A 256,376-nucleotide genomic window follows, 5' to 3' on the forward strand; every position below is an offset into this window, starting at 1 on the left:
CAGAATTTATGACAGATATTCAAGACAGATATTCATACCCTCTTAAAGCTCAAGCCCAAACATTAATATTAGGCCCCATCAAGAACACAAAACATACAGGCCAAATCAGAAACTCAGTATAACACTGTTTTAAAGTTGAGTTCATCTGTGTCTGCTATCAGATGTTTCAGAAGCATGCACACAAAATCCAGGTGAATTAAACTGTCATTTCATGTTAAGAGCAGACATTAATTCCCAAATGTAACTTCTCTGAGCCCTAACACATGCAGGTTTCTGTCTCTTCTACAATGCTCTTCATAGATGACAGTCACAATTCTGGACACCTGTTTTCTGGACAGAAGTTTAATATCTTAATAAATATTCTTGAATTCTTGTATAATAAGATTAGGCAGACTTCAGACATATAAAGCATATATGAATATAGACTGTTATTCCTAAGTACAATGTGGGAGCATATAAAAATATATTTAAATTCTTTATATACTTAGAAACAGAAAAAGGCATTTTGGCACAGTTCAAGTATTCAGCTAATTAGGGTGGTGTATCAGGAATTGGGACTCTTAATTTCCAGATCCTCTCAGCCCAAGAAACTTAAAACCTCTCTCTTCTGCTTTCTATCACATCAGTTAACACTCTTACATTCTTGATAGTGTTAGCCACCAGTTTTTCTGCTGAGGCTGAAACAATATTCAAATAAAAAAATACTTGTTCATGTGAACACAAAAACCTACAAACAAGAAAATTGATTCAGGCATCAAGGAAGATGGGATTGTCATGAGAGGAAAGACTCTTAAATTCTAAACCAAAAAAATACACTTATTCAGTGTGTTTTGTGCTAAAGAACACCTAGGTAGAGTACAGAAAACACAGGTAAATACCCTCATGCTGTGATGATGGGCAAAGTCACCAAACGTTATTATTAGGTAGAGCCTATACTTTTGATAGATGGGTCTGAGCAACACAGCTGAAACCAGAACTGAAGCCATTTGAGAGCTTAAACTGGAAGCCTGAGTACATGGGTTCTCAATTCTTTGTGAATAACACTGACTTGCACGTATTCTTAGAAAATATACAGTCTCTTACATTCAGAGGAAAGGGGGTGTTAATTTTTTACAGCTTCTTCTAAATATAGATACTTGCTTAGATGCATCAAATTTAATATCCATCAAAGAAGAATGAGTTAATTTTGGAAATTACAGGAACCACAGTGCTAGCATACAGTGATGAAGCAAGAAGATGCATTGCTTGTAAGGAAGAGATATGCATCAGAATGCACATAAAATTAAGAAATGTCCTGAGAAATTTGTGGTTTTTGGGTATGAGCCAGTTTTGGTTTTTATTTTTAACATACTAAAGTCCCTCTTGAAGACCATAGTTTTCCTTCCATTGTACTCACTATGCTACAAGTGCTGTTTTCAAGAGATGTTGTACTGGAGATAGTTCAAAATAGAAATTTACAACAGTCTACTGTATCCTTTGGATGGCAGAGAACTTGCATGAATCCTTAATTGTATTGAATAACTATAAAACTTTTAAGAGAACTCCAGACGACTTGTGGAGTCAGGGAAATGACAGCTTTCAGCAAAGTATCAGTAGACTTCGTTTGTTTCTGGCCCACAGACATTCACATTAAGGCACTGCCTCCAGCTCTTGGATTTCTTGAGTCTACTTCCTTGAGATTGATTTACCCTATATTTACTATATATTATACTATATATTTTATACTTCCTAGTTCATATTTTGAGATTAAATCAGAAGTGAAATTTTTATATTATTGAATTTAGTTATAATAAATAATATTCAATCAAACTGCTGTGAGGTAGGACTAAGGTACAGAAAACCAGGCACATCCTGATAAATCCATTTCCTAGAGAGATTAAGGCAGATTACCAGCACTAGCTATAACAAAAGGATGTACTAAGTACTTCTAGCTGTGAAAAAAGCTAAGAAATGTGGAAATGAAGAAAGTGATCCAACTGCAATCTAAGAAGAGATAACTTCCTCAGTCTGCAGTCAAACTTGAACGGTAGTTCTGAGAAAAGTCTACGAAGTTTGATGTGGAATTAATCTCGAGAGTCCCTGGAATTGACATGACAGAACCAGAACACGCATGTGATTTAGTTTAGCTGGGACAGATGCAACCCAGCCAACACATGCTGTACTAGCAAGTAGCTTCCTGTGCTTGCTTTCACAAAGCAGACTCCTACCACTCTCCTGAGAATGTAACAGGAACCAGAGACGCTACTCTTAACTTCTGTGCAAAATAATTGTCATAATTGATGGATGCATTGAATTGCCTTGCTCTGGTTTTAGCTGTGTTTACATGAACGCAAATTAAGGCACCATGAAGCAAAAGAACAGGCTTCTCAAACTGACATTGACAGAGGTTGAACAAGGTGCATGAAGAACTCCGTTGCTCTTTGGTTTAGTTATGTTGCCCCTAGGCAGGGACCAGATAACATTGTGAAGAAGTTAGAAAAAGTCCTCTATGTATGGTTGTTTGGGGTTTTTTGTCCTGTTTTCAGTTTGCACACAAATCCATTTATCAAATTCTGGGTGTCTTTGACAAACATTCTAACAGCACCTAGACTTTAGGAAAATAAAGACAAAAGAAGCACTGGAGTGTTCTTTTTTTGTCCCAGATAATATTGGGCAGACTGATTTTCAGGACCTTATGGATTTCTCTGGGTTTTCCAGATAACTACTCACGTGCTACAGTAATTGTTTAAACTTCTGGATATGTAGCAGTCTGAACACTGAATGTAACACAGGCAAACACAGAAAACATTTATTTTTTTCAGTAAATATCATATTTAATACTCCTGAGCTGCCCAGTTGCTGTGCATTTAACTGTATTCTGATCCAGCTGTCAAACATCTACAAGTCTCAGATAAAACACAGTGAATACAAGGAGTACGCATGCAGACACCAAAAATAATGGAAAAAAATTGTTGCCCAAGGTAGATGAGAGTTAAGTCTAATGCTTCAAGAAGAGGCCACCTACTACAGAGCTGTCCGGCACCCACCCTGTATCACAGTACGTTAGTGCTGTAATAGTAAAGGAACATCTGGGAAGCTATAAGTCTAACAAATATGCAAATACCACCTGTTTTCTGAAGGCAGTATTACAAGACATTCAATCAAAAACTTGAAAGTCCAACTAACAAAGTTACCACAGGCATTGACGTCTCTGATCTTCCCTGTCCATTGTGCAACTTTAATGCCTCTGGAATCCTTCAAGGAGAACTATGTTGTCTGTAGTTTTAAAATGGTTTCTCTCTTACGAGATTTTCTGTACACTTACAACATTAAATGTCATGCAAATCATTGGAAAGTCTTAGCCTGGAAATAGATTTTTTGGAAAACTTTACTACACACTAACCTCTTTTTCCTACTTCCAAAGCTATAGGAGAACACAAAAGCTATTTGAATATTCTGCACATCGGTCTTATTTTCTCTTTTGCTTCTCATGAGGTAATTTTTATTGCAAATTACAGATTGTCTTTTAAAGTACATAATGACCTATTGTCTACGACATCTTTGTCAAATAATGCTATGGGAGTGGAAGACTGAATTTAAGCAGCAATTTTCTACTTCAGAAATTATTCTACAAAATAGTAGAAGAATGCCATTCACTTCACTAGGAAGCTGAAGCAGAAGAGCAAGTCACACAACAGAGCAAAGGAGCATGTATGTAATTTTCCAATGAAGCTAAGTGTATCAGCTGTGATATTGAGTTTATCCTGAAACTTTTATCTGAGTTTAAAAATCATGTGTCCTTTAATCAGGATTTTTGTTGTTTACTTGCAATTACCTTCAAAATAAATTGCCTAGAAACGCATTCTCCCATATTTATACAAAGGGAGAATTTTAAAATAGTGTGGTTATATGCAAAGGTCATGTAATCTTCAAACCTTCTCGAAAGTTTTTCCAATCAGATTAAATAAAAAATTAATAAGTTTCATGGTTTTCACTCACTTTACCAGTGCCTGACCTGTTTTTTTAGTTTAATGGTGCTTATCAAAATTTGATAATAAACATTCAGCACTTTGATGTGGTATTGAAGCTTGTATGTGAAAATGATACATACAAATAGAAAAAATCATGTTAAAATTCCCAATATAAAGTTGATTAATTGATATTAAAAAAAACATATATAGAAACAAAATATATTTAACTTTGATATTCACTGGAAAATTATTGTATGAAAATAAAAGGAAATTCTAGGGTCTAAGGTTACCCCTCCAATATTACACATCAAGTTATACATATGTGAATATAAATGACTAAGATGACATAAGCTTCATGTCAGAGGAAAAGGAAAGAAAGAAATCTTTTAAAAGAAAGAAGGTTTTGAATATGGTGCAGCAAAATATTCAAAATAATTCGCAGGTTTACATTATTTGTTTTCCTATAGTTTTGATATGAGCTTCATAGAAAATATTTCCTACATAGTAGTTAGCCTTCCTTGAATATCAGACACTTCTTCTCTTACACTAATTTAATTCTTGGCTTCATTCTACTACTTTGACATATGCTAGTTCTACCTGCAAATATTCAGATCAAAAACCACTCTGAGATCTAAAAAAAATATGATTTTGTCTGACCAGTGATTAATCTGAGCTAGCATCAACGATGAAAGGCGAGTAGGGAGAGAAAAACAGATGTGATGAAAGAACAGACAAATGAGGACCAAAAGACAGATGGAGTTGCAGTCGAAGTTCGAGAGCTTTTCCTCATACATTGCTTCTCAACATAGTCATCCTTCCTTTTCTTTTTTTTTTTAATACTAGTTTAAATTTATGCTGTCTCTGTATGTTACCTGATTAGCCTGAGTTCTTAAATTTCTCTCTCACTGTAAAACATTTCCAAAATTATTGTTTGAAATAGGGTTTTATTCCCCCCAATTTGCACAGAATATCCAGCACAAACTGTGAAATCCATTAAAAAAAAATTTGCTTAAAAACATTAGTAGCATAATGCAAAGTTTCTTTACCTACAACTAACTGAATCCCTTGTAACTCATACCACTTCAAACCTCTAGATGTCCTTAAGTGAAATTCTCAATATTAAAAATTGGAACACGGAATTTTGCTTTAAGCAAGGAAGTGCCACTAAATATAAAGATTACTGCTCTGATTTCAGAAAATATACTTGCTTCATGAGCTTTAAAGACTCCTTCAACCCTTAGTTTTTTCATTTTTCTGGTAGTTTAACATCTTAATGTTATTGTATTTAACCAGGATATTAAACAAACAGAATGACAATACAATTGGCACTTGGGAAACTGATGATGAGTGTTAACTCACAGATCTTATGACACTATAGAAGGCAAAAGTTCTAGTTCACTACATGTATTCGCTGTGCTACTCACAAAACATAGAAAAACTATTGTCTGTACCGCACTGTAAAACCTCCACAGGTGTCTAAAACGTGGTATTTGTCTACTGAACTTTTAACCCCAGAGCACATTCAGAGACTTGCTGGATGTGGTCCAGGTAGATAAATTTGTGACAAGAAAACATTAAATGCGTATGAGCGTTTCAAAGCCCTTCACTCCTGTCTGGTCCTGCCTTCCTCCACCAACATGCATCCATGGCCAGAACAATAAATTAAATGCTAAAATACCTTGAGGGCAAGTACCAACATCCTTAGAAATGCTAGGGCGAGCACTGGGCCAGTCCTCCACTACATACCTTTTTCATCCTGTCATAGGAGCTCTAGATTTTACTATCACTTAATAAAAGTCTAGTCTGTCTCCACAGCCAGAACCTGTGTCACTCTTTCAATGACAAAAAGAAGTAATAAATAAACTTGAATACATAGTGCAACTGTTTTCCTTTCTTTCAGCTCATTGACACTGAAAGACAATATGCCCCTCTCCTGGACTCTGCTTCATCATTAACTTCAAGGCAAGTACATATTTATGTTCTTTTCATTATCATCACTGTATGCTAGGAGTCAAACAAGTCAAGCGTTAGCACTAATACTCTTGGCACCTCTTGGAACAGTATTGTAGATATTCCTGTCCAGGGTTTTCAAGATGTATTTGGTTTGCATGACAAGGTTTCGGTAGCAGCGGGGCTACAGGGGTGGCTTTTTTGAGCAGCTACTAGAAGCTTCCCCCATGTCCGACAGAGCTGATGCCAGCCAACTCCAAGACAGACCCACTGCTGTCCAAGGCCAAGCCCATCAGTGACAGTGGCAGCACCTCTGTGATAACATACCTAAGAACGGGGGGAAAAACCTGCAGCAGAACAGCAGCCAGAGAGAGGAGTGAGAAGACGTGAGAGAACAACTCTGCTGACACAAAGATCAGTGAAGAAGGAGGGGGAGAAGGTGTTCCCGGCACCAGAGCAGAGTTTCTCCTGTGGAGCAGACCATGGTGAGGCAGGCTGTGCCCTTGCAGCCCATGGAGGTCCATGGTGGAGCAGATATCCACCTGCATCCCATGGAGGACCCCACACCAGAGCAGATGGATGCTCAAAGGAGGCTGTGACCCCGCGGGGAGCCCACACTGGAACAGGATCCTGCCAGGATCTGTAGCCCCGTGGAGAGAGGGGCCCATGCTGGAGCAGGTTTGCTGGCAGGGCTTGTAACACCGTGGGGACCCACGGTGGACCAGCCAGTTACTGAAGGACTGCACCCCGTGGGAAGTACCCACTCTGGGGCAGTTCATGAAGAACTGCATGTGAAGGACTCAGAGGGAGAAGTTCATTGAGGACTGTCTCCTGTGGGAGGGACCTCACACTGAAGTGTTAAGAGTGTGAGGAGTCCTCCCTCTGAGGAGGAAGGGGCAGCAGAGACGAGTGATGAACTGACCACAATGCCCCTTCCCCGTCCCCCTGTGCTGCTTAGGGGGAGGAGGGAGAGAAAATTAGGAGTATGGTTAAGCCTGGGACAAAGGGAGGGGTGGGGGAAAGGGGTTTTTTTAAGCTCTGGTTTTACTTCTCATTATTCTGCTGTGATTTGATTGGTAATAAATTAAACTAATTTCCCCAAATCGAGTCTGTTTTGCCCATGACGGTAATTGCTGAGCAATCTCTCCCTGTCCTTATCTTGACCCATGAGCCTTTTGTCATATCTTCTCTCCCCTGTCTGGTTGAGTAAGAGGAGTGACAGAGAGGCTTTGGAGGGCACCCTGTGTCCAGCCAGGGCCAACCCACTGCACAAGAACAGTTGACAGGTGAAGTATTTACATGCCAGCTTTTCCATCCTAGCCCTGATAATACACAGTAAGAGGTATGGCAGATGGGGGCAGCCTAGAAAATACAGTTCTTCCTGGGTGAGAACTAGTGGCTAGAAAATGCTCTCATCCAGCAGGTTCACACACACCACCTATTGAACAAGCCACTATGTATGCAGCAAGACAGGTATTATTTTTTCTTAGAGAATCAATAGATCAATATACCCTTTCAGTGGCTGCAGAGACTACAAATAAAAAGAGGAGTCCATATCCAATAACTGGATTTATTTTCCACCATAAAGCCTATGTCTGTCAGGATGGCTAATAGTAACAACTTAGTTGCAAGCTCCCTCTTTACCTTTACCTTCTATTCCCTCTGACTGATGTCCACATTTACTTTACATCCAACTGGTTTGCTACCAGGCTGGAAAGGATGACTCCTAATCACACGTTGCTGATGTAAATCTTTAAAAAGGCTCCCATTTATGAGGAGAAGCAAAGTACTATTAATTTTGCGAGATGTCTTCAACATTTAAAATAACCCATATACTCTACAGATATGCTCTGTAAAGGCATTCAGAAGTGCTGAGTCTATGTGGACAAGTATTTGGTTTACAGATAAGTATTCTGACTAACATAGGCAGCACCTGGGAGACTGATGGGGAAGAATGGTAACCCTGAGATCCAGCTCTGCTTCACTTTCCTGATACAGTAGATGATGGTGAAAATCAGGCATTTTCCATCATATGTTGGGGAGGTGGAAAGGAGAAAAGGGAGGAAGAGGAAGACACAGGGAGGAACTGGAATCAGTGTAATAGCACGCGAGTACAGAAAGATGACGGGCTATGTCACACGCACACAGATGCTCTGCAACCTGCACATACCCAAGGAACAGCTCCACAGAGTCTACATAAATCATGAAATCTTCTCAATGCAGCCCTCAGATATCATTGATATCTGCCTTCTTTCTACTTTAAAAATATAATTTTACAGAATATTAGTGTTCTTGGAATCAAAAGCTATTTTGCCTCATTACTATAGGTATATTTCATGTATTCAGTTATACTTTCAGACAAAGCAAAAAAAAAACCAAGCTAAAGCAAATAGAACCCTTCTACATTTAAAACTGTATAATAAGCAATACATGCTTACTGATTCACAGGGAGATGTATGATGTTTGAACTGTATCTAGGTTCAACAGGCAAATACTAATTTAAATTGTGCAAATCATAAATTTTAAATTAATTGATGTGGTGTTGGTCTAGTAGTTTTCTCTACAAAAAACCATTGTGTTACAGTTTAGCTGAACTTGCTCTCATGGGAAATCTTTATTTTCCCTGACAGATGCCTCCCACACAATCCCCTCTCACCCTGCCTTCCCCTGGTAAACATCTGTAAAGAGCTGCTATATTATTCTGGAAAATTTGTTTTTCTTCATGCAACCTCCAGGCTCATTATTCATAAAAACTTCTTAACCTTATTAAAGATAACAATTTATTCAGAAGATACAAGAGGTCCCTGGACGACAAGTATGCCAATCTATAAAAGTTTTGGAATTTGTAACTGTGATGATATAACTGTGCTCTGAAAAATCGACATAAGTAAGCAGTCCAGTCTGAATTTGCTCACTTACTGTGTGAACGGAAGTGAAATATATGCAGGTTCTTTAACAAGGGCATTAGTAATAATACATCCATGAATTAGTATAAGCCTTTTCTGCCCTCTCTCACTCTTCTGTACAGCACAGAGAAACCAGGCAAACAGATATAAGTGACTCTGGGAGCTAGAAAAGAAGATAGGAATGGAAATACGAGTTTAACTATTGAGGCCTTACTGGGCCCAAATATTCATGGCAGCCAGAAAGATGTGATGAATATTGCCTCCTCCCCTAACCTCTTACCCCATGTCCTCACTTCCTTGAACAAGGCTACAGCAGGCACACCACCCATTTCTGACGGACTCCCTCTCTTCCTGGATGTCACGCCCTCAGGCCAAAGAGCAGATTTTACACAGTTGTTTCCCCTTGTATCCTTGCTCCCACTCACAACGTGAGCCTCAAAGGTTGAAGTGTGCGACAAATAACAAAAGCCAGGCTCAGATGTATCCAGTTCAGATATTTAGAGAAACAGTCATTAACAACACACTATATCCAAACAAATGACCAGATTCCCAAGTTTCTAGTACTTTTACCTCAAAAAATACAGTCAATGCCAGCTTTTTGTTTGAAAATCCATTCCTTTGTGTTTCGTTAATTTGCAAATCCTAGTTATTTCCGTACTAGTATTATATGACCTTATTTACACATTTTCCCAAGCTGTGTCTCACCTTATGGTTTTCAAACTTTGGTTACTACTGTCCAAAGCCTGCTAAATCAATTTCTATTTTACAGAGAAAAATTTCATCATCGGTCACTGTTAAAAATCTGGCTTAATATGATGCTACAGTATTACCTCAACCAAGCTTCCAGTAGAAATAGAAAAAAGGAAAAAAAAAAAGAAAACATTGTTTTCTTAAAAATTCTTTTACAGAGAAGAGGAAAAGAAATTATAGAAGTAAATTAGATTGACATAATTTGACCTTGCAAAAAAGGCATTTGCTCTAATAAAAAGAAAATGACAAGCTACTAGTGACATTGTAAGAAGTAGAAACAATGGTTCTCCAAGCTTCTGATAAGCTAATTTTTTTACTCGCATGTCAGGGTAAATGATTGTTTAAAGAACCAAATCTAGCATCGAAGTAATAAATTGTCCAACTGATGAGTTAGAATCCTTCTTCTTTACCATCTCCTGTAAAATTTTCAAAATGTCCTTAAACTACAGGCAGACGCATAGACCTTTGGAACTATTCAAAGGTCAATTCAGCCATATACTATACCACACAGATTATGACACTATCCAAGGGATAAACCTCATTTTAATCCAAAAGTGAATTACATGTAATGGCACATGGCCATGGGCCTGCACACATGCATTCAGTTAGAAATGGATGCATTTGCCTACTCAAGAAAAAAAAACTTCACCACTGATTCCAAAGTAAAATGGATAGGGATTCATACTTTTACATTCTTTTTTATTACACATACTAATGTCTTCTAAACACTTTCTTTTAACCTGAATATTTATTCTTTGCTGAAGATCCAAATCTTTATCAAGCATGCCAGTCTGAGTAGCGAGGCTGACAAAAAGGCAAGTAGGAAAATCTGTGCTACATACATGAAAATAAAGATGTATAAAATATTTCACTGTATGGGAAGTGAAAGACATTGAAATTTAAGCCAGTAAAGTGAGATTTTATTTGTTAACTTTAAAGGAGTTAAAGATTACAACTATGAAATAAAGCTTTTTTTGCTCTTGATACTTTAATAATAGTTATTTTATCTAAAAATTAGAAAGAAATTGTTTAGCCAGAGTCTTCCTTACTACATGATACTTGATACTTCAAACAGTGACTACAATAACAGCCACAACAAGGTATTCAAAGCAACCTTGTCAAACATGAAGACTCACAGTAATCTTCGAATTCCACAGATGGTAAAATAGATACTTTAGTAAAAAGGATTGCTTCCTTCAGTTTTGAAAGGAAGATATGTCTTTCAAAATGGAGTAAAATAATCCATGACAAATAGTCTTATAATAAAATAAATGAAGTCATAATTGTGAATTTCCTGTAAGATTAAAAAGCATATCAAATGTTAGTTAAAATCCTATTTATACTGGATACTTGAGTTCCATACAAAATAAATAGGGGTTGTTCAACTCCAGCTGCTTAAAAATTTTTCGTTTTTCTTCATTTTATTCTGAAGAATTGAAGCTCAGATTTCGTTTCAGGGAATAAAACAGTGCCTTGCAACGATACCCAATCTAGTTGTGGTCTCCTAAGCAGCAAGCATTTTAGAACCATGATCACCACAGGCCAATTAGCAGTACTGTTGTATCAATTACATAGCATTTCAGTTAGGCTACTTAACTTTACTTCTGGGCATTAATGAGTATTACATTAATGTGTAACTATATAGATGCTGTACCAGCTAGTCTATCCAGACACGGCAATGCTCAGAGCTGCAAGTTCAAGAGCAACAAGTTCAGAACAGATTTAGATTGATGTGAGAAAAGCATGGACTGGGACCAGAAGGGTTTGTCTTGTTACATGAAGGAGAATATGTCCAGCAACAATGACAGAGAGACTTAAACTCCCATGAATCCAATAAGACAGCACAACAGCTTTGAGACTAAAGGAAAGTTAAAATAATCCCAAGACAGAAGGAAGAAGCAAACCAGAATCTCTTGCACTCTGCTACACTAATCACTGAATAATCAGATGAGGTTTGTATGGGAATCTTTTCTTCCTGGTCTCCTCAGCTCGTATCTCTATGATTCAGGGCTGAGAAACATAGTCAGATACTCAGATCTACAAAAGGAGTGGTCCTTAAAACCACTGTCTATTCAGAAGTCCCTACGCAGTTCTGCAGGTGTTGTGTGGGCAATAAAAATGCTTGACTGAGAGTTGCAGTGTCCAGAAGGTGTGCAAATATTTAGCACTGCTCTTAGTCTAGCTCACTTTCCTTTCTTTTCTGGATAATGTTCCTGCCAAAAAATTCATCCTGCTAGAAAGGTCATTTTTTGTTACTGCCTCAAACCTCAGTGTTCTCCCTGGGTCCCCTAAGCCTTCCTTAAGTCTCAGAACAAAATAATCTTTGCCCAGTATTTGATTTGTCACAACTTAGATTCATTAATGCAAGACACGTTTTTTTCTTTCCCTTTCTCAACACAAAGGGTTCCTCGCAGATAAAGTCAAGAAAGCATGGTCATTTTCAGGCATGCATTGTTCTCAGGCAAAAAAATGTTGTCAGCTTTACAAAATCATTTAGTTTCTGATAACAAATACTTTTTGTGGAGGATAAATCTGTCACGTACATATTAAGGTGATAAAACTCAAAAGTAGCAAAGCAAATCAGAAATTACTTGCCTTTGCATTTTCAGTAGAGCTCTACTTTAGCTAAATACTTGTTGAGGCATTCGTTATTATTACTGATGTGACTGGCAAGTTCTGCAGCTGGAATGGTAACAATCCGAGCTATTCATATAGCTGACACAAAGACCCTGCAGGGCAGACTTAATAAAAATATCCTTTTCTCCTATACTTCACCTATTCTTGATGTCATAAGCTGAAGTATGTGCTGGGAGTAAACAAAAAATAAGTTTCTATACTATTGTCAGTATTTACTTATGATCAGCTTTAATTTCTTTTCCTGATATTTGCTGTAGTTCAGGTTTGCATGGAAAGAAAAAACTCGAGGCTATGCCAAACTGAACACATTCTTGCCAGGATAAGCACTATAGATGCATCTTCTAACTCCAAAAAGGTCTGATGCTTTTCTCCCTTCATTTCACATTCTGTATAAAGTTCTGTTCATATTGCTTTCCATTCGAGACACACAAAGATTATAGTCAAAACTAACCTTGATACAATTTCTTCCAAAATCAGCTGGAATCCACTCTTGCTTATTATCTTGAGTAGGAAGGTTTGTTATGGTTTGTTCTGTGTTGAACCTGTATGACAACCTGGCCTGCCTGAGAGTTCAGGGATTTACTGATGACAGGATCACTTATTGGACATACCTGTATCATTCATCTAAAAGTTTACTGGTATAAAGTTACCTCTTGAGTAAAACATATAAAATCAGACTATTGTACAAAAATCTACATTTAAAAAAATCTACAGGGCAGAAAGTGGAGCTCGTTCCACATCCAGCTCTTCAGAAAAACAACAACAAAAAATACACACATGTCATTAAAACGTAAGTTGAATGCCCACCATTTAATAAACAAGTCTAAAAAGATTAATAATGCACTTTGTTAAAATTAAATTACTCATATTTGTGTCTAAACATAAAGAAAATTTAAATATTTTTACTTGAATTAATTGTATTACAACAGTTTCTTAAATAGTGATGATTATTTAAAAACTCAAATTAGTGTTGCCTGATACATATAACCATTTCCACGAGCCACTATTGGTTGATTTGGAACTCACAACTGCGTGCAAGCTATAGTTGCTAAAGGGTTACAATGTAAATGGTGATGTCTAAAGAAACTTTTAAAAATCTTTGAGAATTTGCTGCTTCCATATACCCAAGGCAAACAATTTGTGATTTTAAACTGATTTTTCCTCACATAAATAATTTGCAAGATATATCCAGCCTCATTTCCATTCTTGTAATACAGCAAGGAACTGACACAAACCCAGCTGAAATTTTAAATAGGTTCAGAGACCTTCAAGCAGACAAATAAGATGTACGTCCCAAACAGCAGTGGGATATTTAGGTTTAACTCAAGGACAATAAATGTGATTTACATTGTATTCACGGAGCTTGTATCAGCCCTATGATAATTTGTATCAGCTACAGTAACATTAATCACCTTGAGAGTTTGTTTACCTTCTCTATTTTATGAAAAATTGAGAATTTATTGGTGTTTGTTAGTGAAATAGTATATTTACCTATATATTATACTTTGCTTTATAGGTGGATAAATCAATATACTGTAGTTTTAGAGGGATACCTCTCTACAGGTTGCTTCTGTCAAAACCCTACAAAACAGTTAAAAAGCAACATACTGTGAAGTGGAGGCTTTGGCCATCATGAATATCAATAGCTCAACATTCTAACACTGTGAAATCTCTGCACTAGAGACTAATTTTGCATTAATGAGCACCTGTCTGTTTCTCTCATTTTACTACAAATGGCAAGTGAAAAACAGGATAAATAAAAAGGAGAAAGCAAGCCATTTCATTTTTAAGAGTAGTATTTATACACTGTTACATTATATACAAGAGAAATATTAACTGCATCAGCACTGATGAAAGAGAAAAGAAAATTGTCAATTAAAACGGGTAAAAAAAAAGGTTATTCTCCATGAAATTCAAGGAAATTAAATAAACTTGTTCATTTGTCCCCAACACGTCTGCGGTGTAGCCAAAGCTGGAAGGGAGTTAATGTTAACAGTATGCTTTACCATTTTCTCCAGTAGCATGGTAACTTCCCAGGGACACTTGCAGTTGGGCTATAAGTCCATTTTAACCATGAATAAACTACCTCACTTAGGCACAAGTGAAAATCCTCACAAGAACATTCAAAGAATATTGGCATCTAATCATGGCAGAAGCGTGAGTGTTAAGAGGTAGGTCATTGGCAGCACCATTAGCTTTTAATGAAAAATAGTAAATCTGCACTCTTTCAGCTTCTTTCTCTCTCTCCTTACCCCAGCACCAACACAAGAGAAGAAATAGGTCATGAAAGCAAGATCCTTTGAAGCATTCCACTTAGTTTAAAAATGGCAGTGTCGAAGTCTTGAATGAGCCTGGTTCTACAAAATTAGCAACAGTTTTGGAAGGTCTAAACCTACTCCCTTACACCCACCAGGAAGAAAGGTGCAGAGTTTGACCATTTCTCTACAGATTTCTATTTTAGACAAGAACAGAAACATCAAACGGTTTGCTTAATCATCCAGTGAAGTCAGACTTGCAAACAGTAATCCTAAGAAGTTTACACAATTGATGTACAGTGCAAGAATTACTTGCTGGAGAAATCAATGAATTTTTATTAATGAATAAATTTAAGGTTATTATATTTCACACAGTTTCCAGACAATGAAGGGGGAATACATTTGTTGAACAAATTTTTCATCACTCCCTACCTACACAGCATAACATCAGTCCATGGATGTGATACTTTGCAGCTTAATGTTACAGAGAAACTGCTGACATTTTCTGATAAGAGGTCAGTGTAGTTCTTTGTCCCCCGAAAAATCACAGTCCTGTTACTACTCAATCTGTAGGCAACTTTTTATTTTTTTCTTGGAGGAGCATTAGCAAAAATCTTGAGAGACATTCTGTTCTTTTATACTGCTTGGTTTCCAGGTAAAAAGGCAATTTTATTTTTTTTCTTTTATGGCGTTATTGTGAATCATATTGGATACAATTGGAAAGAAGCAAGTTTTCTTCCTTATTGTGACGTCCAGAGTTTGAAAACTGCTTACACACACATATATATGACTTATAGTCAAGTTGTTCAAAGGCCAAATTTCCTCTCACACTTCTGCCCCACAACTCAAATATTTAATTCTTGCTTCTTATCATTTTTTTCAAAAAAATTACTCTCTGAAGTCTTTCTGTAACGCTCTTCCAAATGTCTATATTGCTATGAAGTTAAGCTGCTATTATTAGTGAGGCTGATATGACAGCGTAGTGTTAGAATCATCTCTGCTAAAGCTTTCCATCACAGAGGAATTAATTGAACACTGCATGACTGGTCTACATGGACTGGAAGTTATCCATGACTCTTCGCACTGGGGAAATCATGAGCACAGCAGCAGGTTTTTATCTGGTATTTGCTTCCTTAACAAAATGATAAAAGCAGTGATTTCAAATAATGCTCCTAAACGACTTTATGTATAAACATATTATTAGTTTTCTTAGCAGTACTATGCCAGCAAGCAGGTAGCATTCATTGACGAGCTCTTAAGCAGGAAGTGCATTTTCCTTTGACACTGGAATGGAATCGGACATTATGTTAAGAAGGGAAGAGGACTCCTTATCCTTCACCTATCACCTGGCAGATACTCAGTCTCTAAACTGAATTTCCAATTTGAATCTCAGTCTGGTGGAATAACACACCAATACCTATCACAGGGGAATATGTAAAATGATAATATATTTCCTCCTGCAGATTAGAAGGGAAAAACATAAATACATATCAGAAAGGAAGGAACAGAAAGAGGACAGAGCAGTAAGGTGTAGGTGCTATTTCCCTGGCACCAGGAGCTGTAGGTGAAAGGCTTTGGAAGCAGAAAGAACACTTTTGTTGTGCTGTGGGGGTGGAGCACTAGTAGCAACTGAAAATATTTTCAAAGATGAGGGATTTGGGGCGAACTAGTCTTCATTTTTTCCAAGTGAAGATTTTATTTCATGACAAATTTTTTTCACCTGAAAAGCATAAACATACAACAGTTCTGTGTATCACTTGATGCACTAGGATGTTTGTTGTCATTTCTGCAGATGCTATATCCCTTCCCCAGATTTGTTGAGATAGTACTTCTCCTTACAAACACACTTTGATAAATGCTTAAGAACTAGACGCTTTTTATAAATACCTGTTTTCTAACGCATAAATGAAAGCAGACAGAGAGGTCACTATGCTGATTTTATACCAGTGAAAGGTCCTCTCATTCCACAGAAGTCTCCTGAAGCAGAAAAGATTACTTTGTATGTAAAAATGGAATAAGACATAGTATGTAAAAATAAGTTATTTTTTCAAATTAAAAAAATGTTACGAAGTTCAAAGCCTACTTTCTCCTGTTCATGTCTGTCTTTCTCATATTTGCCTGTGGTTGAGTTCTGGTATATGCTTTCTACAGTTAAAATTTTGCTTTCTGCTTAAACTACCTCCTTCATATTCCTCCCAAAAAGTGTTTTGTCTTCAACTGTGTTTATGTCATAGAAGTCAAATTTTCAGCTACAAAAGTTATGAAATATCTTCAAAGAGTAACAGTCATCACTAACACGTGAAGTGATTAGATTTGTGACTGTAGAACTTTGCATGACTGGACTCTGCAAACTTAAAGCACTTAAAGATTGCATGCTTTCTAGGGTAACAAGGACAGATGTGGACAGAATTCACCAGTTCTCAATTCCAATAAGTACTTTAAAAATCAGCTCCAGTAAAATATTCAGTCTTAGAACAAAAATGCCTAAGCTGGTCGCTAATAGAAGTGTATATGCAAACTGTGCAAGATGCTAAAAAGATCTGCCTTTCCTGAGGTAAAATTACCACTCCAATGGAGTGATTAAGAGACACTCTCAAGTGGAAAGAAATTACGGGTTTTGTGGCCTTCCTGCCTCTGAAGAGATTAAAGATAGCATAGGGTTGTTTTTATTTAATTTCATAAGTAGCATATCATATAAAAGAAGCTGTGCAAGTTCCTTATTTTCCAGTAGTCATTTTAAACCAAGTTGTCTGTCATGTTTAGTATCACAGAAATTCAGCAGGTATTGGGGCTCTGATCTAACTCTGCACCTTTCAAAATCATTTCAGCATTACCTTCCTATTTCTCCGTATATCACTCAAAACTCCAGAGGCTGGAAAGAAAGTAAATATGATGAAATAATATTAAAGTTTGATTTGATTCCTTTTATATCAGTAAGAGTTTCAATTAACATTTGGTGAACTGTGAAACAAGTAGATTTAAGCACTGCTTCAGAACTTCAGGATTTCACTGTACCACTTTGAATTCTACTGGCAAAACGCAGAATCTGGAAAGATTTGTCCAACTGTCCCACACTGCTGATAGTATTATTAAACACTTAATTCACAAAATGTGTGTTTATAACTGAATTCCAGAGTGTTTCATTTACTTTTACCACAGCTCTCTCATGGTAATTGCCTCAGAAATTTGGAGACCATTACTTTAAATAGACTATGTATTCCAAAGTACGAGGTTGTAAGTCTGCTTTTTGATTACCAACAGGAAAGGAAAGCAAAGAGCTGTATTTTTTTCTTCCCAAATTTGACAGATTTGGATTGGAACAGAAATTGAAGGATTATTTCACGCTGAAATTAATATATTTTCAAAGAAAAAAAAAGTAAAATATAAGGAATCAATAGGAGATGTACAAGAAGATGAATATACTAGATCAGACTAGAAAACATGGAATTTTTTTAAATTTCAACACCATGTCTCAGAAATTGAAAATTTTGTGGATTTTAGAGAATATATCCTTTGAATTTTTATCGTCTAAAATAATTTGTTAAAAAACCCACAAAAGAATCTGAACTGAAAAGTCATTTCAAAACAGAAAAGATATCAAAAGATTCATTTAGAAACTACCAACATATTTTTACTCTTTTCGTTTTGTTTCTGTTTAATTTTGGAAGTCTTCTCCGAAAGTTTGTACCTGTCGCTACTTCACAGACTAGTTTGCTGCCGTTGAAAGTCCTTCTCTAGGAAGGAATTTTTGTAAAAAGGTTTTCAGCAGTTCTAGTTTGTTTGTGAGGCAAGTAGCATCTTCAGAATATTTAAACACATCCCAAGGTAAAACCTTTTCATACTGAACCGATTTTTACAGACTAAATACATCATAGACCATTTGTTCCCTGCTTCTTGGGAAATAAGCAGAGGCAACTACAATCATTAAGGAACTTCTCTGAAAAAAAAAAAAAAACCAAAACAACAAACAGAAAATGGGCTCAGATGACTATCAGTTCTATTATAATTAGTCTGCTGCACATAAGTGTGCAAGACATTCTGCTGGCAATCTGAAACATTGTTAATAGCTAATGCACCTGAGAATGTAAGAACACTATTAAGCTTTTTTAAGCTTACTTGTTGCCCATTTCTGTAGCTATTGACATTTTGTACCAGACTCTGTGAAATCTTAAACACATCAACCTAAGTGAAGCCAGAGTCTGTATTCTCCTGCTGCCTCTAGCTCGACTCATTCTGAAAAGCTTGGCCAAAACTCATTCCTTGACGTTTCGGAATCAAAAGCTGCTGCCACCATCACTGTAAATGTACTCAGGAAGGCTGTTTGTTTTAAAAGACTCCAAACTGCCATGATAAGCAGTTGTCCTGCCATTTCTTCTCCTTCAGGGAAAATGAAGACAGAAGACAGTACAGTAGATGTACTATCTACATGACAGAATACAATTAACTTGGTAGTTTCTAGGCCTAGGGCTTGTTAACACAGAATACAGCTCTATATATCCTCCATCTAAGAAGGTAAGAAGACAAATATAAGTAACAGCAGTCCAGAATACAAATATGTGCAGAACAAGATCTCATTTTCTGGGAGTATTCATGAAACAGCACAGTTAAAAATGTATCTTAATTATGTGGAATCCTTGCGAGACTATGCAAACTTACCATGTAAATACTATTTTCCTTTTACCACTAAGTCACAATAAAGTTCATTTCCACGTATGTCCAGTATTTTCTTTCTATGCCCCGTCTTCCTCCTAAACCTTCCCATGATTTACATTATAGGAATTGTATTTTGCCAGAAGGCTGGGACAGAGATACCGACATTACAGGTATTGGGATTTACTTCTTCAATGTCACAGAACATTGACAGAAAATGTTAATAGTAGCCACATAAACAATTTGTCCCCAATGTTCTGTTGTAGTCATTTTCAGCTATGGTATTTACCATTTGGGAAAGGATTTTGAGGGAAATGAGAGACAGTCTGTTTAGACATTGTCTTTAATGTTTGTTGGTTTTCCTTTGCGGGTTCTCACTCCTCCCTCTCCCCCCACTTTTTGCAACTACACTGACGTCTTATCAATAAGGAACAGCAGTTAGGTAATTGCTTAATGCATCCACTAATAAATATAATATTTTTCATGTTTTGCAGAACTTTGTCTTATCAGCTGCTTCTAGATGTTCAGTAAGAGATATCAAATTGAGTCAGGTTATATATAATTGTGGGTAGTTAAGGCTTGGCGGTCTGAAGATGTTGCGCTGTACGGAAAGGTAGTGTCCCCCCCCTCTCCTAATAGCCAATAGCGTTTAACCCGTGAAGTAAGCAGACGGAAGTGATGCTGTAAACCTAGGCTATATAACGCTGTGTTATTTATCAATAAACGCCATTTGCCGTCCACCACATTGGTGTCTGCGTGCTGATGAACCGAGCGGCCGAGGGGTGGGTCGCCGAGCCGTCCCTGAACCAGGTCGTCACGCCAAAGAAGGCGACAAGTGGTGCCGAAACCCGGGAAAGACTCGCCTGGAATCGGGTGAACGGCGGCCGGAGCGGCAGGACCAGCCCGGCGGGGAGGACTCTCCCGGACTAGCAAGGAGGATGGAATCCCTTGTGAAGGTCGTATCGCAATTACATAAGCATTGGGGGATCGATTGTAAGCCCAAAGATTTTACGCTCGCAGTTGCCAGGCTTTTGCATATCGGGGTCATTGACCAGCCGGTGGATATTCTCCACCCTGAGGTGTGGGATAAGTGCACTAAAGCGTTAGCCGAGGAGATGATCTCCTCGGGTTGTGGGAAAAACCTTAAGTCGTGGGGAAAAGTCGTACAGGCCCTGCAGAAAGCTAGACAAGAGCAGGAGACCTGGAAGGCGGCAGGGAGCTGTTTGTTTGCTACCCCAAAATTGGGAATCGGGGCAGCCACACAGACTTTGCACCCCCCAGACGATAACGGCTCTGCTGAGCCTAAAGATCAGCAAGAGGGCGATATATCCCCTCAACTCCCGGACCCCGACCCGCTTACGGAGGGAGAGAAACAGGCTAAATCCTTCTGGGGCGGGTTAGCCGAGGAGGCTAGGGGCGCTGCGGAAAAAACAGGGTCTGAGGAAGTCTGGGCTACACCACCGCCCTATGCGCCCCAAGATGGCGCCGGGCCCAAAGGGGAAAGGCGGGATGAAAATTCCTTTGGTGATAACAGGGAGGAAGCGCTAAAGTTATCAAGCGCACAAGTTATCAAGCGGGAGGTGGAAGAGAACAGGGGGGCGAGCGGGGGCCGTAGAGCCAACCAGAGCGTGCATTTCAAAAGGTGCGCCTGTGGGGTGGGCACCCCGCCGAGCGGAGGGCGGGGTGGGCCCGGAGGGGAGGAGCGGCCCGCCCATAGGGGAGGGGGCCGGAGCTCGGCAAAAAGGTACTGGAGACCGGAAGTAACCAGTCAGTCGAGTTCCGACTCCGATTCAAACACCAGCGGGGACGAGTGGCTCGCAACTGATTTAAACGTAGTAGAGGAGGACATGATTAAGCATGTCGCGAAGGAAGAACATCTAACCCCGATCCAGGTGGCTGTTCGCACCATACTAGCCAGAATAAAACTAATGAAAACTGTGAGTTTTTGTCCACAGGACCGGATCATCGGACACCCCCGTAACCCGTACACCTCGGTGACAAGAGAAGACGACAAGTCGACAAACGTCCTGTCCGAGCCTGAAACCTCCTCACGGACAGAATCCAGACAATGGCAGAATAGCGTCCGCAAAGGGGGGCTACGATGCCTTTGTGTGATCCTAATCTTGGAGCTTGTCACTATAGGACAGGCAGAATCAAGTTACCATCACCATCAGCCATATAGGTGGGTCCTACGGAACCTTGTAAATGGTCGAGTAGTAAGGGAAGTCATAACAGCAGGACCTCCTAGATTTGCTGCTCACCTGTGTGAATTAGCACCCATACAGCCCTGCCTAAACCAGCAGCCCTGTTACTTATGTCCACAGTCTAACCCAGGAAAGGGATATTGTAATTCTCCTAATCAATATTATTGCGCATATTGGGACTGTGTCACTATCGCTTCCGCTTGGACACCCCCAATCCCAGACAAATATTTAACGACAACATGGGGACCACTAGGTCGCAAACGTTCACGACTTGATTGGTCTGGAGGATCTGTAGGGTACAGTAATTGTGACGCTATAATCCTCCAAGTAATTCATCCAGAAGACTCAAGATGGGTAACGGGAAGAACTTGGGGAATTAGGTATTGGGAAGCAGGACAAGATCGAGGTGGATTGATACATATAAGGAAGGAAGAAATAATAAAAAACCCTCCTCATGGAGTTGGCCCCAATCCAATTGTTAGTGGACCACAGATAACTGCTAGCCCCCTGGAGACCACCCAAAGTGATGTAATATCCTCCCTCGATGGGACGAGGGAACCCCCCTTATGGAAACTAATGCGAGCTACCTATGACACCTTGAACCAAACCAACCCAAAACTAACTGCACACTGTTGGTTGTGCTATGACATGAAACCCCCTTTTTATGAGGCTATAGGGGTAAACACAACATATAGCCTAGACATCCGATCTGTACCACTTCAGTGTTCTTGGGGAGAGAAGAAAAGGAGGATAACCATGCAATATGTTTCTGGATCTGGGACCTGTATAGGCAATGTGTGGGGACAAAAACGGAAGCTCTGTAGTTCTGTCTCGTCCACAGTGGGAAAAACCAAAGAAAAATGGGCTATTCCCTCTGAAGGAGCTCAATGGATCTGTTCCAAAACAGGCCTTACTCCATGCATATCTCTGGCAGTGTTTAATCCCATGGTTAACCACCTTGCTATCCACCTTGATAGGACCAATCGCGATGATTGTAATAACACTAATTTTTGGACCCTGTATACTGAATGGAATCGTGTCGTTCGTCAAGAGTCAGCTAGAGAAAGTTAACATTATGTTCGTAGAACACCGTCAGCTGCTTTAGAAACGTACCTACCCAGTATTATCCTAAAAATTTACCTCAACTTTTACCTGTTTACTGTGCCTTATACTTTTTCAAGTTTATAGCATATACTTTTTAAAACTATAAATATAATGTAAGATATAGAATAAATATAAAATAAGAATATCGATAGAATTTTTAAGACTTTAAGATTATATTCTAAAATTATATTATATATATTTTAAGATTATATTTTAGCTAATTTACAAATGCATTTGTTCAAGGCGCCTTATATTTGTTATCGTAAGATCTTAATATTTATATTTTTAAGTTATAGTTAAGATTATGCCTACAAATATCTGAAGGGTGGGTGTCAGGAGGATGGGGCCAAGCTCTTTTCAGTGGTGCCCAGTGACAGGACAAGGGGCAATGGGCACAAACTGAGGCACAGGAAGTTCCGTCTGAACATGAGGAGGAACTTCTTCCCTCTGAGGGTGACGGAGCACTGGAACAGGCTGCCCAGGGAGGTTGTGGAGTCTCCTTCTCTGGAGATATTCAAGACCCGCCTGGACAAGGTCCTGTGCAGCCTGCTGTAGGTGACCCTGCTTCGGCGGGGGGGTTGGACTAGATGACCCACAGAGGTCCCTTCCAACCCCTACTATTCTGTGATTCTGTGATTCTGTGATTAATTAAGGTTAAGTCTAACATAATATTAAGTCTTAAGTTAAATACTAAGTTAAGTTAAGTATTACAACTTTATATTTCATATTAGCCTATTTAGTTAAGCATAAGGAGGGGGGAAATGTGGGTAGTTAAGGCTTGGCGGTCTGAAGATGTCGAGCTGTACGGAAAGGTAGTGTCCCCCCCCTCTCCTAATAGCCAATAACGTTTAACCCGTGAAGTAAGCAGACGGAAGTGATGCTGTAAACCTAGGCTATATAACGCTGTGTTATTTATCAATAAACGCCATTTGCCATCCACCACATTGGTGTCTGCGTGCTGATGACCCGAGCGACCGAGGGGTGGGTCGCCGAGCCGTCCCTGAACCAGGTCGTCACGCCAACGAAGGCGACATATAATATGATAAATAGAAAACTTTGCCTATCCAGTGCAAGAAAAGAACAGAAGCTTCCCTCTGTTCTGCTACTTCTCAATCCACTATTTCATTTTGGCACAGGCAGAAGAGAAACTGCTAACAAAGTCTGTTTTAAAACAACAAAGAGATATCTTACTTTCATTAACTCATATATATAAACAAGCACAAAGATTGTTAAATGCTTTGGAAACCAAGAAAACCGTTCTTCATGATTTGAAAGAGATCAGAATCAACTCTCCCCAAAAAACCTAAACAGAACAGAAAGGAATCTACTGACACACCAAACAAGTAAATCACCTATCTCATCTCGGTAAACACAAGCAAAGATCCACAGCAACACAGACTGCAGAGGAACTTGTTTCATAAACTGCAACAGCAAAGAGTACAACTGCAAGTCACAGAATTAAAGTCAGATTCTCTCCTGAGGTGCCCACTTAAGCCATGCTGATATTAACAGGAATGATAGATGATTAGTCTGAAAAAGATCTCTGTGCCACACAGTAATTCCTGAAATGCATTAACTTGGGAAACAAAACATATACCATTGCAAAGAGAACAGCCTTTTACTAATTGGTTTATCCCCTAGAATGACGGCTTTACAGCATTGTTTTTTTCAAAATCTATCTGAGCTACAGAAGAAGCAGCCCCTCCTCTCACCTGGTACAGAATTATGTAGGATCACACTCAGAGACTGTTGTAAACAGGCAACAAGAACTCCTCAATGCTGAATTAACAATAGTCTTCAGTGCTGCCCAAAAAAAGACACACACCCTATCCCCCTCTCTTAGACTGGCAGTTTGTATGAGCTGAACTGGGGAGATGCTTTGCTTTTCTACATCCCACTACGTGGGAACACTGGTTTTAGCTGCATCTAAGTCCTAAAAACAAGTCTCTCTGCTAATAATGGGACAGGACCCTTTGGAATCCATACAGCTTTGAGGGTCAAATGCTACTCAAAGAAAAGGGAGTATATAATCTTAGGACACCACTGGTCGCTCTGCAATAATCTCCCTCTCCTTGTCTCTAAAGACTTGAGTATTTTCAGAAGTTTGATAGAAAATTTTTAAATTTCCAAACAATCAGAGCTATGGAAACATAATATTGGATATCACTTGTTATTGTGGTATTGTAAAGCACATTTATTATTGTAAATAAATCAACGTTTCACCTTCTGTCAAAACTGTGAATCTGCTTAAATCCAGTTTAAGATTGAAATACCAGCAATTCTTCACCAGCTGAGCTCAGTGGATAGGAACAAAAATGTTATTATGCGTTTCCTCCCTTCCAGGTGTCTGTCTCTCTCTTTCTAGTATGAGCCAGACTTGCTAAGAGTTAGTCAAAACTGGTTGAATCTGTGTAAAGATTGTAGAATGTTTGTTTTTTTTTAAAGTGAAGCTTTAAATACAGCTATTGTAAAAGTGCCTGTCTAAATATGACCAAGTTTAAGAGAGCTTCAATTGACACAACTAATGTTTTCTGGATAAGCTGAACTAAGAGTAGCAAAAAGATCTAGACGACTTCTGAAGAATGAGTTTGTGGCAGGAAAGAGTTGATCAATAAATGTATACACATGCATAAGTATATATAGGCAGGTAGCTGATATGTGTGCATGTAATATGTACATTATACATAGACACACACCATCAAGATACTGATTCTACTGAAAATAGTGGTAACTAACACAGCTATAGGACCCAAATACGTAAATGTCAGATAAAAGGAAAGACAGGGAAAATGTAGCTTTTCCTTTTAAGATATAATTTTCTCTTAACAGACAGCAACTTTAACAGGTGTAGTTTTTTAACTTTGCTTAAATTTGTATTTTTAGAAACATGATTCTTTCTTTTCCGTAGCTTTCGAAAGGCTTATCCTTTTCCATTGTTTTTCAGACAAATGTGCTATGAAGGAATTACACAGGCACAACATAATCCAAATGATTATACGCATGTTGTATACAACATGTACACATTTCTGTTTCAGAAGTCTAAAACAACAACAGAAGACCCACACAGGACTGTTCCTTGCTTCAAAAAACAACTGGAAGAAGCTTGAAAGAACTTACAAAGTGATATTATTTAGTTCCTAAATGGCTGATAAGGTGGGACCAAAGTGGGTTAAAATAGTCAAACCAGATTCATATTAACTCTAGAGTTACTCCATTCAGCAAGCTTGGATAAGAAGCAGATATTTAAATAACTATGTCAGAATCTAATATTATTCACTGAAATGAAGCAAAATGAACTGGATTTGTGCACTTATGGCTGACTTTTGCCATGCCAGACACCTTCCATGCTAAGATGAGCGACAGTCTCCTGAAATAGTATAGGTACCATTCTTTGTTTGCTCAGTTTTAGAGAGTTAAGATCGGTTTAGTCAGAATTTAAAAAAAAAAAAAAAAAAGAAATCTATTCTCAAACTTAAAATCCTTTATGACCAGGCATACAGGAACTGCAGGGGAAAAAGGAGTGCCAAGAGAAACCTCAGAACCTACTATCTACATGTGAATATTACAGATTTGTTAATAATTCAATCATCCATGAAGACAACCACCCCCTCCCCTGGCCTAACCCAAACATAAAAGCCCAGAGCAAACAGTACAAAAGATCAACCCTGACAGCACCCACGCTAAGGCCCCACTCACGTCTGGAATGACTCTTGGCTGAAGCCAGTGGCCCGGGAGGTGAGGGAGACAGGAGGCGAGGGGAGGCAGCCTGCACCAGCCTTCGAGGCCTACGCAGCTGTTCATGCCACCAGTGTCCAGCTCCTCCATACGGAGATACCCATATTCACAGCGCAGTGCCCTGCCAGCCTGCTCGCAGTAGTCATGACCAGCAGTAGGGTCAGGCATGCTCCTTAGCAGGTGTCACCAGAAGGTCTTTAATTTGAAGGAATTGTCTGGAACAAAAAAGAGAGTCCCTTTTCTGCGTGGGTGGGAGGCAGAAAGTCAAAGGATTTTGCTTACACAGAGCTTCACCACCTACCCCAAACCTACCCTTTCCTGCCAGGAGGGAACGTGGAGAGCAGCCATTTCTGCATGAAGTACTGGGGTGGGTGGGCATCAAACCCTTTACTCCCCCGTAGGCTCATACCAGAGCAGCCGCGGGAGTCACACTCGCTGATTTTAGGAGTTAACAGGCAAGCTGGGGTCTCAGTTTCTCCCAGTTCAGGTGCCAAACAGTACTCAGCTGTGCATCTGCTCCCAGAGAAGCACTGTGCTACCTGTGGCTCGAGGCCCAACACAGGCTGGAGCACACCAGGAGACATGGCATGACAGGGAGGGGAGGGAACAGGGCAGGAGAGAAACCTAGAAGCAGGGCAAGGAAACTCCCAACAAGGAGGAGCAAAGACCTGGGAGCTCACTGGGGGAGAAGGCAGATGAGCAAGGGAGTGAGTGAATGGCCATGGGGCCTTTCCCCAACTCTGGCTCCCCTGGGGAAACATCTTTCCCTGCGCTCCTTTTGCCCTAAACCAGGACCTGATGTAATCCCCACTTCCCTTCCCTAGGCAGCTGGGGCTTGCCTGAAGGACAGGCCCAGATCTCGCCCCAGTGATCTCCGCTCCCGCCCTCCATTCCTCTGGTACGGGCCTCTGGCCACCATGGTTGCCACCCACCCATCCTCTGCGGGGGAACCCAGGCTGAGGAGACGGAGCAGGCTGAAAAAGAAAAGAAAGACCCAGATAGCCCCAAAATGCAAATGAAAAGCTGCTGCTAGAAATACTTGGGGTCCCCCAGGGGAAGGAGCTGGCGGTGGGGAGGGAGATGGTACAAGGGAGTTGTGAGAGGAAGTTGTGCTACGCCATGCACCCGCTCGCCCACCCTACTTCTCTTACATTGTTTTTTCAGATACTGCCCCAAATCCCATTAACTCGTTGCATTCCTCTAATCGGAAAGAAGGGGGGAAAAGAGAGGATACTTTTAAAAATGCATTTCCTTCCACTCCCACCTTCCCAGCCGCCTTCGAACCCAGGAGTAAAATGATTTAGTCATTTTGAAGGAAAACAAATAAAAATGGTTTCCTAGCAACAGGAATTGCGGTATTGGTCTCCGATGAAGCTCTCCTTGGTGTTTTCAAGGCTTTGCCTGTTTACTATTATTGGAATAAAAGTGCTCACATCATATTAGTGTGATTTGTTCAAATAAGGCCAAGGCTATATTGCTTTTTGACAATGTAGATGCAGCAAAGCATGGTGTTAAAAGAATCTATAATCCTTCCAAAAAAGCAAGGAATTTCAAAACTGAAAAGCAAATGGCTAGCATACCTTCAGCAGGTGCAAACAGCTTTATTTCACCAGATCATGCAGTGCATTATGCCCCATCTGCAAACCTACCAAGCTTTATTTCAAAACACAATCCTAGCAGTACCTTAAATTGCAGAACAGTCAATACAAAACTGCATTCCAGAAGTATCAGTCCAGACATACCACTCAAGTTATGTGGTAAAAAAGATTTAGGTGCTCTCTGACTTGGACTGTCTGATGGCTGATAACATATTAAGTCAGAGAAGAAAAGTGAATTACATACCAATATTTGACCTGCCTGAGTTGCTTTAGGGCCTTTTGAGTGCAACAGATGTAAACACATCATGGGGATACATAATTCTTATTTTTGGATTATTGTACTGTTTTAAGGAAGTCTTTGTTTCTCCAGGTTTTGGTTATCTAATATCAAGACAACGGAAAAAAGTGCATAATTGTCAGAGATGGGAAGTAACTCCTTTTATGCTAATACCATTTCTATTAGCTCTATATGAATAAATAAGTACAAACTGATAAAAAGTTATCTGTAAGAAAATGTATTACCAAAATAAAATAGTTACCCAAGTAAGCAAACATGGATGATAGAAAGAAAAAAAAAGAATGGATGTGTCCTGAGGTGTAAATCAGTCTTAAAATAGTAGAGAATTAAAATGTGCAGGAATTCAATACCAAATAACGTGGGAATAGGGCAGATGAGGAAAATTTTCTCTGCACCCATCCCCCTCCACAAGCTGCTGTTCTGGCTCATGCTAGAACAAAAGTTTGCCTGGCTGTGTTAGGAATCAGGCTGGGAAACTCATCTAACTTTAAATAGAGGAAAGGGTTTGCTTTTCCCCTTTTTCGAAGCTTGCAGGGAGGGGGATCCAGCAAAACTGATTTGGTCACCCAAACTCAAGAGCACACATTCGCAAAGGAATGCGAACAAGGAAAAGACACTGCTTGTTTCCTAATATATTTTTATTGTGAGATTATCATGTAAGACACCAGCCTACACAAGAAATATTCCCAGAAATCGCTCTGTAAATTTCATGTTTTTTCCAACAAGCACATCTACCAGACAGCTTAAACTATAAGACTTCTTTTGATATCACTGCACCTTTGCACATGGCAATAAAAGCATTTCAAGCAGACCTGAGTTTTCAGTCTTGCCCAAACTAAAAATACAGAAATCTGCACCTGTAAAAAAAAATTATAGCGTACAGCTATCCTGATAAAAAGACAGTTTTTAATTTCCCTTTTGAAATCTGCCTAGAGTTATAAAAAGCCATTATTCCTCAATAGTAAAAATGAAACACTATCAAAAAAAACATAGAAATACTGGTTAGAAGGGCGAATGAATCTTCCTTGATTCTATGTTTTCAAAGAGAGAGAAAAAAACCCACAAGATAGTGATGCCTCCTTTTGGAGAAAGTGCTCTGTTTTATCCAAATATAGTGCTAGTTGAGACCCTGAGCACTCTAGTTCTGCTTCTTAGACCCATGGCTAAGCGTGAGGCTGAGCGACCTGGCAGAGGTCATTCCTTCAGAGACTGCAGAAGTTGATGGATGCAGCTGGTTAACGCAGTGAACATGCTGAACATTGGTCTCCTGGGTAAAGGCACAACAGCAAACCAAAAGGAAAAAAAAAAAAAAGATCAAGAATCAAAGGAAGAAAAGATGTTTTGATATAGGAGGACAATGCTTACCTGTTTTTAAGTACTTTTTGTTGCCATGAGCTCTAAGTAATATAAATATTGCTTAAAGAACACTGGGAATATAAACCATATTCTTCTCCATCACTACAGTGTCTTCACACCAAGGAGTGTAGCAATGGTTCTACCTAAGAGCAGCCCTGGTACTTCTTGTAACTAACCTGCTTCAGAAAAAAAATAATATATCTTGAGCGTGATGAGACTAAAAGTCATCTGTTTTGGGACTGTAGTTGTGCAATTGTGACTTAGATCAAAGGAGGAAATCCACGCAAACAGAATTACATGTGATGTGAAATTAAGCAGCTCGCTCCTCTACTGATGTAGACAGATGCACTATGTACTGACTAGGTTCTGGGAATCAAGGTACAAAACACCATTGATAGAGTAAAAAGTAGAGAGGGAAAGAGAAAGAAAAAATATCTACACAGCTAAGAGACACTGACAGAAAAGCATGATAACGTCTAGATTTTCAATAGAAAATATTGTTACATTTCATCACTTAACATATCTGTGACTCTCTGGGGGAACGCATCAGTCCTGAGCTCTTATGAAACTCATTATGCCATATGCTGTCCTGAGACAAACAGCGAGCTGCAGTTGTGGCTAGAGGGGAAAGCCATCTGAAATCCAGAGCTAGGCAAAGGTGCTGCACGTACTTCTATTAGTGGTGAGAGACATACAGCGTCATGGCTTCAGTTCTCCTGTGACACTCTCCACATACAAAAGTTTTGTGTGATGCAGAAATGTTTCACATCATCCACGTCACTATCTGCTTTTAGTAAAAAGTCCAAATCCTAGAATTATTCACAGTATTTTCTAATCCTTAAAAAGTCACAATGTTTCACTTGAAAATCTCCCATAGCAACAAACTCCGCAGAAACACTATAAATTGCATTCAAAATGTTGTCTTCGTGCTAAGTGCAGTAGTCCAAACCATTTATATTCTACAGCAGCAGGAAATCTGATGAGTACAAAATAACGTGGCATAACAGATTTTTCTTGTATGAACAAATCCCCCAAAATGGCATGCTTTCTGGTCTATGTGCTTCCATTGAAAAGCTCCAATGTTATTTGGATTTTATAAATAATACAACTAAAAACCAGTACATTACTACTGTTTTTTATATTACTTTTTCACAATAGCAATGTCAGCAGCAGCATACATTTTAAGAAAACAGAGATTTCAAAGCACAGTCATTCCAAAAATAAAATATTCCCACATCATCCAGGACCAATTTACTATAGTACAAGCTGAAATACTGTAATAGTCAATTCTTTACACAACTCTTGAAAATCTGGTGCTGTTAAACCATTTTAGTGTGGGCATTGTTGTCAAAGATCAAGTGGATAATAATTTAGATATAACTTTTTATATTAGCATAGAAGAGGCTACACAAGAGTTTGTTTCACTCTTCAGCATCAAAACGGTAAGAAAATAAAACCTTAGGAATCATAGGGAGAGAAACAGAGAAAAGAAAAAAGCCTGCAAAGGTATAAATCCACAGTGCAATTGCACTTTGAGTGTGAAGCTTCAGTCCCATATTTTAAGAGAAAACGTTGCAAGAGTAGAAAAAAATATACAACAAGAATCATCACAGGTATAAAACAGTTTCCTACATAGAGCAAGTAAGAAGATTCGTCTTCCAACACACACCACTGTAAGAAGTCCATAAGGAAATGACGGGCTGTGTATTTTACACAACAAGTTGGAAAGTCCAGCTTATCCCTCATGTTAAAACTGGGGGTTGCAAATGTGTCTTTCACGCTCTTATCGTTCATGCTAGCTTGAAGTCTGGATGGCCCTCCTGGGTACTCAGGTGAAATCCACCCACCTGGAGGACGGCTCCTCTCACTTTCTAAGACAAGAACATCCAAGACCCTTCTTCCCTACACCATTTTCTGAACCATCTGTTAATCTTCCTATCTTGCTCTACAATTGCCCTATATATCAGACAGCAGAGTGTTACAGACTTTTACAATCTGAGTTAAAGTAGTTAAGAATGTGTTGGGGGATCCCAAGCTGTTTTCAATTAGCTGTTGTCAGTTAAGAAGTCATTTAACCCAAATAAGCTCTGCCAGAAGTAAATATTTACCACCTGGTAGTAGCTGCATGTAATACCGAATCTGAAGCTTGAAAAGGAAGAAATCTTAGTGGATGATGCTTAGCCATTCCCACAGTCAACCCGTCTAAAGAAATTGCTCTCATACTTATATTTTTCTAAATTAATGCTATGGTTTTGTATGTAACTTGATAGAGTGTTAATTGCCCTGATTCAGCACACAAAATGCTTTACAACTAGTACATGGATCACATCTGCTTGGTTGCTCACCATCTAATTAGTAAATGTAAGTGGGAGGGAGGTCTCGGAGTTTCTGTCTTTATTTTATGATTAACAAACATGTCTGGTGAAGTTCAGTGTTTTGTAAGGCTGGTCCAACAATTAAAAGCTTATTAAATGAAACCGAAATGGTTTGTCACTGGCAGCTATACTAGTCTGGCTGCTTTTCTAGAAAATCACAGTACTGTAAGCTGCCTTAAATCATGTATTCACACTTCTTACCATTTGTTATACAAGGAAGAACAGCTTCTTGCTGACCACAGTTAAACTGCCTTACATTCTTATTCATGAGTGATAGAAATACTGAATTTTTATCTGAAATACTGCACATTAAAAATTCATGATGCAAATATGGCACATTTAAGTAGTTAGCTAAGTCCCTGTTCAGAGTCACTCTGTTCCATTTGCCAGGGAACCGCTGATTCCAGATCTGACCATTACAACTCACTGGCTCAGCTGCCAGCAATGAAACAAAACCAGCTTTGTGCAAACAGCATGAGTACCACACCGGCAAATTGGCACCTGGCATAGAAGGGTTCTGTGCAAAAAGCTGACTGTTCATTTCACTGATCAAGTTGAAAATTGACTCAAAATGAAGACAATTGCTTCTATGATCTTCTCCAGAAAAAAACCCACATCAAGAAACAAACCCAATTTGGGATGAACCAGAAGTTGCCTCACATCTAAAACAAAGTTTCATTTGCTTTTTGATATTGTTTAAATGTCTTTACATTAAATGTAAGTTTATTTCTTTTTTAAAAAAAAATTTAATGGAAAATGGATATCTTGCCTTCTGTAACTGTGTAAATAGAGTACTATTTCAATAAAATTATTTGCTTGAACAAGGAAGGGAGGGACAGATCACCCAAAAAGGTTCAATACTTTCAACTCAAATTTGCAAATACTCTTAGTCAACATGAAAGCACAGTTTATGGCTAATGTTTTGAATAAAAATTTTTCACAAGGTGTTGGGTATCATCACAGTAGCATATTCTTAGACTGTGTTGATTATGTACCTGACTTACTCTATATTTGCAGCAGATTTGAGCATCATCATTCATAGCTACTCAATTAACTTTAAAATAGTCTGATGTTATTGTCATGAAATAAGGAAATAGAGTAATTTCTTAGAAAGTTGAGACTGTTCTCCTTTGCTATTATTGTAGCATACAGATACCTATGTGAAAATGGAGGCTGGTTGAGTCAGGTGCATAAACAAGAAGAGTAATTGTAAACAGGAAAAACAGAATGGTTAAACAGGGAAAGCCATAAAATGCTCTCGTTTTACTGACAGAAAACCGTGTCCCTTAGGTTGAGAGACATGAGACGCAGCCTATGTCTGAGCTGTTAGCTGAAAAAAATGACAGCAGTAAAGGCACAGACAGGTAAAATACATTAGGGCATTCTGAGAGCACACTTAGTGATCTAGAATTATATGCCCAATGTTGTGCTCTTATGCATATTTTATACTTGCAATTTGATTGTTTAAAGAACCATAGCGCGGAATTTTTCAATACCTTTTTGAAAAGCAGCTATCATTATTATTTTTTCAGGATACTATACATCAACAGTATAGCTGTCTCTGAAGTCCTGTGCATTGGTTATGCTTGCTAAACAGAATTTTAAACTTAAAGGAACGTGACGTGAATGCTGGCAGCAGCTCAGCTAATCAGGAGAAAGGAGTTGCTTCCACTCATATAAACTCCTGGAAGCCTGTGCTGTATTTGAATTGAAAAAATACTTTCTATAGTTCTGAAGCCTTGCATCTGTAACTCCTCCTGTAACCACAGCTGCAAGCACAGCAATCTGACGCTACGGCTAGAGCTGCAGAGGAAATACTACTCTATTCAAGTCCTGGCGTGAACTGTTACATGTTTTCAGACTTCTTATTGTGCATTAATTAACATTTCATGGAAAGGCCACACAATGCTAGAAAAAAAACACAGTATTTTTTGAACAAGAAACATCATAAATTGTCAGAAACCGAAAGTATTACACTAAAGCAGCAAGAAGTTCAGATTATCCATCACAAATTTTGAGCTTGCCATTTTGGGTGATTTAGCAAGTAGGCCAAATGCATTCATTCCAATATGTAAATTTATGTAATATGTGTTTACCTATAATATATTGTGTTTCTATTTATTGTATTTCTATTTACAGGATAAGATGCAACCAGAAAGAAGTAAATATTAAAAAATGAAATTTTAGACACAAAAGCATGTAGTATGGAACCTACTGCCCATCATACTTTCTTCTTAGGGCTACAAAGATGATGAGGGGACTGGAGCATCTCTGCTACGAGGAGAGGCTGAGGAGGGAGGTGGGCTTGTTTAGCCTGAAGAAGAGAAGGCTGAGAGGGGACCTTATAAATGCCTATAAATACCTTAAGGGTGGGTGTCAGGAGGATGGGACGAGACTCTTTTCAGTGGTGCCCAGTGACAGGACAAGGGGCAACAGGCACAAATTTAATCATAGGAAGTTCCATCTGAATATGAGGAAGAACTTCTTCCCTCTGAGGGTGACAGAGCACTGAAACAGGTTGCCCAGAGGGGTTGTGAATTCTCCTTCTCTGGAGATATTCAAGACCCACCTGGACAAGGTCCTGTGCGACCTACTCTTGGTGACCCTGCTTCGGCAGGAGGGTTGGACTAGACGACCCATAGACATCCGTTCCAACCCCTACCATTCTGTGATTCTGTGATTCTTTAGCACAAAAGCTAAAATTACATTCCGATGGACTTCAAAACCAAGCAGTCTGAAAAAAGCTCTGGACAATATTTATATTGCTGGAAAAGGTGGCAAACAAAAATGTGGGGATTTGCCATCATAGATTTTATTAATTTTCTTTATATATGTACATGTCCAGTAATATACTTACATATTGAACCAAGAATATTTTCATTTATTTACATTGGTTATTGGTTTATTATCACTGACCAATAAAATGATACAAACACTTGTAGACAGGCTGCCTTGCAGTAAGTTCCAGCAGTAATGTTCCCCCACATGGTATCTGGAACAAAGTAATTGCATAACAGCGAACACATCATGTGAGCAAATATGCTTGCAAACAAATACGCTTTTAATATCTTATATACATGGAAGATGGCTGTAAAACAGCCTCTGTCCCAGTGAGTGATGTTATTCCTGTAACTCACGGCTTTGCAAGATGACGGGTGGATAGTCCCCTCTAAAAAAAGGGGAAAAAAGGTAAGGGAACTTTCTGTCACACTGATTACTGTATATATCCTCAAAACAAATATTTGTTAAAATATCCATCAGAGCGGTTCCTGTGGAAGCTGTGATTTGTAAATGAACGATCTGCAGAAGAATGGACTAACAGAGTAAAAAGCATACTACAGGATGCACAGTCCTGCAGAGGTAAGAAATAAAAGTTCTTTGACTATAAGGCGGCCCAACTCACCATGACAGCAATGAAATATGAACATCAAAGCTGGGATACAAATGTAATCTAGTATATTGTTATTTTTGATCCCTATTTAAAAGCTGAGACAGAAACCAGAAAAGTTTTCTATTGTCCCACAGGACATGATTGTATGCTGGTGCCTTGCCAGACACACACACACCGATACCTTATCAGAAGCCTGTTAGAGACTTAACTTGAAGACCATAATTCTCGTCGAGTCTTTGCCAAGAACTAAGACTGTGATTATGCTTCCAAAGATGAAGCTAGTGCCGCAGTCTGGCAAGCAGCTATGCCAGCACAGAGTTATCTGACATTACAGCACTTATAACTGGCGCTTTTACTCCTCTAACTTTAGATGGAATTCATTTGAAGTTCGCGAAATCTACCATCAGTTTCAGTGGCTATTGAGATCGAGACAGCACTTGTGGGAAGGCCTCTACTTTCGGATGGCAAATGAGTACTTTCAAAACAACAGCTTTCCCGTCCTTTCATTCAGCATGGCTTGACAATGAATAGAACAGTAAATTCATAGCTGTCAGCCTGTATAACCTATTGCATTGCCACGTTCAATAATTCAACTTGAAACTGCACCTCAGAGCTGTTCAGCTTACATACCCATTTTAGAGATGACTAAGCTATACTTGGGTGAAAAGGGTTATGTGCACTAATTAACGCATAGGGAGAAGAGTGTAACAGCAGGGCTGCTACAATATTCCTGCATAAAACCATGTTACCATGACAGTCAACAATTTTGACATCTGTATAGTAGCCTATCCTTTAAGAAAACACGTAAAATTGAAAAAACACAAGTTGAGCACAAAATGAGCAACTCTTTAACAGCTACATTTTTCTAAATCATTCTCATTGCATAGCTTTAATCTTGTGGATAATCCACTATCCAACATCCCATAAGATCAAGGAAATAAATTTTTATTACTTAATAATTATCATATAATAAAACTATTATGATTACATAAGTGTTTTGTACAGACTATGTATGAAATAATGACGTATTTGTTTATGTATATATATATGTACACATGCGTGTGCACTAGTATTAATCCTTCCTTGAGTGCTCACTTTACACAGCATGAAGCAGCACAATATAAATCAAATTAATATATTAGGAAAAGATTTACAACACATGAGGTTTATGAATTTATCTCATGTAAAGTGAGCACTCAAGGAAGGATTAATACTAACCATAATAGTTTTACTATATGATAATTACTAAGTAATAATAATTTATTATATTATAGTAATATAATATAAAAATTTACACAAGTATACATGACCAGCCATCTAATACTAACTCTAAGCTACTGATGAAATTATCTCATGTATTCTGTTGATAATTAATCACTTACTACACGACCACATAGCTTTTCACGTGAAACCGTATCTCATTATACACTCTTAAAAACTGCAGTTTAAATGTTATTTATGGAAAGCATGCTTAATAAATTTCATTAGGCAAGAAGAAAGTGTGTAAAGCCAACATATTATGTAGCACTCTGATTTGGCCTCATACGTATTCCCTTTTCGTTTTAACAACTCATAGAGCAGAACTTCTCTTATAGAAGCCCAGGCACCAAACAGGCTATTCAGCTATAAAGGAGAATACATGTCTTCCCAATGCTATCTGAAATTTAGCTATTTTTTAGTAAGTGCAGAAAAAATATATTTCATTTTAATCCTCTCTTTTCCCATGCAGACATAGATATAGTAAACATGACACCTCTATATTGCCAGGAATATATGTAAATACCAACTTATTATTTTAGTATATTTTATTTTCTATTTTTTAAATGACAACTGCAGCCTGAAGAGTTTCTATTCGGGGGCAATGCAATTACTCTGTTTTGATAAAAGATAGGTTAAACTGAGTTAAGCTATCCATTTCTGAAAGTCAAGTACAAAGCCCTGAAAGGTTCTTCAACAACCTGGACCACTTCCAGCATATATAGGAACTGATGCTTGAGTGCTTCATGTCAGTGTGCCTCCTGTCTCTGCCTCTTTAGAAGTCATATTTCTCCCCAGCATAGAAGTGTAAACCTGAAGATAATCAATTATAATTTCTAAGTCCTACTTTCCCTTTGATCATCATTTTCTGTATTTGAAATAACCTGTGCTACCCACAGAATAGGAAAATATACTGTGCATACAGCATGATTAGAAAATTAGTCAAAGAATAGTTATTTTGTTTAATAAAAAGCAAAACCATAACTTTCATATTAAAAGAAAATGAAACTTTTTTGAACAGCTTTGCAGTTGGAAGAACTGATTCTGCCTGAAGCTATTACCAAGATCATACACAAATGCGGGAACGCTCCTTGGTCCACCTTACTCTTTGTCATGTGTCTGACAGCAGAGGTGCCTAGAGACAACGTCAGAAGTTCCAGGGAAAGATGTCTGCAGATGTGACATATTTTCCTTATCCATTATGTCTTATACTTCTGCAGAATTACTTCAGATATTTAATGTCATCGCTACAGAATCTTTCTTACAGTCATTTACAATAACTCTGTATTTCTCTGTTAACCATGTGCAGGTAATGATTTTTGATCTTGAAGTGAATGGCTGTGTTGCATCAAAAATAGTGGGGCATTTTTTTTTAATGATCATTTGGAAAATGGATTCTGACCATGTACTGTAATTTTTCTATACTTAAGTAAATTTAATTAAGGAAGGAATGTAAGGTTGATTTTTGTGTAGCTAGTTTACCTAAATTTCACATAGAAATGATGATCCAGCAAATGCTTCCTTCTAAAGTAAGAAATTTCGCAACTTACTTGACCCAAGGTTCTGCAATAATGTTTATCATAACCCCAGACATCATATGACTATGGAGTTGACAAAAGCAGTTGAAGTTGTATAAGAACCAGTCTTCCTCCTGGGCACTTTAGCAAAGTTGCTGCTGTGGGCAAAATATTCTGTGTATTGGCAAACAAAGTAATCACCAAATATCTCCCAATCAATTGCAGCACAAAGCAAACTTTTTAAAATGTGCAGAGACGGAGATTAGAGAGTGGGTTACAAAGAAGTGTTTTCTTTTGAGCCCTTTGGAGTTGAAAGGGTACTTCTAAATGAAATAATATGTATTTTTTGCTGTCTCTTCATGTAAATATTGTAAGTCTAAGTCTGAGCTTATCCCTAGCAATTTCAGTGGATTTATTTCTGCTGTGCATGGATCTAACTGGTAGCAGAATCAGATCATGCAGTGCAGTACACTAACAACAAGAAAAAGAGGACATAAAGTATGGCTTTTGAGCAACAATGTTTTAATAGTTCTGGTTTATCACTCATTTAGCACAGATTTATGATGTTGTTTCAAGACACTGCATGCTTGCTTCTTACCATCTTAGTCCCAAAACCAAAAGAAGTCAGGATTTCTACACTGAAGTACCTGACATTCAGTTCCGCTAGTTGACTCAGAATCAGTATTTGTGCCGATCCCACACAAGCGGGCAGGCAGTCTGTCAGTCTCCTAGACCGTTCAGTGATTATGCTAACATTTTCAGGAACATTTACAGAAGGACTGGTATTATAGATTGCGTTTCCTTCACTACTGCTGTATGACACACACATGCAATAAAGTCACAGAAGAGCCTTCAGCTCTTTACAGATGAATAAAAGTCTTTAGATTAAACTCAACGTACATATTGACTCTTCTTAATTCTTTCCTGACACTTTCTAATTTTGTCAGGATTGCATGCCATCCATGCATTCCAGACACAATTTCAAGTGTCAAATGTAATATGCAACAACAGATACATGCAAGCAAAGTCTATCCTGATTTGAAAGTTAATGAAGAAAAAAGACAAAGGGAAAAAAAAGCACTAAGAAAATAATCCGTGTCGTGCATTGCTGATGGAGAGGATACTAAAATTAGCTTTTAGTGGCATATTATGTCATCTTGTCATTCATCTTCTTACTTCAATATAGAAAGAAAAAATACATTGATCTAGTGAGGTGCAAACTGCTTTTTTTAATATGGGAAATGTCATATTTCTAATGCAACATCTTCAGACAGAAAAGAAGTGATAGAATAGCTGGAAACTAAGAGAATGAGTAAGCTGCTTTTTACTTTTGCTAGAGTTGATACTATTTTGTTTGATACTAAGGTATCTAGCTTTTTTGCTTTTGGTTCACTTCAGGCAGGTAATTTGTAACCTCCTTCAAAGTTTTCATTAGATAGCCTATCATTCCCTTGAAAAAATTCGTACCCTATGCATTATTCATTAGGGACAGCAAATCTTCATAGCAGCCACATACGCTGCGGTATCACAGAACTACTTACAATTTTATGGCTTCTTTCTCCGTTTCTGCTGGATTCATTTCTGGTCTAATCTTCATGTATAATGCAGTATCTCTGGCTAATTCAGATATTGCGGTGCTGAAGGAAATATGTATTTTCTACTTTATAAGTGCTGAATAAAATACTATCACTGTTATTTATCAAATGCATGTAGTTCACTCTGTATATGCTAGTTTCCTCTTTTTTTTTTCTTATGGTGGTGTATATACATATACATCCATATGCAATGGTAGTCTAAATAGAATATTTTCTTGACTCTCTCCCCTACTAGCCTCCTAGAGTTCATTTTTTCCAGAAGTGTGTTTTACATGTACCTTAGCTTTCTGTACTCGTTAAAACTATTACTGTATGCTTCACTTGCAGTTTCCTGCCAGCTGATATATTATGCTTTATGGGGAAAAAGAATCAATCCTTCTTTCATATGCATCAGATGATGCCCACTTGACAGGCTGTATTGAAAATTGTGTAGATGGTGAACTAATAAAATCATCCAAGTAGCTTGCTTAGGTCTGTTTTTTCTCTTTATCCTCTCTGTATTTCTCCTAAACAATGTAATATAAGACTATGTGAACTGTGGAGTTCAGCAGAAAGGCAGCTGCACCAAGGCACAGACCTTCATCCCGTTCGTGACTGGGCCATTGACCTTCCATGAGTCACTGCTATTTTCTGATTTTCTCCCTCCACTCAGTGCTTTTGCATGTCATTTCTGTTTAGCACATAACTAAGAACACCAGAGCTGTCACTTGCTATGTACTTTTTCAAAGACTCACAAAATCCTCATCACACTGGGGAACTACAAAGACTATAAATATTTCTTTTTTGAAATCCCGAGGGCTTTTCTGAGTTGCTGATTTTTAGCTCATTTTAGCTCATTTTTAGCTCATTGAGTTCATTTATTGATTTTATTATTCATTTCTTCTCTCACTTTTTCTGTCACCATGTATTTTCTGACTAATCTCATTTCACTTCCTTTAAAGCGTAGAACTGCAGGAAAGAATTAGAAAGGAACTTATGGTGTTACAGCCCAAAATCTGCTGATTGACATCTTTCCCGTCTTTCAAAGAACTGTACCTTTGCTGCTGCTGGGGTACTGTGCATTCTTCCTGCCACTTTTGAAACCAAATACTCTACTACAGATGTCCCAGATGACCAAGTTCCTCTTCAGTCAGGACTAGTTTTTGCTTAAGTTATGAGACATAGACCTTCACAATATGCCTTCTTTTAACACTATCCATTCTCTTTTTATCTCTATTTGTAGTACTTATTGCTTTTCTTTGATCTCTGAGCAAATAAAAACTTTAAAAAAGAAGAGAAAATTGTACCTAAGAGGCCATCTGAAATGTTTACAGACAAAGTAAGTGATATCCTGCAAAGGATATTAAAACAAATGGCAGAGTTCCATGACCATATAAATACAAAGAAAATCAGAGGGGAAAAAAAAGTGCAAGAAGATAGTTATGCCAAAAGAACTGGAAGACAATGTAGGATTATCCCTCCTCCCAAAAGAACAAGTGGTGATGGCTGAGTTTTGCATTTTTTTCCCCAATTTTGATCTCAGGCATGGGATGCAGGCAAAAGACCTACAGAAAATAAAACAATGAAAATACAAATTGCTATATCTAGCATGGAAGAAAATCTGAAAAAGTAGCAGAAGGACTTGGGGTCTAAATCACCTCCATGCATAATTTCTGAATCTAGAGTAAATAAATTTCAAATCTTTTAGACCTCACAATAGTTCTGAAGTTATTTAAACCACTTGCCACAAAAATAGTTTCATACTTTCTTACTAATCTAACTAGGCCACACACAAGTTCTTTATAATACTTATGTGAAAACCATCCCATCACTATTAATACATGCATAAAATTTTATTATATCCTAAACTTAAAATCATATTACAGAGTTAAGAGGTTTAAATGTCACCAAATACTTCTATACTTCTTACATATTACTATCTTTTTATTTTCCACCTTTGTTGACTGATTAATCTGCTAGAACTATGAAGCAGACAACTCTTATTAAATGAATTCTACACATTTCATTTCATTTTCTTCAATTATGTATTTAAATACCAACTTTATATTTTTCATTAACTACATTCATTTTGTGGTAATGCTGACCAATGACATTTCATCATTTGCCATGATAAAAAATGTCCTAAATCTATATATGAGCAAGATCACGTGGGAGAAGTTAAAAATACCAGTACAGTAAACTTTTTTTTTAATTTAAAGAATTCATATTCTAACTGGGTTTGGGATGTAAAACCACAACATAAGACTTTCATTCTACCTATATTTTCTTCAGAGAGCTGGAGGATTATCTACAGCTTTGAATATGGGACTGGAAGGTAAGGTCTTGAACTGAGACAAATTATTAGTATTCATATTTTACAGAGCATAAATTTTCACATTAAATATACAGATAGTATTGTATACTGAATGTCATGTGAGATTAACATAATATTTCAATTAGCAATGCTAGCTTATCTAACTGAGCTGCACAGTGTAGTCAAGAGCAAAGCACTGGAATGGTGAAAAAGAACTTTAAGTACTTCTGGAATGGGTTAAGGAGGAAGAGCGACCTCTGCCACAGGCAATTACTTAACCTTAACTACTGTATTTCCAACAAAAAGTCTCTGTCCATACATAACTGATTGCCTTCCCTTCCTTCCATATTCCAGTAATTTTTCCTTTTCTCCACCATGCTTCTCAATCCAGACTCCTCACCAAACGAAATATAAGAAACTAAAATTCTACCATGGAATTAAGGAAAAATGAAATTGTTGCTTTTTACAATACTTGATGATATAAAAATCTGTTGTGTATGTGAGTTATACTTTTTTTGATGTTATGTAAATTCTGTGTAATAAATACAGTGTTTGAGGTTATTACTATTGCTATTTTCATTTGCTACTGAAAATGATGAATTAGGGAAAAATTCCTTTCTTAAATACTACATTATTCATTTCACATCCATCTTTCCCATGGTTGTTAGAAGTGCAGCATTTCCACTCCATGTAGAGCGATTTACCACAAGGTGTCCCTGCTCTTTAGGTAAATATATGAATGTTCTATGAACAGCGCAGATAAAATTTACACAATAGGTCACAGAAGGAGACTATCCCTGAAGTTCTCTCCCAGAGGGGAGCATTCAGGAAGCTGCTGTGACTTCAATAGAAAGTATAAAGAACAGTGACAAAGTTTCATTTGTAAGCAATGGGGTTTCCTTTGGAAAGATCTTTCCACAGGGAAGACTCGGTATTGCTTGCATATTTTTACATAAAGCTACCAGGCTGAAAATTTTGGTTTGAGTCAGTCACCATTCCTGTTAGAAAAACACATTAATCTGAGATAGGCTGAGAGTGATCAGGTCAACACAGAAGGGAAACCAAAAGAAACAAAGAAAGGCAAGGAGCCAGGACACAAATTGATTGATCTTTATAAAGTGGCTCTAAGGTGAAAAACGCTGTTTGATCTCTGACTCAATTTTTTTGAGTCAAATTTTATCTGACTCAACCTTTTTTATCTATAATCATACAGAGAAAAATCTTAGGTCTTCATACCGCTCTGTACCCCTAGCTGAAAGCACATGAAGCTGAATGGAGAAAAGTGCCACGTGTGTTAAAGTACTCACAATAATTATTCCATTATTTGGACAAGTAATGCATATGCATGCGCATACAACTATATCACTATAGATATATTTTTCAAATAAAGTTATTTGCTCATACTTCAAGGACAGGAAGTAAAAAAATCACTTTCTACACAAAAGAAAAGAGAAACTGGGTTGACATTAGTTTCAGATAAGTGTAATACTAATGAATTTCGTTAAATAATGACAAAGAAAACCGAAACATGATAATTTAGATGTCTGCAGTATCCATGATGAAACAACACTTAGTGACAAAACATAGTGCATTGATTCAACATATAGGTCCCATCAAGCTCCCTGTCCTATGTATGCTTTTGTGTCAAATCAAATCAAATCAGAAAGAGGGTAAACTAAAACAATTAGATGAACAAATCAGGGACATAGATTTAAACTGTTTTGAGACTCCAATGCAACATAATATATCCAAACTGGTGTTCCTTGTTTGAGCAGCAATTTGTGATTAGAGCTGTCAGAATATCAGAATTGCCATTCTGCAGGAACTTGGTGGGAAGGGCAGGGGGGAAAGTGCTCAATTTTGTAGCAAAACAAAAAGTTGGAAAATTCCTAAAAATCAGGAATTTCATTTTATATAACTGAGCTTCATTTCCAAAGTTTTCAAATAAAATTGAGCTTGGGTATACCTGGGTTCCTAGTTCCTTACATTTTCCTAGCAGACTGATGAGGAACCAGAGGCCTAGCAGATAGAGCTTCCAATCCCCCAGCTCTGTAACAGGGAGTGTAAGGAGGATGACTGATCCGGGAAGTAGACGTAAATGTACACCATGGAAATCCCCACCAAGGAACAGAAAGCATTTTCTTTCCAACAGATTAGTAAACCCTTATACTGAATCCATGTTTTAAATATCATCACGTGTTTTGTCGTGTGATGTCAGACTGTTTTTCTACCCTCTAACTTCCCCTTCCCCATTTTTATTGATTATTTCATGAAGACCTTGCCCAGCTTGTGTATCTCATGTCTCACCATAATCCAGGCATCTCAGCCAAAAGCTTTAATCTTTTCCACAATGGGAGTAATCCAAAACATGATATATTGCATTCCCTACCAAATCTTACTTTATTCAGCATTCAAAACAATATTTTCATTTTGGTAGCAGAAGGACGTTATCCAACTTCATCAACAATTCATATTCCTGTCCCTATGAGATGGATGACCAGTCATAAACACTTGACATGTTTTTCTCCCGGACATTTTTTGTTCTATTTCTTCCAATATTGATCTTCACTTTACCTGATGCACAGATTTTTTCTTGGCATCACCTCATCAAACAAGCAGATAAATCCCATCTCCATGACTTGCTTTCCTTACTTTACCAGTGTTTCAGGTTCTCAGAAAGCCTTTTTCTGGTAATTCCCTTTCCCCATTCCTTCATAGGAACTATTACTAAGCAATCACTAGCTTTATACATATTGTCTTCATATTGAAAGATAGTTCAAAGATACTATCTACCTTTTTCATTCGCTGCATGTTTTTCTAGTGGAGAGGATTATGTTGAGACAGTCTGTCACCACAACAATTCTCTCAACACCACTGCTTTAAGCATCTCAGCTGGAACAACATCAGTGTCTGCCACCATCACATGTCTCATCATCTTAGCAACAGGAGTTCCTACTGCAACAATAGACCCTTTGAGGCTGTTATTTGAACAGAATTCCCCCTACAGTTTCTCAGATATTTTTACTGAATAGTTTTCCACAAAATCACTACTGTCTGCTGATCACTTCATTATTCTTCTATCTAATACATTCTGAACCTTCATAGGTTTACAAATCCTTACCATCTAGACCAAAACTTAACAAGGTTTAGGCTGTGAGACCCCAGCTGTGCTCCCACTGAAGTACAACTTTCTGTTGATAAATTTAGACATAAGCATAGCATTAAAGTAAAACAATAAAGCAGATAAGAATTTATTTTTTCCTCTAGAGCCTGAAAGACATCTGGTCAAAATTCAATAAAAATATCTAATGGCTACTTTCCATTGTGCACCCTACTGTAGATGTATATATGTATTCTGCGTTCTAACTGTAAATCTTTATTAAGTGCTCAATGGCTACAGCTTTGATCCACAATTTTTCCTTTTTTTTTTCTTCTTGCTAAAACAGTTTGTCACTCTCTGGACAGCATTTCTATGTTCAGGAAGGAACAACTAGCCGTATCTTAATCCTACTAGGAGGTAATTGTGCTACTGCAAGTAGAAAAACTTTATTTGCATTTTTATTTTCACAAGAATATTTTTCTTTCACACAGCCAAATTAATTCTGTTTGAAGGTTGTAAAATGGCAAAGAGGAGCTGAACAAATGTGTAACTGTTTAATAAGAAAAAAGGCTTATATTTAAAAATAAGGGTTCCCTTTGATTTTTTTTTGCTAATTATTGTACTGGGAGTCAGATCACAGAATGTGAGGTTCATTCAATTACTGCAAATATCGCGAAGATGTAATCAAAGTCCAGGTCATTAATACAGGGAACATGGGCTAAGTTAGGAAAAACATCAAATCCATACAGGTCATGTACAGTAATTAGAAATATCTGTAATACCAGAACAAAAAGACAACCTTATACTGCATTAATTTTTGCACAGGAGTTGTTGTGGGTTTTTTACATGAGTAGAAAATTCTGAAATGTCGCAATCTTTGATAGAATCTAAATTCTCAGAAAAGAAATACCACAACCTCTCCAAAGAACTGTCTGTTCTCTTATCTATCCCAGCTGTGGATTTTGAGCACAGATCACTATAGGTTAATGCGTTGCCCAAGTTCATTTTCTGAATAAAGATGCTAAATGTAGAACCTGTGAGATGCACTTTTTTTCTCCCCACCACTAATTACATTGCATGTCTCAATAGTGAATTTTTCTAATACGTTGGAGAATACTAACCCCCACTAATAGCAAACAACTGTGAATTTCAGAACAGTGAAAGTACCTTTCTGAGTCATGAAACTGGGCACTTTACTCTCTGCAAGGTGCAGGATTTAGTCAGCCTTTCTTATTGGCATTTTATATGCACTTCTGTGATTCATCATTTGGTCTGAATCCCTGAATCCCTACATACCTAACATTCCTGATCACTGTATGGGGTTCTTGGAATTTTTATAACTGGTGAGACATCTAAATGTTGGATTTAAATACTGTAGAACCTAGACTATATTATGACCTATGCAATATCCATCAAAGCGTCTAAGCTCTGCAAGTCTTTTGGCTCATAATTAACTTGATCTTTGGAGCTCAATTAAAAGTAACCAGGTCTGAAAATTTTATCTGATTGTACCAAAAGTAGTCTCTATTATATTTCTTAACACTCATATTTTGGAAGAAATTCATACACCAGTCATAAATTTTTTTTACTACATCCTCATATTCATGAGGAACTCATGAGGAATTTTAATCTCTGCTTTCAAGAACTGCATATGTTACAAAACAAATCTTAATTTTCTATACATGGGAATGCTTCCAGAAGCAATAATTAAAATCCAAGACTGATTGAAAAGAATGTTTTAAACCTGCTAAAGATTCATAGAGTCTCTTTGTTTTTCTTATTCTTTTTTCTGGTATTTTATTTATTTGTTGGTTTTACCTCATGTAAGCATATACTGCCTCTCATCTAAAAGAGTTCTCTGCCCATGGCAGGGGGAAAGTGAATGCCTTCCGGAAGGCTGGCAGGGTTGAAGGGCTGATATAAAGAACCTGTGTATTTAAACTTTCTGTATTCCAAAGTGACCAGGTAAAAGCTATGGAAAACCTTCCAAAATGTTTTTTTAGCATAAGAGAAAATAGTTCATTGTATTTTTATTGTAGATTAGTTTAAGAAACAGAAAATTAACTGTGGTTTCCAATTTACATTATTTATTTATATTTTTACAGCCCTAACAGCTTTATCTTCATAGGTCCACAATGACATCTTGTGGCGTCTCTGGGCTGATCTGTCAGTGACTAATATGAACATTTCTCCTGACTTTCCTAGAAATCTTTCCTGCCTGAACAGGAAGGTTAATCTTGGTGAAAAGTCTGTGTAAGACAGCTGCCTGTGACAGCGGTGCCTGGTCTTTTTAACTCATGAGCGACCATTCCATCTGCTCCATTCTTCTGCCAGTGGAAGATTAACTAGTTAGCTTTTCATATAAGCCACCTTCTGTGAAACTGGCTACATTACACTGTCACAGCTGAAAGGCTTCAAGCTTTCAAAAGCAAATAGATGAGTTTAAATCCACAGCATTAGGAAGATGGAAGCTAAACCTGAGAGAGGGATTTTACAAAGTCAGGTCCAAAATAAGCCGTTGCACAATCTTAAGAAATTTCTTGTTCAGTATTTTTCTTTATGTTGTTCGGGATGGATGGTCATCATGTTGGTTGGCTGTTTGCACTTTTTTATTTTCCATCAGTCCTCAAATATTTTGCTCAGGTATCCATTCTCATTCACTTCCCTCTCCGTAAATATGATTTGCAACAAACCTCTTGGATTACATACATGTACCTAGAGCTATGAAGCAAATGTTAATGTTAGTATGACAGTTACATTAACTGTCTACAGATTTCTCTAACTTGTTACACAATTTTGACTTATTGACTATTGCTTCAGTGGCTTCTTAATTTCAAGTGAACTCTTTCAGTGACAATATTAGATTTTTTCCTTAGAAATTAACTTTCTAATACTTTGAGGAAAGCACAGTGGCCATGTCCCCTCCCGTGCCTTGCTAGTTCATACCTTCTGGACTGAAAATGCTTGATAAAAGTTGAGGATTCATTGCAAATATTTATTTCAGTATTGCCTCAGGTCTTAGCCAGTTATTTACACATTTGCAAGGTAGTTGTCTGCTTTTGGGTGCAACTTTCTAATTTCACATTTTTCAGAGCAGTATGCCTTCATAAAATAAGCAATAATACCATTTTCTCCATGGTTCCCTGGGGAATTGTCAGCTGCATAATTTCGTGTATTATCTGATTTCAAAGATCAATTCTTTTTACTTTAGGAAGACCATTGCATGGTAAGGCTTGACAAGGTAATCCAATGCCCACAGACTTTCCCTCTGAGCTAGGTTACAGTGAACTGTAAGTATACATACATATATATACACACACGTATGTATATGTCTCCATATATGCATCTGAAGCATATGTTCAAGGGGGATTGGAAGGGAATTTACTGAAGACAAGAGCATTGGCCATCCTTTGTTAAGCCTAGGATTTGTACAGCTACGCTTCATTTTCCTGAACATTATGTGTGGTAAATCTGATGAAATGCTTGTCTATATCTCTTCACTGAACACAGTGTTATACCAGGTCTTGGCTGAAGTATAGGGTATTTAAAACAGAGCTGTTTGGCTTGGAGGGGGACACTGGGGGTCATCTGTTGGAGGAGCAGTAGAAATCGGCATTATGCCCCTTCCAACAATGCAATGGGATGTTCAGGGAAGCAGCTGGCAGGATGGATGTGAGCTGGTGAGCTCAGATTTGCCAGTGGCTGAAACCTCTCACAGAAGAAGGAGTCAACATCAGACTGAAGATATGCTCATCAGTTGTGTCAAGAATCAACAGCAGCATGAGACGAAGACTGAGGCAGCAAAAGACTTTTGGCAAAGGAGGCTGCTGAAAGGCTGCAGTACAGCAATGAACACATAAAGAAGTGGAGGCACAATGAGAGCACAATCCCTTCAACGACCGCCAGTGAAGGTGGCCAGACATACCTGTTACATACAAATGCGTGGGAATCTGAGCTTCCCCCTAAAACTATTGCAAGTGAGATTCAAATTCTAGCTCTAATGTGGAATTGAACCTCATCCTTGGTAGGAAGCTGCAGTTCTTCAAGTATCGCAAGTGTGCGGTGGACAAACTAGAAATTGCTAGTGTTAAGGATAACTTGCTACTGCCAACAGTGTTACACTGCCTACTGGTATGCTTTGAACTGTAAAGTGCACGCTTGATAACCTTTGGCAAAAAATAGCTGCCTGTATGTGTTACGAGTAATCTCCTTTCTATTAGCTGCTTACTTGAGCTGATTAGCAGCATATGCAACACGCTAGCAAATAGCAGCAAAACATAGAAAAAGAATCTAATGTGTTGGAAGGGACCTCTGAAGTTCTTCTAGTTCAAGCTCCTGCTCAAAGACGGTCAGGTTGAAGCAGGTTGCTCAACACCTCATCAGCTGGAAATCAGACAGCCTCCAAGGATGGAGATTCTACAGCCTCTCTGGGCAATCTGTTCCAGTCTTTCACAGTGTTTCCTCAGAGTAAAGAAATCTCCCTGCACTTGCAGTTATCTTAGATTTCTCCATTTATTCTATTTCTGGTAAAATTTGGTAGCTCTCAAGTTAATAAATGAAAAGACATATGTGTTTTTATCCGAGTTACTACTACAGTATCATTTGTTCATTTACTTAAACTGGTATCCAAACCAGAATGAAGATAGAGTGAAATCTGTCTAACTTTACATTTGGAGATGCCTTAGACATTTGCTGACCGTTTCCACTGAGGCATATGCAAGAAGGTGTCATTGTCCTGGTAGAGGTAAGAATCCAGTTGCCTAGGCACTTTGAAATTCAGGAAATGAACAGTGTTGCACCTTGGTCCCCTAAGGACATGGATCCAACATGCACCGACAGACAAAAAGGAATTCATTTAGAATTGCCTGATTAGGCAGACAAAGGCCACCTTTTGCAGAACAGCCTTATGCAGGGATTTCAAACCGCCCGCATGCAGAGATTTCAAACCGCCCGCATGCAGCCAGCCTCTTGACTTACATGAATTAGCACAAGCAGAGGGAGGTCGTGTTTGACAGTAATTGTGCCTATGTTGTTTTTGTTTCGCTGGACAACAGATTGTCACTGTCAGCTGACTGGCAGCAAACATCAATCAGTTCATTAGAAGCTCTTCTAATGCCTTTCCCATCCCAGCCACTCACGAGATCTGGTCAAAGAACACAGGCAGTCCTGGACCTGCATCCTCCTTTAGGATAGCAGAACAGGACCAAAGTACTGTGCAGGTGAGGAAGATGTAGAAGCAAGATTTACACGAAGACATGGCTTGGGATCGCACTTCAGTGACAAATAACAGGAGTGAGCAGGCAGGAAAGAGTATGGAACTGGGTTCCTGCATCTGTGAAAGGGGGGAACTAGCAGCATGTATAAAAAACCCAAGGTAAACTGCTTTTGGGTACACCTCATCCAGTCTTTTCCTCATTAATGAGTAAGTGAAATGCTTGGGTTTTCTTCCCACACTTAAAAAGAAAAATAATAAGAAAAAAAAAAAGAAAATGGAAAACAAGGGGGGGCAGAGAAAAAAGGAAAAAAAGGAAAAAGGAAGCATGGGATTGTCCCAGCCACCAGGACATTCATATATCTTTCTACAGTGTAAAGCATTTTTCCTTTGCTTCTTAAATCTAGTCAAGAGCGTAAACAAGAATATGAACATCATAGGCCTAGGCATGATGCTGTAGACTGTTACAGCACATACCTGAGACGGTAGGGCCCATTTCTGGAATTTGTCAATTGAGGATGGATTTTTGCCTTTTTTTTTTTTTTTTTTTTTAGTTAAATAAAAAAGGCTACAATATCAAGAAAGCTTCTCTCCAACCTTAAAACTTTCTCTCCAACCTTAAAACTGACAAGTCCTCGGAAAGCAGTCCTATATTTATTCACTATAATGCAGGTCTTCATCAGGTCCCGCCATTTTATGTCACTCTCACCTTTTCCCAGAGTCTTATTCAGTCCCCCCAAGCTCCAAAAGGACCATGATAAGGCATGGGTGGACACAAACCTGATGGGAATAGCAGGGTTTCAAATGCTCACCAACCTTTCTTGTGACAAGGGAACCTGTACCAAGCTTAATGTTAATGCATACAGAGAGAAAACAAAGCTGTCTGCCCATCTTGGATGAATCCACAATTTCTTTTTTGGACTCCGCTTCATATAAACCTAAAAACCTAGTAGCTGGATCTTGTAAGTCAAAGTAAAATCCAGATGAGGTTGGTCTTGCTGACTCACGATCACACTAAAGACTAGGTTCCTCTGAGACTCAAATTATGGCTGTTACAGAATCACAGTTACATCATTCAAGCGAATCTGCTTATTTTCTACTCCTTCATTCTAATTTCTTGAGTGCAAACTGAAAATGCCGTATTAGGACAGAATGTCCCCTCTCTTACCTGCTTCACTCTCCAGAGGTTTGAGGTCATAATCTAAATTCAACCTTTAAAAGAAAGAATGAATAATAGAATTCATTAGACTTCATTGCTGTTGTAAATTGTCCTGTGGTGAACAAACTATCCTTTTATTACTTTCTTGATTACAGCAAAATTGCACTTGTCTGTTGTATCAATGTTAATGACCCAATAGTGTTAATGGAATTACTAACAGCTAATAAAAGTGTTACTAAGTAATGTATGAAATTAAATAGCTTCAATTATTTTTTTTATGTCTTACTGAAAATAAGAGTATTCTGCCGTCTACAATGAACTTCCATCATGAGTGAGAATTGCAGAAATTATATACTGATGCATGTTTTTAGCAATAGAATTGTCCAGTATAGACCATGATTCAGAAGATCAAGAGCAATATTTTAAAAATCAAACATGTAAGATAAAGCAGTGATAGACAGGCCTGAAAAATGTGAGTACTAGTTACTAGAGAAACGTTACTGATTCAATCTTGAACATGAAAATTATAAGTAGCTTCAGAATAGACTACTGAAAAGGATGTTTACGGGCTTAAAAACCAATGAAAAGTATGCAGTGGACACTTGCAGTGTTAAAGGAAAAGAATATAAAAACAAAAATAGTATGTAAACTATATGGCCTGAATGAAACATACGATGCTGCTTATGACTGGAACTAGAGTGTGTCCCTAGCAACCCAGACGAACTGCACCAGATGCAGGACAAATAGATGAAAAGTCACCGATTTAGGATCCACAGCTCGGATGCACTCTGCTCTGTGGCTGTAACTCACCGTCACTAGGCTGGTCACCATCATACATACCAGTCAGTACACTTCCTATCTACTCTGCTATTCTGGTGCAAAATAGAGGATGGTAACTCTGGTGTCAAGTGGAGTTTTGCTGATGAACCAGTCTGATCACAACAAAAGAGGTGTGAGTATCTTCCTAAGCTAGCCAGACCCGCAGGTGGAAGAGTGTAGTGGCTCAGCCCAACACAGAGCACAAAATCTGAGCAACCAACACAATGACCTTAGAAGAAAGTAGAGTACTGGAGCAAGCTTCATCTTACGTATTCCTCCCAGCAACTGGGGAGGCCAAGTGTTATGACAGTCAGCATACAGACACTGGGAATGGGAATCACATTTGTGCTGGGATCCAACTGTATATTGCAATTGTGATATTGTGCTTATGTTGTGTTTTTAATAAACTGCTGTATCATGCTGCTACATCAAAATCCTGTGTAGAGTCAAACATCTTCGAATAAGTAAGTTTGGTATGATAACTTTAAACCTGTCCTATGCGGAATGTCTAAAAGAAACTGTTCAGAGAGTACTGGACACTAAAATAACCTTTCACAGCTATGCAGAATTAATCTAAACTGGAAATTTGTGTACTCAGTTTGCAAACAGGCAAATGTATGAAAGTCTCTTCTTGATCTGATTGTGGCACATGCCTCTTCTTCTTGATTTAAGTTGTTATATGCAGTATTTCTTCCATTTCTAGATGGTGTGTAACACAACACACAGTTAAATTGACAAGTTTGATTAGCGCTCTGTTTCTAATACCAGGACTATTCGATTTCCTGTAGCTCGTGATCAAGCCAATGCTTATCTTCTTCCTTAACAACAGAAAGCTTTTAAAATCTCTTTGAAACGAGCAAGTGGGTGAGCTCTCAAATCATTCTTGTCTCTTCTGAAATAAGAGTGCTAGCTAAACTAGGCAAAATATTCTAATAAAAGAACTCGTTATTACCATGAAGATGTAAAATATTTTTTCTTATTATACTAGGTTCATAATTTCCTGAGATCTGATTTATGTGTATTATAATTATTTGCATTTAATTTTCTCTTATATTATGCTGCAACAGCTGTTCGTATTTGGATTCAGCATTACAAGATGAACATTTACTTTTATAAACCAGCATATTTTTCCATAATTACAAAACTAGATTGTTGAAGTTTAAATCCAAGGTAATAAAACTTCAGGCAAATGAAGCATAAATTCAATTTTAAGTCAAATAAAGTGAAAAATATTGAATTGAACTCTCTCAGGACCAGTGCTTAATAACTCAGTATTATACTGTTCAAGTTATTAAAACAAGCCTATATTGTATCATACGTCACTCTGTGAAAAGCTGTCGTGTTTTCATGAATATTTTGTTTGAATACCTGACTTGTAAGATCAAATTTCTATTCCATAAACTTTGAAAAAGAGTACAAACTATAAACTAAGTCCTGTACAAAGCAAAGTTATTGATATGAAACATCACTTCATCCCCACCTTGTGGAAACTTTTCTGCATACACTATTACTTAGTTCAAAAATATATTTGTTGGTAAGATCTGAACCATTTGTAGTAATAGCTGTACTGCAGCTACAATAATGTAGTTATAGTATGTAATGTATCCATAGACATCCTCTTAAATTCATCTTGTCATGGAGTTTATGGCCCCCAAGTTAGTTTATAATTTAGACGAGCCTGAGCTGAATCTGTTTATCAGAATCATGAGAAGTGGGCATGAGAGGCGAAGAGAAGAGAGGAGATCACAGTACCAGAGCAGGTGAAAATTCAGATGCACGTTTTGTTCCAAATGTTATTGAATCCAAACTTGAATCTCGAACATGGATACTAAGAGATGAACTCACCTGAACTGATACTGTAGCATACTGCAAGATATTGCTATGTTTCTGAGCATTAATCCTATGCATCCTCAAAACGATTCATTGAAACACTGAACAGTTAATCTATACGAAAAGAAACAGGGAACAGGGAGAAATTAGCAAAAAAAATTCTTACCTTGATCTAGAGGTAAAAGTCCCGCAGCGTAAAAATTGTTTAACTGACAATTCCTGTGTGAAGCCCTGTTGTCCCAGTTCTCTTCTGGCATTGAAAATGCATTTTCCTCCAGCATTGAAAGGTTTGGAAATGAAGGCAGAAATGCAGCTTTAGAGTGATCCCTGGGATCACTGCATTTGGTTCTTCGCTATTATAAAAAACCCCCACAGAATTATATTAAAATCATTACTAAGTTCTGTTTAAAAAGATACTAATATTTTTCCTTCTATTTTCCCATTAGAAGATTGTTACAGAAAATCTTTACATTAAAGATTTTGAATCTTTTTTTTTTTTCATTTTTAATTTCCAGCCTAAAACCATAATGGTTAACTTTTACCCATTTATCCTTTTACCAGTGTTAGCTAATAGACTAGATAACTATTTCTGCTTCCCTAGTGTTCATTCTCTTCTGTTACAGAGAAGAACCATATCCCCTCAGTTTTTGCTTTGCTTGGCTGGGTATGTCAGTCTCCTCATGCCCTTTTTTCCATTTACGTTGTCATCTTTGAAACTTTTCCATGCATTTTTTTCTGAAGTCATCTCTTTTGAACTACACAAAGTGTTTTAGCTGTGATCTTACCCAAGTTACTTCTGATATCATACTAAAGCATTTATTCTCAGTTAGCATGACAACAGCATGACAGTTCTGCAGAAACTCTGTCCACTCTGCCTGCGTTTGATATCTTCAGAAGAGATCCATTTTTCTCTTGAATTCTTCTGTGTTCCTTTACTCTATCGGCAAAACTTATTTGTTGATGTGGGACAGAAGAGAAACAGCCAGAAGCAGAATGAGCAAAGGGGATTTCACATTCATTTTCAGCTAATAAAACACCATATTTTAGAGGATTTTTTTCTAATCTTCATTCAGCATGGTTTCAAATCCAATATATGCAATTAATATTGTATTGTTTATTACCAAGTTTACAAAAGAGAAGGAATTTTGCTACTCAGTTTAAAAAAAAAGAAAATAAACTAGACTGAAACAGTAGTCAATATTTTTGTAACTGGTATATTTCTTTCTGCTATTCTTTACATGTTATTTTTCATTTCAACTTAGGGACAAATAACAAAAAAAAATGGGTGAGAGACAGTGGTTTACTTCTTGTACAAGGCCTTCTGGAAGATTTAAAATCTGCTGCTCCAAGCTATGTCTTAATGGAAGAACGTCAAACCTTTCAAAAGCACATTTGAGAACACAAATTACTGAGAGGATAAATACTTACAAACAGAAGATTATGTATCAAATAAACAAATAGGACAAGGCAAGGGGCCATTAGCTCAATGCGAGCCTAAGTAGTATAGCCCGGCCACATCCACACTGCATAACTCTTGACTGTGTCTCTCCTCCAGCATGTATATGGTATCTTTACAGCTCTGTAACATAATTGCTAATTTATTTAATTATTTACATTTCAGAGAGACAGATATAAAATGAAGGACGTACTGTAATCCATCAGAATGTTTTCACATGGGAAACTGCAAGCATGGAAAAATAATGGCAACAAATTTGCTGGGTTACTGCTAAGGGACTTTGTAAGGTGACAGGCCAAACCCGGCACAACCTCGTCCATCTGGTCTAGCATGCACCATCCCAAGAACCACACCGTGGCACTGTCTGAAAATACATCGGTTGACAAACCGAATTAGCAATTAAGCAAAACAAACAACCAGACATTCAGTGCTGAAGTTCACCTTTCACCTTAATGAGAATGTATTCTTAAGGGCAAAACACGCCAGCTGGCTTGCTGTGGGACATTGTAATTGTATTTTCAGATACAGAAACTAGGTACTTCATTGCTGCACTGCTGTGAGCTCCACAAAGCATCAGTGTTGGGTGCAGGGCTGGTGGCAGAGGACACTACAAGCTTGGGGTTTAGGCCTGTAATAATCTTCTGATGCACCCAAATGTTTTGGGTTTGTTTGGGGTTTTTTAATTATATAATAGTGAATACTTAGGTTTTCTTTTCTCTTTTTCTGTGATAAACCTCTAAAAACATTTTTGATCTGCTAAATCTGCAGAAAATCTGAGAGAAGCTCTGAGAGGCCTTTCTCAAACCATGTATAACCACCAGGCCCAGTGATCTGGAGGGATCCACATTCCAGTTACCAAGCGATCGCTGCTTGGCAGACAGGAAAATGCTGTTTCCACTCTTCTCTCTTTTACAGAGTTAAACACAAGCCTCTTGCTTTTATTCCTCAATTACTAATTTCTGATTCACCCTGTGAGAGATCCGCAGCCTTTTGATATCCTGCTAGAGAGAGATCCCTGCTCCCCTCTGTTCATGGCAGAGGAAGTATGCCATTTTCATCGTCAGTCTTGTTAAAGCAGCATTTTGACAGCTGTCTTTTTTTTTATTATTATTTTAATAACACAGCTGTGTGCATGCTTTTGTGTGGGTATGTAAGCAGGAGATTTTGGGAATGACAGATACATAAGCATATGCAGAACAGAGACTTAAACTGACCTCCAGCTGACATTCTGGCAAAGCATCTAACCCCACAAATTTTTTTCTCGTATGAGTATTTGCACAAGTAAAATGACAACACAATTAACCTATCACTGCTATTTTTATGTCACTATTTAATTATTCAGAAAGTTAAGGTTTGACTTCCTCTTTCAATCTCACAAACAAAATCTCCTGTATTTACTTAAAAACTGTATCAGATACTACGTACTTTCTCCTGGTTTAAAGACTGTTTAGAAAGTCCAGCATTACAAAGTTAACACTGTCCTGTGGGTAACTATTCCAGCCTCGCTGTGTGACAACACACCAGGTGGTGGCAAGAGATCTGGGTTTAGCCTTCAGGAAAAAAAGAGTGATTACAAAGCACTAATACAATAAATGACCGGTTATCTTCTACTGGAGTGACTCTTCTCAAGAAAATAGTTTCCTCTAACCCAAACTGTTATTTGGAGATATGTAGGTTTGTCTTTTTCATTACTATTACTATCATCATAATTTAAAAAACCAAATTACTAGCAAGTGGTATCAGCCTAATCACACAGGCTATAAATCCCTTCGTGGTATTGAGTGGTATATTGTCAGGTTTTGGAAATGTGAAGACTCAATCTCAATGTAGTGAGACATTCTCCATTTCCATAGTCATGGTGCAGAAAAGAAAACTACAGAAGACAGGGTAAGCAGCAGTATAAAGTGCACTTTTATTTCTATGGAAAGAAATTACCTTCAGAAACGCTAGTTTTAATTCCTATAATTATATGTGTTGTGGGTTTTCCTCAATTTGCAACAAAGAACCACGCAGTTACTCTCTCACTCCTTCCACTTCCCCGGTGGGATGGGAAGGACAATCAGAAGGAAAAAAAGCAAAAACTCATGGGTCGGGATGAGAGCAGTTTAACAAATGGCAAAGGGAGAAGAAAACAACAATCAATAATACTGATAAAAAGCATATACAACAGGCAGTGCTCTCACCACTCGATGCTCAGCTTGCTCTTGAGTAACAAGAGCCTCTCCTTCAGCCAGATCTCCACTTAAATACTGAGCATGGTATCCCATGGTATAGAATATCCCATTTGACTGGCTGTTTGGGACAGCCCAACCAGCTTCTTGTGAAAATTAGCTCTATCCCAGCTGAACCCAGGACAATACGCTGTATAAATTCTTAATAGTCTACACAACTTTTCTAAAACACAGCAGAGAAATTCCGTCAGTAGTTTAAAATATTCTTCGTGCTTGCTATAATTCCGCTGTTACAATCAAGCTCAAAAGGAAACACTCCTCTTTCATCCTACTCTCCATTCTTACGTGATTTTCCGCAGTCTCAAAGACTAAGGGACTTTGCAGTGACTCACAGACTTACAAAGGAAGATCTTTCAGCTTTCTTTTAGCTTGTATTTCAGCCTTATTACAAATGTTCCTAGATGTTTTTACTCTCAAGAGACACTTAAAATGACAGTCTTATTAAGAGTCTCTTGACAGATCTTTATTTTTTGTTTCAAGGTCCCGTTGAGTTTGTAAGTTGACCACAACTACTTTCTCTCTGGACTCATGTCCAGGATCTCCAAGTACTGCGAAATAGTTTTACATATCTCTTTTCAACATCTATTTGCACATTTTTTCCAATTCTTTCCCACCCATTCCCATCTTCCCTCTAGTCTTACATCAGATCGGTGACTACCTCCCCGCTTCAGCCAGTTTCCCACCCTGTCGCTGGTTCTGGACATAACCTGTCCCTGCTCTGTGTTCACTGTCTGGGCTCCCTGCTACATCGTATCAAGGTCTGATTTGCTCCCATCCCCTTAAGGCCCTAAGTTGTTGTTGCCCTGTCATCTCTCATTTGTCTTGTCTTTTTTTTTTCTTATCATATCCTCTCTACTCTGCTAGCAATACCCACTTGCCCATTTTTCCATCAATTGCTTTTCACACCCGTCTGTTTCATTGCCTGCACCAGTCCATTGGAATAGTTTGCTCTCCTCTCTCAAGGGTAGCTGTGAGACAGGAGTACACAAATCAGCAAAATGTTAAACAGTCTGCGTGTAGCACAGGTTGTTATGTGGCGGTTAAGGGGAGATGCTGTCATCATAAGCGTAAGTACTAATATGTGGAAAATGTAGTGCACCAAATAAAATTACCAGATAAGCATATTTCTAAACTACTTGCTGGCAGTCCCTTTACCTGCATTTAGCACCAGAAGCCAAGGTCTGGGACTCTTTCCAGGCTGGATTTCTTTGTCATTTATGACTCTTCCACATGGTCTGTGCTTGAAAAGCATGTGATGGCATTTCTCTTGAGTTCTGTGTACTTCATAGCGCACCTTTCGTTTCACTGTTAGCCTTTAGGCTTCATTTAATAACCTTAAAAATATAGCTCTGACATATCTGCTGAGTAGATCTCTGTCTGAGTCTGTAGGAAGGCAAAACAGGAATTCTGAGAGGGAAACCAGCTCCAGGCATTTCAGTAGGACATTACCTCTGACACTGAGGATTTGTGTGCAGAAGTAAGCAAGCAGTACAGCAGCCCCGCTCTGATATCCAAGCAGATATTGCTCAGCGATGGGGTAATATCGTGCTGTGCATCAAACCCCAACTACAAGGAGAGAGGAGACATGAACCCCAAGACTTCTTGGCTATTAGATTTGCATTGTAATTAAACTAGCTTGTGTGCATCAGGTTGTATTTCTTGGCTTCAGTTGGGCTTATTACTAAAAAAGACCTCTAAAGTACTTAGAGCACTCCTTTATTATTCCTGGGCCTCCGTACATTTTGATCATATGTTTATTTCTCAGATAACACTTCTACCTCTGGAAATTTTTGAAGCATCACAATGCTTGAACACCTGAATTTAGGTGTTTGAATATAAAGAAAACATGTAAGATCTCATTATAGCCAGTTTAGACCTTAGGATCAACTCAGTCACCTGAATGCACATAGTGCTGTTTGAGATGACTCTTTATCATATCTGAGATATGTGCATGGGGCTGGTAGATGTCCCAGTGAATCTGGCATAAAAATTACAGGAGATTTACACCTTTTTGCACTGGCAACTGGAGGCCTACAACGTATCAGCAAATACCAGTGGTTATGCAATCAAATCCAGCAATATTGATTGTCGATGGAGCTTGCAGTGATGCAGCTGGAGAGCTCCTGGGTGTCATCTTTTGCTGGTCTGAATTGCTTTCTAGACTCCACGTGCTAGAAAAGGAGCTTAGACACTAGGCTAGACCACACGCGCACCTCACACATGCTTCTAGTTCTCTTATTGTGGGGCTGAATCCCCCTCTGTTGTCCCACTTAATGGCAACACTCATCTGTGACCCCGCGCAGATCAGAGAAGGATCTTGTATGTTTTTCTGGAACACAGCAGTCAAATCATACTTTCAGTCTGCCAATATATAACAAGAGAGAACTGCAACTCGTTTTCAGTCATCACTACCGAAAAACTATTCTACTGTTTTTGATTCTGTGATGGGAACCTTCCAAGGCCACTTCTCTGAAATATTGCAAAGTGGTCCAAAAAGATGAATAGTCTAAACAGCAATTTTTTCTGTGTTTAAAAAAATCTTTAACAAATATGCCTTTATGATTTTTAAGTCATATTTACTTTTAGTGTTATGCTTATGATCCCTAAATAGTAATGATCTCCCCGATTCCCAAAATAATCCTTTTAAAGTGAACAGCCTTTAAGGAAGACATCACCTCTTCTTTTTAATAATCTTTAAGAGAATGTTGTTGTTTTTGATTTTGCCAAGAAGCATGTGTTGACAGGTAAGTAATTAATGTTTCAATTAATGTCAATATTTTGTAGTCCAATGACTTTTTACATTAGCATGCCAGTTATAAGGACATTCTCTTCCATATTGCTGCATTAATTATCTGTATTTTCATATGGTAATGTCATCAAATATTTAATCTATTAGACTTTTACACATGGTACAGCAAGAGTTTGCATTAATGTATTAACCCTTACTGGAAAATACAATGTCAAAAGTGATTAAAAAGGTCAGATTCTGCATTTTCTTCGATGTTAAATAAATGAAGATTTTACAGTAAAATCAAGTGTTTTTCAATACCAGTCAGAGCAAGAAGTAATTGACATTTTTCTCATGTACACTGAATAATGACTGAATAAAAACAGTGGTAACAGTTACTGACCTTTCTTTCAGGATGTTGAGAAATCATATGCAATACATGCCTTCTTTTTATGAATCTTAAAATAACAAATAAACAAACAAAAAACCTACTAAAGCAAGGAACACTGCTCTTTGAAAAAAGTTCCCTGAAAACTCACAGAGAAGCAAGGGTTTAGCTAAAGTTTTACAGAATACTTCATTAAAGACCAAAGTACAATATCCAGAACTCACATAAAATTAGTCTGGATATCTGTAAAGCCTTAATGCAATAGGCTCCAGAAGTGATAAATACATATTTATGACCAACAAGGAAGCTCTTTATGCTTGTAATTTTGGGGGAGAAAACAAATATTTCTGAGGAATGTCTCCAATTCACCTTAACTATTGGTTCAATCAAACAAGAAACCAACATGTAATTATGCCAGCTGTTGTAATCTAGACAAGATCTGCATGCAAGTAAACTTAAGCATCTTTAAAATTATGCAGTGGCAAAGGCACATTTGCCTTACTTGAAAATATCACAACATATTTTGACAATTTTATTCAAAGCGCTACTTTTGTGCTAGCCTGGAAGTTTCTTCCTGGGAAGGGACTATGTATTGTTCAACTAAACTAAGGAAGAACTAAGAAAATTACATGGTTGGCAAGATATTTAGCTCTTTTTTCTTCTTCCCAAAGGGTTCACTCCTTTTGCTAAAATCTTGTTTTGATAATGACTTAATTCCTGATCAGGTTCTCCTCATTTGAAAAAAACTCAACTGAATTGAATTACTGTATTTTAATAGTACTTTTCTTAACATTCAATATAATTATTTTCCATTTCAATCGCCAAGTAAATCTGGTTTATGAAGGCACCAGACCATGAATGGTGAAGGTTCTCATCTGTCCTAGGGAGTAATCCTTCCTATTTTCCTTATATAATCAGATCTATATTTTAATTATCTGTTAAGGGGAAATGCTATATCAAGAGCAGAGCTACATGTGGGATGTATGCACACCTCGTTCCTCCAGTTGGGATCCTGTGTTGCCTGCGTTGTCTTCTTGCCAAGCAGCCCAAACTGGAGGGCTGAGCCAGAGACAGCAGCAGCAGGGTTGGCTCTGCTGGTTTCCTTGTACCGAGATGCCCCAGCCAAAACACTGGAGATCAAGAGATACAAGACTCAGTTACCTAAGTCTGGTAACTTTGTGTCATTTTGCATGTTTTAGGGTGTTAGATACTCTTCACAGGGCTTACAGATGCGAGACACGTCATGTTTGAATCCCCTGCTGCAGTAGTAGCTGAAGATCAGAAGAGATGTTTGAAGGCACCTGAAACCACTGTAAGTGTCATCCAGGCTATCCCGCTTTATGTTTTAGGCTCTCGCTGTAACACAACTTGGTTTTGAACAGCTGCTTGGCTAGCTAGATATCAAGGCAGCTGAACATGCAACTCCCATGCCTACAGAGGTTACATCACTTACCACAACCCTTACCAAGGTGAGTCGTCTCATGGTTGTCTAGTGATCTCATGACTTTTGAACCAAGCACAGCTCTGCTCCAAGCGAATCTAGAGCTGTACTTGTGGCTTTAATGGCAAATAAAGTTGAGATATAGCTGGAAGCTTCTGCTGCTATGACTCACTATCTTAAATTAAATTTATGTTTATTCTAGAAAGAGATAAAATATTTCTGAAAGACTAGCAGCCCTTTTTCCCCATCAGGTAAGCAAAGTAAACATCGTAAATAGCATTTTTAGAAATTGTACCTGTAATACAAAAAAAACACCCCATACTACAAATTAAAGAGTTTATTGTGGTTTTTGATTCAGAGTACTATCTTGCAACAATAATTATTTACAAATGCCTTTTTTTAAATAGGTGGCAAAAACTGCTAAAAATTAAAAAATGTTTTATAATAATAAGCAGTGCCATGAAGTCAGGTTCATCACTGAAATCCTTTAGTTATTCACTTCCTGTAATTTTACCTATTATGACTATGACCCAAGCAATGAATCTACCATATATTTATATAAAGACAGTGTTTGGATGTTTTTAAACTATGTTGAAGAATAATTTCTAAATACATAGAACTAGAAAAGAAACAGACTGCAATAATCTACTGAAAGTGGTTGTTTAAAATCATAACTCTCTCAAAGCGACCAAGTAATCAGCCACATCTTTCTGTTTTAAGTAGTTTTACCACAGGATGTCAGTATTCTATAAATTTCAGTTATAGATTTACCACAGTCTTCCCCTTCAACCATTTTCCCCATTGTCTTTAAAAGCTACAAAATAATACCTTACATGGATAATCCCCTTGTGCTGTTTGTTTTTGTTATATGTAAAGATACTTAAGTTAATGAGGAATAAGCATGAAGATCAACAGTCCAAGCTCTTCTGCTGTCGCAGTCCCGAATGCGTGGACGCTCCTCCATGACTTCCCAGAACTGAGGGTCAAGCTGTATGCGGTACCGATTCTGGCAGTGAGCATAAACACAGTTTAATGTGTGACATACCCATGAGGAGAATATGGACTACAGGCTTTTCAGCTGGCATGGTGCCTTGAGGAGGGCTGTACCTAGGCAGGTTGTACTGCAGGCAGTAAATGGTTACATTCTTGTTAAAAGGCAGTAAAATAGTGTTGCAACTGAAGGAGCCTTGAGAACTTAGTAATTGTTGTAAGACGACCATGGCTTTCAAAGAGAAGTTTATATGTACAGGCCATGGTTAAAATAGTTCAGCAGCACTCTTTTCCCTTGACAGAAAGGGAGGTGATACGTCAAATTACTAAGCTGAAGTACTTTGTAATTAAGTGGATCTTGTTACAGTTCTCCCATGTTGCTGCAAAGGTGAAGATGTCCCCTTCCTATGCTTTGGCACAGCATCCTGACTGCAAGCTTACTAGCTGCTAGGAACTTAATAAAGGGACTTTGATTTGTAAATTATTCTAATTAAAAGGTCTCATTTTTGAGACAAACAAAAATGGAAAGACTTGATTGTAAAATAAATCAAAATTCAGGGCTACAAGGATGGTGAGGGGACTGGAGCATCTCCCCTACGAGGAGAGGTTGAGGGAACTGGGCTTGTTCAGCCTGAAGAAGAGAAGGCTGCGAGGGGACCTTATAAATGCCTACAAATATCTGAAGGGTGGGTGTCAGGAGGATGGGGCCAAGCTCTTTTCAGTGGTGCCCAGTGACAGGACAAGGGGCAATGGGCACAAACTGAGGCACAGGAAGTTCCGTCTGAACATGAGGAAGAACTTCTTCCCTCTGAGGGTGACGGAGCACTGGAACAGGCTGCCCAGGGAGGTTGTGGAGTCTCCTTCTCTGGAGATATTCAAGACCCGCCTGGACAAGGTCCTGTGCAGCCTACTGTAGGTGACCCTGCTTCGGCAGGAGGGTTGGACTAGATGACCCACAGAGGTCCCTTCCAACCCCTACTATTCTGTGATTCTGTAACATACTTTCAATTTACCCGCAATAATGTCTTATACTACTATGATTAGAATGTTGAGCTCAGTCATGTCAGCAGATGAAAAATATGAATTCCACAGCAGTTTTACATCTGTTAGAGTTTCCACTGATGTTTAATTTACCTCGAACTGGTCTGACAGGTCTGGTCATTAAACAGCAAGCTGCCTGAATTTCGCAGGAAGGTTGTTTAACCAGCACTCCACTCCACAGGCTATTTGCATCACATGCTGACAGGTAATTCGAGACAGAAAAATATGTCTAACATCCAATTTCAGGGTCATGACAGCACTTTTGCTTGATTACATCCAGTTTTTTGTGAATCAAATCATTTGGTTAGAAGAAAGATTCACACTGAACTTCAGAGACCTTTTGAAAATTATAATACTTTAAAAAGACAGGATAAGTACATTTAGTTAGTTCAGTGAGATTTCTCAGTATGAACAAATTCCTAGAAAGAAATAAAGCTAAGATTATTGTATTTTCAAAAATTCATACAGTAAAAACATATTACAAGAACAATAAAAATGTTTTCTAAATGACCAAATACTTCAACATCAAACAAACGGAGCGCTGTTGACAAAGTCTCTCTACTTATGACACAGAAGAAATTAAATTAGGTCAGCTGTAAGTATATGAAGTCAAGACTGCAAGTGCAAAAACAAAAATATAGAATAGGTAAAGATACCTTTCTGCAGGTAAATGAGAATTTTGACACCAGATTTCCAAGGCAATACAGTTTGTTGCACTGATTGACCATGATACATGCTTCACAATGGAGAAGACAATAATAATCTCCACAACATTTATGAAATTGAAGATTATGTGTTTGTTGTGCCTGTCTAGCATCGAATCAAAAACTCAGAAGCAGGAGCCAAAATAATGTTGGATAAAACACAGACTCGTTTTCACTCAGAAAGCTCTCTATAATCTTTTTTCTTCAATTTTTTTTTCAGTTGGATAAGAGAAAACAAAACAATAGAATTATTAGAAGGACTATGACCCTAAAAAGGGTTGCAAATTATGCAGTCTTCTGAGTTAGCCTCCTCAGAAAACCTGTGACACTGAGTTTAACTGTGATCTTCTGGCACATAGTAAAATTGTCTGCATGTCTATTCATAAATACCTGTTCCACAGACCTGGCCCATATACTAGTCCAGGAAATGAGCGCATTTTGTTCTTAAGAACTTAATCCAGTTAAAGAGATTAATGCAGATAACAAACTCTTTCTGCTCCCTGTGGAACAAAAGGAAGCCTTTGGTAAGCGGAGACGACTTTCACAGTTTGATGGCTCGTGGCTCTGTATTATATTTTAATGAAATTAAATGCAAACGGATATAAGAATCTGTGTATTTATTGTAAAAATGCAAAAATATCACATTATACACAAATTACCAAAATATTAAAATTCATGTCTTTCTGCAATACTGTTAGCCATACTTGTATTTTATATAAGGAGATTTTTTAATTCTCTTTTTTTTTAATAAACTTTTTTCCTTAGGAAAAACAATTAATATCTCCTGCAGTTTATTTAAGTATATCATATAAATTATGGTATGAAGTTACATTACTACTCTCAATGTTTTTTCATGAACTTTGTGTATTTTTTTTTTTATAAAATTTTAAAAGCTGCTTTGTCCCAGATGAACCCCCCTCCCCAGATTTAGGAAAATATTCTTTTGTCTAATATTGTTATTTATGATTTTGAAGAACAACAACAACAAATCTTGACTATCAATTGGAAAGTATTGCATGGCACAAATTTGCATAGGATCTACAGCAACGTGATATTGTATGTATAAAGATTCCCCCACTTCCTGGTTTTTCTTTATTTTTACACTAAGAATATTGAAGGATGATAGAAATTTCTTTCAGGAGCCCAGATTTTTCTCCTTGGTTATCATCTTCTCCATAGTTTTCACAGGGTATCTTCATTACTACTTCATTACTGCCTCACATCTGGATAATCAGGTCGAGAAGGTACCAGGAGGAGCACAATGAGTAACTGGGGCAGAGACTGGGCTGGGCACAGCTTCACATTTGCTTGGAGTCAGGGAAAATCCATCCCAACGCCATTCTCAGCCACCTGCTGCCCGAGCAGACCTGTCCTGCAGAGATGCAGCTGGAAGCTGGGCCCAGCAGCGGCTTGCCCCGGGGCAGGGACGTGTTGGTGAAGGGGCTGCCAGGAGAAGGGTTGGGGGAAGGCCAACGTGAAGTTATGGCACCTGAGATTGCACTCCAGAGGCTGTCCAGGGAGGGGAAGAATGTTCTTTATAGTTTGTGAAAGAAAGACAGGGCAAAAAAGATCTGCTCACACGCGTACTGACACACGTTAAATTCTGGAAGAAATCCCAATTCTTACTATGCTTAACATTTCTGTCAGGTTGTTTGGAAAGTCTGAAGGAGAAAAAAATAACACCATGAATTCCCAGAGACCTGATGATAGCAGAAACCAAAACAAGCTGAATAGACTCTTAAAAACAGTCAAAACTGTTATTATTTTCATAGATGCTCTCATCATTTGCACAGGTATCTGATGAATACGGTAGAGTAAAACAAATGCCATTTTTTGTAAGGAAAATGTTCACCTTATCATTGAATCTCCTATTTGCCTTTAAGGGTGGCATTCATTTTAGTGTAGTATGGAGGTTTTTTTTCTCAGACTATACAACTGTCACAGACTTCTAAGGAGGAAAGGGTACGTATGGGTGCGTTCAGTATAGAGAACTCCAACCAGTAAAAGAGAAGTATTGGGGCAACAGAAGTGGCAGCTCTTCAGCGAGGAAACTTGTTGCTGCTCACCACCTACAGCAGAAACATTTTCCCCTCGGTCAAGAATGACTAAGACAAGATGAATTCAGACTAGGAATGAGGAAAAGAGAGCTGTGTGCCCCAAAAGACAGAGAAGTCCAAAACAACCATCCTCATAAAACACAGAAATGACCAGATACTCTGCCTGAGAGTGATGGAGGTGTCCATACACGATCAGGAGCAACCATCCTCACAGACGAGCTGCTCTAGAACCCAGAGTCCAAAAATTACCTTCCTCCAGTGTAAGAACTGTCTTATTTATTGTCTGTTAACCAATTATTTACCTGTACAAGGACTTGCCTAAGGCTGATTAGTCTTAAAATACTTTGACAAGAAACTATCTCAACAACCTTTTGGATCTCAAAATAAATTGGAAATGAAAGAGACTGCTGTCACCCTCAAAAGACTCCAGTAGGTTTGTTAATAGACTTCCATTTGTAAAAGTCATGCTGTGTCTGCTCAAGTGTATTTGATTTATCCAGGTACCCATTAACTGTATTTTTTATTGTAAATTCTAAAAAAAACCCTGTTGAATAAAGATAATGGGCTTACAAGCCCACAGGACCCCAGAATGCTATAAAAGTCTGCAGGATCTCAGGTGACTCTTTGTCTGTAACTGGAATAGTACCATTTGAGACAACAGAGCACTGATTAACTGTAAATTAAAAAAATATCTATTTTGTCAGATTACATATTTTACGTGTCTGTCTGTGTATTTAAAAGATATGAAAAATGCAGTCATTTAACTACTACACTGCAAAAAATCCTAGCATGTCTCACTTGCTTTTAAGCAAATGATACAAACACCTGTTTCACCAGACTGCTCAACCTCAAATCCTGACTTTGTTCTCTTCTGTTAGTGAAATACAGCCTTGCTTCCATGGGGCCAGGATTACGTCTGGAGCAGCGGTCCTCTTCTGCATCATCCCCGGAGCTGCTTTAAGTGACACAAACTCTGCCTGGTTGTTCCATGCAGCCACAGCATGCCACCACGCTCTGCCCCCATGTTACTGGTGCTGGGAAGTGAAACCAAGGACACATGGCCACACCACCAGTGACTCGGTCCTGCTGTGACAATCACAGGTGACGTGCAGCTACAGATTTCTCTCGGCCATCTGCTCCTTTAAGGAGAAACATGGCTTCGGGCTGCCTAAAATCAGTTTGTTCCAGGCAGCATTTGCCCTTTGTACCCTGTCAGAAACTCTCACTGCTCCTTGAGCCCATGAGTCCTACGAGGCATACCTGTATACAGTTCATTAATTGAGGTGCAGGTCCTCAGACCAGCTTATTAGCCTCAGCTAGGGCTTACTAGAAAGGGAAAATCTTCCATTTCCTTGTCCCTGTCTTGCTCTTTTTCACTGTCCTCATTCCTGTTTCCAGCCACGTGGTACACTACTCCGCCGCATTGGTGAGATCTCTCCTTCTCAGTAGCAGTAAGTCTTATGTTGCTTCAGTTCCACTTAAAATTATAGCACAAGGAACAGCATGTCAAGGAGAAAAAGCAAACCATGAAAGGAGAACAGAGACATAAATAAAATACCTTAATGAAGCATTTCTGCCTAACCTGTTATTGCATTTTTCAAGAGATGGCATTGATCTGAGGGGTTCAACGCTGTCTTCTTGAGAAAGATTTCAGTCTGCTTAATCCACTCAAACCTGCCAGCTGACAAACCCGACAGTTTGCCCCTGTGTCTAACCATGTGATTTAGTTTATTATTCCAGAAGACCGAACTTGTGAGGCTGTGATTGTACATGTAGACTAAACTGGCTGAATTATAGAAGTCCAGGAATTGATCTGCATGTTTGAACTGGGACATGAACTTGTTGAGCATAAATTTGTTCCTTGATGAGATTTCTTCTTAAACTAATTTTTATCCTGAAGAAGAAATAAAAGTAAGTAAATCTCTTTAAAAAAATGCAGGACTTACAGTCTCAGAGAGCAAAATATTCTCTATTAACTGTAGGAAAGTGATTCTTGCATAAGTATCATTTTTCCTGGACAGATGAGAAGGAAAAACATTTAGATACTAGTTTAAGTGTGTTTAGAAAAAGAAAGAAGACAAAACCTAGGAAAACTAGGTCTTATCATCACTTTTCTGGCCTATGCAGCATTCCTGGCTTGAGTAACTCAACCTGCAGAACCACAGGATATTTGTGCAAACCCCTTGTTAATTTTTTCAAGTCCTTTTTTTCAGTATGATTGGGATCTAGTGGCAAAATTCCAGTTGTTGCCATGTTATTGCTATAGCTGTGGCAGATGCTGTGAAAAAAGCTTCTGCTTAACATTACCTCCCCACTTCTAGAGGAGATACAGCTGCCCCCAGACCATCCCTTTCAGCCATGGTAATTTGAGCCGTGCAGAAGAAAAGCAGATGGATCAGAACTGCCAATCCAAAGAGCAACAAAAATAATCTTGCCTGGAGCTTGCATTTACCTGCCCACACCCCACCTGACATGGGGAAAGAGTCCACAACAGCTTGCACAATGTGGAAAGAACCATTTTCTCAGGACAAATTTCTCCATGCAGAATAGCTGCAAGTCTCCTGGCTGATGCTTAGACTACAGTAAGCCATAGAAAATCCATGTATCTGCAAGTAACCAGCGCTCTCACTGTACTAGCAGAACCACTTACCCATTGCCATCATTGCTAGTAACTGTGAAATACAAGAGTAACCCTCTGAAGTGTTTGGGTCCTTTGCGGATATATCTGAAAGAACAAGAATGTATAGTTGAACAGCTCAAAATTCAGAAACTGTTAGAGTTCCTCCCTTGTAAAAAAGACAAGTCAAAATATTTCACGTGGGACAGAAAGAGCTGTTAAAAATGTGAAGTGCTTTGAGCTTGTTCTCTTCAATTGAAATCTACCCAAAATGGAGGCAGTGCTGAAATGTGATATCACCTGGAGTCATATTTGTTTGCTGCCTAAAAAATATCTATTTGCAGGGTTTCTGTGCAACCCAATGGAAATAAAACATTGGGGTTTTTTAACAGGGATCTTGTTTAAACACCACATTTCTCCTTCTGGGATGAAATGCTTCATAGTCTGGTCTCTTATGGTTTATCTGAATTGAGCTGCATTCTTCATAAAAGCAGCTGTATTGTACTTGTGGCAACCCAGAACTGAATAATTGAAATGTGCATTGGATCTTAATGAAACAAAGAACTCTATAAACTTTTGTCATGGATTATTATACAAAGTACAGTACAGAAATGTTCCATCCTAAAATCTACTATACCAGCAGAAGGTGAATTGCACACATGGTCATGTTGAACACATATTTATGATCAATGCATACATATTACAATTCAAATAACTGCCCAAAGTCAAGATTAATAATTGCATATATTATTCAAAACATTGAATTTATAGATATATTTTCAGTTATATTAGAAATCCTCATTTTATTTTAGTTCTTGTGACAAAAATAATTATATCATTAGCTATTTAGAAACATGAAATTAGCAAATAATTTCAGTGCCTCCTGCTTCTAGCAATACCACCCAACTGTACAATACATTGGCCTCAGGAATGAGGTTGGCTTAAAAATTTCTTTTCTCTACGCCCCTACTGTGGACACTCCTCCCCACATCTGAAGTGCACTTCACTACCGCCTAAATCATGCTGATTGAAAGGTTTGTGTGGTTGTGTTGAAAAATAGAAATGGTGATAAGGTCCTGATGAGGGATAAAATAGCCTTGTGCAAAAAAACGAGGAGATGTGGGTCGGGGAAAAGGAGTGGCACGGATTTCTAACTCAAGCCATTTTGGGATATCTTTTGTAACATGCTATTAGCACTACTAATGGGGCATAGCAAACTGTGAAGGAAATGCAAAACTGAGCATCTAGAGTTGGAAACTTCTTAAATTGGCATTTTCATTTAACTACATCCTTTTTTTCAGCAAAAGAACTATACCAAATATATTGATCTACAATTGGTTTTCTTGTTTCTGAAAAGCACAACAGTCACAGGTTTCCACTAAGCACAGCAGAGTCTATAGAAATCAAGATCCACGCAACCTACCTCAGGATAAATCAGCTTAGGCTGTCAACAGACAGAGAAGAGTCTGGAATAAACCAAATATGTGCAGACTTTGAAGTGAATCAGTTATGACTGATGTGCTGTGCTGTGGGAAGCTCCTGCGCTCCCTTGGCTTGTGCTGCTGATGAAGAATTGTTTGCCGTTATGGCATGTGTTCTCATCACGAGCAGACAAAGACCTATATAAAAGCTAGTTAACTGAGAAACAAACATGTTGTGGAACTGCATTTTAATTAGTTTTCCTTAGTGATATGTTTTTAATTGGCACAGCTATAGATTTCTTGTAACAATTTAAATTACTTTACATGCATGTAAATAATGTAGTATTGTTATTAAGGTTCTAAAATATTAGCTACTGCAAGATCCGTGTCAGTATCCTCAGCAACATTCAACCTGATGGTGGACAAGCATTTGCTGAGCTGTTCCAAACGACACTGCAGTAAGGTGAATCTTGTCCAGTTGTTCTCTTGACTGATATGTTAAAAATATAAAAACTAGGGCTCATGGAACCTTCCCAGACTTCCCAGACTACGAAATTCTGATCCTGGAAATTATTTTACTCTCTTATTCTTAGGATGTATTGTTTCTGATACTAAATGCTGGTTAAGAGACATATTTGAAGTAATCTGCACATGAGCAATGAACTGGAGTTTTAATTCAGAGGAAAAAACCACCCATAACTGGGGCACCATTTCTAACCATGGAAGTCCACACGCTGTGCTTTTACCTATGTGTGAATTGTAAAGGCACAGGCCAGAGGGAATTGTGTCATGAAAGGGGATAAGAATATCACTCTTCAGAGTCTGGAATTATTTTTTTTTTGCAATAAGAATTTTTTGTCACAGTTTGACAAAGATACATTCTCTAACAAATGTAACATCTCCAGATTATTATTTTTTAAATTTTACTCTTTGTTCTCACAGTTTTTGCTAAAGGCACTATCTTCTTCAACATCTAAAAGTAGGTTGTACAAAAAATGCGTAATACTGAGAACAGTCCTCCAATAGGAAGAACGATAGAAGGAACAAGCTTGTTCTCTTCTGGTTACAATGATTTGTCCAGTATAGGAAAAAAACCCCAAACCTATGCAACACAAACAATTAATAAGTACACAAAGTACACAAGTGTGTTTATTACATTTTTGCAAGCACTTTGTTCTACATTTCAAAAACGCCACCTTCAAGCTGTTGGCACATTTATGTACAAAACAGATTAATTGTAATGCCTGCTACAAAGCATTCTTTGTGAAAATACAAACTCTAATACCAGAGAAGAGCCAAAAGCATTAACATCATTACATGAGTTTAAAAGACATAGTTTTAAAAATCAGCACAAACATTTTAAGACACAAAACTCAAACACTACAATATAGAATCCAAAAGAGGTTCCTAATACTTTTTGCAGAACTGTAATACTGGTACTGCACATTATCAGAAATCTGTTGACCCTGTAGGACAGCCTAAGTGTAAAAAAAACCCAAAACCCCAAATCAAAAACACAACCAAAAAACCTCCAAAACAAGCAAAGAAAAGAAAAAGAAAAAAAATTCAGTCAACTCATACTACTTAATGCATTATCATGCCACAAGTAACTATAGAATTAGCCTCTACTTACTACAAGAATTGTTAAAATTTACCGATGATGCATGACTAGTAATAGTACAAAGAAGAGTTTTACTCAAGAAGTTTTATTAGAAATGCACTTACACTGAGAGAGAATTCACAATGGTCCAATAAGTGCACAAAACTACCTAAGATTTTTAACACTGACAAAAATGTCTTGTCAGGCTACGTCACTTTAAAAGACACTTTACAGCATTCTTGTAGCATTAGAAATAGGCAAAAAAAAAAAAAATCCATCAAATTTGGTCCCATAATACTGACTTTTCTCAAATAGGGTTTTTTGTTTTGTTTTTGATACAGGTAATTCTTTCAAATTAAGATTACCTGTCTTTCTGATAACATTTTCCTATCAAAATAAAGGTTCAAATATATTACTACACTTTCAAATAATAAGCTCTGTAATGGTCTTTCACCTTACTTAAACGTACTACAGGTAAACCAAAACGTGTAGGAAAGCTGGAAGCCAAGCTATCACATTTATGGAAGTCTCCTTTAATATATCTTTTACAGTTCAGACAGGTGCAATCCATTTAAATTTTTAAAGCAGGTAAAAAGACATCTGACTCCTACGGTCACTGCATTTTTGATATATTACTTTCATAAATGTAGCTAAGCGGTTATTTCTTACATCATCACATGAACAGCTCCAGTTTAGCATAACCATCATTGAATTCCAGAGAGCTCATTCTGTAAAAAACTATGGATAACTATATCACTTAATTAACAATTGTCTATATACCATAACTCTGTAACAGGTAGCCGTGGTATTGAATTCCTTCAAAAGGCAAGTGGCCATGCATTGTTAGCACCACGGTCTGCATGCTCACAATACAAACAGGAATTATCACCCATGGAACTTGGAACAAGAGAATATTCTTTCAAAACATCAATAATAATACAATGTCAACAAAGATAAGAAGCACTTTTTAAATTTTTTTTTCTTTTTTTCTTTTTTCTCTTTTTTTTTCTTTTTTTTTTTACCCACTATTACAAATTTAGAAATTGCACCTTTGATTGTTTAAAATGTTCTTAGGACCTTCATTCAAGTTGATCAGGGTCCATCTGGCAGGTTTTCCAAATATAAAGGAAAGTCATCAGAATGTTTTCTTTACATATTGTACATCACGTACAATGGTCCCTTTGAAGTATACCTGTAGTTAAAGTATTATAGAACTCAAAACTAAAGAGTATAAAAAGCTACTTTTTTTCCAAAAACATATAAGAAACAATGCAAAAAGTGTTATGCATAACACATACAAAGTGATTAAAAAAATCAAACACATATTTGTATTTGATAATAGTTTAGTATCCTGGATGTAGCAGAACTAATTAGCTTTAAAGGATTCAGGAAAGGCTATTGAAAAGCTTTGTGGTAGAGAATGGTCACATAAAGTAAGAACTAATTAAGAAACCAAGTGCTAGACAACCAAGAATTGTACATGGGTGATATGTAAGTCACCCAATCTATCTTTTGTGAGAAGCACTTTCAATTGTTTTTAAAATGGTTGGATGGCCTTTAGTTAAACAACAAAGCATTCATGTTAGAGAGTAAGACAAGGTTTCTTTTATGTGTAAGCGTTGAGCCGCTCTTTAGAGCGAGTAGAGTGAATATCATGAAGCTCTTGTTCCTCCTTTGATTTAATATCCTCATATTTTTGCATTCTGCAAGCATCTTTCACATAGGCCCAGTTGGCAGACAAGACCATGAGATAATGGACCTGTAAGAGAGGTAACACGGAGTTAGGAACCAACAGAGCTAGTTACAATAGAACAAGTTCAAACTGGAAAGCTGTAGGATAGAGACTGGGTTTTCATCAGAAGGAATCAAGTGTTGTTAAGTCAAGCAGTAGTACAACAATATGATGTGAAGTTCAACCATGAGCTTCATTAATCCAAAGATTAGTCAGCTCATAGCTATTGCTGTTACCATGACTAGTAGTAGGTAGCAATGGCTGTAAAAAAATCTAAAAAACTGAGAAATCAACACATCTTCCTCGCTTTACTATTTCACCTAGTCTGCAAGTCTACATGGAAAAATGACTTCTGGTTATTTCTTGCAGATTTTTCCCCACTGAATCATTATTTGTTAACGTAGTTGCTTAAGATAGAACTATACACATCTGTAGTCTTTAGATGTCTAATGAAATTACAGAAAGATTTGCTTTTTCTGTCTTGTTACACATAGTATTAGCTTTCTATTTATCCATGATCTAAATCTTTCATCTACAACTCTAGCTACTTTGTCAAAACCCACTAATTTGGGAAAAAATTGTCAAAAATTGTAAAATACGTTCAGCTAGGCAAAATGTGACAAAATATACAGTTACAAATAAACTTCAGGTCTTAAAAGGGCACATATTGTTATCATTTGATTTAGTAGTTTTATTTCACTGTTATGTTAGTTATACCACAATTTATTTATGTAATTAGTTAAAATGCATAGGAAAAAAAAAGTTTCTTTGTATGATTTTTAGGAGAAAATTATCTTTATTATTTTTAAAAGACAACTTCTGTATACATCTTGAGTGGAGCAGAAGCAATGTTCATGTTCCATGAAAATTTTTGAATATGTAAAAATACATTTTTTTTAAGAAAAAAAATTAATAGATTTCCAAATATTCTATCCAAAAACAAAATTAAAAATTATCTGAAAAGAAGGGGGAAGAACGCCACAGCCTGTGATTATAATAGAGTTTGTTGGTGAGTTTTGGAGATTGGACCTGACTCACAAAAATCACTGCATGAACTATGCTGATATGCTCTTAAAGAGCTTGGTTTGTTTGTATTAGCAAATGGAGAAGACAGAATGTCTACAAATACATCTGAGGATTAAACATCAGTTAAAGGATATTGGCAATATTGTCACATGAACAAATTTTTTTCACATGGCTTTGAATAAACTTAATCTGAAAGTCAGGTATCTTACCAGTAAAAAATCCTGCATTCTTCAAATGTTTTCCATTATAAACAGAGGATGTAAACCACCCTATTTGCATTTGAGATGGAGCTTATCGGCTTATAAAAATCACTATATATCATATATATACAACCATTATATTTTTTATAAAAAAATAGTATGGCTGCCAGTGACTGAGCTTAAACACTAGAAGTCCAGTCTTCTGAATGGTGGTGACAAAAATGATCAAATAAGTGATAAATTTGAACGCAACACCATTACAAGGAATGAAGTTGAGGCCTCCAAGGAACTGCTGCCAAAAATACTTTTTTCAAAACTCCTCCTTCAGGGGCTGCCACATGCTATCTGCATTCAGTCCCTTTTGGGGTTAGTTTCCTTAGTCTTCATGCCTGTGGCCATCTACAGCGTAAAGGCTACTCCAGCTGCCTGTTAGAGCAACAAACTGCTCTCCAGTCCATCCCAGCTTCCCCAGTCTGGGCCTTTCAGGACATTTCCAGGCTTTGCAAGCTTGCGAAGGTGGACCTCAAATGTCCTACCTTCAGTCTGCTGGATCTGCTTGCAAGGAGCCTCTGACCTTCTCAAAACTTGTTCCCCTTTCACCTTTGGACGTGCTCTGTTGGCTCTGTATTCAGCCAGAAAACAAAAAATGTTCAGTAATGGTATTTAACTGGTTTATTCTAGAGCTCCCTGGACATTTATTCCTCCGCTAGCAGGCTTTCAGACACTTCTGATGAGAGCATCTCCTATATTTATGTTGATCAGCTGCTTCAGAAGCCACAGATAAATTTCCTGAAATCAAAAAGATTCTGCCCCTCCCTAAGAAATCGAGAAACTAAATTAAGATTCAATCAGTAGAAAATGGAATAAAATAATCTTAAAACACCTTGAGATTTTGTGAAATCTCCTGTTCTTATTAGACTGTTGTAGATATGTAAGTATCTCAGATACATACTAAATGCCAATGTTGGCTTTTTCCACAAATGTTTGCTGGTAAATGCTGCTGATTACTGCAGGCTAATGTACATTTCTAAATCTGGATAACTAAGCTCAAGGAAAGCATTCTGAAACCCTTCAGAGGACCAAATATTTTTGGTGTCTTTTTTGTCCTGGTGCTTGATGGCAAGCTTTCACCCAGTTAATCACTATTTGAGGAACACAGTCTTAGTTGAGGAGCCAAAAAATAGGAAGAAGTGTTCAGATAATTTGTCCTCAAGGAGAAAGACTACAGACAGCAGTATTTCTACGTATCTTTAGGAGTTTCTTAGCATCTCTAGTACAATACCAGCAGCACAACCTGTGATGATAGTGCAAGTGCTGCAGATGGCAGCATGTACTGAGTTACTCTGGGACACTTTCTGGTCATAATTTAGCACACAGAAAAAAGAAACGCCTTGTATCTAACTCCGCTGTTCCACAAGCTTTCACCATGGGTAGTCTCCGGATCAGGCATTTCTAGATCAATCAGAGACACTAATGCTGACTCCCCGTTCTGCTGAATGAAATGTCTTAAATTTCCTCCACAGTAAAACTCCTGAAAAAAATTAAATCCTAATAATCCTAATAATTCTGTCATCTCAGACAATTACAATTTGCATCCAATGAAAACCCCAGTACTGGTCCTTTCAGGGTAGGATTTCAATTTGAAAATACAGTCCTAGAAGTGGAGGGGTATCTGAGCAGTGTACTTACATCTTCCTGATCTTTTAAAACACATCTGCCAAAAAGCTTTGCAACTGAGGAATATGTGGTGAAAATGGAATCATGTAGGCACATTTGTTATCTTCACTAAATATTTGGTAACAACCCAGTAAGAGACAAGTTTAAACCTAATAACTTGCAGTTTCACTTGGCATTTTTCTTCTACTTAAAAAATAGACAAACTGTGCTGAAGGTACTTTGGCCACAGTCTGATCTTCTTTAAATTCTCATTCTGAACCCATCCCTTCCTTAAAAAGTTACAGTAACAAACTTCTGGAATAACTGTTGAAAACTCTTGGAGTTCGCATTCACTGTAAGCTGACTTTCCTGGAAACAACTACTTTCGCTTACGTAATGAATATAATCTCAAAAACATATCCATGTTCTATACTGGCATATATGCTTAACAGTCCCACCACCTTTGTTTTTTCGTTTAACACCAAATTCCTAGATAACACTGTCACGCTAAGGAGGTCATCTCTAAGTGGCTGTCTAATTGCATTTCACACTTCCATGACCTGAACAGCCTGAAGCCAGTGGGGCCCTGTCAAGGCTTATTCAAATTGAAGCAGGGCAGCTTCCAGAGTTTGTCTCAGGATGTTTCAATTACAGACATATGCAAGACAGTGCAGGGTCTTTCCATACTCTGGGAAACATTCCTGCTTAGATTTCTTCAAAAGGTGAATCTATGCCTCAGCATTTCAAAACTGTAGAACTGCATCTAGGCTAAGCAGTGCTTTTGTTTCGATTTGTTTTGTTTTCTGCTTTCCTTTTGGGACGTTGTATCTCAGCAGGGCAGAAGTCACAGTAACTTTTTTTCTCCTTACATGCAACTAATATCCTGCAGAAGAGCACAATCAGACTAGGGCAGAGGAACTAGACCACTAATACATTTTGATTTTTCTTGTTTCAGGAGAATTCATTGCATCTCTGTCTTACAGGACATAACTTCTTGAAAGTTCAGGCAGAAAAGTACTGCTCACATGGTAACTTCTGAGAAGGGCATCTGTGTATCTCGTAATTCAGTTTTGCTGTAGTGGTTTTGGGAAAATGTCTCAGGCACATTGCTTACTAGCTTTACAATCTAACCTTTAGGATGGTAGAGTTTACACTGAAACAACTTCACCTCTTCTGTTTCTATCTGACACAACACTGAAAATGGTAAAACGAGTATGTGTTACTCTAGTGATCATTTCTGTATCCATTTATTAACCATTCAGGCATAAGAAAGGACAGTAACGTTCAGAACCATACCTAGTCCAAATTAAGTATGATTCAAAATTCTGCGCTCAAGACTCACAAAAAAGTATCTACAACATACATAATTCTATCAGGTTGTTTTCATCTTTGGATGAAAAATTTTCAAAATAAACCAATTGACACTTTCCTTCTCTGCAAAACAAAGCTTCCCCTGACATGTACTCTAAAAAATACATGAGTTTTTCTAGACTTCTATCCTAACCTGTAGGTCAATTCTCTTTTTAAACACCAAAACAGTATTCTCCTTTGGAGACTAAAGAGGCAGCTAGTGAACTCTGAAAAAAATTCTAAATCCATATACAAATACAAGACCAAGAGAGAGATTAAAGTAGTAGCTATGGGAAAATTATGACATGACCTGATGGTTTTGCAAGTATTAACAATTTTTTGTGTTTTTTTTGCAGTAAATGAATACATTTTTCTAAAATATATTTTTAAAATACAGATTAATGATAAGTATCCTGGTGACAGGCGGTCTTAATATTTCTGAACTAGCTGATTTCTTTGATGAATTTCATGACAAATATTGACATTAAAAGAGTTAAAGAAATCTGCGCATATTAAATAATCTGGCTCTTACAAATCTCTACAAATCCAGAAGTGAGGATATAAAGGGATATATCAATATCATGACTTAAAATGTCATTTTAAAGGGCAGACTTTACCAACTCTGTTATTCAGCAGTCTCATTGATGATGCACTACTGTTACCGGCCAGTAACAAATACAAAATACATACTACTTTAGTCACATAGACTATTCTAGTTTAAACTAACTGTTTGCAAGAAATGTTTTATAAATTTAATAATTTCATAAGCTTTCTCTTTTGTAAAGGACTACCATTTTAATCCCATTTTTCTGTTAAGAAGTCTTGTTAAATTTCACAAACACGGAGATCTGCTACTGTTGTGGATATATACCAAGACTAACTTCATTAAATTTTATAGTGATTATTCTTCCAACAGCACATCTAGGGAAGGGCAGTGGTTCTCCAGCGACTTAAACAGCTTCTGCACACTTTTCCTCAGCCTAGCCTATTGCTGATACCTCACAGAATCACAGAATGTTCGGGGTTGGAAGGGACCTCTGTGGGTCATCTAGTCCAACCGCCCTGCCGAAGCAGGGTCACCTATAGCAGGCTGCACAGGACCTTGTCCAGGCGGGTCTTGAATATCTCCAGAGAAGGAGACTCCACAGCCTCCCTGGGCAACTTGTTCCTGTGCTCCATCACCCTCACCATCTTCTACTAATATGAGCACAGGATCTGGGGAAAAAAAGATGCATTCTTCTTTCTGCATGGGACATTTAGGACCCAAAATTCATTTTCCCTCCCTTGAATTACTTCTTCCCTGGGAAAGCAAACTTCCCTTAAAGAAAGAGAACCTGTTAATATCTGCTTGTCAACCCACAAAATTCTGACCTTTCCCTAGCATCCTGTCCCCGGTCTTTGGGCTACTGTGTCAAGTGTGAAACACATTGCTCAACCTATAAATAGTTTCTGGTATGCCGGTCTTGAAAATTACCACTATCAAAGAGTCGAACGTACTAGTCTTCACCAGGAACCTAACATCACAATGGTAGGTTAGAAATAAACAATTTCATTACAAAATTGACATACAAACCACAGAGCTGCAAACATGTCATAAAGCTTACATCTACCATCAATTGGACGCTGAACAATTTAGTAACAGTTAGACCCTTAACTTATATTTCTGTTGAAACAGTCAGTATTATCATGCCTGCTCTATGCAGCCACAGAATCCAGCAAAAAAGCATACTTGGGTATGGGTAACCTTTAGAAAATATGTGAATAACTGTGAGCCACCAAAGTGAATTCCTAGTGGATTACTGCTTGGTATAACACATCTATTGCATCATTGATATGGTACTGTGAGCGTTGAAGTGGGTTTTTAAACTTCCTTGAAAGTTTCATGTATTTAAACTACGTACTCATTGCACCTACTTCATTTGTTTCAACTGAAGATGTGTTTGTTTTCATTGAAAACCTTTTGGTGGTTATTCTGATTCAAAACCCTTCTTTGAAATGCAGAACTGTTATCTGTACAAAATAGCATTTGATAACTACTGAATTTATTTCAAAACAACAATGCACTAGAGAACTAATGGTCTCTTGGATATACTTTCCTAACACTAATAAATATATTATAATAATTACTTTTTGGTCAGGATATTTTCAGCTGGAAGCAGAAAAGTCTCAGTTTGGAAAACCAATTAAACTATTAATACAAATTATATTATACTATCATACTTATTCTTTGTGGTCTTGAAACAAAAATCACATCAAAAATATTTTTTCTTTTAACTATCTCTGCTGTGTTGGCAGGTTATCACGTAATACTGAAAAAATGGCAGAGAGGAACAAAAAACATCCTAAATGCAACAGGAACATTAACTTCATTGAATATTCTCTGACTGTCCTTTTTTATAAATGTAATTCTAAGAAGAACAAAAAATTTATGGCCCTAGGACTCAATGAAAAATTACTAGTAGCTGTAGCAATAGAAATTGTCATCACTAACACTTTTCTTATGGAATGCATCAGTACCAAGCAACAGTCATTTTTCATTTCCCATTCCAGCGTGTATGACACAAACCTACAGGGCTACAGAAACCCCATTCTAAAAACACCTTTCTGTTTACGCAGACACGGCAGACAAAAGGCAGAAGAGCAAGGCAGCAGCTCATACACTTTTTTTCTCAGTGGAATATTCTTATTAGCAAAATATAATCAAATTCAAAGTAATCTTCATTACAAAAAAAAGCAAAAATTGGTCCTCACAGAAAAACTGATGCATTCACATATGCGTAGAGCTGTCAAAAAAAGTCTGCTCTTAAAATTGCAACATGGCAAACCTGTATATACTCATAAAGGCATAGATCATAAAAGGATATTACTATGGTCGAGACAGACACGTGAGCTCAGACACTTGTCTGAATCACAGTAAAAGAATAGTAAAAATTCTTAGCATGAACTCAAGGGTAGTTTTTATTCAAAAAAGTAATAACAATATTCTACTTCAAAGGGAATCCATCAATGTATTTTTAAAAAAGATAAGAGTGAGCATTGAATTACAGAATTATATTTTAGTAATAGCATTGCGTGATAGTATGGAAATGGAATAACTGATTCTCAGTAACAACCAGAAGGTATTAGCAATTCAGGTGATGACGGAAGTACAGAGTTTTGGGTATCTTACCATAGCAATGACTGCTGCTCCAGCTCCAGCAAGCGCCACAATAAACAAGTGAAATGTCATGTTTAGCTGCAAAGGGGGACAAAGAAAGGGACTTTCACGGTGGTGCACTAAACAGAAAGTGAACAAAAAGTCTGAATAAAACAAAGCAAGTAACTACCTTCCCGGTGCCACCCTTCTACAAAAGTAATGATTACTAACACTTTTTCCAAAAGATTGGCCACTACATGACATTGCACTTGTGCCTGTTTTGTTAAAATACTCGTATGAGGGATAAAACATAATTCTATTTTAAAATGCTGTTTATAAATTATAAAATATTGAAACTCCCAATTGTTTAAAAACGAACAGTCCAGCACTTTTTTTTTTTTTTTACACAGTTACAATACTACTTTATTAGATCTACAAATGTTTGTGGTGGTTTCTCTAGTGGCAGAGACAGCCTAAGAAAACCCCGTTTCCCTTCGTTAGCTGTATCTTTCCATCCTCATATATTGATTTACTTCCCTCCCAAATTTGCCAATAAAATATGTGCATTGTGATATAATACAAACGAGGTTACTTAAATAATCCAAGTTAACTACCTTCCTCACCCCACCCCAAACCAAATGATTACATTTATTATTAATTTCAGTGATCTGGTTTACACCGCAGCCACTGAGTGTTGACTGCACAGCAAGGTTTGTATTTTCTTAGATGGTTTTGAGATAAAGGCAGATTGCGTACTTCACTCTAAGAAGATTTATTCAAACATATTTAAGACCCAGTGAAACCCTTAGCAAAGCACCCTCTGACTTCAGAGGAATCAAGATTTCAGCCTCTCTTTTTGTTTTAGATGGAAGTAATTTTGTTTTTTCTGTCTTCGTCCCTGATCATTTACAAACAAAACCCAAAACCTCAGCTGCACTGAAATAGGTGGTCTTTGCCTAAGGGAAAAACTACACAGAAAAATGTGCTAGGAGTTATTATCCTAACTCACTGCAAGATCTGGTCAAATCCATTTGAAATCTTTACTCTCCTGTCACAACAGTAATCATAAGAACTTCAAGCAGTGATTCATTACATGGACCTATTCATCTAGCAGCAGGTGCATTAGATTTCAGAAATGTCTCAGTAAGAACACATACGACAATGGAACTCTTAAAAAAAATAAAATACAAGTATATTTAGAAAACAAATGGCTGGAGGAATTGCACTGACTGAATCTGCTATGCGGTAAAAGACTAGGAAAAGTACTTGCTGATGATATTTTCAACTGTGATTTTATTTCATCACCATAGCTAGAATTAGAACATTAAGAGTAAGAAGAAAACACACATCAATTACTTCCTACTATAACATATATTATGGATTTGCCAAAAATACCACATTTATTCACCTCATTAGAGTCACACATCTTGATGAAACTTTCTGATGTGGTGCAAACCTTCTTTTCCTCTCCAATTGTTACGATACCTGGAGCAGAATAAATATTCACAGTATTTAGTATTCCTGGTACATAGCAACTTACTTCACAGGAGCGAGACAAGCTAAGAAACACAAATTCTTGGCTGCTTTGCAGAACTTTATTAACAACAAAATCAGTTTTTTGTTGATGACCAGGGTGCTGGAGCCCCTCCTGTGTGAGGAGAGTCTGAGAGAGTTGGGGCTGTTCAGCCTAGAGAAGAAAAGGCTCCAGGGAGACGTTATAGCAGCCTTCCAGTGTTCAAAGAAGCCCTACAGGTATGATGCAGAGGGACTCTTTATCAAGGTGTATGTAGTGATGGAACAAGGGGTACACAGGAGCAACAGTTTAAAAATGACAGAGGGTAGATTTAGATTAGATATACGGAAGAAATTCTTCACCATGAGAGTGGTGAGGCACGGGAACATGTTGCCCAGAGAAGCTGTGGATGCCCCATCCCTGGGGGGCTTTGAGCCAGGTTGGATGGGGCTTTGAGCAACCTGGTCTGGTGGAAGGTGTCCCTGCCCGTAGCGGGGTGTTGGAACCAGGTGATCTTTAAGGTCCCTTGCAACCCAAACTATTCTATGGTAATTTCAGCCACCACAAAATTAACACATCATCTCTTTCGTATAAGCCCTAGTAGGGAACATGCAGGTAATAATTTTTCAGCCATTTTGGAAAATATCTTCATTCCAGATTTTGAAAAGCACAATAAGCAAAACACCAGAAAATTATTTGCAACCTGTATATACACTTACCATGTTGTTTACAAACATTCTCTACCCTCCCTCATGTGGAGAAATGTGCTATGTATTGTTCTCAGACATGTTGGTCTGGTACAAAGCTTCTTTCACAAGTTATGAAAAAGCACCACCCAAACGCATACTCTATTGTAATAATAGTTTCTCCATCTGCAAGAATAACTAGAATCTGCTGTACTGTTTCCTTTAGCTAATGTCAGGATACTAAATCAAAGACAAGCTTGAAGAAAACTGCTATAACTCTGTTACCATTGAAAATGAAACTGTTCTTTCCTACTAGTAATCCACAGTTTTTACACTGAATTTACAGGAAACAGATACATTCACAGAATACCTATCTAATATGTTAGTGTTTTGTGCACATTTTAAATTGAATTAATAATAAAAAATAGGCATGAATATTAGCGAAAAAAAGGCCACAGAAAGAAGAATGAATACTGTTGATGAGATCTGTACAGATAATTGCTTTTTCAATTCACCTGTTATGCTCGGGGGGGCAATGAATGATTTATAAAAGATATTTTTTTTTTCCCCTTGTGAAAACACTAACGGAAAATATTTTGTTTCAGGTTACGTGAAATATTTAATATGAACCAAACTGTTTCATTCCAATTTTATATCTCAACATAGTAAATAAAAATATATTGCAATTTTATATTAGTCCAAGGAAACATAAGAAAGACTCAAGCAACTGTCTGACGACAGTATGATTACCCAGAGTAATGTGGGCTGAGAAACTATGGAGGTCAGAACATCTAGATTCAAATCAGTCTCGTGGCAGAAAATAATTGAATTACTATCACCAACACAAGAATTCTCAGACTTCTTAAGATTCCACACCCCTTTTTGTCCAAATTTCCCATCCCCTTAAAACATACATATGTGTATATCCCCACGTTATTCTAAACTCCACTGTTCAGGCTTCAGCCCCGCTCTCCACCCGCCTCTTAGAGTGTTACTATTTGTATAGCTGCTCTTCATTAAAATATTTGCAAGCAATGAAGCTTGTCCTGTCCCGATTCACCTCTAGGCTCTGCAGAGACAGATGATAACCTAGGATCTCCCATTTCCATATCACTGTTCTAGCACAAGATTAAAAAGTCATTCTCCAGTTAAATGACTTGTTAAGCATTTTAGACAAGTTCCAGCAATTCCAGGAGACTACGCAGAAGCCCCAAGCCAAATTTTCAGCACTCTGGGAAGACAGACAATGTAGACTTGGTTTTGTCAGGCCTGCAAACACAGTGCCTCTCTAATGTACTCCCTTAATTAGTGTGTAAAAGAATAGAAAGAGATGCTTAACAATTATTTCAGAAACACTGAAGTAGTTCATTTCAGATACATGGAAGCAAAGCAATGTGTTGCTTTCTTTTGTGAAATCTTGCTTTATATTTAGTGCTCTTCATTCACGTACCATACTGGCGAAGATCCAAGCAGAGATTAGCTCCATCCACTATGGTGGCATTTCGGCAAATGGTCCACAGATTGAAGTACATGTAAACAGGCAGAGAAGTGAAAGCTGTAACGCCAAGCCAGGCCAACATAAAGATGTATGTCAGCATAATAAACTGCAGTGAAAGAGGGAAAAACAAAACCAGTGGCAAGTCAGAACTTAACTGATAGTTACTCTATTGCAAAAAAGGAACCACAGAGAAGTAACAAAAGCATTTCTGAGTGGTTTTGTATATTTCTGTCCTTATTTAAATTACGGGTTTGGTCTGATAATTAATTCATGACCAGGTCCAAGTGAGCGACGGAGCACTGACACGACATTTTTGAAGAACAGGCAGTTATGTTTCCAGAAGTGCAAGCTTACTGCACATTCCTGTCACTCTTGGGCCTATGACTGATGCAAAGCACCACATCTGAAGCACCGACAGCTGCACGGTTTGTGAAGTATGTCTCTCCCTCTCCCCCATCACCACTACTCCGTAGTTAAGAGGCCACATGGTTGTTTTTTGCACGTTCAATCATGATACAAAATAACAGAATGAAATACTACAGGTTTTGCTTGCTTTTGCTTTTAAAATCTGGGTCGTAATTAAAATGAGTCATTATCCTTGGCTGCCACAGAATCTCACTGGCAAATACAGTTTGCATTGAACCAGTGAGACAATGTCATTTTGTTACTGTATTTAGATGTATTTGGGGTCTACATACAAAGCAATTCAACATTCAGAATGAACTAGGGCGCTTACCTCTGTTAATAAAAAAAGCATTAAATAGCACAGTTTGCAGCATGCGTTCTCCAAAGGCTACGCATTTTCTTTTTTTAGCCATGAGCCTCAAGAGCAGAGCAAGCTGCTGGTAGGAGGCATTGAACTCTACTTGCCTTCGGGGCGGGCAGTTCCGCTGGCACACCCCGCTTCAGTAAATACCTAAGCATGCTGCATTACTACTTTGCTGCTAACCAGAGACAGACGACGAGCAGACACATTCATCATTAACAAATTACCTTCTATTTTTATGCTATGGAAAGGATATGAAGAGGCTACTTGGTTAAATGTGGAAGACAAGTCAGCCTCAGAATGTTGAATCCAAATAGCCTCAAGATTTTAAGGCTTCAGAAATGCTGATGAACCTAAACACGCTGCTGAAACAAAAAAAATTCAGCACACTAACATTTTTGTGGCTGCTTACCACAGAAAAATATTGACTCTGGGAATAAAAAATAAGGGCTATTTCTGAAAGCTGAGTAAGATGGTTCACAATCTGCTTAAAATTAAACCTTAAAGAGTAGATAACGGGAAAATGGAAGACATTTTCTGGTTCTTTTTTAATGTAAGATCTCTCACATCAGGTGATAAAGTGAAAATCTGAGACTGCACCTGGAGTCCTGCGTCCAGCTCTGGAGCCCCCAACATAAGAAGGACATGGATGTGTTGGAGCGGGTCCAGAGGAGGGCCACCAAGAAGATCAGAGGGCTGGAGTATCTCTTCTATGAGGACAGGTTAAGAGAGTTTGGGCTGTTCAGCCTGGAGAAGAGAAGGCTCCGGGGTGACCTTAGAGCATCCTTACAGTACCTGAAGGGGGCCTACAGGAAGGATGGAGAGGGGCTTTTCACAAGGATGTGTAGAGATAGGACAAGGGGGAACGGCTGTAAACTAAAAGAGGGCAGATTTAGATTAGATGTTAGGAAGAAATTCTTCATCATGAGGGTGGTGAAACACTGGAACAGGCTGCCCAGAGAAGCTGTGGTTGCCCCCTCTCTGGCAGTGTTCAAGGCCAGGTTGCATGGAGCTCTGAGCAATGTGGTCTAGTGGAAGATGTCCCTGCTCATGGCAGGGGGATTGGAATCAGACGATCTTTAAGGTCCCTTCCAACCCTTACCATTCTATGATTCTATGATAAATACAGATTTTAGTAACGGAAACTAAATAAGGTCAGACTCGAAAGGGTTGTAAACAGTAATAAAAATTGTTAGAGCAGTGGCTTGTTTATGGGGACCTGATCAGGAAAAGCAATCCAAAACAACAAAAGGTTTGAATTTTAGGTGAGACAGTTGTATTACTTTGAAGTTATGGGATGGATATTCTCAAGCAATATTAAAGAAACCTTAATTTGATTTACTTTAACTCACTTCCAAAGAATATTAAATAAAAGCCATTTTAATTCTGAGGAAGTGAATTTACACAGGGATTTAATGTAGTTTAATTAATCCAGTTTAAAATTCAATTCAGATTAATTTTCCTGATTGTCCCTAGGTAGATGAGTCTTTCAGCAGTAGTTTGAAAAGCTGGAGAATTCATAGCACTAAAAATAATATTCAGAAGGATGTAGGAAAATAAAAGATACAGTGGAACAAAGATTAGAAGTATCCTGTTTCATAGTTTGGGTATCCTCTTTCTATCATTTTCTTTATTTAGTACTCAACACTTCAGCCTTTCCTGTTGGTTTGTAAGTTATGAACCATTTAAACTTTTCCCTTAACATCAAACTAGTTTAAAAAGGAAGCTGATGTGTCTAATTTGTGTTTAAAGACTTTTAAAATGTATTAATGTAGATAGCATCTGTCTTGCTTTCCCACTTTTCCCAAAAATACACAAAGTAGAAAACCAACTGATAAAATAAAATGATAGCAATGTCTATAATAAATATATACCCTCGAATGTTACAGTAGACTTATCTGCGTGTTAGTTGCTTTATATACTGGAAACTCTATCTATTGCAGAGAAAACAGTCAATATAACTGAATACTGTTCTGAACACACTCCTATTTATTTTTCATTATTGTCCTTTCATTGTTTTTTTTCCTCTTTCCGTATTACAGTGTTCAAGTTGATGAGACAACATCTGCTTCAATCCCAGGCATTCATTTACAAATAATTACTTGGAAAATTACTTGAAAATGCAGATTCACTTCAGGGCTATGAATTCCCAACTAAAACCCTAGTCTGATCTTCATTTATTGAAAAGCTAGAGAGTTGTACTCAATTTTTCTAAAGCAGGAGCAATAAATAAGAAAGAAGGCTCTCTGTGTCTTCTCAGAACAGCCTTTAAATTCTCACTTTACTATAGTCTTGAATTTTAAGGGTAAAACCAGCCTCCTAGTTTATATTCTGTGAGTTTGCCAAAATCAGGTAAGTCTGAAGCCTTATTTTTGAGCCTCCTTCAAGAATTTCTGAACCAAATAATATTTTATAATTTTAGTGCATCTCAGTGTAGTACATGCATAATATTTTAATGGAGAACGAAATCCAGTTATATTACTGATCTGTAGTAACTGTTTTTAAGACTGGGCCCAATACAGATTCAAGAATCTTCCTATTCTGTGATTACAACCATACGGAGGAAAAATATCAGCCTTACCATGAGCACTACAACTCCTATTTAATATCTTTTTATTTTCTGATCTGTAGTAGGGATGAAACAATCTGTATCCTTGCTTGCTTACAAAGCCTGCTTAAAAATCTGTACCAAGATAATACAAAGCATTGGTATAGCAAAAAAGGAAAAAAAACAGAGCTTATTAGCCTTTGTAATATCTGCCTCGGGCATAGAATAAGAGCAGGAGAAATCTGTCACATGATGGCTGCTGGGAGTCACAAGAGCTGCCTTCTCAGAGAGAATTGCCTGCTTCTTTATGGAAGGGATTTTGTTTTTAAAACATGAATCTGTTTGGTTGAGTATCTCAGAAAAAGTGAATCAAATGCTGATTTCCTTTTAAAAACATTTTAGAAAAGGAAGAACTTTATTTTTCTTCTTTCAGTCACTTTTAACTGCAGAGCCCATGGCCAATGACATGCCCAAATTCATGTCATAGCACTGACAGGGGAAAAAATAGCGAAACTTCCTTTGTTTCATGTAAGAATATCTATAATGCAAAATTTCACGTTAAATCACTTGGTAGCTATGAGTTATCCGTGGAAGCTGCTATTACTGATATTGGTGAAGCAAAACAACAAAAATGTGATCTGGACAATAATACTGTTTCTGCTGTAGGGGCAGTAAAAAGCAAAACCTTGCACAAGTTATAGGTTGCTAGCAATAGGAAGTGTTAGCTTATAAATTCTTATTATAGAGAAATTAAAGAATTAAATTGTGAATTATTTTTTTTTAAACCACAAATGAAGAACTAAAGGTTTTTTTTAGATCATTTTCTCTGCTATTACAATTCTCCCTCTTTGCTCTAGAGACCTTACAAGAAATGCTTAAGGAGCCTGTTCACTCCAGGAATTAAATTCAGAACTCAAGCTCCTGAGATTCAAAGGAATCTTTCTCCTTTGAAGTAGCATTCTGCTACGTGACAAGCCAAAGATTTACGAAATAGCAGTACAGCATCTTAAAGAGGTATCACATTTGTTCTTTAGTGTGTTACGTATTGCGATGGTAGTGAAAATTACTTTCTCTGATCAGTTCAATTTTCACCGTAAGAAGCCAAACACATAAATCCAAAATAAACTGGAAGTGATAGTAAAATTTGTCTATCAAATCATGAAGATCAAAGTTCACTAGTCGATACTCAATTCACACTGACAAAGAATAGCTAAAGTAGATAATTATTTGAACAAAACAAATCTTTAACCTTTGTCGTGGTTGATTTCTTGTACCAACACCATGGCTGGTAAAACCCTCTCCCCAGATTTTATAAGCTTTTCATTGCCAGTAATGGCTTCCCTGAATCATAAATTATCAAAGTAAGCAAGTCATCAACACTTCTGGAAAGATTTTTTTTTTATAAAATCTGTGGCACAAATCAATATCAGGAAGCAGAGATTTCAAAGCATGTTCTGAAATGCTATGTACACAGCACAACAGCTTTCATGGTGGTCATAGCTGGTTGACATCCTGTTTCCACAGAAAATATTACCCAAATCCTTTCTGTTTCACTAAGATCAAGATTTCAGTTACTGCTTTCTTTTTAAAATTTATGGGTACTGATCCCATGAAAAGCACATTCATCGAATTTCAAACACTGTTCTTGTTTTAGTTTTGTTATAAATATTTTAATACCCCTGAAGAAACACTGTATGATTGCTTCAGTGACCCTAGAGACAGAGACAGTGAAATCATATCTAAAAGGTACTGTTACTACAGAGAGATGGATTGCAATGGAAACAAAGTAAACTCCAGTCGCTTTATTGTATGAGGACACTGCTGCTTACTACAAAAAAAAAAAAAAAAAAATGGAAATACAACAACAAATTCAGAAGTGCCTGAATAAAACTGAACTCCAGAAACTCATGTTGCCATGTAATTTTGTCTTTGTTCCAAACTACTCAGTACTTACATTTACACTTCCTCTCAATTTAATTATATACTTATTTCATATGAACGCTCTGACATGAGCTCTGAAGCCAGAGAGTGGAAAGACATACACCTTGCTGTGTTTATATTTCATTTAGATTTATTATCCTATGATACACACACAAAACTTCATTGCTTGCTTTCAGCTTGATGATCTAAGAGGTTCTTTCCAAACCTTTTCCCAGACTCAGCAATAGTCTTTGACAGTTTCTGCCAGAGATGAAAAATCCATCTACAGAGAGCACGTAACTCCATCCTGCCAAAAGCCTGCCATTCTGCTGCACTGTGAAACCCTGCCAGTACAGAACATCACCTGAAGATAAGCCCAGGGTTAGCCTGGCCATGTCTGACTGGAATACTGGGAGGCACCTGACCCCACAGTGCAATGTGAAGTCCTGGTTCTGGGTGCAGTTTCCCAATTGCACGTCAGAGCAAGGTCCTGTGTGTCATTTGATGGCAACTCCAAAGCATGAACAGGGAGACCTCTTCAATTTCTTCCTGAATTGCCCTGTCTCTCTAATGCCAAATTCACTGTCATTCATCTATAGATTTGATTTCAATACTAGTAACAAGTTACTTAGCTTTAGCACATTGCCCTGCTTTGAATTCATAAATAACCTTTGGCTTTCAGACCTTTTGCCTCAGTCTTGTCCATTTTTACTTGGAGAAATTCCTCTGAGTTAATGCCACTGTCTTCTTACCTTGCGCACATTCTGCGCACATTCTGCACACATTTACATACTCTTTGAATTATTCATTGCGGTTGCTATACTTTTTGTCAAATGTTGAAATTTGTCTTGATGAAGTTGTACTGTTAGAGCACATAGTTCTTTCTGTAGTTCACAAGGTCAGACTTCAAAGTACTACATGTGTTCCTACCTCAGACCTAGTGTTTATTTGCATTACATTTTCTACAATGCCGGGTTCTGCCTACCACCTTACTTCTACAGTCCAGACTCAATGACGTCCTTTAACCAATAAAATTTTATCATAGATTAGTGTCAATGTTAGATATTTTGTTCCTGTTCATAATTTGTATTCTTACATTACAGGTATTTAGTTCTTTTTACTTTTGGGAGGTACAAAATTCATTCAACAGAATTTCTCAATTTTTGTACTTTTAAAGAAGAATCTCTACATAAATACTTCTACCTTTTCCCAATGTTTCTTGCAACCACATCTTAAATGCATTGCTCCCCATATGCAAATCCTAGAAAGAGCAAGTGGAAAACTTGCTCCTCTGGAAAGGATTTTAACATTGCAGAAGCTAAAACAGCCTTTGCTGCTTATTTGAAAATGTCTATAACCAGCAATACTATCCTTATTTATCTAAATCTAAATAAATCACAACTTTTTCTTAAGTGATCAAATAAGAAATTGAAAAAAATTGTACAGATGTCTAAACTTTTGATATATCAATGCTTAATGTGTTACAGATCATCCTTTGCCACCCTAGCCAACCTCTTCTGGTATTGATACACCCTCTTCTTTCACATAGTATGAAACCTAAATATGTTTAGGAAGGACTGTTAAGTAGCTCACCACCAAATGGCCTCCTCTAACGTTCGCATTCTCATTTCTGTGCTAACTCGCATACCTTATATTCACGCCTCTTTCCTGAACAGAAGTAAAAGATGAAGCAAAAGTATTTCATCTTCTCTCATTTTACATACAATGCTGCTGGAAGAAAGTGACTGATGCTCTGATTTTACCGCTAAATGCACTATGAATCACTGAAAATACACACTTGCAAAATGTTTCATGCTCTGTCTGAAATATCACTCTCATTGCTAACAATCACTTGTTGGGGATTTATTATTGCCTTTACAAAACATGTTGATCTTATCTCTCTCTCTGACATATTATATTCCTAGGCACATCTCCAAGAGCCTTGTTGAAACATGGATACATTTCATGCTATGCTATTACTGTCATGTGGTTGATTCTTCTTGGCTTGCATTCAAGTCAACTGCTTCAAGAAAAGGGAAAAAGAAAGCAAGGCAATATTGGTCCAAGTTTCTCTTCATGGTGGGACAGAATTTTCCGGTTTGCCTAACTGCAATTCATCCATATACTAAATACTAACTGATGTGACATTCCTTAGATTGTTAGAATCTATTACCAGAAAATTATGAAATCCCTGAATTTTTACATTTTGAAGCATTCATTTTATGGAACTGTTTTGTTTAGAGTTTTTTGTACATTTTTCTTCTACAGACATGTTACGTGCATGAAAAACTGACTTTGACAAAATTAAAAGCATTTCTCACTGTTACTTTCTGCTTTCCACCTGCACATACATTTTTCTAAAATTTCCTTTAAATGTGTATTTCAAGACTGCAATATTCTAGACATGATGTCTATTGCTTTGTAATTATTTAGATGCCTATAAAAAGCTGGTTTACTTTCCGATTCACTCTGAATTGAGTCCCTGGTTGCAGCGGGGGAGGAGATTTCCACAGCTGTATCAGAAATACGAAGAGAAGATTCTTTAACAAATGGATTCATTTTTTGAAACTTTTCTTAGTAAATAAAACCAGTAACTATCAGAACATACTCAGTGCTCAGAAGATGGCTTTACATTGATGCAAGACTAGGTTTTCCCTGAAGATTTTATAATTTATCTTTTTGGTACTTCCTTATAAACCAATTATACTATTTTTTATTTTATTTCTGAATCTTTTTTAGAATGTTTATGGTTATGTAGCATTGTGCTGCTTTAAGTTGTTAGCGTTTGTTACTTTATACGTCCTTCAGGCAATACTATCACTTTTGTAGTCTAACAGCCTTCTGAAGTCCTACAGAGAGCATTGGATCTGCTGTTTAACAGCAGCAGAATTTCCTACTTAATTTTACAATCTTCCGTATAGGAAATACTGTATCTCAAGATGTAGATGCTCATATTTTCACATTCTCAAAGTTTTTTTCTAACACTTTGATATACTCTCTGGGAATATAGCTAAGCTATTAGGTTTGTATTTAAATATGATTACAAATAAATAATCTGGGTTTAAAACTTCTTTTTTAAAAAATGGAGTAGATATCATCATTAAATACTGCTACCTCATGGGCTCTTCAGATTGTGTTCATGTCATGTAACTATTCAATTCAAAGACATAAAGCACAAAAAACAGCCAGTTCCATCATGACCCACTCCCTGGCAATGTAGGCAGGTCCTAGTAGTAAATTTTCCAGGTATTTTCCTTCCAAATTTCTGATAACCTATTTATAAAAAACTTGATCCATACTCTAACGGTTTTCAGTGATGACAAGTTTTCCATACACAGAAAAAGATAACACCCATCTGGGAAAAGACTGCACTATACAGATTGTTTACATTTTTTGTATTGCCAAGACTGCAATTTTTGTTCAGGAAGTTTAGATGGTCTATGCTTGGGAACCATACAGTGAAGCTTAAACTAGAAAGCAGAAATAATACTCTTACAACTTCACTACACAGATGTGTCACTCAAAGTGAATGCTTGGCTGTGAAAAATAAGATGATGTGTTCTTTCCTGGTTTGTTCTTAATGGGTCTTGAGAAGCCTATGAGAGAATGTAGGGGTAGGGACCTTCATTTCTCATTTGCTGTCTTGCCAAGCAGTGAAAGTTAATAATATGGCTTTTAATCAGCTAGGGGATTTTAAAAATGCGACCTTAAATGTTAAAGCTTTTCAGCTGAAAGAAGTATTGATAAAAATACTCTGATTTGCTAAGTCTAACCAGCTTAACCTGAATGCTAATCATCATGCACAAATCAAAGGATTCAAGCAGTGAAGGGATAAATTTACATATTTCCCTCCTTCCTCCTGGGCAAGCAATATCAAAAATCATTTACAATGGTAAACATGAATTTATAAGAGGTCAATAGGAAGATAGAACTGATATGAAGAACAAAAAGCCGTATATGGTTTCTGTGGATTTTGGAGAGAGTAACTTTGAGAGAACTGAAAACCAAGCAGGCTAGAAACCATTGTGAGCAGATAAAGGACTCATCTTTGACCATAAAATCGTCAGTTTATGATAATGCCACTGACTTTCACAGGTTTCAATAACTACAAAAAGAGTGAGATGTCTAGACAGCGAAAAAGATAAGGCAGCCAGGTGAGAACACGGTTCAGGGAAAACTGTGATTACCTGATGAAGCGTACAAGTTAAAACTGAGAAGGCTTATCTGAACCTGGGGGAAATAAAGCTATCATCCTGAACAATTTATGATGGTTCATAATAGAAAGGTAAAGCCCACTGAGAAAGCGTAATGTCTTTCACAGTCATGCACACTTTGGAAATATATGATAGCACATTTTCAAAAAACAATTTCATTAAAGAAACTATTTACTGACTGAGCTTACATACCAAGCAAGAGTTCTGGCCCCCATGTGGAAGACACAGCGCAATCTGAAGCAAAAACATTTTGTCCACTTTATCACAAACAATATAAATTCTGTCAGTGAGCAGCAAGACCAAGAGAAGCTGAGAAGCTAATGGCAAGACATATTATAATGTCTGGCACGCCCCTCTGTTGAAGGAAGCAATGAACACTGTGGTCAACAAAAGGGCTGTGTATATAAAACACATGGTAAGTTATGTGAGAATAGGAATGATCAGACAAAAGAATGATTTTTATAGTGCAATATCCCTGAGTGCAAAAGTCTGCCAGTGTAAAATAAAGAAAAACAAAACAACCTGGCCAGATTACAGAAATAAGACAGAGCAAATGTACAGCCAGCATCTAGAAATATATAACAAAATAACTTCTAACTTCACAGCAAAAGATTTCTAAAAGTATAACAAACAGAGGAAAAAAAAAAGGAATCTTGCATTCCTTTTTTTTTAAGAAACTATATTAATAATGTAGTAGGAAGAGTAATGGCAGAAAGATAGGAGATTATCTTAACCACTCAGCTGAGTTCTGAAATATTGCTAGGGGTTGTCCTTTGTATTTCAAGAACAAGCATGGAAGATTACAAGGAACTTAGTGCTCTAATAAAATTCCAACATGGTTCTAGTATCCAGAAACTTATAAAATCATTAATATGTTTTCTTTTATTTACTAACTCCAGCAGTCTTTAGACAGTAAATGTTATTCACCTAAACTCCAGTTAAAGGGGGCCAAGCAGGACACATCCTACTAAATTTAGATAGTTTACTGAAGTGCTTAATATAAAAGACCTAACTTAAAATACTTGAGGGTTATTCTCTTTGCAGAAAATAGGACAGTCACTTGCAGAAAAATTCAGCTATCTGAGAAACTCTCTAACTCTGTCTCTCCTTTAGCTACTGAAGGAGCGCAGGCCCTTCTCTCGGCAACCTTAACGAAATTCCCAGTTAGGTGGGATACATCTGTGTCACAATATATTCCCTCTGCAATTAACTCCTCCACCAGCTTCTGGGACATTTGTAGCAGTACTTCATGATTCTGGTTTTTAACTACGCACTCTGAAAGGTCAGACCTCCATACAAACCTCACCTTCCCCATTTCCCATGTCAGCGTCTGAGACTACTAACAGCATTCGTTAGTGAACATGTATAGGGACAAGAGTTTTGTTAGATGCTTTCCTTATTTAAAATTAGATTAAGGGATTCTAGACCCATAAGTACACCTGTTGTCTTGGAAAGAAGGCTCTTTACTTCTCATAAATGAAGCAGCAGTGGTATAAAGCATTCTGCATTCCTTAGACACAGCAGTACTCAATCAGAGGGAAGGCCCCTCTGTCTGTCAGCTCAGCATTTTGCCACCAGAATATCCAGATATTGTATCTGATTTTCAGAAATGAGAGCTTCATTTCTAGCATTCAGAAATGATGCATCTGTTCCGGGTGGGAAAGCCAGCTGAGCCTACACTGAACTCTGTTCCTCTTGTTACACGAAGAATCAAATGTCAGTATGGTGCTGTTTTACTGCCTCTAGAATAGCTGGTCTGGTAAGGGCAAGATGAAATGACAAGTTCACATCTCTTACAGATGGTTTTTCAAAACATTTGTGAAGTTTCCATGGTTTTTCTTACAAAAGAAAGTCTGTAAATATTTTGGAATGTTCAAGTTTTAGCTTAAGCACTCAAGAAGCATGGGTCAAATAGCACACAGGTATTCAGGTAGCCAAAAGAATTTTCAAAGGCAGAGAAATCCCTTTCACTCATCAAAATAAAAGGTTCCTAAATACTACAGACAGTAAAGGTATATTTGTCAGTGGAACTTGGAATATAAAAAATATTTCTCTAGAGCCTTAACATGTTTCTTTTAAAAGGCAAAATACAAAGAAATATAAATACAACTCCCAGGATGAAATCATTAACCAGTGTTTACTGGCGAAATAAAAAGACCTGCTTTCCCATTTCATAGAATAAAATTTTCATAACAGTGAAATTTTTCAAAGAAAAAAAGCCTCATTTGTGTTTCTTTCTTCATTTTTTTATTGACTCTGTAAACAGACATTCTAAAACAAGGTGTAAATGAGACTTTCCATGATCAAGCTAGCTGAATATAAATAGGCATGGTATTAAATCACAAATACACAAACAGTGTCACAGTTGGCTTCAGGCCTGTCTCCCGTTCTTCACTAATCATGCTGCAGCGCAATTATATATAACTATTTAATTCCCTAAAAGTATGTTGAGGCATTGAAAAATGAAGACTGAAAACACAGCCATCACTCCTCAAATGTGACTGGCATTGTTATATTGCTTTTGTTTTACTTTTTGCCGTAAATTAGTTCTGAAAACACTGCCAAGGAGACTCTTTGCTGTCACTCTCACAGGCCCGCTCTCAGATCTGAGAGGGTACACTTCCCAGCAGCACCGGCATGACTTGGATGCTAAGCCCCTGAATTCTCATGCAGGCTGATTAATCAACTCTACAGTAACTGGAAAGGTTAGGTATTTCTTTTTCCATTACTGCAGGTGTAAAAAATTCCTTTTGCCCATGTAGAGCTAGAAAGTAAGATAGTCACAGCAAAGAGGGAGGTCAGGAGGGGCACGTGAAAAGTTTCTGTAGATGTTGGCTTTTGGTGTTCTTAGAAGTCTGCTTTTCAAAGAATATTTTTATAAGAAAGAGAAAAAGATGTTACTTTTCAGTTTGCCAGTGAGAAGTATAGCTGATTTTTTTTGCTGATTTTTTCCTCCGTTTTCCTAATAGGTTTAGTCACAGACATACTAAATATGCTCATGCAAAACATTTATGAGAAGTAGTTGGTGACAATGGTAAAGCAGAAGGATTTCATTTTCAGACTTTAACATGCTAAACAGGTATTTAGAAAGACAGTAAAATCGATGTGAAATCAGTCATAATTGGATTTTTACAAAGATATTTTTAATGTGGAGCCATTTTTGTTATTTCATTTCTTCAAAACAACAAATATCCTGTGTGTACATTTCATTAGTATTAAAGTACTGCTCAAAGAAACCAACTGTTTAGTCTTTGACAGCTTAGGTTTTAATATTTACAAACTTACTCTCTCCAAATTTTACACAAGGAAGCTTCTTGCAACATGTAGTATCTGCCAGTCCTCTTCAATAGCATTGCCTCATTTTGGCAACGGCACATAAAAAAAATTGTTACAGCAAATTTGCATAGCAATAGAACAATCTGGGCTTGACACACAAGGGTACTGATTAGGTTCAATTTACCTCTCCAGACATCTTTTTGTTGTTCTTAGAACTTATTTCTTCATTATCATTGCATGATTTAAGGAATTGAATAAATTACAAGCACACCACTGCTGGACTGAAATATTTTCTAATTCTAAATATTTTTTTAAAATGTAAACTGCTGTTTGTCCCTTAAGAATTCTAGATACAAGATAAACAAAATAAACTTGGTCAAAAAGGGTATCAAGGGTATCAAGTTTTTATTGACAGAAGTGCCAAAATCATACAATGACATTTGACAGGAACAAAAGAAAAAAAGATGAAAAAGCAGCATTACTATGGAGCATATTACATCTACATAGGGATGGCACACATGCTATATTCCCCAGTTTCCAATGTGTAGATTATCTGTGTTCAGTTTAGCCTTAAATGTCAGGATATCCAAAATACTAGTTTCGATAGTCTTCAGTGTGACTGGAAGATATTTTCTGTTGCTGATATTTATTCCTAGTCTGTATTCCAGTTTAATAAATGTTGACATTTGAAGGAGGGTAGAATGGAAAACCCTCCTCTGGTTGTTATTATATATATCAGTTATTGTAAATATAGTATAACATTAAGTGTACCTTAGCACCCAGATATACCTGGCTGTATTTAATCATTTAATCATTTATTTTTCATCAGAAAATATGATTTGTTGATACTGATGGTATTTGCAGAAATATCAAACTCCAACAGATACCAAGTGTCCAGGTCTCTTACCTTAGATGCAGAAGAGTCAAAAAAATTAGTTATTTACCTGATATTGAACAGAGATCTTAAAATACTCCCGGTTCAAATAGTTAGCAACTTTAGTACAAGAAACTGTAATTTAAGTTCCGGTACAAATCAGAATTTTTTAAATCTAGGTTTTCCAGGGTCATAAGTAAATGGTCTCTCCAAACCAGAGATAACGTAGGAGTAAATGGGCTGTTTACCATTTAAAAAAAAAAGCACAACCTGATCACAGGTCTCTACTTGTCCCAAAGAGGAACAGGAAAGATTTCTAAAATAACAGTGAAAATATTAGTAAGAAAAAAATTTCTTGCCCAGTACAGCTGAAGGCTTTACACACTTTTAGTCTTGTCCCAAACAGCTTATGTTGGTGAGAGAATAAGCTTTCCCATTCAACTGGTGGAATTAATTGCTCATAAGTAGCAAGAGTTACTTAATGATTCACCAATATAGAGAACATTTCTAACACTCTGTTCCCCTTTGCTATGATTTTTAACCACTAAACTGAAGTATCAGAAAAATATTAAAGAAAAAAAAGAAAAATAAACATCAAAAGGCACTACAAATATACAAAACATGTTGAAATTGTCATAAATACAAAAGCTTTCTTAACCACTTACCCAGGCACTGACACATCTGCCGCAAGTGGTGATTTTGAAATCCCCATAGAGATCCTTGATGGCACCAGTTGTAAAGAATCCCTCCACCATCAGCAAAATGCCATATACAAAGAATGCAGCTGCTACACCATATATCACATACTTGAAGATGTCAATCCTGTATAGGAACAGCAAAAATTGTTTATCTGCATAAATATTTAAAGCTGACTCTGAAATTTCAGAGCAAGATAATCAGGCCCACTAAGCCTCAAAGCTTCTACACTGGATTCAGCTTAAGTGCTGATGTGCTATAATGACAGCTGAAGTTGAGGACAAGAGCGAACTTTGGAATAAAACAGCTTTGATATAAGAAACAGTGGGCCATTTAATTTAATAACACGTAAAAACAGATCTATGTAGGTAAGACAGCACAATTTGGAGGAATAATTTGATAGTCAGCTAATTTTCATTTTGTTTTTTCCTCTAAAAAAAGTGGCAAAGAAAAAAGAAAAAGGAAACAAGAATCTGGCAAGTCCTGAGTAACACATCGTACCCAACACTTAGGTTACAGAAAAGATATTTTGTCATAATCTTCCATAAATCTTTGTACATGTATAAGTTGCTCTCAAGCTGCAGTGCCAGCCTGTGCTCTTACCCCTCACCACCATTTTTCCACTTACTTTCCAATGGACATAGTGTCTGACACAGAATAATAAAGTCATCAAGAGAGATCCCTAACTTCAAACCAGAAACATATTTTTACAAAAGTAATAAAGTCAGGTCATCTGGTGTTCTTCCATAATGGGGCTTTAAAAACTTCATTTCACAGACCCAAAGCTCAAGGAATGGAAAGATGGCTTACAGTGCAACATGCAGAGCCCTAGAAGGCTCAATTTATTACAAAGAAGATGACCTGGGTTGTCATGTGTTTGTCCTGTCCAGCACTGTATAGAAGCTCAAGAGTTGTTCAAGGAGACTGCCTCCTAAACATTCTCCCATGATCCGGGTTCGTGAAAAAATGTTTGAGAGCACTTCCCTGCTCTAAGTCTTTTGTCTAAACTTGGAAACATTCCTAGTGACCATTGCCTTGGATCAACAGGTTTCAGTGTTTCCTACTTGGACTTCCCTAAAAATCTAGCCACAATAAGCTTCCAGTTTATCAATATGACACAGCAGGAGCTGTGCATCTCTTTAGAAAATGGTAGTATGATGTTAGTAAGTTCCAGTCATATTGTCCAGGTCAAGACACAGCTCATAACAAAGTAGGACAAAAAGTAAGCCAGAGGTGCATCAGGACCTGCAAGGTGAATTTTGACATGCACCAAACAGCTACCCAAACTGGACGTTTCTCAAGACATAAAGATTAATACTTTTATTGGTATGAAAAGGAATATTTCATGATAACTTTTCTTTAGGATCACATTTTTCATCATTACTCAAAAGGCAACTCTCCATACATGTCTTAGATGTACAATACAATAACAAAGCTCAAAATCCCATTAAAATATCTTTGAGTTTGAGAGGTTTTCAAGAGATTTAAAGTCAGATTCAAGTTTACAGTTGATATTTCAGATGTATGACTGTGTCAACAACTTCACTGAATGTATCTTGAGTTTGCATTAGTCTCATAAAAACATAATTAACTTGTGAGCTCATTAGAGGTGGGAGAAGTATCATAAATGAATGCTTTTGGCACCTATTGTAGCATTTTTCAGAAGGCAGTAAGTGTAGAGTTCTGGGGATGAGACAGGATATTTTTTTTTCCCTATTCCAATAACAAAGCCCTCTTATACATTTTGTATATCATTTTCTTTCATACTCAAGTGAAAAACAGGGTAAGTTGATGTCTATATGAAACAGATATATGAACTATTCAAAGTGCTGAAACAAATTTAACCCTATAGACAGTATTAGATGATGCAACAGTGAAATTTATTTTAATACATATAATTGCTGATGATATTGTAAAATTCCTTTATCCTTATTTTTATAGTAATTCAGCCAGCGTAACACTGTTTTGACAGGAAGATGTTTTGAGTTTATCTTGTCATTATTGATTAAAATAAACTTACAAGAAACAGATAGCAACTTTGTGAGTATTTGATAAGATCTCTTCCAATTCCTGCATTATACACCTTCTAAATTTGTGACCTCTACACGTCTGAAGTGAGGGAGTTCTGCAAGCAGCAGCTCCTCACAGACCTCAGTGTGCTCAGTGCTGTAAAAATTATAAGCTATCACTGCCCTAAAGAGATCAAGGCTTTTGGGAAGTCCAGAGACTATTTCATTTCAGCCCTTGCAACAGCCCTTTAAACCATCTGTGCTGAGCCTCCCACTGAGCTGCTTGTATCAAAAAGCATATTAAAAGATCTGTTTTTTTCCTCAGCCTTATGTGTAACTAAAGGAATAACTTTCACTTAAGCCTTCTACAAGGAAAAAATATATATAGCTATACAGTAGCCAAATATAGAAATCAATATCTTACTCATACACTCTCTACAGAGAGAAGTAGTAAAATCTCTACTGATCCGACTACATGAGATGAAAGTCAGACCTACTCCAAGGAGAAAGGATCTTGTATAATGCAGAGTAAAAATATAAACAGAAATTGAGAAACAATTATTCAACTAACTCTTCAGAAGTCAGATAGAATTATATTGCAATATACCTACACATTTAGTATGTGCTGTAGTTAAAGAAAATGTATTACAACAGTAACATTTTATATATATAGTTTTGAAGATAGTGTTAGCATTAAATTATTCTGTAACATCTAATAAACTTCATATAAACTTTGATTTTCTAACAAAATTACAATAGATAATAAAATATAGGCCTTGTAAAATGGAGATTGTCTTTCTTTAAAATAAAATTTATTTCTTTGTGGATGAACTCAGGGAGATTAATCGCCATCTGTGTTTCAGCAAAGTCTCAAATGCTGCAGACAGAGCACGAGAGCAACCTGAGAGGTAGAGGCGAATGGCAGAAGGAGTGATGAACATGAGCTGATGGGCGAGGTGGGTAAAGACAAAGAAAAGGACAACCACGGCTCGTACTTGTGTAGGATGGAATGGAAGGATAGAGGTGGGTAAGGAGCAAAGGAAAGAGAGACAAAATTATAAAGGTAAATTTTGTGCTACTGACAGGATTGGAAAGACATACATTAGGTGAAGACTAAAGCTACACTCAACGAGAAGAATAAAAAAATATCTTGCATACCTATTCACTAAATGTAGGAGTCCTACAGATATTATATAATTATATAATTAAAGTCTGTTAAAAGGCAGTCAATGAAGATTGTGAAGATAAACCTGATTTTAACAAATTCACGTCGATCATGAGGTCTTCATGTATTAACATAAGTTGCTGGGCAGAATAAGCTGAATGATCATCTAAATGTAAATTAATTGTGAAAAACATCTTTAGATTAGTAAAAGCCTTTTTTTAAATAGAATAATCTAAAACGTATTTTGCATACTGTCTTAATATTGTGGAGTCTCCACGGGTTCCAAATCTGATTTTCCTCACAGCACTCTGTTCAGAAATATTCAAACCACAAACATCACTGTTTTCAATTTATGATTTAAATCAAGTTGATATTTCAATTTTTAGTTCTTTTTATACTGCCAGGTCATTAATTATTCGATATTAAGCAGACTTCCTAATTCATTCATCTGAATCTGGATTCTATCCAACACGACGAATATTAAAAATAGCTCTAGAGAAAACGTGTTCTTCCTCCGACAGAAGTTATTGATGGAAGCCTTCAATGCTAACATCTCAATGAACAGGTTGTAGCTGAGTACAGAGTAGACTGTCCTGGCAGAGACAAGTCAGAGGTGAGTGAAAACATTTTCAATGTTGCTGATTTCCTACTGTGTATTTTCATGGTGCTTTGGCAAATTCAAGGACTAAAAAATAAAATAAATCAGCAAGCATTAAGATTAACAGTTGAACGGTCATGTCTATGTGTAGCAAGCTTTTGCAAAAAGGGTGTTCAAACAAATTAGTTATTATTTCATTGTTGAGACTCCTTCAATCAATTGAACTCATAATTATTACATCCTGTTTCGAAAGTATTTAAATATTCATAAGTAGCTTCTGTTAACTATGTCTAGAAGTACTAATGTTTTGGGCTGGAGAAACTAGTTGCTTCACTAGAGTAAATCAATACTGCTCTACCATAATAAATGGATTGATTATCCCAACAGCTAAGGCAAGAAAAACTGTTAACATTGACCCTTCATATTTTACTGTGTCCTACAAGGAATTGCAAATTATAGGAACCCTGAAGCATTTACACTATTTGGTCTAATCATGGTACTTTCTCTAATCATTTCTATTCTCCATGTTGAAGGCTGGTACTCAGCTAATGCACACCAACACGTATTTTTCTATCAAAAATATTTAATATTGCTTTGGAACAATCTACATACTAGCTAGGATATTTTTTCTTTGATTTGGTTTATATAGGAAGGCATTTATTCACAATTAGCAGCAACAAAAAAAACACATTACTTTGCCCTGCGGCACGTGATTCTCATGCTGTCCAGAAAACCTTTTTATTCGAATAAAGGATGTGTACACTTCAGTCTGAACAAGAGATAAAAGCCTAGTATTACAGCAGTTTTGCTTGGTCTAGCCCACCAGAGTACTAGGCATTACTGTGCAACTTGTTTTCCAGCATTTATAATTCTGCCTCCCATTTTCTTCCTGATTTCATAACGTAAATTCTCCAAACACAGATAATGACATTTAGATACTATGGGTGCTGAATAGCACCTAATTGCCAACAAACTGTACCTATACTTTCAGAATGCAAGTAGATTCAAGCTATCACACCTATTTTCAAGCTAAAAAAAAAAACACAATAAGGAAAATAAAGTACCAATGCTACGAAAGTACTAAAAAGTTAGTTGGATTATCATAGTACAATTCCTAATTAAAAACTGTCTTTCTTTATAGCTGGTATAGACAGCTTAGAAAGATGAAAAATGCATGGAATCACTGCCATTGGGGTATACTATTTTGAGGGGGTTGAAGGTTTTTTTCCATTTATTTATTTTTTCCAATCACAAGGAACTTTGAATAGTTGATGTTCACATCCAGAATGTACAATAATCTCTGTTACTCTGCAAAACAGCAATGCTGGCCTTCATGCTGATCCTCTTGCCCTCTGAGGGACTAATCCCAAGAGGCTGTTAAGAGACTGAGGTAGCAGTCCACTGCATCAAGCTATCTCAAGCTTGTAGAAACAGTTTTGCAAACATGTTTTTTGAAGACAGACAAAATGTAAGGGAATGTTTGTAAGGTTTGTTTATGGTAATCCAGAAGCCATGCCCCATGGAAGTCTTTAAAAGAGAGGCTCAAGCTCTCCTGCAAAACAGCTGGGAACAATTTCTTGGTATAAGTTCATGACATTATTCACTTCAGTAGTTTGAGCAAAGAAGACGCTGGTACCATGAAGCACAGCAGAATAGTTAGCAAAGGGAGGAGACAAGCAAAGGCAAACTTCAGAAGGAAAACATACAACCAGCAGGGAGAAAGAAGGATTTATTACTAATCATGTACTACCTGCAAAGTAAGACCAAAAAATTCCAGGTAACAACATAAATGAGGTAAAAAACTGAAACACCCTCGCTGTGGAGAAAAGAAAAATGAAACCAGGAAGAAAATGTCATCATAAGTCCATGAAGGATTTTTCTAAGATTAGGTTCATACAGTCTAAACTTCTGAATTTAAGATGGAAAGAAAACAAAATTGGAGTACAAAATCCTCAATTAAAATTTGTCAGGAAATGACAACAGGATAAAGGATTAACTGTAGACACAGCATAAGAGCAACAAAGACCTAAAAGTATTTTTTATTAAAGAAGAAATAAGACATAATAAAAAGGAAACGGAATCTTGCCCTTCTGTATTTCTGAAAGAAATTTGGTATGTAATCATACCAATCATTTGCTCAAAACTAAAGCCAGACTATCAGGATTATATAAAGAAGAGCTCATCTTACTGTAACAGGCAGGTTATACTCACATTCTACTCTCAATAGCAGCTGATGTGACATAAGATCCCATTGACTTTAACAGATTAATTTGTGGCACACAACTCTCTACAAGTTGCAGAATAAAACTCCAAATCATCATCCTCTGAAAGTCTGATTCTTTCTTCCTTTCTAGGAATGGGGCAGTTGAGCCAAGATTTCGTGGAGCACCTCTAAAAGCCATAGAGGCTTCACAAGCTAATAGAAGAGCAGTAAAACCACTGCAAACCACATTTCTGCCCTATGCATCTTGTAACTTTCTTGAAACAGGAAAGGATCCAACATAAGAATTTAAATAATCATGAAATGTTTGAGTCCAAACCACAAAATGCTATGACGTACGGAGGATGCTGCTTCTCAAAGTTGTTGCTGATTATCTAGGCTTATTCTGTCTGCTCACCTCTGGCAAGACTACTTTCTTAGATACATTTTTCAAGATGCTAATTACAGAAGAGATCTGGAGCCCTCTTTGCCTGAAGAAGGCCAAAAAAAGATCGGAATTAGCCCACAGTAATGTGCAGATTTCTGGCAGGATTACATGATGATGTTGTGTACTATGGATACTGAATTCCCAGGCAACTTTCCAAAGCAATAAAGTGTAAAAAGACATGGCAAAAGCATATCACAGGATTTGTAAGTACTTCATTATTACAGATGTAAACTTGGAGTCACATACAGTAAATACTGAAAGCTAAGACTGACAACTTGATGCTAAACCTCCAGATTGGGATGGTAGTAGTCAGTTTTACCCTTTCCAAATCTCCTGTGGAAACGCCAGTTATCTTAGTTTTGCACGGCACATGAAGCAAGATTTAGCAATATGTGTATTACATAGGAATATATACTTTCCATTTTACGTATTTATGAAGTAAACTAAGTCAAAAAGGAAACAAAGGCACTTAATTGGGAAAAAGATATTTCCTGCGAGGATGGACCACCTTCTGAGAAAGGTCTATTGCAAATACTTCAAGTCACAGGCACACAGTGATTACAGTCAACCTAAATTTGCAGACAACCAAGAAAGAGATCTGCTTAACACAGTAATAAATAACACAGATGTCTGCCTAAAAGTAGTGGACTGCAATTGCACATATGAAGATAAAAAATTCTTTATGTAAGATCCTTCTGCTGTTATTCACATGTGCTGCTATGAATTTCCTTTTTCAATTATTTCATGAAATGAGGATCAAATTTTTGCAGGTACTTCCCAAATCCTAAATTTTACTTACACAGATTCTTACTGGTTTTGCTTTTAACAAAATATAGAACACTAGGCTAAACAATACAGCTGAGCAGGTAGTAAACGTGACTTTTCAGCACGGTATAATCTTGAAAAGGACATCTTCTCAAGGGCTGGCATGTTTTGTCAGATTTAGTGCATCTACCGAATGTTATCAGATCTAAAATGCTATGTTCTGCACCTAATCTTTAATATGTTTGTCCAGTGTTATTTTTATGTGTGACTGAACCATTCCAGTGAAATAGAAACTGTTCACCTTAAGAAAACTGCATTTTTTTTAAATGAAAAATGCATCCTCAATGATATTTTGCGCTCTGGTGGTTCCTGTCAAATTACAATACACGAACAAGACACATGGGCCAAAGTCAGGTCTTCCTTGCAGACATAATTTCTTTCTCCTACACATAGTCAGAATCCAGGTACAAGAACTCAAAGGGTGCTATTAGTGAGAACTTCCATTAGCCTAGTTAGAAGTCTTTTTACCACTGACCTCAGTGAACAAACCTTTAACTTTACAGCAGTAGGGGTTATGGGTACATCCCCATTAGTGTTTTGGCTCAAGAATGGATTTTTTTTTTGTAAACAAGTCCCGCAGCTGTCCCCACTTATGGAGATGTGGTTTGCATCATGTTTTTCAGACTGCACAACATGAATTCCTTTCCAATTAAGTTAAATGGGAAGTATGCTCCAGGAGTGATCCTACTGCACTCCAACTGCTAATGGATGTTCAGTCCATTGCATTGGGCAAGACTGAGTCCAGAGTAAGTCCCTGAAGTAAATACTGCATGAACAGCAAATTATTAGCACCAAGTATTTAAGTCTACTGATCAATTTCTATTGTGCTAACACTGCCTTCTAATGTATGTGTAGTCATACCACTCTTCTGCTTAACTCTGGACTACATCTCCAGAGTTTACATTTCAAAAATACCAAGGGAGCAGATTCTCTGTAGATTTCAAAGGAGGGTTTGAACAGGGCAGCTCTCAGCCCACTGTTGTCCGTTTTTCATAGTGTGAGGTGATCATCCGTCTATGCAGCATACACAGTAGGCACACAGTATTACATACCAAGCTAGGATTTCTCCAGTACTTTGGTGAAATAAGGTTAGTTGAAAATTGCTTGCTATCACAGAAGAAACTATACTTCACATGCACCAATGTAGTAATATTTGAGGATTTTAAGGATAGTTTCCATTGCATTTGCAAAATATTTTGTAATAGAATATTTTTGCTGATATCTATCACTTCTTTCAGATACAGAACTTTTTTTGGGTACTTTTAAAGGTATTGGATTGACCTAATGCAACAATAAAATCTAGTATCTAAAACCAAACATACTGCTAAGGTGGCATACTTTAAAAATAATTATTTCTTGTATAAAACTATCACTTCATAAGAACCTTTTAATGCCAATTTTATCCATATGAAGCGGAAAACTTTAGATCATATTTCCTAGATAACATATTAATTTGAAATATAAAGGAAATATAAACTATTATTTAAATAACTAATTGGATACAATTACATAATCAAGAGTGTGAAAAGAATCCTTACCGAACAGCAGTATACACCTCTGTTGGGGTCGATGTAGCTTGAGTTACGATGACTAGGCCGCTTAAGCAAAACAGTTAGCATAACTGAACAGGCCGCTGCAAAGGACAGCTAAGAATAACAATTGAGAAAGTTCTGATAGTGCACATGATGTGGGTTAGCAAAAACCAGATGTGTTCAGGGACGTGGAGGTGGTCTGTTGCTATTAGTGTTAGTGCATAGTTACCAATCATAAGGGAATACAGGGTGCGTGAACAGCGCGTGATTTATGTCTGTAGCCTATCCGAATAAGCGTGATCGCATGTGCAGATACGAAAAATGTATATAACCACGCAAGCAGACTAATAAATCGAACTGACTGTGCATTGTATCAGTGTGTGAGAGTCATTCCTGTCCCTGCATGGATGCTGAAACTCGGCACACCTCAAAAAAAAATAACCATATAAGCCTGGACTTCAACCACAGACAGTCATCTTACTGATTTGCTATATGCAAACCGTGTACACATCCACTTCTTTCCTGTCTCTCCTTCCTGTTCATAGGCCCAGATAGCTGAATTGGTGCCCAGATGAATCTCCTTACGGAACCAGTGGGGTCATCTGCCAGGGCTCTCTAGGGTGGTTGCTCTTTCCAGACATGCTGTGACACAGCCTTGCCTGAGTTAGCAATTGCTTGCTGCTAGCCTTCCATGCTTTGCTTCCCATAATACAAATAGTGTCTAAAACCTAATTTAAGTTCAAATTTAAAGAATGCCAAGCTTTTGTATCAGAACAAATATGTATAGCAAAAACCAGGTTAGTACTATTGCGTACTAAGCAGGTGACTAAAACAGACCCATCCCATGGTCTAGTGCAAACATTTATAAATATCATATTTCATATCAGCTAGCCTTTAATACAGGTCTTGTAGTGTAATAACAATTAATGACACCAATAATATTATTAGTGGCGCCAATATTTAATGTGATACCTGCAAAGACAACAAAAACAAGCAGCAGAAGTTCGGAATAAGATCCATATTTCTACCTCTCAAAACACTGCTTTGAAACACTAAAAGGGGTGTCATAAAAGCTTCTACGTGTGCTCTTTTGTTTTTCCTCAAAATAAAACAGTTGCATACACATATGTATATCACTAAAGAATATCCATATTATCAAATATCCAGATATAATATCCAATATATGTTAACAAACAATGACTATACACTGACTACTATCAGCACACATCAAACCTGGACACAACAGCATCTGAAACACAGGCTTTCAGATTTTGAAAGGTAGAAAATTTTTAGCTGTAAGAAGGTGGCTCCAGCAGAGTGTCAGTGGCACTTCCAACAGAGAAGATAGTGACAACAGATTTACAGACTGAAACTTCATTTAGTTTACTATTTGGTTTCACACCTTTAAAAGGAAGTGAATTTACAACGACCTGAATTAGCTCTGACTGTAGTAGGAAAATGTTCTTAGTGTTTCTATTGGGAAGCTTTCTTCATTTTCCACCCTAAGAGCGTGATTCCCTTGTTTTGTGGCCTATATATCACAAACATGTGACAGATGGCACTGACTGGCCTTGCATACTAAGGAGAAAGAACTGTGAAAAACTGCTGTTGGTAAATACACCAAACATACCTCGTGCTGCCTATTTCCTAAAAAAACACCTTCTGGAATTTGTTCCAAACACCAGAAAAATGTGAAAATCCAACCCATACAAAACACATTTTATAATCATTCAGCTATTTCTGCTGACTTCGGAATCTTGTCAAAATCAGTGATGAAGTAAGCGAATCTAGTTATACCCAGTCCTTTGCAGATACAGTGTTCACTCCAGTTTATTACGTTATTAGAAGAATGACTGAATATCACATCTGCCTCAAGCAGATTACTCAGTTTCAGTGAAGCCTACAGAGCTATTAAACTGACAAAGTGGGCAACATAAACAGTTCACCTCTTGCAATTAAAATGTCATAAAGGCAGTTCTCAGGACAACTTAAACCACCACATTTATTTTCTTAGGATTCCTTTGAATCACAAGGAACTAAAATAACCACTCTACATCCACTGAAGGAATGCACATCCCAAACAACATCTTACGACTTCTGTACATTAAATCCCCAAACAGGCATTTCTTCTCTTGGGAGAGAAAAAAAAAGGCAGATATCGTTAGAGCAGTGATAATGTTGATAGTGAAGAAGTCTGGGGCTAGGGGGAATGAAGTTTCACAAAAGCAATATATATAGCTGTTAGTGACAATCAAAAGGCAACTCATTGACAATTCCAAATGTTTTTTACAACCATCCAATTTATTAAAGGTTCATGGATTTAGAAATTACTGTTTAAAGAGAGAGTCTATCTCACTCAGCTTTGTAATTTTTCAAGATAAGCTCTCTCCACAAGCAATACCTGTCTGAACAAGAAGTGTTCGCGTTAATTTTAATACATTTGATTCATATTAGTTTTCAAGACTTTAGATTATCTGCTTTAGCTGCATCCCTCTGAAGAAATTCAAGTCAGGTTGTAATCCAGTATTTTGAGACAACATTATTTTTAAAAAAATCATTGTTACTTTTTCAAAACTATTGTTTTTAGCACCCTATTACAGGCCAAAGTTGGGGTTGTTTTTTTCCCTTCAAAGCAAGCATGCAAAAGAGTATTCTTTACCATAAACCATTGCTATAAAAGCACTATCTCTAGCCTGCTCAGCATCCCTCCAAGATGTCTCCCATACCTCAGAATTATTGACCATAATCATTCCACATTTTAACTCGGAAAGAAAATCACAAATTTGAGAAAAATTATTTAACTGCCTGGCATTTAAGGAATTATAAAACCAGCTGCAAAACTTGATCTTTGTTTTAAAAACTGTAACTATTTACTACTTACTAGTATTTCCAAAGCAGATATGAACTGCTGCTGTTATATATTATTTGAACTCAGATAACAGCCTGGGGAGCTGGAATCAGTGACCACATCCACTTTGCATGGCCAGCACTCAGACCCCCTCTTCTGACCCATGGGGCTGCTGCTCTTGGCTGAACCCCCAAGCGTGGAGCCCTCCAAAGGGACCTGAAGGCCTACCTCAGGCTGGTAATTAATTCATCTCTCCCTAAACATCAGGACATCAGGTGGGATGAGGGCTCCCCATGGGGCAGCCAGGGACCATCCCAGGACCCCGGCCAGGGAGTGGGGCAGCCGTGGGACAGCCGTGGGGAAACAAGGGCTGCCCCAGCCCCTTGGCCCAATAAGTCCACGGTAAGGGGCTAAGAACCCCAGGCTGGACCATGGGCAGGTTGAGGGGATGGCCCAGGGGAGGCCAGGCAGGGACAGTCAGGGCTGTTGATGCCCTCAGGGACATTGACATGGACATTTCTGGATGGCTTTGTTGGATGTAGGTACTTGGGCTTTTATTTTAGGCAATTAAAGAGTGTTTCAGATCTTGTTTATGCCCTCATTATGCCCTACTTTCTCTACAGGAGTCTGCTGCTTCTTTTAAAATGCAATGAGCAGCTATATTGACAAAGATAAAAGATACAGGGTGGGTTGTGAGTCATATTGTTTGAGTTCAGACCAAACACTGTTGTGGGCACAGTAAAAAAAGCCCTTATCTCCTACCACCCACGTAAGTAGCTCTCCAACAGTGATTGATTTTTATTCTGAATGACGTTTGAAATCCACCGTGCTAATAAAAATACAAACAAAAACGGTAAGCATGATTAAATAGAATCTAACACACTTCACTGCAACATCTGCCTGTGACACTTATCACAGAAGGACGGACTCCAGGTCAGCCTAAGACACTTTACAGCACTAGAAGTATTAAGAGCCAAATGTCTTAAATAACCTCAAAAAAGTATCATTTAATAGGGCACACTGCTAGATTTTTTTTTAATTCTTATTATTTCTAATCAGAACAATAAGCAACTAGGTTTTATTTCTATTTCAATATGGATAGTTTTAAGAACTTAGGCACTGCACTTCTTGTTTCTACTTTTTTTTTTTTCCCCCCACTCTTTGGCCTCTCAAAGCAGTATAATTACCACAGGGCTTTTGTACTGCCAACTATCAATCAATAGTTGTAACAAAATATCAAGCATATTGTTCTCCCTACAAAACTAGTTTTAAAACCAGAGTAATATCTACTTAAGCAGGTAGAAATTTAACACATACATATTTCAAGAATCACACATTTTATCCAGCTAAAAGCAATGACTCATTTGCTTTTAGTCAAAATATTTTCTCCTCCTCCCTTTAAGATACAATTTTAACTGAATAAACTGAAATTTTGATTCCAGTAGGTCTGCCAAGGGAAGAATTGTGTTTACTGTATCTTTAAGTAAACAAAAAACAAACAAATCAAAAAGCTACTACCTAAGCCAAACAATTAAATGTCAAGAAAAAAACCTCACTTTTACAGTTCCTTAATCATTTCCAGTGAATCATATGCATTTGAACTATGTCTCCTGACTGATATTTTCAATTAAGTACTTGTCAGAGGGAAGCTGCAAAATTTGCTATAAAGAGAAAGCATCGATTTGTGGCTGTTCTGCACTAATGGCTTCCTAGGGACTAATAAAATAACTTAGAGCCTTATAAAATGACTGATCTCTCATTCAGGATAACAATGAACCTTAGCTGCCAAGTCAAGTCAGACCCATTATTCTAAACGACAATCCAAAAAAGGCAAAGCAAAAGTCATATACTTCCCATCAACCCAATACATTATTATACAAGAACATCTAAATTACTCAGTCCTAAGAAGAAATCTGGATATGGCATCGCAGTGACATACTTATTTGGTATATTCTCCCTTCTGGCTGCTAATTCCACAAACAATAGCGCAAATGTTCACAGAGAAGCTTTGGAAAGAGTGTTGATAATATAGGGCTACACAAATTAGGAGATGTAAGATTCTGTTTCTAATTATTATGAAAACAGTGGTACCATGTCCGATAAAACACATCTTGTTCATTTTCCTGTCTCAAACAATGGATATAAAAAAGTAAGAGCAGGCATGTTGGTAAGATAACCCCCAACGCTATTCCAGCCTCTGGGACTTCCTGAGCTGGGTAAGTCTGTATGCCATTAGAAACCATCAATGGATTTGAATTCCAAGATTATCCGGTCTTCTGTTGAACCCATATAAGATTCTGGCATCCACAATACTCAATTAGCTTCACAGGTCTGCTATACAACAATTGAAGAACCATCACTTGTTCCTTCTGAACCTGGTCCCTACTTGTTTGCTCTGATACCTCTAACCTCTTGTACTGGAAGAGAAATACAATCTGAACTTGCTCACCTTATTCATAACATTGTGAATTCATAGACCTCTAGCCCAACAGCTCTTTATCACTCTCTCTAGAATGAAGAGTCCTACTATACTCAATTTTTAACCGTATAGCCTCTGTTGTATAACTCTAATCATCCTTGTTTGCCTTCTTTGTGGCACCAATATTGTACACAGTACTAATGATATGGATGAAAGATTAATTTATACGATGGCATAAGTATGTTCTCTGTTTCTACATGATTTTCCCAGTAGTTCCTGGTACTTGATTTGCTTCTTGACCACTGCTAAGCACTGAGCCAGCACTATCATGGAAATATCCATCATAAGAGGTCAATATTTTGATGGATGATCAAATCACTTCTCAAAAAAACATTCATGAAAGAAGAGGCATGCAGATTTGAGGATACCATTCTTCAGCTTTAGTTACAATCATTAGCAGCCAGATAAGAATTTGGATTTCAAATATCTAAGAAAATCATGTTTTAAAGAGACAATAATGTTAGAAAATATGTATTTTAATTTCAGGTTACAGTAAGATACTTTATTAAATGTAATTAATTTACCAAAAGGAAGGAGACACTCAACAAAACAAATGCCTTCCAGAAATAGGTTTTCAGGAGTAGCAAAGCCTGAAACCTTCAAAACAGATGAATTCTAGGAAAACCAGAGGCAACAGAGTTTTGACATTTCAAGTCTCAGGGTTTTCCGTAACTCTTCAGCTACTTCTTTACTGCATTTATTCCCGGAACTAATCCGTTACTAGTTACACACTCCTGCTTTATCTATTTTGAGTATTGAGTTTGCTGGGGGGGTTTTTTACACATCAGCAAAGAAATTATCACAGGATTCAAAGGAGAAAAGCAAGCATGGATGGAACAGTTTCATCAAGATTTTATGAAGAAATGTCTAGTAACAAAATATCAGCTCTGTCAAAATTTCATCTGCTGACCTTATCCAAATAATTCTTTCTATGATTTTCATTACAAGGTATTTTCTTGAATGAAATTTATATCCCCTGTGGAATTTTTCAGCAGTTTTAAAAGGAAACAATTAAGCTAAGCTAGTAACTTACATGGTAAAGACATCAATAACATCTCCTGCAGCTCTTGTCATCTCAAAGTAGGTTTGCAGAATGTTGACAGTTCCTGAAAGTGCTTCATGTCCACAACCACAGAATAGCGCGACTCCAGCATACAGCAGGATGGTAGCAATCAAAGATGCGTAGGGAATACCTCCCAGACATTTGATGCAACACTCAAAGCACCCTACAAGAAAATAAAATTGTGTGTTAATATATCATATCAAGAAAGCTTTTACTCTTGAGAAACACTCTGAAAATTGAAGACTGCAGGCCAAAGAGAGATTAGGCCAAGTATAACAATCCATAATGTCAGAAAATCTGTGAAAGGACACGGGTTCACTCAACTTCTGAGTTTTCTCAGTTGCTACTTGACCTATTAAATGCAGACATGCCATGTGATTAATGTGAAATGTTAAACAGTCAATTCCTTGTACAGTTTTATGTTTTTATTCAGAGCAGGTTACAATGTCAATCCTCGGTTACACCTATACTCACACTTTCTGTTGCTCACCTATCAGATTACTGAGGCAGATCCTCAATAATGGTAAAACCAGAGAAAGAGGATACTCCTTCCATCACCATAGGTTTATTCCATTTTTTTCACCTGTACATTGCTGACAACAGAACTGTTCCTCCCCACAGCACCAATTCTTTGCACATCACTCAAATACCTCACAAGAATAAATGAAGATATCCACTAAAAAGACACAGAATTAGAAACAACTACAGAAGCTGAATTGTCTCTCAATATATTTTACCCCGTGCAACATTTGTTTCTTAAGTGAGGGCAATTGCTCTTGAATTATACAAGGCCAATCTTTTGTCTAGCCATCAGGGTGTCTAAACCAATGCTCAGTTCCACAACAAACCCTTTCCCCAGCAAGGGTGCGCCAGTTTCTGGCTACCTTGCCTAGTTTGTCAAGTTTCATGAATGCAGCATCTCTGACTCTCCCAAATCTCACCACTCCCATAAGGATTTTTACTCCCTGTAGAGCCCTCCCTATTGCCTTCTGGAAGGACAGAGAAGATAGGAAACACTGGCTGACAGAAGGCAAACATGCATTGACTCAGTAGCCAGAAGTCTTATGTCTTCCGAAGCACTACCAGTTTATGCCACAAAGGATTTGGACAGAAAACACAGTGAGGCCTATAAATTTTCAGTGCTTATATAGACACTAGCCAATTACAAATTACTTACGAGGTGTTCAACAGATGTGAGTCAATATACTTTAGCATGCTCCAAAAGCTTTAGGCTATGCTAAATCGTAGGAATACCAGAGATCTAATAAAAGAAGAAAAAAAAAAGGCACAAAAAAGCCATTCTTTAAAGAAAGTATGTTCATTTTTCTTAAAGTATTTGTAGTCTCTATATGTAATTTTGTATTTTGTCCTTTAAGTTAGTAAGTTCTTATTTCCCTTAGCCTGGATAACCAAAGTAGTAATTTCCTCTGTTGGTTCAAACATGCATTTTCTGCTTTTAATGAACAAATACCAATCTGTCATATATATATATATATAAAATATATATATATGTTTATCAACTATTTATACCCAAGATTCTCTGAAGAGAACAGTTTAAGTCACTTTTAAATATACACACATTTCAGTTAAATAGAAAGCTCTACTGATATTTTGTGAATTAAGGTACTACAAAAAGGAGTATTTAAACTGCTGGATAATTCCTGTAAGAAAAATATAAATGAATATACTGAACATATACAAGACAAATAGACTTAAAATACTGGCAAAATTCCCAACTATGTATGCTAGTTGTATAAAAATTGAAAGAAAGATATAGCTTGAGACTACTTTTCATAGAATCATAGAATTGTTTACGTTGGACGAGACCTTCAAGATTATCAAGTCCAACCATTAACCTAACACCATCAATTCCACAACTAAACCATGTTCCCAAGCTCCGCATCTATACATCTTTTAAATACCTTAAGGGATGGTGCCTCAACCACTTCCCTGGGTAGCCTGTTGCAATGATTTACAACTCTTTCAGGAAAGAAATTTTTCCTAATATCTAATCTAAACCTCCCCTGATGCAACTTTAAGCCACTTCTCCTTGTCCTACTGCCTGTTACTTTAGAGAAGAGACCAACACCCACCTTGCTACAACTTCCTTTCAGGTAGTTGTAGAGAGCAATAAAGTCCCCCTCAGCCTCCTCTTCTCCAGGCTAAACAGCCCCAGTTCCCTCAGCCGCTCCTCGTAAGACTTGTTCTCTAGACCCCTCACCAGCCTGGATGCCTTTCTTCTTAACACGCTCCAGCACCTCAATGTCTTTCTTGTATTGAGGGGCCCAAAGCTGAACACAGTAGTCCAGATGCGGCCTCACCAGTGCCGAGTACAGGGGCGTGATCACCTCCCTACTCCTGCTGGCCACACTATTCCTGATACAAGCCAGCATCCACTGCTGGCTCACATTCATCTGGCTGTCGACCGGCACCCCCGGGTCCTTTTCTGTTGGTCAGCTTTCCAGCCACTCCTCCCCAAGCCTGTAGCATTGCATGGGGCGGTTGTGACCCAAGGGCAGGACCTGGCATCTGGTCTTGTTGAAACTCGTATGTTTGGCCCATCAATCCAGTCTATCCAGATTGCTCTGCAAAGCCTTCCTACTGTCAAGTAGATCAACACTCCCATCCAACTTGGTGTCATCTGCAAACTTACTGAGGGTGTACTCGATCCCCTCATCCAGATCATTGATAAAAACATTAAACAGAGCTGGCCCCAATGCTGAGCCCTGGGGGATACCACTCATGACCAGCTGCCGGCTGGATTTCATTCCTTTCACCACCACTCTTTGGGCCCAGCCATCCAGCCAGATTTTTACCCAGCAAACTGTACACTGGTCCAAGCCATGAGAAGCCAGTTTCCCCAGGAGAATGCTGTGGGAAACAGTGTCAAAAATTTTGCTAAAGGGTGCCAAAGACTTTGCTAAATGGTGTCAAAGACTTTGCTAAAGTCTAGGTAGACAACATCCACAGCCTTTCCCTCATCCACTAAGCGGGTCATGATGTCATACAAGGGGATCAGGTTAGTCCAGCAGGACCCGCCTTTCATAAACCCATGTTGACTGGGCCTGATCCCCTGGTTTTCCTGTCTGTGCTGCATGATGGCACACAAGATGATCTGCTCCATAACCTCCCCTGGCACCAAGGTCAGCCTGACAGGGTTGTAGCTCCTGCGATCCTCCTTCCAGTTCTTCTTGTAGATGGGCGTCACATTTGCTAACTTCCAGTCAACTGAGACCTCCCCAGTTAGACAAGACTTCTGATAGATGATGGAAAGTTTCTTGGCAAGCACCCTTGGGTGGATCCCTTCCAGATCCATAGAGTTGTGTGTGTCTATGTGGCACAACAGGTCATTGGCCAATTCCCCTTGGATTTTGGGGGTTTTCTTCTAATCCCCATCCCTATCAGGGGGCTGGGTGTCTGTAGAAGAACTTGTCTTATTGTTAAAGACTGAAGCAAAGAAGGCTGAGGTACCTCAGCCTTTTCCTCACCGTTTGTCACTGTTTCACCCCGCATCTAATAGATGATGGAGATTTTGTTCAAGGACAAATAAGTACGTCACAGCCAACTGTAAAATACCATATGTAAAAGGTACAAATTCATATACTTAACTGCTGCCAATGTCTTATGAAGTAACTTTTGTACAAGTCACCCACCTCCAGCAGTCATCGCACGGGTGTAACACCTGCCACCCTTCCAACGCTTTGGTAACAGCATTTTAATTTTTTTTCCTCTCTGAGCCCATTCAACACTGGTTGAAGGATATATCCATCTTGCAATTCATGTCATCCTACGGGACAGACAGTAGGTAGCTTTGCTATTCAGCAGCACAGAGATTTGAATGTCCAGTGATCACTTTGTGTCTTCAGTGATTATTAGACTCTGGGGGTTTACACCCAGGAAGTCTGTGGGCTTTCCATCAGTGGGAGGTCTTAGGAACAGACTAAGAAAACAGATAAATGCTTGTGGAGTGACTAGTTCTGCATGCAGATAAATACAGGAAATCTGTTAAAATTCCTTTAGTCCTGTTTTCTACAATTACCCTTAACAATAACTGTAGTTAAGTCCTCAGTGCTCAGAAGCCTACACAAATACTAGAAAATGATCCTCCGCTCCATAATCTACTGTCTAAAGGCATAAAAAAAAAAGAAATATTTATTGAAAATATGTACCTTGAACAAGGACTGCAGGGAAATACATAGCTGCCTGATATCAGAGTTTATCACAAAATGCCCATTGCCTTTTTCAGCATGGAGTAACAGCAGAAAAAGCCTGAGGAAAGTACTAACACTGTACACATCAGCATTATATGAAAAAGTAAAAAGAGGGGGAGAGATGACAGTAGAGTGATAATGGGAGTGATATATGAGGGCCTGTAAAATCAAAGATGAAAAAATAAGGTAGACAAATATTTATAGGGACACATGGAGTGTAGGGAGAGTGTTTCTTAATATTGCAATAGCTCGGGGCAGCGATGGAAAAGAGATTTTGTAAAGATTTCTTTTTCACCTGAGACAGGTGAAGTTGAAGGCAGAAAGTTAAAGAAATTACAACACAGGAACAAAAATAGCTCATAGTCTGAACTAGAAAAAAATCATTAAGGTCACACTCACATACAAGCACTGGATTTAACAGTATGAGTATTGTTATCTGGAAACAGCTGACTGTGTGCTATCTCCTGAAGCCGCTGCACCTCACCCACTAGGTCCAGGGAGAGTTGAGCACACACTCAGATGTCACAAACTATGCCAAAATCCAGGGTCAGTAATATTACCTTACCTTTATTATAGTGAAATAGTGTAATACAATAAAATAGAGTAACAGAGTAAAAACACCACCATACAATAATGGCAGATATAATAAGGTGCAATCTTATGAAAAATTTCATCAGAAACAAATCCCTGCTTTTTTCCAGTTGTTTTAAAGATTAAAAAATAACTGAAACTGATTTATAGTTTGTGAAGAAAAAGTGCTTTTGTTCCTTTCTCACTAAAACTGTTCATGCTTATAAGCCTTTGAGGGAAGATTTTAACAGTACCAATTTTACCAATTCTAGACTTTTTCATTCTTAGAAAAATTATTGGATAAAAATTCCTCCAACTACAGGGAATTTTCAGATAATCAGTTATTCTCAAGGCCTTGCTTGTTTGTTCAGCTCTTCCACAGGCCTACTACCTTTCTCACTACCTACTTCATGAGTAACTCTAGTTTTCAGTGTTGTCAAATCAATTCAAAACTAAAGAAAATCAGTGAATCAGGACTAAGATTTTAAAGTTGGTATCATACGTCACTCATACACCACAGAAGGTAATGTGCTGTAGGTAACATTTGCTCCAATTCTTTTCTTTCAGCTGTTCAGTATGTGAAAATAGCTGTTTAACAACAGCACGATAGAAGTGCTATTTTAACTTGCACAATGGTGTTGAACCACTGGTACAGAATGTAACTCAGCTGTGCAATGGGTGTAGAAGTCTGTCTGAGACAGGCAGTCATTCATGACTCTGAACACCATCTTCATCAGGCAGATAAAACATACAGCCACAGAAATAATTACTAGGAAAGATAGAAAAGATTGTATGCTCCTTTGATGTTTGTTTTCATCAGCAAATACAGGTTTGAGTACTTTTCAAACAGTTCACTCTGCACAATAAGCTTGCACAATAACCTTGTGCAATACAATTCAGCATTTACTGTTCTTATTTTACTTATGTTTACCAATATTTTCTCTCAGGTAGAAATCTAGATCTGCTGGGACCATGTATTTTTACATAAACCATAGGATGTAATCCAAAACAAATATTCTTCTTCATAGCTTTCAGTATGAAGAACTGTATTGTTCTTCTTTTTTATTTTATTAAAAATCATACCGTATAGAAAATGTTAATAATGAAATACATAGAAGATGACAAGACAAGGAATTTTATATTACACGGACAAATTAAAACTCAAAATATTGGCTATATTCAGCTATCAAAATAGTGCACTTTAACATTGCATTACATAGGTACACCTTCCAGTCAGCACAGAAAACTACCTCTGCTCCTCTTAGTACAATTATTACTGTATATGTCAGAAATACTCTTGATACAGCTACATAAACATCTGCTTTAAAAGGCTTGTAATGTGTTCCTTATACAGGCTAATCTGTGCGTAGCTCTTCCATTTTACACTGCTTATTTGGGTGCAAGTTTTCTAACGTATCTCCAAGTGCACCAGCCAAACAGAAGTTGACCTTGTCTCTTTATATGATCTCTTGTTTACATTAGGAAGACAAAAGATTTAGATCTAGAGCAGAAGCAGAAATTGTCCTTGTGATTTACACACTAATTGTGCATGCAAATTGCACTGCTGCAATCATTTCTTTGTGTGTTTGTGATGTATGAACTCATTCTCCTCAGTGCAGATCAGGACATACAACCAACTAATAAAGCACACAATCCATTTCTGGTTGATTCATTAAAAAGAAAAAAACCAAACAAAAGAGATTAAAGACCTACATCTCTTGCCACATAAGTCTGTGAAACTGAAGTTTAAACCAATGATATCGGAACCAGTTTCAGAATGCAATTATGCTATTGCCATTTACATAAACTGCTAAGAAAACCCATCCACCCCAGATTTCTATGGAAAAATTAACAAGGAGAAAATAAATATTTAAAAATATAAAAAATAAAAAATAAAAAATAAACAGAGAATACAAAAGGATTTTCTGGTATTGCTTTCTTCCTCCCTTACAATGCATTTTCAGCTAGAACATCTAGGATGATTAATCACAGATAACTACAAATCCAATGAATTACTGATTAATCACAGATTACTACATCTCCAATGCAAACAACCACCTCTGAAGATCATATAACACTTTGATGACACTTTTTCTTAACCAATTTTTCTTAAAGATTTTCCTATCTAATATTAGGAGACAGGACAGCAGACCCATGGAAAATGAAAGAGAACTACATAAACTTGAAATGGAAAACAAAGTAAGAAAACCTCCTGTGTCTCCCACACCTGGCTAGGCATACATTTTTTTATATCTATATTTGTAGTGCTTGTCACACAGTTTTCATGGCCAATCAACTCAAATACAGTTTCACAGACCACCATGAAACACACAGATTTAGTTCCAAATTTTACTAAGCTAGCCTGAGCCTCATGAAGTCAAGCTACTGTTACGTAATATTTTAATTGATGAATACATCCATCAAAACACATAGTACTGAACAAATGGCAATACAATGTACTCAGATCAACTACCAAAAACCCACAAATCATTCAATTTGTGGCATGACATCCTGATCTGATACGGTTCTTCAAGGCATCACAGCAGAGGAACAGACAGAAACAACCCAGCTCCATTGATACTGTCTCAAGTACGGAAGACAGACAAGACATTTGAGGTGTAGTTTAACCAAGCTGCAAATAAGAGGAATCAACATTTTGGAATTAATCAGCAGAGATCATCCTTGTACCGTGATCTGGAAAACCTGTTCCAGAAGTGCTGCAGACACACATGATTGCCCTCTAACCCTGTCCCAGGGTCATTCATGGGACACATACCCTCTCTGCTCCCACCCTCTATCATTATACAAGTTCTACTGGAAATTACAGGAAAACTTTCTCACTTTGCTATATCAAACACTGACAATTGAAGTACCTTTCTTAGTCTTGTTCAGGAGAAGACTCGTCCTTTAAATTAGCTTTCTATGAGAATATTTATTATTACAGAATTACCTACTGAGCAAGAAAATTTACTTTTACCACAGAATTAATTTGGAGATCCTGGCTGCTAAGACAGCAGTGGAAAAATAAAAAAAAATAACATCATATTTTGATAGAAGTATTATAAGCAACATGACTTGTAGAAGAGCAAGAATAACGCCCACAGAAAACCTCAAAAGGATTTTCAGGCAGAAGGACACTTAATTGCCAGAAAATGCAAAACAAATAGAAGATACCCTCTTACACATTAAATTCTGTATCATTACTGGATCTACTTTGACTTGTTATCTTCTCAGCGTGGCTGGATGTTAGCTAATCAGGAATCAGCTAATACCGAAAATCAAAACGTTATTCTTCAGGCCATCAAGTCATTCTGCAGTTAGTAATTGCATCAGTTGCTGCAGTCAGTATGGGACCAAGTCTAAAAGGAATTGTAAACAGACTTTTGCTTATTTAGATGCAGAATTTCTTGAACTAATTTGAAATATCTGAGATGGCACATTCTCACAATAACTGTAATCATGTTTGATAGTAAGAATCTCACTGGCCAAAATGACAAATTTAAGCAGTGGGGACACAGCCTGGTTATGCTGGATCTTGAGCGCAGCTCTCACAAACCCATCCTTTCATCAGATACCTGTCTTTATATTATCTTGCATAAAAAAGTTCCCAGAAACCACCTTTGTGCACTGGTTAGGATAACTTTGCTACCCAGAGGAATTATAAGAAGGCTCAATGTCTCAGCAACCCGCAACCAGAAACCGCTTTGTGAGCTCCCAGGTCTCCAAAACTCTCCCTCTGTAGAAATACAACTTCACACAACTCAGCCAATACCAAAAAATGAACAAAAGATTTACCTTTGCAACACCCATCCCAACTGACTGTGCTCTGACTTTCAGTCATAAAAAGAGTATGACTCAGTTATTTGAATGATATTGGGATTACCTCTCCATGGACGTGGAAAGTCCCCACATAGATAGGCCCCTCACACAGGCCAACAGAACAATCATATTGCAGCATAGAAATACACAATTTTCCATCATATTTACTACTATATTTTACCCTCAGGTTTCACACAAAAAAATTACAAAATCCTTAAAAGGTGTTTTGAAACAAAAATGAGAAGAAAAACTACGTAAGTATAATAAAGTGGTCTGAAAATGGAGCCTTAAGAGACTGCACAAACTGAATGTGTATGTGAAGAATCCTTTAGTAACAAAAGAACAACAATTTTATTGCCATCTTTAAGAGCTGGTGTTTTCTTCTGTGGCTAAATGCTGAAGTAGTTGAAATTGAAGCAGTAAAGGTCAAATATTTGGTCCTTCAGCATAATTTGAATTCCAGAAATATTTGGAAACTTGTCTGCAGTCATTAAAGCAAAAGGAAGAGTGGTCAAAAGGTAAGCAACCTAGCTTACTTCAGCTCAGTTCTAGCTACCATTGTTTTCTTAGCAGTCTCACAGAAATAAAATTGAAATAATCAACTGCTTATTTATTCTACCCGTACAAAATTAAGATTGTTCTGCACTTGTACTAGTAAAGTACAGACTTACAGATACATTGTTTTAAAAAGCCTTGATATAAACTAATTTTAGTTAATTCTTTGAGAAACTTCAACAAGAATATTTAGAATTATAAAACCAGATTATGTCAGTAGTCCAATTTAATCCAAATATCTCATGGAATAAAAGTATTTTTTTCTTTTAAGTTTGCAAAATCTCCTTGTAGCAGCACCAGTATTTGTTAAAACAGAAAATTGCACACTAAAGCATTTTTTTTCCAAAGGAAAAACTACTGACCCGCAAATTCAAAATTTACAAATTAATTTACAAATACTTTTCTTTGTTCTTAGTGCACATACAAATTGTGAAGTCCTTTCTGTTCATGATTATTTTCATTTAAAGTATGGAGATCTGTAGATTACGTGGCATTGTTATAAAACATAGTACATGACACAAAATCCCTCCTTCCCTTTCTCATATTGATACTCTTGTTCTGAGTAACGGGTAACAGTAACAATTAAACCTGAACAAGGGCAACAGAATTTGTAATTTTTGTACACTGCTGAAAATTAGCTATAATTTCTTCCATGACTTTTGCTTGTTTTTATCAAGCACGCAAAACTCCAGTTCAAACTGTAAATTTTAAAAACTGCATTCACTAGAAAAAAAAAACATAATTCAGAAAGCTCAATAATAATCCACCATGGTACCTTTTATATCAGCACCATCATGTAGATCTGCATTTTCATCGTGTGCCTTGAACACATTTCTTCAGTTATATTCAAGGTAATTAAAACTGAAATGGATTGCCTAAGCGGGTTCCAAATAATTCATAGTTTTAATGCACAGTAGTAATATGAACTACTCAGTCAAAGAGAAGAAATCTTATTTCAAAAAGCCTTCAATAGAATAACACTGAGCTACTCAAACAACCATATTTAGCAAATCCACCTGGCAGAGAGATCTATAATTTATGTGTTACCATCACCTGGTATAACAAACTTTCAAAGCCAAACTAAAGACATGTTTTATATCTAAGCTAACTTATATTAAAAATCAGTTTTCAACTAAGTTTAAAGACACATCCTACAAAAATAAACATGGTTTTAATTCTCCTCAAAGCACACAGCATGGCAACTTAAACAGCAAGTGAGAGGAGGCCCTCTCTTTCTCCTAGATTAGGAGTCAGGTGTATGTTCAAACAAACATGCTTATGTTTTGTTCCATCCTTCTTAACTGCACTGAAATCTGGGGGGAAAAAAAAGGGCTACCTACAGCCTCTTTTCCTGAGTAACTGACACACAGCTGGATATGGATAAATATACACACACACACACACACATATATATATATATATATATGCACACATTTCTTTTATCGTGTCTGGCATGGAACACAATGAAATTAAAAATTTATCTGTGGAATATAACTAAGAAAGAAAATCTGAATTAACCACCACATAGAACAATTTCATCCCTTGTTTTATTGGTCATACTTCAGCAATTCTCAGTGGTGGGAGTACAAATAATCATATTCTGTCATGCTGGACTGTACTCTTCTATCAATGACCAAATAGCTTGTTGACTTCCTCCGACACACCAAAGTATTCTGCCAAAGTATCTGTTGAACTTGGATAACTATCTAATGAATGGTGAGAACTGCTAGATATCATACATTATCAAAAGAGCACTGTGAAGCAATCCACCTGATTAGTGCCTTTCAGCAGAATGCAGATCTAAGCTATTGTGACAGCAGAAAATCAGTGGCTTGGCAGTAAAGTCTCCTCATGAGTCATGACCAAAGGTCTAGATTTCATGTAGCAAAGGTACGTTCCAAGCCATGGCGGAGGCTGCACAACATCCCAAAGAGCTGCTTTGCATTTCTTTCCTACTCCATAACTCCCAACAACACAGGGAAGCTGTCTTGGACTGACTGGAACTACTTTTTTAAAGAAAAATGCCTCATTCTCTTTGCCAGTCACACAGGAAACTAGCCTTTTCACTTTTTTTTTCTTTCATCATCTTCTTTGATAGACAGGTAAATGATCATCCTGCGTGCTGTATGCTGCCTTTAACATATCAGTGTCACCTTTCCCAGCCCTGTCAATTGTAATTCTAGCAAAGAACTAATTTAAGAAAAAGCTCCTGGCTGCACATCTCACTGCTTGTCAAAGAAATTGGCTCAGTTACTATTTAGGTGCCTACACAAGGCTCTATTTAGTAAGGTATCGAGCATGTGCTTGACTGCAAACATGTGGCTTGTCTCATCAACTTAAAATCAAATCAACAGTGTAACTTTAATAAAATATGCAGAATGTGAGGTGGATAGAATGAACTAGGTTACATCACACCACATTCCTTTTCAAATTGTACTGCCTCACCCTATACCTGAACTCATTGTTTTCTTGGGTAAACATCTATGAAAACATTGAACTTCCACTATTATAACTGAGAGGAAACAGTAGTAGTTTAGGGATGTTTTTAGGTCAATATCTTTCTTTTTTTTATGCTTTTTTTACTACTTGGTGTATGAAGCCCCTTATAAAACACTTCCCATCTCCTTGCACTTTTGTCCCTGACAGCCACCATCTTGCTGTTGTTCCTTAAGCCTGCTGATATTGTTTGACAGTTGTATTGTGGAAGTAGCTGCAAAACCTATTAAGAATCAGGTCCTAGCTGGCTGTGCTATAGAAGGAACAATTATAAAAGTGGACACAATGTGGCTTGGACTTTTCTCACCAAATTTTAGACCCCAGTGCACATGACACCTTCATTGTTTCACTTTTGTATAAAAAACTTTACATAAGTGATAGTTAAAAATGCCCATGCTGGTTTTGTTTATCCAGGTCCAAGTGGGTAGTGTTTCTGATGAGAGAGGAACCGATTATTAAGAGAAAACCTTGGAAGGGGGATCTATACGTGCTTGAGATGATTCTCTCTTTTTACAGGTACTGTTATAGTTTGCAATGTAAACCAACGCAACTTTCCAGATAAAGTATTAATTCATATATGATGTGTATATAAATGCAAAAACTTACACATTCACACCTTTGAAAAACTACAAACACAAATGAATACTCCTATTTGTGGGACATTGATGATTATGACAATGTACAGAAAACTGTGTTGTGATTAGCTGTTCTATATTCTTCAGTACATTAGGTTTATTGCTGTTTAATGAGACAAATCTTAATCTAGCAGTTGATAAGTATTAAAGTTACTGACACAGAGCAGTCACTGCCTGAAATACAAATCAGTCAGGCATAACCCAGTCAATCTTTGTAATCTTAAAAAAAAAAATGCTGGCTGATTTAACACAGACAATGTTTGTCAGCTTCAAAATCCCTCTAAAGCTAAGAAGACAGGAATGAAACAAACTAGCTGTACAAACATGATACAAATAAAAGAGGAATTTGGTCAATTAATGCAGACAGTTTGCCAGTTACATGTACTTCATATATCATGTATCTAACATTTGTACACTAAACAAATTACCAACTCATTATTGTTAATAAATAGGTTATAAGCATGTTATAAGTACCAATAACGAACTGATGATGATTGGAACTATTACAGATATTTAGAATGATGATTTTGATCTGCTGGAAACAGTAACAGCCTGTAAGAACACTAATCCTCTGCAACCTTTAGTACTTATAAAGAATATCACAATGCCATGGATCGTAAACTAGAAAATAAATATTCTTGTCCTCCCTCTCACCTAGAGTTCATAGAAACAATTATTCAGTCCTTCTCCTCAGCCTTGAACAGAGCTATTTCTCCCAAATGGAAAACTACTATGAAGCATGTACTGAAATGTAAGTCTGCAGTAATTTTTTTTTTTCTCATTCACAAATAGGCTGAGTTACACTGGGCTTTAAGCCACGTCTTTTTTCTTTTTTTAGTGCATTATCCAAATCTTGCAAACTCAGAGAACACTCCTCTGTGAATCTTCTGTGCACTCATCTGTTTAATTGGAATGTTCTACAAACCTCTTGCATATTTAAAAGGTATTTACAGTTTTAAACATTCTGATTTTAGAGAAGATAGCATCCTCCTTTTTTCAGGTGGTGGAACAGAGAAACAAAGAGGTTATTTGCCAAGTGACTTTTCAGTTTGGTACCCAAAGTAACGTTAATATGCTTTCTCAGAATATTTACATTTATATAGCTCTTTATATAACCAAAACACACTTTACTGTTGTTTTTTTCCAGTTGTGCATACTTAACATTCAGAAATAACAAATATGCAGTTACAGGTAAGTTGTGAATACTTTGATATCGGGAATTGTCCAGCAGCTGTGCGGGACACAGCAGCAAGAACTATATGAATAAAATACCAAATATTCAGCTGCCTTAAATAACCTCTTTTGCCTTACAAATCTTTCCACTGATGAAGCAGATAGGTTGTGTAGGTTGCACAGCTGTTAGCTGGTAGCAGTGGAATTCTAGAACTCAAAATTCCTGGGCTCTTGGATATGGTAGCAATTAAAACTTTCTTTTACTTGGCCTTACATAGCTCTTACTCTTTATTCTACATCATATGCAACTTCTGATCCTATGTCCTCCTGTTTTACATCATTTTTATCTCAAAAGCCTGTCTTTGACTTTATTTGCTCCCTTTACCCTCAGGCTGTCTTCAACCTGGCTACTCTTACTCCCTTGAAAACCTATTTGTCTGAGAAACAATTCAAGCAGATAATCTTGCTCATTCTCTTCAAAGCTGGGAGAGAGCAAGCTCATCTGCTCTGGGGGATGAGCAATGGGAATGCAGTGTTGACTCCCTCTTCTCCCTTCATCCTTTTTCTAACTATCTAATTCCACTAGCCCTCTTCAAGGCACAAGAGATGCTGGTCAAACTAAGGAAGAAGAGGGAACTGCACAGAGTGGAAGCAGGGACTGGCTTCCTGGGAAGAGTATAGGGAAGCTGCCCGGTTGTGTAGGGATGGCGTCAGGAAGGCCAAGGCACAGCTGGAGCTGAACTTCGCAAGGGATGCGAAAAATAACAAGAAGGGCTTCTACAGGTATGTCAGCTGGAAAAAGATGGTCAAAGCGTGCCCCCACTCATGAGCGAGACCCACAAACTGGAAACAGCAGATGAGGAGAAAGCTGAGGTACTCCACAACTTTTTTGCCTCAGTCTTCACTGACAACCTCTCTCCTCACCCCTCCTGAGTCGATGGATGGCATGAAGGAGACCAGGAGGGTAAAATCCCTCCAGTTGTAAGTGAAGATCAGGTTCGGGGACCTCCTGAGGAACCTAAACGTACAGAAGTCCATGGGACCTGATGAGATGCATCCCAGAGTCCTGAGGGAACTGGCTGATATAGTTGCCAAGCCACTCTCCATGATATTTGAAAAGTCATGGCAGTCAGGGGAAGTCCCTAGTGACTGGAAAAAGTGAAACATTGTGCCCCTTTTCAAAAAGGGTAGAAAGGAAGACCCTGGGAACTACCGACCTGTCAGCCTCACCTCTGTGCCTGGGAAGATCATGGAACAGATCCTCCTAGAAGATATGCTAAGGCACATGGAGGCCAGGGAGGTGATTCGAGACACCCAGCATGGCTTCACCAAGGGCAAGTCCTGCCTCACCAACCTAGTGGCTTTCTATGATGGTGTAACAACAAGGGTGGACAAGGGAAAACCTATGGATGTCATCTATCTGGATTTTTGTAAAGCCTTTGACACGGTCCCCCACAACATCCTTCTCTCCAAATTGGAGAGCCATGGATTTGATGGGTGGACCATTCGGTGGATAAGGAATTGGTTGGATGGTCGCAGCCAAAGGGTAGTGGTCAATGGCTCAATGTCCAGATGGAGACCAGTGATGAGTGGAGTCCCTCAGGGGTCCGTACTGGGACCGGTGCTGTTCAATATATTTATCAATGACGTGGACAGCGACATCGAGTGTACGCTCAGCAAGTTTGCAGATGACACCAAGCTGAGTGGTATGGTCGAGACACCAGAAAGACGGGATGTCATCCAGAGGGACCTGGACAAGCTGGAGAGGTGGGCCTGTGTGAACCTCATGAGGTTCAACAAGGCTAAGTGCAAGGTCCTACACCTGGGTTGGGGTAATCCCCGGTATCAGTATAGGCTGGGGGATGAAAGGATCGAGAGCAGCCCTGCTGAGAGGGACTTGGGGGTACTGACAGACGAAAGGCTGGACATGAGCCGGCAATGTGCGCTGGCAGCCCAGAGGGCCAGCCGTGTCCTGGGCTGCAAGAGAAGTGTGGCCAGCAGGGCGAGAGAAGTGATTCTGCCCCTCTACACTGCTCTGGTGAGACCTCACCTGGAGTACTGCGTTCAGCTCTGGAGCCCTCAGCACAAGAAGGACATGGAACTGTTGGAGCAGGTCCAAAGGAGGGCTACAAAAATGATCCGAGGGCTGGAGCACCTGTCCTATGAGGACAGGCTGAGAGAGTTGGGCTTGTTCAGCCTGCAGAAGGCTGCGGGGAGACCTGATTGCAGCCTTTCAGTGCTTAAAGGGAGCCTATAGGAAAGATGGGGACAATCTTTTTAGTAGAGACAGCAGTGACAGGACGAGGGGTAATGGTTTTAAACTAAAACAGGATATGTTTAGGCTGGATATAAGGAAGAAATTCTTTACAATGAGGGTGGTGAAACACTGGAACTGGTTGCCCAGAGAGGTAGTGGAGGCCCCATCCCTGGAAACATTCAAGACCAGGTTGGACAGGGCTCTGAGCAACCTGATCTAGTTAGTGGTGTCCCTGCTCGCTGCAGGGGGGTTGGACTAGATGACCTCTAGGGGTCCCTTCCAACCCAAAACTTTCTATGATTCTATGAGATACTCCTCAATAAATTAGGCATGCACAGCTTGTCATATGTCTGCAAAATGGTAGAATAATTTCAGCTAAAGTAGCAGAAAAAAATAAGAATTATAGGAAGGTTCAGTCTGAAATTTTGAATATTCTGAATATTTCCATCTGGAAGTAAAACCACTATCTTTTAATGGAAGCATCAGATGACTTTATACATTGTTGGGGTTGATGTAGCTTGAGAGTTAGGATGACTAGGCCGCTTAAGCAAAACAGTTAGCATAACTGAACAGGCCCCTGGAAAGAGCAGCTAAGAATAACAATTGAGAAAGTTTTGATAGTGTACATGATGTGGGTTAGCAAAAACAAGATTTGTTCAAGGACGTGGAGGTGGTCTGTTGCCATTGGCGTTAGTGCATAGTTACCAATCATAAGGGAATATGGGGCGTGTGAATAGCGCTTGATTTATGTCTGTAGCCTATCCGAATAAGGGTGATCATGTGTACAGATATGAAAAATGTATATAACCACGCAAGTAGAGCAATAAAGTGAACCGACTGTGCATTGCATCAATGTGTGAGAGTCGTTCCTGTCCCTGCACAGATGCTGAAACTCGGCAATACATGACTGCCAGTTCAACACCTCAGAAAGAAAATCAGATGAAGAAATAGATGATGATGGGACAGAGAGTCATAATCCTTCAGGAAGATCTGAATAATCCAGTCATGACTTGACCAATTATGAGGGCGACTGTCCATGAAACTAATGAATGCCATCCTGCATATTTTTCATAATACATATGTGAACATGTATAATGCATTAAAATGTTCTATTTAGACTTCTCTATATAGTGATTAACCCCTTAATACCATTTAAAGACAGAAAGCTATGAATCTATCAATAAGCAGTTTTGCAGACATAAATAAAACAGAAACAGAAATGTTTGTTAATGAACTTAGAATAAACAATTTAGAGGTATCATTTACTCAGTACAGATTTCATAGGATCATAGAATACCAGGTTAACAGGGACCTCAAGGATCATGTGGTCCAACCTTTCTTGGCAAAAGTCTAAATACGGTGGCCCAGCACCCTGTCCAGCCAAATCTTAAGTGTCCGGCGTTAGGGAATGCACCACTTCCCTGGGGAGACTATTCCAATGGCTGATTGTGCTCTTTGTGAAAAATTGTCCTCTCATGTCCAATTGGAATCTCCCCAGAAGTAACTTGTGCCCATTACCCCTCATCTTTTCCAAGTGACTCCTTATAAAAAGGGAGTCTCCATCTTCTTTATAGCCACCCTTTAAATACTGGAACATGGTGATAAGGTCTCCCCTAAGCCTTCTTTTCTCAAGGCTGGACACAGTTCTCTCAGCCTTTCCAGTCCTCTGACCATCTTTGTGGCCCTTCTCTGGACCCTCTCCAGCCTGTCCACATCTTTTTTGTATAGCAGGGACGAAAACTGAACACAGCATTCCAGATGTGGCTTGACAAGCACTAAGTAGAGTGGGATCATGACTTCTTTATTTCTGCTGGTGATGCCTTTGTTGATGCAACCCAGCATCCAGTTGGCTTTCTTTGCCACAGCAGCACGCTGTTCACTCACATTGAGCTTTTTGTCCACCAGGACCCCCAAGTCCCTTTCCACATATCTGCTCCCCAGCCAAGTAGATCCCAGCCTGTACTGTACTCCTGGATTATGTTTTCCCAGGTGCAAGACCTTACATGTGTCTTTGTTGAACTTCCTAAGGTTCTTGTTAGCCCACTCTTCCAGCCTATCTTAGTTGTCCTATGGGGTGACTCTCCCTTCCGAATTTTAAACTTTCACTTTTTAATTGATGATAACTTTAAAGATACAGGTCATAAGTAAAGTCACTGTGGACCAGTATGTTACATACGTTCTCAAGCCCACAAGAAATAACCTTAATTACATTAATAAGAACATTTTTTATTGGAACTGAGTCGTTACCTTTAATTCCACCAAGACCTCAAGTTATGTATTTTTTCTGAACAGGAAAATCTGTAGTAGACAAATTCTATTGCCTTCAAAAAGACCATCTATTCAAAACCTAAGCCATCAAGCACTAGAATTAAACAGCATTTATTACTGACTCCAGCAGGAACAGAAATCTCTGCAAGTACTCAGTGAAGTGACAAGTTTTAGAGTAAAGGAATGAATAACTATATCAAGGAAAATGATTCTCAAATAGACAGAATCTAGTGAAAGATCAATCTGTATTGAGCATGCATTTCATTTTCACTATCTACATAAAGTGGGAAAACCACTTATTCTTGTATATTAGAATACTAAAAGACATTTACAACTAATACATGAGAGGCAGACAAGAAAATTCCATTTCAGGAACACAGACCCTGAAATCATGTTTCATATTACTCTTACTCAACTGCTGGCTTGCCATAACAGACTGTTTTATTTCTAGTTTCACAAAGGTTCATAGGTAAGATACTTCAGTACAATCATTTTCATGAAAGTTTATAGTTTAGTCAAAGCTCAATCTAGACAGGATGCTGAAAGTCACTAATAAATATCAATATCATTTCTATTTAGACATCCTGTGATTCTGTGATCCTGCCCTTTTTCCCTTATGCAGGATTTTTTGCCACTAAGTCTTTCTTCAATGAAAAAAAGATTAATTCTTTTGAAGGATGATTGCTGCACAAAATTAGAATGTTCTGCTAATTCTCTGTTTTGTTGAACTTTTTGAACTAGGAGCAAGGCTTATTTTCTTAGCTAAGATAAACTGAAGTATGAGAAGGTAATTGGTAACACTTCAAAGAGTTCTTCAAGAGCACAAAACATGAAATACAATTATTATGCATCACAGGCTTTTTCTTCCTCCCAGAAATCTGAGGTTAGGGAACTACTTTTAAGAGAGGCACACAAAAAACAAGAAAAGATCTGTGAAAGAGCAAAGGCAATAAAAAGTGGGAAACATGCTAAAAAAATAAAAGTAAAGCTTTCATTTAACATTTTTATTCTAATAGTGAGACACCTACAATTTTTTTTAATCATCAATTATAAGGCCAAGCAAGACCAACTACAAAAAGCCAATATATCTCCTGTATAACCTAACCCTTACCTAAAATTGCATAGAGATTATTCAACTGTAACTTACAGTTGAATAGCTTTTTAGAAAGAAGTCAATTATTAATTTACATATCTCAAATTATTCAAAATGAGACACTTAAAGCTGATTTGCTCAAAATAAGAAATTACAAGACTGCATGAAATTCAGCAGTATACTGATGACCTGAATAGATATAATTCTATCCTCCACCCATTGAATCTTCTAATGTCCTTGTCTAAGTTTAAAGTGGGAAATGCCTGCAGTAGTTGAGTACGGTTTATGTTGGCTTTAGAATGCTTTCTTATTATAACTTTTATTCTTTTTCCCAATTTCCAAATGCCAAGGAAAGGAAACATTATACATGGAATAGAAAAAGACAGGGGAATGCTGAAAGAAGAAAGCATTGCACAGAAGCCAAAGTCTGTGATAACTAGCTCTCATTTACCACATATCTCCTATCCTACTCGTATGCTCTACAGCAGGAGAGTTCTGTAGCTCTTCACAGTTACACCACTGTGATGGGATGCTCTCTAATCTCACATTTCACAGCCAGAAATACACACCTTCCTGTAAATTATTTCACTGAAGCAGCTCCAGAAAAAGAAATCAAACAAAGTAAAAATCAAGAAGTCAATATATCCTACTTAGAAAGAAACCATAGATACAATGAAACAAGTTCTAAAGAAAATTTCACAAAATTGTTAGGACTTTGGTAGTGACCAACAAAGTCTTTTAAATTCTACTTATAGTATACAAGACACATATTGGATTTTCCTATTTAAAAGATTCTTAGTTATTTTCTTACAGTTAACAAAAAAAAAATTCCAGGTAGTGTGCCAGTCTGTCTTTGAGATACAGATGATTTTTCTCATACTCTCAAAAGGATCAAGCTTAAAAGCTTTGTCATGTAATATATTATCTTATCAAATATACTGGTGATTTAAATTAAGGTTACTACAGAAATTGAACAAGAGCTGCTTTAGGAACACATAGTTGTTATTACCATACAAATAACAGACATTTGTCTTTTTTGCAGCAGTGATTTTTACCTAACATTGCTGTTATAAGTCCCATGGTGACTATGGTCAAATACTACTGGGTGAATATTAAATTTGTTTCCATTTTTTTATCTTCAGTTTATAAATCTCCTTACTCATTCAGTAAACATGAACTGAATAGCATTCGCTCCTATTTGATAAAGCAGTTCACCATCATGTCTTCATGGAAAACCTTCATTTGTTTTTTAGAGGAAAGGAAAACTTTTAAATTTTTACACTAAAATTGAAGGCACAATAGTTATAAAGCAATGTTTTTTTAAAACCTGAAGCTGTCAAAACGAATCCATTGCACGCTTTGTGCACTAATTTAATTAGGTTAGCACAGTTATCTCCAGAAGCGAGCCTTTTAGTATTTAAAAAAGGTCACAGTCTCAGGAAGTCTTATTGAGCTCCTGTACAGTCTCTTCACTGTAACGCTGTGCTAAGAGCGATATATTTTACTCCTGGGAAATCAAAAAAATACAGAAGTGAAAAGGTCAATAGACAGAAAGACTTGAGACAAAAAAATTAAACAAAGACAAGGACATCTGAAGAAAAAAACAAATCTGTTAACGTAAAAGATATGTATCTATAAGCATCCATACCACAGTTATCCATATATATTTATATAACTTCATTTAGGTTAAACTCTGTTTTTTTAAAGAAGCAACTGGAGAATTTGTCTCTTATACTGTATCAATTTTTATATCTACGTTAATTCTGTCTAGGTTTGGGAATGCAAAGATGACTCCTTCCACCTGGCATCAACATCCATCATTACTCCAGGCACATACTTTCAACCACACCTACGTGGGAAACTCCTCCCACACAGGAGAACCAGGCTGTGTTGCACTCAACAGCTGCTGCAGTGCAATAAGAGGCCACAGTCAGGATACCCACAACTGCAACACAGATGAAATTTTGAAAATGGAAGAATCAGCCATTCTTGTGATCTAATATCATCCATACAAACTGCAGGTAGAGAAACCATTTATTTTGACTGCCACTAAACTTCTTTTTAAGGTAGTGGAGGAGCAGCACAGAGCTATACAGTCTGGCAAGAAGGAATTTTGACTATCTTAAGAGGTATTTTGAGCAATGCTTTCACCCCCCCACCCCAACCATTCCAGAAAAGGTAGTTCATTAAAACCAATCTGTTGGAAGGTAAATTATGATTTTCACAGATTTTTCAAAGATTTTTTTAAGAAATGATTTAGCATTTTCAAAAGGCAAAATTAAAATACATGCACAGAAGTCTTTGATAAAGCCAAGTGATTTCTCTGAATTATCAATTTATAAAAGAGACTGAGATTTCAAAACTTCAGCTGTTTCAGGATAGAGAAGTTGTATACAGAGTGCCCAACTCATGCTCTTTGGACTTTAAGACATTGAGAAAACAAGACAGGGACAGACTTTGGTTCATTATGTTATTACCCATTGTTGGTTTTCTCTGATGCCTTCTAAACAAAGTATCAAGATTAAGATAACCTTGCTACTTTGCCTCTTCCTTTACCTGTTCTGCCTGGAGGTACTTGAAGAGTACTGAACTCTCCATTTGTTGTTACCTCTATTAGCCAGATCCCAGGCAAGCTTATTCTGATTCACTGACCAAGTTACGTGGACAACGCCGTCTCTGAATATGCAATACAGGAAAAAAAACCTGAGACCCCTAAACATCGTACAGGGAGGTACTCAAGGATTTGTAAGAGAGCCATCTTGCAGGCCAAATCCTCAATGTATGTGAAATGAAATAGACTAAAATATTTAATTTTAAGTGTACTCTAGCTATTCTGATTAGATGTCAACAACAATGAAAGCACACCAACAAGCTGAAGATTAGCTGATTAGCTATACATAAGAGCAAAATGCAAGTTAATGGCATTCACATTTTGCTGAGATTTTGCAACCAGATGTCACAGATGACAACAGAAACCAGGACACAAGTTTTCTGTTTACTTTTGTGAAACAATGTTGATATGAGAATTTCCCTTTTATGAACAGGGTATTATCCATCATGGAAAGTTACAAATTTCTCTGTTTGCTAAGACATAGGAAACATGAGTAAATTGCAAACAACTCACACGTAAAATGCTCTGATAAATATATTTGAATTGTACATATTTTGCTGATAACATTGCAACACTGTTGGTATGGACTTATAATGCTGTTTCCCTAGTTTACTAAAGACAAATCCTTTAGACTTTTTCATTACACATAGTCAAATCTAACAGTGCCTGAGTGCGGAAGAATGCATGAAAGCTCTCTCCAAAGCCGGTGATCTCTTCCCTACGTGAAGATTTCAGAGCTGTGTATGCTGCAGGCAAACATCATCAGGGGGCACTATGAAAAGCATTTTAACTGCTATTGTAACAACTATAATTGACACTAATTCCACATGCTGCTGATAAATATCATGGGAAATATCCAAAATTATGCTCATATCACCGTTACTTATTCCACTGTGTTCTTATAAAAAAAGGAAGCTGATATTCAATTCCATTTTAATTCAGGGAGCATATCAGTACATTACATGCAATCTCAGAAAGGTTTTTGCCAATTGCTTTTCAATCATGGATTAATTGTAATCAGGTTAACTTACAGTCACTAGCACAGGGAACAAGAATTCAGCTGCCTCCAGGGATTTCCTCTGCTTCCTGGCCTCACAGAATTCATCCAAAGAGATAATGGGGAAAAAAAATCAATTTGCAGTAAATGATTCTCTTGCACAGCTTACTAAACTCACTGAACACTGAGTAGAGTTGCTTTTTGAATAGCTAGACAGTTCCTGGTGGGCAATCTCAGTGTGGCTGAAGGACGCATGATCAGGAAGGCAGCTGTGCTCTTAGGGAGCATAGTAAAAGGTAAATATTTAGAGTATCAGCAATGCTACAAGATTACCTTAAATATAACTCCCAAAAGAAAGACTCCAAACAGATATTACTGACTAGCTTCCATACTGAGTAAGCAGACACATATAGAAGATAGAAGCAACATCTTTCTTTCACACTTACATAATTTCTCATATGACTTTGTTTATCCTTATCTCAGCATTACACACAAAAAGAATGTTTACATAGCTAAATATGTGTGTATATATATATATATATAAATTTATTTGTGTTTTTGCATGGGAAACACTACTAGAATTTATTTGTCAGACTTGGAAATCTGAAAATTCAGGCCACTACCAGTGGACTCAGCTTTATAGACTATCACAGTCTGAGTGAAGTCAAAATCTCAGGCTATTGACACAGACCTTTGAATAGGATTTCAGTACCCAAAGCAGAAACTGAAGGAGTCCTTAGACTAAACCAAGAAACCAGGTAATACAAGATGCAAGGCAAGACAAATGAAATGGACACTACTTTTTCCTTCTTTTTTAAGTCATCATCTGCTAGTAATTTTTGAGAGTACAAATGCTTCCCCTGCAACACAATAGACTAATTTTATAAACACTTTCAGGGCTGTGAATTTAGAATGCAAAAATAACTTTCTTGATCAGTGTTTGTAAAAAGAGATTCAGAAGAAGGATAATGTGTGCAAAAGGAGAAAGAACCCCATTCCTGAAACTGGAGAAATACATTCCTGCAGTTCAATGAGATACTGAAGGAAAACAGCCCAGTGGCCTTCTGAAAAAATGAACGTAAACGTTGCCTACAATCACACAAAGCGGTCTCCAGAAACCTGTTATTAGAATCAGCAGACTCATGACTGGAATTTTTCAAAAGTTGGCCTGTGCTTGAGCTTAGAGCTGTGGAAACATGACACATAAATAGTAAAAAGCAATTTGCGTGATATGAGTAATTGTATAGCTTTAGGAGAACAAATTTCCCATTAACAGAAAGCTCTTCTTGGAGAGATAAGCAAAGAAAAGAATTTCCAGTTTCCATAAATTGCCAAACATAACATACAGAAAATTTTACTTGCTGTCAGTATAGAAGACTTCCACTTTTTTCTAAACATTTAGTTCTAAATTAAAGGACATTTTACTCCACTTACATTTGTGAAAAATTTACATTTCATATGCTTAAAATGCTGACAAGGGACGGCCAGCAGAACAGGGCCAAAACACCATGATTTTCATCAGACCCTCCAACAAAATAAACTTTTCTGTAGGTTAGGAAAACACAAAAATATGGATGCTTGCAACACATTTTGCCAGCAAGTTCCAGTAAGCTAGGTAAAAAAAGTCCTGGTGAATCTGCAACTATATCTCTTCTGATGACAGAAAACTGCCACAAAGCACAAATGGCAATAATGTTCATATGAGCTCATCTGAACGACCTCAAAAGACTTTCTTCTGTTTTCTCACATAGTATCTGCTGAGGAAAATCACTCTAAAAATACATGCAAAGGTCCGTATAATACTTTAGGTGATGATGATACGGAACCTAGGAATCCTTCTAAAACTTAAGCCCACATTCAGACAGCAAGTATACATTTCAGATCTACTCATCTAACATTTGATAAAGAAGTTCAAGTCTTCAGAAAGTATCTAATGTGGTAGGACAAGCACAACAAAGGAAGACTGCTGAACACATGGCAGGGTGCATCTTCAGCGAAACGTACTGCATTCTAGTAAAAATCTTTTCTTTTGGAGAGCAGATGGCATTTCAGCATGGACCAATTTGCAGCTCTGCTGATGGAAGGTTTTTTGTGCGGTTTTTTGTTGATTTGTTTTGGGTTGTTTTTTTTTAAACCTTACTACAGCTTCAAAGACTCCCACCAGCAGGCTTCTGAAGAACTGTGCTGTCTCAATGGGCTTCAAAACTACACTAAAAAAAGAAGACAGCTCATTTTCTAGATGGTGCCCGCTCCCACACACCTAAAGTTAGGCTAGTGAAGTATCACCAAAAGGTTTGCTCACGTTCTGCTCCATATGCAATTTTTGTCAAGAGTAAACAGTCAGTGCGTTGCCTGGCATTATGGTATAACATTTATTTGTGGTGTAGTGTTAAGGTATGCTGTCACACATCCAGATTCCCAGCCTGAAAGGCTTCTCATGTCCACCACGCTGGTGTCCAGTGCCAGAAAGGCCTCAAAAACCACTCAATATGTTTCAGTCTGCTTTTTCTGAGGCAGAATTCTATTCACGTACTTCTTTTGCAAAGAGGAGGAGGATTATAATTTCTCATTAGAAACATATACATAAGTTTTATTCTGCTGGTCACACAAAAAAAGGCTAATAGATATTCTTTCTAGTTTGTGTTCTGGAGACCTCTGGAAATGTCTTTTGTGAGAGACAGAGAAAATCTTCAGCTGATTACTGTCCAGCAGAGACTGGATATTTTAAGGCTCATGAACAATACATTACAGGTTCTCATAAGATGACTTCTATTTCTGTAGTCATCAATGCACTAGTGTTACAAAGACAAGACAAATGCTAATGCAAAAGTTAGGTAAAAACAAGATCAATAAAACAGTGATGCCAACCAGAACAAACACACAGCTGACTAGCCTTAAGTCACAATTTGGAGAAGAACAGCCTTGAAGAACTGGAGATATTCAAAACCCACCTGGACGAGGTTCTGTACAACCTGCTCTGGGTGACCCTGCTTTGTCATGGGGGTTGGACTGGATGATCCACGGAGGTCCCTTGCAACCCCTAACTTTCCGTGATTCGGTGACTCTGAAATTGCTGAACCATCCTTATTATTGATATGTAAAATAATGTTTCGAAATAAATTCTGTCTTTAAGAGGTTCCAAATATGAGGCAAAGCAACTAGAAAAAGCTAACGTGCTGTGAGCTCTCTTGTGTAGAAAAAAAAAGTTCTAAGAATCTTCTAGCAAAAACCATGCAACATCATTGTCTCAGTAAATGAAAAACAAATTTATAGTGACATTGGCCACAAAATATGAACTTACTGCTTATCAAAATCAGTTAAAATGTTGGAACCTATATCCCTTCTGCAGTTTGCATTTCCATATCTATACTCCTGTCTTTTACTGTGCTGCGTTTTAGCCTTAGGCATTTGTGTGACAACTGTAGGTAAGAAAGAAATGTACAGTACTGAAAGTCTCTAGGAGCCGCATAATCTAGAAGATTAGTTTTTAAGTCTCCAGCAATACTCAGTATTATTCTAAAACTCTAGTACTCTATACAACTGAAGGAACACATTTGCAGATGAGATTACCTTAAAAAAGTTCCTAAAAGAGAAACACAGGCTAGGTAGGTCACCATGATTTTCTCTATTAAAATGCAAATACACACATGCGTCTTCACGTTTTTAGCTACAAAAAAAGTGTTATCACCAAAAGCAGGATTACTTCTCAATGTTTCTCCTACCTGCAGTAGAATAAAGACAGTAATATTGCTCTCTGATTGATAATAGGCAGCTGTCAGAGCATACGTATGCTGCTTTTTATCTCCTCCTAACTCCAGATGTTTTCCAGCTAGAATCCCTTCTTTCCTCTTCAGAGCCCTCACAACCAGATTTGCAGTGCCCATATTCTCCAATATCCCCAGTTATCTTCCCTAGCTACACAAACGTTTTACATGGATTACATATACCCTGAGCCAATGTACTACGGAAAGAAAGCAAAAGGGCTGTGAAGAAAGTAAGAGTCAGCCAGGGATGCAAGGAAAAAACAACCGCACTTACATGAGAGGGATAGGTGGTGGGAGAACAGGGACAAAACCGAGACAATGGAAGTTAAACTTTATGAAACTCCTCAGGCCACTTTTATTTTAATTAAACCCTGTGCTTAAGACTTCTTGAGCTTGTATATCTTGCTTCAGACTCAGGAAGGAAAAAAGTCTTAACAAGACAACAGAAGACAGGAAAAATCATGGAAAGGAAGATTCAGAAAACATACTCCTAATACTAAGGAATGCATTGTACAAAACTTTGTTAGAATATTTCAAACGTATTTCCATGTTCTTCCCTGAAAAAGTTTTGTGCTAAGGCCACTAACTAAATTCAATCAGGTTAAAGACGCAGTAGTGATCCTTTAGTGCTCTTTTATTTCAAAATATAAATTTCATATTTTGAGTACTTAATATGAATGATTTTTTTCCAGAATATTCCATCCCCTACATTATCCACATGCATGCACACCTCTAAGCTGTGATACCAAAGTCCTTTAGCATTTTTTTTTTCTAATTATGCAACATCAACCTACAGCATGCCAAAACAAATTAAGTCAGTCCAAAATATGTATTCAGGTATGGTCAGCAAAGTAGTTGTGTTGTCACTTAGCAACAAAAGCTCCGGAATTCACCTGAAGAACCCACCTTGTTGGGCTACATTATTTCCAGTGTACACAGATAAGAATATCTAAGGATTTTTTTATGCGTGAAGAAAAATCAGAGATATTTGCAAGAGCTGCATCATATTGTAACTCCTTGTTTCTTCCTCCCTTTAAAAGCACTATCAATTTAATATAGGTCCTCTGGACACATCTATCTAATTCTTGTATCATTGTGACAGGAAGCTACTGAATCATCACAGAAAGTCTTCAGTCCACACAGCAGGCTGGAATTTGATTTTACTGACATATACCGTAGCTTTTATGGTAAGCTCATTTTCTCTCTCAGCAGGCTTAATAAGCTACAATTGTTTATTTTTTCTGAGGTAAGCCTGCTAAACAGTTTTTAAATATTTACACTGGCCAAGGGATAAATAAAGAAATGCCTAAGACAAAAACGTTTGCTGCAGTTGGTTTGAGATGGCCTATCAAAGGTGAAGGAATACCTTAAAGTTAAAATACATCTAGCATTTTGTAAGCAAGGGAACAAATATGGTGGCAAAGTAAATGGAAAATAGAGTTTAACACAGTATGAAGCTCATCAAATATTCACCTCCCTCAAGTGTACAATATCCATGGAACTGCTAAGAATATTTTCCTTTTAGTATGGGGGTTTTTTAGTACACATTCAGTTCTCAAGCACAGTTTTGCTATCAAATATCATGCATGTAATTTATGTTTTGCACTTATGACAAATTTTGATGATTTACATTATGCGTAATTAAAACAATGTTGATAAAGTCAAGATATTCAACATAAAAGAAAAGAAGAGAGACAATAAGTTTTATTTTCATGAAAAATAAACCTATTGCAATCAAATGGCAACTATTTATCCAGCATTGCTAAAGGATGCAAAGTGACATTTGTTAAGATTCCTGTTCAGATAAACCCGATCAGCCCGTAAATTGCTTCAAGAATAAATAATTGTGTAGGCAAAGTATTATCATATTCCTTTGGAAAGTTCAGGATTCAGACAAGTTAATGAGGTAGTATGTTCAGGTACAACTCACCATCCTTCCCTATTCCCACCCAGCTACATGGCAACTTCACACACTTCTTCCTCTTTCTGGATTTTCTACTTCAAACTCCAAGCATTAGGATTTTTTCTATGGCACTGGATAAACAAGCTCTTTTTTTCACTAGTTCTGAATTTTATCTCATCTGCCAAAGTTGCAGAATGATGTGGAATAAATGAACACCTGCTCTTGAAAAGGAAGCTGTCTGAAACGCCAGGCTTTGGCAAGATCACTACAGAATATGCATGTCACCCAGAAAATCTGTTACAATGGCCAGTTGCCAAGGCGTTTATTCCCAGTGAAGCACAGGTTAAAACTGCTGTCAATAATTTTTCTGTAGAAGACAAAGAGTCAAGTAGAACCCAGCCAAAGTAGTAAAAATACCCCCAACATTCACAAACCATACATCTGAAAAAAATTTGCAAAGAAAAAATTTGAGGTCCTTCTTTCCTACGACTTCTAAACAGCTGGAAACAGACCATTTTCATTGGTACGTTGAGTAATGACTCAATACTGAGTCAGGAGCTCATTTCTCTCATGGGGAGGAAAAAATGGTCAACCTACTTTGTAACAAGGTGACTTTGCTGGCAAAAAAATCTGGGACAAAACCTCTCTTGAAAACCTGTATTTTGTAGCAAAGTTAAAAATACAAAAATACTTATGCAAAGAAATTTTAACTATTTTAATTATTTGTTGTGTTCTGGTAATGAGACTTACAGGCTTCCTTGTCCATTCTGATAGATTTACCCCATGGGAGTAGCACATTACTGGAGATTAGTAGAGTACAAGTTGTAAGAAAGATTTGAAAATCTTAATTCAGAAGAGTTCACTAAATAATAATATATTTTAAGTTGTGAAATTCCAAAAGAATCCAAAATGCTTCTTTAGGCATGAAAATATTAGGAGAATCAGTAGCCAAAAAATTGTACCACCTGCTTTGATGTGTGTTGACCTTTCAAAAGTTCTAGATGACTCATAAACAACAACTATTTGAAAACTGAATTAAAATATCCAGAGAAGTTAGGAGAATTTACTAGTCATTCTCATATATACTCTTATTTACTTATGTAGGGACATAAATTCGCTGTTCACCCTTTCAATATGGAGTTCATGATCTACCCAGGATAAAAAATACTAGAGAGGAAGAAGAAAATAAATCAAATTCAGTATCAGAAAGAAACAGAGATGAAATTCAGAAGCAGTAACCTACAATTATATTTCCATTCTCCAAATGTTTAAAAAAAAAGAACTTGTTTGGGGGTAATTTACTTACAACAAAATATAACACACATATAGCCAATCACAAAATCATTGTAAATAAATTCACATGGCTGAATTTCATCCTTGCGGGGAGCTGTAAATTACAAATAGTACAAGGAAAGTTAAAAATTTTTGTTTAATCTGGATGTCAGCACACAAAGAATTGACTAATCCTAAATTATCATCTTTTATTTAAAGCATTCAAAGTGAGTTGTGCATGGTCATTTCCTGATAGAGCACTGATTAACATCTTCAGCAGGCTTAAGAATTATATGCGCTAAGAGTCAAAAAATATTTCTGTGAAGAAAAATAGTGGCCTAACAAATATCATGATAATGATATTTCCAAATTACATTTTTGGCTGTCAGCAACAACTCTAATTTTCAATGGAGAAATATATTTTGAGTCAACACCATATCTAATTCATAGTTCTAGTTCTCAAAAGCTATGTTTATGAGCATACACTGACTTCAGAGGCTTGGGCAGAATGTGTTTGGGAGTCTTCTTTTAAAGTTTTGGATACTTCTTTCAAGCAGATTCTACTAGTCAAAGAAACTAAAAATTATATGCAAGAACACCATTCCCTTTATTCAGAAAATAAATGTGTATCTCAGCACAAAACAAAGACTAAAATAATTTTTCTGTTTCTTACAAAAAAAAAAAAAAAACCAACCCAAAAAGGTAACATTCCTAGAAGAAAATCTAAGAATGGCTATAGCAAAACCAAGCATCTCTAAGGAACAATTTACTGACCAATTTTTAAGGAGTGAAAAGACAAGTCCATAAGGCAAGTGTAACAGAGCTGTGCTAACAGGATCCTCTACTTCTGGGGAAATTATGTCCTCAGATCATTCATGAGATTTCTTCTGGCTTGGTACTTGTTTAAAGACAGAATCTTCTCTGTCAGCATCTTTCAGAAACGCAGCTGTCTTGGAAGTTTGCAGAGACTGTAGTCTTCCGGGACCTATTTGGCATCCATAAATGTGATAGAGTCTTAAATTTTGTTTTGAAGACATCAAAAGGATAGACTTTGTTCTTTTCTGTTTATAAAAGACAGTATTAAATAAAACTAGCTTTCTTCTAAAGATAGTAACAATTTTTGCTCTTCCTTAGCTGAACACGGAAGTCTGTTCGGGGTTTTTTTGTACTTGACAACAGCATTTGGCATATTCAAGACTAAATGATGAGCTTACTTAGCCTAGAATTGTTTTTAGCCTTCAGCCAGTGGTCTGATACTAAAGCGTTTTCTACCAAATTTTCTCTTTTCTCTTAGTATTATCTCTCTCTATTGGTTTGAGTCCGAGACAGCTCCTTATAAGATTTCTACTGATTTCTTCCACAAAATATCTGTGTTCTTGAAGACTCCAAAGCCAGATCATGGCAGAGTTCAGCTGAGCGCAAGATGCATCATTGGCATGTAAATGTGGAATAGCCTGTACAAGACTTTAAAGAGAGCACAAAGTCTTGTACAAGTTAGTAAGAAAGGAATCTGAACGGAGTCTATCTCCGTAATTTTAGAGTGGGGTTTTTTCCCTTACAAATAAAGAGATTTATTAGAAATGTTATTCTTCATAAGATTTGTTTGCCTTATTGATTAGTGACTTCTTTTACTTGCCTTATTTGCATGCCAAATGTCAGAGCCCTGAGGTGAAGCTAAAAGTGGGACTGTGTGACTGGGCTCCCCAGTCAAGGAGAAAGTTCTCAGGGACAACTGGGATGCTTTACAGAATATCCTGCTCTGACCTCAAAAGATATGGTGCTCTTAAATGACAGCATAGGGGTTGAGAGAGCTTTAATTATATTCTTGATAACACCAGCAAGGAAATGCCAGAGAGTTTATTGATCTTAAGTTTTTCCCTAGTCTGGTTAACATACTGTTTGCTTTTGGGCGATTACTTACACATTTACTCCACTACAGAAGCAGAACAGCCAGTAGCTGAATTTCTCAGTAACCATGAGACATCAGCAGGGCAGATGTCGATTTTAAAAACAAAGGCCTAAAGATATTTCAGGCTTTACAACTGAGAAATTAGCTCTAATTTCAACTTGTATGGATGTCTAGTTGTAGCAATCTTGCCCCTGCCTGGTAAAGTTGATTTCATTTTAGTCTTTACAGCATCATTTTATCAAACTGTAAATTTGAAGATTTTTTAATTTTTTTTTTTGCTTTTCCAAAGGATTTAACCGCTTACTGCTCAAAACAGCTCCATTGATCGTAGCATGACCTACACAGTTGCAGATATCTTTTTGTTTTGTTTTGTTTTCCCAACTGTATCAGCTAGAAAAGCAAAGAGACTCCCGACACTTCACAAAATGTGAAGAGCATATTTTATGCTAAATTTTTTCCTTCTTTTCACACAATTAAATGAAACATCATGACTATCAAGCTAGCACAGGATGTGGGTTATTTCCAGGCCTAGCTTACTGATGACACTGAGCTGTAATAGTCTACTAAATGTCATGCTGCAAGTATAGAAGAAGTAATGTATGTTGAACATCCCCCCTGCCCCCCTGCTCCATATTTATTCTTATTTTTGTTTGTTTTAAGCCAGAAGGGAACAGCAGAGTTGTCTGGAACATCTATAATGAGTATAGCATATGTGAGATGTGAAGATTTAAATTTCTATCATATGGTATACAATGAGAAAGAAAAGGCCTCCAAGAGCTACCTAGGCCATTTCCTACTATCGCAGAACAACCAGTTATACTGAATGCACTTCTATCAATTTTCTGGTAGTTTAATCATGAAACCCCTTTCCAATGGATATTCCATTACCTGCCTTTGAAAGGAGTTGATTTGGATCAGCTTTTCATTACATTCTATCTAACAGCCATCCCTCTCATCCGCTCATCTAACAGCCAAGAAAGAGAAATCCTTTTTTCTTCTTTCCAATTCAAGAAGAGAAAAGAGAGGAAAAGTCTTCAAAGGTGGAGAAGCTTCTAGGAATAAATCAGGAATACTTGTGGAAAACAAAATCTTCAAGAAAAAAGAAAGTCAAGAGAAACAAAGACCCAAGAATTACATTTGTCCCCAAGTATAATGAAGTAAATATTTGGTTGAGAGTCTGGATCTGGGTATAGGTTTGTCACCATACTATAAATAATGTGTTACATGATTTAACACAATTATTCAGTTCCTGTTAAATATGAAATTTACTTTAAAAGCCCTGGTTACAATCTCTGCCCTACCTCTTACTGCTGAAAAAGAATCAGAAGTAATATAATTTAATGAGGTGTATGATATCTAAGATAGATCTGAGTACTATGTAGTAACAAATTGAAGGATAAAACACTCGTAAAGCATGAAAAACACATCAGGAAGATAAAAGCAAAGCTAGGGAGACAACACATAGCTTGTTCTCCCGCTTCATACAAAATAATTTCATCACTAACCATTTACTAAGAGCAAATGAGTCACTAAACTTGTTTTCAGGTTTAAAACATTTCTATAAGCCTGCAAATATTTTCAGTTGTCAGCATTTCTACATCCACTAATTGAGGCCATTACTGGTGTGGAAAGTTGGTGTCCAAGATTTTGCATATCAACAATAAAATGCAGTATCTGGGGTAACTACCCTAATCAAAAATATACTGCTTGAAATTCAGGAAAATATTTCCACATTAATAATTTTATATTTTTATGGATGTTTACAGACACACAGCTAGAGCAGCTAAACAACTGATTCTACAGCACAGTTGAACATAACAGCAAGACATCTTCCCTGATTTTAAAATGTTAAAGTATGCTCTGTAGGAATATAATTTCTTCTCAGTTAAGCAAGAATTAAGCTAATGCTTGAAAGGTCATTGCTATTCTGTAGTTCTTCACTTGTAAGTCATTAGTACAGTAAAAGAAAACAAAAAAATTATTTTCCTCAAAGTTTTCCCTACAATTACTACAGAATGGTATTTGAGCTGCCAAAATGTTCCTCCATGTGGTTGGTACAAAATATCTGAAAACCTTGAAAGTACTTCGAAGAGGACCAGAGAATGGAAAACCCTTGTGTTTTCAATAGCTAAAGTGTCATAAATAAATAGCTTCCTGACATCTGACTCTTGATGTGTCAAAGCTTTCTGCATCAGCTGCCCCAGAAGGTAAGATCAGAGGTACAAACTGAAAGAGAAAAGAAAATATCCATCTTCACTTCCAGATGCTATACCACTAATTTCTGTAGTCATTAATACTAGTATTAATCTATTGTGTTCAGTGAGGTAACACAGATAAAAACCAGGTTATATTCTGATCTTAGCAGTAAATTTAATTTATTATAACTTCCAAATGTTATCAATATCTTGCCCATCAGAACTGAGACAGGTCCTCACAATGGCCTGCACAAGCGTGCAGAGCTGGTGTAAAAAGAACAAAAAAACAACAGAAAACCCCTCATTACTTTATTGTACCAAGGTAGGAATATTCTAACAGAGGATATCAGAGGTGGTATATCCTCTAATGTCTCCTGAAAGACCCAGGGTGTGACAACTGAAACCTCATCAATAGCTTTGCTTGCATAAAATGCACATTAAATGCAAGGCAAGATCTGGAACCCACAATCATTTCCAGGGGAATTTTCAGAAGGTCACAGAGTGCAGAAAATTCCACTTTCACAGTCCAAGGCAGTGGTCCAATGGAAGTGCTGCTTTATTAAGCTCCCTCTACAGCTGCAACCTAGAAAAAGGCTTCAGAACAAAAGAAAATTTTTTTCCAGCTGTACTCCCATTTTTACTGGGAAATTTGCTGGCAGAATAATGCAAAAAACTGTTGAAAAGTGCTGAATGAGAAGAAAACGTCAGCATCTATTGTTTTAATAGAAGAGGAAGAAACAGCATCCGTCCTTCAAGAGGAAGGAAGAGTGTTGGTTGGACTTTTGCAAGTCGGTAATACATGCAACTCAGGAGTCTACTGATCTTTCTAGAAGGTTTAGAACTCTGTCAAAAGCACAGTAGTTTGTAAACAGTATGGATTTGTACAGGCTGATTTGTACTTCAGGGTATTAAGAAAAATTTTTCTCAGGGGGAAAACATGCCAGAAGAAAGCTATCACATGTACATTTCTTGAGGCTGAAGGCTTTAGGCGTCACTCTAAAATACAATAAACCACTATACTAGCTTCTCTATAGTAAATAAACCGCAGGACTTAAGAAAACCGTTCCTGAACAGTTAGAAAAACCTCTACATATTTCCTCAACTGTAGAAATACAGATATATTTTGGACTATTTTAGTGTGAGGATTTTGAAACATTTTTATTCTCCAAAAGCCACCCAGTTAGCATCAAATTCCTTCATTTATTGCCTCATTAATTTCTACCTAAACTCACGTGATACAGATCAGAGTTTTAACAGCCAATTTTGCTTGAATACTTTTATACCGATAGAATGCCTGGTAAATGCCAAAATGCCCCTTCCATTAGTTGAAAATCACAGCTATGGGAAAAAAACCCATACTGCACATGCATAAGCCAAGGTCATTTTCTTCTAGAGATTTTTCAGGTTGAAAAGAAACCTCAGGACAACAATGGCATTAAGCTGTCTCTAAATACTGAGACAGAGAATAGAGTCCAGTGCAACCAGAACATTTTGCTACTTCATGCCTGTTGCTTCAGCTTCATTCACAACTGCAACTCCTCATATACTTGGCAACATTGTACTTCTACAGCAAGTTCTTTTTTTATGGAAATAGAGCTTTAAAGAAACTTCAGAGAATATCAGGTAATAATCCCAGATATTGCCAATACTACAAGATCCCCAGAATATGCTTGGTCCCTGCTTATGCCTGTCTGACATGATATATCATGCAATGACATCTGTAGGAAAGCAAAACAAAACAAAATCCCTCACACCAAAATAAACCTTCCAAAGAGTTTCTAAATATCTGTGTTCACTAGGGACCACCACAAATAGTGACCATGAGGAAGAACAAAACTGTAATCAGTAAGCTTTGGGATTATTTTGGATCTTATTTTGTATTCAAGAATCTGCCTAGTAATGGTAGATGTTTTATTGTCCCACATAAACAGATGTGAACTGTCATAATGCTTATAGAAATTACTCATGATCGTATTCGTTTAACTTCAACTGCCCTTGCAAATGGCAAGCTATGATGGAAACCCTGAAAATATAGAATGTTTTATATATAGCATTAATGAAAAGAAAGAAATAACAGAAATATTTTTCTGTACTATACTGATTTAGTAATTAATTTATGAAGTAGAAATTCCAGGGAAAAATATTTAAGTTCTTTTACTCATATCAATAAAGGTAGAAGATAACACAAGTTAAGCATCAGTCTTTCAGCCAGTGAACACCAATCTAAGCACAATTTGAATAAATTCTGGATCATTCTTAAAATAAAGAAATGTTTACTTCATTTTTCATGCTCATGTATTCAAATACATCATCCCCCAATGCCTGGTATATAAAAAGCCAGAAGCACTAGTTTCTATCCTTTATACAATTTCTTAATGATTACATTCATAGCCAAGCTGCAATGATTTCAGGCGTAAAGCTGTGCTAATTTGACTAGGTTCACTTCAGCTGTCACTGGAGATATGACCAGAATACTAATTCTCTTTAACACAGCCTACTTGTACAAGCTCTTCCTGTAAGAGGATCGTTTCTTGAAATTTAGAATTCAGGAACGTGTGATAGTATAGTGGTTTAAAAAAGTAAAAAGCTTATGAATAAATAGGAGATTCCTAATGAAGTACTGACTGCCAAAAATACTGGCAAAGATCTTATACACTCCCTTGATGTCAGTGGGCTCTTCTGTATAATTCTTTGGACATCAGCTGTCTTCCTAATGCACCAAAGCATCTATAAATGCACACTGTCAAACACACAAGCATATGCAGTTATAGAAGTCACAAAGGATGTCTGTGCCATATAAAGACTGCGTATGAGATAAATGAAGATTGTTTAAGTCAATGAAAAACATTAACATACAACCAGTGTTTTATTATATATTCATATTTCTCACATAATATGAAAAGAGAAACTCTAACATTTCACTCACAAGCACATTTTTGTATCCACAAGAAACTAGAAAAAAACCCAAGTTTAGACTGTTTTTGTTCTTACAAAATATGCAGAAGTTTCCTTGCTTCATCAGCTACAGCTTAACATGGTGAATGAAGAAAAAAATTGCAAAATTCTAGTTTTAAAATACTGGAAAGTATCTTAGCTGTGCTTTCCAGGCCAGAGGTATGTGGATGTTTGTATTTCTTTACTGAAGTGCTTCACAGCTCCGGGATAAGACAGTTACACAACATGTTATCAATGAGATTACTGATGGGAATTAATTTATGCACAGTCCATTAATGAGGGCAAACATTTTCTTAATCTTTCATATGCAGTTATTAGAAGTCTGACATCATCGCTTACTTTTAAAGCACCTTTACACCTTTAGGCTTAAGCTCAGAGGATCCTTAGGAGGTCTCTGTCTCTCTACTGACCCACACACCATCCAGCCCTGTGGAAGGGCAGAGATGCAGCAAACAGCACGGGACTCGCTCAGTTTGCAGGTGGTACAACTGCAGATATCTTAGGAGCATCAGCACCTGTCATAGGCCAAAAAAAACCTTCCAGCTTAAAGTGAGAACACTAATGGGAGGCAGATAATTGGGTGTATGTGTGTAGGAGGCCTGAAAGTCAGAAATTGGAACTGTCAAGCAGAAGTTTGCTACTTGCCAGCTGCAACAAGTACAGTCAGACTGTATTTTTTTATGACGTCTGGAATAAAAGTGACATGTCCCAAATTTCTTCCAATTTTTAGAGACATAAGACAAAAGCACAAATTTGGATGCTGATCACACCTTGTGTTTCTGTACACTAGCTATTTAGATTGGGAAGTCCGAGGCCTTGGTGTTGTGGAAAGAAAAGGAGGACAAAAAGAAGGGAGACTGGAGAGAAGGTGGTGAAGATCCTGGCTAAAGGAAAGATCCTGGAACTGGGAGAAGATCTGGGAGATCAGCCAGCTGGGGGGAGACAAATGTTAGGGCAACCAGGGTCCTTGGCTAGCAACGCCCAAGATGGGTAAGTACAAGTTGCACAGGGACTAGTACAACCTTCTGCCCAAGCGCCCTGGGCCAGCAGCAATCTCTGTGCAGGGGAATCTGTGATCTACTGAACATTGTGCTGGGGAGATGGAGACCAATGGGACCGCGTGAGTGAGAGTGAGAGATAATCAAGTAGGGAAAAAGCTCTAGCTGGTTCTTAAATAAATACTGGTATGCAAATCAACTATGGGTGTTTACAGAGTCTCACTTGTGCAAGCACCTCGCAACTTAGGCTTCATATGTATCAGTAGTATACCCATATATCACTTTCAAGTAAAATGAATGTATTTTTTTAAATGCAAGTAATTTCAACCATACAAAGCATGTACTCTGATGTGAATTACAAACGGACATAACCAGGATTCTAATGATAGAAAAAAAAAGCCCTTAAGAGTTTCCTGCCTTACCAAGCAGAGAATTCTACTAAAGTGAATACTGAGCTGTATTTTAGTCCCACACTGCAGTAAGCGTTCTCTTCTTACCAGGTTTCCTTTTATATACACATTTCAAAGTGAAACAGCAACAGAACTTTGGGGAAAAATTAAAATCCGAGTCTTATCAGGATGCTGCTCAAGTACGATCATTGCTGCTCTGCCCTCCTGCTCCTGATTTGCAGATTTTCACAGCTGCAGGAGCTTAGAAGAGCATAGGAATATGCCAGAATATGTTCAGAGCCTTCTGGAAAGAACTGGCACAGGCTTCCTGAGATCATGGTTAGGAAAAACATTTTTCTTTCCAGTTATTCTGACTACTGGGAGGGCAGGACTGTCCACTTTCTGCAACAACAATCAATAGTTGCCATTTCCAAGGTTGGTGATTATGGCATTCAGAAAATCTCTGCCTATATGACTTCTGCTTCTGCACAATCTTCAGACAGTGACATCTACATTTCGGTTAGACAGCCAGACACTTCTTGTTGCTACTGCATCCCTGCAGGCACTCCAAAAACTCTCCAGACGGCAGTAACAGAGAAATCCATAATAACGTATCTCCTTTTGGGAATATTTTTACTGGATGAGCCTGGGGACAAAACGTATGCCAGCTAAGGGACCTGGTAGATACCAGCCTGTTTATTTCGCCTTTTATTCCGATCAGTCACCACCCCCTCACCCAGATTAAACAGCACCAAATTTAACAGGGAGATTTGGCCACAGCTGCTGACGCTCTAAACTGTTCCTTGAAACGCAGAACAAATACAATATCCAAAACCACAGAGAGAGCTAGGTATTGCTCAGATACAGAACTTTAAGAGCAAATACACAAGATTTAAATAAAGTTCCAAAGTTTCATCATGGATAACACTATATAAACTAGCAGTCACAACAACGTCATTTCAGCCCTAAAAAAGCTTTCACTTCCAACACATATCACAATTTGTGAAATCCAGGGTATACTGGATTTCTAATATAATATGAGTGACACTCACACTGCAAAGAAAAGAACGTTCTCATAGCTTTTAGATATTAGATTAACTATCTTTTAAATTTAGATTTAGCGAGGCAAAAATCCAATTTAAAATTATGGAACACTGAACTTCTTCTAGACATACAGAAAGAAGGTCTGTAAAAATCCAGTTTATAAACTCTGACCTAAAATCCTCGGCCAACATTAACTTTGCTTAAGTTTGCCTGCACACACAAAGACCAAAGCCTTTGAGAAACTCTTCCATACTGTGAACCTCTATCAAAACGCACAGACTAGTTCCTTTGCTCATTGGGCATGAATTCGCCTCAGGGGATAGAGAGGCAAATTTTCAGAGGCAAAGGTTTCACTTCTGGGACTTGCACTGAGGTTAAGTCCAATAAATAAGGTGATATGGGGAATCATCTGACAGACCTTTTCAAGAAACCAGTTGTGTTCTGTGTGCACCCCTGGGGTTGGCACTCAGTTTCCATCTCGTTCTGAGTAAGCTCAGACTTCCCACAAATCTGCTGCTTGAGATCACAAACCTGTTGGGAAGAATCCAGGACACCCCTTTGTCATTGCCAGCCCTGTGAGGCTGGTGGCATGGATTTCCCAGACATATCTGTCTGGTGGAGAATGCATCCAATCCAGTAAAATTAGACCTTTTTACAGAGAAATTTCAGTCGAGTCACCAGAGAGTCAATTCTGCATGTATTTTCTGGGACAGGTATTAAAGAAAGGCAACTATTTTGTCCTTGAGGTATCCCTGATGGCCTCCCTGCATGAGAGTTGTATTCCAGCTAACGGAGAGTGTTGATGCATCCAGAAGAAATCACACTGTGTTGCGACACCATTTTCTTGACAGATGACAGCCATGTAATTAAGAGAGCCAACAGTGATGCATGATGTAGTTGGAATAAACTGGAAATTCATTCTGCCTTACATAAAGCTTATATAAATGCAAGTAACAAGATATTTTGTTTCTAGAAGACCGCCTGAAACCATTAGCAGTCTACCACAGCATTCCAGCACATGGGAATTTTAAGCTATTGGGTATACACATGACAAACTCCACCTAAGGTTTCCCACATCATCCATATACAGCTAACCTAAACCCCGGGTTCTTCCTATCAAGTTACATCACGACAAGTCATTGGAATCGGATGAGAATTCAGCTCACCTTTAAGGCCTGCAGTACGCAACACGCAAGATATTAGTGGAGTGTCAGGAATATATAAGGCATCTTTGACTCCCCCATTCAGTGATTAATCTCTCTCAGAGATAAACTGTTTTCTATAAAATGCCAAGTAAATTTACAACAGAGGAAGAAAACCACAAATATTCATACTGTATCTCAAGATCTTTGTAGAGTTTCAAGGCAAGCAAGAAAGTAAGGTAAAGAGAAAGACCCATTTTTGAGGTGCCTTTTAATACTTCTAAATCAAACAAAAAATAAATCCATTCCTGAGCCTCAATTATAAACTTTTTTTAGTCCAAATTTCTGACTTCTGAGCCACCCAGAAAGTAACAGCAGGGGGTTGTGATGTTTTTGCTTCTACTACCTAAAATTCTTCTGCTGACACTTTTAATCAGTACACTTAGCAATCTATCATGCACACAAAATGAATACTTCTTTACATATCCAGTGGGCAATAATTAGTCTTGTGAAAGCAATGTAGTTGTTTTTTTTTTTAACCGAGCAGCACTACCTGCAGATGTGTACGCTTACAAAGACCCATGCCAAAAATACTTCTAGAACCTAAAATACATACCAAAGAGGAAGTTACCAAAACTACAGGTCAATTTTGTATTATCAGTCAACCAGGAGGTTAAGGTTGTTCTGTGCCACTGGAAAATCTGTCCATTAAGCGGAGGAAAGAGATAATATATACATGAGGCAGTGGTGCAAAGACTGTCAGCAGGATGTCTTACTGAGTACTAATGGTCTTTCCAAATGAATATTAATATCTTTAACCCACTGAATGTCACCTTTTATTTTATGTCTCACATTTTAAAATTGATATTTTATTAATACCGAAATATAAAATTTATGTGTTTATACTATCCATCTGTGTGTAAAGTCAAGATTTTACCTACTGTGTAATGCAATGTACAGCCATGTGCCCAGGCACCAGGAATTTCTCCTATTCAGCAAGTCCACAGACCAATGACTTTGGGCACCCAGCCAGCTATGCACAACATTCACGCAGCAACCTAAAGGCTGCTGGTGCTTTGTGGGGACATACCCAAACAGGGAGGGTATACAGCATGGAGAAAGGAGCATGATGGACTTTAAAATACCCTGCTATGACAATGCTACTGGCAGTAAAGTTTTCACTAAAGGTGAGTGTTTTTCACCAAAGGAAGAATTTGGGGAAAGCCCTTTAAACTTGTTGTCATGCCAAATGACAACTGTCTCCTACTGAAGGAAACAAACTAAGGAATCTCAGGAAAAAATATTAAATCTGTCAAGATTCCTGAGAAGACTTGAAAGAGCTGACTGACAATAAAAGCTAAACACAAAATAAAAAGGCAGGAAAAAATGATGACATGATTGCTACCACTTGGTCAAGACGGAAACAAAGATGAAGAAAGAAGTGGAAGAGCCTTATACTACAGCTACATTAATATATTAAGAGCTTTTTTTGTTATGATTCTTTACCTAAGCATCTTATGTAACCATACTGCCTGATTTAAGTGCTATAAACAAATGCTTATGCTTGAATTTTTCATTAATTTAGTTCAAGTTAAATACGATTTCAGGGAATAGATAATAGCAAGGAATTCCTCACAAAAGATCATGGGGGATTTATAATTTTTATGGCCTTGGGAAACCTGAACAATATCCCCAGCATATCCTCCACTGTATCCAGAAGTTAACAAAGTGGTTCCCTCCCTGGAGCTGCACAGGCCAGGTAAAAGCTGATACAGGAGGGGTCAGAAGATGCAAAAGCAACTTGAGTAATGCTTGAGATACTCTGACATCCAGTAAAATATTGGGATACATCCTTCACTCGAAGTGCCACAGGGACAGAATGTGGGTAATGGACCAGCAAGAGGTCCACAAATCACTGCAGTGAGTTGAACCATGCAAGATGACTACAATAGGTGCTTCAGTAATGAATCAGAGAACTTATGCTTTGTCTTCTGGAAGTCTTCATGCCATATTCAGAGTAAGAGAAAGCATATTATAAAGCAATTATAAAATCACCAATAACAAACTAACTGTGCTAGTTGCATTTCTTCAACACCTTCCCCTTTTCTCAAAGTCTGCTGGTTTCCAGTGGTTTGGAACTGGCACGTGAATACTAGCATAACAAAGGAGAAATCATGGCAATTTCTCACATTCATCCCCTAAAAAAAATCCACAATATAAAGCTGAGGTAAGGTATCATATAGTACTGTTAAAAAAAGCTGATCCTGAACTCCTGCATGGCAACAAACTTTGATCCACTTGCCCAAACAACATCTCAGGAAACAAACTGTGGAAAAGGAAACCCTGTCTCTTCCACAATGAAAGTAAGAACATAAATCTATTCGTCCACGTGTAAAATCATTTTTTTTTTTTATGGCTTTCTTTTTTTAAACTTTTATCAGATATCATCCCCATGGGAGTTAGTGAAGAGAAAAGAGAGAAAGGGGGAAAAGGAAAATCAAGACCCATTTCTGTTTCCATTTAAAAAAAAAAGATAAAAAATATCAAGTTATTAAAACTTTAAGATTTGGCACTGCATTTTTTCTTGAAAAAAAAGTCTCGCATTACTTTCACCTACCTTTCTTAATATTGGTTCTACTTTCTGTTTATCCTTTCGTACTTGTCCAAATGCTTTTCATATATCCCCTTACCTTTTTACTGAAATGAACTGATTTTCCTTTTATGCTCTTCTTATTTTTTTGCTTTCCAGTTTAACTAACGCTGACATATTTATTGTTACTTGGTTGCTTCCCTTTTCTTTTGGGAGCTATTTTTTTCTCAGCCTTACATCTTTAACAGTATTATGGAGGCACTTGGCTTTTTTCCTGTTTCTTTCACTCTGTTCACTTGGAGATGTGATCACTCATGCCTTAACCAGTGTGCTTTTTAAGACTGCGCAACTGTGTTCCATTTTGGCAGAATTTTCTTTCTCATGTTTCACTTCACTAAATAAATTTCTCAATGCCTTTCAAATTTGCTTTCCCAGATTCTAAAATTCCTGTGTAGCTGTATGCTATTAGAGCTACTGCTTCTAGGTTGAGTCCAAGAAGGCTTCTAACAGGTATTAGATGTCCTAATTTCATACAGTTTCAGGTTACTCATAACAGATTATTTTCTGATAATTGTTAATAGCCTTCCTGTTATTTACATTTTTTAGTAATCAGATTTTTCTATGGCATTTAATCCCCCCTCCAAAGTATTGTACCTTAGGAAAAACAAATGCTCATTCACACTACAGATACTTAATCATACCACATATGTTGAAAATATTATATAAACAAGTAAGTCAATGCAAATGGATGCTGACAAAAATAGCAATTAGGAAAGTATGCAAATAAGGGAAAGCATAACATATATACATGGGGGGGGTTAAACAAAGAAAGAATTCAATTTCTATTATTTCACAAAATATTTTTTTCAGCATATTCCTGTTATTATTCAGATAGTACCATTATTATGCTTGGCACTTTACAGATGTCTTTGAAAATGAGGTCACTGCCTTGAAAAGCTTATAATTAAAACCCTTGTGAATTATATACTGAGTAAGTGAGAACAGTACATCTACCTGCCTGTGAGCTATACAGACAACATTATTCAGTGTCACATGTTACATATTTATATTACCTTTAGTTCCAGCTTGTATGTTTTCTGACATGAAAATAAAAACAAGTAAATGGTGGACGATTTAAGAAACTATTCTAGCCAGATCACTGTTTTCTCATTTGCTTTTTCATAGAAGTAAGCAAAATGAATGGGTTACCAAGACAACCATTTCTAAAAAATCAGACTGTCAAAACGTGTTAGGAAAAAAAGTACTCTATAAAATGAGCCTTTGGCTAAAAGAAGTCAGCTGATATGACGTAACTCTAAAATCACCTCTTAACTTCAACTAAAGCAAGTTGCAGCCATTTGGTCTGTAATGTTGACTATTATCACAGTCCACAACTGTGATTCTCCAAATTATTACACCAAAAACAAATAGTCCAAAGCCTAGGAAACTTATAAGACCACAGCAGTTCCACTATCCCTTTCCCCTTCCCTGTTCCTCAATACTCATTTTCCTTGTGCTGACCACCACAACCGAAAGCGTACTTTTGCAGAGCTAGCAGAAAAAAGGTTAAAATTTTCCCAGCCAGAAAGCTGAACTGAAAAGATTGTTTAGTATTCGTAATATCACTTCTTCTCCTTCTTTGCCCTGTCTAGGTAACTAGGGAGTTAGATCCTGTGTGTATAAACCAAAGAGAATAATGTGAGAAGAATAAAGGCTTTGCAATTTCCATTTATTTTTGTCACTCCATCTTTGCTTCTCTTTTTCAAGTTCTCACATCTAAAAATCAGCATTAAGTTTTCACTTGCCAATACTATGAACTTGCAATCAGTATTACCATCAAATGAATGATATGCTAAGAACATCACAATCAATCTCTCAGGGAGTGTATACCATTTTTGTGACAGCAGTCCTGTACACTGACCTCTTTAAAACTGGGGGGGGGATAGGGAGCAAAAGGTGCTACAGGTTATTTCTGTTTGTTTCGGTATGTATTCTATGCCTTTTATATGCACATAAAGAGCATTTTGTATATTAAAACATAGAAATACATACAACAGATCTTTAAAATTATGTGCTGCTTATCTTTAAAATTATGTGCTGCTTATTTCACAATGCTCAAAGGAACTTTTCCCGTAAAAATATTTAAGCTTAACTACAGCTTCCGAAACATTCTGAAATATCTTTTCATAGAATTTCTGGAATCTCTGGAAAACACTAAGAGCTCCAGATGGAAGAATTTTTTGAAAAGCTTGATTCAAAAGACTTCTGAATTTTGGCAGATAAATGCTGCATATGTTGTGTGGAGGTGATCTCCTGTGGGGGACAGGAAGATGATCTCTTAATGCACATTCACCAACTGTCATAAGGCTGAAAAGAATATGCAAGTATTGTGCAAAGACACTTCTCAAAATTTCAAAGCCCCACTTTTCAGTGCAAAAGCTGAAAGAAATCCTAAAAGTGAACTGTCATGTTCTCCAGAGGATGAATTAAACATGTTCTTAAGTGTATACATCATTGGGAAAAAATCTGGTCCTTTTTAACCCATATTTATATAATTCTAATTTAAAAAATACACTATCAACAGCATTTTTTAATGAGGGGGAAAAAAACCCACCCTAATCATGCCAGCATCACATGCAACTATGCAGTTGATATTTTCAGTCTAAGTGTAGATACAATTCTAAACTAAAAGTAAAATAACCAGACTAAATAATTAACTAGGACAAAAAGTTAATTCTGTTTAAACAGGGGCAGTATGCTAACCTCTCTCCTTAAAAGGTTTACTGATTTAGGTATCTAATGCTTTAAGGAGATTTACAGATCCGTGGCCTAAGTGTGTAAAACATTCACAGAAATAAAATAAATTCATCATTTCCTGTGGGACTTTTCTACTGCAAAGAACCACGTACCTCCCACTGGGACAAACATAGGTTTGAAACTCATTCAGTTGTGTCATTTGTGGTTGACGATAGAGATAAATTTCCCTCTTTACCCAGTTGGTCAAACCTCTATACCAGGATGCAGTGACATAGCATATAAGGCTGTTTTGGAAATAATTTACGGCAAATTAATAATGGAGAATACTAGGGCAAATAGGGACTTCAGTGCAAGGAGATCGTAGTAGTCCCCAGATGGCCACCTAATTCTCTATACTGTTCTGTAAATTCTTTCAGTACAGCCATCAGGTCCTCCTCTGTTCTGCAGAGCTACCCACAGGCTTTTGAAACCCTAAAATAATAAATAGTTAACAGAGACAACCCCACCATACAAATAGTCTCGACGAGATGGCTTCTGTCCCACAGAGAGACTGAACACTGACACCTTCCTCAGGCCATTAAGTGAAGCTATACCACACCATTCTTAGCAAGATGAATCACACTCATAACACAGAACCAAAACATACAAAAGTTAGAGAGTTCGTATACAGCTACCAAGGTCCCATGAACTAATTTCCAGAGAAATACAGAAACTCGTTAAGGCAAATAGCCTCAATGTTTTCTCTGCATAACACTACTTTATGGAACAGAAAGCAGGCAGCAAAAGCGGCTTTCATCATCAATAGTTTGTCTAAAAGAATGTATTAAAAATTTCTAGATTACATATAAGTTATTATTGATATACAGACATGATTCATGCATATCCTGTATCTCCTATGAACGTGAAGAAAATGGAAAAATAGGTACTTGTCAGAAAAACTACCCTTAAGTTTCTGTGAAGTTAGTGTATAGGAAGACATCTCATGAGGGAGGATCCTTACTGTACATATTGGAATTAGTTATTCAAGTTTAGGTGATGTTTTTGATTATTTTTCACAGATCACAATGAAAAGATTATTGTTGCAACAGTAAATGGAATTAAACAAAATATTCCCCAAATTCAGAGTAAGCATTTTTTCAGAAATTAATTTTATATTGAGATATAGAATCATAGCAACCTTGATGAAAGGGGTTGCGGTTTAGTAGCTTTAGCACCTTTCGTCTCTTATGAAAACTCATTATGAAATAAACCTGGTCAGCACTTCTAGATGAGAAAACATGAAACACACCAGTTTTTGAGAGGAGAAAGTGCCCATAATTGGCAATTGTACCAGAAATGTGAAGTTATGGGGAAGAGCCAATGGAAGACAGGAGCCGTTTACTCCTGACCAGATCTAAAAGCTACACCTTTAAAAACTTTCAGGCAGCTTTAAAAATTATATTATTTAAAACAGGCCTGTGTTCTCGGTTCCCAAGAAGGCCAGGACAGCTCAGGGAGATCCATAATGGGCCACAACTTGTGACTGGGGAAGACACATGTCCCAAAAGAAAAAGTTTGGGAAATACTTCTCTAGTGACTACAAGGCAGTACAGAATCAGACAAAAATGAGCTGTGCTGCCCTGAAGGTTTTACTACAAATCTCAACATTCTAGTCTCCTGTTGCCCAGTATGGGGTAAGTGCCTACTATGAGGGATATTGTTTACACACAAAGGATGAAATAACGTGAAAAACATAATTCAAGAAATTATCTCTTCCCATAACCTTATTTTTAAATTTACAGGGAAAAAGAATTATCAGGAAGAAAATCAACAAACAATATTTACACAAAACTGAGATCATTTAATAACTAGGTATATGACAACTTTAGTAAATGTATCAGAATGGGTATTTTTTATTGCATCTTAACTCTTTTACCCACACAAACACTAAGGCATACCCTACTTACCTACAGCTTAAATGATATTTTCCGAGTGGGACTCTTGCAAATTTAAAAAGATTCAGAGGAAATGAACATAATTTCCTTGAATGACGAGTGCCAAGATTATTTCTCAATGGGCAAAAAGCCTTTTGTTAAATCATTTAGCAATAAAATTTTGTTGCTAAGCAGTTACTTTCTAAAGCATTTTGGGCCTTTCACAAATTTTTTTTTTGTAAACACGAATTGTATCCCAATTACAAATTATTTTAAAATTATGAAAACAGAAGCTGAAACAAATCCTCTCACCCAGAAGCCATTTGATTGGCACATCTACACATTTCTAAACACAAAATGTTGGATTATTTGCACAAAAATCAAAGCAAGCAAATTTTCTATTTATTCAAGATGATTTTTATGAATGTCCTTGTTTAATCCTGGCCAGGGACCCTATGGCACAGGCTATACAATTTACTGCTGGCTCCTCAAAACGTACAAACATTTAGAAACAAGGTGAGGAAACTTTCCCTTGTTTTGAATGAAAAAATCTCTCTAGACCCACCATAACTTTTCTCTCCTCTATCCTCTCCTTCTACTCTCTCCAGACAAAGTGCCTTTGCAAAAGCAGTTCAGAAGAATTAATCTGCAATGAACTATGAAACATTTGAAGAATGAGTAGTAAATTAATGGCATTCATAAAAAAAGCATTAAATTGATTTGATTGGGTAATCTTGCCTACATAATTTAGGATACTGTTAGATATAAGTGAAAAAGGCAACTGTAACTATAGCAACACCACTATGGATGGAGTACCACTGCTCCTTTTGTGGACAAAAGCAGAGCAGCGTTGTGTGCTTAAGTACACAATAAGAAACAGCAACAAAAATATTTTGGAACTGTATTGGTTTTAAATACTAAAAATAGCAGGCTTGAAGTCTCATCTTTTGAGCCAATGACTGTCATTTACAGAATCACAGAATGGTAGGGATTGGAAGGGACCTCTGTGGGTCTTCTAGTCCAACCCCCCTGCCGAAGCAGGGTCGCCTACAGCAGGTTGCACAGGACCTTCTCGCAAAAGAAATTAAAGTATTTGAAAACTATTAATCCCTAAGAAGTGGCTGTATTTCAGCATTGGCCAAAGTCTCTAACGGCTGTTCTTCTAAACTTCAAATTGTGACCAAATTAACTACCAAGGACTTTTAAAACTGTTTCTAGGCAAGGATATGATTTTTTTTTTTTGGTACTAAATTTAGCAGTAGTTACACATTACTCATTCTTCAAACAATATCCAAAAAGAAAAAAAGACAACAAACTCTCCCAGTTTTTACTGAACTATTTAATTTCAAAACTCAAAACATCCAGTAAGACTTTGTTTGGTAGACTAATTCAGCAAACACACTTATCTGACCAATGTTATCTGAGATCTATCTTTTCAGCAGCTTTTAGCAGTTTTAATTCCATGGATCTGATTTCTCAATTCCTGAACAAAGAGACTATTTAAACACTCAATATCACAAGCACAGAACTTTAAGAGCTGCAGCTAGTGAGCATATACCTCCAAGACACTATATTAATATTTGTTACTTAAAGGAATAGAATATTCTAACAAATACATAGAAACATACAGCTTATCATTTCTGAAAGACATTTTTAAAAATTGGATCTTCTTATGTATTCTGGATGTCTTTTTTTTCTCCAGACACATTGTGTTTATAAGCAGCTAGAGAAAGTTAAGTACAAAATAAGTCAAACTTTAAGAGTGCCTGTGTAAAGAATTCCAGTTTTTAAAACAGCTTATTACTTTAAGAAAGGGATTGCAGGTTGTTGAAATGGACATTTACAGACATGTTGGTGACACATTTATTTGTCTTTTGCATTATCATCTATTCTTTTTATTTACTAGCCAATGCCCTGTTAAGGCCATTTATCTCTGGAAGGGCAAATCCTTCACCTCTGCTACAGTATCTGGGCATTAGGAAGGAGAGAGTTGGAGTTAACATCACTGTCACTACATATCTTGAATAGACACCAAAATATGCTTGGTAACAGCAAATATATTTAAATAAGTACAGTCTTGTATGGCATTCATCAAATGAAGATTAACCATGGCTTTATTGCTGCAGTCAGCCAATCAATATCAACTATATCCTAAGTATAATGTAGTGCCTTACATTACAAGAAATAGTAATACCAGTGAAAAAGTAGTAAAAATTACAAGCCCCAGGGAAGTTCTAAAATTAGAGGTTACTGACTATTAGTTATTTATAATTTAATGCAAAATAATAAATTTTAGGAACAATAAACATAAGCAAAAATACACTTACAAAAATACTACATTTCAAAGCAATGTATACATTGCAAAGTAACTACATTGCATAGATGCTTCTCTTGTACAACTAAATTTTATCAGATTGCTATTTAATAACATTCATATATAATTAAATATTTTGGAGACAATTTTCAACAGAAGTTGACTAAAAAACACTTTGTACCCAATTAATGACTCTTCTGATGGTTCAAAATTTTTTTGGAAATTGCACTTCTAGAAGTATTGGACAATAAGACTCACAAACATACGCAGTATTACTTTTATTCTTGGTTATACTGGGATTTTACGTTGACATCAGTGTCTTTAGAAGATTTGAGTTTACTATTTAGAATGTTGAAACCTCCCGTACAGGGAGGCTCTTTTACTCAGAAGAAAAAATAAATTAGTCTGAAACCCACCCTCAAAACAAGGTACAAAACTATCCCATCTTAGTTACTATTCATCTGCTAAGTGCTGGCAAAAGTTCCTTTTTCAGTAATGATTATATTTTAGTTGAGAAAGAAACTGTTCCACATGAGTTGAAAATGCAACCTTCAATAGGGAATTCTCACAGCCTTAGGTTCCTAGCAAATTATCTGGCAATGATAATTTTTAACTCAGAAGATGATGTTTTTCCAACAGATATAGACATCTATCTAAAATAAGAAACTACAGCAGTAACAAAACCATAAATTGGCAAGGTGAAATTAAATTATATTGTTACCCAAGTCACAAGGAAACAAGAGAAAACAGAGAGAATTACAAGTCTTAGGCTGAAAAGGTAAGACAGTGAGGGAAGAGGTGGAGATTTCTCGGACTGTAATGTCTTTATCAGAGAACTTGTATATCACATGGACTCTTAACAGCATTGCCAAAATAACTGCTATTACAGGAACGTTGTGCACAGGAAGTCAGTTTATCAAGAACACTTGCCTGACACTTTTGAAGACATTTTAACTGGGTTGCTCTGAAAGTTTAGAAAGCTTTTTAAAAGTTATACCCATTGGCCAGTAATTACTTGTGGAAGGGAGGGAAAATCGAAGAAAATATTCCATTTAAAATAAATTTCAAACAAATTAAAAAGAAAACTTCAAAGTTAAAAAAAAATATACTGAGTAACTGGCACCAGTAAACCTGTAAGCAATCATTTTTGCACCACAGCCACAGGGTAGAAGACATCTGACCAAAGGAAAAAATAATTACGAACAACACTGTGAACACATTCAAAACTCAAAGCCAGATAAATGAGAATGCTCAGCTAAAAGAAAAAAAAGATGTTCTAAAACATACTAGAACCAGTCAAAAAACCAAATCACAATCAAAGTATATGTCAATAACTATCAGATGGTTCTGAAACATTTTCTAAAGTTGGATTTATTTGCCAAAGTTGAAATTTGCATCAGAAAATTGCTTTTATAGTAATGAACTGGGGTTTCTTACATGAAGTAATCAGACAAGCACAGAGCATTGTATCTTTGTACATGAATGCTTAGCCACACATAGCTTAGATATGTATGACAGGTTAGTTAATCATTCAGAAGCAATTTCATTTCAAATTCAATTAAGAAGAAACACTTACAGAAGAAAGCATAGTTTTCAGTCAGAACAAATTTTGACTTGTTGATATCATGAATCTGGCTGTCTATGGCCTCTCTGAAGATGGCAAAATATGAGCAAGTTTTGCAATTTGAACATCCTAAACAGAATCCAGAGAAAGGCACAGACAGTGTTGCCTCCTGGTACCCCACCAAGCAGTAAAATTCCATATCATCTACTACTGTTTATTTTAGGAACAACTTACACACTCAAAAGACATAAATATGAATAAAGTTTCTCATTCAGGAGAGGATACTTCAGCTTCAGTAAAGTACTGAATAGAATCACTTGCAAAATTCACACTGTAAAATTACGTAAAGCTAACTTGAAATCAACATGAAGCGTATTTAAATGTTTTTAAAAGACTGAACTTTAAAAAAAAATTGAGATTATATGTCAGTATTGGAACAGAAATGTAAATCTGGGTATCATTGCATGTACCTTGGTGTATTCATGTGTCTTTATCTAAAGTAGGAACATACCTGTTTTATTCTCTTAAGATTTTTTACTTTACCTAGCCAAATATTTAGCTGTTTTAAGTAATAAAATGCAAGATTTTTTAAAAATTAGCTAAACCATACTGTGCAAGTTAATACACAAAAGAAGTGAGAAAATCACGCCACATGCCTTTTTCATGTAACTCATACAAACTAGGTGTTTTTCATGACGCTTGGCACAAAAACAGTGACTCAGCTAGTTAGGAACACCAAGAAGGTGAACCCAGATGGGGACGAAAAAAAATAGATAGCATGATTTAGACTAATTATCTCGGTTCAGAAAACTAAAACTTGTATTGGTTCCAAAAAAAATCAGATGTGAAAAAATATTTCTGTGGTGCCTTAATTTATTTTGTGTATAACTTATTCAGATACTGATGTGGGAAACTTTACAGTGATAGGCTTAGAAAAAAAAGACAACTGTCCTTGAATAACTTATCTGCTCTATTATACTATGGGCAGACTTTCCTTCAAGGGTGAATAAGTTAAATATCCTTCCTATTGCTTTTCAATCTGGAAACCTCTGAAATCGACATCAGAGTAGTACTACTATAGGAGTATTACTAGAAGAGTATTACTACTATTAAGCTGCAATTTGGTGTCTTCACATTTAGGTCAGAGCTCTATATGCTGTAACATCTAAAGTCGCAGTATGACATAGAAATCACAGTTGAGTTAGTTACTGAAATATACAGCTCATCTAGGAAGTTAAAAGTAGACTTTTATCCCCCTCACAATATATTTAGACCTGTGTTTTCCACATACAGATAACTTGTGTCGAGTGCAGGGGGTTTACCATACACTTTATTCTGATCTCTCTGTTACCATTGCCACACCATCCAATCAGGAGGTAACTGTGCTTTGCTAATATAACATTTATAAAATCATAGAATCATCTAAAAGCTGTCTAGCAAATAACTTCCAGTGAGTACTATATTTTAAAGAAGTAGCTTCCAGCTGACCAAAAATGTTACTTAAAACTTTTTTTTATCTGTCAAAAAAACTGTCCAAGCACACAACAAACTTAAATAATGAAGCTTGAAGTTGTGTCACACCAGAGACTGGTAATATATTTTCACAGAGACAAGTAAACTTTATGGGTCTCAGAAGTGTCACTAAGGATTATCAACATGAAGAGAATGTGAAGAGGTAGCTCTTAAAGACATAAATGCAAATTGTTTTTGTCTTGAATGAGCTGCTGCCCATATGCAGCTGAAATCTATGCATAATAGTAGCTTTACCATATGCTAATGCAGCTAGAATATCAGACATGCTAATGCAGGAGGACACCAGACTACTGCTTGACTTTATGGTTCAAATTATGTACACAGGTTTTAAGTGGATTATATCACAGGTATTTTGTGCATCCAGGAAACCAGGAAAAGCCTGAAGCCATTTTCATGTAAAACGTATTCCATTTTACTAGTAAGCCCTGAAAAAGTCAATCCAGATAAATACATTCAATAATTTATCATGCCAGGCATTTCAAATAACAAATTTAGCATGCACGCACTGAACAACTTTGTATTACTTCCTCAGTTTTTAACAAAGGCAAAGCCACATGCCTACAAATTCAACATGAAGCATTTTGAAAGTGATAAGTACACGCCTGTCTCCCATAAATAACTGCGATATATACACTAAACCACAAGTCATGTGAAACCAAGATTTGATTATGAGATCAACCAATGCCCACAAGACACCAGTACTTGATCAATAGGTCGAATGGCTGGCTGTCTCCCAGTCAGAAGCTGAAATACATAACAACAGTATGCACACACTGAATGTCTGTTGAATTGTGATGGCAAGGGCATGCTGATAGGCTCACCAAGGTTCACAACACTGTGTTAGCTAGAAGATTTCTAGGATGAAGACAGTGGATAAACGGAAGTTAATTGTGAAAGAAGGGTTAAGTAGCTGTAACATTAACATTTTCATAAACATTATTCTGCACCTATGAATTTCTTCTGCCTCACATCCAGCATATGCTTATTCATTGACTTCATCATCAAATTATTTCCCCCAACTGATTTGCAGGACAAACATTTATCTTTTTCTGTGACCATAACGCCTGATACTCCTGCTAAGCAGAGGACGGCCACCTGTCTCAGGAAACAGATGACCAGCTACACGCAGCAGAGCACGGCACAGCCAAGGCCACCACGGTCTGGCATACGACTTGCTGTCTGGTCAGACAGTTGTCGACACCTCAGGGTTCAGAGATCGACATTTTTTTTTACTATATGTAAATTACTAAATGAAAATAAGGCTGAGAGATGTTTCAAATCTTACTTGCCTAGATTGATTACTTTAGCTTTCCCATTTAAAGCTATGGCAGAATGTCACTGTGCTGGTAGGAGGGATGGCTGGAAGGGTCTGCAGGAGTCTCAGATCGCTGCACTCACTGCCTGAGTGCACTGGAGTCTTCAGAGGTCCTCCCTAGCTATTATGAGAGAGCAGAGTCACTAACCACATCACGCCATTACGGCCAATCTGTACCTCAAGAAGCCGTAGACAAATATTTTTCACATATTAAGGATGCACTTTAAATCATTTTTTTCAGGGTTAAAAGTACTTGTGATTTTATGTTGAATTCAGTAAATGATATTGATATTGGTCAAAAAGAAAAACAAAAACTAGAGCTCAAAACTTAAAAGCATTTTCCATGGTTAAATTCACTTCAAAATTTAACCATGTCTCATAAGGAACGAATGCCCTAACTATTAGTCTATGGAGTCATTTTCTCTCTTCCTGCAGAAAACCAAAGCACCTCCTTTTGTTGGCCAATTTGATTCAGCACAACTTTGTTACAAAGAGAAACAATTTCAAATGTTATATTCACAGGATGAAATACACAAGAGAAACTGTAGAAATTGCCCAAAAACTAGAACTGTGTTCAAATGCAACGTGTTCTGTATTCTATGCCATGATTATTCATATAGATCCATAATCCTCTTATACTATCAGTATTTTTAAGTGTCCTGAATAAGTTAGATATAGCAAGTTTTGAGACATTTCAATACAGAACTACCTCAGTTATAAAAATAACAAAATGAAAGTGAGACTAAATCATCCACAAGTATTACAGAACAAAGGAGTATGCTCACACTAAATCAGGATTAAGAAAATTCAGTAAAATTAAACTAGTCAGTTTTTTTACTGGAAATGCATTGATGGCCATGATCCCAAAACTAGAGCAGTTTTGAATGTAGAAAGAATCACTAACGGTTTCAATAATTGTACAGGCATGATGCAAAAGTATGATATAGAACATTCTTCATGGAGAAGAATGTATCAACAAAGAAAGCAACATAAAGAACTGTATTTGATTCTTCCTCTATAAGTACAAAGCAGCAGTGTCACCATCACATGCAGCATTTTGTACTGGTAAGGGAAAAAAGGTATCAGTTGTCAAAAAGACAATCCAAACTTCTTAGAAAAGAATCTCAAACCTAGAAGTCAGTATGACTTCTCTTTATCAATTACCATGCAACAATGTCAATACGTCTATCACAGCTCTGCACTGCAAGCACATTTACAGAAAATTAAATGGGATCATATACAACAACGAGAAGAACTGAATAACAAATACTAAAAAAAATTAAAATTAAAAAAAAATAACAGTAAAGGTAAAGAATGATCAGTCTGAGAAAGAACTCCAGGTCCAGGTTTCAGAGGGACAATCAGTTTGAGTTAAAATATATTTTATTAGAAAAATGTTTTTTACTATTTCCAGCTGTACAGGCCAAGTGAAAAGTTAAGGGACTTGGCTTTGTCTTTGCATGGCTATTGCATGGTCAGAAAAAAATGGAAACAAAATGGTCTCAGCTTTTCCCACTTTTTTGTTGAACAATTGTGAAAAAATAAAAAGACTTCGTTAAGCCACGGATTTTTATCTAAACTCTTCAAGCAAAGCAGTTGCCAAAATCTCTATTAGCCTGCCTCAGAGTGATTTAAGTCTATGTCCACAGCTTCATATGCAGGAAAGATTAAGGTGGTTATTTGCCTGGTGGTGTTTTAAGCCAGTAAAGACAGAGAGAATTCAAGGCCCTCTCAGGGCATGCTTCTCACCAGACTAACAGACTGCATTAAGGAACAGGTTTGAGATTTCGATGCTCTGATGCAGCAGAGATTAATTCAATTAAGAGAGTACAAGGATGGACTCTACAGGAAGAGAAGGGCCATATGTTTTTCTGCATTAACTTCTCCGATCAGTTAATACATGTAAGTAAGCACTCTGAACTGAGTACCAAAGCAGTGCTATGCTTCAATAACTAAGGGCAAGGAAGCAAAACTCAGAAATTCATTCTGAATGAACAAAAAACCCTAGCCATTCTCATAAGAGCTGAATAAGACCCGGGGAAACTGCTTTTGCAGTTCCGCTCAATAAAGGAATTACGAGACCAAGAAAAACAGCACTGCAATACTAAAGATGGATGAAAAACTCTACCAGTACAGTGGTTAAAATTGCAAATTGCTTAACAGTTACTGAAACATAGTCCTATATTAGTATAACTTCTGCTCAAGCCACTAAAATCTAAGTATGCCTAACTAGTCAAATACTGCTCTGAATGATCTAATGAGCATTTACCTACTTCTTGTAAATTTTGATGTAGTCAGATAAGATATAATAATTATATAAAATAAGTTCAGCCAGTTTTGATGGTTGCTAGTAGTTTTTTATTTGCTTAGAAAGCCAACTTTTCAGCAGACTTTATTGAGCCCTATTCTATTTACATAGAGAACTTTCTAACTGCATCACGCGTACAAACAAGAAACAAAGCAAACCAAGGAGAGAGATATATGTATGTATGTATTCATACCATTTTTCTGAATGAGTAAAAGGCGATTTAAAGCCTTCTTTTTATTACCACTAAATTTCTACAGTGTAATTTTCTATATTAGAGCTGTAGTATAAACAATATGAAGATGATTTAATGATCCAAGACCAAAACAGTTTGAAAATTCGTGAAGATTGTAAAGATGCAAATAAGAAATAACAGAGGACTCCCAGAGTATTCACAGAGCTAAGCCTTCATGTCCAACTATCAGACAAAGTCCACTGCAGCCAACTGCTTCTTGTAGCACGCTCACATTGGCAAATTCAGGTAACACTAGAACAAAGAGAGAAGCACAGACCAATGAAGAATTGCATAAAAGAGAGAGGCAATTACTGATAACAACAGAAGTCACATAACAAATTCAGAAACAGAGGTCAACCACAACTATTGTTAATTACACAGCTTCATATGAGACACTGCTTTTGCACAGCTTGTGTGGTAAATCACAGTTTCTGGCCATACAGCCCAGCAGCCAACCAAGGGACACAATCCCATTCAAGCATATACTATGCATTTATGATTCACATTAGACAATTAAACGTTAGGCAGACTGAGAACTTATTACTAGCATAAATTAATATTGTTCCTGCTGGGTTAGGCCAAGTTATTTGCCTTCAACATATTAAATAAGTCAGTCTACACTTGGAAAAAAATCTTTTTGTGCCATCTTGAGCACATATTTTTTACTGGCAAACTAAGCATCTTAAGTTTAAAGTACTTCATGTTTTCTGGACACTGCCAGTAAAATGAGGGTATATTTCAAAAGTTACTCTTTCAAATTATCATTTATTTGGATCAGTGTAGCTGAAGTACTCCAGCCAGGCAGAAGATTAATTCTGACCACAGAAAAGTCATAAACAGTGGTATGAACCCAGGTGATGAGGACTATACTAGACTGAAATAGGTAAATATCTATTCCATCACAAAACTAGTAAGAAGAATTGTAATACAAAATAGGCATTTAAGATATTCCCCCTCTTCCATGTTGGTCTCCTCCTTTTGTAAGCTCAGTATGAGCTGTTATGGGTGTTAACTAAGCCATTTTTTTTCCACTCTCCCCGACCTATTTAATACTAGTCTCTGGAAAAGTATCAAAAAGTGATTTGGAATACACTTACATAAAAAGCTAGCTAGACAGTGGCAGAACAGACAAGAACAATTTAAAATTTACAGAACTTTATTACTTTACCACATTTCATAGAATTATTCAAGCCTTTTTTGTGAATACTCCATTGACTCATGAGATATAAATAAAACAACTTCAAACTTGGAAGACACCAGAATAAAGCTTTTCACCATTTCATTTTCTATGTCTCATTCATTCTATAAGCTTTGTTTCCCCCCCCAGCACATTCATCCTAAAATATCTTCCATTAACTCCTATGAACTACTGCTTTTATTTTTCTTTCAGATATCTCAAAGGAAAAAAATACCTAAAATTTTAAAATGCCTAATATGTGCATGGGAAAGTGTCAGCTACGTAGTTTATCTTCATCTTTCGTATTTCATTTACAACAACATTTAAGATTTAAGCTGTCTAGGCAAAAGGGTTTGTTTTTTTTTTCAATGTATTTGGCTAGAACCTACTAGATCATAAATGTTTTAATAATATATGCAAAATATACCCATTACGATCTTGAGTTCAGTGTCCTCTATATGCTAAAGCTATAGAAAAGACTAAAAACAAGTGTGTGTTCTAAAATGAAACACTCTTTGAAGATTTTAAAGGACCAACAGCGACAAAAGCTGGGCATCCAAGAAGACTTTCAGAAGACTTTGCATTCATTATATTGTGGCTTCAAAAAAAAAAACCACCAGGACACCTTTATTATAATACATAGTGATTACTGTTCCTATGTTAAGATTGAAGGGTGTTTTTCATTTAGGTATCTAGGCTTACACACACTAAGGTACATGTCCAAAATGACCTTGATATCTTCTTTTTTGCAGCATACAAAAATCCTTTGTAAGATGCAGTTTCACCACCCAGGCCAAGGGCAAGAATTACATGCGTCAAAGGAAAATGTGATAGCCCAGCACAATACGCAAACTTTCAAATTCTTCTTTCAATTATTTATTTAGTGACAGCTTTTTAAAAATATGCATGCAAACACTAGGCTCCATCATCATGCTCTCTTTACTGTTCCTTTCTTTTTTTTCTTTCTCTCTCTATTTTACTAAATCCATAACTATTTTCAGTAAAATCCACCAGTTTTAGCAGAGATGGAATGGCAGCCTTTTCAACCGGACCTACAGCTTAATTGTTAGAACATACTCCGGGACACAGGAAACATGGGTGAGAAGGGAATTGATCGCAAGCACATGCAGTAACCATTAACTTCACACTCTCCGTCTCTGATGCATTTTCAGGTCACACTTCGCAGGATGAAACCTGTAAGTGAACACAGGCGACGCAACACACTGCATGCAGATGAACTGCACAAAGATGTGAAACCCACTCAGCCAGTTACTGGAAGCTCCACTTCCAGGACATCTCTAATGCAACTTAGACATTTTAGTACATCCAGATTTTAGAAACCACCAGGATTAGGCAAAACCTCATGAGGTTTAGCGAGGATCAGATTAAAATGGACATATCAAAACTCTCACTCCCTTTTGGATGGGTCTTCTCTTCCACTCCTTTGACATGGACAACAGCAAGATGTTCAAGCTGGGAACTTGAAAATACAGTGCTACTGTCCATTGCTGCCTACACGGAACTACTGCCGCAGAGTCCAGGAAGTCTCCCTGTCAGTTCAAGCCCAAAACCGAGCTGCGGGAGGCTCTCTGGGCAGAAGCACCTACACGCCTGTGGGGGAGGGAGAAAGGGCCAAAAAAACCCCACCAAAAAGCCAAACCACCACAAAAAAATTCCCACACAAAACCAAACAGCATGATGAGAAGCTTTTAGATATTCTTGTTGGTATTAGATAGTTTGCATTCCCACGCTTGTTTTTGTGATGAATGGATCTAGCTTTTACTTATTTTACAACATAGATATGCTTTAAAATAAGCCCCTTTGGAAATTCATGATGTAAACACTTCATGCAAACCCCTGAGGAGGATCATTGAATATCTTGTGGCAGAAAATGTCAAAATGTACAGCTATCATATCTGTAGCTCAAGGCTGCACACATTTTAAAATAGAATAAATGCATTCATATGCCCTTCTGCATATGAACTCTGACAAAATTATTGTCAGGTCCCAATATTTCTACTGCAGAAAGATTCCACAATAAGAACAACTGATTTTCCTCCCGTTCTCTTCATATTTTTCAGCTTCAGCTTTTATTCTTTCCTGCTACAGAAGATAAATGAGGAAAAGGGGGAAAAAAAAATAAATAAAGAGATCTTTGAGTTTCCAAAGAAACTTTAAAATAAAAGACAACAGCAGGATGTTACAATAAAACTCTGTCTACTATGCAAGTGGGAGACATGGAGAGACATGCTTTAGTGGCATTCCATTAACTCTGCAAGATCTTAACATACAGAAAAATGTAAAGAGTCTCTGTGACATTTAAATCCATCAGGCTATGCGCTGTTTCCCCAAGAACGTGATGGAAGTCATACCTGGCACTTTCAAAACCACCGGTGAAATAAAATGCAATTGGAAAAGACTCTGTAAGAAGTGCCACCTTGCCACATCTCAAGAAAAGAAAGAACTTCCCAATGTGTCTTTGCAGTACTTTAAATATCTGTTTTACCTTTCACTTCTGGTAGGCTATTCAAAAGACAGGACAGCCAGGACAAGAAAAAAGCACAAATTTCATCGTGATTTATAGGTAAAATATTTAATCAAAATACTTTCAATATTAAGATGTGTTTCTGCTCTTTGTGAAAAACCAGTAAGTAATTTTATTTAATTATGCAGTAAATCACTTGTCAAAAATCAAAGTGGTAGGATTTTTAGGCTTATTTGGTTTGGGAGACCTGGGCTTTTTTGGTGTGGGAGAAAGTTATTTTTCCTTAATCTCTTAAAGATATCCTGATCCCTGGCACACTTGCTGACTGGGAGTTGGCACCAGCTTCATGTAGGCTCACTGCTGTCCATCTGTTAAAACAGATATCCAGTGAGTATTTAAGATACGCCTTGCTACAGGCACTAGCTATCTCCAAATACGCTGTCTAAAGAAGGAAAGGGCACCATTGTAGGTGAACAAATTTGAATTCCCAAGTCTTCTGACAATCAAATGTTCATTTTGGAAAATATGCAACACATACTGAAAATTAGTGCTACAAACAGAAAATAAAAGCAGGGGAAGCTGTAAGATTTAAGACTGTGCCATATGTCATCCACTGTCTTGTGCATCCACTCGAAGATAAATTCCTTAAGTACAGCCTCTAGAAACCCGAGTCCCTCTTGTGAACAACTGGAGTTATGGCAGACTATATTTACTGTCCCTGGCTTTTTTGCAGGGACAGTCTCTCGCATTCTTTAACATGCTCAAATGAAATACGATGTGTTTATTCCCGAACCTGAAGAAATTTAAAGCACTGCAGAGGCAGATAATTTAGGATCTGACTACATAGCAGTGAAGTCTGGGCAGTTGTGTCATTAATTTCTGTGAAAGCAGCACTGAGCCCTAAGCCATTGCGACAAAAGACTTAGAATCACAGGACTACGTGGGTCAAACTGAATAGCAGCATGTCTAGCTATTTTGCTCAGAAGAGAAACAAACAGTGAGAAGGTACTGAAGAAAAAAACTGCAAGAAACTAGAAAGAAAACTTCCTTACAGATAGAGACAATCCTTTTATAAAAATAATAGTGAAAAGCTGAAAAAGTTTTTACAGAAATTACTTCCCAGTTATTCAAGGAACAAGCAATGCTTTCAAAAGCTATGGAGTTTCCCCAAACTCAAACCCAAAATGAGTGAAAAGGAAAAATTTCTCTGCTCTTTTGACCAAGAACAACAAATAGACTAGCTAACTTACGTATGCTGGCCTTTAAAAATGCTTGTGTGTGGTTGGGTTTACTTTTCTCTCTTATTATAAAGATACATTTAATTGCCTAAGTAAAAACTGGGCAATAAAGGTGGCAGGTTAAAACAGCCAATTTAACTCGTGTAGAAACTGTAATAACACTTAAAAAAAAAATCAAAACCTCCTGTCCTTCTCCCTAAGTCTTTTTATTATTAGTAGCAGTATAATACTCAATTATTTTTTTTAATTTATTTATTCAAAGGCTGGTTTATTTAAACCATGCAGGGCAAGAATGAAGTCAGACAAGGATGATTGGTGAGAAAAGGGGAGAAGAGAAACCTACAAAGAATACTGGGAGGACCAAGACTTGTTAGCTCCACATTTTTTACCCCTTTTGCATAAAATATATACAGACCATAACGTGGCATTGCAACCGATCATGATTCAGTGCCCATTTACCTTCAATTTTAAAATTTAACTGCTTTTATAATTAACTTGCCCACCTTACATTTTCAGCTATTTTGAATTGGAGCTTACCTACTTATTTGTTGAGGGTGCCATTGTTTATAAGTGCATATACTTAGGATTATTTTTAAAACCCTTCTGAGATCCCCAAGTAGTTTGAGTATTTGTTTATATGTAACAGGATTTACGAATCGTATTTTTTTTTCTGCTACTTCCGAAACATCTGCACGAAACACCCAAAACATGAAGTGTGAAGTGTCTTCCATGCAATGCGAATTAACTCTGCAGCAGAAGTAATTGCTATTGATCAGCTGATGGGGAAGGGAAGCATTTGAGCTGTGAATGAGACAAGAGTTACACACTACAGCAAGTCCAGATGTGCAGCATTACGACATTGCCGTTCCCAGTTTTTTGAATAGTTGAGACTTAGAAAGTTACAGGGAAGCCTGGCTCCCTACGTTAGCATGAATGGCAAAAAAGAGCTGGCTGCTGCTGCTGTCACCAGCTCTATGGCTGCTGCCATGAGAAAACTAACTGTGGGAATTCCTACCTGAATTCATTTCTTTTTAAAAAACTTCATAGCTACAAAACATGATATGCTCCTCACCTCTATAAAATGTTTTTATTCTACAAAAATAGACATTTCTACCATCAAGATAACAGTCTAATAATTTCTCTTCCAGTCATCAGCTACTCAACTGAAGCAAACACATGGTCCATGGAGCAGTGTCACTAACAAACCTTAGTTTCCTCCAGACACAAGATTTCATTGCTGCCTTGACTTAGTTGGGGGAAAGATTTTAATCTCTATGCAATTATAAATTTCCTTCCTTTTCCGTTCACAGCCCTTCTCCTGCAAAGTATTTTAGTGGTAACAGTCAGGCTTCAGCATCAACTGTTGAAATCAGTTAGTTAGATCAATAGTTACTACTATTAACTTGTCGATGTTCAAATTCAAGTTTCTTCTGTGCATGAACTACTGTTCAGGAACTGAAGACATCGCTGATGTCTTTTAAATGTTGGATGCTTGGTTTAAAGTAACCTAGAGTAAAGATCAAGATAAAACAGCAGTTCTTTCTACTCCAGATTTTTCCAGCTAAATCAAAATATTTAACCTATGGTAACAACATAAATGTTAATAACTATTGAACTCAGGCAAACAAATAGAAAATTCTAGCAATTTATATTACATTGTGGAAGTTTGGAAATTTCTACACATTTGAGGAAAGCTACTAAAACAGCCATGAACAACTCTGCTAATTCCCGTCTTCTACTTGCAAGTGAAGTTTCTTAACTTATGTAGAGAGAAGCATCTGCACTAGGCAGTATAAAAATATTTCCATTAAATTTCTACCTGTTTAAATGAGAACAAAATTGGCTCAAGGGATTCTGACAATAATGACAAACCTGTAATTTTAAAGAATGGAAACAGAAGCATTTTATAAATCATACATTTGAAGCCTCCAACTAATTTCACATTACTTTTTTCCCCCCACAGTCTTAAACCTGTTGATGTGACACAGCAGAATGCCTTTTCAGTAAGACACAAAGGATTTTCTCTTTCCTTGTTCGAAATTTTTGTGTAGGCACAGACTCCAAGCTTATTTCACTTGAGTAAAAAAATCACACATAGCTTCACTTGCTTTTAAGTTTCATTGTTATCCATTATGCAGACATGTAGATTCCATTCTGTGGGGACTGTAAATAAAGCTGGTTTTTCCCAGGTGGTTTTTACTTAAACAGAGTTTTAGCTGCTATCTGTAAGGATAGCAAGAATATACCACTATAAAGACTAAAGATGAGATTTTAATCCCAGCTGTATGACTCACTTCAGCTTTATTTTGGAATACCATTCCAACATCTATGTATACTGAAGTAAAGTACATTTTCAAGGTATCTACAGAAGATGCATCTACATAATGCCCTCCTGAGAACATATTATAGTATTACTATATCATACTATAATTACAACTGATTACTCTCAGTGATATTACTAGTATTGCTATTCTGATATTATTGCTAGCACTAATTACTATTACCATAGTACACAACAGTATCCTATGCTACTCTAACATCTTCATTCACATTAAAAAAAAATTTAACCTATCAAGACTAATTTAGTTTCAGTTACTTATCTTCTCATCACTTGGAAACTAGGTTTGAAAAAGATTTTTAAGCCAATGAGGAGGTGATTTCATCTATGAAAAACAATTTCCATTACAATGAGACCTCTTGAAATGAAATAAAATTATCTTGAGATATTCAGTGATTGCACGAGAAATTACATTAGTTTTCTTTTTCCATCATTGAGTAATTTGTCACAATCTAGAACAGACTGAGCAAAAAGCAGAAGATAACGTTCTCTTTTTTCCTCATCTTCATTTGATATGCTTCTAGACGAAACTATCTCCAAACTGCTTGCTTTAAACATGCCAGTGAAATGGAAAAAATAAGAATACGTGGTGGATAATGCAACTGACAGTCTATGGATTTTATCCCCTCTTTTTGTGCCTTTAAGCCAGGACAGTTCTCTCTCGTTCCCTAGCACCTCTGTAATGCTAAGCCTCCAAAAAAACCCCACCCCCAACAAAAAAGAAAGTCAATGAAGAGTGTCAGCTAGTACCATATATGAGAATTCCACCACACATGGAATTGTGCTCATTTACAGATTCGCGGAACACAGCACTTGATGAGTGGCTTCTCTACAGGGAGATGTGGAGGAGGGGGGGAAGAGAACGGCAAACCAGAGCAAGATCTAAAGCAGTTATGAAATATTTATCTCTCTTCTGTCACACACGAGAACAACTGGCTCCAACTGACGCATAATGTTTTAGTCTGGGGAGACCGAATACAACAGCCAAAGACTTCAGAACAAAGCTGTAACACATAGCCACCGCTTCACTCTGTTGGTAGCTCTGCATTACTATCCCCCGCCCCGAAAGGCACCACACGCCTTAAAAACACACCGGGGCGGGATCGCTGCGTGTCTCTGTGCCCACACGGTTTGCGCATGCTCCCCACAGCCCGGCCGTTGCCGTGCCAACGATCACAGCGAGCCCGGGGCCAGCACCGGGCATCTCGATGCGGTGACCCAGTTACCGTCTGGCGACAAAGGCACCGGGACAATGGCGAGGGCAGCGCGTCACCGAGATTAAACCCCAGGGACTGCACCGCAAAGATGGCTGGAACAAAACCTTCTTTGGTTTGAAAGGCCAGCGCACTGTAAACAGTGTTAGCTGCAATACCTTTTAATCCTCCAGCGTGTTTGTTGCTTTAAAGGAGAAATTTCTACCGTACTAATCTGCATTCATCATTCGTGTGTTTAGTTCTTTAACTATGTTCACAGACTGAAGTCGATTTTGCTGTAATAGTAACAAGAAATAATTACCTTTTGTATATTGTGTTCTGGGCTAGAACTGGGCAGAATTAAAACATAAAAACGTTCTTCCAAGCTAGAAGAATGTAATGGTTAATTTAGAATATATTTGTACAGATGGCCATTGTAGGAGCAAATCATTAAAAAACCCAGGGATTTCTGTAAGGCAGTTACGTCATGGATTTATATTTAAAAAAGGACTGCGTGCAGGTTAGTTACAGGTTTCCCGTGCTGCTCTGCCCCTTCACAAATACATTGCCACAGGCATGCTCAAAAAGCTTCCCCCTCCCTTCGCTTCCCAGGTTCCTTCTGTTCTTTTCAGTCTGCAAATAGACTATTCCAATTTAAACAAATCCGTTGAAGAGACTGGCAACTATCAAGAGAACTAAATATACATAATGGCATATTACCAAATTCAAAAATATATATTTAATATCTATTTACCTACATTCTTTAGTTTCTTAGCAATATTACCCTTTCACTTTAAATGCAAGTCAAGAATTTTTTTCAAGGCATGTGTCACCAATTATCGAATGGAATTATCTGAGGAACCATGCAGAGAGCAAAAAATAGCTGCAGCCTTCTGCAGTATTTGTTAAACAGGCTATTTTTTAGACCACTAAGAGTTTATTTATATGTTTACTCCTAAAATTTTTTATATGTGTATTAGTTGCCTGGCTACAAGAATTCATACTGCAGCAATTTCATATTACCGTAATTCTGGGACTAGTTCTCCATGACCTGCCTCCAACAGAAATACCTTTCTAATTAACACCCAAGAGTGGTTATCACTTCATATCTTGAAAATTATGTTTCCCCCAATCTGATGTGGCTTGCAGACACCCATAGCGTCCATACAATATATACTTCTTTTTTTAGTGTCAGGGAGGTGGAGGGAATACAAACCTTCCTTATGCTTGCCTGAGATCACTGATACCACACAAACTTTAAGGTGAAAACTTTATTCCAGAAAATTCATCATCAGTAAGTGGCAAAAGTTGCAATTCTGTATTATACATAATATCCCTTCAGTGTTGTCTAACAGCTAGTCACCTATCTTACGGAGGTGGTGAACCGCACACAACCCTTTCACTCCCAGCCACCTTTGCTGTGCACATTCTTTACATCCCACAGTACTGAGCACTCGGTCCTTCCTCTGGGCTGTTCTAGCTTAGTGGTTTTTCCCAGAATTAAGTCCCAAATCTGTCATATCTTCAAAGTGCTCCCTAGGCCCATGCTACTACACCATGCAAAAGTAACACAGGGGGTCTCCTTTACCTCCCAGGAGGATCATCTTTTTTATAATCTTGCCTTGTTCTCTACACAGCAAATTCATCTCTATATTTTCTGTTCAAAATATCAGAATATTATAAAGCCACATGAGTTATCAATACTTCACACAATACGTATTTTACCAAACCCATAATCTCTCATTCTTCACAGATATTCCACACCAGTAATACCGATACACCTGCGCTGATCTGCTATTTCCACCCTTTTCCCCTCTTCCTTACACTCAGCTTCTCTCAGACATAGGTACTGCCATCATTATGACAATATTTTCCAATGTAAAACACAGTTGTTATTTACTAATTTTTCAAAATCAATTATTAGGAATGAAATTGGCTATGCATAGTGTTCCTCTAGGCTGCAATCTTTGAAGTCACAGCCAAAAAACCTCCCGCTATTCCAAACAGCGAAGTTAAAGGCAAATACATTTTCCCTCAGGGGTGGGAAATCTAGCAAGCTTTTCTTTGAACAGCTTTAGGATCTCTTTTAGACTTTACAGGAAGGATTTGAAAATGGCAATGGGACTGGCATAATCTCAGAGATATGCTCTTGGAAGCATTCCTAAAAACTCCCTGACCTGGTCCATGAAATGTGTGGTGCGTGTACACACCCCCCCACCCACAAACACCCCTTTTCAGTGGAGGTCTGCTGTGTCTGTGGAACAAATGCTGTCAGCTGGGGCACAGCACAGCTTTTCCTGCATCTCTGCAAAACACGACATTGGAAGAATTATCCTGAGCTGACTGCATCATGTGCAAAGCCCACGGTGCCATGGTGAAGAGGGCATATGTGCTGGTTTACAGAATGCTCACCGTGATTTCCAACTCTTGGCAACTCTGTAAGCATTTGCACAGCCTGGTCTGCTGTTCATGACTGCAGGACATGCAAAGCTTCCAGATTTCCCCCACCTCAAGATCATCTGCCTTGCATCTGCCAGTGACTGAAAGGTGCCTAGGTTTCTCCTCAACACATCCTTAAATGACAATCATTGGGAGAGAATGATTTCAGAATTTTTGCCTCCATGGAAGTAAAGCTTTCCAGGTATCATTTGGCATCAATGTACACAGGGGCACTTGAGAAGGGAGGAAAGTACTGCTTCAGCTTTCCCTCCACTTCTCAAACCCCTCTGAAGAGAAAAATCAGACTCTACTGTTTGCTTTCACTGTTAGGTAGCTCTCCCCTCCCCTACATGAGTCTGGCCTCTCTTCCTAGTCAGCAGCTTAGGGAAAACTGCCAGCAGATACCAGTGCAATGCCTCCTATCTCCAGGAGAAACAGTGACAAAATACTTTCAACAGCTTTCAACAGTAAAAAATGCCTCCTGACGCTGTGCTGTATTTCCCAAAGCCAAAGACTGAGGGAAGTAAAAATGAGATAATTCACTCTTTTGTACTAGGGGAACATTTTATGATTGCACACGCTGCACTCAGCTTTTGGCAAGTGTCACCAAAAGAACATCTTTAGCACTAGACTATACTTGAGAGTTACTGCTCAAAGCGAAGCAATGTTTTTATAAAAATTAATGTGCACATCCTATGCAGCACTGCAAGGTAGCTAGTGATACAGGGCTAAGGGTTCCTGGGAACTCTTCAGCTAGAAGCAGACAGCATTTTCTGTCTCTCTTCTGTTGTTGCCTGGAGAAAATGCTGAAGTCCTCAAACCTTCCTCTCTGGCTAAAGTCTCAGTGCCAGTGCTGCCCTCAACACAGCTTCGCACAGCTCCAGTGTAACTGCTACAGAAACGCCTTCTAGCTGAAAAGTGAATCAGGTTTTTTTCTCCCTACTTCTTGCTTTGATAGCAAACAACAGGAGTAAAATATCATGTAGATATCATATCACATCCCCTAGACAGAATAAAAGATGGAGACCCTCCTGTCCTAACAACTCCCTTTCCGCACTAAACACTTCCAACCCATGTAGTTACCCCATTTGCCAGCCACTGGCAGCTCCAGGTGCTACCCACCCTCCCACTCTATGTAACACCATACAGCCCTGACAGTGTCTGACCCATCAGATGGGCTCCACTATCCAGCTGCTGCAAGCGCAGGTCTTCGTTGTACTGATAATATGACCTAATGTTACACACTCAGTCTCTATCTACCCACTGCATTTTACAACATCCTTAGACACAGAGCCTCTGACTACATATTCTGAATAGCCCTGTTGTTACCTGTTCTCGGAGCCAGAAAGTCCATGACTCCAGAGAAATGAACAGCTGTAGGACAGCTCTGACCCAAGCAGCAGCTGCGGTGGGGTGACAAGCCTTGCTATTGTAAAATAATTAACTGTGTAAGAGTTCATTAATTGCCATAAACTGTCAAGACAGGAAAACCAAGCCCCCACATGCCACTCTAAACAAGTTTGGGTTTTTTTGTTTTGTTTGGGAGGGAGCGGGTTCTTTTGTTTTGTTTTTAAAGGTGCTTGTATTCTTTCATTTGTATTCCAGTTTCTGAGCCTTCATAATGCATCCACTTCGTGTTTTCAAGATGTTTCGTACATTTAGGATATGAAGACCAATATTTTTCATTTAATTCCTATTATTTCATCCTTGGAAATTTTGAAAACATAAGCAGAGGTGCCATACAACTCCAGGCAGCAGCCAGCTAACGGACCGCATAGCTGCTCAGAATTCCCTCGTGATGAAAGTCCACTTCACTCTTTTGTTGTTCTTTTGTTCTGCAGTGGTAATGAAGAATCATAATAATTTATTTCTTCGAGGCTAGTTCACCCCCAGATCTACTTGGCTTTGCTGAAAAGTGGAGCATGAGAAAGCTGCAGTCACTTTCCATTTTTCTCTCTCCTAATTTCACTTGGCGAGGAATACCAACGTACGACTGTGCTCTACCCATGCTACTAGCACAAGAAGCCCTTTTGATCTGTTTTATATGATGACTTGGAAATATGATGGCCTAATGCTTGCTTCACAACAAAGGAAGATATTCTACAAAATGAATTTTTTCCTCAAAATATTTTCTTGAAGCTCTTTTCATCATCATCTGTAGGACTTAGTTTGTTCCACCGAGAAAACCAAAACTTCCGCGAAATGTTATAGACACTGCTTTTCTGGTAACTAACTACAGTATAGTTATATTCAGAAAGTACAATAGTTATTGCACAGTTAGTACTACCTATCATGTACTATAGCCCAAGACTGCAAGCTCACACGTTACATTCACAAAACACCTTCTAAGCACCTTCTACTACTACTTCACCTACCTCTACTCAGGACCGAGAAAAGAGCTTTTCATGACTAAACCAAATCTGCCGTATATTTACTGCCTGTTCCAGAAACATATCTGTCTCCCAGGAACAGCAGTGTTTACTTATGGACAAATAGTTTTCTGTGCACGTCACAATATAAAGAAAGCACTACATATATGTTTGGAAAAATATCAAGCAAAAAAGAATAAAACTTTCAGCCTTCTCAAGAAACTGCCATAAGAGTAGATAGAATTTTGAAAAGAATAACCTTTATCAAAAATTTTTTAACAAATGCAGTTTCATAGGTTTGTATCAAATTTGTACAAAATTAACACAAAGCTTTCCTATGAATACTACTCGCTTGAAAAAAAATGGAAATAATTGGAAATATGTGATTTCCCCTTTCCTTCTTATTATGATTAATCTACCTTCAGATATTAGATTATAACAAAAACTGAGCCATTCGGGGTTTTGGGGATGAAGTTTGTTATTTTTGTATGCCCATCCCGTACGGAAAGAAATGCTTGTGGTCCAAATAAAATATTACTAAATAAAGAAAATCTGCAGTCCTCATAACACAACCATAGGGGAGAAGTTCCAATTCCTTCGCTGAAGGGCTGGGGAAGTCACTTCCCAAGGACACGCTAAGACAAACGACTTTTAGCTTCAGATACAAAGCCATACAGCGTCCCCCCATGTACACCCTCCCAAGATGCACCTTTAAAAAGCATTTTTTTGTTCTCCAAAGCATAAGGAAATAATAGGAGTTGTGACAAGACTCACGTATATAATGTGAAAACCATGTTTCCTCAGGGATGCAGTACATGGGTCGATGCTTCCATGAACTGACTTCTTAGCATTATCATTAATCTTATCCAGCGAGCTTACCGTGCTATTACAATTCTTGACTGGATATTAAAGATAAAATTCCATCCTCTTTTCCTCAACCCACATATGAGACAGCCTAACTTCAGAGACTTTTCTGTCTTCCACTTCATCTGTTTCATTTGTAGTAAATCCTTCCTTCTTACTTTTTATCTAGGGAAGTCTACAATAGTTTGACGTTGCTTTTAGTCATTCTAATCTGGACATTTGTTGTCTGCAGTCAGACCCCAAGGAGGGCAGAACTGCTCTTCATTAGTATTCAGCACATTAGCAGCAAGGGCTAGGTCCATCATGTGCTTTGACCCTAAAACTAAAATAACAAAGCCTGAGGGCTACTCTTATTTACCACAGAAAAAGAAAAAAAACCCTAACATTTCAAATTATTTGGAAGTATGCAAATGAAAATGAGGATAGGGTACATGCATGCTGAAAGTGTCATCAGCACTGTCAGAGCCCCCATGTAACTCGTATCCTATTGATAGAATGTGTTATATATGTAATTTTAAGAACTTTTTCTTTGAAGTCATGACGGCCAGAAAAGTGCTTTTGTAATGCAACTGCTGAGATTTTGTTCATATCACAAGATTTCAGGAGCTGCAGTTTAGGAGGGTTTCAAACTTGCAAGAAAGTGAGGGGCACGCAGAAGGCTGCCTATTTCAACAATTAATCTAAGCATAGATACTGTTAGCAGACAGCAGTGTTAAAGAAAGGTCTATAAACAACATTTAAACAAGACAGCTTAAGTAGCAAAAATAAATCTTGCTGTAACAGTGCAGAGCTCAACACAGCATACTCTTTCCACTAAGATAAATTAGATGGTGGTGGTGCTTATAGTTCTGGGTGGAGACTGTGACACGATGGGACCACATCCCATGTACCACTGGGGAAGACACTCAGAGTCTCTCTTTGAATGGGCAGTACAAGTGTATTCAAAGAAAGCAGGTACATTTAAGAAACAGTCTTTTGAATTTATTTCTATTAAAAATTAGGTCTGCTGATCTCCTTCCACCCTTCAGCCTGAAATTTTCTTTGTATTTGGTTTTATACTCCATCGTGTGCTGTTAATGCAAAGTCCATGTTTTCTGCTGTCGAAGACAGAACAAACTTTTTATCATTTCATTAGCTGAAAATGTTGGAGTTGCCTTCCTAAGAAAAATATATTTTCTTCAGATGAACGGCTGCTTTCTTTTTTATACAAACAAGCAAGCAAACACAGTCCAGTTTGTCACAGTTGGGTATCACTTCTGTAAAATGAGTAAAAAGAGATGCTGATCCCTAGTGGAATCATATCTCTCCTGAACTTCTCTTATCACATATCTATTATCCCTAAGAAAGTCAGTTCTTTTGAAGGGGCTGAAGTTAACAACTTTCTGAACTGTTTCTTCCTTTGGCATACTGCACAGACAACCACCATATGCATATCACAGTATTCTGCCTTAAATTATGTCACAGCTAAAAATCAAAGGTCTGGCACTCTTCATTTTAACAACACATATGCCACATGCATAATGATTGCAGCTCCTTTAGTTTTGCTCATTTAAATAAAATATTTGGTTAGAAACTGAAGTTGGACAGACAAGATACTTCAATCACCCTGTATTCCACCTTTAATAGCAAAGAACATTTAATGGTTGCCATTTATTTATTTACAAATAAGTAAGTATTCCCTGGCATAGTTCTTCTTTCTGTAGTATCTAGAGGCCTCAGCTAAGATGAGATTCCCATTGCAGAAATGTAAAGACTGACCTACTAAAGCAATAAACAAGTCATAGAACGGGTGGAAGAAATGAAAGCTCGTGTATGTCCTACACTGCTTTTCACAGATGGGAAACCAAGACACAGCGAGTTACAGGAAGATTTTTTGAAGGGCACAGACAATTTTGTAGTAATTTCTGGAGGTCAAATTGAAAAATATAAGCAATACAGATATCAGTTTCAGATCTTTCACATCTCAGTCCAGAATCTTAAATGATATCCTAAAAATTTTCACAAAACATTTTCTCTAAAACTGTAACTTCTAAGTTACTGGCTGAAAGAAGAGCATATTTTTTAATCCAATAACATAACTTTTAACACCTTCACTATTTCATTCTTCAGAATTACCAAGCAAGATGGAAATTGTTGCTGTGATACATTTCCTTTTTTTAACTGTGTACTCTCACTGAGAATTCACATATTGGACAGAAGTCCAACATTTGTACCTACTGAAGCTGCACACTATTGGAACTACCTTGGGAAGGTCTTTGATGGGATTTTTGTTTTGTTGTTTTCACTCTCTTTGTTGAAAGGCAATTGTTGGTATTTGGTAATGTTATTACAATAAAGCCGTTCTTTTTACAACCAGTTTATACAAGTGTTCTGCCTCACAGAACCAGGAACATGGTGTATGTTCATTGAGAAATTTATTTCATATTCCCTACAGGTTTGCCTTCACTGACATTAACATTTTTATGCTTCTATTGCAGGATTTTCATAACCCACTTTCACAAACTGAAAACTGTCATCTCAGTAAAACAGATTAAGATGAGCTGGGAGAGCTTACTAACATGAATATAATCTATGAAATCTGGCTGCATACTCCACCTCTCAAGTACAAAAAAGTGAGAAAGTCTCCTGAATATATATTGAGTACAAATGATCCAACTTCTCACTGTCATTGTACATTATCATTACAGTTGACAACATTCTGGCTATCTACACCCTTATTAGCTCATATATAAAAAACAACTGAATGCAAGCACATTGTTCTTGAGGAATACAGCTGAATGATCTATCTTTTTCTTTTTTCCTGTATCCTTTTGAAAAAGTCCTGAAACTACTTATAATTGTGTGATTTTTGAAGTTTGTTTTCTCTCAAGCCTAATTAGAAAGCTTAAAAATAGCACAGTGTTCTTACTTACCTAACACCAACATCAGCTGTAATTAAAGCCGTAAGACAGCAATTGGAAGACACTGCCAGAGGCTAGTTGCATTAATAGATACTGCAAAGATTGTATACTTAATACAAAAATTATTAAAATGTATAGCATTCCCAGTCTTCTCTGTCTTGATAACATATTATGTCCTTGAACTGGACAAAATTAGACTCATCTTTTAGCTTTTTGATGGAAAAAATTTATTCAGACAAACCAAAGCAGCTGTGGTCCTCAGTGCACTAACTGTACCAAAAAGGTGGCCGCTGTCAGGAAGACAAGTTTACTGCAAACTAGGGAGAAGGAAAATAAAGAGCAATTAAGCACACAGAATGATGCCCTGGGCTAGAGAAACTGAACTGATAAACCTTGAACCAATGTCAGGAGCACAGAGCCTACTAGGGTTCACCATTGGCATTCTGGCTCACAGGATGCTTTTCTCCTACAGAGAAGCAGCATGGATCTCATTCGTTTCCAAGCTGTGCAGTTCACCAGCATGGAAACATAAGAGTGGAATGGAGATAAGCCATAAAACAGTATTTCACTAGCTGACAGGCCAGAAGAAATGAAAATATAGCTAATATAGTAATAAAATAAACGAGGCCTATGCTTCTGTACTACCCTGATACCGAGGAACCTATGAAGCTTCATTTAAAGTTCTTTTTCCTTAATATTTGTCCCTAAATAAGAATAGTATTGAAATAGCAGAAAACATTATTTTAAAGTTTAAGGAAGATGTCATGAGGAACTATATTTTTCGAGTATGAAAAACAGATATGGAACTACAGACGGTTAAGAGGTTTTCTTTAAAAATATGCGTATTACCACTTTGAATATTCATACCTATTTTTGAACTTCCCTGCACTGCTAATAAGCAAGACCTGCTGAATACATCTGCAAGCTGAGTAACTGAGATATGTAGCACTTATTACACCATTGCCATTGACGATGTAAAAAGACTTACCTGATATCAGCTCCAAATACATACTACATAACCAGCTTCATAAGCTGTCCTTAGAAACTTCTAAGACGTCAGACATTAGAGCAGATATTTATCCTCTACCTATACATAAAAGCTCAATTCTTCCTCTATTGAATACCCTAGATTTACAATGGCTTTGTTGGAATGTACAAGTAATACAGGACTGGGTAACAGAAATGCAGATATTTTATTAGCTATAGTCATAAAATTGGACACCAACATGAGTATTTGTCAAGCATTATGTCATAGAGAAATCATTTAGGTTTTAAAGCAATTGCATATTCTGAAATGAGAGCACCCTGAATTAGTCATTTCCATTAAAACTATGAACTAGAATTGCCTAGCAACCAACAAAATTAATTCAGAGATTAAAATAAACACTGTGACACTGACAGAGCAACTGCTATTCTATCCCAACAACCATAAAGACCCTAGAAAGAGACTAGTGACTCCTTATTTTTTCTTAACAAACCAAAACCAAACAATTTCATTAAATGAGTCATAATGGACAAAGAATAAAAACAAACAGCCAAAGCAATTGCATAAATCAAATGCAAATAATTGCCTTCTTTTTTACATAATGTCATTAAAATGAAAAATATAGAAAATATTTTCCTATTCTGACAATAGTGAACAAATTGCTGTGGAGGTTTCTAACATGTTTTCCCACTTACAGAAAAGCAACTTTGTTTCATTACATTCATTCCATGCAAGCATTCTATATTTTAGTAGTTACCAGTTTCATTTATTACAGAATTTATGACCCTACCTACCTGAAAAAACTCTGCAGCATTATTACCATTGCTACCCCTAGTCAAATTATTCCTCATCACATTTCTGTAGGGAAGCTTTTAAATTATACAGTTTATCACACTTGAGTTTGTTACAGAAAAAAAGCTGTAACAGATTAAGGACAGTAAGGATGACTGCAATAATTTAGTTTAATGACTGCTACTATTATATTGCTTGTTACGTCCGGACCATTGTGCAATTCATTGTCCCTGAAGGGCTACAAAAAGCCTAGTAAAATTATCCCATTAGAAATAAAACAGCCACATTCTGTAGCAACATTGAGGTCTATCGCCTTGTCATGATATTAGATTAGAGGAATGACTACAGATCAGCAATTGTTGAGTGGCAGTACTTTCAGACCTCTAGTAGCAGACAGTCCATCTTCCCAGCCTGAGGTACGGGGTTTGTATGCACTCAAAAAAAGCTCAGGAATTATGAGGGCAAGAACAACCGATAGAGAAAAATCAGATCCCAGAGGATATCACTAGATATAGCAACTGCAGCAGCTACATCAAATCCAGTTGAGTCTACATTAAAAGACAATAACAAAAATAAAAACAATATGAGAAGTAAATCAAGACAGAAAAGTAGGAATAACTGGGGGTTAGAGGGTAACTCCCCAGGCATGGACACAACTGTACTCTTTCAGGAAAGAATAGTGTATTTCAGCTCCTTGGTTATATTCACAAGCCACACCCACAGCTAGCTACAGGTACTTTAAAGTCTTCAAATCTGCATTTTCCAATCACATTCAAGAAAGGCAGAGGTGCCTGAACTCAATTTTAGAAGTTAAGGCTGTCAATAAATATGTAATAAAATACATGTTTTCACCTTCTAGAAGGGAATATGACAGGTAATAATGGAAGGATATCTGCTGGAAGCACAGGCAATACAGATGGTATGGGCATGCGTAACAGATCAAAATGAGGAAAATATTAACAGCAAAAGTCCCCCATACGCAAACACATCCATAAAGCCGATAAATGACCCCAAAATGTCCATAACAGGTTCCCCTGTGTCTTAAATATTTAACGACTGTACCAGATGGGGTGGGAGGAGAAAAACCTCTTGCCTGAACCATCAGCATAAACGCAGCTGACCTAATAGACCTACTCGCTGCTAGATTATAATTACTCCAATGTTTTCACTAGTGAACAATGTTCATAGATCTAGAATAATTTTGAAAGCTGACATCTTTGAGAAATGGTAGTCTCCATGCGCTGTTGAGCAGCTGAAATAAATCTACTTTTTATTTTCTGGCCTTTGTGCCACATGCCATGGGCGTGGTTGTAGCATATGTGTTTTGCTAAATTCTTAGGATAGTCACAGAAATAGGCACATTTTCTAATTAATTTTACCTGTATGATAGAAATTTTATAACATATGATAGAAGATACTCCTGCAAACTCTACACATAGACGACAATAGTGTCTTTTCCCCTTTAATATTTTAAACAGCACAGTTTATATGGCAAGAACCTCAGAAGTAAATGCCCATTGTCTGTGTTCACACTAGACATTGCTCGAGTCCAGAACCCTGTAATAATAGAAAGCCGTGTAATAGACCCTCAGCTCAGAAGGATTTCTCAAATATATTCTCCACTCTATCCCACAAAACACAGGCAACTAACACGCTGCTTCAGACCTGCATTAGAAGATCAAAAGTCTCACCTACAGTTCATTACAAGAGGACAGCGAGAAGGATAACACCAGTGTTAGCCCTTGCACTAGCAGCAGGAATTTAATTAAATTAAACTTCCAGATAATCTTAGAAAGCAGACCATGACCATGTTGCAGAGGAAAGGTAAAAAGAAGGTCACTAGTAGCCTGGCTTGGGGAAAATTCCATCTGCACAGTAAATTTGATGATTGGCTTGGCTTAAGCACGTGAACAAGACACACCAGCAAAGTATTTCAATACCACTAGAAGGTCCAGTATACCCTGTCCAAGGGTGAATCCAAATTCTAGTAATTCAAAGGAAAAAGACAAACAAAAACCTCTAAAAACGAAAACAGCCAAGAGAAGAATAGAAATTTTTTGGAACCTGCAGACAGCCACAGGAGACCTCAAAGCATATTAATTTACTGTAATACCATGCAAAACAAACAAAAAAAAAACCCCAGCTCATAAACAAACTCCATCCACCCATCATTCTAGTCTCCTCTTAGACCCTATTTAATTGTGTCATCATATCCTCGCTCAGATTTCCTGCCAAAAGCCTGACAGCTACACGCAAATTACTCCACGGCATTGCTAGGTCTTAATCGTAAAGACTGTGCATGTGCTTCCTTTTTGCTTATGTTAATAACTAATATAAAACCAATGGGATTACCCACAGTACATGACAGCAAATGTGCACATATAAATCTTTCCGGGATCACAGCCTTGGTCATTCCTTTTCCAGATTTTGAAGTTAGTTATATCTACAATTTTAGAAGCATTATATTACCCTAAAATCAAGAGCAATATATGCATTTACAAGCAAATCCTACTCATTTCTACAACATTGGTGGGTAGTGTGAATGAAAGTGGTCCTTAATACTCTACTAGGACTATGAATTTTCCAGCAAAAGGGAAGTATTATGTAGCAAATATAGTCAAGACTAAATGAAAGAAAAGTTTTATGGCTCAGAGGAGTAGATCTTGAGCTAATTATGAACACTTGGAAAAGAAGATACTGTTGTATTTCGATCTAGTTCAGCCATCTAGTTAAGTAACATGGCAATAAGATGTTTTTGAATAGCATAAGAACCACAAAGAATCCGCAGGTGTTTATAATGATCTGCAAGCTGCTACTAGGAGGGAAGGCAGACAGGAAAGCATCGTTATGCTTATTTACAATGTTAGCAGTGTTTGTTGATCAGAAGTAGCGGTCAACCTCTCCATAAGAGGTGACAAGGCTGAGAAAGTCTCTGAAGACAATTGTACTGCTATACTGAAGCACCACAACAAATAGGAAAAGCATTTTATATATTTAACATAGAGTATTTTGTGAGAAAGGAAACCACTGTATTTGTGTCATTCATCTAGAAGTGTAAGTTCCTTTTCTATATAGGAGTGGTTTATCAACAAGTCATAAACAAAGGCAAACCATGTTAAGTGGGAAGCATTTAATGCAAAAGCTACTCAGTTTAAAATCAATAATACAACATTCAATAATATAATTGAATACCTTTATGACCAACACAGTGGCCAGTAATCAATGGTCCCTTTCTCAAGGCAATTTCAGATATTTACTTTCATCCTCAGTTATGCAAATTGAGTTACTATTTACAACAGCTTTGCAACCTACTACCCCAGTAAGTTCAAGTACATGCTCTTTATTGGTATATAACCTTTATGAAAAACACTATCATTTAAAAGTTTGCAAGTTCTTTTGTGTCATAGACAGAATTCAAAGTGTTATTGATTTTATCATTATCAGTAAAGATTAAAATCTGTTCGTGGACATCTGCTCGAAACAGGTTTTTCACCATGGACTAATCCAACAGCCACGGCTGCGGATTGGTCATCAGGTGGTGAGAAAAATTGTATTATATATAGTTTGTTTTGCATATTTATTATTATCAGTATTATTATTATCAGTAGTAGTAGTAGTAGTATTTCCTTTGTTGCCTTATTAAACTGTCTGTATCTCAACCCATGAGTTTTCCCTTTTGTCCATTTCTCCTCCCCATCCTGCTGCGGTGGAAGGGGAGGGGTGACCAAGCAGCTCTCTAGTGCTTAGCTGCCAGGTTAAGCTACGACACTTTCCCACCACAGTCCAGATTCTCCTTGTCCTACTAGAGAAACTTACCACAGCATCAACTTCTGCATGTTGATTCTAGCCACTAAGTATTAAGCAGTCCCAAAACCTTCAAGATAGTGTTAGTAACTTGCACTATATCAGAGCAGATCTTTTGAAGGCTGAGGGTTATCGGAAGTGAGATGTATAATAGAAGGGTAAAAGAGACGGGGAGCAAACAATTTGGCAGACGGAAGTAGAACACAACAGTATGTATGTATTTGCTTTCTTCTGGAGAGGCAAGGATCAGAGCTCTCTGCCATCGAAGCACAGAGATGAGTACCTGGCTTGGATAGGTTTCCTCATCTGCCCCCTGAGATACCAATCAAAACCTTGACACCAGCAGCTCTGGATCTACTCCTGTATAAAAATATGCAAGCCTAAGTTCTTAGCTATGGCCAAATGTGTCCTCACTTGAGAGCTGCAAAGAGACACCCGAAGCTCTTCCCAAGGTTGTTTTCTAAACAACTTTAAAATTGTTTCAAAATTATGCTGGCCACTAACTACTGCATATAGCTTAATAGAGTAAGAGGATTTGAGGAATTACATTAGGAAAGCCAAGCTGATTCACCAGTAGTAGAGGGTGCCACTACACTGTGGAGCCTCCCACACTGGCTATATCGCCTTGCTAGGCAAGGGTACGCAGTACCAGCTTCCATCACCCCAGAAACTAGGCCAGTGGGTCAACTGTGATAACTCTTTTCCGTGAACATGAAATAATATACTTTCTTTTTCCAGCTAAGAGAATATTTCCTATTCTCGTCACTTTCAGATAAAACCAGACTTGCTCTCTCCCTCTTTCCCTTGCCTATGCATAACTTGAAAATAGTTAGAAACTCCGCACAGTTACAATATTACCATAGCAATATTATAATATTAGCACAGCAGCCATGAACATAGCATGACTGATGTTTTACTTGGGGGGAAAAACTGTATCTAAATTACACATTCATTATTTTTAAAAGATAATCTGAATTTATTCTTCTAATAACTTTTTATGTAAAACTTCTGAGATGTTTTATTTACCAACATTAATCTGTTAATATCAATCTAGTACTACTCTGTTCAGATTAATTGTGTTTGTGTTGGGTTCTTTAAGGTTTAAAATCATTGAACTTTATATCATTATATCAACATTGTAAAAGAATTTAATTTTGTTTTCCTTGAGATACAAAAATGTGAATATTTGGAAGCCACTTAAAAACACTCTACCTTAAAACGCACATTTTATGTCTATAGAAACTCTTAAAATTTGTATCAAAGCCCTCTATAGGTATTGTCTGAAAGACTAAATGTTGGACTCCTTCATTGCTTTAGCTCTAATATTGTCTTCCTCTATTTCCATAGCAATTTCAAACTTCTGAACCCCTACGAAGGTCTTTCAATTATATTGCTTATTCCTTATTTCTTTTTGCTGCCTTCAAACCTTTATCTCTATATCACCTCTCTTTAAGCTCTATCAGCACAATCATCTCTAGTTTCCCCCCACCATTGTGCTTTACTGCAATGCAATCCCTACTTAATCACTTCACTCTGCTACTATACTGTCTTCCTTCAAGTTCCTCCTTGATGTCCATTTTATTTATATAAAATTATCCTGCTGCAGATTGAGAAGTAGGATGTGACCAGCTATGACTTTATTAATAAACATGGAGCACTTAACTTACATTACATGTTCCCGGAAGAAATTTAAAAATGTTGTAGAATTTAATTTCGATGCCTTCCAGACACTAAAAAGAAAGTGCTTTCATGGGCAATTGAAAAGCAGGACAGCAGGAAGAGGAAAAAAAACAAAACACACTCTTAGGGTACAAATAGGAAGATACTGAGAAGTGAGGAGTGCTTGTTGGAACTGCAAACACTGTATTTTACTGGAGTTTAATTTACACTCTGGCAGTAGCACCTTCCTGCAAAGCTCATATATCAAAAGTGCAGCAAATGCACCTTTTGCTGAAGTCTAGTTTTATATCAGAATCGCAGCAAATGCACTGCTCCCCTCACACCACTGTTAAAGTTGTGTTGTTTTCACTACTGAGGGGGAAAAAAACCCAACTTTTCTCTATGTGAACCACAAAAATTCTTCAGCAGTTGTGCAAGGGCAAATATCAGGGGTATTACAAATGTAGAGAGAAGAGTAATCCAAGCACTTAGTAGTTGGTGATATTTTAGCAACTGTTATTTGGAACATCGTTGTCCCAGATGGCTGCAGTATACATTTTGGGAGGACGACTGAAGTCCTACATAATGAGTAGTAAGAAGGAGACAAAAATGTTAGCAGAGGAAAAAAAGGAGAAAATTTGGGCTTCTTGAGACTAGTGTATTGTAGAATAAGAGCTGGCACGGAGACAGAACACTTAAGCCATTTTTTGTGTCAGTGGCCTACCTTCATTAGGCCCTAGAGCATATGTGTACAAAATTCACAGTTCTGATAGTTAATTCCTGTTTGGCGTTTATCTTTGACCGTCACAATTTTGATGCTCTGATTTTGATCCCTCTGCAGCTGAGAAAATGACAAGACTTCCTCTGCATTCCTTACACGCTGGAAATGACGTCTCTGTAATTCCCTGCCCTCCCCCCACCCCCCCGCAAGAAAGAGATTTGTGACAACACATCAGTGTGGGACTTGCTGGCCTGTCTCAGAAATCAGTCACATTTAATGCATGAACTAGCTGAAAATTCTTTTGAAATAAAATTACTAAACAGAATATTTACTGACAAAATTATTGATATAATATCAATATTCAGCTTTGCCTTTTTTACATTCTGATTTTCAATGGTCAGCAGGTGCTTATGTGCTTTATGGCTTTTATAAAGTCATGCACATTGTCTACAATCTGAAGCAGAACAGCCAAAAAATATGTATTTTTTTTTCTTATTTTCTACTTAATCCTCCATATAAAACCATTAGGAGGAAAGAGCATATTCCCACCTGTTTATATGGTGAGAATTAACAGTTCAAAACTATTGTATCGAGAAAGCAAATATTGTCGTTATGTGAGGCCAGCATAATTCCATACTTTCCTCCATCTTGCATTTTAGTGCAGTGGCAGGAAATTCAAACAGGTTAAAAATCACATTGGCAAAATTTTTTAAGGTACAATATGAAATGAATAATTTTTGGATATTAGATACATCAATCCCTCAGTCCTTCTCCAGACAGAGCCTAAACACTAAGCTCAATCAAACTTATTTTTGCTATATCTGCAGTATTGTTTTGTCACTACTAAATGCTTATTTTTTCAGAGTAATTAGAACTCAAAATACCCCTATTCCCCCAAAGTGAGTCTTTACTTTCACAAACTGTAGAAAAAGCTTTTCATAAATTTAAATTGCTGTTTTGATACTGTATTTTTTCAAGAATTAGTATAAGTTAATTTAAATGTATTCAACACTTTTTTCTAAGCATTTACATCTCTTACTTATGAAATACCTTATTTCTAAAATAGCTTATTTATGAAATTGACATACAAGTGTCAAAATTACCATAAAGACTTAAATTCTCACACATTGAATCCATTATTCCATCTGCCTAAGGGCACCTGGAATACTTTTTGCCCAGTAAGAATATGTATAAAAGCATAATTAGGTCGTATTAGTGCTGGATTTTCATGCCTATGACTAGTATGATGTTAAGCCTGTAAGAAATATGAAGTTTTCTACTATTAACAGAGACATTCCAATGTTAAAGATTAAATAAGCAAGCAAGACTAAATTTATTTACATCATTATCTGTGAATAAAAGCCTAATGTATTGAATAATAACATCTATTCAAATTACAGTTCTGGAACTCACTGATCCTAATGTAAGAATATTAAACAAGGTAGTCTGTAGTTACTACATAAAAGTAGAATAACTCTTACAATATTAGAACAATTAACTTCAAATTCATATTGAATGTTACTGCATTTTTCTTTAATAAACCTTATTGATTAACTACTAAGGAGTATTAAGCAGGAAATATAGTGAGATATTCTGCCAGCTGCTAAAATTTACTTCCATATTTAACATTGCTTAAGAAGAAAAATTATTTACTCTGTTAATGACTTTGTAATTGTCAAGTGAATGAGTATTTTATATGACACTCTTACTATACACACACACACACACTTTTAAGAACAGGCAACTATAAATGTGATGAAAGTTTAGATCATTCTACTCTGAAGGAACTTGTAAAAATCCAACCTGAACACAAGCTTGGGAACTAAGAGTAGAATTGAAAATATATTCCCAAAGGAAATTAAAATTGACCTCTGTCCATCATATTTCGTTTAAGAACCAAGCATTGGAAATCCAGGTTTTGTATGCAGAATATCCGCCAGCAAATGTCTGCTACTTCTACCTAAAAGGCCAAATTTGAAAGCTGTTTCCATATTAGTCACAAAACCGATTGTACTTCAGGGGTCCTATAAGACCTGACAGAGTACCAACATAAAAAGGATCTAACCAAAGATAAAAACATGGCTCACACTTAGTGTGGCATTTACATTAAAGAACAGAAAATAACTCCTCAGCTTTATTTACAAGTATAGCCACCCAACAAAATCAAACTGCAAACTATTGGTATTTGCTCATTTTTATTTTTACCAACTTTCCAACAATAGTCAAATGAGAAACTGGACAACTATTCTCTTTTAGAGGTAAATAAAAAGATTTAGAAGACTAAGTTGCAAAGGATGCCAGCAGTGTTTTGACTATTTGGCTGTTGGTTTATTTCTTAACATGAAATAAAAAAATCATCACGTTCATCTAGCCTATAGCATCCTACTAGCTCAGAGTCTGCCATTTTCCAAAAAGTACTGAAATAAGAGGAAGCAATTCAACTTCTCGTGCCTGAAGAAGCAGAGGCTGTGTGTACACATGACTGATACCATCCTAGACTCCTTATGACTTTCTTCTAAAACTCTGCTTAAAGCTCTCCTTTACTAGCATGCTGTGGAACAAATGACAAAGCTTTAATTATAGGTTGCAGATCCACTTAAATCACCAATGCGGGCCAAATACTCACTCGTTTATTTTCTAGTATTCAAACATTTCTCGTCACAATAATATTCTACATATTTTTGCTATCCTTCCAAGGATACCTTATCTATGTTTGTTGGGTGTACTACAGCCAAGAGAGCTTAAGTAAAATTAGCTCTTCCTCACGTTTGCTGCTGTACAAACAGAGATGGCCCATCCATTCCCAAGAGCTTATTTTATAAAGGAATTCAAGCTACAAAATGAAGTTACAGAAGAACCATAAAAAAGGCACCTGTGTCTTCAGTTTAGTTCAAGTGGTATAAGTATGTCTTGCTGTGCTACAGAACGTTTCTTTTTTCTGAAATGTGGTGAGAATAATGCTATACTCCATAGCACTAAGTCCCACACAATGTAAAAAATTACCATGCCTGCCCTCTGAAAAGTTTTCTATTGGGAGGAATGACTGGGGTTAGGGACATCATTGCAATCTTCGTGCTTTCACAGAGGAAAAACCTGTTCTTCAGAAACCAGACCAGTATCTTTTTCCACATAGCAAAGCTAACAGCTTGACGTCATTGTCTTTCAAACTCTGGCAGCTGAGACCTACCACTGACACATGCAAATTTATGCATGAGGTTTTCAAAATTAGCATGCATCCCTAAAGACATGAGTGAAACTTCTGCTTCTAAGTGGAGCTGATCATTTTTGAAAAATAAACCAGTCAGATAAATTACAGGCTTTAGTTATCCTGGATTTTCCAGACAGCAAATTTTCGATCAAAGCTCTTAGTATGTTACGGTTCCAGGCACGTAGCATAATGTCATTATTATGGAAATTGTGAACAAGTTGCTATTTCTGAGATGTTATGACTTTTTACTTTGTTAGAATATATTTCAGTGTTCACATGCAGCTTACATTTCAGCCAGACTTTCTACACACTTCCAGTTCTTGGACAGCTACAGACAGCTGTGTAGCAAACACCTTGAGAGCTCCTCTCCAACCCATACTGGCTTGCAAGTGAACAAAATGTGGTATCAAGGAAGAAAAAGGGGGGTGGCGGGGGGGGCAGAACCCAAGTCTTCTAATACTTTAAAACGAAAATGAATGAATACAAGTTATTCTCAGTTTCAGTTTTTACAGCTTTACATATGAAAACTGCTGGTCAGCAGCATTCTCTTGAGTTGCCTTATTAAGGAAGAAACCACAATTTCCAAGGCCAATAGAAAGAAAATATTGGGGGGGGGGGGGATAAGGAGGAAGAGATGTCCATTTCTGATTTCAAATCATTACTTTGAACTATACAGTTTCTAGTACTTCACTATTTTCAGAAAACAGATGTGATATATTTCCCTGCTGACAATTTTCCAAGATACAGCCATAAAAAAATCATAAGTCTTAAATAATAGTATGGACAGAGATTGTGTAAGGCAGAAGGTCATTATTTGGAACCACTATGGCAAGAATTGTTTGCACTTATCAATTATCTTCTTGCATAAAATTCTTTAAAACAACAAGACTCCTAAATTTGCAAGCCTCTTAATTGCGCTATCGTATTTATGAAATGCATCAATATGAAACTATTCACTTCCATCATGGCTGCTAGCAAGACGTAATGCTGTTCAGTGGGAGGTTCAAAGCATCTGCTGTGAAGAGCACAGGAGTTGATAAGCAGTCACAATTTATACTCCCACTGATTTTGTAGAAATCGGAGGAGAAAGGAAGAAAGAAGCACTTCCACTCAAGATGGCAGGAGGACGAAAATCACAATATATGAATTACACTGGGACATTATTATATTATATATGTCCCATATTATTATATGGGACGCTACAGTTTTAGAAAAACTAGTCCAGATGACCTGGAACTGTACTAAGGATATCAGTTAAACACATAATAGATAGATAATGCTAAATGCAAGAAAAAAAAAGCAGCTGTGAAAAAAAAGTATCAAATCACACAAATAAGTCAATATTTTTCAAGTGCAAATAATCATCCCTATACTTCACCACAATGTCAACATCTGCATTCAAGTACCCCCAAAAACTCAAAAAATGGATATATTTTTTGTTTTCTTTCTGAATTGTAGATTTTCTTCAAACTCTAAATACATTTTAAAAGTTGTCATCATCTGACATGGGAACACGACAGGTTGACACAACAGGTTCACAGGTATGGTCACAGTAACCAAACAGCATCCCCTTCCACACCAGTAAGGTAAAATAGATACAATTTGTGAGCTCTTAACATTGTCCTGTCACTGTCTGTGATGACAGCTGGGTACCACTAAAGGGAAAAAAGGCTGAACACATGGCATTGTAAATTGGGGGTGGGGGGTAAGTAGTGTTAGCTGTTGTAATCACACTATTAATCACACCATTTTCAGTGGCTATTGGTCATTCAACTGCTTATCATATGAACAATGAGGACACAGTTTATAAATAACAACATGTTCTTTTACTATACAGAATGATTCACTTTTTTCTCTGACTTTTTTTTCTCTCTAATAAGAATTTAAGAATTTTGAATTTCACGCTGTGTCTTCAGGCAATATCATTCAGTAACAATGAAGTATTTTGATTCAGTTATCAAACATTTCAATTCACTTGTTTTAAGAAGGAAAAAATGCATTTCAGACAAAAAAGCATGCCTTCAATTTCTATATGTAAAGCATACTAAATAATTTGAACTGTATCATAAAAGTATTGATTTTACCTTCAGAAAAAAAAACCAAAAACCAAAAAACCAAACTGTCTTGCATTTTCCCATTATTTCTGCCATTTGCGAATAAAATTCAACTAAAGAAACTGCTGAAGTCACCAACCAGATACTAATCTATTTGTCTATAAATACAAGTATGTATACACACACAGAGGGGGCACATATATTGTCTTTTAGTCTCCTCATGACTATCTACTGCGCATTGAGATCAAGGCAAGACCATAAACAGTTCAAAGCCTCGTTCTGTCTAAATGGGTCACTTATAATGAGAAAGCATGACATTTACATGTAGCAAGCAGATTGATCAGAGAATGGAAATACAGAATATGGCATCAGCACAGAAAAATATGCCTTTACCAGCAATTTATATTAAATGATTTTGCGAGTTCCTAAATCTTCCTCAAAAATGAAAGTGAATCCAAAATAAATGCAAAATGAAAAGTATATATGATTTAACATGGCAAATATTCACTAGGATTAGCCTTTTTACTTGCAGTAAAGTAAAACGAAAAAATATTGGTTCCTTTCACGACTGTAATGTTGCTTTCACAGAATAACACTTCAGTGAAAAGACTAAAAGCACTGTATTTCTCAGAGATTCACAAATTAATAAACAGTCTGCAATAATTTTAAATTGCATCTTTAAATGCTAACGCATCCCATAATGTTCAGTTCTTTTCAACTTCACCAGAAACAGTGGAACAGAAATGCTCTAAAGATGCTCTGTACATCTTGCTACAACGTACAAAACTGTACATCAGCTGCAACGTACAAAATGAATTTCAGCAAAATGCAAATCTGTACAATGCAAATATTAGAACTATAAGCAAGGCTGCTTCAACACGTTGCAAAATAAAGTGGAAAAGAGGCAGAAGGAAATTGCAATAATGCCTAAATATATACAAACTATACCCCACGTCTTTGTTCAGCCTGGTGTAAATACTGGTTACATTGTTAGATATCCAAGTGCAACCAGCTCCAAATATTGTGTGAGTAGCTCTCTCATAGTTCACACCAGACTCCCTTGACCCAGCTAGACAAGCGTGAAAACATTAAATAAATGAAGGTTAACAAAGACTGGTCTGGGAAGCAGGCTGCATTAAATGCTTGCAATATTGTTAGTATAGATTTAAAATTTGCTATTTAGATTCTTCTAATGTTAGACCTCAGATGACAGTCACTATATTAATGCTAGGTGCTATTGCAGAGAGACAAATTAAGTACGTGGTATGGGAAAAAAAAATAATCTTTCCCCATCTGCCACATAATGATATTCACTAACCTTACAGCATGCTGCTAAAGCAAATAAGAAACTGCAAAATAATTATCTCCTTGCAAAGAGAAAGCGATTTTATCACAATACCTTTCTGTGTTTGTCCCTCTTCCATATTCTCTTCCATGGCTACCTTTCTTCACTAGAAACAGCTACAGAGAATTAATCAAAAGCTTCAGTCAGATGTAGGAAAAAGTGTGGATTTTTTTTTCCCTTGGAAGCTCCAACAGCAGAGGCTTAGGCAAGTCCTCAGAGCTTAGCTAAGGCTCCCTCACTCTCCTTGTTTGCTTGGAGACAGGCTGTCAAGTGTAATTTCATTCAAATTACTCTTCCGTGAAGATTATCAATTTTTCTTCTCAAAGCTGTCCATTGTGTACCACTGTAAGCAGGTATTCAAATGCACAGCCTGTGAATTTTGGGGGGAAATTTGGTCTCAGCCCTTATGGCAACGACACCGATGCATAAGCCTCACTTTGCATATAAAATGGAGAAAAGAAATTGAGGTTTGTATTGAAATCTGTGTTTTAAATTGGAAACAGGCTGTACTGAAAACAGATGGAGGGGTGTCCTCCTAACGGGAAGCAGACCACCAACCCATAATTCCCCCTATTTGCTACTGAAGTGGGAAAGCCCAGATGCCTGTGGGTTCTTTATGCTGTATTACTTGTCTTTCTCTCCCTCCCTCCCTCTCTCCCCCCTCCTCTCCCTCCTCCTCCTGTATCAGCACACTTAAGAATACGACTCTTCATTTCCCTCCTTCAGGTATCTGTATCATCTCAAGCTAATAACAAATATACACTATTACCCTTATAATATTCCAGAAAACATCTTTATAACTACCATTTTGTATGCAACTGTGTGCTTATACACACATACAAGCACAATTTAATACACGACATTAATCGCTGCAAATTCTGTGCACCCTACACATTATCTGTCACTGTCACCGTAAATAGGAATTTAGGGGCAGTTCAGAGATTTAAAACAGTGCTTGCATCAATTCAATTTCTGACTGCTAATATCCAAAATTAGCTGCACACTTCAAATCCCTATTAAGAAAACTGGACCGTCTTAAAATGGTGAAGCACTACATGTGGGGAGGTATGTGAGGAAGCACGTACAAACACACACACTGTTACGAATTTACTCAGGAATAGCACAGGTTAAATACACTGTGAGGGGACCTACTCATTTGGGGAGCTCTGCAGTCTGATTTGGAATGCAAATTGGATGCTGCAGTCTAGCAATAAATTAGCATTTTTGTACCTTAGTTTACAGAGTAATGTAACATCATTTTAAGACTTTCATTATTTCACCAAGAGTGCAACTAGAACACAAGTCCAATTTTTTGTTACTGTTTTCACTTCTCATCCTTCTGGGAAAAAAAGTGACAAAAACACCCCCCAAAATAAAGACTACTATGGCTGAAAATTCACATTTGTATATAAATGATAAACATCTCATCACTTTATGCTTTCTAAATAGATTCACCTAGTGCTGCCTTCTAAGCCACCAAAAAAAAAAAAAAAAAAGGAAGAGTTGGTTGATTTTTTTGGTGTTTTGGTTGGGGGGAGTCTTTTGGTTGTTTTTGTTTTTTTTTTTATACTTTGTGTAGAAATCTGTTCAAATCTGGTTCACACATAAATTTTATTATAAAGTTCAATTTATATAATAAATGAATACATATTTATTTAGTTACCCAAGGCCTTTCATACCCGTTTTTTCTTTTTAATTCACCTTTCTTGGGCTCTGTTTTCTGAAATAATTTAAAAAACAATAATCAGTTGTTCTAGTTCTCAGATCGAAATGATTATTTCAAAATCCACACATTGAGACTGCCTATACACATGGAAGTGCTGCCACATCATCGCATTTAAGTGTCTTCCATCTTTCTAGGAATTATTCCTTCAGTCAGATTTTTTTGAAAAGGCATATTTCCTTTAAAAACAGAAGAACTTCTGTGTAAGTCTTCCCTGCTATACTTTCTTTTCAAATTATTTTCTTACATAAGCATTAAGAAATCTTCATATTTAAAAAAGTGTCTGGCAAATATTTTAGTTAGGGGTTGTTCAATAAAGGGAGAAGGCTGTGAGGAAAGTAGGCTCAGAAGAAAGCAAAGGCATATTTCACAACATGTAGTTAAGCTGTGGAACTTCTTGCAGCAGGGTCTTGTAGAGCAGGGGAAAAAAAAAAAAAAAGAGCAAGGAGAATCTTAATCACAAAGATTCATGGATATGAAGATGCATCTCTAGATCAGGAGATCCCTGAGCTGCAAAACATTGCAGAGTAGAGGAATGTTTTGTGGAGAAGTTGTATCACTTTCTTCTACTGCTTCCAACAGGCCGCTTTTGGACGCAAACATACAAGATGCTGGGCTGAGTGAATCCTTGACCTAGTCACCACTACGGTCATTTTCACATCAGGTTCACACATAGCTTAATTTTAATGACAGAATTTTTAACTTCCTAAAAAGCCTACACTCCTATGTCAGAGGCTAAGATGAAATCACAGTAACTGGTGAAGCGAAGTCTAGCATTGCCAAACAATGGCTTTGAGCTTTGCCCCCACCCCTTGCAAGAATCTATTTTTCTGAAATTATGAATAGATGCTAATCCTAAAAGTCAAACAAACAGAAAAGCTCTGCAAACATTAAGAAGAGTAACAAACAAAACCAGAAAATGCCAACTTTATGTGACTTTCTAAGCAACAACCATAGAGGCTTGCTTTCTTCAGCATACTGCAGAACACCAGTGACATATAAGCTACTTTAAAGCCATACCCAGAAACTACCCAAGCTGCTAACCTTCTCTTTCTGGCCACGCTTCTGGCACAGAAGGAAACTATTTCAGTAGGAACTACATACGACTGTCAAATTCCCTCTTAATGTGAGATGAGATTATTGGTGCAAGTGATCACTGGACAACCATGCCAATTGTAAATGGCAAGGCAAGACAGAACATCCAACTGTATAATGAGACTAAATAAACAGTTAATCAAGAGAATAATTGGAAGCTGATGACATTAACAGATCCCCTGGCATCCATTATGATATTATGAAATGTAGTTGAGCACTTATAGCTTTAAACAGCACGACAAGACACCTGACTTTTACTCCCAGTTTTGTATGGCCTTCAAACCAGTTCACCCCTCCATCCTTCAATCCTATTGATTTTCAGCTACATAATAACAATAATGCTGTGGTGCAATGATGTCTTGATCAACACATGAAAACAAAATTTAAAAGCACAAAGTTATTTATGTTGCTCATACTACTAACTCAATAACTGAGCAAGAAAAACCAAAAGCCATCTTGAATTACTTCAGCTATGTTGCAACACTTTGCCTATGACAGTGTGAATAAGTTGTGGTGGATCTGGGGAGCGAAACAAAACCTGTTCTTTGTGTTTCAGGGCAATTCACTTTGGGTTAATGCCCGTCCAGTGCCACGGACTGACTGCCCTTTAGGGGCTGGGGTAGCATAATGTGCACTCTTGGAAAGCAAGTTCTAGTTTCATTGCATGAAAAAGAATTTATGTTCTTAGAGAATATTCTGTGACACAAACCAAAATAAAACAGGTAGTGAAAACTGGGACATTCACTTTAAAAGCTCATTCCTGAACTCACCAAAACACTAATGCAGATGCACTTGTAGTAATTATTTTATGAAAATTAGGCAGCAGATCATGGAAATTTGTGAAAGGTTCACAGAAAAAATAGAATTGGATGATCAAATTTGATATTTAGAGTGCTCCACAATTAATATTTCTATTTGAAATACAAAATATAAATCATCAAAACACACCTATAGAATGATGGCACAAGTTATTTTATCTTTGGAATATCCCAACTGAGTAAGGTTAGAGGAAGCACTCAGAATCTTTAAGACTTCCAAAATACGTCTAATTGCTTGTTCTGGGGTGTGTATTTCTTATTTACAGCTTCTAAAGATATTTATCAAAATAAACAAACAGCACACGGTCCATCGCAGAGTTGAACTCATGCCAGACATTCACACAAGTATTCAGGGAAAGGAGAAATGCTTAATGACATGAACAATTATCAGAATTAGTGGGGAAATGAAATGTGAAGAGAGGAAGGAAGGAAGCAGAGGGCAAAATGTAACATTGGTAGAATATTGTTGCTCATCCCAATGATGAGATTGTGTATAGTTCTACTAATTCCCAAAAATCATCTTTCTGAGGAAATTACATTCTTCTAGAGGAAGAAAGTACCAGTTTAAACCAGTCATTTACCAAATAAATAGCAGGATGTTCATATAACTCAAAGACATTTCAGAACAGGCCTTCACCCAATACAAATGAGTCTATTTCTACTTAAAAGAAATATTTGTATTCTGACTAATAATACCAATCACTGTTTGCTAAATAGAGAAAAAAAAAGTGATATACAAACACAGAATACTAAAAATGATGTTTCAGAGGTAACTACAATCCTATTTGTGCTCAAGTCTGGATATTACTTTTGACAGACGTATAATAAATATCTTTTAACGACCTCAATTTATTCTCATTTCTTTCTACATCCTTCTATCATCTAACACTTCCAGAAACAGGGATTTTGTTGAGGAGGAGAGTGCTGCATATAGCCTCATTATGTTCTATAATAATAATCACTAACATCATTATCATATTCAGAAAATTAACCCCTTTGCAAAAAATTCATCTGGTTAAAAATATTTATTCACTGAGAAAATCTCTCACCACTGCATATGATATCCAGCCTTAAAGCACAACAGGTAAGAATTTGTTCCTCTCAGTACTCAAGCATATATTTCATATACGCTGTATCAATCAAGAGTAGAAACATAATAAACTGATTAATAGGACCTCTGATTCAGAATACCAGTCTTAATATACTTCCAGACTATTAGCTATAGCTATTGTATTATCTGTAAATTCAAACCTTCAGTCTGACTGGATATGTTTCACGATCATAATCAGTAAAGCTTTACTTCTGAAAATAAGTAAAATTTTCCAGATTAAACTGACATTGATGATACTATTCCCCTAAAATTCTGAAGAACTTGAATCATTTTGACAACTAAAAATAAGAAAATTATGCCTTTTTTCACAGGCCAAGTATGAATTAATAGCTTTTGGAACAAAAGTAGTTGGCCACATTCCCAAAGGATACTGCTACTCATCCGGAAAGCTTTAACTCTGAAAAGATGCTGACAGTGGCGGACAGTTAGCTGAACATGGATGCCAGACAGCAAAATTCAGGGAGATCCCCAGTAACACATTTGTACATAAGGCTTTCTGAATTGCATGGCCAGATTCTGCACACGGACACACTGTTTCAACTCGAAGTCTATGCATATATTTAAAGCCCAATGGCAGCTGGCTGTTCACATCCCCTTTCAAACCTGGAGGCCATGCCATAAGCACAGTGCTGTGATCAGCCAGAGCTCTTTCCCCCTCACATGGTGTTGTTTGATAAGTACCTGTACTGATGTGTATTGGATGTACTGATAAAAAAAGCATTTCACAGGGTAGCATATACACCCACACAGAGTTCCAGCTGACCCTACTTTGATCAGGGGACTTGGACCACACTGTCTCCAGTGGTCTTCTCCAACCCAAACCACACTCTGATTGTATTCCAAGATTTCCTGCCAGCGTAACTACTATTGAAATATTCCGTATAGTTTCTGGTGCCATCAATTTAAAGATGCTGCTGAAAACCGGAGATACTTCAAAAAATGGCCACAGATGTTGTTAATGAAAACATCCTGTCAATTTTAAAACTCTAAGCGATTAGACTGGTAAATTTAACAAAAAAAATTGAGGACCATCTACATTACATCAAAATATCTACAAGAAAACAGATCTAACTGAAAGCTGCTCAAGTTAAGTCAATATTGCTGGAATTTGAAACCAGACAAATTCAGAACAGATATTATATTCAAATTTTTCTTCAAAACACTAGAGAAAATTGGCAAGACTGGATTCTCGAACACACACATACACACAAATTAAATCAAGATCTGATATTTTCCTATTTATACTTTAGTTTAATTAGGTCATAGGAATTCTCTGGTTAATTCCTGCATTATGCCGGAGTTTGGACTAGATGACCACACTAGTCCCTTCTGGCTTTTTAATCACTTAATTAAAGCTATAATTATATTTGCTGTGAGATTTCATATCTTAATGTGCTCTGAGGTTCCCTTGACTTTTGTGGTCTTTGTACATCAAAGTGTTAATCCAAATAGCTTCAAAATTTAGAGGTCTGATATATGTAAGAATTGGTTGCAGCCAACAGCTTTGCTTTTTCTTCCCTTCCCACCAGTCTTTTGGAGTAAGTTGCTGAAGCACTGTGATTAAAGACGTTATTTGCCCCACATGCAACAACTGTATTAAAGCACAGAAATTTCTCTTTGGCTCTGTAAAGTCTCTCTCGCGCTCAAAGTTTGAGAAATTTCTAAAAGCACCTTTTGATGGTTTCATAAGGTTGTACTTGGTCTAACCCTTTGTCTTGACAAGAACTATGTTTACCTCAAAGTTAGGAGCTGAGAGGGCAGTTGGGCACAGAAGAATGTGCAACAGACACACAACATACAATTTAAGTAACAAGAGCAAATAAATGTAACAGTCTGGAAAGAACAAGGGAGGGGGAAAAGATCAAAATGTACAGACAAGAATGCACCTTTTTTCAAAATTGTTCTCACTGTCAGTCATACCTTGCTTCTACTTATCAGAGAGAAAGAAGAGTTCGACCATTCCCATTTGGAAACAGCAGCTTCCCATAGGAGATGCTGCTTCACAAGGAAAGAAAGTATCACATTTTTACAACCGAACTCATGCTCGCTCACTTCCATCACGGTTCAGTGCGTGCAAGTTAAGCGCCAAAAATTCAAGGTAGCATTAAGACACAATTATCCTTTAAATCTTACCTCAAGGTTCACTATTTGTTACCTACACTCTGCCTCCAAGATTCAGATGGAGGAGTTGATTCACATTTAGTGATGGACTCTCTCCATAAATATATCTATTCCTTCTGCTTTCCACTTCAGGTTCTAGAGTTTCTCCACAAGAACCACAACACAGAAGAAACAGCCAAGTTTCTGGATAGGTAGAGCACATAAACCACAGAACAGTAAGCTATCCCAGAGACTATCTGCAGTACCCAAGTTGGTTAATTTAAAGTTCTCTCTCCATTATTCTACAAGTTGTAGTTTAGACATTGTCATTGTTCACACATTATTTGACATAAACTTTCAGACACCACAAGATATAAGAATAATAATCAGGAATTGCTAGTGCTTGGCTTTCCACGCTATGGAGTGAAAAGTCATGTGAAATAAAATGAATGTAAAATATAGCTGCATGAATGATACATGCCAGATTTTAAAAGAAAATTCCATGTGAAAAATTCTAATGATCTTACAGCTGAAGGTGTTATTTACTCTCAATAGAAACTCAGAAAATGCAGATGGAAAAAGTGTTCCAATTTTTTAAACTGCTGCTTTTTAGAACTATAAAATTAATATATCACTATATATATTTCAAAAGAAAATACAATCAATTTTGGGACCAATTTATAGTAATGGTTTTCTCAGGAGAAGAGCACTGCATTATGGCTTCTTGCTAATCACTTAGAAACATTAATGAAAATTATGCCTCTAAGACCATCCACACATCATAAAGTGCATGGAAGGCACAGCCAGGGTGCCAATGAGGTCATTTAGCTTCAGAGAATTTTCATGTCAGCTAAAGTAGAATATTATGGAAGATTCAGCTGAGCTTTATGGAAAATAAGAAGTTAGAGAAAGAAAAAAGGAATAGAAAAGAAGATGTCCTTGCAATGGCAGTAAATATTTGGCTGCTAACAAACTGAGATGCCCCACTGAGGATTCTTTTCTTCAAGGTCTGGTTAAGGAGCAGCTACAGTAGATTCTTTGTGTAGATGCCAGCTACATTTTTACTGCCACTGGCCTTTTCTCCAACTGGATCCATTTCATCCAAGATCTGAAGGGAATAAGGAAGGAAAAACAAGCTAGAAAAGGGAGATTAGCAGTAGAGTAAAAAAGAGAAATCAACCAAAGGCTACTGGGTGGGTCCTCCCCCTGCCACAGAAAGCCAAAGGCTTAAGGAGAATTGTGAAGCTGACAAAATCGTAGGTGTTTAATAGATATTTTAAGGTCAAATTTAGTTGCCTGTGTTTATGTGTTAAAACTGGAGAGAACACAAATATTCAATCTGTAAAATAATGAAAGTTAAACTGTGCTTGTAGCAATTTATCAGCAAGCTTTTTACTCCTTAGTATATCCCCTAATGAGCAATGCATCACTGTCTCTGATAGCCTACATGTGACAAATGTAAGGTATCTAAAACTGGAATCATTGTCATTCTCTTAGAGTAACTGTCATGACAAAAAACAATAACAAAACAACTTTAAAAAAAAAGACCAGGAAAAAACAGATTGCATACTTCTAACTGTTAGGAGAGAGAGAAGTTCTAGAGATGAAGTGTACTTACATATATGCGTGTGTGCTTTATAGAGATGTGTGTACATATACATATGTAGATGCATACATATAAAACACACACATGTACGCAGATATACTCTCAGACAGTTCTATTCAGTTGCAAAATATTCAACAAATGAGATCTTTCTGCAGTATGCATGCCAACAACAAAAGGCATGTAAATCAAGTCGTAATGGAACATACACTAAATGCTGCACTGCATCCCTCACCCCACCCCCTTGTCATTCTTAGAAAATCAGAAAAGATTTAAAAACCATAACTGAAATTGACTGTTCAATTACAGGCTACAAAAGAACAGTTTATAAATATCTTCCATGAGCACTGGTTTAATGATTCTGGTTCAGTGAACTCCCTGGATCCTGTAATCCCTTTTTTAATCTCTGTTATATACTTAGTGCTTTTGAAAGCATCACAGTAGCAAAAGGAAAGGATCAAAACAAAATATCCTTATTACACAGCAACATTACAACTGGATAGGTTGAGGGAAATAAAGATTAACAAAACTTCTTTTTCCCCCACCCCTGAAGTGGCACATTTTGGGTGGAAGCTAAGATTCCTTCACAAACTCTAACTGCAATCTCTTAATACAACATGATTAGAGGATCTTCCTAATCTGGAAAACTAAATCACATAAATGGATTGCAGATCAGTTTTCGGATCACTAAAAAAAAAAAAGGTTCCCACTAAGAGAACTGTTGATTAAACACAAACCAAACAACATTTCCTGAATTTTCACCTTTTCTAGCATAGGTAAACTGATTTCTGTGTTTCTGTTTTAGATATGAGACCTCTAAGCCTTCTTTGCACTTATTAAAATCCAGTGTTTTAACAAGGGAAGAATTGCACTCTACATTGTATAAATTTCACCAAATAACAGTATCACAAAATATTTTTTCCACTAATCCTTGGATAAATATAATAATTTTAAAGACAACACTTCCTCTGATGAGAGATTCTGAAGTAGTTTACTGGTCTGTTTCTCAAACTATGCCCAAAGCAAAATAATCGTGGAAAAATTTGACTGAACAAAATCAGGATTTTTTTATGTTATTCTGCTCATTGCACTTATACTGCTAGCACAAAAAAAATTGGGTATTTTTGTTTTACCATTAAGAATTCAGGTGTGGGTCACAGTAACTTGAACACATTTTCCTTAATTGTGCACTGCATTATAAACATGAAGATTCTTTATGTCTTTCTGAATGTATCTGCTAACATTGCAGATCATAATTGCCCTGCACTAACAAGATATTTTATTCATTCCTTAAACAATTATTTATGATACCTGCAATAATAATAGGGACCAAAATATCATACCTTTGAGTGGTTTGTTTACTTTTAAAGAGAAAGACCGATTTACACATATCCAAATGTAAATATAGTTTTGCCCTGATTGAAGACAATGATAAACTAAGAACATCAGTATGGAAGAAAAACAATCAGTGGGGCACTGTAATGCGAGATTCCAAAATATACAGCAACACACAGAAAATGCTATGACAAGACAGACAAAAAATAAAAAATAGTATTTAGTTTTACTAAAGTTCAAATGGGGAACTGTGTAAAAATGAGTAAACTTGTTAAAAAGACATGAACAGGACCGCTAAAAAAATTAAATCCTCACAGAATGCATAAAGATTCCTGAAATTCACTATCCTGGAAACACAGCATGCACCTTATATAAAAATTTGGGAGAAGGTGGAAGCTGGCATACATAAACATGGGAATTGCTATGACTAGCAGATGTTTTTCCCCCATGTTTTTCAGCCTCTAAGAAGGCTATAGTAACATATGATTTCAGGTTTGCAAGGTCTACCTCTTAGGAAGTCAGCTGCAGTTGTCACTGACTACGTACATATTTCATTATAATATGAACTCTGGATGGCAGGGTGAAATATCATATCAGAGCAAAAACAATGGCAGAGGCAATAGGAAAAGTCTCCCATGAAAGAAGAGACATTCTATAGTTTGCCTCTAAAGTATGATCTCTTTTAACCTTTCTCTCCTTTTCTCAGAAGCAATTAACACACACCTTCAGAGCAAAGGCTCCAATTATGCACAGTCTGAATCATGCTTTCTCTCTCTGAATCAGCACAAAGATGTTTATTTGCTTATTTTTAAAGATGTCACATGCTTACAATGCTTCAGCTCATTTTAACATACACGTACAGAAAAACAGTAAGAGTGGGAACCGTGTCTGAGACACAATGAGGAATTAGTGATCCAGAAGTATATGCTGACCCAGCAAAGCCTCCCTAGCTAGCACCCTTGTGTTAGCCTAAGGGGCTGCTGAATAACCTCATGCTCTGTCCTGTCATGCTAGCTGGCAGGTGTTACAGGAGGATGTACAGATGGTCCTGTCTGATGTTCTAACATATATGACCTGTCCTTCATGGACATTTCACGCTCTTTAGATGACAAATTAATGGTTTTATTGTGAGGAAAAAGACCATCTTTACCTGATGAATTTAATGGCGAGGAAGACGTCTATAAAAGCGTGGCAGGTGGTCAGGTATGTTGAACTTCACCGTGGATGGGAATTCTGTGCAACCTGTCATGGGCACCTTGAAGAGATCTGTCTCACACTGACACACCTCAGGGGTTCCTGGCATCAGAAGCGACAAAGGATTAACTCATTACTCTCACTTCCATTTATTCAGTAAATAGCATTTAACCACATATATGTTTGAGTCGTTTTTCTTGCCAAGACACAGAAACACTAAGCATGAAAGAAATGCAAACAACCTGATGCACAAAATCTTTTTTAGCAGTGAATCTCCTGTTGAGTCCATGACAGATAACAGATACAATAAGAATTGGACTGGTTTTAAGGCCTCCATCAGTATCTTAACTCTGCAATTTACGCGTGTATGAAAAGAGAAGTGCTAAAAATATCTTAGTTGGGTCAATGCAATTTTTAACTTTTTTTTAATACATGCTTCATTACAACGATGCCTTCTTTTTCCTGCCACACTGAGGCTAACCATTTCTTTACATGTGAAGTGCACCCCTGGTATCTCCGTATCTGCCAATATTTGTTTCTTCTTCAGCCTTTTAGCCATCAAATTCTAATGGACGTAAAAGAGAAGAAAGAGGATGATAAAGGAAGTATGGCTGCTCTTTCATGAAGGACAACACTGCCAGTACAAAACTAAACTTATGAAGGGAGGACTATAAAAAGCAAAAGAAGAACAAATAAACCTACTGGAAAAAAAAAATCCCCATTTCCATGACAACAAAAATACATCATTAAGGGCCAGTATACTTCAGAAGAACTTGTTTTCTCTAACAGACAGTACACTAACTGCATTTTTATCATATTATTTTTGTAAAACAGCAAAAGCTCTTCCTCTGGAGTCTTCCCATAAACATACTGATAAAAGAACACATGAAAAAAGGTTTCTTTTGATATGTAAGCAAGAAAACCTCACTGCACGATACTTAAAGGAAAGAAACATAGTTATTGTGAGCAATGCTGAACACATCTCTCAGAAGTAAGCCCACAGATTAGTTATAAAATTACAGAAATGCTACAAAATTCTCACACCCATTCTACACGATCGTATGAAATTCATTTAAAAAAAACAAGCCCATATAGTTTTTCTATTAAGAGGTTGTTCTACATTGTTATTTATAGATATCTAAACTTCCTTCCTCTTGGTTCATTATATATAAGCAGCCACCATCTTTTCACAGCAGCCCCAATTTTTTTTTATATATATTTCTTTAAATACACATATAAGCTGTAAAGACAGAGAAATAGTCTTTCCTAATGAGGGAAGTATAACAGTCTTGTTATATCGTTATAAATATCTATATCATCCATTTATGGAATTCCCTATTCTCAACAAAAATTAACATTTAAGCTTTAGTTATTGGAACACATAATGCCTTTCTTCACACTGTTTGAAAAAAAAAAAAAACAAACCAAAAAAACCCACCTTCTTCCTAATGCTATTTTCATCCTGTTTTTCTCCCCAGTTTCTTCTAGCCTAACAAAAACACAGAATTTCAGCTATAGGTCAAGTTTGTTAGCTGGACAACATAATTTGCTGGACCCAAGCTTTCTGCTGTACCTTGCAGAACTGTGTCACAATTTCAGGACCCAATCCAACTTCACCATTGCCAGTACTTCTTTTCATCTTACCAATGTCATCCTCCAAAAAGTCTCATCTCAATTCATAGCTTTGTAATTTCTTGCTCTTCTACTTTCTTGCATATCAGCTAATACTTCTAGAATTCATTTCTATCTCTGCTGTGCAGCATGACCACTTTAAATCTTTTCCTCCTTCTTTGAATTTTTCTTGTTTTCAGAAATAAAAATTACTACTTCAACTATTCTAAAATACCAATAGGTGATCGTAAAATACAGGCATTTTCTAAAAATGCTGGAAAAATGCACTGCTAAACTTGAAAAACTATGTACTCTAGGTCATAGTTGTTATCATGCTCCACTTGAATAGATGATCAACCACCACTACTTGATACATGACAACTTTCAGAAACAAATCATCTTCTTGCTACATCCTTATAATATATCGTTACGTTATTATGTTAAAAATGCTGCATTCTGTGATATCTGCGACCATCAGCAGCTAGATTGCCTAACTTTACTCTTTGTCACTACTTACTCTATAAACTTTGTGAAGTAGTAATAGTGCCTCCACTATGTTCAGTGCAATGGCAAATGTCAATGATTAAACAAAGATAAGCTGACCGACACACATACAGTGGTAGTTTCTTTTCAAGTTACATGTAAAATGGCAGAAGTTTTTAAACCTTGAATGGTATCCTTGCAATATATGATGATACATATATTTCATTGATTGTGTTAACTATAACGATGGAGAATAATTAGCATCTACTAAGAAGTGTATTTAAGCTTTCCTGGGATATGGGAAGGGCATGAAATACATCTCTGGACCACAGAAACTGCTTCAGCAATAAGAAGAAATGCTGAGGTCAGACATAGCTGGAAAAGCACAAGGACTGACAAGTTATTCAAACCTTATTTAAATGAAATAATTAGAGGCGTGTAACTTATGGATGACTAGCAGTTAGTACATTCTGTCCATTCAATGGTGAGATTTTCACCCTTTTGAAGGTGTACCCTTCTGAGACTGCACAAAGTTGATTTGTGACCTCTTTTAAAAAGTGTGCTAGTTTTAACAATTCCATATAGGAAACTGGTCACTCAAATTCACCTAAGTACTCCCTGACATGGATGAACTTCCTTCAAAATTCCATGTCAGACTATATAAAACGTCACACCCTTGACTGGAATCTAATGAGCTACTTGCCATCAAGTCAAAGAGAACCTTTGACATGTTTTATTTACACTCTCTGTAGGAATGTTATGAATATTTAGGATTAGTACGCTTAATAAAATAATAATTGCATGAAATCTGACTTTAAGTAAGCTACCAACCTACTAGCTTAAATGCTAAAGACAGAGTTGAAACCCACTGTACTGCCACTCACTTTGCAGTCCTATAATATACAGAATAACCTCCACTACAGAGATGAGAGTGAGAACACGTGAGCGAAGCACTCAGGAAACATAGTCAAATCCCAAGGTACTCCTTGCTGTCATTTTGTATTATATCATCTATACCAGTAGTTCAAAAATACTGAAGTTGCACAGAAAGAATAAGATTTTTCTTCAATTGGAAAAAAGGAATGAACCACTAAACATGACCAGCAATGACAGCAACCTAGGGTGCAACAGAATAGGATCCAAGCTTTCCTTGTCTACTAGAGTTGAGCATAAAAGTAATGTAACATACTTCACCGTATTAACAAACATTACACTTTAATGTTAAAGGTTTCACCTCTTCATCATCTTCTCCCACTTAAAGCTTTGCTTTGTACAAGAATAACTTAAAAGCATAGATTTTTTTCCCCCTGCCCAATGAATGAGGCACTTGAACAGTAAATTGAGGCACCCTTCTCACAGGGCAATAACCTCAAAATACCACCTTAAACATCCTTTGTTCTCATGGAAAATCTTGTATGTGTCTTGAATTTTGTCATACATCCTTAGAATATGTAAAGAACATGGGACAGGCGAGACAGTAAATATAAATCCCACTTCTAAGTTTTCTGTTATGTTAGTAAGTCTAGTCAGTAGCACAGATACAGGCATGTAACAGAGTTCTGGAGTACAAAATACGTCTTGAGCGATCTGTAATTCTGATCTCTGCTACACAACTTCAGAACACTCTGCTTTTTGAAAGAGTGAACATATTAAACTTTACCCCAATGATATATGTGAAATCATCTTAGAATTTGAAGTCACAAGAGAACAGCCTTACACAGATGAAGAACTGCACACTCTCATATTTGGGTAGAAATTTATGGAGGAAATTGTTGATGTGCAAATTGTTGGGACCTTACCACTGCTGAGTTTCTTCTGTAATAGCCTTGTTTACATGTTAATGAATTTACATCTTTTCTCTGACTACCATACAAAACTATTATTCTTATACATAGAAAATTAAGAAGCAGAAGGACTATCCAAGATTTAAAAGCATAAGTAACATACTATGCTACCTGTTGTAGGGTGTTAAATTTGCATATTGTGTTATTTATCATTAACAAGTTAGGGGTGTGCATTAAAAATTGAATAGATAATGTAGAAAATTACTTCATTCAGAGATATGAACACTGTGTTGGGGGAGGTAATTTTTCCTCTGAAGAAGGACAAATTCTGCTCAGGTCCTACTAAAGCATAGAGTCTTTAGCTGAATACTTTTTAGCTGGCTACTTTTTTCTATCTAATTAGAAAAACGTCATACCTCATCTTCCCAAATGGAATCTGAGCAAGGGAGGATAAGCAATACTACAGTAAAAGAAAGACTGAAATAGCTTCCTAACTAAATTACAACTTAAGAGCTTCAGACAGAGAGACTTGAAGAAAAGGGAGGGGAATAGAAAGAAGAGAATGTTTGAAACTGATTATTAAGCTAAAATGGTTTTGGGACATAATAAAAGGATGACATGTTCAAATCCACATACCATTCCATAAAGACACCTGAAGATGTAGGGTTGCTAAGGAATTGGATCCTCAGGCAAAAAAATTGAGCATTTCGTAGCACATCAGCTAGAATTTTCTGCATGAAAACTACTTCTGGAGCTAATCAAACATACAGATATATGCCAGGCTTTTATAACTGTTTAAATATTTTGATAAACTTTGCAAAGCTCTATTTAGATTTATTTTTTTTAGTTATTTCACTAGTTCTCCTCTTCACCATGTTCTTTTATGTTTATGTGTTTTTTTTTTTTTTTACACACATGCAACCAACCAAACTAGTTATAAACTAAAACTAAAGAGATTACAAACCTCCTTCTTTATTCTCTCATATTTAAAGTGTTTGTGTGAGTTAGTTATGTGAGTATCTTCAGGGTGCATGTTATGCTTCACATTTGTATGGACAGTCCGATATCTGCTTCTTTTCCCACCCCACCCACCCCAAAAACACAGTCCTTTTTCCTTGACTGACTAGCACCGTGCCTGCAGCTATCTTTACTGAACAATTGCTAAAACAAGCTATAAACTGGTGAGTCTGAAAAGCCTCTTTCTACTGCAGTATTTTGTAAAACATTCACAGCAGTAGAATTTTAGTGGCAAACTTCTTGGCTGGCTGTCCTGCCTGGCATTGGTTTTGAGCACTGGTATCCAGCGAAGCAGACCTCTCGCTACGTGGTCAGCATCCAGAGTTCTGCTGTTTCTAAGCACCTGTTCATTCCCAGTAATCTCCTGTTGGGCCAAATGACATCCTGTTCCTGAGGCTTCTGTTTAAGACACCGTCATGACTGTGATGGATAGCACCTCCTTCATTTATTTCTTCACCATTTACTAACTGTAAGCTTTATTTTGCAAGTATGGCTGAGCTGCAGAGGAAGGGCTGTCGATTTGCCTTGTGCTTGCTGCTGGTAATGGGGACGAATGCAGGCTTCCGGAGGGCAAAAAGATTGCTTTGGAGACCAACTCCTCACTTTCATTTGGCAAAAGCTTACAGAAGGCAGGCAGGGAACCTGCGGGGGTGTACAATGGGAGACCCTGAAAAGGAGAAAGAACCACACTCCCAGATAGACCTTAGAGGTAACTAGGGAGAAAAAAAAAAAAAGGAAAAAAAAAAACAAGGAGGAAAAAAAGCAAATGGAACAAATTACACAACAAAAAATGACAAACTTTGCCCAGGGAACCCAGCAAGGACTACATTTCTTACTGTGACCAAGAATGCCAGTAAAAGATGTTGGACTAGAAAGTGAAGAGGAGAAAAGGTTCCATCACTTTAACCTGTAACACCCAAGAAATCTGAATTTCTATTTCAAAAGCAACCATGTTTTAGCTTTTGTCCCAATAAATTATGTCTTTAAATTTATAAAGCTCTTTCGTGTACACACTTTAAGGAAGTGACTTTCTGACAGAGCCCTGTCAAACAAAACTGGAACAAGTAATCCAAAGATCTCCCAATCTCTCACATTCAAGTGATGCCTGAATTCACACACATGTCCACCTGCAAGAAGTTGGGGGGGGGATATCAAAACACCACTGTGAAGAAATATTTTCAAGACAGATATTTCTGTTTGGTTTTCTTACTAAGTATCAAACAAAAAAATAAATATTTCAAATATATTGTGTAAGAACTACTTCTATTCTTAAGTTATAATGATTTGCCATATTTAGGAGCAATTCTACTACTAATAGCTCAATACTACATCTTTTTTTATACCTGTTACAGACAAAGACATCTGCAAATCCAGCAGTTCTGTGAACTGCCACAGGGTCAAACCCAAGACATTTGGCTAAGACGGGATGGAAACTTGATAGTGTCCCACAATTGTTTTTCTTAAAGTTGACATCAATAGGAATAGCAGATCATACACGAAAACTCACTGGCTTAACCTGTGAAAAAAATTACAAATGAAGTTTTGTTTCCATCAACACTTTTTCCTGTATTTGGTCATCTGAAAGAACTGCCAGGGAGGATGACTACCTCCCATAGGCCTGTCATTGCCCTGTTAACTCTTTCCTTTCAGTAATAGCTTACAGTATGATAGTCACATTTTCTGTTATACTTCCAACATGAAGGGAAAAATGTCCCTAAATGCAGTAACAGCTTGAAAGTACACTGAGAGATAACTACTGAAGCTTTGTCAATTGTTACTTTAAAAAGAAATATGACCCTGAAGACCTGTGTTTGGGAGCATTGCTGTGAGAAATGAATAAACATCCTTTCCCTCCTTCCCACTGACATCAGGCAGAAATGAGAAAGGGAAGTTGACAGAGGCCACACATTAACGTGAGGAGCTCTGTAGAAACATCTCCGGATTCTAATCTGGACTGACAGCTATCCTGTTCTTCACCAGTGTTACGTATAATGGACACACAACTCTTGCTTCAAAGTCAGAATAACCCTCTGTCTACCTCTTTTAAAGACAGAATTACTAGGCCGCATTCCAGCCTCCTGAACAAAACTACTCATGAATCAACCATTTACTTGGGCATTCAGCAGTCCAAGACAATATGGTAAAAAAAATATAGCAAGAAGTCCAAAAGTACATTGCATTATTTATGCAGTTCTAAGAGAACTAGCACATCTGTTATCTGTATGACCTTAAGAAAATTGTGAGTATTAACTGTAATGTATAAATTCAGGTTGCTGAGACATTGTAATATGTGGATCACGAATAAAAGGAAAGCAATCTTCCACCAAGGGGAAAAATTGCTTTCCATAGATGTTTCATCAGCTTGGATATTTAATTTAACTGTAGTTGATATAATCACCAATTTACTTCCACAGTATCAATTAGATGTGTGTATCTTTTTCTAAACCTGATTTTTTCACTGCCTTTTCAGTTGTAAAATTGCACAGATATTAATCCTTTTTATCTATACCCTTCCCCAGTTTAGCATATATGTCAGATCTCAAGGTTAATAGCTCCAACAGAAATTTACACTTCCATTTTTATCTGGTATAGTTTTTCTGTATTAGGTCTGGGAGAAGAACTTTGCCACCAATCCAGACAGTAAGAGCTAAGATTTTTAAAACACCATCTAGGTAAATCCCACACAATGCTGCACATCCCTTACGATGAATAGAAGAACATTGTATCCTCTTGGGTCTCAGAGCAAGATAGGTCTCAAGACCCTTCCTCACTACAGCTGGAGAAATTAGTGACAAAAACGGTCCTTCTGGAGGAACAAGAGAGGCATCATTACAAGAGCAACATTTCTAGGGACCCTCAAAACTTCCTTTTGGTGGTATTCTGTGGTAGTATAATTCTTGTGCAATAGGGAAAGAGACAAAAGGTAACAGAAGAAACAAGTGACAGTTCACATTTCAGGAATATCTTTGAAACATTTTGAATTCCAATGGAGTCTCTTTTCAATGGCTACTGAGTATCTGCAGAACAAAGCATCCAAAGACAGTAGTGGTCTTGCTAACACTATGCTGTTATTGCAGACAAAGCTATTAAAAGACAAAACACAGGTGGCTGGGATTGCCCAGAGACGACAGTGCTGCAGAAGCCCGCACGTTGGACAGCTTCTGTCTTAAAGCCCCACAGGTTTTACCTCTCGAGTTTTCCAATTTCAGCCACATATGCAGACCTCTCTCCTTCATCTCATGCAACTCATCTACATAGCTTGTAGCTTGCTTTCCTAGTCTAGATATCTTCCTAGCCGTGGTAACATCCCCAAAACTCTCAAAGATCAGATCTCAGATTCAAATTTCTTCAAAATAAGCTGCTTAATGCACAACACAGTACAAATTCTTCAACTGTATCTCACTCAGTGTTTGCTTTCCAGGTAACTAATATCAGCAAAAACTGACGGGAAAAAGACCAACAACAACAACAACCACAGAATCACACAGATTCACAGAATAGTAGGGGCTGGAAGGGACCTCTGTGGGTCATCTAGTCCAACCCTCCTGCCGAAGCAGGGTCACCTACAGCAGGCTGCACAGGACCTTGTCCAGGCGGGTCTTGAATATCTCCAGAGAAGGAGACTCCACAACCTCCCTGGGCAGCCTGTTCCAGTGCTCCGTCACCCTCAGAGGGAAGAAGTTCTTCCTCATGTTCAGATGAAACTTCCTGTGCCTCAGTTTGTGCCCGTTGCCCCTTCTCCTGTCACTGGGCACCACTGAAAAGAGCTTGGCCCCATCCTCCTGACACCCACCCTTCAGATATTTCTAAGCATTTATTAGGTCCCCTCGCAGCCTTCTCTTCTTCAGGCTGAACAAGCCCAGTTCCCTCAACCTCTCCTCGTAGGGGTGATGTTCCAGTCCCCTCATCATCCTTGTAGCCCTCCGCTGGACTCTCTCCAGTAGCTCTTCATCTTTCTTGAACTGGGGAGCCCAGAACTGGACACAGTACTCCAGATGAGGCCTGACCAGGGCAGTGTAGAGGGGAAGGAGAACCTCCCTCGACCTGCTGGCCACACTCTTCTTGATGCACCCCAGGATCCCATTGGCTTTCTTGGCAGCCAGGGCACACTGCTGGCTCATGGTTAACCTATCATTCACCAGGACACCCAGGTCCCTCTCCGCAGAGCTGCTCTCCAGCAGGTCTACCCCAAGCCTGTACTGGTGCATGGGGTTGTTCCTCCCCAGGTGCAGGACCCTGCACTTGCCTTTGTTGAACCTCATCAGGTTCCTCTCTGCCCAGCTTTCCAGCCTGTCCAGGTCACGCTGAATGGCAGCATAGCCTTCCGGTGTGTCTACCACACCTCCCAATTTGGTGTCATCAGCAAACTTGCTGAGGGTACACTCTAACTCTTCATCCAGGTCGTTTGATGAAGAAGTTAAACAAGGCTGGGCCCAGTACTGACCCCTGGGGGACACCACTTGTTACCAGCCTCCAACTAGACTCAGCGCCGCTGATGACAACCCTCTGAGTTCTGCCATTCAGCCAGTTCTCTATCCACTTCACCGACCACCAACCACCACCAACCTTGAACAGTTTGGGCTGAAGACATCCCATTTATGCTCTACAGTTTGTGTTATCCATTTGCCTCAGCTGCAGGTTTGTCTGCCATATACCTTTCCTGTCATGTTTTTCTCCTACTAATTCCTAGTCTCTTCAGTGAAGACTGCAACTCATTTAAAGCACACATAGAGAATAGATTGTTCCTATAAAGAATGAAAAGAATAGAAATAACTTCTCTGAGTAGCAGGATACATAATACCTTGCAATCACTAATTAAATACTGATAGCTGCTTGTACAGTGATACAATGATAATGAAGGAGTCATAACCCCTTCTTGCAGGATTTTGATTTTCCCACGTCTGAGTTCCTTCAAGCATGGACAATCTGACTAGCTACATGATATAGCTGTAATCAGTTCAACTGCATTTTACAGAACAAGAATGTAGCTTTTTCATTACATGATGCTCAAAAGAGACAAAACTATTTAGGCAAGTGCACTCATGCAGCTATTGGTAATGTGGTTAGAGAAGTAGAAGACTTAGTCTCTCTCTTGCTTACTTCTACTTATAAATCAGAAGTTAGTTTAATGGACTGAATTACTATGAGATCTGTTAGTGGTCCAGACTGAAAAACGCTTCTGCAAATTAGCATTAAATGAAGACAAGGGGACTGTCTAGGAGCAAAGTTTGTGTCCGAAATCAGAATCAATCTGCATGCTTTAAAGTGAGTCTAAAACACCCTTGTCCACCTCACTCTGATAACCCATCTGTTTAACAAGTCTTATCATAAAACAAAGTATTTGATTCCTTGCAATGTGGTGTTTCTGTAATTCATATCATATAACTGAAACCATGAAGCATATGTGCTGTAGAATAACAATGTATTTTCTGTCTTTTCTCTCTTCCCCATAAGCCATAGAGGGCCTTAAGTCAATAATGTCAATTGGGCATTAGACATACATTAATTCTGATGTATCAAGATGACGTTGTATGTGAAATTAGCAAAGTAAACAGAAAATTTGTTCCATAGTCTGAAAATGTGGTAAATATGGTAAAATATCACGGTAAATATTCAGTTCTTTCTCTGAAAGGAATTATTTTCATAAGCCAAAAATTTCAGACAAAATACTGGAGAAATACCCATAAAGGCATTTCTGAAAACACATGCATTTTTCCATCAACAGTTACAATAAACTCTGAAATTCTTGCTCAGTGCAGTAAGGCAATACATACAAAAGAAAAAAAAAAAAAAAAAAAAAAAAAGTACTAACCGAACTATCTCACCTAAATTGTGCCAGGAATTTAACCTAGAGAGCCTATAAAGTAGACTAGATTAACCACATGGTCCTTGGTATAGCAACGTTATTAAACAATGTTTGGCACAATGTATTCAGAATTCAGAAAGCATTGTAACTGCTGCTATGAGGCATTTGAAAATTTACATTCATAGGCATTTTAATTCTTTGGTCTAAGAAAGTTATTAGTTGCAATAAATAGCTTGAAAAATGAATAAAATGGGAATAATACTCCAAATGTCAAAGACTCCTAGAGCTTTCCTTTTCATTCCTCACAGTTTGCAGTTTTAGGATAAAGATGTGTTATACTGAGAAAATTTAAGAGAGTCTTATAAGGGGGGGAGAGGGGAGGAGAGAATGTAAGAAAAGTAGTTTTTTTCTTTGCAAGTATTTTATGCCAGAATAACACGGTAACAGAAGGTACAGTCATGGCTTTAATACAGTCCTGAAAGACAGGATTCCAATACTAGTCATGTCAACTAGATTTTCAACTTGTATCAGCTCTACAGCATATATGCACAGCAAGCTAATAAAATGTTGACAAGCCTAAACTTTTTTAAGATTTATAAATTCTAATGTTTTTCTATTGTGCAATCTTATTTATGCGTACCTATCCATGTGGGTTGCATCATACTGATAAGATTAGAAATACTTATTTCTTCTACTCCTCCCTTTTCAAATATTGGAACTGTTAATGCCAATTTTCAGGAGCTACTACTTCTGTTTTACAACTGTTTTTTCAGGAAACCTAACAAAGATTGTTCTTAAAACTAAAAGGCCTTTGTGGGCTGCTCTTTCAACTCTTCAGGGTAAGAGAGAAAGGATAAAAGGCACACAAATAGGATGCATGTTTTGACACTTAGGAGGGCCTCTAAGCATTGCCTCTTCCAAGCATGGAGGATAAGACTAGAATCAAAGAATTAAAAGATGAAGTATATTAATAGGGCTTGAAAAAAAGCCCATCCTTTGCTTAGACTGCTCAAATATCAACTAAAAGATATGGTTTTGCTAGCACGTGAAATAGTTTGAAAGCAAAATGTTGGTCTTTCAGAGACTACATAAAATATAGCAAGATCTGTGACACCAACCCTGCTGCCAATTAATATTTACAGACTCTTAGGATCTACTCCATCATGCATTATGTTTCATGACCAGTTCACTCAGTGCAATTACTCAGCTGTCCTGGCAACTGAAGTTGTATATGTACAAATTAGCCATGAAACATCAAGCTATTTAAAGCATATCTGTACATTCAAGTGTATGTCCAGGCCAATTGTTTCAAGTGGAACAACTCAACTCATACAACCACATCTTACTGAGTTGGAGACACAATGGAGAAAAACACAGACTTTCTGTGACCATTCTACTGAATTAATAATGCAATAAAAGTTGATCTTGATAACGCTAAAAATATATTTTTAAAATCACGTACTTCCAGTATTATCCACAACAGAAAACTCCTAACAATACAGACATTACAAATAAACTCATTTTATAGATGATTGCTCTTATAAATCTAAGAGGCTTTGGGGGTTTAGAATTAAATTTCAAAAGCACATATACACTGTCTCATATTTCTGCAAGTAAAGTGACATACTAAACCACAAAGTAACAGAAAGTCCTCTTTCTGAAGGAGGTCTGACTTAATATTATGCAGCTGACACTGCCTCAAAGAAGAGAGATTGAAAGTAATATTGCCATGAAGAAAATTAAATTTCCATCACTGAGCACTGATTCCACATATTTAACCCAGTAAGAATGTTGGGTGATGATATCTGCTGATAATTCTGAAAATTCAGATAATACGAATAGAAACACTATGGAAATTCCATTTCTTGAAGTGTTACAGTGTTATATTATGCTAATAAATTAGCATGTTATTAAAAGAGGCCATGTGATTAATATGCAGTGTTCTGCTAACTGAGCTCTTAATTAGGCTAACAATTTAGAAGACACAGAAAATAAAGGAGTTTTTAGGCAGTTTGTACATGAAAAGAATTAAAAGTTAATGCTAATCATACACTGAATAAAAGTGAAGCCAGATGGCATAACCTGTGAAAAAAGATACTCAAAATATTCGTTTTCATGAAACTGTAATGTGAGCAGCATCTTGTCTACTAATTAGCAGAACTTGATGATCCCACTTTCAGTGTATGTAACATATGTGTTTGAGCATATGTATAACTTTCTGTAATAAATATTGATAGAGATACCATACTATTTATTTGATCTTTTTCCTGAAAGTCCTTATACAGCATTTGAAGAATTATACAATATTGTTAAATTCCTGTTCAACCAGGAATGTTAATTACATGGAAAGTGGTAGTGAACCATGTTTTTCTAGTAATACTGTGGTACTGCCTATAAATTTAGTGAAGTAACACAGACCTGCAGTGCCATGCACTGTGAAAAGAGAAAATCAGAGATATGAGCCATGCCCCAAAGAACTTGTATTTCAGCTACTAAACCAAATCTTCTATCACAAAAAGGAGAAAAAACACAAGCCATCTACATACCCCCGAAAAAGTCCTAAAAATAAAAGGGTAAGCGAGGGGCAGAGGGGACTTCAGTGCAAGAGAGGCGTAAGAAGGGCAGAAGGATTAGAAAAATGTCTAAGAATCAGGAGTAGAGGTTGGATATTCATAATTTTAATATGATACTTAGCCACTTGGTGCGTTCTTAGACTTCAGAACACATTGGCATTATAGCACAAAACTCAGTGCAAGACCAAACTTCAGTCATTTTTGTTACTTCATTTGCATCTGTTTTCAAGATGAATTACTGCACCTAACCACTTAAGAATTACTGCCTGTCCGAATTCTCACCTTCCACACCTTCTGTAAGCATGAAGTAAATTATCTGGACTTAAACACCTGCTGTGGTGTTGATTGGAGTTGTTACACCTCAAGCTACATTCATTTGTGACTTGATGACCAGCTAGGCTAGCTAGTGCAAAAATAACACTGAAATTACAGGGTCAAAATCCATATCTCCTTATGTCTCTATACTGCATAGAACTACGTGAGGAATTTTCTCCTTGTAAATTATGGGAAGAATTATATGTCACCTGAATAGATATTTGCCATTCTGTTGCCTCTCATAAGTGATATGTCCATAATACTGAATGGTTACATTGATGTATGATAATTTGCAGCCAAAAAAAAAAATCAATTGGAACTAAAAATCACACTCCAGTGATGGAGATGGTTGGACCGCATCTGTAGTAAGGAGAAATACTAGTTGTAACTTTTTTGTGTTAATGTTGTGATTAGTACAAGCCCTTGGTGCTATTACAGAAACTCTACAGTAATTCAAACATTTGGACACTTCTCTCACTCTTCTACCCCTAAAATTTCTGTAAGCTGTACCATAAGCCAAGTTGCAAAAATATGTAATTTTCTACAAAATGTATATAATTAGGTTTCAACATCACCATTTCTAAAAATCACAAACATTACGCTACAAGAATTCTCATGTGTTGAACACTCTCCTTCAGCGACTGCAAGTTTTTCCATATTCCTCAAACCTGAAAAGATCATCTACTTGACCTACAACATTGCAAAAGCCAAAGAATCAAAGAATTCAAGTTCTAGAGATTTAATTAGTGAAACCAAATTTCAGACTGAAAATAAATCTTCATGTTCGAGGTAGATGTCAGTGAGCTACAGTGAGTACATTTCAGCTGGTGAAGCAAAAGATATGAACTGTTTTCATCTGTTTTGCAACATCAGATGTGTTTAAGTTAATTGTTATTTTGATTCACCTATTATTTGGATAGCTGATCAGACTCTTAATCTGGAAAAGCTTGTTTTGCTGAATAGTATTTTTCCGTTAATCTCCAATTTAAGTTAGATGCTGCAACTTCAGTGTCTGTCTACTGATCCACTTCCACTGCTGTTTATCAGTACTGGGAGAAGCAGTCAGCTCACATTGCACTCTCATTTATAACCATTGTATCCCCACATTCTGGAAGCCAAAGGAAGGAGCTGCCTTTAATCCACAGTAACAGTCTCACTGTCTTTTAAGACTATGATGTCATTAATGACTGCTATTAGCCAGTCCAGAAGTTACCGGGTGCAACTTTCTTGCAAATTTATGACAACTTCTGGAATCTTAAGGCATACTCATTTTTGCAACATTCAGTGATCTTAACATGTGCACAATCATTAGTTACATGGGACAGAGAGCTTAAATTATGATGTCAGTCTGAGCTGCTACCTGGAATTATGACACCATTTACATACACATCTTGACGCATCTTCAAGTCTTCAGTTTCCAAGTGGGTAGTCATTCCAGTTATTGGATCATGGATAACAGTGAAAAGCTATAATGGCTATGTCTTTATCCATGCTATTATACTGTCAGCAGACATCAGTACATCAAGGACATCAACCTCCAGGGCCCAAAACAATCAACTGTGTTACTGTAATTACCCAAAAGCTAAGACACAGTAACTGGAAAAGACAACTGGAATACAGGTAACACATTAAAAATGGAAAGCATAAATAAAAGATAAGATGTAGCAAGCAAAATCACATGTTTTAAAATAAAGTCTTGAAAAAATAGATCATTATTTTATTCAAATGCATGTAATCAGTTTTATATATCTTTACTATACACATACATATACACATGTACATATATAATCCATACAGGTCACACACAGCTAGTGTCAGTTCTTTTAATGGAAATATCGCCTATAAGTAAGCCCAGTAATATAATAAAGAGAAAACAGAAAGCTGTTCTTGGAAGCACAAACACAGCTTTCAGAAAGCACTAAAGGAACTGAGTAAGAACAGAAGCATACCCTTTATGATTTTAATTTTCATTAAGACATTCTCTGCCAAAGAAAATAGCTGAATGGTTCCAGAAGCCAGAAATATTTTTGAGGTCTATTAATAACTAGACAAATGTTATTCATCTAACTAATGTTATTCAACTGATCTTCATTCAACCTGTCACCTGACTAAGTCTAAAAAAAAGTACAAGCCCAAACTGCATGAATCTACGGCAAAGTATCCTATCTCACACAATAGGGTGTGCCTTAATTATTGATAATGCAGCTAGTACCTATCCATTTTCTGAAAGCAAAATTAATTACAGTTTCAGAATGCTCCATATCATAATACAAGAGATTATATTTGCATAAGAGATCTGTGATTTTTTTATTTGTGTTAGTGTTGAACACAGTAATATAAAGCTACCAGACCATGCATCCAGTGACACTGAAGTTTTTAGGTACTGCAGATCACTTTGGCTGGGGACAGTGTTAGAAAGACAGGGGTATTTTATTTCTTCAAATGTACAACATTTGCTTTTTTATCTGGCTCATACTGCGCTATCTCTTTTGCTCTGGATTCAACTTCTGTGACCTTCCCAGATACTGTATCTAGGTTTTAGGTCAGAGTGTAGGTACATATTCTTAGCTTGCCAGATTTGAACTTGTAATAAAAGTGAAGCTACTCTCAGGTCTTTAGAGATCATTTAGTTTGCCCTAGTGCAGTATGGCTGGGTGAACACACCTGGAAGTTTATCACAGCACCTTACCTCCTCAGCACCACAGATCTACCAGAGGGCAGCAACTCGTGTCTCCGCCAGCTACAATGCTTACCTATGGCAAGCCAGACTGGCACCACTATCCGCGCCACCAGTCTTTTGACTAAACTGGATATGTAGCGCATGAAAGCAGCTCTACAGGGGAGTTTCACATTTGCAGAAGTTAGATTTAGAAAAGATCCATCGCAGAGCACTGGAACACAGAAGAGGACTACTTACTGTCTTCTGTATTAGCATGAGGAGGCGGCCAAGAAAAGCACTGTCTTTTAGGGCTCATCCCCTATACGCAGGAAGTTATCACCAACACTTACACTAAGGAAATATAATGAAGTCCAGGGGGGACAACAGAAAGCATTAAATATTAACCAGGTCAGTGCAAAGTGTCTTTGAAATTCCTAGTTTAATTACATCTTTAAAATTCAAATCTCAGTCTCTCTCATCAAAAGACTGGACTGGCTTTAGCCCTGCCTGTCATGCAGGGATTAAGGTCTAATCCTTACTTCACAGTTTAGCTAAGTAACAGCTGCTTTAACTGACACTCTAGCCAAAGTGGACAGAATCGACTGCAGACTAAGTGGGCAGGTATGTGATGTAAAGCCACCAGGAAAGAAGGAAACAGTGGCTCTACAACCCAGACTAACTGAGAAAGTGAATAAAATGAGGAGTGAGAAACGCACCAAGTCAAACATCCTCCTCTGAAACAGCTTCAGGCAATCTCTTCTGTAATGCCCTCTTCTGTTAAGGAAGAACTCAAAGAAAAAGGTGAAAAAAATAATGAATCAGAGAAGCAAATGAGAGGCAAATTAGCAGAACAACAGACTTGAAATGAAAGTTAGGAAAGACAGCTTTTTCAAACAAAAATTCCCAACTCGTATTCCCAACTTCTAATACCAGGAGGAAATACATTGGGTCTGATGCTTTTATTACATAACCAGATGTAGCTAGAATACCCCATTCAGATTATTTCAGTTTGAGATCACCTTACTTCATGAAAGTTTAAACAGTTATTTGGGTTTCATTATAACTAAAAGGGTTTTCATGTCACTTGTTTTACTACGCTACAGTAAAGTCCCTAAGGAACAGAAGCAGAAGACTGTTATTGTGTTTACTGATATGACTCATATAATGGTCTTAAAAATACACTGAAATTAAAAGAATATTCATATATGTATAACAGATAGTGGGTTATTCATTTGTTCTTCATTTGTGCTACATGCCTTTAACAGGCTATCTAGCTCAGTTAAGACCCCTTGCAAAAAAAATGGGAATGGATGTCAGGGGAAGACTGCTCTTTCCCCAAGGAGCAGCTGAGCATCCTTCTGGTGGAGATACTTTGCAGGGGGTAGCAGGCAAAGGAGGAAGTGAGTGGCACCAAAGAGCTTCAAGATGCAGGTTAAGCAAGAGAATATGATTACTGTAGATTACTGCAGAGCAGCATGTGAAGCAGACAACTAAGTCTCGGAGAAAAAACATCCCACGTATTAGGGAGGAGTCCACCGAGTTTCCTGAGGGTCAGAAAGACACTGAACTAACTTCAGTAAGACCCCACATGCCAGGGCACTGCGGGCAGATGTTTACAACCCTCCTTTTTAATTTGTGCTCTCCCGGACATAACCACTGAGTTTTCTATAAAGGTAAATATTCCACTTTTATTCTTATAAATCCTGTCTTTTGTGGGTTAGAATAAAAACCAGCTTTACTTCTCTGGAGACTCACTATAGAAGAACACTTAGACAGATGCACTTGATCATTCTGGAAAACTCAGGTTCCTCTCACAATAGCATATCCAATACAAGCTATCATGGCACTACATCTACGTAGTATTAAAGAAGTATTATAGGTAAGATCTGAAAGAAATTCTTAAACAAGCAACTGATGGCCATTTGAAAATTTATGAGTGTCCCATCAATAGCAAATATTCAAACATTCCTGAATAGACACTGGCACACAGGACTGACTCGCTGTTAATAACTCGTATTGAAAACAAGTCAGGCAACAAAATTCTCTATTCCTACACTTCATGCTGCACTTCTTACACAAGTATTCTTACCACAGAATACAAAATAAATTTATTCAAATAACTGTAGACAGGATTGTATAAAAGAAGTTGCATGCTTTCTGTCCACAATGAAGTGTCTAAATAATATTTTCAATTCAGGAATAAGAATATGGATTTTTATTATAATTTAGGTGTAAAGTGTTTGATTAAATACTATTCCATTAATAAGAAGAATAAATTCCTATATTTCACTAGGGTTTTTTCTTTTTTGTTATTAGAAGCCTAATGTAATGCCATGTCTACTTTCCTGAAAAGTCCTTTGCACGTCCAAGTTCCATACTTATATTAACCTGAATTATACTTTGTGCAGAACAGACATCTTCAATTAAGGAAGTGAATGGATATATATAATTTTTTGTAAGATACTTGTCCTGTATTCTGAAATCATGCACTTACCCACATAATTTCATCTAACTTTGCACTGAGCATCCTTAAGCAATATACAAATGTAGTTTCAAGTGAAATCCATTTTATGATGGAAACAATGTTTTAAATCAGATTAAATGATAAATTTTCAGAGGACAAGTGGTTATAGAAATTTGAACAAAAATGTAGCAAGCCTTTCTGATGCAAACTAATAGTACAGTTGAAGTAAAATACATGCAACTTTGAACAGACTTGACTGTTTAATGTAGATGTTTTTCTAATTCTATAATTCATGAAATTTTCTGCATATTATTCTTGCCTCCTTGCCTCCTGGGACTACAACGTTTTATCACGGGGGGGGGGGGGGGGGGGGGAAGTGAATTTGGAGAAGACTTTATTATGATCATTGGTCTAATAAACTCTATTTTATTTCTCCATTACCATTTGACTTCTCCTCTTAAGTGCAAGACCTAGTACAAATTGATACCGTATTTCATCTTGTGGATTTCAGATATCTCCTCCAATCTATAAGAACATTTTCTATACTAATTCTACCTACTTCAAATAAAACTTTTCAAATATTTGTGCACTGATCTTATGGCTAGATGAAACTACTTCTTTTGTCTCTGCTTTGCTAATATGAGACAGTATCAAAGTGTTAATAAAGATTTTAGACGTACGACTTCCTCTGTGTGCACTAGCCATGTTACCCTGACAAATGAAATAAAATCTGTTCCACACAGGAAGAATTAGACTGACAGAGCTGACATTTCAAAAATGCATACTGTGTTTTTCCTCTTATGGGACTTCAACCATCCTTCTCAAACTGTCCATTTGTTCACAGAGTGCATCCGTTTGCACGGTAATTACTCTGTTGCCCTGCAGACTTGAATATCTTCAATCTCTAGCTCTCCTGTACTAGTCTTTTTTGTCAGTTGCTTTTTAAAAATAAGCATTGAAGAAATAACCTTGTTTGAGAAGGCTGAAGCTTTAAATGCCTTCTCCACATCAGTTAGGTGTTTCTCTTTACTGTTATAAGAATTATTTTTTTTAATAAACTTTATCTTTTCTTCAATTGTTGTAATTCATTTGATACCTTGACCTTTCAGCCCTATCCTTTTCCTGTAGCTTCCTACTCTTTGTGTTTTTTTCACAAGATCTTTGGCGGTTTCTGGTGTAGTCGTCCTAATCCATCGTCATTTTCCTGTCATTTCTCCACATTAGGATAGTTGCAGTTCACAAATTTTTATTAGCATCAGGAACTTCTTCATTATTGTTTCCCTGTAGATGGCCTTCCTGTAAGTTCCTCAAGTTTGCTTAACTATTTTTTGACATGCATTCATCCCTTTTTTTAAGAATCACGAATTTGACTTGTGTTCATTTTCATCTAAATTCTCACTTAGTTTTTCAATTCAAGAAAGTCCTCCTGTCTATTAGTCGGTGTCAAATCTAAGCTATTCCCATTACTAATTTTTAACAACAGATTTCCTACAGATATGCTAGGTACATCCTATATAAAACTCAAGGCAATCCTCTGGATCCTCACATTATTTGAGTAATGTTTAACCAAGAGGTATTTATTGTCTTTTACCACCTCAATAGCATTTGAGAATCACTTTGCCATTAGGTCTGAGATTTTGGTTCCAGTCAAGTCGTCCATCTCCCGTGATGGCAAGTCAAAGACTCTTAAAATCAATTTCTTTACTGGGGGCGGGGGGGGGGGGGGTGTGTGGTGGTGTAGGTGAAGATGCTTGCCAATTTTTATTACATGGGGGTGTTTCTTCTCCAAACTCCTATCTTCTCACAGGTTTTTGTAATATGCTGAATGCTTGCCAGATATGACACAGCTGGGAGAAGGTGGTAGAACACTCTCTGCTGTGCCAGAAGCCGTCCTTCTTGTGACCCAGTTGTCCTTTTTTTCCCTTCCAGCCCTAAAGTCTTTCCAGACCATCTAGAAACCTCCCAGTGACAACTACCTTGTGTCTCCTTGTCTTTTATACCCAAAACCCTCCCTAATGCAACTAAACAGTTTCCACTAATACACCCCTTTCACACAAGTTGGCACTCTGGAGTGCCTTCAGAAGGGCTACGTGAGTCCACACACTCAGCAGATCAACAACACAGACTAAGGATCAACATTCTTATTCATTCTGAACTTCCATAGATATATCAGTCAGAACTTCCACAGATACATGCAGATTTTTCTTACCTCTCATGTATGAAATACATACACCCTCATGTACATCAAAAAATCCTCTGTTCTAGTTAATGAAAACTAATTCAGTTTAATTTCTTGTTTCCACTTCATGTCATTATTTATGATAAGGAGATCTGATCCTACAAGAGACTTTTTAAAAATCAAAGAAACTAAGCTAAAATAAAAAACCCACATAATATTATAAAATGAGAAATTATAAAAAATTTAAATAAACTTCTTTTAATTGAAAAGCCTTCTATCTTTATTATATCTCATATTATATAATGAGACTCAGGGTGGAAGTTTGAGTTGTGTGGAAGAAGAGGAAAGATGGACTCTCTGGAGATTTTATGCAGAATGAATCTGCAACACGTAGATATACTTAAAATCTAAAGGCCCAGATGTCAGTCAAAAGATAAGACACAGATTAAAGTTTGTCTGATATGTAACATTGCTTGTCTCTGATAAAAACAAGAGAAAGAAGAGACTGCAATGAGGCAGTGGGGATCCAGCAGGGAGCACAGAATCTCTCTCGAAGCTACCAAGTTTCAGGTCACATTTGGACATCCATAAGACCAAGAACAGGGAAAATGGTGTTTAGAGGAAACTAATATGAAGCTTTGGTAGCAGCCTGTATCATCTAGAGAATGCTTTTTTTGTAACAAAATAAACATTTTGGTGTATTTCACTTCTAAGTTTTCACTGTGCTTTTCTAAAGCCTGTTAAATTCTCAGCTCATTAAATCTATCATTACCATCACCATACATCTTTCACTGGTGTAGACTTCTATTTTGTCTATTTTTTCCTAAATTTGTCATCACAAATCATCCTCTTGATGACTAACTAGTTCAGCATTTCTCCATATCAGCCCTTATATTTGAACACCAGGAACACGATTTGAACACCAGAAACTAAAATAAATGCTACTACGTATTTCTCAGTCAATATAACCAAAGGAAAGGTTCATTAACTTTGACAACACACTGTGGTCAGGCACCATCTTCCACCAGTAGTCAAAATTAAAAGACTATTATGCTTAAAATAGAATTTGGTACAGCCAATTCCCAGAATTGTTATTTGAAGCTATATGCAAATTGTGTGTATGCTTAGGGATTTTTACAGGCATATTTTTAACTTATGTAAAAGAAAATTGAGAGATACATTATTAAGCCTTCTACTTATTGTTGTGAATGACCCATCCCCTGCAGAGTACCACTTCCTTCAGCACTCAAATGGTTTATTGTTCTCAGAATTTATTGCTGACGCATAATCAAAAGTATATTTTAGAAGAAACCTATATGGCATAGTGGAATAATAACGAACTACAGTCCAGATGGCATTAAGATGTGAGGCATTAAAGGACATCTCATTCATCAGGAAGTACTGTACATTAAGTTCTCAGTTTATTCTCTACTTAACTCTATCTAAAATCATGTTCCCATAGCAACTCTGTGAATATACAGATATGCCTGAAAGAGTTATATACTAGTAAGGATTCTCATCTCCAAAGCACACATTGCAATTTAACATCTCTTTGGGAAGGAGCTTCCATTTAGGGATTGCCATAAAATCCCCTTGTCCTTTTATTCATGGGAATTACAGTCCCTGTTTTCTCCTAACATCCCAGGAGCTTTACTGATATGCACAAGCATCTCATCTTGAACAGATATGCACAAGCATCTCATTTTGAACAAGTCCCAAGAATGATTTGGTGTCTTTTGAGATGATATTGCTGGCAACATAGCTGTTGATGACAGTTCTTGTCTTAGAAATATTTATTTCTAAACAAAACAAACAATTTTGAAGCAGAACTACCAGTTATCTGCTGTTTAAGAGAAATTCTATCAAATTTACACTATTATGGAAATCTGAAACAGTTAAAATGTTAATTAACAACAATTATTTCAAATGAAACTTTATGGCCTTGTCTTCATTATCCACACCACATACAAGAAATTATGGTAGTTAAGAACAAGAAAGGGAAAGATTGCTTCTGCAAACATTTCAGCAGGCAGACAGAAAGGAGGCGGGTTATTTATAGCTTTGGTTATAGCACACTGGGATAGGGGTTATGAACAAGGCCTTCTGTCAACTACTTCTCAAAATGATTTAATTTGTATTTAGCCAGGCATAGAGCTCCTACAGAGTGCTTCGCAGAGACTACAGTGATGCTCCAGGTGACAGTAAAAGATAAAATACTAGGCTATAGAAACAAACGGATAACGTTCAATTCCAAATAGTGTTCAACTTTACTGTCACATACACTCCGTGCTGATTTTATACTACTCTAACCTCACTGATTTCAGTAGGACTAGTCATGATCGACCTGGAGCAAGTCAGATAAGACCCAACCATTTCACTTTACTCCCTGGACCACAGAATAAAACATCAATATTCACTATCTTCAGTTTCAAATATAGAACTCAAAGTTGAGGGCCAGCTGACCCTCAAAGCCAAGTGAAATCGGCCACAGTGAAAATTCCTCATTTTGCCTTCTTTTCCATTTCCCACGGAATAGTAGAAGTCAGTCTAATACAAGCTGCTGATGCAAATACCACAGTCTTCAGAACAAAATACCAATATTGTGGAACCCCATAGACAACAAAATATTCTCAGTTGAATATATTGGGAGATGCACAGTTCTTAAAAGAAGAGATGCTAAGCACACTACCTGATTATCAGGAATAAGTATTACAACGTAGAAAATGTCTTTTACCGTATTCAGTGCAGCACTGGTTTCATCAGTCTTCCACTGACTCACCTTTAGAATTTATAATCTAGCATGCAAATTACCCATCAGACTAATATTTTAAAATAAAAACAGATCAGGGGGCCCAGGGATAAAACAGGAGATGATAATCAGAGGAAAAGTGAAAAAAGATGACACTACCAGACTACAAAGTTCTGCATCCTTCATGGTTATACTGGACCACAGGCAGAAATAACTTCTCAAGCTTAGCAGTCCATGCGCTACTACTTTAAAAATCTACCTAATCAATTAAGCATAAAGATCGTCCAGCTCATTAAAAGTAAGAACTCTATCCCTTAGGGATCAACGAAGCTGGGTCACCCCAAACTAGGAAACAGCTTCCTGGGACTATAAACCCCTATGCTGAATATCAGCTTGCATCAGACATGCTACATAAACTGTATAGCAGAGATTTTATTTGAAATCCACTGATTTGAACTCATCCACTAAGTCAAGACAGAATTAAAATAACATGTTGCTCAATCAGAAGTCGTTGATCTTTCTTTTTTAGGCTTTCCTGGTTTCCTCCCACCTCTGTGGACTTCATGTTAATGTTCTAACTTGCAGGAGGATTATTCAATTTTTCATGAGGCCATTAAGGATGGGGAATTAAGAGTTTTACAACCCAAAGCACATTTTCATCTTCAGCAAGGATTTGGATAAAAAAAAACCAAACACCACAAAATGACCTTGTGTTAAACAAAACAAGAAGCAGTAGAGCATTTAGAATATTTCTATGGATTTTTATATTCTTCTTTGCAACCAGCCATCTGTTTCACTCTAATCCAGCTACATAAAGCAGCTACAGACTGAAGACTGTTCCTGGAAAGGATAAGGCCTTCAGGTCAACGATAGACATGCTAGAACTTTAGTCAAGCAATGAAGACAAAAAGTTAGCCTGCCATATGTTAAAAAGGAGCTTTTCTTAGCAGAAGGGTTCTGGAAATCTTCAGGGGTTTGTTTATGATTTTTAATTAATATTTATATATAAAAGATATCTAAAGTAGAATATAATTTTGCTCTCTTGTTCTGGTAGCTATTTGTATCTCAGAATTATGAGAAAGTTAATGAGATTGTTATGCAATATCAGGGATGTTATGATACTATAGCATACAGCTAGGAATTAAGAGATTTCATAGAAGAGAGTGTGGTACCCTGCCTCATGGTGGGGGGGGAAAGGAGCAGAGAAGCAAACTACTCATGAAAGCAAAAAAAAAATACCAGGACAAAGAAACCAAACTCAGTGACATGGCTGTCACCCCTTGCCAAAATCACAGTAGACACCCAACTTGAAGCAAGGACAGGTTTTGTTTAACAGTATTGTCAGAACTCATGGGAATGTATTGAGAAGCCCCAGTAGATCATCGTGCTTTACCTGCTCCCCTTGGTTTATCATCACCACCACTACTGAATGTCCATCAGCACCCAGTACCTTCTCTGTATCACTCTTGCAACAAAGCTTTCTATGATACAATTAATCTACTGCCTATTTGAAGCTGTCCTTATCATGTACAGCCGGCAATGACAGTAAACAGCACACAGCCTGAAAGCTGCACCTTCTGACAACGGACTGTCAGGCCTGTGCATTCCATCAAACTCTGAAATCTGGGTATTTGACACTCAGGCCATGTGTCCATTTGGACTCCTGACAAAGATTTCCAGTTCTCCGACTATCCAGGTGAAAATTCAAAGCATAGATACAGTAGTGAGATTAAATAAATAAGAATTGAATTTATAGTTCTAAATAGGTGCTATACCTGAAAAATATCTCCATCAAGGGCAAAAACAACTTACCGGAACACACAAATAACTGAAAATTAAACTACAACTTTATAATGATATAGAGCAGACCTTCATAGAATCATAGAATGCCTTGGGTTGGGAGGGACCCCTAGAGGTCATCTAGCCCAAACCCCCTGCAATGAGCAGGGACATCTTCAACCAGACCAGGTTGCTCAGAGTCCCGTCCAACCTGGCCTTGAATGCTGCCAGGGATGGGGCCTCCACTACCTCTCTGGGCAACTCATTCCAGTGTTTCACAACCCTCATTGTAAAAAATTTCTTCCTTATATCCAGTCTAAATCTACCCTCCCTTAGTTCAAATCCATTACTCCTTGATGTGTTATTACTCCTTCATGTGCTATCACTCAGCAGGAAGGCCACAGAAAATTCCAGATGTCCACATACCTGACAAACTGATTCTGCTCTCATTTAGGTATATAAGAAATTACAATTTAAACGGAAACAGTGTTCATAGCATTGAATGTTTAAAAGAAAAATAATAACTGGGAGAGGCACTGCAACATGCAACTTCGGGTGTTTCTAAGAAAGTTATGTGCTATTCCAGGGAAAACGAAGAAACACGCTTTTGTTAAACTTCAGAGTAGTAAAACCTTAAAAGTAATCACATTATGTTAATTAGAGTCACCACATCAGCATCTGCGTGACCGATGTTGGAATACCTTTTTCTTTCAGGTGTCCATTGGAGAGTGAATTAAAAATATCAGAATATACTGCATCCTGCTGCTAACCACTCTATAGAAAATGCAGAGATGGAAATACTTATAGCTTTGTCAGTGTGGATCCGATATAAACACGAAACAAAATGATCTTGCTATTCAAACACACAAAAAGGGAATAAACATTTGCTAGTATCCATGTCAGCCTACCTGCTCTGAAGAATTTGTCCAGCTATATATTTAAAAAGCAAATCATAACTGCTGAATATTTCCAATCAGATACAACTATTAATCTTTTTATTCAATAGAGACAAAGCTATAACATGCATACAGAAAGCTACCATAGTATGAACCACTGCACGCTAAAACCATTTCATCTTCTCTCCTTAAAATAGTATATATACATATCAGTATTTTCAAATAGTGGATGAATTGGTCGTAGAGTAAATCTCTTTGTAGACTTTCTTAGGATTCAGAATGCAATGGTAGTGGCAATTCCAAAATAGATGTACTAGGAAGAAACAAAACTATTTTAATTTGCCTGGAAGGTAGCAGATAGAATATTAATAAACAAAAATTTCCATTTTACTTTTGGAATAAACTTAGCTGGCTGTGACTACTAAAAATGAGCATGCTTATTCTTTCAAGGCACGTAGTTTCTGAAATAGATTTTCTATTATAAATACAATTCCAGTTCAACTCTTACTGCATTTCACTAGGGAAAAAAAAGTAATCTTTGCACTCTGGGGCATACAAAGTAAAATCTGCAAGAAAACATACTACTTATTTTAAAGCTGTATATTTTGGCATACTCTTCTTTCCATTTATATAGTGTGGAGAAGTGCATAATATTTAAAAACAATTCACAGTATAAACTACACCAAAAGAACTCTATTTTGTTCCAAAAGCAACTCTTGCATTCACTGTCACTTGGCAGTACGACTACTTTCTATTTACAGTACTGTCCTAGTGACAGGAATATTAATTATCAAAAACCTCTATTTAAAGAATGAAGCACTTCGGATTCTAAAAACTTTGTTAGTCTTTAAATAAAAAAAAACAAAACACAAAAAAACAACAAACAGAAAGTATCTCTACAAAAAGATTTGTAAAGTCACCTGAAAGCTGCTGTTACAGACTTTGTTTTAATTGTTCTATATTGATACTAATAGCCACAGACTATTCTCCCCTTTAAAGTACCTAAGCTTCTTTCCTAAGGCATGGCAGAACCGGACACTCTGGACAGTATCCCTGTTAACCCAGGGAGTACCCCAGAGCTTGCTTACAAAGATAGTGAAGATCAGGATCTACTCCTTCTCGTAGATTAGGGAAAAAAACAGTCTGCCTCTGTAACTCAAGACAGGCTTTGTACCACAAGACTGTAATGATTTTGCATCTTTTGTGGCTCAGACTCACAGATAAGCAATATCCGGATTACGCAGCCAAAAGCAGACACGTCCAGCAAAGCGTATGAAACAAGCAGGGAGGCTAAGTTGTCCCTTCATATAAAGTAAAAAGACATAAAATAGGACCGGGAATACAGTCTAAATCTCCTATCACAAGCTAGGATAAGCATTATCTACTCTTCTAAATAGCTTACTGCAACGTCTGTCTCAAAAATATTTAGAAAAATCAATGAGGTTTGCTATGCTCCTAGCTGTTGCAAATATATCTTGTTTGTTCCAGAAAAAAAAAAGCAAGGTATGATTCAAGATAAATCATATATCAGACTTCTTAGTCAGATGGCTGGTGTGTGTTCAGTATGATAGTCTCTGTATGCTCTGTGCAGAAATGACTCAGAAGCAAGTTCCACATTTGTGAGTCCAAACAAGGGATACAACAGCAATTAAAATCTCTAACGATTGAGGATCAAATAGATCTCATGCATCTAGATCTAATAGATGAGGACTAGATTTTCTAGGACTTCTTCAGCATCATATCACAATATCTAAAAACATCTGATGGAAACATTAACATTAAAAAAAAAAAAAGGGAAAGGAAGAAACTGGCCTAGTTAGTAAGTTAATTCATGGGAGTGCAAGTGCTCACTGGTAGTTGCAACCAAAAGATTCTTCTTAAATAGTTCTTTCTTTGAGGCTTGAATAGATTCCCAGAGAACAGCACTAGAATAAGAAAAAACTCTTTACAAAAGTAACTCCCATGCCTCCTACTTCTCACTGATTTGAGATCAGCATGCAGTTAAATTTTCATATATGTTTTCAGATCTTTTCAATACTTTGGTAAGAATTAAATGTAAAAAAAGACTTGGGCATCTACAAGTTAGCTTTCATTCTAATTTGTAGCTGCTTAATCCCAAGTCTGAAAGTTAGGATTCTATGACAGGACTTCCGGGACAAAGCTAGATATTTTAATGGATATAAAAAACATCTTACACATCAATCAGGAAGTTGCCTAGGCATAACCAGCAGGAAGACTAAGAAAAGCAAAATACATAAAAAATCCATCCATTCCTGGTATACCTTCAGTAAAGCTGGTGTCAGAATGAGGGTAAATGCCAACTGCTTTTCTTTCAGTAACTGGGAGATAATGATTCTGTTGTAAAATACAGATGAAGAAGAACGAAAACATATTTTACACCAAAGTACATTCCAAGAACACTCACCTGTGAAATGGAAGGTGCAAATTCACTTGCCTTTTCTGCCCGAGGCAATTCAAATACCACCTTAATGACACATCCTTGTCATCAAACTGTAGCATTCTCTGGATAGGCTACTCCTCATTCCTCCCACCTAAAGTTTAGAAAATAATGAAACACCCCACCCCACCCACACTCTAAAACTATCAAATACACCAAGCTAATTCTGGTCTCTGTCCTCCGAATTTTCCCCTAGCAGATCAATGACTCAATTGCTATGCTTTCGACACCCTGTACTCAAAGATCACCTCTCATGCTCTCCTTGTCCAAGTCAAGTAAGAGTTATTTTCTGTTCCTTTTCTCTTACATCCATCCAATGGCTTATAAAACTACAGTTTTGAACATCGATCTCTTTTTGCTACTTCAAATAGGTAAGCACAAAAACTAGCAATTAGTTTTCTTCCTCACAGATTTTAATATTTTTTCACAACTGCTACTAAGCTTATTATACACTCCATAGGGGGCCTCCTGATGTACTATAAAGATACACGTGCTGGTAACAACAATACAATATGAATTCACTAGCAGTTAGTAGGAACATTTTATGGAAAATTAGACATATCCCTTCCTAGCCTAACTTTTGATAGGCTCTTTCAATCTTCGAAATACCTTTCCACCCATGAACAGAAAAGATTAGTCAAAATTCCACCAACATAATAAAACACAAAACCACTTGAAATAGCCCTAGTGGGTCAGACCAAAACATTTCCCTAGCCCAACAGTCAGCTTTCAGAAAAAGATTCATTAATAGACACTTTTAAAAGTAAAAAGATGAACATACCTTTTATACAATACAACCTCATTATTCAAACAAATTTAGATTGTAGCACCCTAACAAATTCCTGGTAGGCTTCCTCTTGCCTCCTTTTAAAGGAAACAAACTAACAAAAAAAGTACCTTCCTTCTCCTTCTGCCACTTACCTAGAACCAAGGCTGGTTTATATTGTAGATTAAACACCACAGTTACCAATTAAGCAATTTCAGGTTTCTTTCAGTAGTCTCCAATGAGTTCTGTTTGCTTCTGGCAATCGATTACTATCTTCCTGATTAAATACCTTTTCTACTGCACATCATTTGAGGCTATGCTTTAGGTTTGCTCCCCATTAGGTGGAAACTAGCTCCTGTATATTAAGTAACAATACAGTGGTAATGATCACAATGATTTAGCTTCGTGTGTTCTGGCTGTATCTTTCTTAAGTTCAAATTTTATACCTCAGTGGTCTATCAGTTTCCCTCTGCCAGCATCTCTATGACTTAAACACGTTTTGGGAGGTGTGGGGATTGTGTCCATAGTATGTTACTGTTCTTTTCATTTGACTTAAACACAGTATCAAAATACCATGCCTGAGCTTTTGCTCTTTTCACTTTCAAACATACTGTCTTCTTACTTCCAGCAGGAACCTGCTTAGAAATACTGGACTTCTTTTTTTTTCTCATGCTCTAAGAAATTCCCTGCTATCAGTGAGCATTTTAACTATTTATTTGCCCTTTCTAATTCCCTCTAAAAAAATTTTTATATGTACATAGCCACTACTAAACTGAATGGGTGGATTATTCCTACAAAGATTTTGAATTTATCTGTATTACTGTTACCATATACATAAAACTCCTCACAGAACTACTCTTTTCATAACTGCATCTCAAACTAAGTCTTGTGTACTGCTCAAGGCTAAAATCAAGAGACACTGTTATTTTTTCAGTTCCATTAGTGGTGACTCTGAAAAGCAACCATTTATGAAATCTGAATGTCTGCATCATCACGCATCAGAACATTCATCCAGTCAAAATAAGCACTTCACACAATGCTAGACATCTGCATTCCATGCTTTTTAAGCAGTATAAATTTCTTTGTTTTTAAAGTATAGACTGTATTTCAAAGCCTATAGATATTACAAAAAACACACTACTGTAGTTTACATTGAGAACAAAACCACAAACCCTAAATGAGTCACACAGAATATTTTTAAGCCTTCTAGAATGAAGTAAGATTTTTAACCAATGTTTGACATTAAAGCTCTGATATGACATAAAGTAAAATATTATGAACAATCCTGTTATCAAAATCTGTTTCCATTGTTGAGGCAATGCCTGTTTCCTCCAACTAGCAACAATAACAATCCCACACACACCATTTTAGACAAAACAATATGAATAGCTGGCTAGGTCAGATGAACCAAATGGCCTTATTATACCAAAGACAGAGAGCAAAGTGCTATTATAATACAGCTCATAGCATCCATGGAGACTATGCTACTTGTACAGCCATTTTCAGATAAAGGGTATTTCCAAATCAAATCCACATTTATATATTTTCAACAGTGACTGCAATCTCTAAGCATACAACTAGACTGGCACGCCCTAACACTGCAGTCACCTACATTCTGTGGAAATACAAACTTCCTTGTAATGTGCTACAAAGTCTCATTAATTGTAAAAATTATCTTTGACTTCACTGAAAGTAAGACAGCAGGTATTCCGTGACAGAAGAAATTACCTTAATTATCATACAGAGTATGTCACCTCTTTTCCATGCATATAAACACATCTACAAGCCTCAAAAATGCCTCCTAGAAAAGAACTATAGATAACTACAGATAGTTAGGAAGTCTTCATAAGAGTTCTGATGTTTTTAGTAACCATTTTTATATAACTTGAAATACGAGCAGTGTCTCCTATATTATTCAATAATTACAGCTCAGAGTTTGCTTTCCATTGCTGCTGTTGATGATAATTCTAATCTAAACTGCAAGAATTTGAGCATAAGCATTCTAAATAAAAAAAAAAAAAAAAAAAAGAAAAAAATCTTTAAAACTCAAAGCATTTAGTCTATTTGAAAATCATACCAATTTAATGGCAGGTCACATGCCAAGGAAAGTCACAGTCAAACTCATTCTATCCTCTGCTCAAGAAGTTCTCATTTTGCTCCAGTAGAATCATATTTTCAGAGACGGAGAGGAGCACAGCTGGAAGATTTATGTCACGTCACCAGGCCACACTTTTCTTAAGAATTTATCTTTTAATTTCAAAAGTGTTCTTAAACAGCCTGCATAAAGGCTAGGTAATAAACCTGAGCTGCTCAGCACCTACAGTTTCCTCGAAACTTAACAAGCATACAGCCACCAAACCACAGCTTCAGTAAATAGAATCTCCCTTCGTGCAGGCACAATTTTCATACACCTGTTCCTGAGTACATACAGGGGTTTTTCTATGTACAAAACACCTGTGCAAAAAAATACCACAGGCGAACCTGAAAATTATTTTGAAGAATCTGTATTCTAACACGTGTACAGAAGTGTTGGGAAGCCTAAAAAACAAAACAAAAAAACCAGACAGACCAACCCACTGCCTCGGTGGAAAAAAGCCTGGATGTTGCCCTCACTAAATAGGACACCGTATTGAATTGCCTGTGAAAAATATGTTGCAATATTTCCTCAACAGATTATGTTTGTTTGAGTACTAGTTCTGTGTTTGTTTGAGTTGTTAAGGTATGTGGGCAGATGACCAGGCTCTGGCATTGGGTTTAGCTGTCTGAACACAATATAGCTATTGAACATGATATGAGACATTGTCGGACATATTGAACAACAGAGTAAGAGCCTGACAAAAGCTGCAAATTGCATGAGAGGAACGGCCAGATTTCACAGGTGGTTAGAGGAGAGTCAGGACAGAAATGGCCAAACCTCATGGATAATTAAAGGGCGGCAATGGTGACCTTTGGGGGAGGAGACTCTTGCAAAGCCAGTGGTACCTAGGTACAACCAGGACCCATGGGGTAGAAGTAATTATATGTAAGTTGTTAATTGTGGGAAGAGAAAAGTGGAGATAAGGAGGTATCAAAATGGATCAATGGAGAACAGCAAAATGGAGAGGAGTCAGGGAATAAAAGAGACCTGGCACACGCAAGCAAGCTACTGGTCAGTATGCTTGTCTGGGTCATGTTGTTCACGTTTCTGAGGTCTGTATGTGTTTATGTAGGTGCTCACAAAGGCTGGGTGTGCCCGTAGTGTTTGTGTGTATGCGTGCGCTCACTGGGAAGTACCCTGCCTACACACTGTCTGGAAACAGAGAGAAGCTGCCACCTCGCATCCATTCATTGGATTCAGCTATCTTTCAAAGAGTCATGTTATTTAACTCTGAACTTGCTAACTTTAACTTCTTTAAATTTGTAGGCTCAATTCAAACTTCCTCTGTCACTAAATATGAGGAAAAATCAAAATACATTCTCATGATCTATCAGTTCTTGTGTCTCTTCTATATTTTTTTCTCCCTCCTCAGTTCACCAGAGAAGTGTCTAGCAATTATTTGGTTATTCAAACATACTAGGATAGCTGCAAGATCATTTAGACAGTGAAATAACAGAGTAAATTATCAACATATTCAAAACAAATGGATGTAAGCAGTCCTCTCTGCTATATCCATTAGGCTTGAGGAATCAGGACAGAACAAGATTTAGAGTTGACTATAACTGATATCACTTCCATCTGCCAATAATAAATGATGACCAACCGCTCTGTTCAAATAAGATGACAATGTACTTGAACATGCCAATACATTTTGAAGCAAGAATCTACAAGCCATTTGGAAATTTCACAGCTAATTCTAGTGAGAGAAGCAAGTGCTTATTTATTATGAGTACAGCCCCATAATTTCTGAAACCAGTATTTGCTGATGTACTCAAACATTTAGAACAGTGGTCATGGGAATATATGAGAATATCAAGAATTGTGGGAGTTTTTAGATTGGGTTTTGTTTGTGTGTGCTGTGCTGTGTGCCAACTTCTATTGATTACTGACTCTAATTTATTACAACAGCACTTTTTGATAGTAACATGATGGTAGTGCCCTACATTCCAAGCATTCTGCATCAAATGGCAAACTTACTTTTTTCTGTTTGGCAGAGTTATTTATTTTTTTATTTTTGTTTTTGTTTCTTTTAACTTTGTTTCTTTTATTGTAAGGTCAGTTTAGATTAGTAGCTCTACCAGTACTGGTGAAACAGAATTTTTTACACAGTGCTCACAGAACTACACTTTTAAACACATTAATATTTCACCTTCTTAAAGAGTACTCTACGGATGAGAAAGTGAAATATTTTTACATTTTTCAGGTAAAATCATATTCTGATTTGTTGTAATGCAGGAGAAATTAATCATGTAACCAGAAATAAGGTCCCTGAAAAAAGCATATATTTCAAAATGTGAAAAAATACCTTTAAAGTCAAGTACACTAGTCATCTCATGCAGGTAGATTTCTACATAAGAAATCTTAGACAGTTTTGAGATGAAGGCTAAAGATGAAGCAAGACAGATTTGACATAAGAAAACTCATGAAAAATCCCAGTCTGCAAATAACTTTCCAAGTGACAAATGAAAGAATAATGATTATCTTATGAGTATAGTATCTTTAGGTGTACATGTCAAAACTAATCCAGAAGTGATTGAACAAGAAGCTTCTGCTAGTACACGTTTTAGGTAAGTTTAATAAAGTTTGGCAAAGTTTTTTTAGAGCTGCAAGCATATAATATACATTATAGAAACAGACAGAGAGTTCACCATGCAATATAGCAAGGTTGTTTACGGAAGAAGCAAAAGGGAGAGACACTGGATCTTCTGTCTATTCCATGGTCCAAGTACTGTTCAAGGGAAACATGTTTTAAAAGCTACTCAAATGATCAAAAGCTTTCCATACTCATTTAACATAGTCAATACCTGTAAATCAAGCAAAGTCAGTATATAATTTTTTAAAGTTTAAAATTCTAGATCTTATTTACAAATGTATTCAGATCCCAATTCATATCCTTTGCTCATAGAAAGATTTTTACTGTAGTCAAAGGGAAGAATAATACCAAAAGCATTTGTTGTGTAGTAGTTCAGGTTTTAAATAAGTTCTACTGATGTAAGTTTTTCACATAGGAAGCAGAAATTCACTCCCAATAGAGATCTATTCTTTTCTGCTAATTAGAAGAAATTCAAAACATCTACATCAGTCTCAAGGCAGAATCAAGAGTAAAAAAAGTGCATCAGTTAAGTGCATTCAATAAGCCACCTTCACACCAGGTTGAATAATAACAATCTCAATAATTCTAGAATTCCTTAAATTAGCTCTTTGTATGCATCATATTTCTTAATGTATACTACTTCACTGTTTAGGTGAGTCAATGAATCAATATAAAAACTATTAAACTGCCAGAACACTCACTACATAACAAAAAGGAAGTCTGTATTTCACACCTAACTCCAGGTTTCATAAATGGATGACCTGTATAGCAAGTCATAAAATAGTTTTGCTTATGTATATTTCAAAATTCTGTATTTCAGAAAACCTTAAATTTTAACTCCAGTTCAAATCACTGCAAATCTGCAAATCTCTACCTTTATCCTAAACATTTAAGAAAAAACTATTTTGGCTTCCTGACAACACAGATGATTAACACTTAAAAAGATGGAGAAGACATTTTAATTGAGCATGCTATTATTGTCAGACTACAATCACAATGCAGAAAGTTCTGATTGTATTCATTCTACTTCACATTGCAGGAACATTTTTAGAAGATAATGTGTTTGCATGGCCAGGGCTTCGGAGGTGGAAGACACTTGAATAAGGAAATAACATATAAATATTTTTTTATATAAGAGAAGATTGTACACTAATAAAATAATAAGAAAAATGCCTGTTTCATTTAAAAAAATATTATCAACAAGTCTTGGCATAGTTTTTGACAGCACTGGTCATTAGCTGCCACTGACTTCTCAACAGTTCTTGTTTAGCACTTATTGGAATATCCAGCCTTTTTTCATTCCTGACCTATCCTGCAATCACTGCACTTGAGTAACTTCTCACTGAACTGTATGTCTGCTTCACCTGCACTCATTTGTAGAACCTGAGTTCTGCATATTGCACACTCTTCAGGACAGGAGATATATCTAATTCATTCGCTTTATTTTGTAAGAGAAAACATATTTTTGCCCAAGGAGAATTTAAAGACATCATAGAAACTTCACATTGATAAAAACTAAAGAGCAAAACTGGATTGCATTGGATGTTCATTATGACAACTCTTTTCTATAATAGCCAGTGATCATTTACAAGTGCTATAGAATTTGAAATGAATCCATCAACCTTGGATACAACACATGTCTTCTGTGACGTGTCTCCCTTGACACAGACCTAAGCAGGTATACATTCAAAGACTTATTTTCTTTTTAATAAAATGGAACATATTAAATATGATGTGCTAATGTGCTACTTCAGGATTTGTGGCAATAAAATGCCAGAGAACAAGCTGCAAGCTGTTTGTTACTTAAGATACTCAAAGAATTAATTTTATGCTGGCATATACTGTAATTAGAAATACCTCTCTGCATCATGATTAAACTAGTAGCTATGGAAACCAAAGCAGACTAGAATAAGTGTAAAAGGAGAATACTGAATAAACCAATCATAAAACTCCTTTAATCTGTGTATTTTTAATCTTTTTCATAATGCAAATTGGAATATTAAGGGTAGACATTACTTGATTTTTCTTAACCTTTGTACATTTGGAAAGAACAGCATTCATTCCAAACTGGTTCCTAGCAAAGGTATCAGATTTTGTTTTCACATCAGAACTTCTCAGCCCACACAATCTAAGGTGTTAAAAGCACATAGTTTTTAATGACCTATTTTGTATTAAATAATTGTATACATTTATCTGTTCATAAGTTCATAAAATGAGAACTCTATGGTTTCAAGAGTGTAAAGTCTCCACTGTGCTCCATCCCCTTAACCATTCTGATAGCCATCTGCTGAATATATTCCAGTTTATCAATCTCCTTATGGGTGGGGAGGATGGACATATCTCCACGCGGTACTCATCTGATGTAATCTCAAGTGCTGAATGAGGGGGAAGAATCACTTCGCTTGCTATGCTGGCTACACATAATGTGGCCACCAAGCACACAGATAGCTTTCATCACACAGTGGTGACTCTTCTTTAAATTCTCATTCACCCTCAGTTCCTTTACTAAAGAGCTGTTTTGTGGCCAGTCACTCACCAGCTTACGCTGTTGCATGGGGTTACGGCAGTCCAGCTGCAGGACTTTATGTCTGTTCTTACCAAATTTCACCAGCTACCTTCTGGTCCACTCCTACAGCTAGTTGAGTTCCCTTTGAATACTAGCCCTGTGTAAAGCCCAGCGTATAGGCTACCTCCCTCCTCCACCCATTTCAATGTCATTCACGAACATAAGGGCACCTTCCATCCCATCATCTAGGTCAATGATGAAAATGTAAAGCAATATTTGCACCAGTATCAGCCTCTAAAGATCATCACTTGTAATCAGCCACTAATTAGTCTCCAAGCTGTTCACTGCTGCTCTTTGAGACATACCGTGCAGCTGCTTTCCCACCCACCTTGTGGCCACCAGTCTATAACACTGCAAGAAACCATGTCAAAATACTTGATTAACTCAAGGCAAATGTCATTGTTTACCTGTTCTCCCCTTGTCCGCAGAGCCAGCTGTCTCATTACAGAATGTAATCAGGTTAGTCAGACATGATTTGTCCTTAGTAAAGGCACACTGGGTGTTCTCAGCCACCTTATTTACCTTCCTGTGCCTGGCTATGGCTTCCAGGAAGATTTATTCCACAATCTTCCCAGGAACTGAGAAGAGACTGTCCTGTGTACAGTTGCCTGGATATCCTTGTTTTCCCTCTTGGAAATGGGCATGCTATTTACCTTTCTCCAGTCACTGCAGACCTCTCATACTCACCATATGTTTTCAAAACAGATGGGGAATAGCCCCCTCACAATAACTGCAACATTGGATGCACATCCAGCAGTCTCTGTTTGCTGGTGTGGAATCTGACTCAATCTTCCTCTAACACATGTAGCATTTCTCTCCCCAAAACACTCCCAGTAGGCACAGAGGTCTGGGAGGCTAGTGACCAGAGGCCAAAAGAGCGCACTTTAAGATTTTCAAATCTTAAAATGGAAAAACATTAGGTATATTAGCTATATTACAGATTCACATACTGTACCTGCCTTTGCAAAAGGACAATTTATGCCACTCTGTGCCAATATTTGGTACATTATTTGGCCATTAAGATAAGAGACCTGTTCAGAAAACACATTTTTCTCAGAAGAAGACTGTGGCAGGGGACCTGGTCCAAATATACACCATTCTCTGGGCTGTGGAAAATGATGAATAAACATTTTAGACGTGACGTTTAATATTGGTACCTTCAGACAGACTTAAACAGGTTTTCGGTATGAAAGATCTGACATCAACATTGTTAGAAAGATTTTGTTGTTGACTGGGATGATGTTTTGAAATGAAAAAATTATATAGAACAAACTAATATTTTTTTTCCTGACTGCCAAAATAATCACTACAAAAGCAAGCAGATAAATTCTTACACTTCCAAGTCTCCTTTCAAGAAAGCACTTCGTCCAAAAAGTTCAATTTCATCGTTCTCAGTCAAGCGCTTTCCTGGGCTACTCCTTCTGCTGCCTGCCATCACCAGTGCAAATATTCATAAAACAAAATATACAGAGCATCACTTTGAAGGACACAGACATCCCCCCCCCCCGTTAATTCTGCCTGTGGGTTTTGCTTCAAAAAGTGTTTCCTACTATTGTATCTGCCCTACTTCATAGCAGCTAACAGCTCTGTATCTCTGAAGGAAGTAAATCTAGTAGAACCAGTGAGTTCAGCAGTGGACCTCATCAACATTCATCATGCCAGCATCGCTTGAGTAAGAAAATCTGTCATTATATTAATCTTCAAAATCTGTGACCTGCACAGTGACTAGAGTTAACATTATTTTCTCAATTTGAAGTCACACCTTCATCAGTAGAAGTAGGTAATAATTTATTTGCAACTTTGAAAAAAAAAGGTTACAAACATAAAACTGGGTTTGGTTTTGCAACTGTATTTTTGCAACTGAAAGAGAAGAGAATGTAAAAGTCCATATCTAGAAAAACATGCTGATTAGCCATGTCCATTTCTCACAACCTATACAGCTTCTGCACTGAAAGGTGAGGAAAAATCTCCAGTTAATGTCTTTACTATGCTACTAGAATGATTATAGTTCTAGAGGTCAGTTGAAAAATTTTACCTATCAGAGTACAGGGATGTTGCCAATGAATTTAAGTGGTTTTGGAGAGTAAGGGGAACAAAAAAGCTTCAGGAAGATGAATTAGTATCCAGGATAAAGAAATCATGTCTAGCTAGGACACCTGTGAAATTCTACCTGTTCTGTTAATAAAAGTGAGAAGTCCTAAACACACAAGTCATTAGCAAAATATTCACCATCATTTTTCCCTACAGCAGTATCAACTCCTTCATTCATTTCTGTTATTATTATCCTCTCTTTCCCCACTCTAATATCTTCAATGATTGCACTAGCTTCCATACAGTATCAAAGCACATCTGACAATACCCTGACAGGTTTCACTATTAAAAACAGGATTCTCACCAAAAGTTAAAATTACTCAGGAGGATATCACAAAAAGGGGGGTTTTTGGCACATTTGAGAGCATTTCTCTTTTCAAAGATCACCAAAACATTGCATATTCACAAGCAATACTTTGGAACTAGCCTTGTCCAACATGCTCCCTCCTACTCTCCACTAACAATATATTTTATTTTCTTTAACAGAAAATGGATTACTGCAATTTTGTTGAGCTACTGCCTACCCACCTCAACAACATGTGAAGCAACTGCTGGACTGCTTTAAATGCTTGGAAAGACAGAAACAATCACCTACGAGGATTAAATAAATATTTATCTTGGCAATAATCCAGGTGAGTTGGTGTGATCGCACCAGCACCTACTATCAGTCATTACTATTTGTCTGCAGCCAGTTCTGGGCCACAATAGCCACTGTCACCAGTAAGTGGTTACTTACCATGGTTCTGCTTTTACTAAGAACAGCTCTATGAGCAAGCAAATTACTAAATAAAGGAAAAGTAGTATTATATAGGTGGCAATTTATAAACCAGTGCTCCCACACAGGATTATCATCCTATATGCAGACCATGATGATTGATAATAGAAACATGGACAAATGAACAGAACTATGTTCAAGTTAAAAGCACTGCACAAATAATTTTTCCATTTTTAGTCTGTTTCTATAAAATAAATACAGAGTACACACTGACATTCTGCAACTTTCAGTGCATGCTGGCTGGCAGTGGCACAAACAGATGCACTTGAAAGAAATCAGTTCATAATATTTTAGTTTGAGAAGCAGAGAACACAATTCAAGGAGATTGCCCTTGAAACTAGAAAAAGGCCAGATATGACATCAGTAACACATTTGCTTTTCCTTCATTACAAAGAAAGGATTTCAGAACAGGAGGAGCCATTATATTATGTACTTTTATACATTATGTTCTTTAGCAGAGTGGAGTTTGAGGGCTCTGACTGACAGGGACAGAAATTTTTCACTGTTTCCTTCTGCAGGTATATGAGCTATTCCTCGGTAAGATCCCTGAATGCAGTTTATAATCTACATCTTACAACACAGCATTTCCAAAATAAACTGAAATCAGCAATACCTTGATTGGAAAATGAGGTTGTAACATTATAAGCTATTCTCACTCATTTATCAAAACTTTGTATTTTCACCCACATTGATTACCAGATCACAATCTGCATCACAACTTCATGCTGTACCACAGCTGAAAATCCCTAGAATAAAAACTTTGTCCATTTCCCTCATATATTTCGCCACCTTTTTATGCCAAGCATGATACCACAAAGGATTCCTAAGTGTCTATCTGTATATAAGTGTGCTGATCCAAAGACCAGGGGAAAAAAGCAGTCCTTCCTTGAGATTTTCAGAGGGACTGAGACTGAGAATCTGAGGTGCTTGAAAAGACTTGCTGGTAAATGAGGGAAGGTGAACAGAAGGACATAATAAGGACTTTGATAAAGTCTACTGAGGGATAATTTCACAGTATTTTGAGTATTTGGATAATCAAGCTGTACTGCAGGTCAGCAGACACCTTAGCACAATGCTTCAGTTTGTAGACCTGGTAAAACGAGTTCTGGATAAAGACCAGCAAAAGCTTTTGAAAAGGGAAGAAAACTATATAGGGAGTCTCCCTTCCATGGCACAGATGCTACATCAATCCCTCCCTATCTTTTTCCCTGCACTGAAATGAAGAAGCTAATACAGAACAACTCGTAAAAACAGGCAACGGATAGAACACATCCTTCAAGATGTCCACAAATCTTTTGAGGATCCCTACCTATAAATCTAAACTGTGTCAAGTGGTAGAGCCTTAGAAACTTGTATTTGAGCCAAACTGGAAAAAGGGTGAAAGTGATAAGCAGTGAAAGTGATGTGATAAGCTCTTTTTGCTCTCCTCTCCCGAACCTTCTCCCTTCTCCCTCTCACCACCCCCAAAAATTATTATTTGGTTCTCTACCTCTAAGCAGAGATAGATTATGCATATAGTGCCCAGATGATTGGAGTTAGTTTCCCCAGTTTTTGAGAAAGGCTATTCTGTTAGTGTTTTAACAAAAGACCCTTGAATTTTAACTCCGCCTGTTGCAATCAATTAAGACCTGTCAGAATGGCTGCTTTAAAAGGCTTGAAAATTTCTTTTCATTCCAGAGGTGCTGAGTGAGAGATTGTTTTTTCCAGGGTGCAGTTCCACAAAACAAGGTCAGCCAACACAGTGCCTTCCTGGTCCTTGCTTAACGTTGCCCTTACTTACCTACCACCAGCTTGATACGCATTGGCTTCAGTACAAACTGCACCCTGTGAATGAAATCGACTCTAATTAAGCAGAAAAAAGTGGCTAGTTTTATGATAGGACAGTGACTTGAATGAGGATTGACAATTTTGACTTCAGGAAATTCCTGTTTAAGATCAGGAACTGCATCGAACTCTGTGTCCTCCCCCATGACGTGCTCTCTATCAGACCTTCTCTTACCCTCCAGTTCTCCCGCTGTAGGCAGACAGATGCACCCACAATCAGCATGTCCTGCTGGGAGAAAAACATGATGAACTTGGCTTCTCTCTCCTCCTCAAAGAAAAGGGATTTCCACTCACTTTAAAAACAGATGACGGAGTCACTGCTTTTTGTAAGAGATCTTATTGCAGCCTTTCATTGCATAAAGGGGGCCAACAGGAAAGACGCCAACAATCTTTTTGGCAAGGCCTGTAGCGACAGGACAAGGGGTAATGATTGTAAACTAGGATAGATTTAGACTGGATATAAGGAAGAAATTTTTTCCAGTGAGGGTGGTGAAACACTGGCATGGGTTGTCCAGAGAGGTGGTCGATGCCCCGTCCCTGCAAACTTTCAGGGTCAGGCTGGATGGGGGTCTGAGCAACCTGATCTAGCTGAAGATGTCCCTGCTCACTGCAGGGGGTCGGGCTAGGTGGCCTCTAAAACTCCCTC

The 256,376-nt window shown here is 37.2% G+C and overlaps 1 protein-coding gene across 1 annotated transcript; it reads right to left on the minus strand.

Annotated features, from left to right (window-relative positions):
* Positions 1 to 72,151: 72,151 nt before the first annotated feature.
* On the minus strand, positions 72,152 to 203,841 carry GPM6A (glycoprotein M6A). The gene is made up of 7 exons (XM_009938970.2): positions 203,281 to 203,841; positions 114,844 to 115,036; positions 99,676 to 99,832; positions 85,365 to 85,518; positions 83,124 to 83,200; positions 81,749 to 81,814; positions 72,152 to 74,374 (listed from the first exon to the last, which is right to left on the minus strand). The coding sequence occupies exons 1-7, from the start codon at positions 203,315 to 203,317 to the stop codon at positions 74,222 to 74,224; spliced, it is 837 nt and encodes a 278-aa protein (XP_009937272.1). The 5' UTR covers positions 203,318 to 203,841; the 3' UTR covers positions 72,152 to 74,221.
* Between the last annotated feature and the right edge of the window lie 52,535 nt (positions 203,842 to 256,376).

The sequence above is a fragment of the Opisthocomus hoazin genome, chromosome 5 (assembly GCF_030867145.1).
Source record: "Opisthocomus hoazin isolate bOpiHoa1 chromosome 5, bOpiHoa1.hap1, whole genome shotgun sequence".
In the NCBI taxonomy this organism is placed as follows: domain Eukaryota; kingdom Metazoa; phylum Chordata; class Aves; order Opisthocomiformes; family Opisthocomidae; genus Opisthocomus; species Opisthocomus hoazin.

What these genes read in the sequence shown, in the direction of transcription:
- GPM6A (XM_009938970.2), bottom strand. Translation starts at nt 203,317, where the DNA reads ATGGAAGAGAATATGGAAGAGGGACAAACACAGAAAG. An exon ending in GCAGATGTGTCAGTGCCTGG is followed by an intron (nt 85,519 to 99,675) that starts GTAAGTGGTTAA and finishes CTTTCACTGCAG; the next exon opens with TTTATTATGCTGACATACAT. An exon ending in AGATGTGTGACTCTAATGAG is followed by an intron (nt 81,815 to 83,123) that starts GTGAATAAATGT and finishes CCCCCTTTGCAG; the next exon opens with CTAAACATGACATTTCACTT.